The 280,529-nt window shown below is 48.8% G+C and overlaps 2 protein-coding genes across 2 annotated transcripts; one reads left to right on the top strand and one right to left on the bottom strand.

The window, feature by feature from the left end:
* The first annotated feature begins 56,064 nt into the window (after positions 1-56,064).
* Positions 56,065-250,837, top strand: LOC138303481 (serine-rich adhesin for platelets-like). The gene is made up of 15 exons (XM_069242655.1): positions 56,065-56,354; positions 148,154-153,248; positions 160,745-160,802; positions 174,918-174,982; positions 184,361-184,614; positions 188,387-188,547; positions 192,095-192,247; positions 193,093-193,222; positions 204,762-204,836; positions 205,880-205,969; positions 212,682-212,839; positions 213,950-214,111; positions 232,654-232,724; positions 241,592-241,696; positions 249,794-250,837. The coding sequence occupies exons 2-15, from the start codon at positions 148,160-148,162 to the stop codon at positions 249,955-249,957; spliced, it is 6,735 nt and encodes a 2,244-aa protein (XP_069098756.1). The 5' UTR covers positions 56,065-56,354; positions 148,154-148,159; the 3' UTR covers positions 249,958-250,837.
* On the bottom strand, positions 110,738-117,659 carry LOC138245950 (titin homolog). Its single transcript, XM_069200035.1, has 9 exons — positions 117,378-117,659; positions 116,857-117,289; positions 116,070-116,526; positions 115,412-115,700; positions 115,172-115,271; positions 113,048-114,013; positions 112,003-112,329; positions 111,356-111,800; positions 110,738-111,143 (listed from the first exon to the last, which is right to left on the bottom strand). The coding sequence occupies exons 1-9, from the start codon at positions 117,657-117,659 to the stop codon at positions 110,738-110,740; spliced, it is 3,705 nt and encodes a 1,234-aa protein (XP_069056136.1).
* Positions 250,838-280,529: the final 29,692 nt, after the last annotated feature.

Raw genomic sequence — 280,529 nt, 5'->3', positions numbered from 1 at the left:
ATATGTATTATATTACAGGAAGGAATGTCCCCATTACGAGTGGGTTAACTGTCTAGAACACCATCAACCAGAAGAGATTGTAGATATTTTTTACAATAACGAGCTAGTGGTGAGTGGTTGCTTTATCTTTAATGACACGGTCTGTTGGACTGCGGATTTAGGGTAAACACAATGGGATGTGTGACTTAATTGTTTAACTCATATATCTAGATTGGAGTTACGCGTTTGGGAAAGAGGCCATTCTGAGTAGGAATTTTGGGCCAGATGTATCAAAACATTTTGCATTCAAAATTCCACTGTTTGCAAATGCAGCATAGCCTTTCATGATGTATGGAACGCATTGCAGTCCAGTTTTAGGTTGTCACAATTTTGAGTGATTCCCTAAAATTGTGACTCTAAATAGGGAACCACAATTTGCGATTCCCTAAATAGGAAAACTCAAATAGGGCATTCCTATTTTCTGTGTCCTAGTCACATGTTCAAGTATTCCATAAATGTGAACTGGGCATTTCGGAAATGCAATTACCACCAACTCCAAGTTGGTGGTGACCATAAGCAATTTTAAAAAAAGCATTAAAATGCATTTTTTTAAGTGCCATGTAACGCTCACATGCCCCTAAGGCACGTGTGAACTTTAAATGTGCACAATTTTTTTTGGGGGTGTGCATCAAAGGAGGGCCTTAGGCCCTCAGCACCCTTGGTTTTGCATTACCCTCTTTGAGAATTCCTAAAAGGAAGTTAGAAACTAGGAAATGCAAAACCATTCACACCTGTGGGCCTTTAGGCCCATAGGAATGAATGGAGTCTCATCCCCTAAAAGAAATTCTCTAATAGCAATTGCAAATTTTATGAAATTGCTATTTTGCATTACTTAAACAGCGATTTCTCTAAATTTGCTATTTAAATAATGCAAAATGGAACTTTGATACATTTGACCCTTTGAGCAGAGACAAGGTAGGGAAATCCCTGAGTATATTTGTGACATTTATGGTGGATACTTAGGCCCAAATTTATACTTTTTTAGTGCCGCATTTGCGTAATTTTTTACGAAAAAGCGGCACAAACTGGCAAAATACAATTGTATATTGTAAGTTTGTGCCATTTTGGCGTCAAAAAGCAGTGCAAATGTGACGCTATAAAAGTATAAATATGGGCCTTAGTATTATAACAGTGACATATTCCAGTTCTTCTTCCATGAAGCTCATTGTTTCATTGGCTAACGAGACAGGTGTCCTTTTGGAGTGTTGTTATGGAGTGCACTCTGGCACGAGACTCTGCACTTTTCTTTTCTCACTAAAGGTTTTCTTTCATTCTTTTCACGCTTGTGTGGGATTAGAGTGGGTCGGCTTGGTTCTTACTATATTCCCACCATTTCTTTTAGCTACACATGACATATCATACCATCAAAAAACACTGTGTGTGACTACCTCACGGTTTACGTTCCTATTGTGACAAATGGATGCCTACGGTGTGGTAAACTGAAGATGTCTTTTGATGTGGGGATGTTATTCACATGGATTATTTTGGTGTTGGGTTTTACCTTGAAGGTGTGCATGGGTTTCCACTTGCACACTTTCACAATATCATACATACGGTTACACAAGACAACAGAGGATTGGTGATGGAATTGCACGTGAAGGTTATTTGTTGTATTTCAGTGTTACTTTGTGCTCTGATTAAGTCATAGGGACACCCACGGATGGCGAAACACGTATTGGCTGAGAGTGATGGTTAAAAGAAGAGGCCCATCTGGAGGGGAAAAACTACAAACGAAAATACATTACTCTTTATAATCGTATATTGCATGGCTTTGTATATATGTAGATCTCTTGTCAATCCTCGTGGTGCAGCTGGGGGAGTTGGGGGAATCTTCCCCTTTGAAAGCCATTGAGTACTTGGTATTCTCAAGACTGGTTGTGATTCTCCTGTGAGCGCCTCAGTCCCTCAAAGAATCCGTTGTCTCTCCTGGGATTTGCTGAAAGTGCTTGTGTGTTGATCACTCCAGGCCTGACTTAAGTGCTTTATGTCAGAGTGGTCCAGCGGTGCTCACCTCGCTGATTTCACATGACCATGGTTTCTTCCAGGGGCCCTTGAAGTCTTCAGGGAACTATAAACATGGGCTAATGAAAGTGAGGGGCGGGGAAGCAAAATCATTTGTACAGAAGCAAGTTTGTTTGTTGATGTCAAGTCAAAACGGTCACATGTTACATTTGAAGGGATGTTTAAGAAAGTAAGTGAGATTGCCAACTTCATCACATGTATTTTATATGTAGCAGAGTCACATAGTAATATGAATTCACGTAGACTGTTCTCTCTTTGGGTTGACTGTACTCAGTCCCATGATTTCATTTAAACACTCAGGCCCTCATTACAACCCTGGTGGTAAATCCCGCTTACCGCCGTGCTGAAGGCTGCCAACATACCGTGGCGGAAATCCGCCACAGGTATTACGACCCACATCTCGTAATCCGCCACAATACAGACACGCACACAAGTCCGCCACACCAAAGGTCAGTGATAAACTGGCGATACCAAAACCTACACCGTCACGCCAACAAGAATACGCCCACACTATCACGACCCATGAATCAACTCAGCGGTCTTTCAACTGCGTTAAACCATTGGCGGTACACACCGCCGCGCTCAAAATAAACACACACTTACAAAACACAACCACATTGGACAATCTGAAATACACACACCTGACACACATACACACACCACACCCACAAAACTATAAAACACACACCCACATTACCCACAACCCTTACGACGACATTTTTGGGAAGAAGCACAGAGAGAGAATAGCCAACACTACACCAGCATCCACAAGCACACCACACCATCACTCATACAACGTCCACGCACCTCAAACAACACACAGCAACACAACATTTCACACAGCACAACAAACATCACCTCACACATCACCTACACCACATCATGGCACCTCAAAGACACCCCAGGTTTTCTGAGAGGGATCTTAGGGTCATGGTAGAGGAAATCATCCGGGTAGAGCCACAGCTTTTCGGATCACAGGTGCAGCACACCTCCATTGCTAGGAAGATGGAGCTATGGCAGAGATTCGTCAACAGGGTCAACGCAGTGGGACAGCATCCAAGAACACGGGATGACATCAGGAAGAGGTGGATGACCAGCCCGGCCCATAAGGGACCTCGGGACAATCGGTTCCCCTGCCACTGTCACAAGCCACCACAGACCCTCCCCCCTCAGGAAACACCACCACAGCAGCCACCCAGCAGGTCCATGCCACTGTCCCCAGGACACGTCAATCAGCAGTGTGTCCACCACTAGAGGGACCCCAGGCAAACCCACCACCTCAAGACGATCAGGGACCTAGGGTCAGTGGCAGTGGGCACACGGTTCAGGGGACAGAGGCACAGGATAACAGGGAAGCTGGGAGGACTGCTGTGCGACAGGGGGAGGACAGGCCCAGGGAACCCACTCTCCACGAGGCACTCTCCAACATCATGGGAGCATACCATCATTCCCAGGAGACGATGGGCACGGTAGTGGCCAAGTTTCAGGAGACCCAGCGGCTGCAGGAGGAACACTACCTGGGGATCAGGGAGGACTTGAAGTCCATCAACACCACCCTGGTCACCATTGCAGGGGTGCTGGCAGACCTGGCCAACACTATGAGGTACACAGTCGCACACAAATGGACCCCTGACACTAGTCTGGACAATGAGCAGCCCTCCACCTCTGCCGGCGCTAGTGGACAGGAGGCCATCCACAGAAACAACAGGCCACTAGCACCCCACCCCCTGCAGAAGGAGAACTACCCGCAAACAGTCCCTGAGATCCAGGAACAAGACAGAGACACATTGCCAAGACCCCCGCCAGGAAATAAGACCCTCCTGATTGTCACCCTTCTGTCCCACTTTGTCACCCTGTCCACCTTAAACTGCCATTACTCCACTTCCTATGCCCCCTTGGACAATTCATTTGTGAGACCAAGAAACTGAACTCTACCATGGACATTCCTCCACCATCACCCCAGCCCATTGCACACCCCCCTCCACTTATTAGCACAGAAATAAACACCCTTGATTCACAAATCAATCTGGAGTCAGTCTATACTTTAACAAATGTGTAATTGCAACCTTTTGGAAATCTAGCAATGTCAATGTTCATGTTCACATACCATAGTTACACAGTTGTTGGGTAGCAGTAAACATAGCAGAGTACACAAAATGGGACCCAGATCTGTGAAATGGAAAGCCAAAGTGACATGTCAGTGTCTATACAAAGAGGTTAAAAGGCAGATTTATGCTATGTCCTACAGAAGTATGAGATGTGAGAAGCAGAGACATTCTCTTACCTGTGTATCACTGGAAGTATTGCATGATGAGGTTGTTTTGGTTGTCTATATCTTCTTCTTCTGCCTCCTCTTCTTCACTGTCCACAGGCTCCACAGCTGCCACAAGACCAGCATCAGGCCCATCCTCCTGCAGAAAAGGCACCTGGCATCGCAAAGCCAGGTTGTGCAACATACAGCATGCCACGATGATCTGGCAAACCTTCTTTGGTGAGTAGTATAGGGATCCACCTGTCAGATGGAGGCACCGGAATCTGTCCTTCAGGAGGCCGAATTTGCGCTCTATTATCCTCCTAGTTCACCCATGTGCCTCATTGTAGCGTTCCTCTGCCCTTGTCCTGGGATTCCGCACTGGGGTCAGTGGCCATGACATGTTGGGCTAACCAGAGTCACCTGCAAATATCGAGGGACAACTGTTAGACATCCTCCAACCCTTAGGGACTCTCCCATACCCATACACCTAGTTAAACTGTGTGGGGACCTTGGCCTCACCTATTAGCCACACCCAGTGCCTCTGGAGTTGGCCCATCACATAAGGGATCCTGCTATTCCTCAAAATGTAAGCGTTATGCACAGAGCCAGGATACTTGGCATTCACATGGGAGATATACTGGTCCGCCAAACACGCCATCTGCACATTCATTGAATGGTAGTGTGGCTGGCTGAACGGTATAAACAAGACTGAGATCGGGTAGTACGGTAAGTAAGGGTTTTTATTGTTTTTCCTTTTTACTTTTCTTTGGTTCCAAAAGATTACAGTCTACTATAGGGTCTTAGGGCTGTGGTTCTTCTCTTCTTCTAATTCTGTCTTTCTTCTTCTTCTTGCCTCCTAGGTCGCTGGATTCTGGGGAACTCGGGCGGCTCCAGTGGATTACCGGCAAGAGAAACAGAAGAACGCCAAGGTAAGTGACTGGGTATTTCTGGGGTTTCTCTTCCTATAGAAAGGGGGAAAGGGATGTAGGGAGATAGGGATAGAGTGCCGATACACCAGTGAAAGGGATAATAGATAGTGGTGACGTGGTTTAGTTAACACACCGTGCTCCCGGGTTGGGCAAGATAGCCAGTCTCCCCTTTGGTTACTGAGCCTGCGCCCCTCCCCTTTTCACCTCTCCCAACTCCCCAGTTCCCTTCCCCAGTGGCTTTTTAGCTCTAAGTTCTCTTGTCCCCAAGAGGGACCGTACTTTGCAAGCCACGACCCTCCGGGGTCGTGGCTGGCTCCTTGGTTCTCCGGCTCCGGTTCTTCTCCGTGTGTGGTCTCCTTCTCCTGCTTCGGCTGCTTCCTCGCCTGTCTCGTCACGCTGCTCCGCTACTCGTTGATTCGACTCCCACTCGTTCTCTCCTTCAACTCCCTTCCTCTCTTCCTCGCGTACCTTCCCCTTTTCACTCCCGATGGCCCGGAAGTCCTCAAGTGTTTCCCTGGAAACAGGGAAACGCACCATCGACGCCGAGAGCGTTCCCATGACAACATGGGAACGCGGAACTGACGTGTCGGGTTTGCCCGACACGGAGTTGGATGACGCTGGCAGAGACGTGGTCGGGGCTGCCCGGTCACAGGTAGCTTTTCGGATTTCTGTACACCTGTTCATTCCTGCGGGGGGACAGATGCCACATGTGTACCATCAATGGCACCAATAATGTTGGGGATATGTCCCAGGGCATAGAAGTCACTCTTCACTGTGGGCAAATCCTCCATCTGAGGGAAAACGATGTAGCTGCGCATGTGTTTCAGCAGTGCAGATAACACTCTGGATAACACATTAGAGAACATTGGCTGTGACATCCCTGATGCCATGGGCACTGTTGTTTGAAAGGACCCACTTGCCAAGAAATGGAGCACAGACAGGATCTGCACTAGAGGGGGGATACCTGTGGGATGGCGGATAGCTGACATCAGGTCTGGCTCCAACTGGGTGCACAGTTCCTGGATTGTGGCACGATCAAGTCTGTAAGTGATAATGATGTGTCTGTCTTCCATTGTCGACAGGTCCACCAGGGGTCTGTACACCGGAGGATGCCGCCATCTCATCACCTGCCCCAGCGGACGTGCCCTATGGAGGAGAAGGGTGAGCAGGGGGTCATACACCACATAGGTTTCACGAGGCTGTTTAGCACAATCGTGAAATAATCTCTGTGTGCCTTTGTCTGTCCGTATTCCTGGCCAAAAGTGCTGTGACGCAGTTAGTTGGCCTGCCATGTGGCCCCCTGAAATGGCAGATGCCTGACCTGTAAGGAGGGACGAGGGGAAATGAGGTAACTGCACTGGCATTGTGCAGCGTCGCGGTAGGCGGTCTAAGACCACTGCGCAATTCAGCATTGGTTATCATTGGGACCCTATGGGTTCCAGGAGCCAATGACAATGTACGCCGGCGGTGACGGTACGCACTGCCGCAGACGTGACTGCCATTTTCTATCAGTTCCCTCACTTGATACCTGACCTTCAACAGGAGAGGACCTACACTGCAAGTGCTGCTGTGACCTGCATCTGGAAGCGACAATGGCTACAGTGTCTGTGGAAAGGTTCCCTGCCTTCACTGCGGAGGAGTTGGTGAAACTGGTGGATGGGGTCCTCCCCCAGTACACGCAACTCTGCTATCCTCCAGACAAACAGGTGAGTAAACTGTGTACATTGTGGATGGCACATGAATGTATGGAGTGTTGTGGATGGAAGAGATGGGGGGGGGGACAGGCCAGCATGTGAGGATGGTGTCTGTATGTTTTTCTGGGCCAGGGTGGGATGTTTGTGGCCAATGTGTGAGAAGAACTGTATGGGGGAGTAACATCCATTTTTACTTCACTATTCCTCTAGGTCAGCGCCCACCAGAAGAAGGGAATTTGGCATGCCATCGCCAAGGAAGTGCGGACCCTGGGGGTCTACCATAGATGGAGCACTCACTGCCTGAAAAGATTGGAGGACCTGCGCCGCTGGAGCAAGAAGACGGTGGAGGCCCAGCTGGGGATGGCCTTCCAACGTGGAAGGGGTGCCCGTCGCACCATGACTCCCCGATCTACCGGATCCTGGCAGTGGCATATCCTGAGTTGGATGGGCGCTTGAGAGCATCACAGCAGCCACAAGGGGGTGAGTACAATCTCATTCAGCTGACTCAGTGTCTGGGTTGGAGAGATGGGCTGTGGGTTTCCCTAGGCCAGTGCAGACACTCCAAGGTACTTCCATTGTTTTGCAGGCTCTGTGCCACTCCAACCCCAAAGGTGGTTGTTGCCCTCTACACCTAGTCAGGCTCCTATCGGTTCCAGCTGTGCATGAAATGGGTCTACACAGAGTCCCCCATGGGCATGTGCTTTTCCACTGCCCTGTTAGTGCATGAGCTAGTGCATAGGGCTGCTCCCTGTGTGTTGTGTCCGCCAACGGTAGTGGTATTGCAGGCATTGACCATGTGTCTCTTGTGTCTTCCCCCCTTTTTTGTTTTGTCACCCTGTCCTTTTGTGCGTTAGCATCATCTGGCGGAGGAGCATTGGCACCGGAGCAGGAGGGAGCTGCAACCCACATGGCCCAGGAGGGTGAATTTACAGAGTCTGAAGGCACCAGTAGGACGGAGGGCGAGGGTAGCTCCATGACGGGGACAGGAGCACACACCACCAACAGCGACTCCTCCTCTGATGGGAGCACCCTTGCGGTGGTCGGCACCTCTGCGCCCACCGCAACAACAGGTACAGCAGCCACCCCCCCTACCAGCACCGCCCACCCAGCAGCCCCTCATCGAGTGTCCCGTGCCTGCTCACCCAGGAGGGTGGGCATCTCCTTCGCCCCAGGCACCTCAGGCCCTGCCCCAGTCAACCCTGCTGTCCTCAGTGAGGAGGCTATTGACCTCCTGAGATCCCTCACTGTTGGGCAATCAACCTTCTGAATGCCATCCAGGGTGTTGAGAGGCATTTGCAGCAAACAAATGCATACAGGTAGGGCATTCATTCCGGCGTGGCGGCCCTACAGAGAGCATTTCAGGCTCTGGCCTCAGCACTGATGGCAGCCATTGTCCCTGTGCCCAGCCTCCCCCCTCCAACTTCCTCTACCCGGACCCTATCCCCTCTACCTCAACCTATCCCAAGCACACCATCAGACCAGCATGCACACTCATCAAAACACAAGAGTGGACATGGCAAACATAAGCACCACACATCCCACAGGCACTCACACAAGCACCATACCCATGCAGACACACCAACATCCACTGCCTCATCTGTGTCCCCCTCCTCCACATCCTCCTCCTCCCTCCCTGTCTTGTCTCCACTCACACCTGCATGCACTACATGTACAGCCACTACCTGCATCACCAGCATGCCCATCACCACACACCGCTCATGTGCAATCCCCAAACCCACTACCATGCACACGTCCCCTGTGTCCTCTCCCAGTGTGTCTGTGAGCCCTACTCCCAAAGTACACAAATGCAGGCACACACCCACCCAATAGCCATCCACCTCACAACAGCCTCCGGCCCATGCACCTTCACCCAAATTCAGCAGACGTACACCTCCTACAACCATTACCTCTTCCTCCACTCCCAAACCCCCTCCATCTTCTTGTCCCAGTGTGTCTAAGAAACGCTTCCTGGCTAACATTGACCTCTTCCCTACACCTCCCCCCATCCTTCCCCTAGGGCCAGGATGTCCAGGTCCCAGACCAGCAACCCAGCCACCAAATCATCCAGCACAGTGGTCTCAGCAAGTCCGGTCACATCGCGGGTGGCACCCATCAGGGCTACCAGTGTGCCACCTAGCGAGGCCAGGGATCAGCCCATTCCACCACCTGCCAAGGTGAAGAAGGTGCCCACATGCCGTAGGGAAAACACGCACCAACCACCCAGCAAGGGCTCCTCCAAGCCAAAAGGTGACAGTGCCAAAGGACCAGCTGCGACATCCAAGATGGGGAAGGGACACAAGGCGAAGGGGAAGTCAGGACAGGGCACAGAGCCTCAGGCTGAGGGACCAGAGTCACCCCTTCTGGAAACCAGAACAGCAACCTGTACAGTTGTGGACACCGCCACCTGCACGTCTGCTGCCTCTGCAACAGTTCCCAGCATCATCCCCAGTGGGCAGCCGTCCGAAGCTGCAGGAGACGTCCTGCTGTCTCCCTCCACAGGTGCTGACACAATCACCACCGGCAGCATCTCCGCCACAGACACCGCTGAAACCACCGCCCCCAACCCAGCGACGTGCTCAGACAGTGCCACCACAGCTGACATGGCTAACATCCCCAGTGGGCAGCCGTCTGAGGCTGCAGGAGATGTCCTGGACCCTGCACAGCGTACATGAGGCACGACACCCAGCACTGTTTGTACCAGCAGTTGGCAGGCAAAGTCGCAGCAGGGTGGAGTGTGTCTCTGCCTCCATGGAGTATCATGCTACCTGTTCCCAGGCAATCTCGTCACACACACATCCAGGTGAGGGAATGTGACCTGCCACACTGCATGTGAAGCCCTCTGGACACAATTCCCCCTCCAGAACCAGTGGAGAAAAGCATCCACAACCCCAGTCCTTGGCAGGATGAAGCACTCTGGTCACAATGCCCCCTTCAGAACCAGTGGAGAAAAGCATCCACAACACCAGTCCTTGGCAGGATGGAGCACTCTGGGAACCAAGCCTCCTCCAGAACCAGTGGAGAAAAACATCCACTTGAGAGACTGTGGCTTTGCACTGCCCAGGATAAAGCAGTGGGCAAACCAATCAATCAATCAATCAATCAGTACATTTATAGAGCGCGCTACTCACCCAAGAGGGTCTCAAGGCGCTGGGGGGGGGGTGTTACTGTTGCTCGAAGAGCCATGTCTTGAGGAGTTTCCTGAAGGCGAGATGGTCCTGGGTAGTTCTTAGGTGTGCGGGGTGGGAGTTCCATGCTTTGGCTGCCAGGTAGGTGAATGATCTTCCTCCGGCGGTGATTCTGTGGATCCGTGGGACGGTGGCGAGGGCAAAGCTGGCTGAGCGGAGCTGACGGGTGGGCGTGTAGAACGCGAGGTGGCTGTTGAGGTATTTGGGGCCCATGTCGTGGAGTGCTTTGTGTGCGTGGGTGAGCAGCCTGAAGGTGATCGTCTTGTTGATGGGTAGCCAGTGCAGGTGTTTCAGGTGGGCGGATATGTGGCTGTGGAGAGGAATGTCGAGGATGAGGCGTGCGGAGGCGTTCTGTATGCGTTGTAGTCGTTTCTGAAGCTTGGCGGTGGTTCCTGCGTAAAGGGTGTTTCCGTAGTCCAGTCGGCTTGTGACGAGGGCATGGGTAACCGTCTTTCTGGTTTCGGCAGGGATTCCATTGGAAGATCTTCCAGAGCATGCGTAGGGTGTTGAAGCATGATGACGAGACGGCGTTGACTTGCTTGGTTATCGTGAGGAGGGAGTCCAGGATGAACCCGAGGTTGCATGCGTGATCCGAGGGGCTTGGTGCGGTGCCCAGCGGCGTGGGCCACCAGGAGTCATCCCAGGCGGAAGGGGATTGTCCGAGGATGAGGACCTCCGTCTTGTCTGAGTTCAGTTTTAGGCGGTTGAGCTTCATCCATTCTGCAAATTCTTTCATTCCTTCCTGTAGGTTGGTTTTGGCGGTGGTTGGGTCTTTGGTGAGGGAGAGTATCAGCTGGGTGTCGTCGGCGTAGGAGATGATGTTGATGTTGTGTTTGCGTGCGATGGCAGCGAGGGGGCTCATGTAGATATTGAAGAGGGTTGGGCTGAGCGAGGATCCTTGGGGTACGCCGCAGATGATCTCGGTGGGTTCTGAGCAGAAGGGAGGGAGGTGGACTCGCTGGGTTCTGTCGGAGAGGAACGAGATAACCCAGTCCAGGGTCTGTCCTAGGATTCCAGTGGTGCGGAGGCGGGTTATTAGGGTGCGATGGCACACGGTATCAAAGGCTGCTGAGAGGTCCAGGAGGATGAGGGCGGCTGTTTATCCATTGTCCATCAGGGTCCTGATGTCGTCAGTGACTGCGATGAGGGTGGTTTCTGTGCTGTGGTTGGCTCGAAATCCGGATTGGGATGGGTCGAGCGAGTTGTTAGCCTTGAGGAAAGCGGTCAGCTGCTTATTGACGGTCTTCTCGATGACCTTGGCAGGGAAGGGAAGAAGAAAACCACCCACTTGAGAGACTTGAGAGACTGCGGCTTTGCACTCCCCAGGTTAAAGCAGTGGGCAAACCACCCACTTGAGAGACTGTGGCTTTGCACTCCCCAGGATAAATCAGTGGGCAAACCACCCACTTGAGAGACTTGAGAGACTGTGGCTTTGCACTCCCCAGGATAAAGCAGTGGGCAACCCACCCACTTGAGAGACTGTGGCTTTGCACTCCCTAGGACCAAACTGTGGGCATAGAGCCCCTTCGTGGAGCAGTGGTGTCGTCTGTTCATCCGGCTGAGGTGCCCCCCCACCCCCTGAGGTGCCTGTTTATTTTCGATCTGATGCCCCAGCAGTGTTCTCTCCGTTTCGAGTCAGGTATCATGTGTGGGCTTCGCCCATGCATTTTGGGACCCCTGGTCCACGGACAATGATTGGACACTATCCGGACTTGTGTAGTTGCTGTACACATTTGTATATACTGATGATGTAAAGTTATCTTGGCCTATCTGATTTTTCAATGATTACACTCATTACAATCATTTAATTTTGTCCTTGCGTTCTTCCAGGGGGCACGGGTGTATATGTAATGTTGTTGCATGTATTTGTGTGTATGTTGTTGTGGGTGAGGGTGGGGGTGGTGGTGTTGCGTGTTGCGTGTGTGTGTGTCACTCTCTCTTTTCTCCCCCCTTCCCCTGTGTGCTAGGTACAGTACTCACTGTGGTCGTCCCCGGCGTCTTTGCTGCTCCTGGTAGAAGAGGAGGTAAACCAGCATGGGCAGGACCTGTAACTCGGGCTCCATGGCGTCCTGGTTCCTCGTTGGGTGTTGAGAGGTGAGTGGTTTCCGTTCCAAGTCCTGTTTCTGCCGTGCTTTTGATGGCGTGGGTACCTCCCCAGAAAAGGTGGTGAATCGGTGCCTTGGAATACAGTGGGCGGTACATTGTGTTCCACCTGTCTGTTGGCAGTTACTGCCGCGGTGTTTGTTTCCACCGCTGTGGCGGTCGGAGTGTTAAAGTGCCTGTCTATGCTGGCGGTTTCCACCCTGGTCGTGATTCTATTTTTTTCACCGCCGGCCTGTTGGCGGTATTACCGCCACTTTAACACCGACCGCCAGGGTTGTAATGAGGGCCTCAGTGACTTCTGGGAATAGTAGTCTATTTGGTTTTATTGAACGATTTAGACCAGCTCGCCTGATGACACCAGTATGTCAGGAGAGGCCAGGATTTCACACATGAAGCGATCTGGCAACGATACCTCCAGAGTCCGGGGCAATGCGGATACTGAAATGCCGCATAATTATGCCAGGGCACAGGGCTGCAGGGGGCAGGCAGAGTGCAATGTGTTTTCTTACCTGCAGTACCTCATATCATCACGCACTAGAGTTCACTTCTCCAGTGAGAGGCCAAGGATTAAATGGGCGTTGACTCTCAGTTACTTCCTCTTCCTTGTGTGGCATTATTTATGCGGTGGGATGCAGCTGAGGAATAGTTTGTCCACTTATTTCTTCTCCATATGTTGGTCCATCAGTCTGTCCGCCCATGCACTTGTCCCTTTCACTACCCACATGTGCCTGATGTTTGTAGGTCTCTTGGCACAATTGCATGTGTGTTGATGTGTCTTTTGCCTTGTGTCATAGCGCCTCGCATCTGTGTACACGAGTACCTGCCTGTCTGTCAGTTCACCCACGTCTCAGTGTGTCTATGTGTCTTTTGCCCTGCATCATAGCGCCTCACATCTGTATAAACGGGTACCTGCCTATCAGTTCACCCACGTTTCAGTGTGTCTATGTGTCTTTTGCCCTGCATCATAGCGCCTCACATTGCCCTGTGTCTTAGAGCCTCACATCTGTATAAATGGGTACCTGCTTGTCAGTTCACCCACGTGTCATTGTGTCTATGTGTCTTTTGCCCTGCATCATAGCGCCTCACATTGCAGTGCGTCATAGTGCCTCACATCTGTATAAACGGCACCTGCCTGTCAGTTCACCCGTGTCTCAGTGTGTCTATATGTTTCTTTAAGTGCACTCACGCCCAGGAGTCCAGTTGTTGCTGGTGCAATAAACAAGAGTGAATATGGTCATTTTGCATAGTTAGGCCCACATTTATGCCAAAGTGGCACAGCGTGCAGCTGCGCCAAAAATCCCAGCGCCACGCTGAGCCACTTTAGAAGCACAGGGATGCACCATATTTACAGGAATATGGCACACCCCTGCGTTTCCCCCTGAGCCGGTGCTGAATTAAGCTGCCTCCGCCAACGCAGGCATCCTTGCACCATAGTGCAAGTGTGTCTGCATTGAGGGGATAGATTGTTTATGTGCAGGAAGGAGTCCCTTCCTGCACATACACAATTACTATGGTGATTTGGCACTTCTATGTGTGCTGCATAACGCTGCACATAAACAATCATCCATGGCATTTTGCTCCTTCTTTGCGTGCTGCAGAATGCAGCACACATAGAAAAAGCAAAAACCTAGGAGGAATAAAAGCATTCCTCCTTGTTGTTCCATGCTAACGCCACCACTGGGGTGGCGTTAAATGTTGGCGCTGCCCCAGATTTACAATTTCTCTTAAATCTGGGGCATCATCAGAAGGAATGGATGTTGTGATGGAACGCCCACAGCAACACCCATTGCACGCCCCTCTGCCGCAGAAAACTGCATCAGAGGGGCCCATATTTACGAGGAGTCTTAACATCACAGAAAGTGGCGTTACACCTCCTTGTAAATATGGAGCAGTGGTTAGCGCCACTGGTGGCACCAGGGTCTCTTAAATATGCCCCCTGGGGGCATATTTAAGAAAAGTGGCAATGCATTCACTGCAGCGCCACTTTTCTTGCGCCCCTTATGCCCCCCCCCCCAATGCCACCTTGTGTGCGCCGTATTTACAGTACAGAGCACCATGGCAGTAGGTAGGGGACTAGTATCTGAATTTTTGATGCTAGTCCAGTGCTTTGCAGGATTAACGTCAAAAATTCTGACAATAATCCTGCAAAGCACCCAGAGGCCCATTGTAAGCAATGCAAACCTTAAATGTCTGCTCTGAATAGGCGTTAAAAGTGTCGAAAAAAATGTTTTAAAAAATCTCAGAGATTTCCTTGTGCAATTTTTTTGGTTTCCATAATGAGGGAACGCCCCCTTTGCATACATTATGCCTCGCTCAGGCATTATGTAGTGCAAAGGTTTACAAAGAGGCGCAATGCATGCATTGCACCACTTTGTAAATTTGGTGCAGCGTTTTTGCCCTTTTATTACCACAGTAGTGTAAAAAAAATGATGCCAAAATAGCGTTAGAATGGCGGAAGGCCCGCTTAAATATGCCCCTTAGTGTTGATTTTTTTCTTTGGAGTTTTCATTGTACACTACATTATGGCCCTCATTTCAACCTAAAATGGCCCGGTGGCCGCCCAGCGGGTATCTTGGCCGCAACACAGGAGCCGGCTCCAAATGGAGCCAGCGGTGTTGCGGCTGTGCGACGGGTGCAGTTGCACCCGTCGCGCTTTTCACTGCCTGCTATGCAGACAGTGAAAAGCTGCATGGGGTCATGGCAGGGGCCCCCTGTACTGCCCATGCCAGTGGCATGGGTAGTGCAGGGGCCCCCAGGGGCCCGCGACTCCCCTTTCCACCAGCCTTTTCATGGCGGTTCAAACCGCCACGAAAAGGCTGGTGGGAGGGGGACTCGTAATCCCCTGGGCAGCGCTGGGGATTTAAACCGCTGGGACAAAAGTGGCGGGAAACCGTCGGTCCCGGCGGTGCGACCGCAGCTCTTCCGCCGCGGTCGTAATTCCCAAGGAAGCACCGCCAGCCTGTTGGCGGTGCTTCCGACAAAACAGCCCTGGTGTTCAAAGACCGCCAGGGTTGTAATGACCCCCTATGTGTTCTGTCTACTGCAGATGGTCAGGAGAGAGCTACCCACAGACTCAGGGACACAGTAAGTATACTTGAATGCGGGTGCTTACTACAGTATCTCCTAGTTTTGTACTTCTTCAGCAGGACATAACCTTAAAGAATTCTGTTTTCAGTTTCTTGCAGCAGAGCTGGTCCTCTCTCAAGGCGGGTTTTATAGCACTATTGAGTTCGAGGCCCTGGGCACCCGTAAAATGCTTCCAACTTTTTATCATTTGAAGCATTTTTGGTTTGGTGACTGTAGGAAGCTGGCTTTTCATACAGTGAACCAATGTAAGGGTACCCAATGCAAGGATTAAGCATTTGTTGCACACACTCAAAGAATCAGACACATACTCAAAAAGAAATCCAAGACACTTTTATTTAAAAAAACAAACTGATTTTTATATAGTTTTAGGCACCAAGAACATCAATATCAGGTAAGTACTTTCTGAGTTATACATTTTACAAGAAAACACAAGTATGCATAAATAACAGTTTTGAAGTGTTAGCCTCGAAAGAGGTCATGCTATCCTATGTGACAAAAAGACATATACAGTTGTTTGCAAGTGTTTGTCGAAGGGGCCCGCTAGGACTTAAGGTGCTGGGGGCCAAGGTCCAAAGATCCACCAGCAGTGTGGGTTTACCTGCTCTGGTGTGTCTGGATGCAGAGGTGCTGTCGCGTTGGTAGCCTTGAGCACTACAGGGGTAGAAGTTGAAAGGGACCTGTCAAATCTGCAGAGGCTGCAAAGGGGGATAAGTCCGTCAGAACCCAAAGGGAGGCTTAACCCATGGGGACTCCTAAGCCAAGGGGATGCAGTCAGAAGTCATGAACCCGAGCTGTGGGGCTCGGGCAAAGAGTGTTATGGCTAGATGGCCACTGTAGTTGGAGGCTCCCATGGTTCTTGGGTTGACCTGGAGAAGGAGAGAAAACAAGACAGCTGGGCCACTCTCGGTGTGGGCCTCATTGGTCCTGAAGTCCCCCACCAAGGGTCACCAATGGGTCAGCTTTTGCAGCAGTGGTATCTGGGCTGGACACTGTGAGAAAGTCGCCTCTTTCTAGCATGGTTACACCCACTTTGGGCCTGTTTATGAGTGTTTGTCAGTTTGTTTTTACTGTGTCACTGGGATCCTGCTAGCCAGGACCCCAGTGCTCATAGTGAAAACCCTATATCACAGTGTGTTTTGCCTGTCTCACTGGGATCCTGCTAGCCAGGACCCCAGTGCTCATAGTTTGTGGCCTAATGTGTGTGTTGTCAGTAGTGCTTAACTGTGTCACGAGGCTCTGCTAACCAGAACCTCAGTGCTTATGCTCTGTCTGCTTTTAAATTTGTCACTGTAGGCTAGTGACTTTGTTTACCAATTTCAATTGGCAAACTGGAACCCCCTTATAAGTCCCTATTATATGGTACCTAGGTGCCCAGGGCATTGGGGTTCCAGGAGATCCTTATGGGCTGCAGCATTTCTTTTCCCACCCATAAGGAGCTCAGACAAACCCTTACACAGGACTGCCACTGCAGCCTGCGTGAAATAGTGCACACACTATTTCACAGCCATTTTCACTGCAGTTAAGTAACTTATTAGTGGCAAGTGCATTTTTCAAACCACAGGGCATAACAGTGAATTGATAATGCCCTCCTAAGGTAGAAAATGCAGTTTTTGCTTTAGCATCCTCTGACAATTTGATCTGCCAATACCCTGAAGTCATATCAAAGGTGCTAAGATAGTTGGCAGAAGACAGTGTATCTATTAGCTCATCTGCCCAGGGTATAGCGTGAGCATCAGTTTTGGTTACATTATTAGCACCCCTTTAGTCCACCAAAACCACATTTCTCTCTTTCCTTCTTTGCTATGCGGTTTGGGGACAAGCACCATTGGGCTGGCCCAGGGGATATCGCAGGGCTCAATAACTCCCAGATCCAACATTTTCTGTTTCTCTGTTTTAATGCAATCCCTGACATGGTCAGGCTGCCTGTAAATTTTACTTTTGACAGGTAAACTGTCTCCAGTATCAACTGAATGTTCACACCAGGTAGTTGTAAAAGGTGTGCGTATAAAGAGGTCAGAAAGTTGTCCCAGGAGATTTTTGCAGTCCTCCCTCTGCTCTGCAGTGAGGCAGTCTGCAAGCACCATTCCTTCCACGAAGCCATCAGCTTCAGTGTTGGAGAAGAGGTCAGGGAGATGGTCACTCTCTTCTTCCTGTCCCTCATCTGTGGCCATGAGCAAGGTTAAGTCAACCCTGTCATAGTAATGTTTAAGGTGATTGACATGAAGCACCCTAAGGCGGCTTCTGGCAGTGCCCAGGTCCACCAGATAGGTGACCTCACCTTTCTTTTCCACAATGAGATGGAGTCCACTCCATTTGTCCTGGAGTGCTCTTGTGGCCACAGGCTCTAATACCCACACCTTATGTCCTGGTTGGTACTCTGTCAGGACAGCCTTCTGGTCATGCCATTGCTTTTGGAGCTCTTGGCTGGTCTGAAGGTTTTTAGTGGCCTTTTTCATGTACTCAGCCATTCTAGATATTAGGCCAATCACATAGTCCACAATGTCTTGCTTTGGAGGTTTTAAAGGCTGTTCCCAACCCTCCTTCACAACAGTAAGTAGACCGCTAACAGGGTGACCATAGAGGAGCTCAAAGGGGCTGTAGCCCACTCCTTTTTTGGGGTACCTCCCTGTAGGTGAAAAGGAGGCATGGCAAGAAGACATCCTATCTCCTGAGTTTCTCAGAGAGTCCCATGATAACGCCTTTGAGAGTTGTATTAAACCTTTCAACTAATCCATTTGTTTGTGGATGAAAAGGGGTGGTGAACTTGTAGGTATCACCACACTCCTTCCGCATTGCCTTGAGGTATGAAGATAGAAAGTTACTACCTCTGTCTGAGACAACTTCCTTAGGAAAACCCACCCTGGAAAAGATTCCCAGGAGGGCTTTTGCTACTGCAGGTGCTGTAGTGGTCCTTAAGGGGATAGCTTCTGGATACCTTGTGGCATGGTCCACTACCACAAGGATGAATCTATTGCTAGAAGCTGTACAAGGGTCAAGGGGACCAACAATGTCAACCCCTACCCTCTCAAAGGGCACCCCAACCACTGGCAGTGGGATTAAAGGGTCCTTTGGGGTGCCACCAGTCTTGCCATTCGCTTGGCAGGTGACACAGCAGAGACAAAACTCCTTTGTGTCTTCTGACATATGGGGCCACTGAAAATGTGGAACAAGTCTGTCCCATGTTTTACTCTGGCCTAAATGCCCAGCCAAGGGAATGTCATGAGCTAGAGTTAGTAGGAGTTCCCTATACTGGAGGGGGATGACAAGTCTCCTAGTGGCACCAGGTTTAGGGTCCCTTGCTTCAGTATAGAGGAGATTATTCTCCCAGTAAACTCTGTGGCTGTCATTGACATCCCCATTCTGCTATTTGACAGCTTGGTGACTGAGACCCTCTAGTGTGGGACAGGTTCTCTGCACCCACAAGCTCAGCGGTGTCAGCTTCAAGCGTCTCTGGTGTGGGTCCTGCACAGGGAGAAGACTCCTCCTCACCATAAGGGGAATCATCTGGAGAGGGGGATAGTGGACAAGGGTTTGCCCTTTCTACCCCTAGTTTTAGGAGCATTTGGTCCATTGTTCCAGGATCCAAGTTTCCCTGTCTTCTTTGCTTCTTGGCCTGAGCCCTAGTAAGAGCAAAAATATGCCCAAGAATGCCCAGCATTGCTGCATGGGCCTCCAACTCCACCTCAGTCCAAGCTGAAGTCTCCAAATAATTTCCTCAAAGACATTCTACAGGTAAGTCAGTGGCTACCATTACATTCTTTGGACCAGTAACCCCCCCCCCCCCACAGTTGAGATTCACAACAGCCATGGGGTGGGTAACAGTGTTGTTATGGGCATCTGTCACTTGGTACCAGTGACCAAGTAGGTGTTGCTCTGGGGCAACCAGTTTATCCATCACCATAGTGACACTGGAACCTGTGTCCCTGTAAGACTCAACCTGAACACCATTTATTAGGGGTAGTTGCTTGTACTTACCCATATTAAAGGGGTAAGGAACTAAGGTGGCAAGGTCAATACCACCATCAGAGACTAAAACAGCCTCAGTGGTCTCCCTAACTAGACCAACCCCCACTAAGTTACCAATGGTGAGCCCAGCTATACCCTTTGATTGGCTATTAGTAGTGCTTTTCCCACCACCACCGCTATTACTAGGGGCACTAGGGGTTGCAGTTGGGGTTGTGGTGGTGGGTGTTTTGGTGTTTCTTTTTGGACAATGAGGATCCATTGCCCAGTGTCCTCTGGCTCTACACATATAACACCAAGGTTTCTTATCTTTGTGAGAAGAGGATTTGGACCCACCACCCCCAAAGGATTTTTGTTGGCCTGATGAAGACTCAGAAGATTTTTTATCTTTGTCCCCACCCTTGTCATGAGACTTACCATCCTTCTTCTTGCTGTCTTTGTCACCCCCTGTATGAGCTTTTCTGATCACCTTTGTTCTGACCCATTTGTCTGCCTTCTTTCCCAATTCTTGGGGAGAAGTCAGATCTGAGTCCACAAGATACTGATGCAACAAATCAGAACACATTTATTCAATATATGCTCTCTCAGTATCAAGTTATATAGGCTTTCATAGTCAGTCACCTTACTGCCATGTAACCAACCTTCTAGGGCCCTCACTGAACAGTCTACAAAGACTGTCCAACCCTGTGATGACTCCTTTCTAGTCTCTCTGACCTTTATCCTGCATTGTTCAGTGGTTAAGCCCAGACCATCTAAGAGTGCACTTTTGAGAATATGATGGTTATCTGCATCATCCTCCCGTACAATAAGGAGCCTGTCTCTCCCCTTGCCAGTGAAAGATAGCCACAGGATAGCAGCCCACTGAACTTGAGCTGCTGGAAACTTGCAAGTAGAATCTGAAGAAAAAGCCACAGGAGAGACCCTAAATAGCCCCAAGAGGAGAAGTGTCTACCTTATCAGGTATGGACCTATCAGGAGGGGTCTCTGATGTCACCTCCCGGCACTGGCCACTCAGGGCCCTCCAGAGTGACCCCACACCTTGGAAAACAAGATGGCCGAAGTCTGGGACACACTGGAGGAGTTCTGGGCCCCACCCCTAGGGTGGTGATAGACAGGCGAGTAGTCACTGATAGGTCCTTATCTGATAAGGTAGCCAATCCCCCTCTCAGGGCTATTTAGGGTCTCTCATTTGGGTTCTCTTCAGATTCTACTTGCAAGTTTCCAGCAGGAGTCCTCTGCAACTACTACTTCATCCTCTGACCTTGGATCAACCGCAGCCTGCTCCAGGAACCGCTGTAACAGCAACAAAGTATCCACAAGGGATACTTTTCTTCTGCAACTTCAGCTCCAGCCAGTAACTGCAACGGGTTCCAAGTTGTGCAATCTCTGGGGACTCCCTGTCTTCACCCTGCACCAGAAGGAATGAAAAAATCACCCAAGGAGTGATGGTGTCACTTCCCTGCTCCAGGAGGCACCTTCTAAGACGATGACAGGTTCTCTTGGACTCCTCTCCTGGTGACGAGCGTGCTCCTTGGAACACAGGTGGTGGACCTCTTTGACACAGACTGTCCTATGGTCCTGCTGTCTAAATTTGGAGGAGGTAAGAGCTTGCCTTCCCCATTTGAGACAGTACCCCTGTGCACCATGTCATCTTCACCTCCTGAGACCTCTGTGCACTATTTGCAAGAATCCTTCGTGCACAGCCTGGCCCAGGTCCCCAGCACTCTATATGCGATGCTCAACTTGCTGAGTTGTTCTCTGGCGGCGTGGGACCTTCTTTTGTAGTGCTGCAACAACCACAATTTGCCCCGTGTCCTGGGACCTCCGTGGGTGCCCCCTGGTCGTCTGTGGGTTCCCTCCAGTGTTTAGAGCCCCCTATGCCTCCTCAGTCCAAGTTGAGGCCCTCAGGTCTCTCCTGGGTCCAGGCAGCGCCACTTTGATGCAATCTGCGACATTGCTTGAACCAAGGCTTGTTGGACGAATCCAGCACCGAAACACACCTGCAGCCAACATCTCCAATTGGGACATCCATTGCATCATGCAGGAACCTACAGACATTTTCCCTTGGTGCATTTCTGCAGTCTTCTTCCAACCGGATACTCCTCTTTTGCACCTTGTTCTAGGTTGGCAGGAGCTCCTGTCCTTCCTGGAATCTTCTGCGACTTCTGGACTTGGTCTCCTCTCTTCACAGGTCTTCAGGTCCAGAAATCCACCAGTTGTTGCTTGCAGTCTTGCTTGGTTCTTGCAATAACTCTAATCACGACTTGTAGTGTGTCCTAAGGAAACTTGCAGTAATTTACTGCTACTTTCCTGGGCTTTGGGGCGGGGTATTTTACTCACATTTGTGGTATTCTTACTCTCCCAGTGATTCTCTACACACTACACCTGTCTAGGGGGGAATTCATGATTCACATTCCACTTTCTTAGTATATGGTTTGTGTTGCCCCTAGACCTATTTTCTTCTATTGCATTCTACAGCATTTCCTATTGTTTGCACTATCCTATGTCTAATTACTTACCTTCTTTTAGTCTCTAGTGTATATATTGTGTATAATACTTACCTCCAGAAGGAGTATTGCCTCTGAGATATTTTTGGCCTTGTATTACTAAATAAACTACCTTTATTTTTGGTAACACTGATTATTGTCTTCACTTGTGTATAAGCACTGTGTGACTATAGTGGTATTGCAGGAGCTTTGCATGTCTCCTAGTTCAGCCTAAGCTGCTCTGCTATAGCTACCTCTATCAGCCTAAACTGCTAAAACACTACTACATTTCACTAATAAGGGATAACTGGACCTGGTGTAAGGTGTAAGCACCCAAGGTACCCACTACAAGTCAGCCTCCTACAGACAGTCAACAAGCCTTGGTTGTGAGTAATGCTCCGGTAGCCAGGGTATTGGTCCAGGATGGCCCCTGTGGGATCTAGCATCTCAAAACTCACTGGAGAGACGGAGCTGACCTCTGGGAGCGAAAGTAACCTCCTCCTGGTGAGATGCTCCTTTGGGGTGCCCGATGGCCAGACAGGAGAAAGTACCCAACAAGAGCAGTCGGGGCCTGCAGATGCAGCAGGATGGTTTCTCCACCCCAAAGGAGATGCTCGCCATTTGGCGAAGCACTGAACAGTCCTCCAAACTTTTGGGAGGATGCACAGCTTTGGGACGGGTCGGGATGGTGCATTTATGAAGGTTCCAGCAGCAAGGAAGGGTTTGGCACCAAGTTCAGGGTAAGTCCTCAATTCTCACAGTGACTGCTCTTTGTCTTTCTTCTGTTCCCAGGTGGACAAATCTGTTGATCTGGAGTCAAGGGATCGCATAAACACTCAATTTAGGGACGTTAAGGGGAGTGCAGGGTAGAAGCCAATGGGCTACTTACCCCTGGGATGACTACACCCCCTTTATGACCACTTCCTGTGCAGAGTGGGCATAGCTTTGCCACATAATTCTCTAGTTGCACCAAAATCAATATGGTGAAACCCTTCCTCGGCTGTTCACTTTAGGTGGCCCACCTTAGGGGTGTGCCTACCCTGTAAGTGTAACATGCCTTCTGACGATCTTATTTTCCCACCTGCTCTGGTATAAAATGAGCCGCAGGGCAGGGGGTGTCGTTCCCCAAGTCTTGGAGGGAAGCCAGGGCCGCATATTAAAGGTGGCAAGGGCTTTCAAGCCCCCAGCTTAGATATGCTAGATCACTAGCCATCCTGCTGGAGGAGGTGCGATCACAATCCCATGGTGCAGGCATTGTTTCTGGCCTCTGAGAATGCGGACTGTCGCCTGCAGGTGGTCAAAAACTCATCTGTGGTGACAGACTGGTCAATACCAGTCTTCCAGCACAATAAATGACTATTAGGTTTTCAGGGGGCACCTCCAAGGTGGCTTCTGGGTGCCTGTCCTAATAAATCAGGCACCGGCATCAGTACCGTTTTATAAGGACAAGCTAGTTTGATACCAAACACCATTGGTTTCAGTGCAGCCATCACGTAGCTGGCTAACGCGTAGTGACCAGTGCCCAGTGATGTCCTTACATGGCTGCTTGATCACTTGCAACATCTATCAATGGACTTAAACATCAGAGCAGCCTATCTGCTGGTGCAGGTGTGCCCTCACATAGGATATAACTCTCCTGGCCTTCTGGCTGTAAGGCCTGTTGAAGGTTGACTTCCATATATTGCATGCAGGGGGTATGGGCATTGGGTGTGTGCAATGACGTGTTTTCAAAATGGTTTGCACCATTTCACGTATTCTGCAATGGCAGTCTGCATGTGTTTGTGTGTGGGTTCCTTATGGGTGGCATAATCAATGATGCAGCCCTGAGAGACCCTCTTTAATACCCACGCCCAAGGTACCAGCGTATCATTCACTAGGTTCTGACAGGGCTGCTAAACTTCATGCCAATTGGGTTACAATTGTCGTTTGTCTCATTTTTAGGGAAAGAGCACTGTCACTGGGGCCTGGTTGGCAGGGCCGAGTGCACAACCAATCAACAACATCTGCACCAGTGAGCAAAAAGTAGCGGTGAGCATGTGCAAAAGGGACACTAGAATAGCGTCATCAGCGTTCTCCTCAATGGAAGAGAAAATTATTGTACATTTCAGTGCCTGGAGAAGAAAGTATGTCTTTCTCATGGATAGTCCTAGATATTTTATAAGAATGCAGCTGATAATGTGAAAGACCTGGGGGGGTGCAGTGCGCCATCATGGTGTTTAAAAAGGGAAGTCCTCTGCTATAGAAGACCTGAGATCTGATTCAAAGCACCTTACAGTCAGCCCCGTGCATGATGGTCAACCTGCACTGTCCATGCAAGTGACCAGGGCAGCGGTCACCTGCCCGGTGTCCCTCAGTCCCACTAGCAGCAGCCACTGACCCTGGGACCTCTGTGGAAAGGTGATGAGATGTTATGTGCTTTGCTCACTTCGGATATGTAAACACTGAGGATGTGAACACGTGACCAGAGGAGCAGTTCACAGACACCAAATAGAGACACCAATGGAGTAAAAACTCACATCAGTTCTAAAGTCCAGTGGAGCATAAATGGGTGAAAGGGGGGAAGTCACAATAGGAATTTGACTAAGAGGAATAGATCTTCAAAGACCTTAAAATCACCATCAGGGTGGGGACTTTTCTTGTGTCTTCTAAGCTCTGGCAGAGAGTTGCAGAGTGTGGGAGCAAAGCAAACATTGGTTGAGTGGGTGTTTTCATATCTCCTTTAGTTGAATTTGGGAGGGAGCCTTGCTTTGTTACTTGGGGCGTGTGGGCCAGCAGAGGGGGTGGGTGAGTGCAAGGAAGAGTAAGGGGTGGATCCCAGGGAGATGCACTGGAGGAGCAGTACTCAGTCTCAGAAGCCTTCTGAAGTCATTGCTGCAGACTCTCACCTGGGTGCCCTGGGGTACAGACCTCTGCCCTCAAATGATTGTTTATTTGGATTTGATTGTGTGGGGTTCGTGCAGCCTTAGATAAGTATTGACTTGAGCAGTGGTCTGTGTAGGTTAGCATGAGAGTCCCATGGCTTTGATCTTGGGAACCTTTGTAATGTCTCTTGTGTATGCATTGAGTCTGCCACGTTCCTTGAATTGGTGTCTGTCCATCAGTCAGAGTTAAGTGCTTTAACTGTGATGAGATGACTGCATGAGTCTGCAGTGTATTTATTCTGCATGTGTCAATGTGCTCTGACGTCTGTGACCCAAGCACAGCTGGGCAGCCTCAGGAAGGATGGATTCAACCAGGGGCAGGGGAGATTTCACCACCAAAGACTGCACAGTCGGTCCACAGTCATGATCTGGATTCTTGGGTATGCCTTCCCGAAGGTGCAGCTGATGGAGATCAGATTAGTTTTTCCCCAGAATGGCCCCCTCTAAGGGAGGATGGTCCAGGCTGAAGCTGGCAGGTACCCCAGGTTTGTGATCCGTGTGAGGCAGGTCCATGGACTGGAGCCAGTTTGACACATCTTGGTTATGGTTCCAGAGTAGAGAAGGTGGGATACTACCTTAGGGCATTCAGTTTCAGGGAAGGGCGTCTCACTCAGTTTTCCAGGGTGTCAAGGCGCTACAGTGAAGTCCATGCCCTGTTGAGCAGGCAGGCCCGATACATTCATGAGTTGGACTTGCTGAGTGGGTTCTTTTGTTATATCCCAGTTTATGTTTTGTTTTGTTCTGCCATGGCGAACATTTGAAAAAACAAACAAAATTCCTTCTTACCAGTAATACAAAGAATGCCACACAGCGGCTCATTTTGATAATTCCCCTCTGATTCCTGCAGCTTCTTGACGATGCAGGAGGTCGGGTCCAGCAAGAAGGATCTCCCACATTGAGGACTTGGAATTGCCAGCCCATTCGACTGAGGGGTTTCAAATCCAGCTCCAATGGCAGATGATGGGGACCTTCGTCTAATATCAGCGCAAGGGGCAGAATCATTACATCGTGCTGGTCAGAGGTTATTCACTGAAGATTGGAAGGAGATCGATAAATGAAAGTTCCTGAGATGCTTGACCAGATGATGCCTCCAGAGCCCTCTGGAGAGGATTTTCCCGCTTGTGTAAAGTTTGACAGTCGCATGGCCGGGCTGTCTTCACAGGGTGCTGTCCTGGTCCTCGGTATGCAGCTCAGTGAGAAGCTCTTCTAAAAGGCGTTCAGAAGTTACTAGCCAAAGCAGCCATTATCTGAACTCCAGATGCAGGGAGACCCCAGAGCGTCCACCCCATCCTGCCCCTTCTACAGACACACCCGTGGTCTGATGGGTGTAAACCTGCCCGTCCCCTTCAAACATTCAAGATGGTTGAGTTCCTAAGCATTGTACCTCGATGAAACCTCAAGGTGGCCTCACTTTACTAGAGATGACAGATGTGCATCTCCATGTGACAGTCCATCCAGTGTTTCAGAAATTGCTTTTATTGGCTGCGATGGATCAGCAGTTCCAGCTGTTACTTCTTCCTCTTTTGTTGGCTCCAATCGTTTTTACAAAGCTCCCGGTGCCATTGGTGTGTGTAATATAAGCAGAAGGAATTCACATATATGCACACTGGGATGAATGGCTAATTACATCTCCTCTCTTGAAGGAGGAGGCACGGCACATCTACAGAGGGCTTCAGACCTTGGGTTCCTCTTACACTTCCCAAAACACCTCCTCGATCCATCAGTTTCTCCAGTTCATAGAGCCCTTCTAGCAGGGACCTTGGGCGGGTTCCTATTCTGTCACCTTGTCAAACATTTAGAAATGACGCCAAAATAGCTGAGGAGAGAGAGCAGACGCATCCTCTCCGCCCCTCCTGCCTGAGCGTTGTCATCTGGTGTATCAACCTTTGTCATTTTTGGAAATCCAAACCTCAAGAATACAAGGCGACGAACGTGTGACTTCTGAGATGCATCAGGGCCTCGATGGCGGAGGAATACGACAATGAACAGAGGGGAGCAGCTTGCCTCTCCTCCTCTCACAGCTCTGACCACAGATGCAGGACTGGATGAGGACAATTCTAAGAGACAACAAGACTCATGGTTTCTGGAACAGTAAAGAAAAAAATGCATCTTTCAATTGGAGGGAGCTGGCACCGGCCCAGAAAACTCTGCTTCGTTTCTCTCCCTCCTTGCAAAACAGGCCTCTGTGTCAAGGAGGCTGGCCCGCTACGTACTGTGCAAAGCTGGTCACGCTGTGCAGGGGGTCCAGGCAACCACACCTTGGTTTACAGGGGAAAAAGCTAGAGCACCTAATGTAGGAAAGTACCATCTTGCCTGGCATGTTACCCCCATTTGTACATGTATGTCAGTCTGTTTTTGCCTGTCTCATTGGGATCCTGCTAGCCAGGACCCCAGTGCTCATAGTTTGTGGCCTCAATGTGTGTCCCTGTGTAGTAACTGACTGTATCACTGAGGCTCTGCTAATCAGAACCTCAGTGTTTATGCTCTCTCTGTCTTTAAAAGTGTCACTATCAGCTAGTGACCATTTTCACCAATTCACATTGGCATACTGGTACACCCATATAATTCCCTAGTATATGGTACTGAGGTACCCAGGGTATTGGGGTTCCAGGTGATCCCTATGGGCTGCAGCATGTCTTTTGCCACCCATAGGGAACTCTGACAATTCTTATACAGGCCTGCCCTTGCAGCCTGAGTGAAATAACGTCCACGTTATTTCACAGCCATTTCCCACTGCACTTAAGTAACTTATAAGTCACCTATATGTCTAACCCTCATTTGGTGAAGGTTAGGTGCAAAGTTACTAAGTGTGAGGGCACCCTGGCACTAGCCAAGGTGCCCCCACATAGTTCAGGACAATTTCCTCAGACTTTGTGAGTGCGGGGACACCATTACACGTGTGCACTTCATATAGGTCAATACCTATATGTAGCTTCACAATGGTAACTCCGAATATGGCCATGTAACATGTCTAAGATCATGAAATTGTCCCCCCATGCCAAATCTGGTATTGGGGTGCCAATCCCATGCATCCTCAGGGCTCCAGCATGGACCCTGGGTACTGCCAAACCACCTCTCTGGGGTTTTCACTACAGCCACTGCTGCTGCCAAGCCACAGACAGGCTTCTGCCCTCCTGGGGTCTGGGCAGCCCCGTCCTAGGAAGGCAGAACAAAGGATTTGCTCTGAGAGAGGGTGTTACACCCTCTCCCTTTGGAAATAGGTGTTAAGGGCCTGAGAGGAGTAGCCTCTCCCGGCCTCTGGAAATGCTTTGAAGGGCACAGATGGTGCCCTCCTTGCATAAACCAGTCTACACCGGTTCAGGGAACCCCCAGCCCTGCTCTGGCGCGAAACTGGACAAAGGAAAGTGGGGTGACCACTCCCCTATCAATCACCACCCCAGGGGTGGTGCCCAGAGCTCCTCCAGTGTGTCACAGACCTCTGCCATCTTGAATCCAGAGGTGTGAGGGCACAATGGAGGCCTCTGAGTGGCAAGTGCCAGCAGGTGACGTCAGAGACCCCTCCTAATAGGTGCTTACCTCTCTAGGTGGCCAATCCTCCTCTGAGAGCTATTTATGGTCTCTCCTGTGGGCTTTTCCACAGATTACGATTTGCAAGAGCTCACCAGAGTTCCTCTGCATCTCCCTCTTTGACCTCTGCCAAAGATCGACCGCAGACTGATCCAGGACGCCTGCAAAACTGCAACAAAGTAGCAAGAAGACTACCAGCAACATTGTAGCACCTAATCCTGCTGGCTTTCTCAACTGTTTCCTGGTGGTGCATGCTCTGGGGGTTGTCTGCCTTCACCCTGCACTGGAAGCCAAGAAGAAATCTCCTGTGGGTCGAAGGAATCTTACCCCTGCTAACGCAGGCACCAAACTTCAGCTTCACTACTCCTCTGAGTCCTCTCTCATCCTGACGAGCGTCGTCCCTGGAACACAGGTGCTGGATCCAAGTGAGCCCGACAGTCCAGTGCTCCATCTGTCCGAATTCGGAGGAGGTAAGGCCTTGCCTCCCCTCGCCAAACAGTAATCCTGTGTACTGCGTGAACTGCAGCTGCTAGAGCTTCTGTGCACTTTTGCAAGGAATCCTTTGTGCACAGCCTAGCCCAGGTCCCCAGCTCTCCGTCCTGCATTGCTCAACTTGCTGAGTTGACCACCGGCTTCGTGGGACCCTCCTTTGTAGTGTTGAGACAACCGCTGTGCTCAGTTTTCTTGAACCCGTGTTCAAGTAATACTGTGGGTGCTGCCTTCTTCTGAATGGGCTCTCTGTGTTGCTGAGCGCCCCTCTGTCCCCTCTTCCTGGTCCTTCCTGGGCCCGGAAAGCACCCATTTTCTTCAACCGTGACCTTTTCCGAAAGCAAGGCTTGTTTGCAGTCCTTCTCCAAAGAAACAACCCTGCATCCTCCAGCACTCCTTGGGACATCTTCTGTGCAAAGGAGAAGTCCCTGGCATCTTCCATTGTTGCAGAATCTTCAGCTTCTTCCACCCAGAGGCAGCCATTTCGCACCTTCATCCAGGATTTGGTGGGCTTCTGTCCCCCCTGGACACTTTTGTGACTCTTGGACCTGGTCCCCTTCCTTTGTTTTTGTTTGACACATGCTTTATTCGATCAGTCAATCATCAAAGCGAAAATACAATAATAATAAATAAGGATAAAACCAGTAATAATAAAAATATTATATTATAAAACATAAATAGAAATTGTGGAACATAGGTTACTGAGCATACTATAATTAAAAGAATTCTCAGGACACATAATACACATAATACGATTTCAGCCCCTTTCCTATAATCCTTGTAAGAGTAAGAGAATAAAGAATAAAAGTAAGGCTCTAATTAAGACACAGTCTTTGCAATGGAATTTCGTATTCGCCATGCTACTAATAAATATTTACTGACAGCAAGTATTAAAACCGTGGAATGATGACTTTTTAAAATCCTCAAGGCAGAGGCACAATCTCTTATCCCCATATCGCGGCAGATATGACAGATCCACTTAGACCTGGGAAGAGAATAAGCAGGGCAAAAAAACATGAAATGCTCAATCGTTTCTGGTTTTGCTTCACAGGCTGGGCATGTACTTGTATCTGTTTTTGTACCCCATCTGCACATCAATGTCTTCAATGGCAGCGACCCGAAACGGAATCTGGCATATAAGCTTTTGCCAAGAATGTCAGGTATATTGTCTAGATAGGGTTCAAATTGAGGATACCATTTAAAATCTGTAAAATGATTTGTTAAAGTGCCATGAGTTCTATGAGTAATATGATCGTTATATACATGGGACCAATATATGCGTTTTAGCGCAATAGAATGAGCCTTTTCTAATTTATGGGGTTCCTCCCAAAAGTGGCTTAGGCCGAGTTTGTTAAACCAACTGGATACATGTTTGACCCAGGGAATAGAAGTTGAATTGGGGCACATAAGCAGGTCGTGGAGTGAGGACTTATAAACGTCTAGTTCGGGGTTGGTCCATAGTCGTATCCAATATAATAATGGTCTTAGGATGATCAGATCGGCTATGCGTCTCAGGCCTAAGTCTAAGAACAGAGGTAGCAGTGGAGTACTAGGAGGACAAGCACACAGAGACCTCGCAAAACTATTCTCACTAATAGTGAGCCTGTTACAGTCAGAAAAACCCCAAACCTCTGCTCCGTATGCGGCAGCGCCCTGTGCTCTGGCGATGTAGATCTTAATTGCCGGGGAGACGGTTTTTGCTGTCGTGCCCCTGTAAAAGCGCAGGATTGAAGCCGCACCATGCTGCAAACGACCCTCACTTTTATTAATCTGTTCTCCCCAATTTAAATTGTCAGCAATCCTTACACCCAGGTAATCGATGGAGGATACTTTATCCAGGAGGTTCCCTTCTAGGTGGATAGTGCATTTCTTCCGCACTCCTGAGCGGAACGCCATTAGCTTGGTCTTTTTATGGTTTAGCTCTAGGCCGTAGTCACAACAGAAGGAGTTAAATCTGTTGATAAGAATTTGAAGGCCCATGGGGGATTTAGAAATAAGAAGAGAGTCATCGGCAAAGAGAAGGATTGGAACTTTTTGAGCGCATAGGGTGGGGGCATCATTCTGGCACGTCATTAAAACCTGTACAACCTCGTTAATAAAAATAGAAAATAAAAATGGTGCCAATACACAACCCTGGCGAACACCCCTATTTATGGGGATTTTGTCCGTTAATTCGCCTAGGTTCCCCCATCTCACCTGCGCATATGTATCCTCATGCAACCGCTTTAGAAGTTGGATTAAATTGGCCGGAGTCCCTATTTTTTGTAACACTTCCCACAACTTTTCCCTCGGGACCAAGTCAAATGCTGATCTCAGGTCGACAAAGGCAATGTATAATGGTTGTTTGGCAAGAGCTGTGTACTTCCAGTACAGAATGGCCAGTCTAAAAACCTGGTCCACTGTACTGGTCTTTGGGCGAAAACCAGCTTGGAGAGGGGAAAGAATATTCTGGTCTTTGGCCCAATTGGTTAATCTACCTAGGAGTTGTTTGGCAAATATTTTTTGGATGTTGTCAATTAAACTGATTGGTCTATAATTTGTCGGAAGGTTGGCGTCACCCTTTTTATGGATGGGGATAATTTCTGCTCCCTTCCATGTCATGGGGATCTGCCCCCCTTCGGCAATTTTATTAGAGAGTGTATTGATATACCAAGTACAGACTAATGGTTCTGACGAGTAGAGATCCCCTGGAATTTTGTCTGGGCCTGGGGCTTTCCCAAGTTTTAAGGAACCAATAGCATTGGCTGTTTCTTTGGTGGTAAAACAGATATAGCTCTTAAAACCCTGTGTTCCCCCTACAAGAGGGGCTGGGCCACAATTCTCATCGGGGGTAGATGGAAGGTCTTGGCCTGCTTCCCCTGTAATTAAGGTTGTAGGAGTTTCAATTTCTCTGTATAAGCCAGAGAAATGGTCAACCCATTTTTCTGGCTGTATATGGCTTCTCACACCAATCCTACCCTCTTTCTCTCGTTTGCCTAACAGTTCCCAAAACAATTTATTGTTGTTAGATTGAGTAGCATCCACTAAACTCTGCCAAGTTTTGTCTTCCCAGGTTTTTTTTGCTCGAGTGATGGATTCTTTGTATAAGCGTCCTTCCTTTATAGGTCCTCAGGTCCAGGAATCCATCTTCAGTGCTTCGCAGTCTGTTGTGGTCTTTGCAGAATCTCCTTTCACAACTTTAGTGTGTTTCTGGGGAAGTAGGGTAACTTTACTCCTGCTTTTCAGGGTCTTGGGGTGGGGTGTCTTGGACACCCTTAGTGTTTTCTTACACTCCCAGCGACCCTCTACACACTACACTAGGCCAGGGGTCCCTAAGTGGTTCGCATTCCACTTTCTTAGTATATGGTTTGTGTTGCCCCTAGGCCTATTACATCCTATTGTATTCTACAGTGTTTTCAGTACTTTTCTAACTGTTTACTTACCTGATTTTGGTTTGTGTGTATATTTTGTGTATTTTTCTTACCTCCTAAGGGAGTATATCCTCTGAGATATTTTTGGCACATTGTCACTAAAATAAAGTACCTTTATTTTAAGTAACACTGAGTATTGTGATTCTTATGATATAGTGCTATATGATGTAAGTGGTATAGTAGGAGCTTTGCATGTCTCCTAGTTCAGCCTAAGCTGCTCTGCTATATCTACCTCTGTCAGCCTAAGCTGCTAGAACCCTACTTATCTACTAATGAGGGATAACTGGACCTGGCACAAGGCGTAAGTACCATCAAGTACCCACTATAATCTAGGCCAGCCTCCTACACCTAATGCTCTAATTTTTAAGGTAGGCTGGTCGAACAGTTAGGCCAATCTTGGAGGAGGGCCAAGCATTTGTTGTACCCACAGCATCAATCTTGCAGCTCACACACTCAACAGAATATCTTGAGACCAATTCATAAATATACTTCAGATTTTTATATATATTTTAAGACCAGGATCATCAAAATTGGGTTAGTACTTTTCCAGGTACGATTTTTTTAAAGTTGAATAAAAATAGTCTTTTTATGCATAATTACGCACCATAGGAATCAATGGAGGATTACCTTTAAAAATGCATATAAAATCGTACAGTTGGTTTACCAAGTTCTTCTTTTGCAGGTTGGTCGTTGGTGGGCACACTGCCAGCTGGAAAAGTTAGGGCAGCTCCTGTTTCCGGCAGGAACAACAGTAAGAGAGTCTCTGGAGCTGATGCAGGGCCACTGTGAGAGACCACTTGGAAAAGTGCTGCACAGGTAAGATTAAAGATGGTTCCTTGGGGTTCCCTTGGAGTGGCGAGGTCACAAAGGGTGGGGGGCCCTTAGGGCACAGCAGGCTCTTCTGTGCAGTGCACAGGGCGGCCGAGTGCAGAGTGAGTTGGTGAGCCAGGAGCTGTGTGCAAGGATGCCCTCAGTAGCAGGAGGTAAGTTTGTTCAAGGGTTGTTTGCAGGACAACAGTTGCACTCTGGCGGGAAGACCAGGGTGTTCCTGAAGTCCCTCCACTGTGGCTTCCTTCTGGTCCTTTTGCAATCCTGGGTGGGCTGTTTTTCTGGATGTCCAGCGTTAGCTTACCAATACCCAGGGAATTGTCACAATTTGGCCATTGGAGGTTGCAGTGCCACTAAATGTGGCAGACTGGCAGGGTTTGTCCTCATAGCCATCAGGATGCAGTTTGGTCCAGCTGCGGCATCCAATTTGGGAGTTAGCCGTTGGTCAGTGAAGGGACACTCACTGGCTTGATGATTTCTTTGGGTTGTAGAGTGCTACCTCCACTCTGGAGGGAGCTCTAGGGTGACTGGTGAAGCCTGGAGGTCCTTTGGGGTTTTTGTAGAGCTGTCCAGTTGTCTGGCAGCTCCTCTGTGCAATTGTCGGGTCCTGAGTGCAACAGGCAGGGTTTGGCGCCTTTTCTATGGTGCAGCAGGTCCCCAGTCTTTGTGCTTTGGTTCTTCTTTGTGGTCTTCTTTTTGTCCATCAGATCTGACTTCCTGGGCTAGGAATGCCCTCTAAATACTCAACTTAGGGGGTGTTTTGGGGGGAACCTGGTAGTGACCAGTGGGTCCGCTATCTTAGGGTGGCTACAACCACTAAGTGACCACTTTCGGTGGGCAGAGGTCACATCCCTATACCTGGTTGGCTATTTTACTTCCATCCAAGATGGAGAAAAATTAAATGGAGTGTCCACCTAGCATGCAGCACCTTATCCCTTGCCTCTGCTTCCCCGTGACCCCTCCCGCTTCCCCCCACCTCCTCACTGTCCGTTTTCCCATCTTTCTTATCCCTTGCTTCTGCATCCCCGAGGCCCCTCCCACCTCCCCCCATCTCCTCACCGTCCGTTTTCCTTTCTTTCTTATCCCTTGCTGCTGCGTCCCTGTGGCCCCTCCCGCCTCCCCCACCTCCTCACCATCCGTTTTCCCATCTTTCTTATCCCTTGCTGCTGTGCCCCTGAGGGTGTAACACACTCTCTCAGAGGAAATCCTTTGTTCTGTCTTCCTGGACCAGGGCTGCCTGGACCCCAGGAGGCCAGAATCCTGTCGGAGGGGTTGGCAGCAGCAGCAGCTGCAGTGGAAACCCCGGAAAGGCAGTTTGGCAGTACCCGGGTTCTGTGCTAGAGACCAGGGGGAATCATGGAATTGTCCCCTCAATACCAGAATGGTATTGGAGGGACAATTCCATGATCTTAGACATGTTACATGGCCATGTTCGGAGTTACCATTGTGACGCTATACATAGGTACTGACCTATGTATAGTGCACGCGTGTAATGGTGTCCCCGCACTCACAAAGTCCGGGGATTTTGCCCTGAACGATGTGGGGGCACCATGGCTAGTGCCAGGGTGCCCACACACTAAGTAACTTTGCACCCAACCTTCACTAAGTGAAGGTTAGACATATAGGTGACTTATAAGTTGCTTATTGTAGGAGGCTGGCCTGGCTTGTAGTGGGTACCAAGGGGTACTTACACTCTGTACCAGGTCCAGTTATCCCTTATTAGTGTAGAAGAGGTGTTTCTAGCAGCTTAGGCTGATAGAAGGTAGCTATAGCAGAGCAGCTTAGGCTGAACTAGGCGACATGCAAAGCTCCTACTATACCACTGGTGTCATATGCACAATATCATAAGAAAACACAATACACAGAAGTACTAAAAATAAAGGTACTTTATTTTTATGACAATATGCCAAAAGTATCTCAGTGAGTACCCTCAGTATGAGGATGCCAAATATACACAAGATATATGTACACAATACCACAAATATGCAGTAATAGCAAAAGGAAGTAGTGCAAGCAATGTAAAGTTACAGTAGATTGCAATAGGAGCACATAGGTATAGGGGCAACACAAACCATATACTCCAATAGTGGAATGCGAACCACGAATGGACCCCAAACCTATGTGAGCTTGTAGAGGGTCGCTGGGACTGTAAGAAAACAGTGAGGGTTAGAAAAATAGCCCACTCCAAGACCCTGAGAAGTAAGTGTAAAGTGCACCTATATTCCCCAGAGAGCACAGAAGTCGTGATAGGGGAATTCTGCAAGGAAGACCAACACCAGCAATGCAAACAAAGTGGATTTCTGGACAAGAGTACCTGTGGAACAAGGGGACCAAGTCCAAGAGTCGCGACAAAGTCGCGAGTGGGCAGATGCCCAGGAAATGCCAGCTGAGGGTGCAAAGAAGCTGCCACTGGATGGTAGAAGCTGTTGATTCTGCAAGAACGAAGAGGGCTAGAAAAGTCCCCTTTGGAGGATAGATGTCCCACGTCGTGAAGAAGCTTGCAGAAGTGTTCCCATGCAGAAAGACTGCAAACAAGCCTTGCTAGCTAGGTTTGTCTACCTAGGAAGGAGGATAGGCTAGCAACACAGGTAAGAGCCTATCAGAAAGAGTATCTGACGTCACCTGCTGGCACTGGCCACTCAGAGCAGTGCAGTGTGCCAGCAACACCTCTGTTTCCAAGATGGCAGAGGTCTGGAGCACACTGGAGGAGCTCTGGGCACCTCCCCTGGGAGGTGCAGGTCAGGGGAGTGGTCACTCCCCTTTCCTTTGTCCAGTTTCACGCCAGAGCAGGGCTGGGGATCTCTGAACCGGTGTAGAATGGCTTATGCAGAGATGGGCACCTTCTGTGCCCATCAAAGCATTTCCAGAGGCTTGGGGAGGCTACTCCTCCCCAGCCCTGACACCTTTTTCCAAAGGGAGAGGGTGTAACACCCTCTCTCTGAGGAAGTCTTTTGTTCTGCCTTCCTGGGCCAAGCCTGGCTGGACCCCAGGAGGGCAGAAACCTGTCTGAGGGGTTGGCAGCAGCAGCAGCTGCAGTGAAACCCTGGGAAAGGTAGTTTGGCAGTACCTGGGTCTGTGCTAGAGACTCGGGGGATCATGGAATTGTCTCCCCAATGCCAGAATGGCATTGGGGTGGCAATTCCATGATCTTAGACATGTTACATGGCCATGTTCGGAGTTACCATTGTGACGCTATACATAGGTAGTGACCTATGTATAGTGCACAAGTGAAATTGTGTCCCCGCACTCACAAAGTCCGGGGAATTTGCCCTGAATGATGTGGGGGCACCTTGGCTAGTGCCAGGGTGCCCACACACTAAGTAACTTAGCACCCAACCTTCACCAGGTGAAGGTTAGACATATAGGTGACTTATAAGTTACTTAAGTGCAGTGGTAAATGGCTGTGAAATAACGTGGACGTTATTTCACTCAGGCTGCAGTGGCAGGCCTGTGTAAGAATTGTCAGAGCTCCCTATGGGTGGCAAAAGAAATGCTGCAGCCCATAGGGATCTCCTGGAACCCCAATACCCTGGGTACCTCAGTACCATATACTAGGGAATTATAAGGGTGTTCCAGTATGCCAATGTGAATTGGTGAAATTGGTCACTAGCCTGTTAGTGACAATTTAGAAAGCAGAGAGAGCATAACCACTGAGGTTCTGATTAGCAGAGCCTCAGTGGGACAGTTAGTCTTCACACAGGGAAGACATACAGGGCACACTTATGAGCACTGGGACCCTGGCTGGCAGGGTCCCAGTGACACATACACTAAAACAACATATATACAGTGAAATATGGGGGTAACATGCCAGGCAAGATGGTACTTTCCTACACTTATGTGCAGTGAAAAATGGCTGTAAAATAACGTGGACGTTATTTCACTCAGGCTGCAGTGGCAGGCCTGTGTAAGAATTGTCTGAGCTCCCTATGGTGGAGTGAAGGTGCCCTAGCACAGGGCAGACTCTGCTTTGAAGAGGGTTGTGAGGGAACCAGGGCAGGTGGAGTGAAGGTGCCCTGGCACAAGGTAGACCCTGCTGAGAAGAGGGCAGTGAGGGAGCCAGGGCAGGTGGAGTGAAGGTGCCCTGGCGCTAGGCGGACCCTGCTTTGATGAGGGTTGTGAGGGAGCCAGGGCAGGTGGAGTGAAGCTGCCCTGGCACAGGGCAGACCGTGCTCTGAAGAGGGCAGCGAGGGAGCCAGGGCAAGTGGAGTGACGGTGCCCTGGCACAGGGCAGATCTTGCTCTGAAGAGGGCAGTGAGGGAGCCAGGGCAGGTAGAGTGAAGATGCCCTGGCACAGGGTAGACCCTGCTGAAAATATGGCAGTGAGCGAGCCCGTGCAGGTGGAGTGAAGGTCCCCTGGCAAGCTTGTATGATAATGCAGACAGAGGAGGCCCTGATAAGCCTGTCACCATGACCGGGAAGCAGAGTGGCGGTGAGCTCAGAGTGAACGCGAGGTCATGTCCTCGCGTTCACTCTGAGCTCACCGCCACTCTGCTTCCCGGTCATGGTGACAGGCTTATCAGGGCCTCCTCTGTCTGCATTATCATACAAGCTCCACATCTACGCACCTACAGCTGCTTGGCGCAGCCATACTCACTACAGCTTTATGACTATACTAAGCCCAATTGAACCATTGAGCAACTTCTCTACCAAGTACTACCATCACCTATATTGGCTAACTGCCCCAGCCTTGATGAAGTCACCTGTGTGACGAAACACGTGTTGGCTGTATCTCCATGATGTCTCTATGATTTCGAACACTTACAAATAAAGACACCATCTGCAAACAGGATTTGAGACTCGCTTCAACTTCATACTTCTCCCAACTCATTACGACACCAGGATTACCTATTCTCGTTTTACTGTTGGACATTTCTCTCTGTGTGCTGTGGCCATCTTGTCCCACTTTGTTCTAGGGTACTTCTAGCACCCGTTTGGTGCCTACCGGGTAGTAAGGCACTGGGCCGCTCTGCACCAAACTTCGCTTATACTTCTGTATTCCGTAAAACTTTTTGTTTACTACCTAGAGGTGCAGTGCCTCTCACCCTTACTACCCTCTCTTTTCTCTTTGAAGGTCCCCTGGCAGATGGCAGACCCTGCTCTGAAGAGGGCAGTGAGGGAGCCAGGGCAGGTGGCGAGAAGGTGCCCTGGCACAGGGCAGACCCTGCTCTGAAGAGGGAAGTGAGGGAGCCAGGGCAGGTGGAGTGAAGGTGCACTGGCACAGGGCAGACCCTTACCAGAAGAGGGCAGTGATGGAGCCGGGGCAGGTGGAGTGAAGTTGCCCTGGCTCAAGGCAGACCCTGACCAGAAGAGGGCAGTGAGGGAGCCGGGGCAGGTGGAGTGAAGGTGCCCTGGCACAGGGCAGACCCTGCTTTGAAGAGGGCAGTGAGGGAGCCGGGGCAGGTGGAGTGACAATGCCCTGGCACAGGGCAGACCCTGCTCTGAAGAGGGCAGTGAGAGAGCCGGGGCAGGTGGAGTGAAGGTGCTCTGGCACAGGGCAAACACTGCTTTGAAGAGGGCAGTGAGGGGGCTGGGGCAGGTGGAGTGAATGTGCCCTGGCACAAGGTAGACCCTGCTGAGAATAGGGCAGTTGTTAAGACGGGGCCACTCCCCTGAAAAGCAGGATGTCTGCAGGGGTGATGGCATGCCCACGACCTCCTGGAACACCTCTCTGCACTTCCTGGTGTACACAGAACACCAAGCAGGTGTCCCAAAAGGAAAGAGGGAGTGGAAGAGAAAGTGACAAAACACTGCCACGTCTTGCCGGTGTAGCCAGGCACCCAGTATCTTCGGAGGGCAGGTCGTTGTTGACAGAGTGAGAGCAGAGTTAGTGCACTCAACTTCTTTGAAAATTAATCTCTCTTTCTGATATGGGCACAGGAGCGGTCGATGAACACCGGGATGCTCCATCACTTTTCTTGGATAATAATAACTGTTGGCACAATTACTAACACTGCATTACCAAAAACCCAAACTGACTACCATAACAATAAGTGCTGTGACACTAGAGCTGCCTTCAGAGATTCACTGTTGCACACTACAATTAGAACTGTGGTTGCACTTATCATGCACAAGAAACACAAACAAGGGCATTAATTATATCACATATAACTTTCCTGCATGCATAGGGTTAAACTAAAAGGAACAAAAACCATCCAAGAAATAAAAGTGTCCACTCTGGGTTCAAACAGTTAGGGTGCCACAGTTTGGTTTTGTTTTACTGTGTGTGTGAAAAACCCTTCAAAAAGCGAATTCCTCAAACCTGAAACACAGGCATGAATGACAATTTAAATCCAAGAGTTATGCTATTAGAGAAAGAAAAGTCACGTAAATGCTCTTTTAATATTGCACTGTCACTTTTTGTAGTACTTGAGCTCAAGCAGATTTGCAGAAGCACATTTAGGCAAATAACTAGAATAATAATGTGGAATGTTCAGAAATGAATTTGTCTCTTCAAAATCAGCACTCTGCCGAAATACGAGGTCTGAAATACATGTCATGACCACACAAACATGCCAAGTCAAAACAAAGAAGTGCATGAGAAAAGCAAAGAGATATCCTCAGTGGAGACAGCAAAGCCCAAACTGGAAGAAGGTTTGCAGAGTAATCTTGCGCTTATTTCAAAGGAAGAATCAAGAAGAGAAGATCCAAGATGGCCGTCGTGAGTCCTGAAGGTTAGTTACAGTTCTAGTCTTGCAATCGGTTGGTTGCTAGGTTACGAGCTCTCCAGCTGGAAGCCTTGCACTTCAACTGAGGTCTGACAGGAATCAGCTGTGTGGAGAGAGAGAGCGCGCTTCAGAACAGAAACTCCTGTGAGGTCAAATTACATTTGAAGATTATATTACAGAAAAAATATAAATATTGTGAAGGTTTATTCAAAGAGTTTGATAGTAGACCGTTCCCGTGGATGTCGGCAAGGCTACAGAGTTAATGTATGAATTAACCTTATGTTTACAAGGTTCTTGTTTAAGATATTAAAGTCAAAGAAAAAACGAACTTTAAAAGAGCAAGTATCTACAAATGTCAAGGTTATAAACAAAGGCCAAGTTTAAAGAAGAAACGAACTGTTAACAAATAAGCATTTACAAATTCAATGGTAATAAACCAAAACAGAGTTTAAAAGAGAAACGAACTTAAATAAACAAGCATTTACAACTACAAGTTAACGACAGATGTCGAAGTAAGGAAGGAGAAACTAACTGTAATAAACAAGCATTTACAAATACAAGTTATCAACAAATGTCGAAGTAAGAAAGGAGAAACGAACTTTAATAAACAAGCATTTACAAATATAAGTATTGACAGAAGTCACAAAAGGACAGGAGAAATTAAATAACATCAGCTGATTTGAAGAACGCATTATCACCAACTATATATATATATAGCAACTTAAAACCAATCTCTAACAAAGGTTGAGAAGTTCTTCCAGAATCAGTAATAAGCATTTTTTTAAGAAGAGATATCATTTATAGAGAGAAGCAAGGCTACAGAGAACTCGGGGTGAGTGAAGAAATAATAGAATTAAAGAGAATTAAGTGTTGAGAGTAGAAAGTGAAAAAACTGATGTTGTATGTCCCTAGTAATTGCGACTGTGACTCTTGCAGGTGCTGTATCCAATCTTAGATGTGAAGAGGCAGACTGAGTACTGGCGTTCATCATCTCTGTGGCAGTCTCTCTACCATCCCATTCCCCTTTCCCCCTCCGGGGTACTCAGCACGAAGGATTAATATTCGTTGTGAGTAGCTCGGGTTGGGACTGAGGAGTTGTCTTCTGCTTCTGAGGAAATCGAATAGAAGTATCCTGACAGATTGAAGTGCTGTCACCCTAATTTTAGGGAAAAAACTGATTTCCTCCTGAGCAGAATGGCAGAAGGAATTGATATAAAAGCATTAGCCACCATTTTGGAAGGGTTACAGAAACAATTAAATAACACCATAGAAGAAACAGTCCAGATAAAACAGCGAATAAATGAGTTAGGGAACACCGCTAAATCAAATGAATCTGTGTTTTCACAAATCCCTAGCCCTTCACAGTCTGCAGGTATATCCACTCAAGTAATTCATGCGGTTTCCCCTATTATTCCTTTGGCTCAACCGGCGCGCTTCGGTGGGGATCCAAATAAGGCGCAGATTTTTCTGACCCAATGCTCATTGCATTTTTTATGTAGACCAGTCATTTTTTCCGAAGACCAGTCCAAAGTGGCATTTATATTGTCTTATCTGACAGGAGATGCGGCCGCATGGTCCATGCCAATAATTTCCAGAAATGATCTTGTTTTATATAATTTCCAAAATTTCAAGGAAGAGTTCTTAAGAATATTTGATCGTCGAACTGCAGCTCAAGCCACTGACAATGAACTACTGGAAATCAGGCAAGGTAATAAAGATCTAGTAGCCTATCTGGCTCATTTCAATAAACTCATTGTAGAGACTGCCTGGCCGGAGTCAAAAAGAGCCGCCATATTTTATGGTGGACTGAGAGATGAATTGAAAGATGCCTTAGCACAAGTTCCAAATAGACCCACCGAAATTTCGGAGTTAATTGATCTTGTGTTACAGATTGACCACCGGTTAACTGAACGAAGTGCAGAAAAGAGAAGAGAGTATCGACCATTTCCCCTGAGAATTGATTGTGTACGAAATTATCATACGAGAGCCGGAGAAGGGATAATGATAGAAGAACCAATGCAAATTGGTTCCATCCGAGGTCCTTTATCTAAGGAAGAAAAAGAGAAAAGAAGAGTGAATCAACTATGTTTATATTGCGGTGCATCTGGGCATTTTGTTAAAAACTGTCCCAAGAAACCCAAAGCTCTTCAGTCGGGAAAAGGCCAGCTTCATCAGTAGAGGGAGTTGCCCTGATGAAAGCAGAACCCAAGGCAACTCCTTTAGATCAACGAGTCGCGAATACCTTACAAACCGCCGCGCCACATTTGGTACAAACAGTATCAGTTAAGACCCTTGAGAAGGAAATTCAAGGGATCTCAGTTATGATAGACTCTGGAGCTACGGGCAACTTCTGTGATATCAAATACGCTCGTAAAATGGGTATTCGATTTATCAAGAAATCTACCTTGGAAGTAGTAAGAGCTGTGGATGGAACCAATCTTTCTTCAGGACCCATTTCCCATGAGACCGAACCAATTCAGATGCAAGGTTTTGGTGGACATCAGGAGCAGATAATCTTTAATTTGATAGATGCTCCACAATTTCAACTCATTTTGGGTCTGCCCTGGCTTACAGAACATAATCCACAAATTGATTGGAGCAAAAGAACGATCAAGATGAATTCCTCTTACTGCAAAGAGAATTGCTTTCATGATGGAGTGGAAGTGTCCACCAAGTCCCAAGCGGCCTGTTTATCATCACACTCTTCAATGATCTGTGCACTAAAGACAGCAGAAATCCCAAAAGAATATGAGGATCTAGTCGCCGTTTTTGATGAAAAGGAGGCTGAGAAATTGCCACCACATCGACCCTACGACTGCAAAATTGAACTGGAGCCAGGTGCGATATTGCCATGTAGCAGAATATACGCATTGACCGAAGCAGAGAATCAACATTTAAAGGAGTATTTGGATCAATATCTTGCTAATGGTTTTATTCGTCCTTCTGAATCTCCAGTGTCATCCCCACTATTTTTCATACCAAAGAAGGATGGGAGTCTTCGAACTTGCATTGATTATCGAGCCCTCAAGCAGGTTACCATCAAGAATCGATACCCACTGCCTTTAGTGTCAGTTTTATTAGATCAAGTAAAGAATGCTAGAATCTACACCAAATTGGACCTGCGAGGAGCATTTAATTTGATTCGAGTGGCTTCAGGGGATGAATGGAAAACCGCTTTTCGGACTCGATACGGATTATTTGAATATCAAGTGATGCCTTATGGGTTATGCAATGCTCCCGCTGCCTTCCAGCATTTCGTTAATGATATATTACGAGAATTCCTCGACCGGATTGCCGTGGTTTATATAGATGACATTTTAATCTTTTCCGACAATCTACAGGAGCACATTTCCCATGTTTGATCCATCCTCACAAGGTTGCAAGAAAACCATCTCTATGTAAAATTGGAGAAGTGTGCATTTCATGTGGAACGAGTTGAGTTCTTAGGATTCATTTTGTCACCAGAAGGCGTTAGTATGGATCCTGCCAAGATAAAGACGGTGCAACATTGGCCTTCTCCTTGCAATGTCAAAGAGATCCAGAGTTTCTTGGGGTTCGCTAATTTTTATCGAAGATTCATATCCAATTTTTCTCAAACAGTTACACCCATTGCTCGATTGTTGAAGAAAGGAGTGAAGTTTGAGTGGACAAAAGAAGCTGAAAATGCTTTTAATTTTTTGAAGAATTCCTACGTCTCAGCTCCAATCTTGCTTCACCCCAATCCAGATGAGCCATATTATGTGGAGGCAGATGCTTCAGATGTTGCCATAGGAGGTATCCTTTCCCAGCGTCATAAAGATACAGGTCAATTACATCCAGTGGCCTATTTCTCTTGAAAATTAACACCACCAGAGATAAATTATTCAATTGCGGATAAGGAGCTATTGGCAGTCAAAGAAACTTTTCGTGAGTGGAGGCATTACATTTTGGGAGCTGAGCATAAAGTGACCGTTTACACGGACCACCGAAATTTATAGTTTTTAAAATCAGCTCGAACTCTAATAGCTAGACAACTGCGTTGGTCCCTATATTTTGCAGACTTTGATTTTGTTATCACTTTCAGACCAGGAAAAGTAAATGGGAAGGCAGATGCTCTATCTCGAATCATTACCGGTGCCGTTAAAGAGCCTCCAGAAAAAGAATTGATTATTCCACAAGAGAAATTCATATCTGCCATATTGTATGAAAATTTAACCAAAGAAATTCAAGAAAACTTAACATTCGAAGGAATGCTGAAGTGGTCCAAAGAAGGCCAAGGAAGAGAAATCAAAAAAGGTTTGCCATACTTTAAAGGTGCACTGTATGTTCCGACTGTGGAGCTGCAAGAAAAAATTCTTCAGGCTTATCATGACGATCAATTGGCTGGACACAAAGGAATTCAAAAGACTCAAAATCTAATACAACGAGAATTTTGGTGGCCAAAAATGAAAACTCAGATAAGACAATATGTGTCAACTTGTGACAAATGTCAAAGAGGGAAATCAAATAGAACAGCTTCACAAGGTCTGTTAAGACCTTTGCCCACTGCACCCCATGCCTGGCATACTGTTACTATGGATCTTATAGTGGACCTCCCTAGTAGCCAAGGTTTTAACACTATCCTAGTTTTTGTAGACACTTTTACTAAAATGGCGCATTTCATTCCTTTGAAAGAAATCCCTTGAGCCCCACAGGTTGCACAGTTGTTTACACTACACATAGTACGCGCCCATGGTATCCCAAAAATTCTAGTTTCAGACAGGGGGTCCCAATTTGTTTCTCGCTTTTGGAAGGCCTTTAGTAAAAGATTAGGAATTGATTCTCGTTACTCTACCAGTTACCATCCTGAAACCGATGGGCAAACAGAGAGAGTGAATCAAGAGTTAGAACAGTATTTAAGACTCAATTTATTCGATAAAGAGAAGGAATGGCCCGAGTTGATGTGAGCAGCTGAATTTGCTTACAATAATGCTGTTCATTCCACCACTGGGTTCACCCCCTTTTATCTGAACCATGGTAGACATCCTAATGTAATGTTGGGTAAAGAAGATGATTCAGTGCCTGCAGTAGAAGAGATGGTGAGGGATTTGCAGACCACGTTAGTTAGGGCTAGAAAAAACATCATTCAAGCAAAAGACTCATATAAGACTCAGGCTGATAGAAAAAGAAGAGAGAGACCCATTTATTCGAAAGGAGACGAAGTTTGGTTATCCACTCGTCATTTACGTCTCAAAGGAAATCGCAAATTTCAGCCACGATTTATAGGTCCATTCAAAGTTGACAAGATGATCAATCCAGTGGCAGTTAAATTGCAGTTGCCAGCTCATCTAAAGATACATCCTGTTTTCCATGTCTCCTTGTTAAAGAACAGTCCTCCAAATTTACGTCAAAACTCCCCTCCAATTCCTATCCAGATTAGCTCTGCAGAAGAGTATGAGGTCAATCAAATCTTAGATTCCAAAATCCGTAATGGCCAGCTTTATTATCTAATTGATTGGAAAGGTTATGGTCCAGAGGAACGATCCTGGGAGCCGCACGAGTATGTACATGCTTCAAGATTAGTGAGAAACTTTCATAGAACCTACCCAAGCAAACCTAAATTGGAGAACTGTTCCTTGAGGGGGAGTACTGTCATGACCACACAAACATGCCAAGTCAAAACAAAGAAGTGCATGAGAAAAGCAAAGAGATATCCTCAGTGGAGACAGCAAAGCCCAAACTGGAAGAAGGTTTGCAGAGTAATCTTGCGCTTATTTCAAAAGAAGAATCAAGAAGAGAAGATCCAAGATGGCCGCTGTGAGTCCTGAAGGTTAGTTACAGTTCTAGTCTTGCAATCGGTTGGTTGCTAGGTTATGAGCTCTCCAGCTGGAAGCCTTGCACTTCAACTGAGGTCTGACAGGAATCAGCTGTGTGGAGAGAGAGCGCGCTTCAGAACAGAAACTCCTGTGAGGTAAAATTACATTTGAAGATTATATTACAGAAAAAATATAAATATTGTGAAGGTTTATTCAAAGAGTTTGATAGTAGACCGTTCCCGTGGAAGTCGGCAAGGCTACAGAGTTAATGTATGAATTAACCTTATGTTTACAAGGTTCTTGTTTAAGATATTAAAGTCAAAGAAAAAACGAACTTTAAAAGAGCAAGTATCTACAAATGTCAAGGTTATAAACAAAGGCCAAGTTTAAAGGAGAAACGAACTGTTAACAAATAAGCATTTACAAATTCAATGGTAATAAACCAAAACAGAGTTTAAAAGAGAAACGAACTTAAATAAACAAGCATTTACAACTACAAGTTATCGACAGATGTCGAAGTAAGGAAGGAGAAACTAACTGTAATAAACAAGCATTTACAAATACAAGTTATCAACAAATGTCGAAGTAAGAAAGGAGAAACAAACTTTAATAAACAAGCATTTACAAATACAAGTATTGACAGAAGTCACAATAAGACAGGAGAAATTAAATAACATCAGCTGATTTGAAGAACGCATTATCACCAACTATATATATATATATAGCAACTTAAAACCAATCTCTAACAAAGGTTGAGAAGTTCTTCCAGAATCAGTAATAAGCATTTTTTTAAGAAGAGCTATCATTTATAGAGAGAAGCAAGGCTACAGAGAACTCGGGGTGAGTGAAGAAATAATAGAATTCAAGAGAATTAAGTGTTGAGAGTAGAAAGTGAAAAAACTGATGTTGTATGTCCCTAGTAATTGCGACTGTGACTCTTGCAGGTGCTGTATCCAATCTTAGATGTGAAGAGGCAGACTGAGTACTGGTGTTCATCATCTCTGTGGCAGTCTCTCTACCATCCCATTCCCCTTTCCCCCTCCGGGGTACTCAGCACGAAGGATTAATATTCGTTGTGAGTAGCTCGGGTCAGGACTGAGGAGTTGTCTTCTGCTTCTGAGGAAATCCAATAGAAGTATCCTGACAATACACCAGCAGTTCTAGGAAAGCGTGGCGCTCAAAAAACAAACTCACTGGAGAATACTAGTCACTTAGCTGAAGTCTTTTCCGGAGTGCTGGAGGAATGCCTGGTGTCAGCTGGTACAGGAACAAAGAAAATAATTCCCTCAAAAGTCTGGGATACGAGGATGACAGCAGGGGCTGGACTGCCAAGTCAGATGCTGAGATCAGGAAGCAAAACAAAGCCAAGCAGGGAGGCATGCTTCACTCTGCTATTTATAGCCAATCAGAAAAGCAGTTGAGTTTCCACATGTGTATGAGTCAACACACCCAATTGGAAGCACATGTCTACACCTGCTCACAATAGCATACAAGCATTGGTAAAACAAGCATTGATAAATCCAATTGTGTAACAAAGCACATTTTGTTTACTTAGAAACATGGAGGTTTAACCAAGAACAGAGATATGATTTAACCCTAATCCCTGGGGGTGCTGACAGATAACGCAGGAGGCACCTTGAGGATTCCTGACAGTCCTCCCCACCAAGGACCCTCTCAAAGGGCAGGGCTTGGAAGGGTGCAGGAGATGGAATTTTTTAGTAAGACGTCAAGCATAAATTGTGGACACGGGTTCCCAGGAATTGTCCTCAGGCCCATAGCCTTTCCAAATCAATAAATGGTGTAGAACACCATGGACACGCCTGGAGTCAAGAATTTTGGCCACTTCAAATTCCCATTGCCCGTGTACTTTTACCGGGGGAGGTGGTGGGGTATTGTGGGTATCAGGGGAATAGGGACGGAGTAACGACACATGAAACATGGGGTGTACCTTAAAATCAGCTGGCAATGTCAGTTCTACTACCACAGGATTGATGATTTTGACAATAGGCAAGGGGCCTAGAAATCGGGGGTTTAATTTTCTGGATCCTGCAAGATGGAGATTTTTTTGATGAGAGTCACACCTGATCTCCTATCTGATAAGAGGGAGCAGGTCTCATTCTTTTGTCTGCTTGTTTTTTTACTTGAGCTTGGTAGAGTTTTTAATGGTGTTGTACTTGTTTTTGAATCTCCTGTAACTCTTTATGGTGTTTCTGTACTGATGGGACTCTTGTGGATGTTTGGGACCCGGTTATAGGTAGCATTCTTGGGTGCAGACCAAACAAACAGTAAAATGGGGATACTCCTGTAGCCATGTGGACACTGTTGTTATATACAAATTCAACAAGAGGTAAAGCCTTATACCACTCAGTAGACCATGTTTAAATGTAACATCTCAAGATTTGCTCCGGCGATTAGTTGGCACGTTCCATCTGCCCATCCGTTTGTGGATGATATGCTGAGGACAAGTGGATGTCCATACAAACAGAGGAACAGAAGCTACCCCAAAACCCTGATATAAATTGGGGGCTACGATCGGAAACAATTGTTTTGGGCAACCCATGAAGCCGTACAATTTGTTGGACAAACAAATCAGAGAGCTTGGAAGCCATAGGGAGGAATTTTAATGGAACAAAATGAGCCATTTTAGTTAGGTAATCTACAACCACCCATATGACAGTGTGTCCAATGGAAGCTGAGAGTTTCAAAATAAAATCCATAATTATGGTATGCCTTGGGGCCACCGGAATTGGCATGGGAAGTAACAATCCCGTGGCTGGAGTATATGGGGTTTTAGCCCGAACACAGGTGGAACAAGTCTGGATGTAGCTTCTGACATCCTGCACAAGTATGGGCCACCAAAACCATCTTTGACAGAGATCTAACATCTTTTTCTTACCCGGGTGACCTGAGAGGACAGAATCATGTCCCCAATGTAACATTGTATCCCGTAATTCTTTGGTAGGGACGTACATCTGATCAGCATGGTATAGTAAACCCTCTTTTTCATACACATCAGTTGAACATGGAACCTTGTGTTTGGCTACCCATATTTTCTCAAGGAACTACTGGAAAGTGCACACAGATTTTTTCTGAGGGTATAATGCTTCTGACCTGTTCTAGTGCTACATCAGAGGAGAAACCCATCCTAGACAACGTGTTTTACCTTTTCTTGTGTAGTACCAGGCCTTTAGGAGATTACGAAGTCAAACTCGTTAAGGAATAGAAGCCAGCATAATTGACGAGGTGTCAGGGCCTTGGTAGCTTGAAAAAAACTGTAAATTACAGTGATCTGTGTCAATAGTTATGGTGTGTCTAGCTCCTAGTATGTGGTGATGCTATTCCCGGAAGGCAAGCTTGATGGCCAGAAGTTCCTGCTCCGCCAACATGTAATTTTGCTCTGCGGGTAGCAATTTCTTTGAGAAGTAAGTTCATGGATGGAAATACCCAGACTCAGGATCCTGTTGGGACAAGACACCACCCACTGACATTTTTGGAAGCATCTGCTTCCACGAAAAATGGCTGAGCCGGGTTGGGATGATGGAGAATGGGTGCTTCAGTGAATGTGTTTTTAAGATGTTGGACGGCTTTCTCAACTTGTGCATCCCAGAGGAACTTAACCCCCTTTCGTAGGAGACAAGTTATGGGAGATACCACAGTAGAAAAGTGGGGTATAGATCTCCCATAAAAATGTGCGTAGCCCAAAAACTGTTGCACTTCCTTGATGGATCTTGGGGCTACCCAATCCAGGATGGCCTGTACCTTGGACCTATCCATGGAAATTCCATATGGAGTGATTACAGATCCCAGGAATTCTACAGTTGTAGCGTGAAAAACACATTTTTCCAGCTTGGCGAAGAGATGATGCTCACAAAGCCGTTGTAAAACCACTCTTACATGCCAATATGTTCCTCAGTGGAAGACGAATAGATCAAAATGTCGTCTATGTATACCACTACACAGATATCTAGAAACTCCTGCAGCACTTCATTGATGAAAAATTGAAACACTGCAGGAGCGTTACACAACCTGAAGGGCATCACTGTATACTCGAAGAGTCCGAATTTAGTTTGGAACTCCGTCTTCCACTCATCCCCCTTCATCACTCGGATCAAGTGGTAGGCTCTCCAGAGGTCGAGTTTAGTATAAATGGTCGATTGACGTACCTGATCTAAAAGTACCGGGATCAACGGAAGTGGATACTGATTTTTTGAGGTCACTCTGTTCACTGTGCGATAATCTATACAGGCGTGCAGCTCGCAATTCTTCTTGGGCACGAGGAACAAAGGCGATGATACTGGTGATGTTGAATGACAAATGAAACCCTTAGCCAATAGTTCATCCAGGTAGTCTCGCAGGTATCGATTCTCAGGCTCAGAAAAAGCATTCACCCTACTACATGGTAGCGTTGCCCCTGGAATCACGTCCATACGACAATCGTATTACCTATACGGCGGCAGCTGGGTGGCCTTCTGCTCACTAAAGACATCATGGAAGTCTTTATACAGTGCAGGAATGGCCAGTGGGTCGTCTTTCTTGATAGCCGTACTGTGTGTGGACCCACAGTGCAAGGGTGTAACTAGTAATGGTTTGTCTTGGTAACAGGAGTGCCAGCAATGTTTAGAGTCTAATGTCACTGTCCTTACTGTCCAGTCAATTTTGGGATTGTGTAACTGAAGCCAGGATATCCCCAAAGTGGCTCCAAATACTGGGGTATCTAGGAGGTCAAACTGAATTTGTTCTGTATGGTTGTTTGCAGAAAGCATGGACAAGGGTGTTATTTGATAAATGATAAGCCAGGAGGACAATTCTGAGCCATCCATGGCTCTGACTGGTTCAGGGACGTCTTTTCTGACAGTCGTAAGTCTAAAAAGTTTCCGGTAGCCCCAGAGTCAAAGCAATATGGGAAGGACCTTACAAACCTGAGGGGACAACACTAAGATCACAGTAAGAGTTAGATGTCGAGGTACTGGACTGGTGGTATTAGCCAGAAGATGTGAGACCATATTGAAAGAAGCGCTCGATAAAATGGTCTCAGACGTTATCGAGCCAGTTCGTTTCCCGCCTGGTCAGGAAGAGAGAATTCAGGCCCTGTTACTGCTCCGATGGCTTCCTTTGGAGCACTAGGCTTGTTAGGACATCCCCGAGCAAAATGCCCTGCCTTACCGCAGTATAAACACAGTTTCAATTTTTTCCTACGTTCTTTCTCTTCCTTAGATAGTAGGCCCCGCACACTGCCAATTTGCATGGGCTCAGGTGTATCATGAGTGGGAATGGTGGACTCCTTTTTCTCAGTTTTGAGCACCACAAAGCGTGTGTCACCCCAGAATTTTTCTCCCTCATGTTCACTCAAGCGGTGATCCAATCATGCCACCAGGTCAATGAACTAAGAACACTCTGTAGGAGGTTCCACAATTTGGGCTAGAACATCCTTGAGATCGCCCCGAAGGCCACGATAGAAGAGGGAGGTCCTCTTCTCCTCGGGCCACTCAGTCTCTGCCATCAAACGATTGAAAGAGGTGATATAGGACAGTAGATCCTTATTTCCCTGGTGCAAATTCAGCAACTCATTGTCACTCGCTTGCACGAAGAGGTGTTTGGCAAACAGTTTCCGCAAGGCTTCCTGGAACCGGTTGAAATCATACAGTATAGGGTCATTGCTCTCTACCAGCGGAATAGACCAATTAGCTGCATTACCTCCCAAATAAGAGATAATAAAAGCTACCTTTGCAGCATCGTTGGGGAATGCAGCTGCCTGCCACCAAAAATGTAGCTGGCACTGTTTCAGAAAAAAGTTGAACTTGGCACTATCTCCAAAAAACCTTTCTGGAGGAGCTAAGGGCACAGGTGTTGGTGTTGTGACCAATACCTGCATGGGTTGTGTGGTGGAAGTCGTTGGCCCTGAATCGGGTCTAGGAACATGATTAGATGGGTCAAACCGAGGGGCCTGTAGTACTAGAGATCTTTGTTTTAGTTTGACTCCTCCCCAGGGGGTGTCTTGTGGTTTTTACCCCTGTAGTTCAGTGTGCAACTACAGGTTCTCTTTCATTAAGAAAGGAACTTCCTTCTGTAATCCTGCTAGGGCCCTCGTTAAATCTAATAAAGATGGAGCATCCTGATCAGCTGGTAAAGCCTGTGCTAAACCTTTGAAAGTACCCATTGAGGAATCCATCGTGCAGGCAGGCCTGTATGTTGTGGCTTGGCTTTATGTCGAGACGGGGCCACTCACCTAAAAAGCAGGATGTCTGCAGGGGCAATGGTATGCCTCTAACCTCCTGGAACATCTCTCGGCACTTCCTGGTGGACACAGAAACCCCAGCAGGTGTCCCAAAAGGAAAGGGGGAGTGGAAGAGAAAGAGACAAAACACTGCTATGTCTTGCCGGTCCAGCCAGGCACCCTGTATCTTCGGGGGGGCAGGTCGTTGTTGACAGAGTGATGGTAGAGTTAGTGCACTCAACTTCCTGGAAACTGAATCTATCTTTCTGATATGGGCACTGGAGAGGTAGAAGCACACCGGGATGCTCCAGCACTTTTCTTGGATAATAATAACTGTTGGCACAATTTCTAACACTGCATTACCAAAAACCCAAACTGAGTACCATAATAATAAGTACTGCGACACTAGGGCTGGCTTCACAGAGATTCACTGTTGCACACTAAAAATAGAACTGTGGTTGCACTTATCATGCACAAGAAGACAAGGGCATTAATTATATCACATGTAACTTTCCTGCATGCATAGGGCTAAACTAAAAGGAACAAAAACAATACAAGAAATACAAATGTCCACTCTGGGTTCAAACAGTTAGGATGGCACAGTTTGGTTTGGTTTCACTGTGTGTGTGAAAAACCATTCAAAAAGCAAATTCCTTAAACCTGAAAAAAAGGCATGAATGGCACAATTTAAATCCAAGAGTTATGCTACTAGAGAAAGAAAAGTCACATAAATGATCTTTTAGAATTGCACTGTCACTTTTTGTAGTACTTGAGCTCAAGCAGATTTCCTGAAACACATTTAGGCAAGTAACAATACTAATGTAGAATGTTCAGAAATGAATTTGTCTCTTCAGGATAAGCACTCTGCCAAAATACGAGGTCTGAAATACACCAGCTGTTCTAGGAAAGCGCAGCGCTCAAAAAACAAACTCCCTGGAGAATACTAGTCACTTAGCTGAAGTCCTTTCCGGAGTGCTGGAGGAATGCCTGGCGTCAACTGGTATAGGAACGAAGATAAGAATTGCCTCAAAAGTCCTGAATACGAGGATGGCAGCAGGGGCTGGACTGCCAAGCCAGATGCTGAGATCAGGAAGCAAAACAAAGCCAAGCAGGGAGGCATCCTTCACTCGGGAAAGCAGTTGAGTTTCCACATGTGGATGAGTCACCACACCCTATAAGAAGCACATGTCTACACCTGCTCACATTAGCAAACAGGCATTGGTAAAACCAGCATTGATAAAACCAATTGTGTAGCACAGCACATTATGTTTATTTAGAAACATGAAGGTTTAACCAAGAACAGAGATATGATTTAACCCTAATCCCTGGGGATGAGGGCAGTGAGGGAGCCAGGGAAGGTGCAGTGATGGTGCCCTGGCACAGGGCAGACCCTGCTCTGAAGAGGGCAGTGAGGGAGCCAGGGCAGGTAGAGTGAAGGTGGCCTGGCACTGGGCAGACCCAGCTCTGAAGAGGGCAGTGAGGGAGCCAGAGCAGGTGGAGTGAAGGTGCCCTGGCACAGGGCAGACCCTGACCAGAAGAGGGAAGTGAGGGAACCGGGGCAGGTGAAGTGATGGTGCCCTGGCACAGTGCAGACCCTGCTGAGAATTGGGCAGTGAGGGAGCCAGGGCAGGTGGAGTGAAGGTGTCCTGGCACACGGCAGACCCTGCTTTGAACAGGGCAGTGAGGAAGCCGGGGCAGGTGGAGTGAAGGTGCCCTGGCACAGGGCAGACCCTGCTCTGAAGAGGGCAGTGAAAGAGCCGGGGCAGGTGGAGTGACGGTGCCCTGGAACAGGGCAGACCCTGCTCTGAAGAGGGCAGGGAGGGAGCAAAGGCAGGTAGAGTGAAGTTGCCCTGGCACAAGGCAGACCCTGCTCTGAAGAGGGCAATGGGGGAGCCTGGGCAGGTGAAGTGAAGGTGCCCCGGCACAGTGTAGGCCCTGCTGAGAATTGGGCAGTGAGGGAGCCGGTGCAGGTGCAGTGAAGGTGCCCCGGCACAGGGCAGACCCTGCTCTGAAGAGGGAAGTGAGGGAGCCGAGGCAGGTGGAGTGAGGGTGCCCTGGCACAGGGCAGACCCTGCTCTGAAGAGGGCAGAGAAGAAGCCGGGGCAGGTGGAGTGACGGTGCCCTGGAACAGGGCAGACCCTGCTCTGAAGAGGGCAGTAAGGGAGCAAAGGCAGGTAGAATGGAGGTGCCCTGGCACAAGGCAGACCTGCTTTTGAATAGGGCAGTGAGGGAGCCGGGGCAGGTGGAGTGAAGGTGCCCTGGCAAAGGGCAGACCCTGCTTTGAAGAGGGCAGTGGGGGAGCCAGGGCAGGTGGAGTGAAGGTGCCCTGGAACAAGGCAGACCCTGACCAGAAGAGTGCAATGAGGGAGCTAGGGGAGGTGGAGTGAAGGTGCCCTGGCACAGGGCAGGCCCTGCTCTAAAGAGGGCAGTGAGGGAGCTGGGGCAGGTGGAGTGAAGGTGCCCTGGAACAAGGCAGACCCTGAACAGAAGAGGGCAGTGAGGGAGCCGGGGCAGGTGGAGTGAAGGTGCTCTGGCCCAAGGCAGACCCTGACCAGAAGAAGGCAGTGCCCTGGCACAGGGCAGACCCTCCTTTGAAGAGGGCAGTGAGGGAGCCGGGGCAGGTGGAGTGAAGGTGCCTTGGCACACGGCAGACCCTGCTCTGAAGAGGGCAGTTAGAGACCCATGGCAGATGGAGTGAAGGTGCCCTGGCACAGGGCAGACCCTGGCCAGAAGAGGGCAGTGAGGGAGCCAGGGCAGGTGCAGTGAGGGTGCCCTGGCAAAGGGCAGACCCTGCTCTGAAGAGGGCAGTGAGGGAGCCGGGGCAGGTGCAGTGAAGGTGCCCTGGCACAGGGCAGACTCTGCTCTGAAGAGGGCAGAGAGGGAGCCGGGGCAGGTGGAGTGAGGATGCCCCCTGCTGCATCAGGTATGGGCCTGCAGGGCTCTGGGAGTGCCAGCACTGGTGACTGCAGGGGGGCATGAGCCCTGCCCCCTAGAGAGAACCGCTGCTGTAATATATTCAGTCTTGCGTGTGTGCAGTCAGTAAATACTGGTGTTTTTCAAAGACCAGGCGTTGACTGAGCATTAAATGATGACCTTTGTTGGTTGTCAGTGCACCTCCCCGAGTTGGGCTACCACTAGCCAGACCGGTAAAACCAGGCCGAGGTGCCAGCCAGGCGCCCCTGTCGCTGGGGTAAGAACACGTGAGAGCCCCCCACGGTGCACGTGTGCCCACTCAGCCAAAGCTCTCTTATCGGCACCGCTTGCACGGGAGCTCGAAGGTTTGTGCGCGTTTATCAGGGAACTTCGACTACAGGACCCAGAATGCAGAGCGCTGCTGGTTAAAGTGTTCCCAGAAGAGACGGGTGCGCCTAGAAGCCCTGCCGCCCACTGGCAGTGCCTGGAACATTACACACACGTGCTGAGAATCACGGGTTTGTCGTCGAGCGCCTGGGCCGGGATTCCGACCGCTGTCTGCGAGTTGGAAAGTCAGCTCCCCGCCCCCTGCTGTACAGACCCTCTCCAGGGCTGCAGCCGCACTGCATTCTGGTTCTTGTAGTCCTGGGTTCCACACCCGGGGGCACCAGTTGGACTCTGCCCCTCTTCCCGTCAGGCGCTCCTCCCCCCGGCCCGGTGCAGTGTCTGGGCGCAGCTTCCTGCCCTGCCCAGGATCAGTGGGTGTGTCAGCAGCTTCACCTGGGACCTGTGAGTCAGGAAATACCTGAGCTGAGGAGGGCAGGCCCCGGGGAGCATCGGACCCCCAGGGGCATACCTGGGACTGCAGACCCCCCCTGAACCGAGGAGGCACCCAGGGCCGCGGGTCTCCAAGAGACGAGGAGGGCAGCGCCTCACCGGGACATAGCGCCTACCTGAGGGCTGGGGACGCTTCTCAGCAACCGGAGCCAGACCTACCTGAACCCCGGAGAAGGACAGCCTCGACTCACCGGGCCTCGTGCCCCTGGAGGGGTGCCCCCACACCCCAAGAATACCTGAGGAAGAGGGGGCACAGGAGGGGTGACCTACACCCCAAGAACACCTGAGGAAGAGGGGGCACAGGAGGGGTGACCTACACCCCAAGAACACCTGAGGAAGAGGGGGCACAGGAGGGGTGACCTACACCCCAAGAACACCTGAGGAAGAGGGACACAGGAGGCCGCGAGCCCTGGAAGGGGTGCCCCACACCCCAAGAATACCTGGGGAAGAGGGACACAGGAGGGGTGCCCCCACGCCCCAAGAATACCTGAGGAAGAGGGGGCACAGGAGGGGTGACCTACACCCCAAGAACACCTGAGGAAGAGGGGCACCGGAGGCCTCGGGCCACAGGAGGGGTGCCCCACACCCCAAGAATACCTGAGGAAGAGGGACACAGGAGGCCGCGAGCCCTGGAAGGGGTGCCTCCACACCCCAAGAATACCTGAGGAAGAGGGACACAGGAGGGGTGACCTACACCCCAAGAATACCTGAGGAAGAGGGGGCACAGGAGGCCTCGGGCCCCAGGAGGGGTGCCCCACACCCCAAGAATACTTGAGGAAGAGGGGGCATTGGAGGCCGCGAGCCCTAGAAGGGGTGCCCCAACACCCCAAGAATACCCGAGGCAGAGGGGTCACAGGAGGACTCGGGTGTATGGGATACCCCTCCCCCAGTGAGCACACCTCAGCACCACCCACCCACCGGGGGGCAGCAGCACCCAGGAGCATGAGACCCCAGTGGACACCCCGGAGCCCCAAGAGGAGCCGAGTCCCCGGGGAGATGTGACCCCCGTGCAGGTAGGACACACGGGAAGATGTGGGCGACTGTCTCTGAGGCCACCCCCCCCTCCCAGGTGCCGCCCCCTTCCCCCACCTGTCTCTTACCCCTCTCCAGTCTCTTACTCCTTCCCCACCTGTCTCTTACCCCTCTCCAGTCTCTTACTCCTTCCCCACCTGTCTCTTACACCTCTCCAGTCTCTCTTACCCCTCTCCCCACCTGTCTCTTACTCCTTCCCCACCTCTCTCTTACCCCTCTCCAGTCTCTCTTACCCCTCTCCCCACCTGTCTCTTACCCCTCTCCAGTCTCTTACTCCTTCCCCACCTGTCTCTTACCCCTCTCCAGTCTCTTACTCCTTCCCCACCTGTCTCTTACCCCTCTCCAGTCTCTTACTCCTTCCCCACCTGTCTCTTACCCCTCTCCAGTCTCTTACTCCTTCCCCACCTGTCTCTTACCCCTCTCCAGTCTCTTACTCCTTCCCCACCTCTCTCTTACACCTCTCCAGTCTCTCTTACCCCTCTCCCCACCTGTCTCTTACTCCTTCCCCACCTCTCTCTTACCCCTCTCCCCACCTGTCTCTTACTCCTTCCCCACCTCTCTCTTACCCCTCTCCAGTCTCTCTTACTCCTTCCCCACCTCTCTCTTACCCCTCTCCAGTCTCTCTTACCCCTCTCCCCACCTGTCTCTTACCCCTCTCCAGTCTCTCTTACCCACAACCGTCTCTTCTCTCCCCCTCTGCCTCTCTCCCCTGCCTGTCTCTCTTCTCTCTGCCCCCCCGTTACCACACTCTCACCCCACGCTCCTTTCGTCCTCTCCGTGCCCCTCCTCCATTGCTTACTTCTTCTCCCTACCTCTCTAAGCCCCTCCCCGTCTCTCCTGTTTCTTCCCCTCCCCGTCTGTCTCCTCTCTTCCTGTCTCTGATCTACTCATATTTCTTTCTCTCTCTCTCTGTTTCTATTTCTTTCTCTCTCGCTCTGTTTCTTTCTCCTTCTCTCTCTCCCTCTCCCGGGTGAGACGTCTCTGGGCCCTTCATTACCATTCTTGGGGTGGCCTCGCCTGCCCCCCGCGGGCCTGGCCTCTCACAGAGGGGTCGGGCTCATGTGTTTGACACTTCTAGGCCGAGATCTGCACTCTGTTTATGTTTTGATGTTATAAAGTGCTTTGCTTCGCCTCTTGGTCACGTCATAGCGCTACGGTTACGTTTAAACTGTGACACATATAAGGTGAAACGTGCACGTTAGGTGAGAATGCCCAGCTGAGGTCTGGTTTGAGAACGGTATTCTGGTGAGACCTATTGTTACCAATTCTGTGCAACCCTGAGTGTTGTTCGGCTTTACCCAGAGGAGGAACACCATAGCACCTCCTCCCATTGGTTCTACCCAGAGGAGGCACACCATAGCACCTCCTCCCATTGGCTCTTACCCAGAGGAGGAACACCATAGCACCTCCTCCCATTGGCTCTTACCCAGAGGAGGAACACCATAGCACCTCCTCCCATTGGCTCTTACCCAGAGGAGGAACACCATAGCACCTCCTCCCATTGGCTCTTACCCAGAGGAGGAACACCATAGCACCTCCTCCCATTGGCTCTTACCCAGAGGAGGAACACCATAGCACCTCCTCCCATTGGCTCTACCCAGAGGAGGAACACCATAGCACCTCCTCCCATTGGCTCTTACCCAGAGGAGGAACACCATAGCACCTCCTCCCATTGGCTCTTACCCAGAGGAGGAACACCATAGCACCTCCTCCCATTGGCTCTACCCAGAGGAGGAACACCATAGCACCTCCTCCCATTGGCTCTACCCAGGGAAGGAACACCATAGCCCCTCATCCCATTGGCTCTACCCAGAGGAGGCACACCATAGCACCTCCTCCCATTGACTCTACCCAGGGAAGGAACACCATAGCACCTCATCCCATTGACTCTACCCGGAGGAGGAACACCATAGCACCTCCTCCCATTGGCTCTACCCAGAGGAGGCACACCATAGCACCTCCTCCCATTGGCTCTACCCGGAGGAGGAACACCATAGCACCTCCTCCCATTGGCTCTACCCAGAGGAGGAACACCATAGCACCTCCTCCCATTGGCTCTACCCAGAGGAGGCACACCATAGCACCTCATCCCATTGGCTCTACCCAGAGGAGGAACACCATAGCACCTCCTCCCATTGGCTCCTCCCAGAGGAGGCACACCATAGCACCTCCTCCCATTGGCTCTACCCAGGGAAGGAACACCATAGCACCTTATCCCATTGGTTCTACCCAGAGGAGGCACACCATAGCACCTCCTCCCATTGGCTCTACCCAGGGAAGGCACACCATAGCACCTCATCCCATTGGCTCTACCCAGAGGAGGCACACCATAGCACCTCCTCCCATTGGCTCTACCCAGGGAAGGCACACCATAGCACCTCCTCCCATTGGCTCTACCCAGAGGAGGCACACCATAGCACCTCATCCCATTGGCTCTACCCAGGTAAGGAACACCATAGCACCTCCTCCCATTGGCTCTACCCAGAGGAGGCACACCATAGCACCTCATCCCATTGGCTCTACCCAGAGGAGGAACACCATAGCACCTCCTCCCATTGGCTCTACCCAGAGGAGGCACACCATAGCACCTCATCCCATTGGCTCTACCCAGAGGAGGAACACCATAGCACCTCCTCCCATTGGCTCTACCCAGGGAAGGAACACCATAGCACCTTATCCCATTGGTTCTACCCAGAGGAGGCACACCATAGCACCTCATCCCATTGGCTCTACCCGGAGAAGGAACACCATAGCACCTCATCCCATTGGCTCTACCCGGAGAAGGAACACCATAGGACCTTATCCCATTGGTTCTACCCAGAGGAGGCACACCATAGCACCTCATCCCATTGGCTCTACCCAGGGAAGGAACACCATAGCCCCTCATCCCATTGGCTCTACCCAGGGAAGGAACACCATAGGACCTCCTCCCATTGGTTCTACCCAGAGGAGGAACACCATAGCACCTCATCCCATTGGCTCTACCCAGGGAAGGAACACCATAGCACCTCATCCCATTGGCTCTACCCAAGGAAGGAACACCATAGCACCTCTTCCCATCGGTTCTACCCAGGGAAGGAACACCATAGCCCCTCATCCCATTGGCTCTACCCAGGGAAGGAACACCATAGGACCTCCTCCCATTGGTTCTACCCAGAGGAGGAACACCATAGCACCTCATCCCATTGGCTCTACTCAGGGAAGGAACACCATAGCACCTCATCCCATTGGCTCTACCCAGGGAAGGAACACCATAGCACCTCTTCCCATCGGTTCTACCCAGGGAAGGAACACCATAGCACTTCATCCCATTAGCTCCTACCCAGAGGAGGAACACCATAGCACTTCATCCCATTGTTTCTACCCAGGGAAGGAACACCATAGCGCCTCATCCCATTGACTCTACCCAGAGAAGGAACACCATAGCACCTCATCCCATTGGCTCCTACCCACAGGAGGAACACCATAGCACCTCATCCCATTGGCTCTTACCCAGGGAAGGAACACCATAGCACCTCATCCCATTGGCTCTTACCCAGGGAAGGAACACCATAGCACCTCATCCCATTGGCTCCTACCCGGAGGAGGAACATCATAGCATCTCATCCCATTGTTTCTACCCAGGGAAGGAACACCATAGCGCCTCATCCCATTGGCTCTACCCAGAGAAGGAACACCATAGCACCTCATCCCATTGGCTTCTCCCCAAGGAGGGAACAACGTAGCACCTCATCCCATTGGCTTCTACCCAGGGAGGGAACAACATAGCACCTCATCCCATTGGCTCTACCCAGAGAATGAAAACCCTTGCACCTCATCAAATTGGTTCTACCCAGAGAGGGAACCCCATAGCACCTCATCACATTGGCTGCTTTGTGTATCATTCCATCTTCCAGGAAGTGCTTCGATTAGAATGCAGAGGGAAATTGTTTTACTTATGAAAAATACACTTGGTCATCATGCTGCCACATTTAAATCTTTATCTCCTGATCAGAAATCAGTCCTTTCATACTTTTTCCCAAACATGGGCTAAACCTCACAAGCAGCACTTGTGCATGCCAACGTAGGTAGTGAATGCCAGTGTTTACATGTGTTCTGACAGTAAAGTCATTCGCTTGGTGAGTGATGTACACCCCAGCTGTAATGATGTGTGGATTCCTGCTGCTAATTTCTGTTTCCATGGGCGTACATGCATGATGCGTGTGCTCCATGACATATTCCTATCTCACATACTGTGGTTGGTTTTGTTGGGACGGGAGGGGCGCCCAAAGCATACAGTCATAGCAGTGGAAGGTTATCGCCTTGGCCAGGAGTAAAGCAGCAGGAGTGCGGTGGTGGCAGCCTACCGTGCAGTGATCCGCAGGAGTAAACAAGTCCTTTTTACCTGTGTCACTGGAGTGAAGCCTGCGGCTCACTCATAGAAAGTTCTGGTGCTCCGTGCTGCATGCTCAACTCACCCTTGGTCTACATCGGGTTGGTGTGTAGTGCTGCGCAGTGTGTGTTATATATGCGTGCTGGGTGCATGTGTCTGCTACAATACACTCAGGGTGTAATGCTGCGCAGTGTGTGTGTAGGAGGTTGGCCTGCTTTGTAGCGGGTACCTGAGGTAGTTACACCTTATACCAGGTCCAGTTATCCCTTATTAGTGAAACGTAGTCAGTGTCTAGAAGCCAGGCTGTCTAGGGGTAGCTGTAGCTGAGCAGCCAAGGCTGTACAAGGAGACATGCAAAGCTCTTGCAATACCACTGTAGTCACCCAGTACTTACATACATGAAAAAAAATACTCAGTGTTATAAAAAAAAAAAAGGTACTTTATTTTGGTGATACAAATGCCAAAAATACGATAGAGACTATACTCCCTTAGGAGGTAAGTAATACACAAATTATATACACTAGTATGCTGAAATAGACATACAAAGTTAGAAAACAGTGCTATTAGTGAAAATCACAATAGTTAGAAATGGGCCTAGGGCGAATACAAACCATATACTAAGAAAGTGAAATGCGAAAGTCGGTTTCCCACCTAGGCAAGTGTACAGGGGCGCTGGGAGTGTAAGAAAACACCAAAGGTAAGTAATAGGACCCGCCCCAGAGCCCAGGAAAGCAGGAGGAAACCACAGTAACTTTTCGAGAACACACAGGAACACAAGAAAGATTATGCAAGAACCAGAAGAGACTGCAAGACACCAACAGTGGATTTCTGGACCTGAAGACCTGTGGAAGAAGAGGACCAAGTCCAAGAAGCACAGAAGAGTCCAGGGAGGACAGGAGCCCCTGCTAACCCGGACGAAGGTGCAAAAGGAGAACCACCAGTGAGAAGCCACAGTAAGTATTGCACCAAAGAAGATAGATGCAGGTTCCTGGTTGGTGCAGATGATGTCCCACACCGGATAGATGATTACAGTCTGGTTTGCGTCGCTGGATTCCGCCAACAAGCCTTGGCACACGCAAAGCATGCACCTAGCGGAAAATGGCGCTGCCCGGGACCAGGTGGACTCTACCCAGGAAGAGGAGTCAGAGGGGGCTCTCAGCAATTCCGAGAGCCCACAGAAGACCAGGCAGCACGTACCGGAGTCCCACAGTATGGGTACAAAGAAGGTGGAAAAGGAGGACCACGCAGCACTACAACAAAGGATCCTACGCAGAAAGATGTGCGTCACGGGAGTGCTGGGGGTCCAGAACTACATGGTGCATGAAGAACTTCATGGAAAGATGCCAACAAGCCTTGGCAACTACAAAACACGCAGTGCACGGGGTACTGTCTTGCGTAGGGAGGCAATCTCTTACCTCCACCAAAGCTGGGTAGTAAAACGTCGGGAGCACTTCAGTCCACCACCTGTGATGCGTGATCCACGCAACTGATCAGGAGAGGGGACCCACACAGCCGTTCATCATTGCAGAAAGGTGCCTGCTGAAGCTGGGAAGTGACTCCTTCACCCCAAAGGAGATTCCTTAGCTCTTCTCGTGCAGGCAGAATACTGGCCGTCCTCTGAGGATGCATGACCAGGAAACAGTTGCAATTGCTGGCAGGAGCTGAAGAAACAATGTTGCAAAAGTTATGTTTGCTTCTTTCTTGCAGTTTGTAGAGTTCCTGGAGAGTCCAGATACAGTTTCTTTGGTGAGAATGTGAAGTAAAGGATGCAGAGGATTCCTGCTGGAGTCTTCCAATCTGAATCTGAAGAACAACCCAAGAGAGAGACCCTAAATAGCCCTTAAAGGGGGATTGGTCACCTAACCAGGTAAGCACCTATCGGGGGAGGGCTCTGACGTCACGTGGTGGCACTGGCCACTCAGATGCTCCCAGAGTTCCCTTCCAACTTGGTATTTAAGATGGCAAAACCCAGGGACTGTCTGGAGGAGCTCTGAGCACCACCCCTGGGAGGTAATGGTCAGGGGAGTGGTCACTCCCCTTTCCTTTGTCCAGTTTTGCACCAGAGCAGGGCCTGGGGGCAGTGGCGGCTGGTGAGGTTTGTGAGTAGTGGGGCTGGGCTTGGCGTCGAGGGGGATGGGCAGTACACACGTAATCAAACTTTGATTACGTAATCAAACTATCTATTTATCTGTCTATCTATTATTGCAAATATATCTATCTATCTATTTAGCTATCTGTCAAGGTATCTATCTGTCTTTTATTGCAATTCTCTATCTATCTATTATTGCAAATCTATTTATCGATCTATCTATGTGTCTGTCTGTCTATCTGTTATTGTAAATCAATCTATCAAGTTTATCTATCTATCTATCTATCTATCTATCTATCAGTATGTTTTCCTGTCTGTCTGTCTCTCGATCCCACATCACTCGACGCAGTAGCCATCTTCTTTCAGTCTATCTAATAATCTATTTCTCAGGATCTCATCTTGTTTTCACATTTTCTCTCAGTGTAGGTCAATCTGCCCCATTACGACGTTTAATCATTGAGTCATTCTGCACCCTTCACATGAAACCAATCATTTAGTCAACATACCTGTCCGCAGGTGCACCGGTCTTTCTTCACACCTATGAAGGTATCCCTTGCTGTCTAGTAATATCTGTGTATTCACGGCTTTAACAATGTCTATCAACAGAAAGGAAGTGCTTTATATCGGGGCACAGACCTGCGCCTGGACTCCTGCATGGAAGCGCACAGACAAGTTAAAATGCTGCAGTGGCCGACTTCGCATTTAATTAGTCTGAGGTCGATAACTTAGGAAGCGTCCGCCCTTGGTTAAACTTGCACCTTTAATTCTTGTGCAAGGTGTTTTGTCCATTTGTGGTGTGTGCTACGTGCAGGGTCAGTGAATGTCTGTCAAGGATCCTAACCTGGGGGTGGACAGTGAAAGCGCGAGACCTTCCCCTGAGGTCAGTTTCTACGTCAACACCGGGTGACCGAATCAGTAATCCTCTGTTGTGGTGTAACGTGGCCTCTTTTCAGTTTGTTGCGTGCGCCTCTATTTTATTTTACAATTACGTATAAAAACCCAGGAAGTTTTTAAATATATTTTTGATTTTACTAAGCAATCAATAAGCAGCACTCGGGGACGGGCAGGCACTGTTGACCTGCTTCTGGACCTGGCAGCAGTTTCTTCCCAGAGCCCCCGCCAGATCTCTGCGGGGGGCACTTCTAGAAGATCACGGAACAAATATTAAAAGGTCGTGTTTTTTTACACAAACTACAATTGATCTGATTCAGCAAGGTTTGTAGCTGCAGGAAAAGTCTTAAATCAAAGCAGGTTTCCTTCCCCAAATGTTTTTTTCCTGTGTATTTTCGAAATAAATCAAGCATAAACACTGTCCTTCCAAATGAAGAATATTTTGCATTATTTGGACAGAAAATGTCTCTTATTACTGTCAGGCTGCATAGAACCTCCTCCTGACCAAAGCTTGCGATAATAGTAACTTTTCGAATTATGCACCAGTTTTAGTATTTTTTTTTTATTGACTGAGAATAAATGTACACATCAGAGGGCACATACTTAAATGCGTATTCGGCTGTCAATAGGTGGGAATTATTCCTGCCTGTCGTTTTGTCCCCGATACACCAAGAATTGCACTGATGTCCATCTGGAAATGCCGGGCACGACATCTTAGATTTCACGTAAAACAATTCACACGAGTTTTTGCAAAAATGAAAAACGTACATTTTGTTCCATTTTTACTACTCGCATAACGATGAATAATTCAAACTGGTTTTGCTCTAAAGCAACGTTTTTTATCGGGACAGAAAAATGAGTAAGCTGGTATTACCTTCTACCTTAGATTTCAGTGGAGTCTACTGCCCGACCGAGACCGACTCCCATCCGCAGCGTGGGAAGCAAACACCTCGTGTTTGTGCGCTGTTAGCAAACTACTCAGACACGATTTTGAGCTTGCTGTCTGCAGCCCCGCCCACCATTTCCCAACTTGTCACAGGGCTAGACCCACCCTCTGTGACGAATTGGGAAAGGGTAGGGTGACCATCCTCCACTATCCTGACTGACGTGAAGCCCCTAGCGCTACAGGGCTTCAACCTGAAGCACCCGGGGCTAACTTTATTCACACATCATTAGGGGGTGGAGACTGGTCCTCTGAGCTATGTCTTTGCCGAGCTGATGACCTCACAGGCCTCCGGCTGTGAGCTTGTCAGCCCGGCAAACATAGACTCAGTCAGGGGAGGGCCTGGCCTGATGCTGCCAGTCTCATGTCACGTGACACAGCAGCCCCAAGCCAGGCCCCAGCCCCAAGAAAGAAAGAGGTGTGTGCATTTGTTTTAGGGAGGGAGTTAGGGGAGTTTCTTTCACTTTTCTTTTTTTTGTTACGGTTACGAGGGCGGAGCCCCGACGCCCTCGTGCAGAAACCGCCACTGCCTGGGGGGTCCCTGAACCGGTGTAGAATGGATTATGCAAGGAGGGCACCACATGTGCCCTTCAAAGCATTTCTAGAGGCTGGAGGAGGCTACTCCTCCCCAGCCTGTAACACCTATTTCCAAAGGGAGAGGCTCGAACACCCTGCTCCCAAAGGAAATGCCTTGTTCTGCATCCTGGGCTTTAGCTGCTTAAGTAACAGGAGGGCAGAAGCCTGTCTGTGAGGTGGCAGCCGCTGGGGCTGCTGGGAAAACCTCAGAAGGCTGCAATGGCAGCACTAAGGAGCCCCAGAGTGCATTGAATCATACAATCATTGCCTGCACAACAATTGGGGTATGACTCCAACATGTTTGATACCAAACATGCCTATTGTTGGAGGCTGGCCCTCTATGTAGTGTACAAAACCAAGCACACTATGCAGAAGGTCTGAACAACCACATGTTAGTTTTTAGGGGTAAAAATCGGACCACCTAATGCTCTAATTTTTAAGGTAGCTGGTCGAGCAGTTCGGCTAATCCAGGAGATGTGCTGAGTATTTGCTGTTCTCACAAATCCAATCATGCACGACACACCCAATGAATAACTCCAGACCAGAATTTATAAAAATACTTCAGAGTTTTATATAATTTTTAAGATCAACATCTTTAGAATAGGTTAAGTACTTTTCTTCTTGTGACTTTTTAAAGATTTAGCAAAATGAGTCTTTCTGCGCGTAATTACACACCATTGGAATCAATAGGCAATCACCTTAAAAAATTAATTAAAAATCGTATGGTTGAGGTACCAGTCTCTTCTTTTGCAAGGTGGTCACAGTGGTCGGTGGGCACCTCGTGCCAGCTGGAGAGCTTCGAGCAGCTCCCGGTTCCGTCAGGAGCAGCGTTGGAAAAGTCCTTGGCACAGGGCCACTTGGAAAAGGAGCTGGTTTGAAAATTCAAAGTGGTGCTGGGGGCCCTCTTTGGCTGGCGAGGTCACAAGGGGTTGGGGACCCGGGGCACACAGCAGATCCCATGATGCAAGGCCCAGAGCAGCCAGGTGCAGGGCGTTTAGGAGGTCTTGGATGCAGTGCACAGTGCTTAATTTGTGCTTGTTGTAACCGGTGCTAAGCACCGGCACTTATTTGTGAGGGCCAGAGCTTAGGCTTCTGTCTCAAGCATTTACAGCGAACTAAAGACACATTTGGGAAAGATGGAGGAAGAGAAACACGAAAAAGCTTAAAAATGGGAGAAAGCAGAAAGCTGCAAGCGTGAGCTGAATGGACAGAGAGGGGTTTTAAATGGATTAATGAGGCCCAAGATGACTTCAGGATCACGCTGCCTCCGTACTCCCTGTTTGCACATTTAATTGCAACAGCCGCATGTTTAAGAGGAAGGCTTTGAGCACCGGCACGTTTTTATTTACAAATTAAGCACTGGCTGTGCACAATGAAGTCCACTGGAGCTGGAGGTAAGTCTCATTGGGGGTCACTGCAGGACAACGGGGCACTCTGGTTGGAGTTCCGGGGTGTTCCTGAAGTCCCTCAACTGGGGCTTCCTCCTGATCCTTTGTTGGCTCCGGAGGAGCTGGTTTTCTCCTGGTCTGACATCAGTTGACCAGGACTCAGGGTATTGCTCTATCTCGGCCACTGGGGGATGCAGCGCTACCAAACTTGGTACAGTTGGGGGGCACTTCTGGACTGTCTTTGTCGTTGGGTCCAGCTGTGACTTCCGGTCGCAGAGATATCGGCGATTCAGTGAAAGTGTCCTTCTCTGGCTTCTTGGTCTTTTGCAGTTTACTTGCTTTTCTTAAGTGTACCTCCACCCACGAGGGAGATCTGGGGTGATCCTTGAAGCCTGGCGGTCCCCAGGGTTTCTTGGGGTGAGTCCAGTGTTCAGCTCTTTTGCTGTCTCGATTGTCGGGACTCTGGTGCAGCAAGCAGGGGTCTTGGCGGCTCTTCTGGTGCAGCAGGTCCTCAGTTCTCGTCCTGGCGGTTTTTCTGGTGCTGGTCTTCTTGTCTTCTTGGAGTCCTTTTCGAATCTAAAATCTTGGTCTAGGAGAGCCCACTAAATACTGAATTTAGTGGATGTTTTAGGGGGAACCTGGTAGCGTCCAATCGGGCACTTACCCTTGGCTACACCCACTATAGTGACCACTTCCTGGGGGAAGGGTCACTTCCATGAACCTCATTGGCTGTTTCTCTCCATTCTAAGGTGGAGAAAACTGAATCAGATGGTCCACTTCGCATGCAAGCCCTTAGGGGTGGTGCAGGCTCAGTGAGGCCACTGCTCCTACCCCTTGTAGGAGGCTGGCCTGGCTTATAGTAGGTACCTGATGGTACTTACACCTTGTGCCAGGTCCAGTAATCCCTTATTAGTAGATTAGTAGTGTTTTAGCAGTTTAGGCTGATAGAGGTAGCTATAGCAGACCAGCTTAGGCTGAACTAGGAGACATGCAAAGTTCCTGCAATACCACTTATATCACTTAGCACTATATCATAAGAAACAAAATACTCAGAGTAGCTAAAAATAAAGATATTTATTTTAGTGACAATGTGCCAAAAGTATGTCAGAGGATATACTCCCTTAGGAGGTAAGTAAAATAAACAAAATACACACACAAACCAAAATCAGGTAAGTACACAGTTAGAAAAATAGTGAAAACTCTGTAGAACACAATAGGATGCAGTAGGCCTAGGGGCAACACAAACCATATACTCCAAAAGTGGAATGCGAACCACGAATGGACCCCAGGCCTAGTGTAGTGTGTAGAGAGTCGCTGGGAGTGTAAGAAAACACTAAGGGTGTCCAAGATACCCCACCCCTAGACCCTGAAAAGTAGGAGTAAAGTTACCCTACTTCCCCAGAAACACACTAAACTTGTGATAGGAGATTCTGCAAAGACAACAACTGACTGCAAAGCACTGAAGATGGATTCCTGAACATGAGGACCTGCAAAGGAAGGGGACCAAGTTCAAGAGTCATGCAAGTGTCCAGGGGGGGCAGGAGCCCACGAAACCCCGGATGAAGGTGCAAAAGGGCTGCCTCTGGGTGGAAGAAGCCAAAGATTCTGCAACAACGGAAGGTCCCAGGAACTTCCCCTTTGCTCAGAAGATGTCCCACGGCGTGATGGAGGATGCAGAGTTGTTTCCACACAGAAATACTGCAAACAAGCCTTGCTAGCTGCAAAGGTTGCGGTTGAAGAAAATGGGTGCTGCCCAGGCCCAGGAAGGACCAGGAGGTCACCCCTTGGAGGAGGAGACAGAGGGGGTGCTCAGCAGCACAGAGAGCCCATGCAGAAGCAGGCAGCACCCGCAGAAGCACTTGAACAGGGGTTCAAGAAATCTGAGCTCTGCAGTTGTCTCAACACTACAAAGGAGGGTCCCACGAAGCCGGTGGTCAACTCAGTGAGTTGAGCAATGCAGGACAGAGTTCTGGGGATCTGGGCTGTGCTGTGCACAAAGGATTCCTTTAAAAAGTGCACAGAAGCCCTAGCAGCTGCAGATCATGCAGTACACAGGATTACTGTCTGGTGTGGGGAGGCAAGGATTTACCACCACCAAATTTGGACAGAAGGACCACTGGACTGTCAGGGTCTCTTGGATCCAGCTCCTGTGCTCCAGGGACCACGCTCGTCAAGATGAGAGGGGACCCAGAAGACCGCTGATGCAGAAGTTTGATGCCTGCGTTTGCGGGGGGAAGATTCCGTTGACCCACAGGAGATTTCTTCTTGGCTTCCAGTGCAGGGTGAAGGTAGACAGCCCTCAGAGCATGCACCACCAGGAAACAGTCAAGAAAGCTGGCAGGATTAGGCGCTACACTGTTGCTGGTAGTCGCCTTGCTACTTTTTTGCGGTTTTGCAGGCGTCCTGGAACAGTCAGCGGTCGATCCTTGGCAGAAGTTGAAGAGGGAGATGCAGAGGAACTCTGGTGAGCTCTTGCATTTGTTATCTCCAGAGAATCCCACAGGAGAGACCCTAAATAGCCCTCAGAGGAGGATTGGCCACCGAACCAGGTAAGCACCTATCAGGGGGAGTCTCTGAAGTCACCTGGTGGCAGTGCCCACTCCGAGGCCTCCACTGTGCCCTCACACCTCTGCATTCAAGATGGCAGGGGTCTGCGACACACTGGAGGAGCTCTGGGCACCACCCCTGGAGTGGTGATGGACAGGGAGTCCTTTGTCCAGTTTTGCACCAGAGCAGGGGCTGAGGTGTCCCTGAACCGGTGTAGGCTGACTTATCTGTGCCCTTCAAAGCATTTCCAGAGGCTGGGGGAGGCTACTCCTCCCCAGTCTTTAACACCTATTTCCAAAGGGAGAGGGTGTAACACCCTCTCTGAGGAAATCCTTTGTTCTGTCTTCCTGGGCTGCCCAGACCCCGGGAGGGCGAAAGCCTGTCTGTGGGTTGACAGCAGCGGTAGCTGCAGTGAAAACCCCAGAGAGCTGGTTTGGCAGTACCCAGGGTCCATGCTGGAGCCCTGGGGATGCATGGGATTGGCACCCCAATACCAGATTTGGCTTGGGGGGACAATTCCATGATCTTAGACATGTTACATGGCCATATTCGGAGTTACCACTGTGAAGCTACATATAGGTATTGACCTATATGTAGTTCACGCGTGTAATGGTGTCCCCTCACTCACAAAGTCCAGAGAAATTGCCCTGAACTATGTGGGGGCACCTTGGCTAGTGCCAGAGTGCCCTGACACTTAGTAACTTTGCACCTAACCTTCACCAAGTGAGGGTTAGACATATAGGTAACTTATAAGTTACTAAAGTGCAGTGTAAAATGGCTGTGAAATAAGGTTGACGTTATTTCAGTCAGGTTGCAGTTGCAGTCCTGTGTAAGAATTGTCTTAGCTCCCTATGGGTGGCAAAAGAAATGCTGCAGCCCATAGGGATCTCCTGGAACTCCAATACCCTGGATACCTAGGTACCACATACTATGGAATTATAAGGGTGTTCCAGTGTGCCAATCAGAATTGGTAAAAATGGTCACTAGCCTACAGTGACAATTTTAAAAGCATAGAGAGCATAAGCACTGAGGTTCTGGTCAGCAGAGCCTCAGTGACGCAGTTAGGCACCACACAGGGAACACATTCAGGCCACTAACTATGAGCACTGGGGTCCTGGCTAGCAGGGTCCCAGTGAGACAGTAAAAACACCCTGACATATACTCACAAACAGGCCAAAACTGGGGGTAACAAGACTAGAAAGAGGCTTCCTTCCTGCACTCCTTGACTGGTTTCCTGCCTTTGCTCTAGCCAAAAGTGGGGGTTTGCAAAGGGAAAGCCCTCTGCTGCTATCAGCAGGCCTGGAGGCTCGAGTTTCAGGGGCTGTAGCCCTTTAAAGCTCACTCCCAAGGTGTTACACATTCCTGAAGGAGGGGCAGTTAGCTCCTCCACCCAGGAAGAGCATTGTCTTATAAACCAAAGAGCCAGGGCTCTCCCCCAGGTTTGTATATTGGCTGTCTGGAGTGACAGCTGGATGGAACCAGCCAGCAACTCTGCCAGTTAGGGTTATCTTTTGCAGGGGCCACCTCTAAGGTGGCCCCTGGATACATTTAGGTTTAAATCCAATACTGGTATCAGTTTGGATTTAATATTCTGCAACCCAGGGTGCAGAGTGGCCATTATGTAGCTGGGAAACTCATGTTTGACCAGTACCCCATACGTACATTAAAATGGCTGCTCTGTTCACTCACAATGTCCTAGGTTTAGCAAGGACACATTGGGGGCATATTGCTCATGCAGCTATGCCTTCACATGTAATATGGAGCACCCTGCCTTAGGCCTGGAAGGCCTGATAGAGGGGTGACTTGCCCACAACATATGCAGTGTATGATGACAGGGCACACAAAGAGTGTGCCATGTCGAGTTTATCCTTTTAGGGTTGCCCCAGCACACTCAGCGTGCAGTGGCAATGCTGGCTGCATCTGGTTGCAGGGCCCTTGGGGGTGGCACAATCAGTGCTGCTGCCCCCAACGGGCCTACTCGTAGTATCTCATGCCCTGGTGTAAAGAAATGGCTCCCTGATGCAGTTACCCCCCACTTTTTGCCGGATACTGATGCTGACTTGACTGAGAATTCTGCTGGGACCCTGCTAACCAGGCCCCAGCACCAGTGTTCTCTCACCTAAAAAGTACCATTGTCTCCACAATTGGCACAACCCTGGCACCCAGGTAAGTCCCTTGTAACTGGTACCCCTGGTACCAAGGGCCCTGATGCCAGGGAAGGTCTCTAAGGGCTGCAGCATGTCTTATGCCACCCTAGGGACCACTCACTCAGCACAGACACACTGCTTGCCAGCTTGTGTGTGCTGGTGGGGAGAAAATGACTAAGTTGACATGGCACTCCCCTCAGGGTGCCATGCCAACCTCACACTGCCTGTGGCATAGGTAAGTCACCCCTCTAGCAGGCCTTACAGCCCTAAGGCAGGGTGCACTATACCACAGATGAGGGCATAGGTGCATGAGCACTATGCCCCTACAGTGTCTAAGCAAAACCTTAGACATTGTAAGTGCAGGGTAGCCATAAGAGTATATGGTCTGGGAGTCTGTCAAAAACGAACTCCACAGCTCCATAATGGCTACATTGAATACTGGGAAGTTTAGTATCAAACTTCTCAGAATAATAAACCCATACTGATGCCAGTGTTGGATTTATTAAATTAGAGATGTCCCCTGTATTTTACCCAATTGTTCAGTGCAGGACTGACTGGTCTGTGCCAGCCTGCTGCTGAGAGACGAGTTTCTGACCCCATGTGGTGAGGGCCTTTGTGCTCTCTGAGGACAGAAACAAAAGCCTGCTCTGGGTGGAGGTGCTTCACACCTCCCCCCTGCAGGAACTGTAACACCTAGCATTGAGCCTCAAAGGCTCAGGCTTCGTGTTACAATGCCCCAGGGCACTCCAGCTAGTGGAGATGCCCGCCCCCTGGACACAGCCCCCACTTTTGGCGGCAAGTCCAGGAGAGATAATGAGAAAAACAAGGAGGAGTCATTGACCAGTCAGGACCGCCCCTAAGGTGCCCTGAGCTGAAGTGACTCTGACTTTTAGGAATCCTCCATCTTGCAGATGGAGGATCCCCCCAATAGGGATAGGAATGTGACCCCCTCCCCTTGGGAGGAGGCACAAAGAGGGTGTAGCCACCCTCAAGGACAGTGGCCATTGGCTACTGCCCTCCCAGACCTAAACACACCCCTAAATTCAGTATTTAGGGGCTCCCCAGAACCTAGGAACTCAGATTCCTGCAACCTAAGAAGAAGAGGACTGCTAAGCTGAAAAACCCTGCAGAGAAGACGGAGACACCAACTGCTTTGACCCCAGCTCTACCGGCCTGTCTACCCACTTCTAAAAGACACTGCTCCAGCGACGCTTTCCCCAGGACCAGCGACCTCTGAATCCTCAGAGGACTGCCCTGCTCTAGAAGGACCAAGAAACTCCAGAGGACAGCGGCTCTGTTCACCAAAGACTGCAACTTTGTTTCCCAAGAAGCAACTTCAAGACAACTGTGTTTCCCGCCGGAAGCGTGAGACTTGCTACCCTGCACCCGACGCCCCGGCTCGACTTGTGGAGAAACCACACTTCAGGGAGGACTCTCCGGCGACTCAGAGACTGTGAGTAACCAGAGTTGCCCCCCCCGAGCACCCACAGCGACGCCTGCAGAGGGAATCCCGAGGCTCCCCCTGACCGCGACTGCCTGACTCCCAGATCCCGACGCCTGGAAAGGACCCTGCACCCGCAGCCCCCAGGACCTGAAGGATCGGAACTCCAGTGCAGGAGTGACCCCCAGGAGGCCCTCTCCCTTGTCCAGGTGGTGGCTACCCAGAGGAGCCCCCCCCTTGCCTGCCTGCATCGCTGAAGAGACCCCTTGGTCTCCCATTGATTCCAATTGAAAACCCGACGTGTGTTTGCACACTGCACCCGGCCGCCCCAGTGCTGCTGAGGGTGTACTTCCTGTGCTAACTTGTGTCCCCCCCGGTGCCCTACAAAACCCCCCTGGTCTGCCCTCCGAAGACACGGGTACTTACCTGCTGGCAGACTGTAACCGGGGCACCCCCTTCTCCATTGAAGCCTATGTGTTTTGGGCACCACTTTGAACTCTGCACCTGACCGGCCCTGAGCCGCTGGTGTGGTAACTTTGGGGTTGCTCTGAACCCCCAACGGTGGGCTACCTTGGACCCAAACTTGAACCCCGTAGGTGGTTTACTTACCTACAAAAACTAACAAATACTTACCTCCTCCAGGAACTGTTGAAAATTGCACTGTCTAGTTTTAAAATAGCTATATGTGTTTTAATTGAAAAGTATATATGCTATTGTGATTATTCAAAGTTCCCAAAGTACTTACCTGCAATACCTTTCATTTGAGATGTTACATGTAAAATTTGAACCTGTGGTTCTTAAAATAAACTAAGAAAATATATTTTTCTATACAAAAACCTATTGGACTGGAATTGTCTCTGAGTGTGTGTTCCTCATTTATTGCTTGTGTGTACAACAAATGCTTAACACTACTCCTTTGATAAGCTTACTGCTCGACCACACTACCACTAAATAGAGCATTAGTATTATCTCTTTTTGCCACTATCTTACCTCTAAGGGGAACCCTTGGACTCTGTGCATACTATTCCTTACTTTGAAATAGTGCATACAGAGCCAACTTCCTACACCTGGGTACTGGGGTACCCATTTACTAGGGACTTACAGGGGTATTTAAGAGCATAACCAATTGTGCCAAGCCTCACAACAGTTTTAGGGAAAGAGATCTGGCCCAGGGAACTTGTGTAGCCAGGGCCCTGGGCACTACCAACTTCTAGAACATCAGGCAACAATTGGGGGCTAACCATGCAAAAAGAGGCCTCCTCTCACACCTATGTTCAGAGTTACCATTATGTAGCTGTACATAGGTAGTGACCTATGTCCAGTACACACATAGAATGGCGTCCCCGCATTCAGAAAGTCTGGGAAAATGGTCCTGGGGGTTGTGGGGGCACCTCTGCTAGTTCAGGAGTGCCTTCTCACACAGGTACTCTGCATGCCCTCAGGGCTGGAGGGCCTGCTACAGGGTGACTTATAAGTGACCTGGTGCAGTGTAAATGGCATTGAAAGGGTGCATGCAGCTTTCCTACAGTGTGTGTGTGTGTGTGGGTCATATATATGTGCTGGGTGTAGGTGTGTGCTACAATACACTAGGGGTGTAGTGCTGCACACTGTATGCATGTCATATACAAGTGCTGTCTGTATGTGCTGTGAAGGGCACAATGCATGCAAGATTTCAGGTTCCATTTTGGGAGACCATGCCTGCATGGTGAAACATGAGGAGAGAGGGGTAGAGGACTCTTCCTCCTCCCAACCCTAGACAGATTTGTGGATTTCTGCATGCATGTGAGCTGGGGGGCACACCAGAGAGGGGAGAGCCAGACTCCTCAGCACACTTCCAAGTGTGGACTTTGATTCAGGGAGGGGTCAGCACAGAAGGGGACTAAACACCTCTCAGGAAGGAGATAAGGCTGATCAGAGAATCCTAGAATAGGGCCGGGAGCCTGGGAATAGCATTTTGATGCAGATAACGCAGTGACTGACATCCAGGTGTGAACTCTAGTCACTCCCATGGCTTTTGTTCTGGGGAAGTCAGATTTGGAGTTGCTCCTTCTGGGACAGATTGCTTCCTGGAAGAAGGGCAGAGAAGAGGCCACTACAAAAGGAAACCGACTCCCAACATAAACTTCAAAGACTCTAAATCACGGTTGGTGTCTGGAAATGGACTATGAGAGTCATCTGCCAACCACCCAGCAGGCTCTGTGAGGAGAAGAAGCTCTTAGACGTCTGCCTGTGACCAGGACTGAGGCCTAGGCCTGCCATTCTCACAGCTGGGTAAGGAGACATCACCCAGGGCCTTCAAGGCCACCTGCCCTGGAGCACGTGCCAGCTTGCCAAGAGCAGTGTGCCCTGTGAGGGAGAGCGCTGGAGGCAGCGAGGTCCACTAGGAGATCATAGTAAATGGATCTCCGAAGCAAGGTGTGAGGAGAATGGCTATTGTACTGATTGTGTCATAGCTCATATACAGAAAGAAGTCGGCGAGCCGGTATACCATGTGGGGCCATCATGAAGATTACTGCCATGCCAATCCGGTGGTAGCCAGTGTGTGGAGTGAAGTGGGGGACATATGCCAGGTGGGGCCACTGTAAAGATTAGTGCTGTGCCAATCGGGCCCTAGCCTGTGTGCCGAGTGCGGACGGTGACGTTGAATGCCAGGTGTGGTAACTGGGACGAGGCAAGGAGTGCGGGCTGGTCGAGACAGCTGTCGAGAGGAAGAGTCTTCAGTGGTGACCCATGCAGGCCCAGGCCCCGATTTATGACCAGCAACAGGAGTGTCTGATCTGTCACTCCGTCAATCCCACCAGCCTGTAGGCAGCATCGAAGGACACTTGCCAGCATAGTAGGAAAATCTAGGACCCCCGGTCACTGCCTCTGCAGGACCACGTGTGAGGAACTTTAGGACAGCCGATTACTGCCCCTGCAGTGCTGGTTGTGAGGAACTCACTGGAGACACCCGCTGTAGCACAGGGCCCGTAATGTGGCTGTATTTCCAGAGTCGAGTTGTGTATGTCTTGCAGGGGAGGGTAAGACTGATTCATGGGCCGGACAGCACCAGGAACTTGCCAGCTATATAGCGCTTCAATGCTGAAATGCCTGACTTAAGAGTAAGAGCAGGACTTCTGAGATTTAAACTACTAGTGGGTCCTAAACTAAATGTCACTTATAAGGAATGGAGAATAACCACTGCCTCATGAGAGAGGGGAGTCGGACTCAAGAACCCCCTGTTAAAGCACTAGAGCCCTGAACTCGGGGTGCCGAGAGTATTGTTTGTGAATGCCGTATTTTACAATGTGTTGATATATAAATACTCGTTTTTAGGTTTTACCTGCACAGTGCTGGTGAAATGTATTGTAACTTAAAAATTAAAGCTTAGCCTACCCATTACTTACTTTTACCACCAATGTCATGCTGGTTTCTAGGTCGAGAATGAGCGTTCAACCTCCTCTATACTTTTAGTATATTTCTTATGGCTTATAGCAATTTCATTGGTCGGTTGCCGTGTCCTTTAAAAATTCTTGCTCGCTAGTGGGCAGTTCTGCCTTTTTCTCCCTCCATTTTCTGTTTCAGAGCAGTGACCAACTACTGTATTACTCCACTTTGGTTTGTTTATCTGTTGCCATGATGGATTATTTTTGTTACTTCTTTGGTGCTCCCCTTTCACTGTGGGTGTTTTAGGCTGGTAGCAGTGTGCGTTTTATTGCGGCATTCCGTTCCTCCCATCTCCTCCTATGTGGTGACATTTGTTTTGTCTTTAGTCCAGTGCTGTCCTTGTTTACCTCTGGCTCCTAAAATAAGCTTATTTTACAAAAGAAACACACACTCGTTTAGCTCACTGCTCACGAAAGCCGCAATGTGCCCTTTCTGATAGAATGTAGCTAAACCTAGAAGCAATGATGTGAAACTTGCTTAGCCTCGCATCGCATCTCGAGTCTCTCTCCAGGGCCCCTCCCTGCCACCACATAGGGCATTGATTATCTCCTTTATTGGGGCCATTAATCTTCTCAGGCTGTTCTGCTCCTTGAAATGCTTGCAAGATTTTTCATTCTGTTAAAATGAAACAAAAATTATTTTCCAGCCTTAAATTTCCAATTTCTGTTTAGATTTCTGATGACAGTAGCCACCAGTGACCACCAAAACATGGCAGGAAAAGACAAAATTATGAGACAAGGTTGACCAATTAATGTGGCAAGATAAGTGAAGTTCTGAATTTACAATGCCAATAGCTCTAACTCAAGAAAATACTAGACCTATTGCATTGCAAATGCTTGTTTCACTTCTTATTGGTCAGCGTGTTGTTTTCACCTCTGGCTTCTTCATTGGTTTCAAGTGACGAGTCTTTGTGCCTGCCATGGAGCATGGACCAAGTACAGCTTCTTGTGACCAGTGTCCTTCTACTGGACGCTGCTACTCCAAGTATTCTTTTTACTTTTCAGATACCTCTTGTTCACCCAACTGTCGTTCGTTACACTCCCGCCCCCTAGCCATTAGTCTTTGTTTAAAAGAAATCATATTTTCGTCATTTGAGTCTGTGTATTTCATAGTGCGTGATATATCATACTTGTCTTTCTTGGCGCTATTTAAAAAGCACGTTATTTATTAATCTGCAGGACCAAACCTGTGACCTACATGTTTCCATACACATCTCAGCAGCAGGTGCTTAACTCAGTAAATCATATTAAAACTTGAGAGTTACCAGTGCAGTGCACATTTACACTTTGGTGGTGGTGATGGGGTAAGGAATGATATTTTTGGTGGTGTGAAGCGGCAGTGCTGCCTCTTTGGGCTACAGGAGGAGGTCTGGGCATCGCGTGTGCTCTCATATTATGTTGTGGCTCAGAAATAATTTCACTAACACATTCACCAGAATCTAAAAGTGTTCTAGATGCTGCTCCTCACCACGTTAAACACTAAAAACGGGGAGGTCCTTTTTGAAATCCATCGTACAAAGGTTTTTATGAGGGTCAAAAGAAGAACCCATTGCTAAAAGCATCCACTAGGGACAGCACGCGGCTGTCACTCTCACAGGCCAGTGGCTGAAAACACCAGCACTTTAAACAGAGGAGGGGTCATCGGCGGCCCTTCTTTCAGCTTCTGCTGCACATTCAAGTGGTAGGAAATGGAGCTGGGCGTCGTTTGTCATGCTTCTAAACGCTTCAAGCATTGGCAAAGTGAATACGTGTTGCCTATGCGACGCCTCTTGGCTTTATGAATGTTTTTCTTTACATGTTGCACAGCAGCGCAACCTGCAGTGCAACATGGTGTAAAGTTAAACAAACAAAATAAAAAAGTAATATGACACAGCCAGTGTTCACCACACTGCTGTGCAACGTGTACAAAAAGATATAACAAATACAAAGGATCTTGCATAGGTGAAACCTATTGGCTTTGCCAATGCTTCTTTCATAAAAGCAAATATTTGGCAGGGCAGTTTTTTATTGCTGCTGAATGTATTTTGAGTTCTGAACCTGTGCTCACTGCCCCATCTCTCTCCTCCCCCACCCCCTAGAAGCCTTAGACGGCTCAACCCAAGCTACTGCTGAGAGTCCACTGCAGAAGCAGCTTCTTGGACCAGTTGCTCAGGATCCATAGTAGTCCGGGTCCCGTGACATCAGGAGTAAAAGGCCTCAACCCCCACGGTTGAGCCCAGTAGCTCCTATCTGCAGCGTGGCCCTCTGAACAGGGTTCTGGCAACAGGCGTGGGCACGTACTTTGGGTAAATGGGCTCCCGAGGACATCTGTCTTGACCGCTATTGCTCAACTCTTTCCCTTGTAGCCCATGTCTTGGACCAGGGTCTCTGACTGGCCCCTGTGCCTGGGATCCTGACTGGCCCCTGTGCCCGGGATCCTGACTGGCCCCTGTGCCCGGGATCCTGACTGGCCCCTGTGCCCGGGATCCTGACTGGCCCCTGTGCCCGGGATCCTGACTGGCCCCTGTGCCCGGGATCCTGACTGGCCCCTGTGCCCCGGATCCTGACTGGCTCCTGTGCCCGGGATCTTGAGTGGCCCCTGTGCCCGGAATCCTGACTGGCCCCTGTGCTGTGACTGGCCCCTGTGCCCGGGATCCTGACTGGCCCCTGTGCCCGGGATCCTGACTGGCCCCTGTGCCCGGGATCCTGACTGGCCCCTGTGCCCGGGATCCTGACTGGCTCCTGTGCCCCGGATCCTGACTGGCTCCTGTGCCCGGGATCTTGAGTGGCCCCTGTGCCCGGGATCCTGACTGGCCCCTGTGCCTGGGATCTTGAGTGGCCCCTGTGCCCGGGATCCTGACTGGCCCCTGTGCTGTGACTGGCCCCTGTGCCCGGGATCCTGACTGGCCCCTGTGCCCGGGATCCTGACTGGCCCCTGTGCCCGGGATCCTGACTGGCCCCTGTGCCCGGGATCCTGACTGGCCCCTGTGCCCGGCGCTCCTGACTGTCGCCTGTGCCCGGCGCTCCTGACTGTCGCCTGTGCCCGGGATCTTGACTGGCCCCTGTGCCCGGGATCCTGACTGGCCCCTGTGCCCGGGATCCTGACTGGCCCCTGTGCCCGGCGCTCCTGACTGTCGCCTGTGCCCGGCGCTCCTGACTGTCGCCTGTGCCCGGCGCTCCTGACTGTCGCCTGTGCCCGGCGCTCCTGACTGTCGCCTGTGCCCGGCGCTCCTGACTGTCGCCTGTGCCCGGCGCTCCTGACTGTCGCCTGTGCCCGGCGCTCCTGACTGTCGCCTGTGCCCGGCGCTCCTGACTAGCCCCTGTGCCCGGGATCCTGACTGTCGCCTGTGCCCTGCGCTCCTGACTAGCCCCTGTGCCCGGGATCCTGACTGCCCTCTGTGTCTGAGTCTCTGACTGGCTTCTGTCTGTTGTCTTATGCTTAGAAGGCCTTGGCAGCAGTCTGTGGTGGGTACTGTGAGTGCAGTTGCCTACTCTCGGGCCCGGGTGTCAGCTGTAGGCCTTGACGAGCATGGAATTAGTGCTGCCCTTAGGGGAACTGCTCTGATGCCAGGCACTGGGGGTTGGTGGTGCCCTCATGGGCACGGCTCTGGCGCCAGGCCTGAGGTTAGGGCTGCCCTCAGGGCACTGCTCTGACGCCAGGGCCTGGGGTTAGTGCTGCCCTCAGGGCACTGCTCTGACGCCAGGGCCTGAAGTTGGTGCTGCCCTCATGGGCACTTCTCTGCCAGGGCCCAGGGATGGTGATGCCATCAGGGGCACTGCTCTGCTGCCACGGCCTTGGGTTGGTGCTGCCCTCGTGGGCACTTCTCAGATGCCGGGACCCGGGGTTAGTGCTGCCATCAGGGTCACTGCTTTGATTCTAGAGCCTGGGGTTGGTGCTGCCCTCATGGGCACTGCTCTGGTGCCAAGGCCATGGGTTGGTGCTGGCATCAGGGGCTCTGCTCTGAGGCCAGGGCCAGGGATTGGTGGTGCCCTCATGGGCACTGCTCTGATGCCAGGACCTGGGGTTGGTGCTGCCTTCATGGGCGTAGTTCTGATGTCAGGGCCTGGGGTTGATGCTGCCCTCAGGGGCACTGCTCTGATGCCAGTGCCCGGGGTTGGTGCTGCCTCCGTCCACTGCTCTGGTGCAAAGGCCTTGGGTTGGTGCTGCCATCCATGCCACTGCTTTGATTCCAGAGCCTGGGGTTGGCTTCCCTCATGGGCACTGCTTTGGTGCCGAGGTCTTGGGTTAGTGCTGCCATCAGGGGCACTGCTCTGATGCCAGGGCCTGAGGTTGGTGCTGCCCTCTGGGGCACTGCTCTGATGCCAGGGCCTCGGGTTGGTGCTGCCCTCATGGGCATGCTCTGATGCTAAGGCCTGGGGTGCACTCCGGTGCACTGCTCTGATGACAGGGCCTTTGGTTGGTGCTGCCATCAGGGGCACTGCTCTGACGCCAGGGCCTGGGGTTAGTGCTGCCCTCAGGGCACTGCTCTGACGCCAGGGCCTGAAGTTGGTGCTGCCCTCATGGGCACTTCTCTGCCAGGGCCCAGGGATGGTGATGCCATCAGGGGCACTGCTCTGCTGCCACAGCCTTGGGTTGGTGCTGCCCTTGTGGGCACTTCTCAGATGCCGGGACCCGGGGTTAGTGCTGCCATCAGGGTCACTGCTTTGATTCTAGAGCCTGGGGTTGGTGCTGCCCTCATGGGCACTGCTCTGGTGCCAAGGCCATGGGTTGGTGCTGGCATCAGGAGCTCTGCTCTGAGGCCAGGGCCAGGGATTGGTGGTGCCCTCATGGGCACTGCTCTGATGCCAGGACCTGGGGTTGGTGCTGCCTTCATGGGCGTAGTTCTGATGTCAGGGCCTGGGGTTGATGCTGCCCTCAGGGGCACTGCTCTGATGCCAGTGCCCGGGGTTGGTGCTGCCTCCGGCCACTGCTCTGGTGCAAAGGCCTTGGGTTGGTGCTGCCATACGTGCCACTGCTTTGATTCCAGAGCCTGGGGTTGGCTTCCCTCATGGGCACTGCTTTGGTGCCGAGGTCTTGGGTTAGTGCTGCCATCAGGGGCACTGCTCTGATGCCAGGGCCTGAGGTTGGTGCTGCCCTCTGGGGCACTGCTCTGATGCCAGGGACTCGGGTTGGTGCTGCCCTCATGGGCATGCTCTGATGCTAAGGCCTGGGGTGCACTCCGGTGCACTGCTCTGATGACAGGGCCTTTGGTTGGTGCTGCCATCAGGGGCACTGCTCTGATGCCAGGCTGTGGGGGTTGGTGGTCCCCTCATAGGCGCTGCTCTGATGCCAAGGCCTGGGGTTGTTGCTGCCTTCACGGGCACTGCTCTGATGCTGGGGCCTGGGGTTACTGATGCCTTCAGGGGCGCTGCTCTGATGCCAGGGTCTGGAGTTGGTGCTGCCTTCAGAGGTGCTGCTCTGATGCCAAGGTCTGGGGTTGTTGCTGCCCTCATGGGCACTGCTCTGATGCCAGGGCCTGGGGTTGGTGCTGCCTTCAGGGGCGCTGCTCTGATGCAAGGGCCTGGGGTTGGTGCTGCCTTCAGGGGCGCTCCTCTGATACCAGAGTCTGGGATTGTTGCCCTCATGGGCACCCTCATGGGAACTGCTCTTATGCCAGAGCCCGGGGTTGGTGCTGCCTTCAGGGGCACTGCTCTGATGCCAGGGCCTGAGGTTGGTGCTGCTCTCATGGGCACTGCTCTGGTGCCAAGGCCATGGGTTGGTGCTGCCATCAGGGGCACTGCTCTGATGCCAAGGCCAGGGATTGGTGGTGCCCTCATGGGCACTGCTGATGCCAGGATCTGGGGTTGGTGCTGCCTTCATGGGCGTAGTTCTGACATCAGGGCCTGGGGCTGTTCCTGCCCTCATGGGCACTGCTCTGATGCCAGGGCCTGGGGTTGGTGCTGCCTTCAGGGGTGCTGCTCTGATGCAAGGGCCTGGGGTTGGTGCTGCCTTCAGGGGTGCTGCTCTGATGCAAGGGCCTGGGGTTGGTGCTGCCTTCAGGGGCGCTCCTCTGATACCAGAGTCTGGGATTGTTGCCCTCATGGGAACTGCTCTTATGCCAGAGCCTGGGGTTGGTGCTGCCTTCAGGGGCACTGCTCTGATGCCAGGGCCTGAGGTTGGTGCTGCTCTCATGGGCACTGCTCTGGTGCCAAGGCCATGGGTTGGTGCTGCTCTCATGGGCACTGCTCTGATGCTAAAGCCTGGGGATGCACTCCGGTGCACTGCTCTGATGACAGGGCCTTGGGTTGGTGCTGCCTTCAGGGGCGTTGCTCTGATGCCAGGGTCTGCAGTTGGTACTGACTTCAGGGGCACTGCTCTGATGCCAGGGCCTGGGGTTGGTGCTGCCCTTATCTCACTGAATCTCTGGCTGGCACAACAACCGCTTTTTAGGTCTCAAAGGTCACCCAACCCCACCCCCCCCGCCTCCCCCGGCACGAGCCAGTAGCTGACCCGTCAACCAGAGTAAATGTCTGCGTCAGATGGTGGACTTCACCCCCGAGTCAATTCTCACAAACAGCCCGTAGATGGATTCTTGCTCGGACGTGACTTGTATTTGTGAGAACACCCCTCCCCCCTCGTGATTTGTGTCCGTAGGACCCCATGTGATTTGTATCGCTGAACCCCCTCACCACGCGTGATTTGTTTCTGTGAGAACAACCTGTAGCAGGCTGGACCTCTATGTAGTTGGTTTCCAGAGGTAAAAACTAGACCACCTAATGCTCTAATTTTTAAGGCAGCTGGTTGAGCAGTTAGGCTAATCCAGGAGATGTGCTGAGTATTTGTTGTGCTCACAAATCCAATCATGCGACTCACACACTCAAGGAATAGCTCAAGACCAATTTTATAAAAAATACTTCAGACTTTTATATACTTTTTAAGACCAAGATGGTCGATACGGTAAGTACTTTTTTGAGTTAAGATTTTTCAAAGTTTTAAAGAAGTTGGACTCTCTGTGCATAATTATGCACCATAGGAATCAATAGGCAGTCACTTTTAAACATGCATTAAAAATCGTACAATTTGGTTATCACTTTCTTCTTTTGCAGGGCGGTCGAAGTAGTTGGTGGGCACCTTATAGCAGCTGGAGAGCCTCAGGCGGCTCCCGGTTCCGGAGGGAGCAGAGCTGGAAAGTCTCTTGGCACAGGGCCACTTGGAGGGGCCACCTGGAAAAGGAGATGGTTTGCAAATTTAAAGATGGTGCGTTGGGGTCCCCTTGGGCCATCGAGGTCACAAGGGGTAAGGGACCTGTGGAGCACAGATGGTTCCTCGTTGCAGGGCAAGTTGGTGATCCAGGAGCTGTACGCAATGTAGCCCTTTGAAGTTGGAGGTAAGGTTCTTTGAGGGCAGCTCACATGACCACGGTGGCACACTGGTGGGAGGTCCGGGGGTTTTCTGAAGTCCCTCGACTGGGGCTTTCTCCTGGTCCAGTTATAGCTCTGGGGGAGCTTGTTTTCTTGGCGTCTAACCTGCACTGGACAGTACCTGAGATACTGGCACGACTCGGCCACTGTAGGGCGCAGTGCCACCAAAGTTGGCACACTTGTAGGTCTTAACTGAGCTGTTGGCATTATATCGTTGGATCCAGCTGCAACTTCCAGTTGCCGTGATATCGGCCAGTCAGTGAAGTGACCCTCATTGGCTTGTTGGTACTTGTTGCTTTCTTGAGGGGTGCCCCCACTCAGGAGGGACTTCTCAAGCTATTTGCGAAGCCTGGAGGCCCTCGGGTCATTTGAGGTCAGTGCTGTGGTCAGCTCCTCCGCAGCGGCGATTGTCGGGACACAGATGCAGCAGGCACGGTCTTGGGTCCTCTTCTGATGCAGAAGGTCCTCTGTTCTCTTGCTGTGGTCTTCTTTGTGGCTGTCTTCTTCTTTGTCCTCTTGATTCTGATTTCTTAGTCCAGGGATAACCACTAAATACTGGATTTAGTGAGCATTTTAGGGGGAACCTGGTAGTATCCAATGGGACACTTACCGTTGGGTGGCTACACCCACTGTAGTGACCACTTCCTTTGGGAAGGGTCACTTCCCTAAACCTCATTGGCTATGTTCCTCCATGGCAAGGTCCACCTCGCGTCAACACCTTAGGGGTGGTGCATGCCAGGTGAGGCCTCTCCTCCTACCCTTTTTTTAGGTTTCCCGCCTTTGCTCCCACCAAAAGCAGTGGTTTGCAAAGGGAGATACCAGCTGCTGCTAGCAACAGGCTTGGGGTCGAGTTTCAAGGGCTGTAGCCCTTTGAAGCTCACCGCCAGGACAGTGCACATTCCTGAGGGAGGGGGTGTTGTCTTACAAACCAGAGAGGCAGGGCTCTCCCCCAAGGTTTGTATATTGGCTGTCTGAAGGTGGCAGCTGGATAAGAGCAGTCAGCAACCATGCCAGGATAGTTAGCCTTTGCAGGGGGCACCTCTAAGGTGACCCCTGGGTACATTTTTATAATAAATCCAGTACTGGTACCAATTTGGATTTTTCATTTTGAGTTGTTTGATACCAAACAGCCGAGGGTTCAGAGTTACCATCATGTAGCTGGGAAACTCGTTTTGACCAGTGTCTAGCACATGTATTCAAATGGCTGCTCTGTTCACCCACTATGTCCCAGGTTTGGCAAGGACACAGTGGAGGCATATTGCTCATGCAGCTATGCCCTCATATAATATGGAGCACCCTGCCTTAGGGCTGGAAGGCCTGCCAGAGCGGTGTCTTACCCATAGTAAATGTAGTGTATGGTGTACAGGCCACACAGGAAGTGTGCCATGTCAAGTTTGTGTGTTAGGTTTGCACCAGGGCACTCAGCCTGCAGTGGCAGTGCTGGGTGCATCTGGATGTATGGCCCTAGAGGGTGGCACATTCAGTGCTGCTGCGCTCAGGGGCCTACCCTTAGTACCCCATGCCCTGGGTACCAATGCACCTCTTACTAGGGACTTATAGTGGTAGCTAATGGTGTGTCCCATTATGCCAAGGCAACAACAGATTTAAGGAAAGAGCTCTGGCCCAGGGAATCCGGTTAGCAGGGGCCCTGGACACTACAATTTCTAGGCTAGATCATACATCAGGTAAAAAGTGGGGGATAACTGTCTAAAATAGGCCCTCTTTCACACAACCCCCCCACCGAGATTAGTATCTCTGAGCTCCTCACGTGACTTGTATCTGTGAGAACACACCTCACGTGATTTGTATCTATGAGCCCCCCACCCGTGTGACGTGTATCTATGAGAGAACCCCCCCACACATTATTTGTATCTGTGAGACCCCCTCACCCAAACGTGATTTGTAACAGGGAGCCCCTCCAACCTCCATGTGATTTGTATCCAAGCTTGTAGCGGCACTGGGGGACCGAGCCCAGGTTCATGCTCGATGTTTGTTTGAAGTCACCCCTGTGCTGTGCAGGGGTGCGAGCCAACAAATTAAACGGGAGAGCGGAGTTTGGACCGGGCCAAGGGTCTGCTCTGGCTCTACGAGCCCACGCACAAGCAGAGCCCTGAACATATTTGTATGTAATTTATGCAACAAACATCCTGCAGCAATATGACAGAAGCGTGTCTTCATAACTCAGCGTATTCCTTGGTGCGCGGAACCTTTTCGCCTTAGTGCATTAGATTATTATATTTTTTTTACGTAAAAGTGAGAGTTTTTAAACAAGAGCTAGAAACATCCCAGCCCCCACCATGATGACAATGCTGAAAGTGAGGTAAGGGGCAGGGAGCTGTCGGTGTACGCTTGAGGTGGGGAGCTGGTGGTGTACGCTTGAGGTGGGGAGCTGTCGGTGTACGCTTGAGGTAGGGAGCTGTCGGTGTACGCTTGAGGTGGGGAGCTGTCGGTGTACGCTTGAGGTGGGGAGCTGTCGGTGTACGCTTGAGGCGGGGAGCTGTCGGTGTACGCTTGAGGCAGGGAGCTTACTGTCGGTGTACGCTTGAGGCAGGGAGCTGTCGGTGTACGCTTGAGGCGGGGAGCTGTTGGTGTACGCTTGAGGTGGGGAGCTGTTGGTGTACACTTGAGGCAGGGAGCTAACTGTCCGTGTACGCTTGAGGCAGGGAGCTAACTGTCCGTGTACGCTTGAAGCAGGGAGCTAACTGTCCGTGTACGCTTGAGGCAGGGAGCTAACTGTCCGTGTACGCTTGAGGCAGGGAGCTAACTGTCCGTGTACGCTTGAGGCAGGGAGCTAACTGTCGGTGTACGCTTGAGGCAAGGAGCTAGCTGTCCGTGTATGCTTGAGGCAAGGAGCTAGCTGTCCGTGTATGCTTGAGGCAGGGAGCTGTCTGTGTGCGCTTGAGGCAGGGAGCTGTCTGTGTGCGCTTGAGGCAGGGAGCTGTCTGTGTGCGCTTGAGGCAGGGAGCTGTCTGTGTGCGCTTGAGGCAGGGAGCTGTCTGTGTGCGCTTGAGGCAGGGAGCTGTCTGTGTGCGCTTGAGGCAGAGAGCTGTCTGTGTATGCTTGAGGCAGAGAGCTGTCTGTGTACGCTGTCTGTGTACGCTGTCTGTGTACGCTGTTTGTGTACGCTTGAGGCAGGGAGCTGTGTGTGTACTCTTGAGGCAGGGAGCTGTCTGTGTACGCTTGAGGCAGGGAGCTGTCTGTGTACGCTTGAGGCAGGGAGCTTTCTGTGTACGCTTGAGGCAGGGAGCTGTCTGTGTACGCTTGAGGCAGGGAGCTGTCTGTGTACGCTTGAGGCAGGGAGCTGTCTGTGTACGCTTGAGGCAGGGAGCTGTCTGTGTACGCTTGAGGCAGGGAGCTGTCTGTGTACGCTTGAGGCAGAGAGCTGTCTGTGTACGCTTGAGGCAGAGAGCTGTCTGTGTACGCTTGAGGCAGGGAGCTGTCTGTGTACGCTGTCTGTGTACGCTTGAGGCAGGAAGCTGTCTGTGTACGCTTGAGGCAGAGAGCTGTCTGTGTACGCTTGAGGCAGAGAGCTGTCTGTGTACGCTTGAGGCAGAGAGCTGTCTGTGTACGCTTGAGGCAGAGAGCTGTCTGTGTACGCTTGAGGCAGAGAGCTGTCTGTGTACGCTTGAGGCAGAGAGCTGTCTGTGTACGCTTGAGGCAGAGAGCTGTCTGTGTACGCTTGAGGCAGAGAGCTGTCTGTGTACGCTTGAGGCAGGGAGCTGTCTGTGTACACTGTCTGTGTACGCTTGAGGCAGGGAGCTGTCTGTGTACGCTTGAGGCAGGGAGCTGTCTGTGTACACTCGAGGCAGGGAGCTGTCTGTGTACACTCGAGGCAGGGAGCTGTCTGTGTACACTCGAGGCAGGGAGCTGTCTGTGTACACTCGAGGCAGGGAGCTGTCGGTGTGCACTCGAGGCAGGGAGCTGTCGGTGTGCACTCGAGGCAGGGAGCTGTCGGTGTGCACTCGAGGCAGGGAGCTGTCGGTGTGCACTCGAGGCAGGGAGCTGTCGGTGTGCACTCGAGGCAGGGAGCTGTCGGTGTGCACTCGAGGCAGGGAGCTGTCGGTGTGCACTCGAGGCAGGGAGCTGTCGGTGTGCACTCGAGGCAGGGAGCTGTCGGTGTGCACTCTAGGCAGGGAGCTGTCGGTGTGCACTCTAGGCAGGGGTATGTGTCGGAAGGTGTCCTCAGATGTGATATTGAAGGAAAGGGGCCGCCATCATATAGATGAGGCGAGGAGGCTCACAAAGTGTGGTCCAGCTGAAAGCCGGGACTGATCCCAGATTTTCCTGTCTCAGGCAGTGATTCCAGTTCTTTCTGATAGAAAGGGTTAAGGTGTGGCCTTTAACTGTTGGGTTATACGTTTGGAGGGTGACTGGTTGTAGGAAAGTACCATCTTGCCTGGCATGTTACCCCCGTATTTCACTGTATATATGTTGTTTTAGTCTATGTTTCAATGGGACCCTGCCAGGCAGGGCCCCAGTGCTCATAAGTATGTGCCCTGTATGTGTTCCCTGTGTGATGCCTAACTGTTTCACTGAGGCTCTGCTAACCAGAACCTCAGTGGTTATGCTCGCTCTGCTTTCCAAATTTGTCACTAACAGGCTAGTGACTAAATTTACCAATTCACATTGGCATACTGGTACACCCATATAATTCCCTAGTATATGGTACTGAGGTACCCAGGGTATTGGGGTTCCAGGAGATCCCTATGGGCTGCAGCATTTCTTTTGCCACCCATAGGAAGCTCTGACAATTCTCACACAGGCCTGCCACTGCAGCCTGCGTGAAATAACGTCCATGTTATTTCACAGCCATTACCACTGCACTTAAGTAACTTATAAGTCACCTATATGCCCAACCTGCACCTGGTGAAGGTTGAGTGCAAAGTTATTTAGTGTGTAGGCACCCTGGCACTAGCCAAGGTGCCCCCACATCGTTCAGGGCAAATTCCCCGGACTTTGTGAGTGCGGGGACACTATTACACGCGTGCACTGTACATAGGTCACTACCTATGTACAGCGTCACAATGGTAACTCCGAACATGGCCATGTAACATGTCTAAGATAATGGAATTGTCACCCCAATGCCATTCTGGCATTAGGGGGACAATTCCATGATCCCCCGGGTATCTAGCATAGTACCTGGGTACTGCCAAACTGCCTTTCCGGGGTCTCCACTGCAGCTGCTGCTGCTGCTGCCAACCCCTCAGACAGGTTTCTGCCCTCCTGGGGTCCAGGCAGCCCTGGCCCAGGAAGGCAGAACAAAGGACTTCCTCTGAGAGGGGGTGTAACACCCTCTCCCTTTGGAAATAGGTGTGAGGGCTGGGGAGGAGTAGCCTCCCCCAGCCTCTGGAAATGCTTTGATGGGCACAGATGGTGCCCATCTCTGCATAAGCCAGTCTACACAGCTTCAGGGAGCCCTGCTCTGGCGGGAAACTGGACAAAGGAAAGGGGAGTGACCACTCCCCTGACCAGTACCTCCCAGGGGAGGTAGCCAGAGCTCCTCCAGTGTGCTCCAGACCTCTGCCATCTTGGAAACAGAGGTGTTTGTGGCACACTGGACTGCTCTGAGTGGCCAGTGCCAGCAGGTGACGTCAGAGGCTCCTTCTGATAGGCTTTTACCTCTCTTGGTAGCCAATCCTCCTTCCTAGGTAGCCAAACCTCCTTTTCTGGCTATTTAGGGTCTCTGCTTTGGGGATCTCACCAGAGTTCCTCTGCATCTCCCTCTTCACCTTCTACCAAAGGATCGACTGCTGACTGCTCAGAACGCCTGCAAAACTGCAACAAAGTAGCAAGACGACTACTAGCAACCTTGTATCGCCTCATCCTGCCGGCTTTCTTGACTGTTTCCAGGTGGTGCATGCTCTGGGGGTAGCCTGCCTCCTCCCTGCACCAGGAGCTCTGAAGAAATCTCCAGTGGGTCGACGGAATCTTCCCCCTGCAACCGCAGGCAACAAAAGACTGCATCACTGGTCCTCTGGGTCCCCTCTCAGAACGACGAGCGTGGTCCCTGGAACTCAGTAACTCTTTCCAAGTGACTCCTACAGTCCAGTGACTCTTCAGTCTAAGTTTGGTGGAGGTAAGTCCTTGGCTTCCCACATTAGACTGCATTGCTGGGTACCGAGTGATTTGCAGCTGCTCCGGCTCCTGTTCACTCTTCCAGGATTCCTTTGTGCACAGCCAAGCCTGGGTCCCCGACACTCCTTCCTGCAGTGCAAAACCTTCTGAGTTGTCCTCCAGAGTCGTGGGACTCCCTTTTGTGACTTCGGGTGGGCTCCGGTTCACTTTTCTTCCAAGTGCCTGTTCAGGTACTTCTGCGGGTGCTGCCTGCTTCTATGAGGGTGCCCTGACTTTCTGGGTGCCCCCTCTGTCTCCTCCTCCAAGTGGGAACATCCTGGTCCCTCCTGGGCCACAGCAGCACCCAAAAACCTCTACCGCGACCCTTGCAGCTAGCAAGGCTTGTTTGCGGTCTTTCTGCGTGGGAACACCTCTGCAAGCTTCATCGCGACGTGGGACATCCATCTTCCAAAGGAGAAGTCCCTACCTCTCTTCTTTCTTGCAGAATTCCAAGCTTCTTCCATCCAGTGGCAGCTTCCTTGCACCCTCAGCTGGCATTTCCTGGGCTCCTGCCCACTCTCGACACTGTCGCGACTATTGTACTTGGTCCCCTTGTCTTACAAGTACTCAGGTCCGGAAATCCACTGTTGTTGCATTGCTGGTGTTTGTTCTTCCTGCAGAATCCCCCTATCACGACTTCTGTGCTCTCTGGGTGTAGTAGGGGCACTTTACACCTACCTTTCAGGGTCTTGGGGTGGGCTATTTTTCTAACCCTCACTGTTTTCTTACAGTCCCAGCGACCCTCTACAAGCTCACATAGGTTTGGGGTCCATTTGTGGTTCGCATTCCACTTTTGGTGTATATGGTTTGTGTTGCCCCTATACCTATGTGCTCCTATTGCAATCAACTGTAATTCTACACTGTTTGCATTCCTTTTCTTGCTATTACCTGCATAATTTTGGGTTGTGTACATATATCTTGTGTATATAACTTATCTTCATACTGAGGGTACTCACTGAGATACGTTTGGCATATTGTCATAAAAATAAAGTACCTTTATTTTTAGTACTTCTGTGTATTTTGTTTTCTTATGATATTGTGCCTATGACACCAGTGGTATAGTAGGAGCTTTACATGTCTCCTAGTTCAGCCTAAGCTGCTCTGCTATAGCTACCTCTATCAGCCTAAGCTGCTAGAAACACCTCTTCTCACTAATAAGGGATAACTGGACCTGGCACAAGGTGTAAGTACCTCTGGTACCCACTACAAGCCAGGCCAGCCTCCTACACAGGTGGCATCCATGTCACACAGGACGTGGGAGCTCTTCACAACAGAAGCAGACTGCGTGACACGTGTGTTTGTTGTCCGGATTCACATGACATTGAACCGGGGTTGGGATTCGCACCTGGATCACCATCTTATCATAGACCTTGATTCACCGAAATGGCGTGGGGAGCAGAAGTGACATCACACAACCTTTGACCCCAATATGACCCCTGGATCTTCCCAGGAAGTGATTTTACATGACTTTTACCCCGAGGACATCAACATAATGGACATTCTGGAAGTTGCATCATAACTAGAGATGACTCAGGTCTGCTATACATCCCACCCTTGTTAGTGCGCTGTCAGGACCTTTGGAGCTGGTGCAGCTGAGTGACTGCGTGAACTCCAGCGCAAAACCACAGCAAATTATGCAAATCTCTTTTGGGGGCGGCGAGGGGGCTTCTCCCTCTCCAGACACCAATTTGGAGTACACATTTGGTATAACTTTGCTAAAAATTCACAGGCTTTGAAGCACAGTTTAATTATTACGAGCCCCGTAGGGCTGCAGCCAGGGACCTCCACCGCAAGTTTCTTCAGGGTGCCCCGGCTCTGGAAGTGTTCTTTGTCTCAGCCTAGAGGTCACTTGCGCCATTTTCCCATGTCGTACATAGTCAGTGTATCCCTGAATCCGATTCTGGCCCTGCACTTGATACTCTGAACTTCTGTCATTCGGTCAGTGGTTTCCGTGCGGCATTGACTCCTGCCAATCATGCATGTGACCTGCAGAGATTCTGGAAGTCTCTTGTGCCCACAAGATTTAGTGATTCTTGTAGCTGTTTCTGTAACAAATGCTCTTAATGGGACAAAGTTATTAGCCTTGTGTTCAATCTCCAACCTGGAGGCCCTTGGATGGCATTTCATCTGGTCTCTACACTCTGACCTGTCCAGCTTGGGACACCCTGCCAAGAGACTAAACTCCTGCTGGCATAGATGTGCAAGTCACAGAGACACACAAGCCCCTCGACCCCTTCAAGGGGGTAATCCCCGAGGGAAAAGGCCTCTACAAAATGGCACTCAGTAAATATTCGAGTCCAGTCATGATGTGCCAAGCCAATGATCTCTGATGTGGCCAGGCTTCAAATTACCCCCCTCTTGCCAGAGCAAGCCTTTTTGTCATAGGTGCCCCTCGTATGCCATAGGGGCCTCTTATGCTAAACAAGCATCTGCAATGCAACAGGTCTCGCATTTGCTCGAGTTAGAGCTATTAGCTTTGTAAACTCTTAACCATACTTTTCTTGACACATAAATTGAAAATGAAAAGTAAAACAGTTTCACATAAGTGAGCTGATTCAAAGCACCACGACCGCCATGAGCATCAGCGTGAAGAGACACAGAAGGAAAAAGAAGTTCGCTCGCAGTCGGACCTATTAGCAAAAGTGCAATTATCCATGTAACGGGCCAGGGCCAAGGCGGCAACAAAACCTCCCCAAGGAAGAACAAACATAGACCATTTACCAATGTCATCAAAGGATGTTTGAAGGGCAAGCCCACGAACGAGTGGTAGTGATGGGTGTGAGGTGGGCGTGGTCAAAAGCACAGGTACATACCAACACTCGGAAAAGCAGCACTTGAGCGCAGCTGTGCTCAACCTAAAAGAGCCCAAGCCAGAATTTGATATTGATAACATGCATATGTCATGAGTGAGCCTTATGTCAAAAAGTACCTCTAGTATGTTACAACCAGCATTTTGTCAAGGTTGCCCCCTTCCATATGCCGCGGTTGTCCTCCCATGTGGCTAAAATCAACTCCAATGTGCTAACAACTTTTTGCCAAGGATGTCTGAGAGCCAAGGATTTCCTCAAGCATAGCAGCCCCAGTGTTTTCCACAGGTGCCCCCACCCCCAAGCATTGCCTATGGTATGCCTGAACCAGTATTGTACTGTGTGCCCATCGTGCCAAAAACCAGCTCCAAATGCAGTGTTTTGTCACAGACGCCTCTGTCATTCAGTCCCAGTCACTTACACTCATTCATTCTCAGTCATTGTCACTCAGCCTACCTTCATACTCACTCATACTTACTAGCAATTGCTCTTATTTTCACTCCATTATCCTCACTCCTTTATTTGCACTCATTCTCAGTTGAATTCACCCACATTCATTATTACCCTCACTTGTACTCACTCTTACGCTCACTCATTCTAACTTATTTCTACTCACTGACTCTTAAGTGCCACGAATAAGATGTGCTCTAGAAGCTCACTTTCGCCTGCACATGACCGCTCAGATTCACAACACGTGTGACACACTGCACCCATTATGTGCACCCACCATGTGCACCATTCACATTCACCCTTTACTTGCACGCGTCATAGCGCTTGTATGCCACAACTTCGGAATGGTCCAAAGTCTCACAGAAAGGTCCCCAGTGCTGGTAGTTATGGCTTCCACTTTACTCTAGACAGTTTTCAATTGGTGACAATTTTTGACCATCCTACTTCTGCTGCCAGAGCCCCTATGAGCAGGGGGGCCCTCCCACTTTATTCCATGAAACGCACTGGGTGGTGCTCTTTGCTGGGGCGGACACCACAAGAGACCTCACTGAGCTTTGGGTGAAGGGCCCCTGTGGTCTGGTGTCCCACGCTGTCTGTCCCCCGCAGTCTGGTCTCCCTCGAGGTCTTGTTTGCCCCAAGACCTGGTCCCCCTCCACCCTGAGGTCTGTTCTCCCCTGAGGCCTGGTGTCCCCTTCGGTCTGGTCTCCCCTGAGGTTTGTTTTCCCCTACAGTCTAGTTCTTCTGAGGTCTGGTCTCTGTCTGGTTTCCTCCCTGGTCTGGTCTCCCGTGTTCAGAGTTAAAGCTGATTCTTACAATTCCAGAGTTAGTGATAAACTGAGGAGGACCTGGAGGAAGGAGACAAAGTAAAAACAACCCCCCAGTGATGGGGTCTGAGTCGAAAGAAGTGAAGCACACACACAGTGGAGCTGCCAGAGGAACCAGTGTGAAAACAGAAGAAACCTGCAAGGAAGGGCAACCATCAGAGGGACAAAGATGTCCCATCACAGACGGTCCTGCCATGAAGAATGAGCCAGAAATGCTGCATGTGGCTGAGGTCATCACCCTATATCTTATAGATAAATACAGGAAGCCCAGGAAACAAGCAAGTCCTCCATCTTGGATTGGGATTAACTGATATTAGAATGATGGCAGAAATGTCTTAGATTGGGACGGTCAGAAAGGGCACAGCATGTAGAGACCAGGAAGTCCACTACTGGTGCTGAAAAGGTTCACCCACCACATCTCTGGCGCACTCCCAGGAACACCAACAAGGAAGGACAGCAAAGGCAAAACCATGACCCCAAGCCCCACGTGTAGGTCCACTATGCTGTGCCCTGCTTGGGCAATGCCGGAGATGGTAGCTGCCTGCCCAAGCTAGGTAAGGGAACAAAGACCGAACCCTGTGACCTCTGGAGAGCCATTGGAGTAGAAACTTGGGGGTGGACCTCCAGGTCCTTACTGCGGATTCTATATACAAGACTTGGCTCTTCCTCCACACAGATAAGTGAGATAATTTGAGCCTCGCTGCCTGTCCGTGTGGACCCATCGTTCTTTGAGGATGAAAGAGGACGGGGGGGTGCTTTTGGGGTGTGTATGCCAGGGCTGAGATCTGCCGCAGCCAGTTAAGACCAGAGGTAAATGATGGTGCACAAGTGCAGGAGTCTGTGACTGCTGAAGGTGGGCACTTCACCAGGGCGTGAGGTGGTGATGGTCTCTTAAGGTGAACTAGACCAGAGGTTCATCTAACCTCCCTTCTCCATAGGGCGAGCAGACGTCCCGGATTTCCCCAGACCTTGTTTTTAGAGGACTGTCCCAGTGTTCCGACGCTTCTCCTAATTTTAAATAAATGTCCTGGGTTTTGGGTACAAAGGTCAGATCATTAAATAGATGTCCAGTTTTTTGGATAAAAGTCAGATCATCTAGAGCTGCATAAGTCTTTAGTCCTTCTTTTATATCCGACCTGTCCCGGCTTTTGCTCCTCAAAATCTGGCCACCCTACCTTTCCACCCTCTTTGATGGATCTTTGGGAGAAGGGTCACCAGGCCGGAATATTAGGCAAAGGCTGTTAGTTGGTATCGCTGGTGGTGCCAGGCACATTCACAATGCTGTCTGGTGCAGCATGGCGTGCCTCTAGCCTCATCAAGTCAGCGGATGGATGAATGAATGGGTTGATGGATGGATGTCACAAATGCAATTGGGAAAAAAGGAGAACACATCCTGCCCCAGTGCCAAAGGGCACCAGGCATGGTGCACAAGTTATACGCTAGTCATTTCTCGCAAGGCTTTGAGCCCCATTGAGACAGAAGCGCCAGGTGCAACCGCTGTGCTGAACCCTGGGCTGGGGACCCCCGACAGAGATGGGGCTGCAGATCCTCCTAACCATCTCCCTTCTGCACCACACACACTCGCTGCATGCAGGCCAGCCCATGAGGCCCACAGCAGGCCCCACCTCAGTGTGTGGAAGGCAGGGTCATTTAATGGACAATGCACTTATATTAGTGACTGCACCTGGGCTGGTCACGTGACAGATGAACCCGACCAAGAAGAGGCGGCCATGTGCCAACGCACACCCCTTTGCACCATAGTGTCAGGGGGTGTCCAGCTGTGAGGCACACATTGTGTCTAGAAGTACAAGTGCGTGTGCCATAATTTCTCCCCTTTGTATCTTTAAAACACTAGTTGTTTTTAGCACAATAATTGTGTGTTTCTGTCAGTTGTTTCTCACATAGCGCCTCACATGGTACAGAGTGGCCAACATGTAGCTGGGGAACCCGTGTTTGACCAGTGTGCAGCACATGTACTTAAAACGGCTGCTCTTTTCACTCACTATGTCCCAGGTCTGGCAAGGACACAGTACTGCTTATGCAGCTATGCCATCACACATAGTATGGTACACCCTGCCTTAGGGCTGTAAGGACTGCCAGAGTGGTGTGTTATCCGTATCAAATGCAGTGTATGGTGGACTCTGCACACGGAGTGTGCCATGTTGAGTTTGAGTTTTTAGGTTTGCCCCAGTACACTCAGCCTGCAATGGCAGAGCTGGGGGTGTCTGGGTGCAGGGCCCTTGGGGTGGCACAATCAGTGCTGCTGCCCTCAGGGGCCTACCCTTAATATCCCATGTCTTGAGTGCTGGGGTACACATTTACTAGGGACTTAAAGTGATATATGAGTGTATCCATTTGTGCCAAGCATCACAACAGATTTAGGGAAAGAGCTCTGGCCCAGGAAACCTGGTAAACCGGGCCCCTGGGCACTACCAACTTCTAGAACACATCAACATCAGGCAAAAAGTGGGGGCTAACCACGCGAAAAGAGGCCTCCTCTCACAGTATCTTGTCGGTGCATCACTTTACTGATTGTAGAGACAACGTTTCTCTTAATTTAAATAAAATGTATTGAGCAGTGACAAAGTCAGAGGTTCTTTCGAAAATGGACATTTCAGCTGGTTGCTTAGAGAAATAGATGTAGTGGCTGAAAGTAACCCCAAAGAAGGCGCACAAGGACGGGCCCAGCTGTAAGGCATGGGGGGCCGTGTGCAGCATCACTTGGAAGATGCTGAGTCCAGGCCCGAGGCGACCATCCTTAGTGCACAGACGGAGAGAAGAGCTGCGGACCTCAGCCTCTTTTCTGGAATCAGGGAAGGACTCAGTCCCTGGCTGTTCCACTGAAGCCCTTGTCAGCTCCCCTCAGTGCCCCGATGCCCTCTCGAGGTCCAGTGTGAGTGATGGATGGATGGATCACAGAGGCTGCCTGCAAGAATAATACCAGTATTTAGTATAAAGCTTGCTTTTTGTGCAGGACTTCCCTTTGCATTGCTGCCATTTCCAAACATTGCAGATAGCTGGCTTTACTGTCACCACAATTAATGGTCCAGGGTTTATCAAACTCAGAAGGATGAACAGCGGCTTTGCCAGGATTCAGACTAATGAGCTTCACATAACCCTTTCTTTGGTTGCATATTCCAGCAGCGAGCTTTCAGCTCACTGAGCCTTCCTGCTGATAACAGGCGGTGAAGTGCCTCGAAGGCGTAAGTCAGTGTGGCAAAATTGTGAAGTAGCAGATTTTAAGGGTGAGTGTGGTACACTGAGGGCTTAGCACTATCGGGTATGTGCGGGATACGCGTGTCACCATGTGCACAACTAGATCAAACATTCATGTGTTCTGACATACACCGCTAAATCAGTCACGTGTCCTCACAGACACCGCAAGTTCAGAGTCATGTATCCTCACATACACCTCTAGATCAGTCACGTCTCCCCAAAGACACCACTAGATCAGTCACGTGCCCCCACAGACACCCCTTGATCAGTCACGTGCCCCCACAGACACCCCTTGATCAGTCACGTGCCCCCACAGACACCCCTTGATCAGTCACGTGCCCCACAGACACCCCTTGATCAGTCACGTGCCCCCACCCTGCCCCTAAACCTAAATCCCCCCAACCCCCACCCGCCCCTAAAATTACCTGACACCCCAACCCACCCCTAAAACCCCAACCCTCCACCCCCACCCCCTGAAACTGAAAATACCCCAACCCCCCTGCCTCTGAAACTAAAACCCGACTCCCCCACCCCTAAAATTTAAAATACACCGACCCCCCCCACCCTGGCCCTAAAACTAAAACCCTGACCTCCCGCCCCTAAAACTAAAACCCCGACCCTCCCACCCCTAACACTGAAAATGCCACGATCCCCGCCCCTACAACTAAAACCCCAATCCCCCGCCCCTAAAACAGAAAATACCCTGACCCCCCCCACCCCCGGCCGAAACCTAAAACTGCGACCCCCCCCCCACCCCGCCCCTAAAACAGAAAATACCCCGACCGCCCTCGACCCCCGGCCCTAAACCTAAAACCACGATCCCCCACCCCGCCCCTAAAACAGAAAATACCCCGACCCCCCCCGCCCCACTTACCTGAGTCGTCGCCTCATCGCCTCGCCCTCCTCAGCCGACTCCCTTGTTTGTGCCTTAACCACGCATGTGCGTTGTTTAGCACATGCGTGGTTAAGGCACAAAACAACAAAGTTGTGGTTAAGGAAAGCGTTGTTCCGCTTTTGTTAACCAGGACTTCGTTGTTCCGGAGTCGGCCTTAAGGGCGTTTCCCCACAAGAAGTCATGATAGAAGATTTTGCAAGAGCCAGAAGAGACCGCAAGACTCAATGATGGATTACTGGACCTGAATACTTGTGGAAGAAGGGGACCAAGTCCAAGATGCACAGAAGAGTCCAGGGAGAACAGGAGCCCCTGCTAACCCAGATCAAGGTGCAAAAGTAGAACCACCGGTGAAAAACAGTCCGTACTGTACCCAAGAAGATGTATGCGGATTCCTGATTGGTGCAGATGAGGTCTCGCGCCGGAAGGATGGTTGAAGTCTGGTTTGCGTCACTAGATTACACCAACAAGCCATGGCACACGCAAAGCTCGAGGTTAGCGGAAAATGGCGCTGCCTGGGACCATGGGGGACCTGGTAGACTCTACCCAGGAGGAGGAATCAGAGGGGGCTTTCACAACCAAGAGAGCCCACCCTGGAAGACCAGGCAGCGTGCACAGGAGTCCCACAGCTCGGGGACAAAGCATGTGCAAAAGTAGGCCCATGCAACACTACACAAAGGGATCCCATGCCACCGGAGAACCACTCAGGAAGCGTTGTAGGATAGAGTGCTGGGGGCCGGAGCTGCTCGGTGCATGGAGAACTTCGTGGAAGGATGCTAACCAGCCTTGGCAAACACACAGAGCATGGGGGTATTGTCTTGCATGGGGAGGCAAGCTTTTGGCTCTACCAAAGTTGTACAGCTGGACCTTAGGACTGTCAGGACAACTTCAGTCCACCACCCGTGCTGCTGGATCCACGCATGAGACTGGACCCATGCCACCAGTTGTCGCTGCAGAGGGGTGCCTGAGGAAGCAGGGAAGTGACTCCTTCACTTCAAGGGAGATTCCTTTGTTCTTCTGGTGCAGGCTGAAGACAGGCCGTCCTCTGAGGATGCACGACTTGAAAACAGTTGCAGTTGCTGGCAGGAGCTGAAGATACAGTGTTGCAGAAGTCGTCTTTTCTTCTTTGTTGCAATTTGTAGAGTTCCTGGACGGTCCAGATGCAGTTTCATCAGTAGAAGGTGAAGTAAAGGATGCAGAGGATTCCTGCTGGAGCCTTGTAATCCGAATCTGAAGAAACACCCAGAGGAGAGACCCTAAATAGCCCTGAAAGGGGGATTGGTCAGCTACACAGGTAAGCACCTATCAGGGGTGGGCTCTGACGTCACCTGCTGGCACTGGCCACTCAGATGCTCTCAGAGTGCCCCACCACCTTGGAATCCAAGATGGCAAAACCCAGGGACACTTTTGAGGTGCTCTGGGCACCACCCATGGGGTGGTGATGGACAGGGGAGTGGTCACTCCCCTTTCCTTTGTCCAGTTTCGCACCAGAGGTGGGACTGGCAGTCCATGAACCAGTGTAGACTGTATTATGCAAGAAGGGCACCATCTGTGCCCTTTAAAGCATTTTCAGAGGCTGGGGGAGGCTACCCCTCCCATACCTGTAACACCGATTTCCAAAGGGAGAGGGTGTAACACCTCTCTCCCAAAGGAAATGCTTTGTTTTGCCTTCCTGCCCCAAGTTGCTTTAGCAACAGGAGGGCAGAAACCTGTCTGTGAGGTGACAGCAGCTGGGGCTGCCTCCAAAACCTCAGAAGGCAGGTATGGCAGTACCGGGGTTCCCCTGTGGAGCCCCCAGAGTACATGGAATTATACAGCCAATGCTAGAATCAGTATTGTGGTATAATTCCAAGATGTTAGACACCTTACATGGCCATATTCGGAGTTACCATTGGTCAGCTGGACATAGGTATTGATCTATGTCCAGTGCACACGTAAAATGATGTCCCCACACTCACGAAGTCCAGGAAAATGGGCCTGGATGACGCAGGGGTGTCCTCACACACAGGTACTCTGCACCCAGCCTTCTGGGTTGGAAGGCCTGTTACATGGGTGACTTATAGGTGACCTGATGCAGTGTAAATGGCAGTGAAAGGGTGCATGCACCATTTCACGCATGCTGCAATGGCAGTTCTGCAGAAGCCTTTGCATGGGCTCCCTATGGGTGGCAAACGTAATGCTGCAGCCCATAGAGATCCCCTGGAACCCCAATGCCCTGGGTACCTAAGTACCATATACTAGGGACTTCTACGCGGTGACCAGTATGCAGTGACCAAAGTTAGAGGAGAGAGAGCATAAGCACTGGGGTACTGGTTAGCAGAATCCCAGTGACAGTCAAACACTTTGACATCCGGCAGAAATTGGGGATGTTATGCCAAAAAGGGGGTTCTTTCCTAAACTGCCCCCATCCCTCCCCCACACCTCCCCGTAGGGATGCACCGAGGTGCCCCCGCCTCCATAGGGAGGCACAGAGGTGTCACCACCCCTGCAGGGAAGAACAGAGGTGCTTTCCCTCCCTCCTGCCCTCCCCCAGGGAGGAACAGAGCCCCCACCCCTTCCACAGGGAGGCACAGGGGTGCCTCTCCCCCACCCCCTGCAGGGAGGCACAGAGGTGCAACCCCCTCTGCAGGGAGGCACAGAGGTGCCATGCCCTCCTCCCTGTGCAGGGATGCACAGAGCCCACACCCAGTCTGCAGGGAGTCATAGAGGTGCCCCCTCTCCCTTCACAGGGAGGCACAGAGGTGCCTCCACCCCACCCTCCACAGGTTAGGCAGAGAGGTACTCTTCCTCCACAAGGAGGCACAGAGGTGCCTCCACCCCACCCACCCCCTCAGGGAAGCACATAGATGGCAACCTCTCTGCAGGGAGGCACAGAGGCGCTCCCCCTCCCCCTGCCCTCCCTCAGCAGGGAGGCACAGAGGTGCCCCACCCCCAGCAAGGAGGCATAGAGGCGCTCTCCTTCCCCCTTCCCACCCCCAGCAGGGAAGCACAGAGGCGCCTTCCCTCCCCCTGCCCCCCCCCCCGGCAGGGAAGCACGGGGAGGTTGCACAACCAGCCTGGGATATTTCATGTGGCTCTCCAGGGTTTTGTGTGGCTCAGGTAGTTGTGGATGTTGGCTGCGAGGTTACATGTACTTCAGTTCAGTGAAGAAAAGTGAAAGGACTGGTGCAGCCATTAACTCCCGGTTCCTAACCCAGCGGGGCGGACGCCACCTTTTAACTTTAAGACAGACCTGAGAAGTCACATGGTGCCACTTTGTGTCACACGATTTTGTCTCTTTTCATACCTTCATCCAGAGTCACATCACAAGGTGGCAGGCAAGAAGTGACTGAAAAGTGTGGATTTCCAGCTCCTCTTTGGAGGCTACATGTCAATTAAGAGGTGTGAAACCTCCCCAGGACATCCACTGCAGTCCCAGAACCTTTGTGGTTTTGTTTTATTGAGGGGGGGTCGGTGATGGCGGGGGGAGGGGCAGAGGGCCTCATAAATCCTTGCCCCCTACAAGGTCATCCCTCCTTCTGACATAGCACATTTTATTTTTAAGTTGGCAGGTCTGGCTTTGCCTTTGGGGGTGAAAGAGACTTTACCTAGTTGTTCGACTGTTGGATTTAGACTGCTCAGATGCTTTCTCCAACTCCAGTATCAGGTTTGAGAATAAATAATTCACTTACTTTTGATGTTTCTGCATTTCTGGAATTTGTATTGCTCCCAAGTTTGAATCGGTGCCTCCCCAGAACGGCTGGTGGCCCCGGCACCCCCAAAGGGAACTGAAGCCATCTCCTTCCAGAGCACGAGCAGGCTGCGCAGTCAACCCACAACCTTCGGGTCTGGGACTCCTGCCCCGTGTCCATCGCTCCGAGGGACCCGGCCAGGTCTGGACCACTCAAGCACCATCTCTGTGTCCATAAGAGTAACACTGGCTGCCGGCCTTGCCATTGCTTGTGATTATACCACCTGGTTCCCCAGTCCTCACATTATGCTTCAAACAACTGGTGTTGCTGCTATATATCAGCGCCTGGATACCCTCACGGGTGACAAGTAGCACTCTAATTGATCGGTTGATAGACTGAAAAGGATCCATCAATCAATCAATCAGTCGACTTGAGAAGCATTAAATCTCATCATCTGCAGTTTGATTCTGAGGTCTCCATGTTGCGCACACATTGCTTCAGCAGGTTCATTAACCTGCTGAGCTGTACTGGAGACTTGCATGAAGAAAGTGTCAACCTTATTGTCTTGGGGAGAGGCTAGGGCATGGGTAGCAACAGGGTAGAGGACTGGAAGGAGTGGAAGGTGGGTGAAGGGGAAGCAAAGTAGGTACATGGAGCGCAATTCACAAAGGGCCTCTGCACTTGTGGTGGGGAGCCTCTGCACTTGTGGTGGGGAGCCTCTGCACTTGTGGTGGGGAGCCTCTGCACTTGTGCTGGGGAGCCTCTGCACTTGTGGTGGGGAGCCTCTGCACTTGTGGTGGGGAGCCTCTGCACTCGTGGCTGGAGCTCCGTACTCGTGGCTGGAGCTCCGTACTCGTGGCTGGAGCTCCGCACTCGTGGCTGGAGCTCCGCACTCGTGGCTGGAGCTCCGCACTCATGGCTGGAGCTCCGTACTCGTGGCTGGAGCTCCGCACTTGTGGCTGGAGCTCCGCACTTGTGGCGGGGGCTCCGCACTTGTGGCGGAAGCTCCACACGTGGCGGGAGCTCCGCACTTGTCGCGGTGGGCCTCTGAACTCGTGGCGTGAGCTCTGCACTCATGCTGGAGGGGCCTCTGCACTCATGGAAGGAGCTCCGCACTGGTGGCAGAGGTTTTGCACTGCTGTTATCATTCCAGGTGTTCGACTGCGGGGCATACGCCATGAGTGTGGATGCACTTTGTGAATCAGGCCCATGGGCGCACAGCAGGTCGTGGAGTTATTTAAAGGATTTTCATAAGTTGAGCCCCTGGGGTCTAGAAGAATCCTTCATTTGACAGTACTAATTTAGGCTGTATCTGAGCAGCTCTGCTTTCACCACACTGTGGGGTGAACCTCCTCTGTGCTATCGATACCTTTGGTGAGTCAAATGCACAAGGGAAGTAACTTGATTATTGAATTGGAATGAAATTGAGTCTTAGGCCTTGGAATCTCCTTATGTCTTTAGTCTCTTGTAAATATTTGGGCCCAGATTTACAAATGTTTCCACTGGAGTTGCATTACTTTTCCGATGCAAAGCTGATGCAAAGTGTTCAGGTTGGATTTACAATCCAGTGCAAATCATGACACTCTTGCTGTGCTATTTGCACGAGGACACAAATGTTGTTGCCACAAAGAGCCTGGTGTTGTGTTTTATATGGTATGGCGGCTGTAGGGATATTCCTCATGAGGACCAAGTGCACAGGGGCGTAGCTTCCATCAGTGCAGCTCCAGCTCAATCCGCCCCACTCCAATCCACCCCACTCCAATCCACCCCACCCCAATCAGCCCGCACCATCCAATCCATTCCAACCTACCTACCCCACTCCAATCTACCCCACCCCAATCCGCTCGCACATCCAATCCATTCCAACCTACCTACCCCACTCCAATCCACCCCACTCCAATCCACCCCACCCCAATCCACCCCGCACCATCTAATCCATTCCAACCTACCTACCCCACTCCAATCCACCCCACCCCAATCCACCCCACTCCAATCTACCCCACCCCAATTTGCCCGCACCATCCAATCCATTCCAACCTACCTACCCCACTCCAATCCACCCCACTCCAATCCACCCCACCCCAATCCGCCTGCACCATCCAATCCAACCTACCTACCCCAATCTAATCCACCCCACTCCAATCTACCCCAATCCACCCCACTCCAATCTACCCCACCCCAATCCGCCCGCACCATCCAATCCATTCCAACCTACCTACCCCACTCCAATCCACCCCACCCCAATTCACCCCGCACCATCCAATCCATTCCAACCTACCCCAATCTAATCCACCACACCCCACTGCACTCCCCTGTACCCCAGTACACACAAATCCAATGATTTCCATTCCACCACACTCTGTCCCAGTTCATTTCATCCCACTCCAGCTCAGTCCACTCCGATCTAATCCACCCCACTCTAGACCAATCCACCCCACTCCAATCGAATTATTCTGATCGACCCCACTCCAATCCCATCCACACCACTCCATTCCACCCCACCCACCCCAGTTTAATCGAATCCACCCCACACCACCCACTCCAATCCACCTAAATCTACCCCAGTCCAATCCACCCCACTCTACTCCAACCCACCAGAGTATTTCAATCCAATACAACCCATTCCACCCACTGCACTCCACATCACTCCTCTCTACAACTCACTCGGACACTGAACTATACTCTTCTCTGCTCAGCTCTGACACTCTGCTCTCCCTACTCCACTCTGCTCCAACAAATCTGCTCTACAACATTTCTCCCCGACTCCACTCTGACACTTCAAGTCACTGACTTTTAGCTATTCTTGACAGCAGCCACACTGGTGCACAACATGACAAAAACACATTGACGAGCCAATAGCTCTTGATAGGCGACACCTATTGGTTTTGTCAATGCTTGTTCTCAGTATTGTTTCTCAATGTGGTAAGATCTACAATTTCCCACTTTTATTTAATCACTCCATTGAGGTGCATCTAGGTGTGTTCTTTCATTTTCCATTCTGGTGAAAACCATTACTGTATTCCTGCTTGTGTTGAGATCTATCTGCCAGTCACTGCCCCAGCCAGGGAGTCTGCTCAGAGAGGTTTCAAGGATCGTATCCACATCCTCTTATCTGAATGACTGAGCTTAAGTTCGAAATACAACATATGTACATACATACATGCGTACTTACGTGCATACCTCTGTCCATACATACATACGTCTGTCCATACATACATGTGTACATACACACTTAAATACGTACATACATAGGTAAATACATATGTACATGCATACATGCGTACTAGCATCCATACATATGTCCATACATACATATGTACATACATAGATAAATACCTCCATGCATACATAAATACATGTGTACATATGTACATACATAGGTACATGCGTACTTGCATCCATACATACATATGTACATACATAGATAAATACCTCCATGCATACATAAATACATGTGTACATATGTACATACATAGGTACATGCGTACTTGCATCCATACATACATGTGTACATACACACTTAAATACGTACATACATCGGTAAATACATATGTACATGCATACATGCGTACTTGCATCCATACATATGTCCATACATACATATGTACATACATACATAAATACCTCCATGCATACATAAATACATGTGTACATACACACGTAAATCCGTACATACATAGATAAATACATATGTACATGCATACATGCGTACTAGCATCCATACATATATATGTCCATACATACATATGTACATACATACCTCCATGCATACATACATAGGTACATACATAGGTACATGCGTACTTGCATCCATACATATGTACATGCATACATGTGTACATACACACGTAAATACGTACATACATAGGTAAATACATATGTACATGCATACGTATATAGGCAGGAAGATGACATAAAGCTCTTCAGCGTAAAGTGTGAGCTCATTTTTAAGGTTTGTGGGAGGGTCATTGATAGAGTAAACATGGCCTCCGGTTGGACCAGAGGCAGCCGGCAGGGACTGGGCTTCCTGGTGAGCGTCCTCTCCTGCAATGACATGAGAGGTTTGTCCTGCCAGGTAAGTGGGCAGCCGCAGGTTGAAAATCTCAGTCCCACTCTTGTAGCTCGGCCCACACGCCACACTCAGTCCAGAGCCCGGGCTGCACCCGAGAAGGCTCCTCCTGACTTCTCGCACCCACTGAGTGCTCTTTCCGAAACCCAGATTGCCTTTTGAAAGGAGGATTTCACTAGAAGCTTAATCCCCGTGGTCGCTCGAATTGCCCTTTGAGGTGTTTTCATCGGCCAGACCGCAGACTGCTAGGAGGGCAGCGGGCAGGATCTCTCGGGGTCTCCAGGGCTTGGGACTTGAATGACCTGCGCTTATTTCCAGGCTTGGTGCAGCACTGAAGTCCTCAGCAAGACATCCTGCTGCTGTGGTTGGCGCATCCTGGTGCGCGGACTAGTTTGGGGCATTGGCCATGTTTCTGTTTCTTTGCAAGTCTGAGCGCCTCATGCACCCCCAGTGTTTGTCGCTTCAGTTTTGGGGGGCTGCTCCACAAGCGGGTGGGTGACTTCTTGCTCTGCGGCAGGTGGTAGCTCGAGGGAATGAGCTCCTGGTGTCTCAGTGAGGCTCTGCCTTGTGGCTCATGCCAGGCGACTCTTCCGTGCATCGGTGGCGGCTGCAGACAAACAGATCCTTTCCAGAGGGCTGTCGGAGTTCTTCAGACCGGTTCTGGCAGCTTTCAATCTTTCACCTCTGTTCTGAGATATTTACTCATTAACGAACTTTATGAGCAAGTTGTGCTTCTTCAGAAGGTCAGGCGTGTGATACTTCTGATCTGTATCTGCTGTTGGCTGTGATGGCCCCTCAGTGGAAGGCTGCGTCCAGTGGACCTGTGGCCTGCAGCTGTGAAGTGCTCTGTGGCCTGGCCAACCTCTCCAAAGGACACAATCTCGTGCAATCCTCCTCCTCTGAGGGCAGCTCCGCCGCGCTCACTGCGGGGTCTAGTGGGGTGCCCTGTGTGCCTGGCGCCTTGTATCAGCTGCAGGCGTGGCACTGAACCACACATGCCACGCTAAGGTGTGCCCACCACCTTTGGAGGAGGGCCCAGAGCCTAAAGGCGCTTGGATAAAGTGTTCCACTGAGGGTAACTGCTCCACAGGGAGCCTTTGCCGCAATGGGTGACACCTCAGTCCCTGTGTGTGGCAGCCTAGACATCACTCATTGTGCTGTCTTCACAAGGACTCTCTTGAAACCTTTTCGGTGGGATACTGATGGTGTGCGCTTCTCGATGAACACGGAATGTGTGGTGTATTGTGCCTCGGAGAGAACTCTGTGGTGCTGAGGGACCCTTTGTATCTGTAGTCTTCCAGGGACACTGAGATGCAGTGCTCTTGCATGCAAGGGGTGATCCTTGTTAGAGCTTTGCACTTTGTTGATGTTCATGGACACAGTTGTGCTGTTTCTCATAAGTGCACTCTTGGTGCGCTGCTTTAATGCGCTCAGCTGTGGGCTCCTTACCATGAAACAGGTGCTTCACAAGGAACCTAGCAGCGTCCGTCAGGATTCTGCCGCTTTCCTGCGTTTAACGAGGACACTGTGGCTTTCTTTTTTCACTTCGAGGTTTGTTGTGCTGTCGTGTCTCCAAGCAGTGCTGTTTCTCAGAGTTTCATGTTTTTTTCTCATCCACGCCCTGTGGTGCATCTTCTCCGAATGACACCGTGATGCTCTCACGCGAGACCACGAGCGCGGTCACCTCTGTTCAACGCCGCTTCCCACACTCTGGTGACTACACTTCTTTTCTTGAGTTCACTGTTACTCCTCTCCTTTCCCTACACACCTTCCGTGTACGCCTGCGGTGCTGTTTGTTAGAGCTGTTCATCTATACACCTTCCGTGTATGCCTGCGGTGCTGTTTGTCAGAACTGTTCATCTATACATCTTCAGTGTATGACTGCAGTGCTGTATGCATGAGCTGTTCATCTATACATCTTCCGTGTACGCCTGCGGTGCTGTTTGTTAGAGCTGTTCATCTATACGCCTTCGGTGTACGCCTGCGGTGCTGTTTGTTAGAGCTGTTCATCTATACATCTTCCGTGTACTCCTGCGGTGCTGTTTGTTAGAGCTGTTCATCTATACATCTTCAGTGCATGACTGCTGTGCTGTTTGTTAGAGCTGTTCATCTATACATATTCCGTGTACTCCTGCGGTGCTGTTTGTTAGAGCTGTTCATCTATACACCTTCCGTGTACGCCTGCGGTGCTGTTTGCATGAGCTGTTCATCTATACATCTTCAGTGTATGACTGCAGTGCTGTGTGCATGAGCTGTTCATCTATACACCTTCCGTGTACGCCTGCGGTGCTGTTTGTCAGAGCTGTTCATCTATACATCTTCAGTGTACGCCTGCGGTGCTGTTGGTCAGAACTGTTCATCTATACATCTTCAGTGTATGACTGCGGTGCTGTATGCATGAGCTGTTCATCTATACATCTTCAGTGTATGACTGCCGTGCTGTTTGCATGAGCTGTTCATCTATACACCTTCAGTGTACGCCTGCGGTGCTGTTTGTTAGAGCTGTTCATCTATACATCTTCCGTGTACGCCTGCAGTGCTGTTTGTCAGAACTGTTCATCTATACATCTTCAGTGTATGACTCTGGTGCTGTTTGCATGAGCTGTTCATCTATACACCTTCAGTGTATGACTGCAGTGCTGTTTGCATGAGCTGTTCTTCTATACACCTTCCATTTAGGCCTGCGGTGCTGTTTGTTAGAGCTCTTCATCTATACACCTTCCGTGTACGCCTGCGGTGCTGTTTGTCAGAACTGTTCATCTATACTTCCGTGTACGACTGCGGTGCTGTTTGCTAGAGCTGTTCATCTATACACCTTCCGTGTATGACTGTGGTGCTGTTTGCATGAGCTGTTCATCTATACATCTTCAGTGTATGCCTGCGGTGCTGTTTGTCAGAACTGTTCATCTATACATCTTCAGTGTATGACTGCAGTGCTGTTTGTCAGAGCTGTTCATCTATACTTCCGTGTATGACTGCAGTGATGTTTGCTAGAGCTGTTCATCTATACATCTTCAGTGTATGACTGCAGTGCTGTGTGCATGAGCTGTTCATCTATACACCTTCCGTGTACGCCTGCAGTGCTGTTTGTCAGAGTTGTTCATCTATACATCTTCAGTGTACGCCTGCGGTGCTGTTTGTCAGAACTGTTCATCTATACATCTTCAGTGTATGACTGCGGTGCTGTTTGTTAGAGATGTTCATCTATACTTCCGTGTACAACTGCGGTGCTGTTTGCTAGAGCTGTTCATCTATACACCTTCCGTGAGGGACTGCTGTGCTGTTTGTTAGAGCTGTTCATCTATACACCTTCCGTGTACGCCTGCGGTGCTGTTTGTCAGAGCTGTTCATCTATACATCTTCAGTGTATGACTGCGGTGCTGTTTGCATGAGCTGTTCATCTATACATCTTCAGTGTATGACTGCGGTGCTGGTTGTTAGAGCTGTTCATCTATACACCTTCCGTGTACGCCTGCGGTGCTGTTTGTCAGAGCTGTTCATCTATACATCTTCAGTGTATGACTGCGGTGCTGTTTGCATGAGCTGTTCATCTATACATCTTCAGTGTATGACTGCGGTGCTGTTGGCATGAACGGTTCATCTATACATCTTCAGTGTATGACTGCGGTGCTGTCTGCATGAGCTGTTCATCTATACATCTTCAGTGTATGACTGCGGTGCTGTTTGTTACAGCTGTTCATCTATACACCTTCCGTGTACGCCTGCGGTGCTGTTTCTTAGAGCTGTTCATCTATACTTCCGTGTACGACTGCTGTGCTGTGTGCATGAGCTGTTCGTCTATACACCTTCCGTGTAGGACTGCTGTGCTGTTTGCTAGAGCTGTTAATTTCTACACCTTCAGTGTATGACTGCGGTGCTGTCTGCATGAGCTGTTCATCTATACATATTCAGTGTATGACTGCGGTGCTGTTTCTTAGAGCTGTTCATCTATACTTCCGTGTACGACTGCTGTGCTGTTTGCCAGAGTTGTTCGTCTATACACCTTCCGTGTACGCCTTCGGTGCTGTTTGTTAGAGCTGTTCATCTATACATCTTCCGTGTACGCCTTCGGTGCTGTTTGTTAGAGCTGTTCATCTATACATATTCAGTGTATGACTGCGGTGCTGTTTCTTAGAGCCGTTCATCTATACTTCCGTGTACGACTGCTGTGCTGTTTGCATGAGCTGTTCGTCTATACACCTTCCGTGTACGCCTGCGGTGCTGTTTGTCAGAGCTGTTCATCTATACATCTTCAGTGTATGACTGCGGTGCTGTTTGCATGAGCTGTTCGTCTATACACCTTCCGTGTACGCCTGCGGTGCTGTTTCTTAGAGCTGTTCATCTACACCTTCCGTGTACGACTGCTGTGCTGTTTGCATGAGCTGTTCGTCTCTACATCCTCAAAATATGGCTGATGTGCTGTTAGTCGGAGCTGTTCATCTCTACATCCTCAGTGTATGACTGCTGTGCTGTTTGTTGGAGCTCTTTCAATAGGACACTGCTGTTCTCTTTCACCAGGACAGTTGTTCTGTTGCACCAGGACACTGCTGTGGTGTTTCACAAGGACACTTTTGTTCTCTTTCACTAGGACACTGCTGTTCTCTTTCACAAGGACACTGCTGTTCTTTTTCACAAGGACACTGTTGTACTTTTTTTTCCAGGGCAAGGTTCTGTTTCACAAGATCACCATTCTGTTTAACCAGAACCACACTTTTGCTCTCTTTCACGAGGGCACTTTTGTTCTCTTTCACGAGGACACTGCTGTTCTCTTTCACGAGGACACTGCTGTTCTCTTTCACAAGGACACTGCTTTTCTCTTTCACAAGGACACTGTTTTTTTTTTTTTTTTTTTCCAGGGCAAGGTTCTGTTTCACAAGATCACCGTTCTGTTTAACCAGAACCGCACTTTTGTTCTCTTTCACTAGGACACTGCTGTTCTCTTTCACTAGGACACTGCTGTTCTCTTTCACGAGGACACTGCTGTTCTCTTTCACGAGGACACCATTGTTCTTTTTTTCCAGGGCAAGGTTCTGTTTCACAAGATCACCGTTATGTTTAACCAGAACAGCACTGTTGCTCTCTTTCACGAGGACAATGTTGCTCTCTTTCATGAGGACACTGTTGCTCTCTTGTTGTTCTCTTTCACAAGGACACTGTTGTTCTATTTCACGAGGACACTGTTGTTCTCTTTCACAAGGACACTGGTCTGTTTTTCCAGGGCAAGATTCTGTTTCACCGGTTCGCTGTTGTTCTGTTTCACCGGTTCGCTGTTGTTCTGTTTCACCGGTTCGCTGTTGTTCTGTTTCACCAGTTCGCTGTTGTTCTGTTTCACCAGTTCGCTGTTGTTCTGTTTCACCAGTTCGCTGTTGTTCTGTTTCACCAGTTCGCTGTTGTTCTGTTTCACCAGTTCGCTGTTGTTCTGTTTCACCAGGTCGCTGTTGTTCTGTTTCACCAGGTCGCTGTTGTTCTGTTTCACCAGGTCGCTGTTGTTCTGTTTCACCAGGTCGCTGTTGTTCTGTTTCACCAGGTTATGGTGGTTCTGTTTCACCAGGTCACTGTTTGTTGTTCTGTTTCACCAGGTCACTGTTTGTTGTTCTGTTTCACCAGGTCACTGTTTGTTGTTCTGTTTCACCAGGTCACTGTTTGTTGTTCTGTTTCACCAGGTCACTGTTGTTCTGTTTCACCAGGTCACTGTTGTTCTGTTTCACCAGGTCACTGTTGTTCTGTTTCACCAGGTCACTGTTGTTCTGTTTTACCAGGGAACTGTTATTCTGTTCACAATGACACTATTATGTGGTTTCTTCCCAAGGCACGGTTGTTCTCTTTCGCGAGGACACTGTTGCTCCTTTTCACGAGGACACTGTTGCTCCTTTTCACGAGGACACTGTTGCTCTCTTTCGCGGGGACACTGTTGCTCTCTTTCCCGGGGACACTGTTGCTCTCTTTCAAGAGGACATTGTTGCTCTTGCTCTCTTTCACGAGGACACTGTTGTTCTTTTTCACGAGGACACTGTTGTTCTTTTTCACGAGGACACTGTTGTTCTTTTTCACGAGGACACTACTGTTGTTCTCTTTCACGAGGACACTGTTGTTCTCTTTCACGAGGACACTGTTGTTCTCTTTCACGAGGACACTGTTGTTCTCTTTCACAAGGACACTATTGTTTAGTTTTTCTAGGGCACTCTTGTTCTGTTCCACGATGACACTATTGTGCTGTTTCTTCCCTAGACAATTTTGTTCTCTTTAACGAGGACACTGTTGTACTGTTTTACCAGTACACTGTACTTCTGTTTCACAAGGACACTGTAGTTTTGTTTCGCCAGGACACCAATGTACTGTTTTACTAGGGAACTGTTGTTCTGGTTACCTAGGGAACTGTTGTTCTGTTTCAAAATGACACTATTATGCAGTTTCTTCCCAAGGCACTGTTGCTCTCTTTCACGAGGACACTGTTGCTCTCTTTCCCGGGGACACTGTTGCTCTCTTTCAGGAGGACATTGTTGCTCTTGCTCTCTTTCACGAGGACACTGTTGCTCTCTTTCACGAGGACACTGTTGCTCTTTTTCACGAGGACACTGTTGCTCTCTTTCCCGGGGACACTGTTGTTCTTTTTCACGAGGACCCTGTTGTTCTCTTTCACGAGGACACTGTTGTTCTTTTTTGCCAAGACACTGTTGTTTAGTTTTTCTAGGGCACTCTTGTTCTGTTCCCCGATGACACTATTGAGCTGTTTCTTCCCTAGACACTTTTGTTCTCTTTAACGAGGACACTGTTGTACTGTTTTACCAGTACACTGTACTTCTGTTTCACAAGGACACTGTAGTTTTGTTTCACCAGGACACCAATGTACGGTTTTACTAGGGAACTGTTGTTCTGGTTACCTAGGGAACTATTGTTCTGTTTCACAATGACACTATTATGCGGTTTCTTCCCAAGGCACTGTTGCTCTCTTTCACGAGGACACTGTTGTTCTTTTTCACGAGGACACTGTTGTTCTTTTTCACGAGGACCCTGTTGTTCTCTTTCACGAGGACACTGTTGTTCTTTTTTGCCAAGACACTGTTGTTTAGTTTTTCTAGGGCACTCTTGTTCTGTTCCCCGATGACACCATTGAGCTGTTTCTTCCCTAGACACTTTTGTTCTCTTTAACGAGGACACTGTTGTACTGTTTTACCAGTACACTGTACTTCTGTTTCACAAGGACACTGTAGTTTTGTTTCACCAGGACACCAATGTACGGTTTTACTAGGGAACTGTTGTTCTGGTTACCTAGGGAACTATTGTTCTGTTTCACAATGACACTATTATGCGGTTTCTTCCCAAGGCACTGTTGCTCTCTTTCACAAGGACACTGTTGTTCTCTTTCACGAGGACACTGCTGTTCTCTTTCACGAGGACACTTTTGTACTTTTTTTTTTCCAGGGCAAGATTCTGTTTCACAAGATCACCATTCTGTTTAACCAGAACCTACTTTTGCTCTCTTTCACTAGGACACTGTTGCTCTCTTTCACGAGGACACTGCTGTTCTCTTTCACGAGGGCACTTTTGTTCTCTTTCACGAGGACACTGCTGTTCTCTTTCACAAGGACACTGTTCTGTTTTTCCAGGGCAAGATTCTGTTTCACCAGTTCGCTGTTGTTCTGTTTCACCAGTTCGCTGTTGTTCTGTTTCACCAGGTCGCTGTTGTTCTGTTTCACCAGGTCGCTGTTGTTCTGTTTCACCAGTTCGCTGTTGTTCTGTTTCACCAGTTCGCTGTTGTTCTGTTTCACCAGTTCGCTGTTGTTCTGTTTCACCAGTTCGCTGTTGTTCTGTTTCACCAGTTCGCTGTTGTTCTGTTTCACCAGTTCGCTGTTGTTCTGTTTCACCAGGTCGCTGTTGTTCTGTTTCACCAGGTCGCTGTTGTTCTGTTTCACCAGGTCGCTGTTCTTTTTCACCAGGTTATTGTGGTTCTTTTTCACCAGGTTATTGTGGTTCTTTTTCACCAGGTTATTGTGGTTCTTTTTCACCAGGTTATTGTGTTTCTGTTTCACCAGGTCACTGTGGTTCTGTTTCACCAGGTCACTGTGGTTCTGTTTCACCAGGTCACTGTGGTTCTGTTTCACCAGGTCACTGTGGTTCTGTTTCACCAGGTCACTGTTGTTCTGTTTCACCAGGTCACTGTTGTTCTGTTTCACCAGGGAACTGTTGTTCTGTTTCACCAGGGAACTACTGTTCTGTTTCACCAGGGAACTGTTGTTCTGTTTCACAATGACACTATTATGCTGTTTCTTCCCAAGGCACTGTTGCTCTCTTTCACGAGGACACTGTTGCTCTCTTTCCCGGTGACACTGTTGCTCTCTTTCAGGAGGACATTGTTGCTCTTGCTCTCTTTCACGAGGACACTGTTGCTCTCTTTCACGAGGACACTGTTGCTCTCTTTCACGAGGACACTGTTGTTCTTTTTTGCCAAGACACTGTTGTTTAGTTTTTCTAGGGCACTCTTGTTCTGTTCCCCGATGACACTATTGAGCTGTTTCTTCCCTAGACACTTTTGTTCTCTTTAACGGGGACACTGTTGTACTGTTTTACCTGTACGCTGTACTTCTGTTTCACAAAAACACTGTAGTTTTGTTTCATCAGGACTCCAATGTGTTCTGGTTACCTAGGGAACTATTGTTCTGTTTCACAATGACACTATTATGCAGTTTCTTCCCAAGGCACTGTTGCTCTCTTTCACAAGGACACTGGTGTTCTGTTTCCTGAGGACACTGGTGTTCTGTTTCCCGAGGACACTGGTGTTCTGTTTCCCGAGGACACTGGTGTTCTGTTTCCCGAGGACACTGGTGTTCTGTTTCCCGAGGACACTGGTGTTCTGTTTCCCGAGGACACTGGTGTTCTGTTTCCCGAGGACACTGGTGTTCTGTTTCCCGAGGACACTGGTGTTCTGTTTCCCGAGGACACTGTAGTTCTGTTTCCCGAGGACACTGTGTAGTTCTGTTTCCCGAGGACACTGTTGTCCTGTTTCCCGAGGACACTGTTGTCCTGTTTCCCCGAGGACACTGTTGTCCTGTTTCCCCGAGGACACTGTTGTCCTCTTTCCCCGAGGACACTGTTGTCCTCTTTCCCCGAGGACACTGTTGTCCTCTTTCCCCGAGGACACTGTTGTCCTCTTTCCCCGAGGACACTGTTGTCCTCTTTCCCCGAGGACACTGTTGTCCTCTTTTCCCGAGGACACTGTTGTCCTCTTTCCCGAGGACACTGTTGTCCTGTTTCACAAGGTCACCATTGTTACTGTTGTTCTGTTTCACAATGACACTATTATGCGGTTTCTTCCCAAGGCACTTTTGTTCTCTTTCACAAGGACACTGTTGCTCTCTTTCACAAGGACACTATTGTGCTGTTTCTTCCCGAGACACTGTTGTGCTGTTTCTTTCCGAGACACTGTTGTGCTGTTTCTTTCCGAGACACTGTTGTGCTGTTCTTTCCGAGACACTGCTGTTCTCTTTCGCCGGGAGACTGACACTGCTGTTCTCTTTCACAAGGACACTTTTTTTTTTTTTTTCCAGGGCAAGGTTCTGTTTCACAAGATCACTGTTCTGTTTAACCAGAACCGCACTTTTGTTCTCTTTCACGAGGACACTGCTGTTCTCTTTCACGAGGACACTGCTGTTCTCTTTCACGAGGACACTATTGTTCTTTTTTTCCAGGGCAAGGTTCTGTTTCACAAGATCACCGTTATGTTTAACCAGAACAGCACTGTTGCTCTCTTTCACGAGGACAATGTTGCTCTCTTTCACGAGGACACTGTTGCTCTCTTGATGTTCTCTTTCACGAGGACACTGTTGTTCTATTTCACGAGGACACTGTTGTTCTCTTTCACGAGGACACAGTTCTGTTTTTCCAGGGCAAGATTCTGTTTCACCAGTTCGCTGTTGTTCTGTTTCACCAGTTCGCTGTTGTTCTGTTTCACCAGTTCGCTGTTGTTCTGTTTCACCAGGTCGCTGTTGTTCTGTTTCACCAGGTCGCTGTTGTTCTGTTTCACCAGGTCGCTGTTGTTCTGTTTCACCAGGTCGCTGTTGTTCTGTTTCACCAGGTCACTGTGGTTCTGTTTCACCAGGTCACTGTGGTTCTGTTTCACCAGGTCACTGTTTGTTGTTCTGTTTCACCAGGTCACTGTTTGTTGTTCTGTTTCACCAGGTCACTGTTTGTTGTTCTGTTTCACCAGGTCACTGTTTGTTGTTCTGTTTCACCAGGTCACTGTTTGTTGTTCTGTTTCACCAGGTCACTGTTTGTTGTTCTGTTTCACCAGGTCACTGTTTGTTGTTCTGTTTCACCAGGTCACTGTTTGTTGTTCTGTTTCACCAGGTCACTGTTTGTTGTTCTGTTTCACCAGGTCACTGTTTGTTGTTCTGTTTCACCAGGTCACTGTTGTTCTGTTTCACCAGGTCACTGTTGTTCTGTTTCACCAGGTCACTGTTGTTCTGTTTTACCAGGGAACTGTTGTTCTGTTTTACCAGGGAACTGTTATTCTGTTCACAATGACACTGTTATGTGGTTTCTTCCCAAGGCACGGTTGTTCTCTTTCGCGAGGACACTGTTGCTCTTTTTCACGAGGACACTGTTGCTCTCTTTCGCGGGGGACACTGTTGCTCGCCGTGGCGGGGACACTGTTGCTCTCTTTCAAGAGGACATTGTTGCTCTTGCTCTCTTTCACGAGGACCCTGTTGTTCTCTTTCACGAGGACCCTGTTGTTCTCTTTCACGAGGACCCTGTTGTTCTCTTTCACGAGGACCCTGTTGTTCTCTTTCACGAGGACCCTGTTGTTCTCTTTCACGAGGACACTGTTGTTCTCTTTCACGAGGACACTGTTGTTCTCTTTCACGAGGACACTATTGTTTAGTTTTTCTAGGGCACTCTTGTTCTGTTCCACAATGACACTATTGTGCTGTTTCTTCCCTAGACACTTTTGTTCTCTTTAACGAGGACACAGTTGTACTGTTTTACCAGTACACTGTACTTCTGTTTCACAAGGACACTGTAGTTTTGTTTCACCAGGACACCAATGTACTGTTTTACTAGGGAACTGTTGTTCTGGTTACCTAGGGAACTATTGTTCTGTTTCACAATGACACTATTATGCGGTTTCTTCCTAAGGCACTGTTGCTCTCTTTCACGAGAACACTGTTGTTCTCTTTCACGAGGACACTGCTGTTCTCTTTCACGAGGACACTTTTGTACTTTTTTTTTTCCAGGGCAAGATTCTGTTTCACAAGATCACCATTCTGTTTAACCAGAACCTACTTTTGCTCTCTTTCACTAGGACACTGCTGTTCTCTTTCACGAGGGCACTTTTGTTCTCTTTCACGAGGACACTGCTGTTCTCTTTCACAAGGACACTGTTCTGTTTTTCCAGGGCAAGATTCTGTTTCACCAGGTCGCTGTTGTTCTGTTTCACCAGGTCGCTGTTGTTCTGTTTCACCAGGTCGCTGTTGTTCTGTTTCACCAGGTTATTGTGGTTCTGTTTCACCAGGTTATTGTGGTTCTGTTTCACCAGGTTATTGTGGTTCTGTTTCACCACGTTATTGTGGTTCTGTTTCACCACGTTATTGTGGTTCTGTTTCACCAGGTCACTGTTGTTCTGTTTCACCAGGGAACTGTTGTTCTGTTTCACCAGGGAACTGTTGTTCTGTTTCACCAGGGAACTGTTGTTCTGTTTCACCAGGGAACTGTTGTTCTGTTTCACCAGGGAACTGTTATTCTGTTCACAATGACATTATTATGTGGTTTCTTCCCAAGGCACTGTTGCTCTCTTTCGCAAGGACACTGTTGCGCTCTTTCGCGAGGACACTGTTGCGCTCTTTCGCGAGGACACTGTTGCGCTCTTTCACAAGGACACTGTTGTTCTCTTTCACGAGGACACTGTTGTTCTCTTTCACGAGGACACTGTTGTTCTCTTTCACGAGGACACTGTTGTTCTCTTTCACGAGGACACTGTTGTTCTCTTTCACAAGGACACTGTTGTTCTCTTTCACAAGGACACTGTTGTTCTCTTTCACGAGGACACTATTGTTTAGTTTTTCTAGGGCACTCTTGTTCTGTTCCATGATGACACTATTGTGCTGTTTCTTCCCTAGACACTTTTGTTCTCTTTAACGAGGACACTGTTGTACTGTTTTACCAGTACACTGTACTTCTGTTTCACAAGGACACTGTAGTTTTGTTTCGCCCGGACACCAATGTACTGTTTTACTAGGGAACTGTTGTTCTGGTTACCTAGGGAACTATTGTTCTGTTTCACAATGACACTATTATGCGGTTTCTTCCCAAGGCACTGTTGCTCTCTTTCACGAGAACACTGTTGTTCTCTTTCACGAGGACACTGCTGTTCTCTTTCACGAGGACACTTTTGTACTTTTTTTTTTCCAGGGCAAGGTTCTGTTTCACAAGATCACCATTCTGTTTAACCAGAACCTACTTTTGCTCTCTTTCACTAGGACACTGCTGTTCTCTTTCACGAGGGCACTTTTGTTCTCTTTCACGAGGACACTGCTGTTCTCTTTCACGAGGACACTGTTCTGTTTTTCCAGGGCAAGATTCTGTTTCACCAGGTCGCTGTTGTTCTGTTTCACCAGGTCGCTGTTGTTCTGTTTCACCAGGTCGCTGTTGTTCTGTTTCACCAGGTCGCTGTTGTTCTGTTTCACCAGGTCGCTGTTGTTCTGTTTCACCAGGTCGCTGTTGTTCTGTTTCACCAGGTCGCTGTTGTTCTGTTTCACCAGGTTATTGTGGTTCTGTTTCACCACGTTATTGTGGTTCTGTTTCACCAGGTCACTGTTGTTCTGTTTCACCAGGTCACTGTTGTTCTGTTTCACCAGGGAACTGTTGTTCTGTTTCACCAGGGAACTGTTGTTCTGTTTCACCAGGGAACTGTTGTTCTGTTTCACCAGGGAACTGTTGTTCTGTTTCACCAGGGAACTGTTATTCTGTTCACAATGACATTATTATGTGGTTTCTTCCCAAGGCACTGTTGCTCTCTTTCGCAAGGACACTGTTGCGCTCTTTCGCGAGGACACTGTTGCGCTCTTTCGCGAGGACACTGTTGCGCTCTTTCGCGAGGACACTGTTGCGCTCTTTCGCGAGGACACTGTTGCGCTCTTTCGCGAGGACACTGTTGCTCTCTTTCACGAGGACACTGTTGTTCTCTTTCACGAGGACACTGTTGTTCTCTTTCACAAGGACACTGTTGTTCTCTTTCACAAGGACACTGTTGTTCTCTTTCACGAGGACACTATTGTTCTCTTTCACGAGGACACTATTGTTTAGTTTTTCTAGGGCACTCTTGTTCTGTTCCATGATGACACTATTGTGCTGTTTCTTCCCTAGACACTTTTGTTCTCTTTAACGAGGACACTGTTGTACTGTTTTACCAGTACACTGTACTTCTGTTTCACAAGGACACTGTAGTTTTGTTTCGCCCGGACACCAATGTACTGTTTTACTAGGGAACTGTTGTTCTGGTTACCTAGGGAACTGTTGTTCTGTTTCACAATGACACTATTACGCAGTTTCTTCCCAAGGCACTGTTGCTCTCTTTCACGAGGACACTGTTGCTCTCTTTCATGAGGACACTGTTGCTCTCTTTACCGGGGACACTGTTGCTCTCTTTCAGGAGGACATTGTTGCTCTTGCTCTCTTTCACGAGGACACTGTTGCTCTCTTTCACGAGGACACTGTTGCTCTCTTTCACGAGGACACTGTTGTTCTTTTTTGCCAGGACACTGTTGTTTAGTTTTTCTAGGGCACTCTTGTTCTGTTCCCCGATGACACTATTGAGCTGTTTCTTCCCTAGACACTTTTGTTCTCTTTAATGAGGACACTGTTGTACTGCTTTACCTGTACGCTGTACTTCTGTTTCACAAAAACACTGTAGTTTTGTTTCATCAGGACACCAATGTACTGTTTTACTAGGGAACTGTTGTTCTGGTTACCTAGGGAACTATTGTTCTGTTTCACAATGACGCTATTATGCAGTTTCTTCCCAAGGCACTGTTGCTCTCTTTCACGAGGACACTGGTGTTCTGTTTCCCGAGGACACTGGTGTTCTGTTTCCCGAGGACACTGGTGTTCTTTTTCCCGAGGACACTGGTGTTCTTTTTCCCGAGGACACTGGTGTTCTTTTTCCCGAGGACACTGGTGTTCTGTTTCCCGAGGACACTGGTGTTCTGTTTCCCGAGGACACTGTAGTTCTGTTTCCCGAGGACACTGTAGTTCTGTTTCCCGAGGACACTGTAGTTCTGTTTCCCGAGGACACTGTAGTTCTGTTTCCCGAGGACACTGTAGTTCTGTTTCCCGAGGACACTGTTTCCCGAGGACACAGTTGTCCTGTTTCCCGAGGACACAGTTGTCCTGTTTCCCGAGGACACAGTTGTCCTGTTTCCCGAGGACACAGTTGTCCTCTTTCCAGAGGGCACTGTTGTCCTCTTTCCCGAGGGCACTGTTGTCCTCTTTCCCGAGGGCACTGTTGTCCTCTTTCCCGAGGGCACTGTTGTCCTCTTTCCCGAGGACACTGTTGTCCTCTTTCCCGAGGACACTGTTGTCCTGTTTCACAAGGTCACCATTGTTACTGTTGTTCTATTTCACAATGACACTATTATGCGGTTTCTTCCCAAGGCACTTTTGTTCTCTTTCACAAGGACACTGTTGCTCTCTTTCACGAGGACACTATTGTGCTGTTTCTTCCCGAGACACTGTTGTGCTGTTTCTTTCCGAGACACTGTTGTGCTGTTTCTTTCCGAGACACTGCTGGTCTCTTTCGCCGGGACACTGACACTGCTGTTCTCTTTCGCCGGGACACTGCTGTTCTCTTTTGCCGGGACACTGCTGTTCTCTTTTGCCGGGACACTGCTGTTCTCTTTTGCCGGGACACTGCTGATCTCTTTCACGGGGACACTGCTGATCTCTTTCACGGGGACACTGCTGATCTCTTTCACGGGGACACTGCTGATCTCTTTTTCCAGGGCAAGATTCTGTTTCACAAGGTCACTGTTCTGTTTCACCAGGACACCATTATACTGTTTTACTAGGGAACTGTTGTTCTGTTTCACAATGACACTATTATGCGGTTTCTCCCCAAGGCACTTTTGTTCTCTTTCATTAGGACACTGTTGCTCTCTTTCGCGAGGACACTGTTGCTCTCTTTCCCGAGGACACTGTTGCTCTCTTTCCCGAGGACGCTGTAGTTCTGTTTCCCGGGGACACTGTAGTTCTGTTTCCCGGGGACACTGTAGTTCTGTTTCCCGAGGACACTGTAGTTCTGTTTCCCGAGGACACTGTAGTTCTCTTTCCCGAGGGCACTGTAGTTCTCTTTCCCGAGGGCACTGTAGTTCTCTTTCCCGAGGGCACTGTTGTTCTCTTTCCCGAGGGCACTGTTGTTCTCTTTCCCGAGGGCACTGTTGTTCTCTTTCCCGAGGGCACTGTTGTTCTTTCACAAGGGCACTGTTGTCATGTTTCGCCAGGACACTATTGTTTAGTTTTACTAGGGCACTACTGTTCTGTTCCTCGAAGACACTATTGTGCTATTTCTTCCCTAGACACTTTTGTTCTCTTTAACGAGGACACTGTTTCCCGAGGACACTGTAGTTCTGTTTCCCGAGGACACTGTAGTTCTCTTTCACAGGGGCACTGTTGTTCTCTTTCACAGGGGCACTGTTCTGTTTCAACAGGACACTATTGTTTAGTTTTACTAGGCCACTGTTGTTCTGTTCCTCAAACACTATTGTGCTATTTCTTCCCTAGATACTTTTGTTCTCTTTAATGAGGACATTGTTTTACTAGTACACTGTAGTTCTGTTTCACAAGGAAACTGTAGTTCTGTTTCACGACGATACTGTAGTTCTGTTTCAGGACGATACTGTAGTTCTGTTTCCAGAGGACACTGTAGATCTCTTTCCCGAGGGCACTGTTGTCATGTTTCGCCAGGACACTATTGTTTAGTTTTACTAGGGCACTACTGTTCTGTTCCTCGAAGACACTATTGTGCTATTTCTTCCCTAGACACTTTTGTTCTCTTTAACGAGTACACTGTTTCCCGAGGACACTGTACACTGTAGTTCTGTTTCCCGGGGACACTGTAGTTCTGTTTCCCGGGGACACTGTAGTTCTGTTTCCCGGGGACACTGTAGTTCTGTTTCCCGGGGACACTGTAGTTCTGTTTCCCGGGGGCACTGTTGTTCTCTTTCCCGGGGGCACTGTTGTTCTCTTTCCCGGGGGCACTGTTGTTCTCTTTCACAGGGGCACTGTTGTTCTCTTTCATAAGGGCACTGTTGTTCTCTTTCACAAGGGCACTGTTCTCTTTCACCAGGACACTATTGTTTAGTTTTACTAGGCCACTGTTGTTCTGTTCCTCAAACACTATTGTGCTGTTTCTTCCCTAGATAATTTTGTTCTCTTTAATGAGGACACTGTTTTACTAGTACACTGTAGTTCTGTTTCACGACGATACTGTAGTTCTGTTTCCCGAGGACACTGTAGTTCTGTTTCCCGAGGACACTGTAGTTCTGTTTCCCGAGGACACTGTAGTTCTCTTTCCCGAGGACGCTGTTGTTCTCTTTCCCGAGGACGCTGTTGTTCTCTTTCCCGAGGACGCTGTTGTTCTCTTTCCCGAGGACACTGTTGTTCTCTTTCCCGAGGACACTGTTGTTCTTTTTCACGAGGTCACTGTTCTGTTTCACCAGGCCATCATTGTTACTAGAACTGTTGTTCTGTTTCACAATGACACTATTATGCAGTTTCTTCCCAAAGTACTTTTGTTCTCTTTTACGAGGTCACTGTTGCTCTCTTTTATGAGGACACTGTTGCTCTCTTTTACGAGGACACTGTTGCTCTCTTTCACGAGGACACTATTGTGCTGTTTCTTCCAGAGACACTGCTGTTCTCTTTCGCCAGGACACTGCTGTTCTCTTTCGCCAGGACACTGCTGTTCTCTTTCGCCAGGACACTGCTGTTCTCTTTCGCCAGGACACTGCTGTTCTCTTTCGCCAGGACACTGCTGTTCTCTTTCGCCAGGACACTGCTGTTCTCTTTCGCCAGGACACTGCTGTTCTCTTTCCCGAGGACACTGCTGTTCTTTTTCCCGAGGACACTGCTGTTCTTTTTCCCGAGGACACTGCTGTTCTTTTTCCCGAGGACACTGCTGTTCTTTTTCCCGAGGACACTGCTGTTCTTTTTCCCGAGGACACTGCTGTTCTCTTTCTCTTTCCCAGGGACACTGCTGTTCTTTCTCTTTCCCAGGGACACTGCTGTTCTCTTTCTCTTTCCCGAGGACACTGCTGTTCTCTGTCTCTTTCCCGAGGACACTGCTGTTCTCTGTCTCTTTCCCGAGGACACTGCTGTTCTCTTTCCCGAGGACACTGCTGTTCTCTTTCCCGAGGACACTGCTGTTCTCTTTCCCGAGGACACTGCTGTTCTCTTTCCCGAGGACACTGCTGTTCTCTTTCCCGAGGACACTGCTGTCGTCCTTCACGTGGACACTGCTGTCATCTTTCACGTGGACACCAGTGTCGTCTTTCACGAGGACACCTGTGCTTTTTCACAAGGACACTGTTGTGCAGTTTCTCAAAGGATATCACTGTGGATATTCTCAAGATTACTTGTCTGTCCTGCTTGAAAAGGAACCAGGCTGGTTCCCCCCATGTTGTCATCTTTATAAGGAACAACCTATTTCACTCACACTTCAGCTCTGCTCTTGTTTCTTCACACACAGCGCCCACTTAATCTCTGAATCTTTCAAGTCCCATAAAGCTCATTCAGATACGTCCCCTGAGTCCTTGTGGTGGGGCAAGGAGCACTCAGGTTCTCACAGGGCACTCAGGTCCACACAGAGGGCACTCAGGTCCACACAGGATCCTCATGTCCACACAGAGCACTCGCTTCCACCCAGAGGACACTCAAGTCCACCCACGGCCCTCGCATCTACACAGAGGACATGCACATCCACACAGAGCACTCAGGTCCACACAGGGCACTCCCATGTCCCCACAGAGGACACATCCACGCAGAGGACTTGCATGTCCACACAAAGGAGTTGCATGTCCACAGAGGGCACTCACGTCCTCACAGGGCACACACGTCCACACAGAGGGCTCACACGTTGACATCCACACGTCCACACCGAGGGCTCGCACGCTGACGTCCACACAGGGGGCTCGCACGCTGACGTCCACACAGGGGGCTCGCACGCTGACGTCCACACAGGGGGCTCGCACGCTGACGTCCACACAGAGGGCTCGCACGCTGACATCCACACAGAGGGCTCGCACGCCGACGTCCACACAGAGGGCTCGAACGCCGACGTCCACACAGAGGGCTCGCACGCCGACGTCCACACAGAGGGCTCGAACGCTGACGTCCACACTGAGGGCTCGCACGCTGACGTCCACACAGAGGGCTCGCACGTCCACACAGAGGACTCGCACGTCCACCTAGAGGGCTTGCACGTTCACACAGAGGTAATAAGCACCACTGGGGGGTATTTGGTTGTGCTGGACTGGGGCAAAGTCAAGAGCTGAGTCCAATTTTGATGGAGTGCAGGCTGGATACAGGAGCCACACAGGCCCACTGAATGCAGTGCCTTGATCTTTGTCGCAACAGTGAGATGCGGGGTACAGTCGAGCAATGTGTCAGTGTTTGGGTGTGGAGACAGGACACTGCCCATTCAGGTGCAAGTGAGACAGTGCTCAGCCCCACCCCATCATCAGGTCAGCTAATGGCCCATCAAGTCGCACCTAAGCTCCCATTGTGTGGCTGTCTAGACGGAATACACAAAGACCAGCTGTCACTACCAGGACTTGTAAAAATCAAAAATACATGTCCTACCTTTTAAATACACTGCACCCTGCCCTTGTGCATGGATAATGTCTTAGAGGGTTCCTGTTTGAGGGCATGCTGCTTGTGTGACAAACTGCACATACTACTTGGTGGACACCGACTGTCTGGCGGCTTCATCTGAATGATGTAAGAGATGCCTTGAGTTGAAGTATGCAGGATTTTCAACTATGGGCCAATACACAACTTCTATTTGATATTGTTGCAACTGTAATCACCCACTCCTCTATCCTCAGTGGAGGATGTTGTGGAGTCTTTTGGACAGATGCACTAGAGGTTTGTGATGAGTCACAACTTTGAACTGCCACCAGAACAAGTATGAATGAAAATCACTGCATCCTCACTACATAGCCAGTGACTTCCATTCTATCTGGGCATAGTGCATTCTTCCGCTTGGTCAGAGCTCGACTAGCAAAAGCCACAGGGATCTGCTTCTGTGCTAAGACTGCCCCAAGGCCCACTGGGCTAGTGTCTACAACCAGTTCAGTGTCTCTCCTTGGGTCAAAGTACAACGTGGTTGTTAGACCGGACAGACTTAGGGTGGTTGTTAGAAATGGGGTTTTTGGTTGGCAGTCAGGTTACCCCCTGTCCAAGCAAAAGCTCTCACTCTAGTCAGGGTAAGTCACACACAAGCCAAGATTATCCTGTGCCCACCCTCTGGTAGCTTGGCACGAGCAGTCAGGCTTAACTTAGAAGGCAATGTGTAAAGTATTTGTGCAATAAATCATACAATACCACCATATAGCACCACAAAAATACACCACACAGTGTTTAGAAAAATATATAATATTTATCAGGATAATTGTAGGTCAAAACGAATAACGTTGCAATGTGAGTTTGTAGAGATATCACTGAAAAGTGATATAAAGTGTCTTAAGTCTTTAAAAAGCAAACAAAGTCTCTTTCAAGCACAAAGTACCTGGTTTGGAGTGGAAAATCTCCTCAGAGGGCCACAGAAGAAGAGATACGTGGAAAAAGGGTGTGTGCGTCGATTTCTCCCCAGCACACACGGACTTGCGTCATTATTTTTCACACGGGGAAGTCGTGCGTCGTTTTCCGGCACGCGGACAGTCTCTTTCTGTGGATCGCGGGGATTACCAGATGTCCCGGGTCTGTGCGTGGATTTTCCTGCTTGTTTTCTGGCTGCGCGTCGTTCTGCGGGGCTGCGCGTCAAAATTTCAATCTCACGGCAGGCGTCGCGTCGATTTCTCCTCTGGAGGTCGGGCGGCGTTGTCCTTGCGAAGCCGTGCATCGAAGTTCTGGTCGTCCCGAAGGCGCCGCGTCGATCAGCGTCGGTGTGCGGCGTTTTTCTCGACGCGGAACAAGCTGTGCGTCGAAAATGTTGGCGCACGGAGCGTCCAAGTGAAAAAGAGAAGTCTTTTTGGTCCTGAGACTTCAGGGAACAGGAGGCAAGCTCTATCCAAGCCCTTGGAGAGCACTTTCACAGCCAGACAAGAGTTCAGCAAGGCAGCAGGCCAACAGCAAGGCAGCAGTCCTCTGTAGAAAGCAGACAGGTGAGTCCTTTGAGCAGCCAGGCAGTTCTTCTTGGCAGGATGTAGTTTCTGGTTCAGGTTTCTTCTCCAGCAAGTGTCTGATGAGGTAGGGCAGAGGCCCTGTTTTATACCCAAATGTGCCTTTGAAGTGGGGGAGACTTCAAAGAGTGGCTAAGAAGTGCACCAGGTCCCCTTTCAGTTCAATCCTGTCTGCCAGGGTCCCAGTAGGTGGTCGGATCTTCATGGGCCTGGAGGCTGCGGGTGCAGTGCTCCTACTCAGGGCAGTCGGAAGCTGCCACCATAACCAATGATTTTTGTCTTGGTGTTTCCCATGGGGGTTGTACTTCGAGACCTTTGTATTGTTGAAGGTCCATCATGTTAAGGAAGGCACCTGTATCTAGGAATGCTGAGACTCGCTGGCCTCCAAACTCGCTGTTGCCTTTTTCGTGTGTGTCTGTGGGCCGTGCGTGAGCTGAAAAATGTCCTCTCTTGTTCTTGGACAAATGTGGGGCCAGAGGTCTTCTTGAGGACTACCCTCCTGCAGTCGCTTTTCAACACTGCCTTCCCGGATTGCAGCATGAGGTGCTGTCCAACTGGCCTCCTCTGCCACGCCCCCTCCTTTGCAGGTGCATACAAAGTTGCTGCTCTTGCCACACTTTTAGCAGTCTTACCCTAGGTGGGACACTGGAGTGTTGGGCGGCGTCAGATTGGGATCACAAGTGGGCCCGGGCACTGCCAAAAAAGTGGTCAATTTTCACGGAGTGTGCCTGTAGGAAGCTGGCTCTGTATATACTATCTCAAAGTGAGAGGTACTGTGCACAGAGTCCAGGGGTTCCCCAAGAGGCTTGACAGAAGCAATAATAGATAATATTAATGCTCTATTTGTGGTAGTGTGGTCGAGCAGTAGGCTTATCAGAGGGTAGTGCTATGCATTTGTTGTACACACACAGGCAATACATGGGAACACAGACTCAAAGACTTAACTCCAGGCCAATGTGTTTTTATATAGAAAAATATTCTTTTCATAATTTTTGTTTAATTTAATTTATTTAATTATTATTTAATTTTTTTTAGAACCACAAGGTTCAAGTTGCAGGTAAGTACATTAAATGTAAGGTACTTTGCATAGGTATAGATAGGACTTTGAATCAAAACAGTAATGTACACAGTTTGGCATAAAATGGCAATAAGCTATTTTAAAAGTGGACACTGCAAAATTCAACCTGCGTCCTCAGGGAGCTGACCAGGGGGGTTTAGTAGAGCACTGGGGGGAGGAGGGGTCCCAAGTAGGCACACAGAGCACACCCTCAGCGGCACAGGGGCGGCCGGGTGCAGTGGGCAAACAGGGCGTCTGGTTTGTAATAGCTTTCAATGGAGGGACCCGGGGTTAACTCGGACGTTGCATGCAGGGCACAGGGGCTCTTCTCGGGCCAGCCACTGACTGGGCAAGGGTGAGGGCCGCCTGCTGGTCACTGCTGCACAGGTGGTCGGATCTTCATGGGCCTGGGGGCTGCGGGTGCAGTGCTGCTTCCAGGCATCTGATTTCTTCATCCAGGGCAGTCGCAGTCAGGGGGGTCCTCGGGATTCCCGCTGCAGTCGTTGTCGTTGGGGTGCAGAGAGGTTAGCCCAGGGTGAACACATTGTTGGAGTTGCCTGGGGGTCCTCTCTAGGTCGTTGGTTTTTCTGGCCACGGGCCAGGGGCGTCGGGTGAAGAGTAGTGGGACTCACGCTTCTGGAGTGAAGTGATAGTTCCTTTAAAGATGGTAACTTCTTGCTTGGTTAGACAGGTCTGCTGTCCGTGGGAGTTTCTTGGTCCTTTGTAGTTGCAGGGCAGTCCTCTGAGTTGGCAGAGGTCGCTGGGCCCGCAGGGTGCATCACTGGTGCAGGTTCTTTGAAGTTGGAGACAGGCCGGTAGGGCTCCGGCCAAAGCAGTTGTCGTCTCCTTCTCTGCGGGGTTTTCAGGTCAGCAGTCCTTCTTTGTAGGTTGTCAGGAATCTGATTTCTTGGGTTCAGGGTTGCCCCTAAATACTAAATTTAGGGGTGTGTTGGTGCTGGAGGGCAGTAGACAATAGCTACTGTCCCTGAGGGTGGCTATACCCTCCTTATGCCTCCTTCCTTTGGGGAGGAGGGGTACATCCCTATTCCTATTGAGCTAAATTCTCCAAAACAAGATGGAGGATTTTCTTAGGAGGGGGTCACATCAGCTCTGGTGGTCACCTTAGGGGTGGAACTGGCTGAGGAGGTCACTCCTCCTTGTTTTTCTCATTATCTCCCTGGACTTGCCGCCAAGAGGGGGAGCGGGGGCTGTTTCTGGGGGGGGGGGGGGGCGGGGGCGGTATCTCCACTAGCTGGAGTGCCCTGGAGCGCTGTAACACCAGGCTTCAGCCTTTGATGCTCACCGCCAGGTGTTACAGTTCCTGCAGGGGGAGGTGTGAAGCACCTCCTCCCAGTACAGGCTTTGTTCCTGGTCACAGAGTGACAAAGGCACTCACCCCATGTGGCCAGAAACTGGTGTGGAAATGGCTGGCTGGGAGACACTGGTCAGCCTACCACTAGCAGTTGGGCTAGCATGCAGGAGGCATCTCTAAGATGCCCTCTGTGAGCATTTATCAATAAAAGCATCAGCGTGGATTTATTGTGCTGAGACGTTTGATTCCAAACTTCCCAGTATTCAGTGTAGCCATTATGGAACTGTGGAGTTTGTGTTTTACAAACTCCCAGACAATATATGCTCTGTATGGCTGCCCTGCACTTAACAATGTCTAAGAATTGGCTTAGACACTGTAGGGGCATAGTGCTCATGCACATATGCCCTCACCTGTGGTATAGTGCACCCTGCCTTAGGGCTGTAAGGCCTGTTAGAGGGGTGACTTACCTATACCACAGGCAGTGTGAGTTTGGCATGGCACCCTGAGGGGAGTGCCATGTCGACTTAGTCTTTTTCTCCCCACCAGCACACACAAGCTGTGAGGCAGTGTGCATGTGCTGAGTGAGGGGTCCCTAGGGTGGCATAAGACATGCTGCAGCCCTTAGAGACCATCCCTGGCATCAGGGCCGTTGGTACAAAGGGTACCAGTTACAAGGGACTTAACTGAGTGTCAGGGTGTGCCAATTGTGGAGAAAAAGGTACAGTTTAAGGAAAGAACACTGGTGCTGGGGCCTGGTTAGCAGGATCCCAGCACACTTTCAATCGTAACTGGCATCAACCAAAGGCAAAAGATTTGGGGGTAACCATGCCAAGGAGGCATTTTCCTACACTGCTGTTTTATGAAACACCATTTGGTTATTCAGGTGTCTAATTTTTTGAGAAATGTTTGGTAAATTAAGCATTTTAAAGTGTATAGAGCCGATAAAATGGGTGAAAACTAGAAGTACTGCAGTTCTGAAAACTGAATACTTACTTTGTCTTCACGCCCTGCACCATGTCGTTAGATGCCCCCTCCCAACCAACTATGTCCATGAGCCTGATCATCACATAAATCAGAAATCTAGTACAACGTTAGGGGGAGGGGTTAGGCTGCAGTCTCCGGGAGCAGAGCTTGTAATGATGAAAATAAGAGAAAGAGAAGCTCTAAAGTTCTTTCTTGGAGAATCGAACCTCTTATGACCACCAGTAAAGAAATGCAATCTGTATTTCAGACATTAAAACTTTTTGCTAAACCCTAAAAAAAGAAGAAAAAAAATCTAGCTCCCTCAAATATGTTGCAATATTCCCTGAACATATATACAATTTGCTTCAAGACTTGACTGTGGGAGCTCTGCTACAATTCACTTTGTTGGTCTTTGAGAATCAAACCTGTAATAACAGAGATAGAGAAATGTCCACGAGACCGATATGGGCAAAAACATCTAAAGCTCCCCAAAAATGATAAAATCTAGCTCCCTCACAAGTCTAGTTTTCACCTGAATTTATATATTTATATTGACCAAGGTAGTCTTTGGGGCACCTCCAAGACTGGAGCTAAAAAAAATAACATCTTTGTTTGCTTAATTGAAGACTAAACATCTTGCACAAGGTAGGAGGTGCCCATTCCCAATGACCTTTGTGCTACACATTGATCATTCAGCAAACCAGAAATCACACACACAGTCAAGCAGGAAAGTGCTGGTTCAGGATCTCTGGGAACAGAACCTACAATGACCAAGATTTTAACTCTCCTGGACTCTTCTCTAGCCAATTCACAATAAAGGGGCTTAGGGAAACAGAACCTGCAAAAGCAAAGACTATACAGAGTAAGTTTACTTCTGACCATGCACAGTTGGAGTTTGGCCCTGTGGTGCTGCTGGCTTGGAAAGTAACTGAACATAAAGGCTAGGTGGCCACTCTGTACATCTGTATGGGATGGTTGGGCCTGCCTTCTGACTAAGCCTTAGGCGCTGGACAAGGCCACTGAAGGTCCAATCATGCATTCCTACCTGCTGGTAAAGGCAGGACAAGATTGGGGCCAAAAGAGATGAAGAAGCTGTCGCCTTTTGCAGCAGGCCTTCTGTGCGCTTGAGAGCTGGGCTGCTCAGGTTTTCGCTTTGACCTCCTTCTGCGACTTCTGGATAAGATTCTCCTAGTAGTTGGTCCTGTAGTGTCCAACTTGAAGTTGTCTGGGGCAAGCTGCTAGCCAGTAGCTTGTATGTCCTTCACCTGGCTAACATGGCATGGTCATCAAGAGGGAGATGGAACTTTATGAATTGTCACCCCCTTACTTCAGTCCAGAAAGTGTGCCTTACTGGCTGACTGAGAAAGGGGGTATGGTCAGAGACACGAGGCAGAAACCCACAGGCCTGGTTCTCATACAGGCAGCAGAGCGAGGGGGCGTGGCCATGTGGAGGGGCGTGGCCATGTGGAGGGGTGTGGCCATGTGGAGGGGTGTGGCCATGTGGAGGGGTGTGGCAAGAGGGGTGTGGCCATATGAAGGGGTGTGGCCAGAGGGGTGTGGTCATATGGAGGAGAGGCGTGAAATGCGAATGTTCCTTTCTGCAGTGGAGGGACAGGAACGCCACAAACATCACCCAGCAATGTCCCTATTACAGGCTGAGGAGGGAGTCACTGGAAAATATCAACACAACAAAATGTTATCCCAGTACAAGCCTAGGCCCTCCCTCAATAACCAAAAGCACGCAAAGAACATAGAAGAGTTGTGCATCCGACAAGGAGCACGGAAGGACGCAAGTGTCAGAGCGCAGCCTCCGAGGCATCGAGGACCCAGGCAGTGAAGCGAGGGGGGTCAGATGGACCCTTGGCATCAGTGCTCACTGGGACACGTGTGTCCCACTCTGAAAAATGAGACATCATTTGCATTTTGGCCAGGTGGGTGCGGTGAAACGGCAACAACACCTAGGCTGGCTACAGGGGCGTAGGAGACAATACATTTCTGGGGGGGACGGACAGCCTTGGGGACTTTCAATCAACCCTATACAAATCGCTTGTTGTTTGCGACCTGCAGGCTCCGATAAATATACACAATCATATATATTAGAAGTGAAATAGGGAGAAAGAAAGGCATGTTTTCACAGTCTGAAAGTATCTTTTATTGTTATTTACATTCACAAAGTAATTAGCTCAAATGTGAAAATAACATGTTGATTAACCTTGCATCTTCATGCACCAAGCAAATAAAGGTAGGAGGGTAAAAAGGAAGAACATACCCTTTGCGCCCCACACCCACCATGCCCCTCGCCTCATGCCAATTGGAACCGCACTGGAGATATCAAAAGCGATTAGGTACAACAGCTGTAAACTGTGCTCGGAAACCACAGTTCTAATAACACTTCTACTCCTGTGTGTGATCTTGGGCAGCTCAGCTCCACATCAGTCATAACTAGAAGCATTTCAACTGAAGCCGCTCTTGGAGTTACAGGCTATATAAAGATGGATTCTTTAATCTCTGTATAAACTGCAGTCACTTATTTCTTTAGAATCAGCTGTTTGTGATGCACCAAGTCACTGATTAAAAAGAAAAGACATCAGAAAATGACTATGATAGTGTTATTACAGTCGCGTTCTGACATTACAGTGCCTTCTGCCAGAGCTAGCAGCCAAGGTGAAAGGCAGATCAGATCACAGAGCATAATTAATGCAGCTGTTTAAAGCAAAAAAATTGAATGCTGCTTTTCTATCTTCTGCTCTACTTTAACAGCTTGGAATGACAGAAGCTATGCACAAAGGTTTTAAGTGGTTTGTGGGAAAGTTGGTGGTGTGACCATGTATTATATGGGGTAAAATACCCCCTGCGTACATAAGGATATTGCAAGTCACCTTGAAGTTCATACCTTATAAACAAGCATTGGCAAATCCATTAGGTCTCGCCTATGCAAGTTCTATTGCCTTTGCCAATGTGTTTTTGCCAAGCTGTACACTAGTACGATTACTATTCAGCATGGCTCAAAGTTAATGGCATAAAGGAGAATGATGTGCCATCGACTGGTGTGGCGTAGTGTCATGGAGTAAGTAGAGTGTCCTAGAATGGAGCAGTAAACTAACTTTAAAGGAACAGGGGTACCTTGAATAAAATGCAACACCACTCCCATAAACAATGATATTAAAGTAGTATGCAAATGGATTGTTTCATACATTTATTCAATCACAATATAAAAGATAAAATGTAGTGGGAAAACATCAACAGGGGAAATCAAGAAAGACTGTTATTCGGGCATTACACAAGTTATCTATAAATGTCACCAATTACAAGAAAAATTTAAAAAGTAACCTATATAGTACAGTGGTTCGGAGGAGGCTGGCCGGGTTTGTAGTGGGTACCTATTGTACTTACACCTTATACCAGGTCCAGTTATCCCTTATTAGTAAAATGCAGGCAGTTTCTAGAAGCCAGGCTCTCTATGGGTAGCTGTAGCTGAGCAACCAAGGCTTATCTAGTTGACACGCAAAGCTCATGCAATACGACTGTAGTCACACAATACTCACACACATGAAAGAAAATACTTAATGTTACAAAAATAAAGGTACTTTATTTTAGTTACACAAATGTCAAAAATACCATAGAGACTATACTCCCTTGGGAGATAAGTAATACACCAATTATATACACTAGTATGCAGCAATAGCAATAAAAACAGTTAGAAAACAGTGCAATTAGTGAAAATCACAATGGTTAGAAATGGGCCTAGGGGAAACACAAACCATATACTAACACCGTGGAATGTTAATGTCGGTTTCCCACCTAGGCAAGTGTGGTGTGTAGAGGGGTGCTGGGAGTATTAAAAAACACCAAAGGTAAGTAATAGAACCCACCTCAGAGCCCAAGAAAGCAGGAGTAAATCACAGTAACTTTCCTATAACACACAAGAACACGAGAAAGATGATAATGCAAGAACCAGAAGAGACTTCAAGACACAAAGGGTAGATTCCTGGACCTAAAGACCTGTGGAAGAATGGGACTAAGTCCAAGAAGCACAGAAGAGTCCAGGGAGGACAGAAGCCCCTGCTAGCCCGAATCAAGGTGCAAAAGAAGAACCACTGGTGAAGAACAGCAGTCAGTACTGCACCCAAGAAGATGGATGCGGGTTCCTGGTTGGTTCAGATGATATCCCACACAGGATGGATGACTGCAGTCTGGTTTGCCTCGCTGGATTCTGCCAACAAGCCTTGGCACACTCAAAGCTCACGAATAGCGGAAAATGGCACTGCCCAGGACCAGGAGGGACCTGGTGGACTCTACCCAGGAGGGGGAGTCAGAGAGGGCTCTCAGCAACTCAGAGAGCCCACAGAAGACCAGGCAGTGCACACAGGAGTCCCTCAGCACGAGGACAAAGGAGTTGCAAAAGGAGGCCCACGCAGCACAAAATGAAAGGATCCCATGCCGCCAAAGATCCACTCAGGAAGCTGTGCATCGCAGCAAAGATTGCTGGAGGCCGGAGCTACATTGTGCACAAAGAATTTCGTAGAAAGATGCCAACAAGCCATGGCAACTGAAAAACACGTGGTGCGCAGGGGGACTGTCTTGCGTGGGAAGGCAAGCTCTTACCTCCACCAAAGTTGGACAGTAGGACGTCAGGACCATCGGGACCACTTCAGTCCACCACCCGTGATGCAGAATCCATGCAACTCATCAGGAGAGGGGACCCACGCAGATGGTTGTCGTTGCAGAGAGGTGCCGGCTGAAGCAGGGGAGTGACTCCTTCACTCCAAGGGAGATTCCTTCATTCTTTTAGTGCAGGCTGAAGACCGGCTGTCCTCTGAGGATGCACGACCGGGAAACAGCTGCATTTGCTGGCCAGAGCTGAAAATACAATGTTGCAGAAGTCGTCTTTGCTTCTTTGTTGCAGTTTGTGGAGTTCCTGGAGGGTCCAGGTGCATTTCTTCGGTGAGAAGGTGAAGTAAAGGATGCAGAGGATTCCTGCTGGAGTCTTGCAATCCGAATCTGAAGAACCTCCCAAAGGAGAGACCCTAAATAGCCCTGAAAGGGGGATTGGTCAGCTAAACAGGTAACCTATCAGGGGACGGCTCTGACGCCACCTGCTGGCACTGGCCTGAACCGGTGTAGACTGGATTATGCAAGGAGGGCACCAAATGTGCCATTCAAAGCATTTCCAGTGGCCTGGGGAAGGAAGCTACCTCTCCCAAGCCTGTAACACCTATTTGCAAAGAAAGAGGGTGTAACACTTCTCTCCCAAAGGAAATCCTTTGTTCTGCCTTCCTAGGCTTGAGCTTTTCAAGCAACAGGAGGGCAGAAACCTGTCTGAGAGGTGGCAGCAGCTGGGGCTACCTGGAAAACCTCAGAAGGCTGGAATGGCAATACTGGGGGTCCTCTAAGGAGCCCCCAGAGTGCATGTAATCATACAACCAATGCTTGCAAAAGCCTTGGGGTATGATTCCAACATGTTTGATACCAAACATACCTATGTTCAGAGTTACCATTATGTAGTTGGACATAGGTAGTGACCTATTTCCAGTACACGTGTAAAATGGCATCCCCGCACTCCCGAAGTCTGCGAAAATGGTCCTGGAGGTCGTGGGGGCACCTCTGCTAGTCCAGGGGTGCCCTCACACACAGGTACTCTGCACCCTGCCCTCAGGGCTGGAGGGCCTTCTATTGGGGTGACATAAGTGACCTGGTGCAGTGTAAATGGCAGTGAAAGGGTGCATGCACCTTTTCACGCAGGCTGCAATTGCAGTCCTGCAGAAGCCTTTTGCATGGGCTCCCTATGGGTGGCAAAAGAAATGCTGCAGCCCATAGGGATCCCCTGGAACCCCAATGCCCTGGGTACCTAAGTATCATATACTAGGGACTTATAAGGGGGCACCAGTATGCCAATTGTGGGTGAAATACTGGGTTACCAGTATGCAACAACCATAATTTAAGGGAGAGAGCATAACTACTGGGGTCCTGATTAGCAGGATCCCAGTAGACACACTCAAACACACTGGCAAACAGGCCAAAAGTGTGGGTAACCAAGCTAGAAAGAGGCTACTTTCCTACAAGGTTAGCATCCACAATAATGATTTACAAGCTTTTAAACCCTGACTTTTACATGAATGACTCAAATAGTGAATCTAGAAGTCATTAGCTCATAGTGCCTATGCTTATGCCAACTTATGTACAATATCACAAATTCAAGTCAAGGTACTTTGGCCGTCGATATTTCGATCCCCTAGACAAGTATCAGGATCATCCTAAGCCTTCCTTAAGCTTGAGTTAAAAGGGTTACAGAGTGCTTGTAACCAAAACGGCGAAGATAAATCTGACTCACGTCTCATATGAGTAAGAAGGCAATCAACGGAAATCTGAATCTCCAATCAAGCGCCAATGCCATAAAGTAGTAGTAGAGTGGAGTAGTGTCACAGTGTAATAGAGTGTCATAGGGTGGAGTGGCAAAGTGTCATAGAGTGGAAAGGCATAAAGAAGAGTGAAATGGCATAGAGTGAAATAAAGTAACGTGAAGTGGCATAGAGAAAGATGGGTAGAGTGTTGTTGAGCATAGTACATTGTTGTATAGTAGAGTGGCATACAGGGTTGTGCAGTGGCGTAGAGTATCATAGATTGAAGTGGCATAGAGTGGCGTGGAGTGGTATAGAGTGGAGTAAAGTGGAATGAAGTGGCCTATAGGGAGTTGTGCAGGGAGTTACAGAGTGGAGAAAGTGTTAGAATTTAATGGAATAGAGTTTCAGCGTCTAGTATCATGGAGTGTAATGTCAGAGTGAAGTGTCAGAGTGGGGTTGGGTGGTCTAGAGTGAAGTGGCATAAGTAGATTGGTGTACAGTGTGGTGGTATAGAGTGCATTGGTTTTGAGTAAAGTGGTGTAGAGTGCATTGGTGAAGACTGCACTGGTTTAGCGTACAGTGCATTAGTGTAGAGTGGTGAAGAGTAGAGGGGAGCAGAGTGGAGTGGCACATCATAGATTGCAGTGGTGTGGAGTGCAGTCGGGCAAAGTGCTGTGTCATAGAATGATGCAGTGCATGGTAGAGTGGTGTGGCACATCATAGATTGCAGTGGTTCAGAGTGCTGTGTCAGAGTGATGCGGTGCATCGTGGAGTGGAGTGGTGCAAGGTAGAGTAGACTGGTGTAGAGTGTAGTGGTGGAGTGCAGTGATGCAGAGTAGAGTGGCATAGAGTGTAGTGGCATATAGTACACTGGTGTAGAGTGCAGTTGAGTGGCATATAGTTGAGCGGTGCAGAGTAGAGAGGAGTATAGTTCAGTGGCAGAGTGCAGTGTTGCAGAGTAGAGTGTCATAAAGGGCAGTGGTGTAGAGTAGAGTGGCACAGAATGCATTGGTGTAGAGTGCAGTGATGTAGAGTGATGCAGAGTAGAGAAGAGTGGCGTAGAGTACAGTGGTGCAGAGTAGAATAGAGTTGCATAGAGTGCCGTGGCGCAGAGTAGACTGCTGCAGAGTACAGTATAGTGGTGAAGAGTAGATTGCTGCAGAGTACAGTATAGTGGTGAAGAGTAGATTGTTGCAGAGAGGAGCATAGTGATGTAGAGTGCAGTAGCATAGAGCGGTGCAGAGCAGATTGGAGTGATGCAGGGTAGATTGGACTGGCATAGCATAGAGTGGAGTTGCGTAGATTACAGTGGCATAGAGGAGATGATTTCAAAGTAGAATGAAGTGCCCTACAGTGGAGTGGTGTAGAGTAGATTAGAGTGCAGTGGTGCAGAAAAGAGTGCAGTGGGTCAGAGTACAGTGGCATTGAGTGCAGTGGTGCAGAGTAGAGTGGCATGAAGTTCCGTGGCAGAGAGCGCAATATTGCAGATTAGAGGGTCGCAGAGTACAGTGGTGTATTGTAGAGTGGCGTAGAGTGCAGTGGCATAGAGTGCTGTGGCGCAGAGTATAGCAGCATTGAAAGCAGTTGAATAGAGTGCTGTGGTGCAGAGTAGGTTGGCATAGAGTGCAGTGGCATAGAGTGCATTGGTTTTGAGTAAAGTGGTGAAGAGTGCACTGGCAGAGTGCAGGGGTGTAGTGTACTATGGTTAGAGTAGAATAGCATAGATTACAGTGGCGTAGTGTAAAGTGGTGTAGAGTGGAGTGTTACAGCATAGATTGCAGTGGCGTAGAGTAGCACAGAGTGGAGAAAAGTGGTGTAGGGTGCAGTGGTATAGGGTAGATTGTTTCAGAGTACAGTGAAGAAAAGATAGAGAAACGATAATATACTTCAATATGCTTAAGTATGTAACGATAACAACATAAATAATAACTAGGCATAACGGCCCAAAATGAAATATGGCTTCTCTCTGTTAGCCACGCTGTAATCAAGCCCTTCATTACCTAGATAACAAAACATTAAACATAAATGTTAGAAAAATATACCCTTCTAATAGCTAAATTGTTGTGTGAAAAGGTAACATCTGGGCTCAATCTTGACTTCACTGTTTCACCAACTGGTGTGATCTTAGGCAAATACAAATATTGTGTTTCACAGAGTCTCCTTTCTAGCCTGCAGGTGTCAGGCTGAGTGGGACTCTGTTCTCTCTTTAGATCTTCCTCATTGTCTTGCAGCTCCTCTAGAAGGCATCCTGCAGTGCTCCTCTTCAAGGCTGCAGCAGGTGATGCAGACAGTAATCATCCAAAACTCTTTTCTCCGCCTCATGCCCTTTGTTCTTATGAGCACCCTTAATGCCCACAGCTGTGAACAGGACAAACAAAAGGGCAGAGGGCGCAGGGGGCCTCCTGACTCACCTTCATTCTGTTACCATCAGATCAGAGGATGGTCGGTACATGGCTATTATAAGTAGCGCTTTTGTGCGCTAATGGCCCTCTGAATAATAGAAGTGAGAGGGGACATTTTTTTGTCCCCTTGTCCCCCCCACCTTCGTCCCCCACCCTCCAAAATCTGGGGGGGATACATCCCCCGCATCCCCCACACTTCCTACGCCCATGGCTGGCTAGGCTTGCCACCTGGACGGTGTTACTGCCGTTGTTGTGATTTCTTGTCCAGTTTTTTAACTCTTCACAATAAATAAATGCTTTCAACAGTAAACATGAGGGAAAGCACTTTAATATGTGTTTTTGCTGCATTAATGATCTGTGACTGACCGAGCCATTGGAATTATATGATTGTGTGGCTGCAGCAATATCCACATAGTTTTAGATGTCACATTTGCCACACAACCCTCATCGGCGGCGTAATCTGCATATTTTCCAAAACAGAATTTTGTAGGTCAAACGGTTCAAAAGTCACTAACATTACAGCCGCATTTGTTGCCGTGCAGTGTGAGCCCTTCTGTCGCTTGTTGCTATATTGGTGTTACGTGGACATTACTGAAGGGCAGAAAATGCCCCGACCTTGTTAACACGTTAAAAAATGCCAAAATAATATAGTAGTAATATCACAAAATCTACTGTGTTTTGCCCCATATTTTGCCTTTTCTTGCCTCATTATTATATCAAACCTGCCACATAATTTGAGCCTCCCCTGCCACATAAATCCAGAGGCTCTGCTAATAGTTAAGTTAACCAAAGGCAGAAAATCTGCATTAAAAACGATGGACGTTTTTATATAAAGAATCCTCTTTACGTATGAACTCGACGCAAGTGCCCTGGACGCTGCTCATGAGCACCAGTCCCACTCCACAGAGCGGATTCATCTTTAGTTTAGGGCCTGGGCGATGAACTGATGTGCCCAGAATCACAGGCTGTTTCGCTGGGACTCGTATCTGATTCCTCATATCTTGGACAGCTCCGAGCGTCATGCCAGGTCTGTGCAGATAATGCAGACACCTCCTCCATCTGGGCCTGAGAGGGTGAGGGGCTCGATCCAGGGAAAGACACTGGGTAAAAGGTGATGATGGCTCAACACCCACAGCGACACCTGGCCCCAGAGTGGCCCCTTCTCTTACCCCCTCCCCAGCCCACCACTGCCTCAGGGCGGTGGCATGACAGGGCAGGGGGTGAAGGGAGGGCCACAGCCTCTGTTATCCCAATGGAAAAGCATCACCTGGCAGCCCAGCCAGGCTGCTTCACTCTCTCCATCAAGTGCCCTCTGTGCCCATCACCCATCGCTCAATGCCCGACTGCCCGCTTTGCCAGTCCTACACTGATGTTGGGTCATGGGTGCATTAATCACAGGCGTTCACCAGCGGAAGGGTTTCTGCTGATGGTCGTGGGGGTTGCAACCTGATGTGGATTAATATTTCGTGCTTCATCTTGACCCTTGGGCCAGCTGGACCTGCAAGGCCAGTTCTCGAAGAGCCTCATCAATCTGTTCAGCTCAAGCGTTTGAGAGTTCATAGGGGTGCAGCCCTCAAATCTATGTTCATGTTTCCATGGATGTGTTCTGGGGGCTCAGGGGTGATGGGTGCGGATGCATACAGGCTTCTGCACTCCATATATTGCTCCATGCCAGGTTCACGTAGGATGCGAGACTGGAAGCCCTGGTCATCTGGGCGCACACTTCCTTTCTTGGTGGGTCATCTTGTGTGCAGATGTTTGCCCTTTCACATAGTCATGCGTAAACCTATCAGTAGTTTCACCTCCACATTGCTGGGCCTGGCGAAGCGTTGATGTGTGGGTCGTGATGCATCAAGATGGTGCAGTGGGCCACGTGTTGGGTGTGTGCGGGAGTCTCAGGCACTCGTAGACCGGAAGCAGACCCCGAGCATGTGGTCTTGACTGGAGTCCGAGTGGCAGGATGTCCATTTATTTATACAGGAGCCCAGACCCGCCCTTGGGGAAGAGTGCTGACATTAGCCCCCGGACTTTGCAGCCAGGTACCTCAGAGAAGGTACAACTGGCCCCTGGGGTTGGTGGGAGGAGTTAGACCCTCCCTTGGAAGGCTAAAGATTGATTGTCAGAGCTGGTGAGGTCTTCAAAGTAGGCGTTGTAGACTGAGCTATAACACAAACCTTAAGTGCTGGTTCCAAGAGGGCCATGGTGCCCTTGTGCAGCGCCTCGCTCTGAGCGCTGGCACTGACCTGCATGTGGCCGTTGCATCCTTTCCTGGATCACTGAGCATTTACCTGCTGCTCTGCTGTTTGTTGCAGCAACCTATCCATCTTTCTTATGAGAACATGTGTTTTGAACACACTTTGACCTATAGGATTTAAGCACTTTCTTTCGTTTGTGACTTGAACTGCCCTCCAGACTGCAGTGTCAGGTTAGTGCTAAAGTGTTAATTTCCTGTCTCTTTAAAGTGCACATAGTAACTTGAGAATCCGGTCAGGGCTCTGCCCCAAGCATTCAAAGTGTCCATACCTTGGCTTTTGTTCCACTTTCCCTGCCTGCTGGTATCAGCTGTTCCAGCCAGTGCCACATTGAAAAGGGCAGTACCTGGCACCAGAATCTGCCCACATGACAAGAGTTTTACTGCCTCATGTATAGAACACTGCGGGTGCTCCACTGTGATCAGTGCTCGATGCCCCATCTCCTTGCGCTGGGATGTCTCCCCAACTCTTCTAAGACAGCTTTGTTCCACTCCAGGTTTTTTACAAGATGTTCATGCGGACTTCACTGATCAGTTTCAGTATGGTAGTAAGGGTGTTACACCTTTTGTATGGCTTAAACATCAGATTGTCACTCAATACCTTGAGTTATCTCTGTTTCACTATTTGTTGTATTATCAATTTCAGTATATCCCCCTTGGCAAGGGACCTGACAGGCCTGAAGTGCGTTGGGTACGTTGCTAGCATTTGCCTGAATATTCAAGGACAGGTTGACAACATATGGATGCTTCATATGATATAATAAATACGGAGAATCTGACTGGGAACGAGGTCTGTCGTTACAGACGTCTGAGTCACTCCGGCTGGAATGTGGTTGAACTCCTTGCTGCACTGCGCAGCCACTGTGAATGTGCACTCGCCGGGGAGCATTCTGGGAATGGTATTAACATTTCTTGTTCTTCCTGCCCACCTCTTGCATGCAAAGCGCATGTCATGTATGTTATGAATTCCTTGTACTGACTGGTAACGAGATCTGTGTTGTTGCAGACGTCTGAGGCACTCTGGCTGGAATGTGGCTGAATTCCTTGCTGCAGCCACGGTGTGTGTGTGCGCTGTTCGGGGAGCAGTTTGGGAATAGTATGAGCTTTTCTCATTTTTCCTGGTTGTCTCATGTGCACAGAGCTCATTTCACTGTATGTTATGAACTCTTTATACAGACTGGTAATGGGTTGTGTCACTGCAGACGTCTGAGGCACTCTGGCTGGAATGTGGTCTAACTCCTTCCTGCACTGCACAGTCACTGTGATTGCACAAGGAGCCGAGGAACAATGCTTGTGTTTTCAGAGACGAAATCATCTGGCTGTTCCCTTGTGGGCACCGCTTCTTCTGCACATATTAAATACAGTACGTTCTGAATTTGTAGTTATCTGTGACAAAAGGATCTTTACATGTAAATTAAAAAAAAATGTATAGTACTTGCTATTTCCTACTAAATTAATCCAGTTCAGTACAATCGCTAACCAGTGACTCAGGATGTGCAAATCCAGCCTAGTTGGGGCACAGTTGTCTCCTGCCTTTCTGATTCCCTGCGGTTGCTTTCAGGTCTCTCTTCCCTGTGAAGATTACTTTATAAGGGCCCGCACTCTCCATGGTGTGTGTATCAACCTCTCCTGCACCTGTAACACCTCTCTTCTGCTTTATAATGGAGTCTAGCTTCTGCAGGCACACTCTATACCCCAAATCCCATACTCAATACCACCAGCATTATGGAAATATGTCTTTAATGTTGCACATCATTTGCAAACTTCATGTAAAACACCAGACATACCACAGAGAAACACCAGAGTCGCGCTGCACCGCACTGTGAACGACCAGAACCATTGCATGGGCAGAAAAACAAAGTAGGTGAAAAAACAGAGCAAACGATTTGTAACCACTGGAAGTTCTCCGGACATCTTTAAGGCCAGTCCTCCAGGGCCTTTGAAGCTTGGCGGCAGTGAACAATCCTTGTGACAAGTACTGCTGCTGTCCCTGGAACCACAGAAGCCACATACCGCTGCAAGCACCTCTTCTTTAGCAGTGGCTTTCAAGGGACAGGACAGGCTAGTCATCCCGAAACGTGATTATGCAGAAAAAGAGCCTGCTATGTTAGCACTGCCATAACTCGCAATGAATATATAATCTGGGCAGCGCTGTTTCTTTTCACAAAGAGACCTATTTAATAAGACTCAGACTAGCAGCTATGACTGAAGTCCATGAGGTACTGATCAGTCTGAATGTGGTCTCCTGTGGGTCTTTATACATGAGGGCACTCTACACAGATGCAAACACAGGGCAGAGACTTGTAAAGGAGCTCAAAGTGTATGCTCTGCTTTGACTGAAAGTGTGCAAGTTTGATCCCACTGAACCTCTGCGGGTGAGGGCAAAAAGCATCCAGTCTGCTGGTCCCACAAGATACCAGCAGTTCAGTCAGCCTCTGTCTCTTTCAAACGTGGACAGAGGGTTTTAGGGACAGCACTCACTTCTGAGAGGCACTTGCACAAGAAAATGCTGAATGTCACAAGACCCCTGGCTCCGGCGGTCTGGGCAGCCTAGCCGGGGTAGGATGCTGTGGTCAGCCGGGTCTGGGTAGGATGCTGCGGTCAGCCGGGTCTGGGTAGGATGGTCTGGGTAGGATGCAGCGGGCAGCCGGCCTGTCTGGGATGCTGTGGTCAGCCTGGCCTGGTCTGTGCAGGATGCTGTGGTCAGCCAGGTCTGGGTAGGATGCTGTGGTCAGCCTGGCCTGGTCTGGGCAGGATGCTGTGGGCAGCCCGGCCTGGGTAGGATGCTGCGGGCAGCCGGCCTGTCTGGGATGCTGTGGTCAGCCTGGCCTGTGTGGGATGCTGTGGTCAGCCTGGGCCTGGGTTGGATGCTGCGGGCAGCCGGGTCTGGGTTGGATGCTGCGGGCAGCCGGGTCTGGGTTGGATGCTGCGGGCAGCCGGGTCTGGGTTGGATGCTGCGGGCAGCCGGGTCTGGGTTGGATGCTGTGGTCAGCCTGGCCTGGGTAGGGTGTTGTAAGTTACGCAAAGAAGCTGTAACCCGGTGTAGTGGCGGTGGAATATGGCTTCAGGCGGGGTAGGCTGTGGGTGCCCATCTTTTCAGTGGTTCACCCTCACAGGGCCCTTAAGTCTCATTCCGCCTCTCATTCACTGTCCACTGGCCGGTCTCTGCACTCAGTGTTCTCTGCGGAAGGGAGGTCCTCACAGCCAGATTCCTGCTCCCTGCAGATGTGGCACATAAGCCTCTGCATGTCAGGCTGTCTGTGCCCTTTTTTTCTTCAGGTTATGGTGGCAGAACACAGTGCCCTGTACTAAAGGGAGCTAAACCCAGGGCCCTGAACTAAAGGGAGCTAAACCCAGGGCCCTGCACTAAAGGGAGCTAAACCCAGGGCCCTGCACTAAAGGGAGCTAAACCCAGGGCGCTGCACTAAAGGGAGCTAAACCCAGGGCGCTGCACTAAAGGGAGCTAAACCCAGGGCCCTGCACTAAAGGGAGCTAAACACAGGGCGCTGCACTAAAGGGAGCTGAACACAGGGCCATGCACTAAAGAGAGCTAAACACAGAGCGCTGCACTAAAGAGCGCTAAACACAGGGCGCTGCACTAAAGGGAGCTAAACACTGCACCCTGCACTAAAGGGAGCTGAACACTGCACCCTGCACTAAAGGGAGCTGAACACTGCACCCTGCACTAAAGGGAGCTGAACACTGCACCCTGCACTAAAGGGAGCTGAACACTGCACCCTGCACTAAAGGGAGCTGAACACAGGGCCCTGCACTAAAGGGAGCTGAACACAGGGCCCTGCACTAAAGGGAGCTGAACACAGGGCCCTGCACTAAAGGGAGCTGAACACAGGGCCCTGCACTAAAGGGAGCTAAACACAGAGCCCTGCACTAAAGGGAGCTAAACACAGAGCCCTGCACTAAAGGGAGCTAAACACAGAGCCCTGCACTAAAGGGAGCTAAACCCAGGGCCCTGCACTAAAGGGAGCTGAACACAGGGCCCTGCACGAAAGGGAGCTAAACCCAGGGCCCTGCACTAAAGGGAGCTGAACCCAGGGCCCTGCACTAAAGGGAGCTAAACCCAGGGCGCTGCACTAAAGGGAGCTAAACCCAGGGCGCTGCACTAAAGGGAGCTAAACCCAGGGCGCTGCACTAAAGGGAGCTGAACACAGGGCCCTGCACGAAAGGGAGCTAAACCCAGGACCCTGCACTAAAGGGAGCTGAACACAGGGCCCTGCACTAAAGGGAGCTGAACACAGGGCCCTGCACTAAAGGGAGCTGAACTCAGGGCCCTGCAGCTTAAGGAAAGAACCTGGCAGAGACCGACACCTGTGGATCACTTTAGTACCCCCTTTTCTCACTCACGTCAACTCTTTGGGCCCTTATTAATATGTGAATTATAATACTACCTAACTAAACTTGAGGCGGGGCTCTGGCAGTGTTTTTATTTCCGGTGAGGGCGCTATTCCTGTTCACAACCAGAGGGGTAGCTCAGCGGGATAAGCACCTGCTACAGATGTCGGGGTGCCACTTGCAGTCTCCATACGTCTCTGCAGCACCCCCTGATCCCCTCAGAGCACTTCCAGTGTGGCTGGCTCTGGCTTCAATCCCTTCTGAGGTCAGTCCAGGGAGTCAGTAACATTGCCCTGGGTGATTGGCGACTAGAAGCAAGCAGTAGAGATCTTCATGGCACCATATGGTTTCACCCCTCGGTGTTTGTGTTCTGAGTCTCATCTTCTGAGGAGTGGCCGGGGGGGTGGGGGGAGGCATTTGGTGTTTACCTCACACTGAAGGCAGGGAAGGGCTGGTGCTGAGTCAGTCCCGGAAGTGCCTGCCGCGTGATGACTGCAGGGGATGCTCACTTCCGGGTGATTAAAGAGCAGAGTCTGCCAGAGACAGGGTGGGTCATGGCTGCCAGGCTTTCAGTGTGTTCGTGATATTTCTAAGTTGTGTTAGTGTGCCTGTGTGCGACACTGGGGGACCGTGTGTGTGACACTTTATCACTAGTGCAATAAACAAATACAATAAACCAGCTGGGTCCATGTGACCCGATACATTCCCCCCTTCTGTGCAATGTTCTAGACACTGCCTCCACACTACTACACTCTACTCTACACCACTCCACGCCACTGCACACTACTCTGCACCAATCAACTTTACCCACTCCACGCCACTGCATTTTGCACCACCCCACTCTACGCCACTTCACTCTATGCCTCTTTACTCTACACTCTACAACTCTACTGTAATCCAATGCTCTACTCTATTCACCACTGCACTCTACAGCACCCAGTGTAGCCCTGACCAGTCTACTCTGCACAACTGTACTCTATACCACTCTGCGACACTGCACTCTATGCCAATACACTCTACGCCAATGCACTTTACTCTTTAACACTCAGTCGACCATTAGGCCAGAAGTGACCCTTCTCTGCTGTTTGACAGCTCTCATTTGCAGGAAGTGAAGTGTTTGCTCTGACTTGTTGGGAGCTATCAAAGCTCCTTCCAAGTGAGTGCAAACAAGTATGTCGAGGGGGATGGCACCCCGGAACCTAGCAGGAGCTGCCCTGCGGGGGTGGTGGTCCCAGGGCCATCTTTGACTTCACGAGGTGGGCCATGTGGCCCCTCTTCATCGTGTATTGCCCCAGGAAGTGGAGGACGCTACTCATTATTCTATTTTAGCCCCAGGAAGGTCTGCGGGAGGGGGGGAGCTTGGTGCCCCCCACTTGGAATCCATTTTATTTAAAGCCCTGGGGAGGTGGCGGTGCCTGGGTCTGAAGGGGGGGGACAAGTGGCCCCTGCATTGTATTAAACACTAGGTGGCGGTCCCTGGGCTTCGGGGGTGGTTCGGGTGACCCCCTGCATCCATTTTAAGTCCGGGGGAGGTGGCAGTCCCCGGGACTGCAGGGAGGGGCAGGGGTCGTCACATTCAAAATGTAAATGCCCCTGGGACCTGGCCAAACCAGTTGCTGCATTTAAACAAGCGCGGGAGCCTGCACTTTATTTTCTTTAAATTTTCAGTGGATCTGCCATGTCTCCCGCTGAAATGTTTTTTAAATTGCTTTTTTGCTCTGAGGGGTTCCCTATGGAATCACAGCACCAGAGCTACCCTGGCCCCTTTTCTTTTTTTGTCCTACTTTTTTTCTGGGACTTGGTTGAAGCCGAGCCCCAAGATGGCTGCCAACTCTTCCTTGTTGAAGTGTTGGCAGCCAATCAGATCTCAGCACGAGATTTGGTGAGTTTGTGGAGCCTTTGCGTCCCTATATATACAAGTTTGGATTGTGTTAAATTTCTTTAAAACTGCTGAACGGATTTACACTGTATAACACAAAGGGCATTTTTTCAACCTGGCGCTACCTTTCTGACAAATTTGGTGTAGTTCCATCCAGTGGTTTGGGCTGTAGACCTGTTCAAAGTCCCTGTGGGACTTAACTTTGGAAATGCACCTTTTTGCGCCCCCTCCCCCCTTTTTTCTCCGCCTCCGCTTGAGGGAGCACCCCACAACTTTCCAGACAGCAACCGGTATGACTGTCAAATATTTTTTGAAGATTTCATGAAGATTCGTCAAGCTACACCAAGGATATAGGCAAGTAAAAAAATGCTTTTTCTATAGAAACATTGTCCTAACTATAATTACCTAGTGGTGACCACCACTAGGTAATTTAAGATTCTGTGTGTGTCACTGAAATCTGTTAAATATACATTTTCTGTAGCAGAACTTCCCATCCTAATTTAAGCCACAGGATTCTGCTATGTCAGCTTACAAAATCCAGGGAGCTGGGGAATTGGGGTCCTTCTGCTCTGGGCTCCTTCAATATGATTGTACCAATGGTTTGTCTTCTGCTGCCCTCCACATAGAACAGAAGTGGACCATTCCTTCCTGTGGTTAGACCATTACACAGTGGTCAAGAAGGGATTGTCCTGAAGGACGACCGCTTCTTCTTCTTCAAAACCTATAAAGTTATTTTTGTGTTAAGACTTTAAAACTTTTTCAAACCTATTGCCTTCAATACTTCCACTGATATTTCTACCAGGGCTACTTCAATGCCATGGCTGGGATTAAATCACAACGAGGTCCGGGTCTACTGCGTCCTTATTGATGCTTTTTGCTTACTGGTCCTATTTTTACTTACATTAAAAAAAAAATCATAGCTCCAGTTCCCTTATTGGATTTTGTGTGATTTTGGTCCTTTGCTCATAAATGTTTTTCTTTAGTTTATAATGGTTTGTGGAATCTGATTGTGTTTTTGTGTGAATTTGTTCTACTGTATATGCGCTGCTTAAATACTTTACACATTGCCTCTGACTTAAGCCTCACTGCTTCGCCCCATGTTACTAGGGATTGAGTACAGGCTTATTTCATTTAATTTGAGTGACATTTAGCAGGTGGTGGCCGTGTCCAATATCAATCCACTGTCCTACATCATGCTGCTATTGTTAATGCTAGATGTGTATTGCTTTGGTGAATGTTTGAACCTAGAGAAGTGACATGGGCATCATCTTGGGAGGAACCACTATGAATGAAGACAGATGTTTGCACCATGTTGCTCTGTGATTGCATTTTACCTGAAGCAAGCTAAAGAATCATCTTGTTAAATGATGTTAGAATCTAGTTTTTCTTTCACTGGGCTTCTATCACTAAATGCAATGGATTACACATCTACTTGATGATCTAGGGACTTGCTGTGTGATTAGACCTTGAGATGGAGATATTGAATAACCAATCATTGTTTTATTCAATGAACTCTAGACAATAGTGTGTTTTCTTTGAGTCAGTTACTTGACCTTTATGTTGTTTGCAATTCTCATGACATTGGTTGACTTCTTACCTTTAACTTCTTGTTGTGTTGTTTTCTCCATTCAGGCTGACATGCTAATGGACTCTGGGATGGAGTCAGTGCGTTCTCAGAAAGATCACCACCCTGACACGGAGGCGAGAACAAAAAGCATCCTCACTGCACCCGACAGTGACTGGGAAGAGACTGGGACGAGGTCACTGGAGCCCAATGGACAACGCTGGACGGAGAAGCACAGTTCCACAAGAGTCGAACAATTGACCGCGCAGTCCATGAATGACACAGGCCAACAAGACAGTACTGTGGATCCTGACAATACACTGAACTCAGTAGACAGCAGTAGCGCACACTTCAAAACCATTTACTCCAAAGACACAAGTGGTCAACCAGACCACAGCACGGCGTGTAAAGGGAGCAGTGTCAGTGACCGCATGTCTATGGAGTGTGGGGCAAGCAATGCTGGACCTCCGAATCAACCTCTTCTTGAAGACACTGCTGGTCGTCTTGAACATACTGAAAGGCCCCAAGAGATCAGTGTTCTACAACACAATGCCTCTAAGGTGGTTTGTCATCAAGAGGAAAATGCTACAGGGTTGAAAGAGATCAGCAAACAGCCAGGAAATTCTCACCAGTCCAAAGAGATCCATGACAAAAGTGACAACATCTCAGAGTCATCTGTGACCAGTCATCATCCGCAGAATACCGAAGAGTATGACAGAATTAATGATCAGCAAGACATGGCCAGAGAGCTTGAAGAGACTACTGACCAACTGCACAACACCATGGAGAGAGAAGAGATCTGTGACCAACCAGATAATGTGCTGAACGCAACGAAGATAAAAAACAAAGCACACAACACTGTAAAATCTGTTACGATTTGTGACCAAACGGAAAACACCATGAAGTCTGAGATCAGTGATGACTCACACACTTTCAGCAGCCAAGTGGACAGTACTGGGGACTCTACTGAGCTCTGTGAGGGCCATTCCAGCACTTCAAATGCCAATGTCCATGAAGAACCAAACAATTCCATGGAGTTTAAAGAAACAAGTGAACAACAACACAATGCCAGAGAGTATACAAAGATAAGTGACCTGCTTCATACCGCCACAGAGTGTGAGGAGATCAGTGACGAGCCACCCTGCATGACAGAGCCAAAAGAGATGATTGAACAAACAGATAAATCAACGGGCTCTGAAGAGAACAAGGTTCAACCTCACAGTTTCACTAATTGTAAAATCATTTGTGACCAGGCACTCAACTCGCCTGCACCCAAAGGGGTTACAGATAAACCCAACGATGCCACAGAGCCAAAAGAGATCGGCGACCAACCACACACTGTCAACAACTCCAAAGAGATTGACAACCAACCACACACTGACACAGATTCTAAAGATATCTGCAACCAAGCACACACTGTCACAGACTCTAAAGAGATGGGCGACCAACTACACACTGTCACAGATTCTAAAGATATCTGCAACCAAGCACACACTGTCACAGACTCTAAAGAGATGGGCGACCAACTACACACTGTCACTAATTCTAAGCACATCGGTAATCAAGCACATGCCAGTGACGAGTCTCAAGAACCTGGTGACAAAGTGCACAACACCATAGAGTCTGGTGATTTAAATTACCCCAACAGTACTACAATGTCTAACAACATCAGTAACCAGTTAGAGAACATCATAGACTCTAAAGACATCACATATAAACCAGAAAATACTGCAGATACTACGGAGATTAGTGTTCAATCCATTATAGGAGAGACAACGAAGAAGAGTGATCAACCAGAAAACACCCTGCCCCCTGAAGAGAGCTGTAATCAACCAGCCAATATCATAGCGCCTAAACGCATCAGTGAGAAATCAGATAAAACTGAGACACCGTTTGAGATCAGGCCCCATTCAGCCAATACCACAGAGCCACAGGAAATGGAAACTCAACTAGACAATAGCCGTGAAGCTAAAGAGGACAGTGGCCAAACAGTCAATGTTGCTGAGACTAAAGGCTTGAGCGAGGATCCGGAAAAAAGGATATTATCCATAGAAATAACTGATCAAGCCGAGAATATTGTTGACTCTGAAGAGCACAGTGAACAATCACCCAACAATATAGAGTCTAAGATGATGCGTACCCAATCAGACAACACTAGTAGATCTACAAACAACAGTGAGGAACAAGACATCGTCATGGAGTCTAAGGAGATGAGTGGTGAAGGCAGCACCACAAATGGAACTGGAAACAGTGACCGGTCGCCCAACACCACAGAGGCCGCTGGAAGCAGCAGTGAAACCATTACTGTGATGAACTCTGCAGAAAGCACTGATGAATCCAACAGCACAAATGACTCCATATCTGTCAGGATAGATGATCCTAGCTATAATGCGGACATTATAGACTTGAATATTGTGCTGTGCACGGGAGTGGAGCCAACCGAATCTGATCATAACACACTAACCAAAGACAGTCAGGATGTGTGTCACGTAGATACACCCTCCAGACTAGTACACAGTGGTTTTCCAAAACACACTGATCTCCTCGAATCAAACAACTCTGAAATCCTCAGGCCACAGGTCCCTGCTCCGACAGAAGCAGGCACCATAAGGTGTAACAGCACAGAACTCAATGAGGCCAAGACTACATCCGATCATGCCGCTGGGTCACATGAGACCTATGATCAATCGGACACCACAGCAGAGGAGGCCGAGGCAAAGAATAAACCATACGAAAGGTTAGATCACCAAGAGCCTCACATTATACATGACCACACCCCAGAAGATGAACCCGGCATCAAATATCCTACTGCTGTCATGGATGCTCAGCCCTTGGCTGCTGAGAGCACATTACATGTGGAATTGCTATGTCAACCTCATCAAAGAGATACTGAGGCACAAACTGCTCTCGATTCTGCAATTGAGGGTCAGTTAGCAGACCTCCAAGAGCCAAATATGAAGAACTCTCCTCAAAGTAATTCACTGGACAGGAGTATCGATGAGACTCTACCTCCAGCATTGGTTGGCACAGAGGGAATGGAGGGTGATCGCCTGGGCCAGGACAGCGAAACCAGCTATTTATACCAGCTAAAGAATGATCACAGTTTGTCCTCTGTTGAGACATCTGCCACTCAAGGCACCGTGTTAGAGCATTCTGCAACCGGCCCAACTTCATCCGAGCTGTGGGAGACCCCCTCTCAGCGTCTCGCCCCTGACAAACATTTTGTAGAGGATGATTCAAGTGCTCACACTCTGGGCACATTACCACCCAACAACTCCAGTCCCACATATTGGGACCCTGCAACAGGCCCTGGTATTGCTGGACTAGACACCGTCGATTGTCAAACTAAGGGGACACAACACCCAGATGCCACACCAGACTTATCCGATTTGTGTACTCCTTCTGCACTTGATCCACAGTATCACAGCCCCTCTGCAGTGGGAGAGGAATCAGTAGTGTCTGAAAATGTCAACACTATAGATTTTCCTTCCTCTTTCCACTTGCAAAATGTAGATGATTCCATGTGGGCATCAGATGGTCCAGGAGATGAAGTCTTTCAACAATATGGGCAAGATAATACTGTGTCACCCTCTCTGCAAGTGGGACATGTGAGTGAAGCCACTGAGAGTAAAGAACCTGCTTTAGGAGATCAGCGTGAGAATAAATTACAGAAGGATATTTCCCAAACTCCGAAATCTCAAAGTCATGAGCACTTCAGAAGACCTGAACCAGACTTGGAAATGGTTCCAACCAAAGGTGATGTCTCAGAACAAACGGAAAGCCGCCCGGATTCGGAGCATTCCACCTTCACCTCCGCCACAAACAATGAAGAACTGGCATATGATGTCCTGTTGGTCGAAAGGTACGGGTACGATGAGGAGGTGCCAGATGGAAAACCTACTCTGGTGAATCCATTGGTTTCAATGGAGGAACACCCACTTCAAAGTGCTTGTCATGAACGTTCTCTCGCTGAGGGGCTGCAGACACCTGTATCTTTGAGGGTACAGGAGCCTGTGACTGACTACTTCCTGAACATGAACTTGGGGGATGCGTTTCCTTTGGCCTCTGGAACAGACCCAGCTTTTCCTTCGGAGGATTTAATCTCCAAATCCTGGTTAACTGATCCTATGGTTGGAGGTTTCAATGATGTTGAAGAAAACGTTGGAGAAGGACCCCTAGAAGCTCATGGTGACATGCCTGTAAGAGTCCACCCATTTGGATTTAAAGTGGACTTCATGAAGTTCCTCAGCCAAGTGCCAACACAACTTCATGGAGCAGGTGAAGATGTACAGGAACCACATGTGGTGTGTAGCCCAGATCCTCATAAAGCATGTGATGAAGCCCAGGCAGCAGAACTTGTGGACAACCTACCTCTGGGTGAAGAAGGTGCGGTGGACACCTCATCTCGTTGGGAGACTGACCTTTCTATAACAGACACCTCTAGTCCAACCATCAAGAGTGAAACACCCAAGCCAATCCATTTCTACAATCCATTGATGTGGCCGGAGCACAGTAGACCGGCTAGGTCCTTCAGTGAAGAGGTGACGACTGAGCCCCGGGATAACCATGGCAGGTTCTGCAGTCCTGTGACACCTCAGGTCTTGTTAAACAGCCTCCCTGTCAGCCCACACACTGATGGAACCCATCACAGGGATGGTTCATTGCTGGGAGCAGAGACCTCACCAATACCAGACCTGTCTTCAGCCTCTGAAAATGTCTTTCTTAGTCCCCAAACTGGGTTTGCAACTGTAACTGTGATTGCTGGCACAGCTGAGCCTAAAACTCAAAGTAACTGGGGGCCTACATGGAAAGTGCCAGACGACTCTGTGTTGCAGGCGCTCACTAGAAAGATTAGCTCTCCCAAATTAGGCAGGAGAGCTCACAAAGTCTACCGAACAAGTGGTGGGACAGATGCTGCTGAGACGCGCCACCGGCACTCCACCCCGCTCCTTGTCTCACACCTTAACCTGGCAGAGGAGAAGGTCCTTGGGGAGACAGCTGCAAGAGAACCAGACAAGTTGCCCTCATTGACCCCCAAACTATTCAAAATAGCACCACTGTCTTCTCATTCGAAAGTCTTGTTCAAGCAAGTGGCCGTGCCAGAAGATGCTGCCTGTCCTAATGCAGAGGAGGGCCTGCTGCCTGCAGTGCAGAGCACATGTGGTAGGTGGTGGTGGTTAAAGTTGAGAGAAAAAGATGATGAGTATAGAAGCAGTGCCACCACTCCAGGGCCTTTCCTTTGCTTACGGTAAAGACCCTCCTTGTTGAAGGTCACTTGCATCTGGCAAACGTATCTAGTTGCCCATTTCAAATCCTGAGTGCTCAGGATAACTAGCAAAGTCTACAGCTATAGAAATGAAGAATCGAGGGGACTTGATCTGCGGAGCAACCAAATGGTGAAACTGGGGCCTTACGGGCCTAAAGAACTCCATGGGTTCATGTCTCTGTTGCATCCCCTGCACTGGGGTAGAGCCCCAGCATGGTATAGCCTTGCAGGGGTCATGAGTCTATCCACAAAAGAAGTTGTTTCATATAAATTATCTACCTGGATTCAAGAACATAAACACACTGGCACAAACCACACTGTGCAGGGGAGATCATGGATCCTACTGGGATTCACTGTAACACACTGACACAAACTACACTGTGCCACAGAGATCTCCGATGCTACGGGGATCCGCTGTAGAGAGTTGTGTAGGAGCCGTGCCTGCTGTGTGGCTCAGCTGCTGCAGCTGCAGGTGCCATGGGGGATTGTGGTGGGAAGGCCCGGTCTTCATGGAGAATTGGATTATATTGCATCAGCATTTATGTAGTTCTTACCACCCATGGCTGGGCATTGAAGCTCTTGGTGGCCAGTAGCACGTCACTCCTAGAGCCAAATGTTGGTATTTAATTCTGTGGTTAGCATTCAGGAACATTTATTTGTGTTTAGTTTAGTCGCTTCTAAGCACCATCATTAAGAAGTATCTTGAGAATCATGCAATGAGGTAGACTCGTGGCAAAAAGGTTCAAATTTAGAGCATTAACAAACACATTCATTCAATTTTAAACATCTTGATTAAGAGCTATAGGTTGGGAGAGCATTCAGCAGGAGGTGTCTGCAGACCAAGTGCCCTGCATTGTGGAAGTGGATCTGTTGAATATCACAGACGTTTATGCTGAAGAGGATGGGCAAGGGGAAGGGAAACATCAAAGTTATAATTCCCGTTCATTTTTTAATGCAGGGATCTTCGGCTAAATTGTGGAAGGCAGCCTATCAAGATTGGCTGCAGGATCCTGACTGCAGGGGGCACAAAATGGCTAGAAGGGACTGTTTGTTGCAGTTACACCTCCACTAGTATTGTGAACAGGCACCACACCTCCATTAAAGGCTGCATGAATTCTGCATAAGTTCTTTGGTGAGAAGCCCGGGAGCTCTCTGTGGTCTGTGCTGTTCTGAAGTATCTATTGTGTATCCATGTTTGAACAGTAGAAGCCCTCACTATGCCTTTGGGGGTTACGTTGTGAGTAACAATTTAATTACCGTTCCCTTAACGCCGATGGTTATTGCTGGCTCTTAATGTTCATGGGTGGGAGTTCCATCATTCGGTAGCTTATAGTGGGAAGGAAACACCAAAAACAGTTTTCTTGTAAACTGTGACTATTAGTTGTGGTGCCAGACTGAACGTAGATTCCTAGGATGGGGTGTTGAGCGATTTTCATCTGGAAACATCATTCCATCTATAATTCATCTTGCAGCTAAGGTCTGCACTCCCTAGAGGTGTCTAAGGGTTGAATGTGGGATCTGCTGCTAACAGTTCATTTGTAAAGTCCAGTCCAGGAGGATGACTGATGTAGGCACTTCAGCCCTTTGGCACAATTCAAGGTGGGGAAAATGCATCAAAATGTACTCATGATGTAGAAAGCCAAACTGGTTTGTTTTTCCGCATGGGTGTTCGTAGACTGTCAAGTCCATGACAACATTCCCATTCTGAGGAGCTTTGGGGCACCGAGCAAGACCTTTTTTCGGTCACATGTTTAGGAAAACTTTGAATCTGATTGCATATTTTCCACAAAGTCAACCTGGCATAATGCCAAATAAAACGGAATTCTACTTTAATCTTTCAGAAACCGGGTAACAAACATTAGGGGTGTTAAAAATGTTGTAGTCTCGAGTAATTATGTGGAATTTCAGTGAAATTACTTGTATATGCAAATTCATCACTTACCACTATATTTTGCCTCAAAATGTGTCTTTGCATCAATTTTTGATGCAAGAAAGTACAATGTGGATAAAAAAAAAGTGCAAAAAACCCAAAGGACCAGAAACATAACAAAGAAAATCAAACTATGTCTTGCGGGAGGGCCTGTGTGGAGAGAGAAGGAGCCAGGGGTAGAGGTAGGGACAGAGAGGGAGAGAGGTTGTGATAGAAAAACTTGCAGAGGTGAAGGAAAGATCACTTTTCAAGGGCATCTCTTGAAAGTAGGTGGTAGGAGCTCTGGGCATTTCGCCTCTCTTCCCGTGCTTTGAAGTGTCTCTGTATGACAATGCCTGGATCTGACACTTCTTTTGATGCATGTGGTGGTTGTCCTAAGTCAAATGACCTTGAGAAGGTGTTAGCAGATGCGAAGATGTGTTCCCCAAAGATAGCTCATCGGCAGCAACCTGTCTTTCTTTGTGCTGACGATTGCATCCTTATGGCCAGAACAGAGAGGGGTCTTCAAAAGCTGCTTGATAAATTTGTTGATTTTATGACAGCGTTGGGCTCATCTACCAATAAAGCAAAATCTTACACTGTGGTCTGTGGGTGTCCAACAAGTAGGGGAGCTTCCTTCTATATTGGAGACACACGTTTGAAATATTTGGGAGTAGCTTAGTGATAGCAAATGCGACCATCCTACAGCAGTTAAGGTTACACAGTATAAGCTGGAGGTTGCATCACTGCGTACATTTCTCTCAAAATTAGGTTCTGTGCCATTCAAACCAATTATCAATGTTTTCAAAAGCAAGGCCTGTGCCTGTTGCCACTTGCGGTGTGGGTGTTTGGGGGGTAGATGAGCTCATTCACCTTGCAAATTAGTGAGAACAATTTTTAAGGAGTTTGCAGTCACTTCCCAGTAGCATACCAGCTATTATTGCCCATGAAGAAATTGGTCTCCCCTTCTTGGAGGATGTGGTTAGACTAGCCACAGTATTATTGGGGCTCTCCATATGGGCCAGACCAGAGGCGGCGCTCACCCAGTCATTGATTTTAGACTGAAGCTTCAAGGAGTACGTAAGTGCAAGTGGCTAATGTACGTGAAGACTGCTGGGCAGTATAAATAGATCTGAGCTATTTAAGAATCCCGGGCCTGTAACTAAAGAAGCTATTTTACTGACCCAGGATGAGCTAGTCAGGCAAATGAGACAAGATTCATGGAGAAGTAATCTAGGGCAAGGTGTGGTTGCAGCATACCTTGCTTTATGTACTACCCCAATAACACAGCCCTATTTGTGGTCTTCCTCGTCACTATAGGTTTTATTTCATGAGTTTTTAGCTGGGTTTAGCCCGCTTTTTGGTGGCTTACCCTTCTAATGTACATATGTCTAGGGATCTGTCATCTCTTCCTCCTTTTCACTGTCTTCATCAAACCACCACCAGACCAAGAGCTTTGATGTCACCTACTACATGTACGCGGCTACCAAAGTACGGGGTCTGGCCATTGAAGGTCTCTTAAAGTTGGGGCCTGGTACACAACAATCGTATGCTCGGCCATAGACTTATATTCACCAATTATATAAATATGAGCCAATGGCTGACTGAAGAGTTTGCACATGATCCATGACTACACAGATGCCACAAAGGTAATCCTCAAAGGCAGCTTGACTCAGTTGCCTTGAAGGCACTGGCCACTGAATGACACTAAACCATCTTAAAATCAGCTCCACAAAACTGAAATACTCACATGGAGAGGTTTAAAGACTCATTAATATTCTGACCATATATCAATCAATCAATAAAACTCAATTTCAGCCAGACAGCCCATAAAAGTAATTAAAAACATGAATCCATGGATACAATTCAATAAAAAGAATGCTTCATTCAAAACACTCAATTGATATAATAAATGTCATGCTTCTAGTCGAGAGTAAAGATTGATGACGCACCGCGTTGCAAGCTGCGGGTGGCTCAGCAGATGCAGCCCCTCTGCATCACTTTTCTTAACAGTGTGTTTTTTTAAGTCATCCGAGATTGTGAGTACAGCTGATTTCTGCCCCTTTGTGGGCGAAATTGTGTTTGTTCATCTGACTTTAGTGAGCTCTTTTCGAGGAATTGAGGGTTCTGAAGAACTGCTGCTCCTTCAGTGAGTTTACAGGGAATGGTCCATTAGGAACTGGTCTGTGATCATTAAGGTCTTTTGGGTCCGAATAGTTCTCCTGGACTAGAAAGCGTGATTCAGAAGCGTAATTACACTATCTTTACATCTTGTTGAGGAAAGGCCAGTGGAGAAAGAGCTGTGGATATGTTCATTGTAGACAACTGCTGACGTCAATAGTAGGATTTTCTTGAATAGTTCTGCAGTGTTTGGGTGGGGGCAGCCAGCAGGCCTACTGGCTTTCACGGATCATAACATTCCAGGATTGTCATTCCCAGGAGGAGGCCAGGGAGGGGATGCCCTTCCCTCTGGTTTCTACCAGTAGAACTAGTTCCACTGTTTACTTCTTAATGAGCCAAAGGAGTCCGCTTGGGTGATGGGGGCCCTCCACCGGTTTGTTGCACAGGTCTTCAGAGTTAGGCTTATCACCTGACTGCCCCGGGCTGTGGAATCCAGTCATGTTTCATGGAGTTCTTTAGTTTGTGTGACCGAACCTGCTTGAAGAATGGAGGGTTCACTTGTTTTAATAAATGATTTTGGGCTTAAATACTTTCATTAGATAATATGCGTGAAAGAACCCGATAGTGAAGCTTCCAAGCACCCCGTAAATAGCCCACATTCCAGTTTGCATTTGCAAAAGGCATCTGGAACCCAAGTCTAATATGGCCTGGGGGTGGGTAATCCTCAGAAATGGGCAGAACAGTGTAATCTACAAAAAAAAGCTAAAATCGTGTAGAAGTTCATCCAAGGCTTAGCTAATCAGAAATGTGCATTTGAGAAAAAGAAAGACAGACGCAGAAGAAATCCACGACATATAAGGTGAAGTAACAAAATGAAGCATACAGCACTAAAGAGGCGGGTGCCAGAGAGAACCAGTCACCTACAGCAGACCCCGAGGCACCTTAACCATACTCAGAGCATAAATTGAACCCATGATAATTCAGTGATTTTGAAAATGAAGTTTTGCAAAGGTGTAGCACCCTTGCACGTCGGTCCATGTTTTCAAGATTCTTGTGTGGAGACGAGGTGGTGGCACAGGTTGGGAGGCAGACTGACAGATGTATATGACCCAGTGGCATAGACAACCTTTCCCACCCAGTCCTGTTTGCGCTCATCTGATTCCTGATGCAACAAGTGCGTTTCCTGCAGCAATGCATATCAGGGCGACCTTCTGCTAAGAAGGCCAAAGTCGTCTCCCATTTCATGAAGAAGGTGGCGTTAAATGGTGCAATAGATTAGAGGTGGGTGAATGAGTGTTGCTGTGCTGGGGTCTTTGTGGTGGGTGTTGGAGAAGATACACTTTGATGGTCAGGTTGGATTAGGATATCACAGAAAAATGATTATTAGTGGAGTGACTTGAAGGTATCCTGAGTGAGGAGATGGTGAATGCTCCAGATGACAGGGGAGTTTCCATTTACTGATACTAGGCGGATGGATGGGCAAGTGGTGCACAACATCGCTTGAGAAGAAGTTCTGGGTGTGAGAAAGATGTAGCTCCCTGGATGTGATGGATCTCAATGAAATCCAAGAAGGGAACAGAGGATGAAGCTGTCTCTGGAGAGAACAAAGCATTAGGTCTGTCTCTAAGAGAGCTCTCTGGAAAAGAGGGTGAGTGCTGTCTCTGAGAGGTAATAGAGCATGAGATTTGTCTCTGAGACCGCTCTCTGGAATAGAAAACGAGTGCTGCCTCTGCGAGAGCTCTGTGAGGGATAGTTGTGAGGGAGCTCTATGGAATAGTGTATGAATAAAAGGTGGGAGGGAGAGCTGTTCAACAGTATTTCAGTGCTTGGTTTGAAAGCGCTTTATTAAATGGTCTTTTAAGCACTGCCCATGAGGGAGGTTTATGACACACTGTACAAGTGCTTGGTGTGAGTGAGCTCTGTTGACTAGTGTGTGAGTGCTGGGTGTGAGGAGCTCTGTGGAATAGTGTGTGAGTGCCGGGTGTGAGTGAGCTCTGTTGACTAGTGTGTGAGTGGGTGTGAGTGAGCTCTGTTGACTAGTGTGAGTGCTGGGTGTGAGGAGCTCTGTGGAATATTGTGTGAGTGCTGTGTGTGAGTAAGCGCTGCTGACTAGTGTGTGAGTGAGCTCTGTTGACTAGTGTGAGTGCTGGGCGTGAGGAGCTCTGTGGAATAGTGCATGAGTGCTGGGTGTGAGTGAGCTCTGTGGAATACTGTATAATTGCTGGGTGTGAGTGAGCTCTGTGGAATAGTGTGAGTGTGCTGGGTTGAGTGAGCTCTGTGGAATAGTGTTTTAGTGCTGGCCGTGAGTGAGCTCTGTGGAATAGTGTGTGGGTACTGGGCGTGAGTGAGCTCTGTGGAATAGTGTGAGTGCTAGGTGTGAGTGAGCTCTGTGGAAAAGTGTGAGAGTGGTGGGTGTGAGTGAGCTCTGTGGAATACTGTGCGAGTGCTGGGTGTGAGGAGCTCTGTTGACTAGTGTGCGAGTGATGGGTGTGAGGAGCTTTGTGGAAGAGTGTGTGTGTGCTGGGTGTGAGGAGCTTTGTGGAAGAGTGTGTGTGTGCTGGGTGTGAGGAGCTCTGTTGACTAGTGTGTGTGCTGGGTGTGAGAAGCTCTGTGGAATAGCGTGTGTGTGCTGGGTGTGAGGAGCTCTGTGAAATAGTGTGTGAGTGCTGGGTGTGAGTGAGCTCTGTGCAATAGTGTGTGGTTGCTGGGCGTGGGTGAGCTCTATGGAATAGTGTGTGAGTGCTAGGTTTGTTGAGCTCTGTGGAATTGTGTGAGTGAGCTCTGTGGAATAGTGTGTGGGTGTTGGGTGTGAGGGAGCTCTGTTGAATAGTGTGTGGGTGCTGGGTGTGAGGAAGCTCTGTGCAATAGTGTGTGGGTGCTGGGTGTGAGGGAGCTCTGTGGAATACTGTGTGGGTGCTGGGTGTGAGGGAGCTCTATGGACTAGTGTGCGAGTGCTGGGTGCGAATGAGCTCTGTGGAGTAGTGTGCGAGCGCTGGGTGTGAATGAGCTCTGTGGAGTATTGTGCGAGCGCTGGGTATGAGTGAGCTCTTTGGAAATGAGCATGAACCCTGCCTATCATGGAGCTGTACAGAATGATGTGTGAGGGCTGGATGTGAGAGGAGAATACAATGTGAGGGATATGTGTGGAATGGTCTGTGAGGGGCTGTAGGGAGTGCAGTGGGAGCACTGCTTCTGAAGGAGCTGTAGGTGTTGGTGTGTGGGCCTGGGCTGTGGTGGAGCTGTGGGGTGAGGAGTGTGAGGGCAGGTTCCTAGGAGGGTTCTGTGAATAGCAGGAGGGCTGTCTGTGGGGAGCTGTCCTGTCCTGAAAAGTGTGTGTAACTCAGGAATCTTCTCTCTTTGCAGAAGCTGCCCTGCCAGCCCAGGACATGGATTCCAGCACTTCAGATCCTGTGCAGCTCAGGTGAGAGACCTCTGAGGGTCCTGTACCACCTGGGGGAGGGGAAGGGAGCTGAGGGCCCAGGCAGTCATGGCTCCAGAACCTGCATCCAGAGAAGGGGAGAGTCATGGGGGAGGGTGCACAGGTGAGGGCTTGGACCACGCATACATCAACTACACTTCTGCACATCACAGGCACACGGAAACACATGTGAAATGTGCACACCCACATTCATAGAGACAGGCCCATGAAGGAAAATGCACCCTCACAGAGACAGGCACATGGAGTAGCATGAATATATATGGCCCACTTACATGGACTAGCAGGCCTCTAGCAGACACATACACTTAAAGACCAGCAGAGCCAGGCATGCAGACAGACCCACAGCCAGATTCATAGATACTTAGATGTGTAGGCTTGGAGACAGAAACGTACATTAGAGAGCGGCACATGGACATGCAGACGCCATGCAGACGCTCAAGCGGGCTGCAGCACGCAGAGACAGACGCGCACCTCACAGACAGGGTGAGTACTTCACTACAGGCCATGAAGGACATGGATCACTAACATAGTATCAATGTAAACAATACCGATTCCTTAAAATAAAATATCAGAAAATACGTTTAATTTACCAAACTACTGCCTTCCTATAATTAACCAACAAAGGCATAGATCGCGATACCCAAAATATTGTCGTAAATGTCTGTTTTCACTGATATCTACAACAAAATTATCAGACACAAAAATATTACGAGCTTTAAATAAACATATCAAATAAATATCTGAGCCTAAAATTTAGATTACATAAAAAAAATCAGTAAAAAAATGGTTTCAAAGCAAAAACAATAAAAAACAAAGTTTACCTAAAAAAAACAATTAAGAAGTTGCTAATAATTCTAAGAGCCTTATAAGAAATGTGCAGTAAACCTAACCCAAAAAAGGAAAATGAATCAAAATATTAATGCAAAAAAGTATTAACATTTAACCAATAAACAAAATTATGATTTCTAAAGATATCATTCATCCAAATTTAAACAAATGTACCAAGATACATACATAAAATTCTCACTAATTAGCATTCACCATAAAAGGCAATAACTAAATGTCCATGCAACCCCTTCCGTTCCATAAACCACCCACAAAAAACAGCACCGACAAACATAAAAATAACATAATAAAGGCATACAAAGCCGATAATATAGCAAAATATAACAATATCTTACTAAGAAATAGAACCTATGTTCAACTGAAAGTACCAGTCAACAAAAACGCTCGCCCTCCCAAGTTAATTATGAGCCTTTGTCTGCCCAGCTGCAGACCGAAAATGCCCATCAAGAACTCCCCGCGATAGCTGCTTCTGGGGGTGTGGGGAGTATGACACTGCCCCTGATGAAGGAAGAAGCTTACCTGCAGGTAACTGTTCGTCCACTCTTGTTGTTCGCAGGTGGTTACTTCCCTCTCTTGGGCCTCTACAGTCCACATAAGGAGCACTCTGCTATGCTCAGATCCATAATGTGTTTTTTCAAAGTGAAACCAAATGCAGTATTAAACACATCTTAATGGCAGGAGACCAGCCCATGCACCCCTCTGACAGCCTGTGTCTCTGTGCAATCACCAAATTGTTGCCACCCAGTCCCTCCTTGATCTCATGGTCATGTCCCACCCCCAGCCACTGAAGTGAATGTAGCTTTGCTATCTCCACCCAGGGCCACTGTTTTTGTGCCCCAAAAGCAACCGGTTGAAATGCATTGTAAATCAGCCCTCCTTCTCTGATGATGTCCCTTCTGTAGCTTGTGCCCTCCAATGATGTCACTGCTCGCCTAGCTGCCACTTGTGCAGTAGAACATCAGGGGAGTTCACAAGAGTACACCTAGGAGATTCAGCACACTGTCTCCAAGCAGTGCTTTATTTTCAGCTGCTATGTGTTTATTTCCCTGTTCTTGCCTCTCCACCATGGAGGATTGCAGGGCAACGCCCCTTTTGCTCATGAATACCAATGTCCTCTGGGTTTGGGTGAGGTGGAATGAGTGGCTGGTGCACACAGAGGTGGATGGGGTTAGGAGGGGTGCAAAGAGTGCCTGGTGCACAAAACAAGTGGAGGCCTAAAACCAATTAAAGAACCTGCAGGTGCTCACGAGAAAACCCTAGTGTAGTGTGCAGAAGACAGGTGCAGGCACTGAGGAGCAAGCAGGGCCTGGAGGAGATGCAAAGAGTGTCTGGTAAACAGAGGAGTTGAAGGGGTGGCAGAGGTGCAAAGACTGGCTGGTGCACAGAGGAGGTGGAGGGGTGGCAGTGGTGCAAAGAGTGTTTGGTGCACAAAGCAGGTAGACGGGGTGGCAGAGGTGCAGAGAGTGTCTGGTGCACAGAGGAGGGGGAAGGGGTGGTGGCAGGTGCAAAGACTGACTGGTACACAGAGGAGGTGGACGGGGTGGCAGTGGTGCAAAGAGTGTTTGGTGCACAGAGCAGGTGGACGGGGTGGCAGAGGTGCAGAGTGTCTGGTGCACAGAGCAGGTGGACAGGGTGGCGGAAGTGCAAAGAGTGTCTGGTGCACAGAGGAAGTGGAGGGGTGGTGGAGGTGCAAAGAATGTCTGGTGCACAGAGGGGGCAGCAGAGGTTCAAAGAGTGTCTGGTGCACAGAGGTGGTGGAGGGGGTGGGGGTGGTGCAAAGAGTGGCTGGTGCACAGAGGTGGTGGAAGGGGTGGCAGAGGTGCAAAGAGTCGCTAGTGCACAGATGGGGTGGCAGCGATCCAAAGAGTGTCTGGTGCACGGAGCAGGTGGACGGGGTGGCAGAGGTGCAAAGAATGCCTGGTGCACAGAGCAGGTGGAGGAGTGGCGGAGGTGCAAAGAATGCCTGGTGCACAGAGCAGGTGGAGGAGTGGCGGAGGTGCAAAGTGTGTCTGGTGCTCAGAGGAGGTGGCAGAGGTGCAAAGAGTGTCTGGCGCACAAAGGAGGTGGAGGGGGTTGACAGAGGTGCAAAGAGTGTCTGGTGCACAGAGTAGGTGAGGCATGGCAGAGGTGCAAAGAGTGTCCAGTGCACAGAGGAGGTGGAAGGGGTGGTGGAGGTGCAAAGAGTGTCTGGTGCACAGAGCAGGTGGACGGGGTGGCAGAGGTGCACAGAGTGTCTAGCATACAGAGGAGATGGACGGGGTGGCAGAGGTGCAAAGCGTGTCTGGTGCACAGCGCAGGTGGAGGGGGTGGCAGAGGTGCAAAGAGTGTCTGGTGCACAGAGGAGGTGGAGGGGGTGGCACAGGTGCAAAGTGTGTCCAGTGCACAGAGGAGGTGGAAGGGGTGGTGGAGGTGCAAAGAATGTCTGGTGCACAGAGCAGATGGACGGGGTGGCAGAGGTGCAAAGAGGGTCTGGTGCACAGAGGAGGGGGTGGCGGAGGTGCAAAGAGTCTCTGGTGCAGAGAGGCTGTGGGGCTGGCAGAGGTGCAAAGAATGTTGGGTGCACGGTGGAGGGGGTGGCAGAGGTGCAAAGTGTGTCCAGTGCACAGAGGAGGTGGAAGGGGTGGTGGAGGTGCAAAGAGTGTCTGGTGCACAGAAAGGGTGGAGGGGTGGCAGAGGTGCAGTGTGTCTGGTGCACGGTGGAGGGAGTGGCAGAGGTGCAAAGAGTCTCTGGTGCAGAGAGGCGGTGGGGCTGGCAGAGGTGCAAAGAGTGTCTACTGCACAGAGCAGGTGGATGGGGTGGCGGAGGTGCAAAAAGTGTCTGGTGCACGGAGGAGGTGGACGAGGTGGTGGAGATGGAAAGAATGTCTGGTGCCCAGAGCAGGTGGACGGGGTGGCTGAGGTGCAAAGAGTGTCTGGTGCACAGCAGGTGGATGAGGTGGGGGAGGTGCAAAGAGTGTCTGGTTCACAGCAGGTCGATTGGGGTGGGAGAGGTGCAAAGAATGTCTGGTGCACAGAGGAGGTGGAGGGGTGGCAGAGGTGCAAGCAGTGTCTGGTGCACACAGAAGGTGGATGGGTTGGACGAGGTGCAAAGAGTGTCTGGTGCACAGAAGGTGGATGGGGTGGGGGAGGTGCAAAGAGTGTCCGGTGCACAACAGGTGGATGGGGTGGCAGAGATGCAAAGAATGTCTGGTGCACAGAGGAGGTGTAGGGGTGGCGGAGGTGCAAAGAGTGTCTGGTGCACAGCAGGTGTATGGGGTGGGGGAGGTGCAAAGAGTGTCTGGTGCACAGAGGGGGTGGACGGGGTGGCGTAGGTGCAAAGAATATCTGGTGCACAGAGCAGGTGGACGGGGTGCCGGTGATGCAAAGAATGTCTGGTGCACAGAGCAGGTGGAGGGGGTGGCAAAGGTGTAGAGTGTGTCTGGTGCACAGAGGAGGTGTATGGGGTGGTGGGGATGCAAAGGGTGTCTGGTGCACAGCAAGTTGATGGGGTGGGGGAGGTGCAAAGAGTGTTTGGTGTACAGAGTAGGTGGACGGGTGTCAGAGATACAGAGAATGTCTAGTGCACATAGGAGGTGGCGGGGTGGCAGAGGTGCAAATAGTGTCTGGTGCACAGCAGGTTGACGAGGTGGGGGAGGTGCAAAGAGCGTATGGTGCACAGAGGAGGTGGAAGGGGTGGCAGAGATACAAAAAATGTCTGGTGCACAGAGGAGGTGGATGGGGTGGCAGAGGTGCAAAGAGTGTCTGTGCACATCAGGTGGACGAGGTAGGGGAGGTGCAAAGAGTGTCTGGTGCACAGAAAGGGTGGACGGGGTGGCAGAGATGCAAAGAATGTCTGGTGCACAGAGGAGGTGGAGGGGGTGGCGGAGGTGCAAAGAGTGTCTGGTGCACAGCAGGTGGATGGGGTAGGAGAGGTGCAAAGTGTGTGGTGCACAGAGCAGGTGGACGGGGTGGGGAGGTGCAAAGAGTGTCTGGTGCACAGAGGAGGTGGGCAGGGTGGGGGAGATGCAAAGAATGTCTGGTGCACAGCAGGTGGATGGGGTGGGGGAGGTGCACAGTGTCTGGTGCACAGAGGGGGTGGATGGGGTGGCAGAGATGCAAGGAATGTCTGGTGCACAAAGGAGGTGGAGAGGGTGGCGGAGGTGCAAAGAGTGTCTGGTGCACAGCAGGTGGATGGGGTAGGAGAGGTGCAAAGTGTGTGGTGCACAGAGCAGGTGGACGGGGTGGGGAGGTGCAAAGAGTGTCTGGTGCACAGAGGAGGTGGGCAGGGTGGGGGAGATGCAAAGAATGTCTGGTGCACAGCAGGTGGATGGGGTGGGGGAGGTGCACAGTGTCTGGTGCACACAGAAGGTGGACTGGTTTGGGGAGGTGCAAAGAGTGTCTGGTGCACAGAAGGGGTGGAAGGGGTGACAGAGATGCAAAGAATGTTTAGTGCACAGAGGAGGTGGAGGGGTTGGCGGAGGTGCAAGGAGTGTCTGGTGCACACAGAAGGTGGACGGGGTGGGGGAGTTGCAAAGAGTGTCTGGTGCACAGCAGGTGGACAGGGTGGGGGAGGTGCAAAGAATGTCTGGTGCACCTCCCTCACCCCTCCACCTCCTCTGTCCAAAGAGTGTCTGGTGCACAGCAGGTATATGGGGTGGGGGAGGTGCAAAGAGTGTCTGGTGCACAGAGGGGGTGGACGGGGTGGCAGAGGTCCAAAGAATGTCATGTGCACAGAGCAGGTGGACGGGGTGGCGGTGATGCAAAGAGTGTCTGGTGCACAGAGTAGGTGGGCGGGGTGGCGGAGATGCAAAGAGTGTCTGGTGCACAGAGTAGGTGGACGGGGTGGTGAAGATGCAAAGAATGTCTGGTGCACACAGAAGCTGGACGGGGTTGGGGAGGTGCAAAGATTGTCTGGTGCACAGCAGGTGGACGAGGTAGGGGAGGTGCAAAGAATGTCAGGTGCACAGAGCAGGTGGACGGGGTGGGGGAGGTGCAAAGAGTGTCTGGTGCACAGCAGATGGACGGGGTGGGGGAGGTACAAAGAGTGTCTGGTGTGCACTGCAGGTGGATGGGGTGGGGAGGTGCAAAGAGTGTCTGGTGCACAGAGGAGGTAGAGGGGGTGGCAAGGTGCAAAGAGTGTCTGGTGCACAGCAGTTGGATGGGTGGGGGAGGTGCAAGGTTTGTCTGCACAGCAGGGGACGGGGTGGGGAGGTGCAAAGAGTGTCTGGTGCACATAGCAGGTGGACGGGGTGGGGAGGTGCAGAGTGTCTGGTGCACAGCAGGTGGACAGGGTGGGGGAGGTGTAGAGTGTCTGGTGCACACGACAGGTGGACGGGGTGGGGGAGGTGTAAAGAGTGTCTGGTGCGCAGAGCAGGTGGACGGGGTGGCAGAGGTGCAAAGAGTGGTGCACACATTAGCTAGATGGGGTGGGGAGGTGCAAAGAATGTCTGGTGCACAGCAGGTGGACTGGGTGGGGGAGGTGCAAAGAGTGTCTGGTGCGCAGAGCAGGTGGACGGGGTGGCGGAGGTACAAAGAGTGTCTGAGCACACAGCAGGTGGATGGGGTGGGGGAGGTGCATAGGCTCTCTGGTGCACACTGCAGTTGGACAGGGTGGGGGAGGTGCAAAGAGTCTCTGGTGCACAGAGCAGGTGGACGGGTGGGGGAGGTGCAAAGAGTGGTGCACACAGCAGGTGGACGGGATGGGGGAGGTGCAAAGAATGTCTGGTGCACAGAGGAGGTGGAGAGGTGAGGGAGGTGCAAAGAGAGTCTGGTGCACAGCAGGTGTATGGGGTGGGGGAGGGGCAAAGAGTGTCTGGTGCACAGAGGGGGGTGGACGGGGTGGCAGAGGTCCAAAGAATGTCATGTGCACAGAGCAGGTGGACGGGGCGGCGGTGATGCTAAGAGTGTCTGGTGCACAGCAGGTGGACGAGGTAGGGGAGGTGCAAAGAATGCCAGGTGCACAGAGAAGGTGGACGGGGTGGGGGAGGTGCAAAGAGTGTTTGGTACACAGCAGGTGGACGGGGGTGGGGGAGGTGCAAAGTTTCTGGTGCACCGCAGGTGGACGGGTGGGGGAGGTGCAAAGAGTGTCTGGTGCACACAGCAGGTAGATGGGGTGGAGGAGGTACAGAGAGTGTCTGGTGCACAGAGTTGATGGACGAGGTGGCGGAGCTGCAAAGAATGTCTGGTGCACAGAGGAGGTGGAGGGGGTGGCGAAGATGCAAAGAGTGTCTGGTGTACAGAGTAAGTGGACGGGGTGGGGGAGGTGCAAAGAGTGTCTGGTGCACAGCGGAGGTGGACAGGGTGAGGGAGGTGCAAAGAGTGTCTGGTGCGCAGAGCAGGTAGACAGGGTGGCGGAGGTGCAAAGAATGTCTGGTGCACAACAGGTGTACGGGGTGGGGGAGGTACAAAGTGTCTGGTGTGCACTGCAGGTGGATGGGGTGGGGAGGTGCAAAGAGTGTCTGGTGCACAGAGGAGGTAGAGGGGGTGGCAAGGTGCAAAGAGTTTCTGGTGCACAGCAGTTGGACGGGTTGGGGAGGTGCAAAGCAGGTGGACGGGGTGGGGAGGTGCAAAGAGTGTCTGGTGCACACGGCAGGTGGACGGGGTGGGGGAAGGTGCAGAGTGTCTGGTGCACAGCAGGTGGACGGGGTGGGGGAGGTGTAGAGTGTCTGGTGCACACGGCAGGTGGACGGGGTGGGGGAGGTGCAAAGAGTGGTGCACAGAGCAGGTGGAATGGGTGCAGGAGGTGCAAAGAGTGTCTGGTGCGCAGCGCAGGTGGACGGTGTGGCAGAGGTGCAAAGAGTGGTGCACACAGAAGCTAGATGGGGTGGGGTGGGGAGGTGCAAAGAGTGTCTGGTGCACACAGTAGGTGGACGGGGTGGGGAAGGTGCAAAGAGTTTCTGGTGCACACAGCAGGTGGACGGGTGGGGGAGGTGCAAAGAGTGTCTGGTGCACACAGTAGGTGGACGGGGTGGGGAAGGTGCAAAGAGTCTGGTGCACACAGCAGGTGGACGGGGTGGGGGAGGTGCAAAGAGTCTGGTGCACACAGCAGGTGGACTGGGTGGGGGAGGTGCAAAGAGTGTCTGGTGCACAGAAGAGGTGGAGAGGTGGCGGAGGTGCAAAGTGTGTCTGGTGCACATGGCAGGTGGATGGGGTGTGGGAAGTGCAAAGAGTGTCTGGTGCGCATAGCAGGTGGACAGGGTGGCGGAGGTGCAAACAGTGGTGCACACAGAAGCTAGATGGGGTGGGGAGGTGCATAGAATGTCTGGTGCACAGAAGTGGACTGGGTGGGGGAGGTGCAAAGAGTGTCTTGTGCGCAGAGCAGGTGGACGGGGTGGCGGAGGTGCAAAGAGTCTCTGGTGCACACAGCAGGTGGACGGGTGGGGGAGGTGCAAAGAGTGTCTGGTGCACACAGTAGGTGGACGGGGTGGGGGAGGTGCAAAGAGTCTAGTGCACACAGCAGGTGGACGGGGTGGGGGAGGTGCAAAGAGTCTGGTGCACACAGCAGGTGGATGGGGTGGCAGAGGTGCAAAGAGTCTCTGGTGCACACAGCAGGTGGATGGGGTGGCAGAGGTGCAAAGAGTCTCTGGTGCACACTGCAGTTGGACGGGGTGGGGGAGGTGCAAAGAGCATCTGGTGCACACAGCAGGTGGATGGGTGGGGGAGGTGCAAAGAGTCTCTGGTGCACACAGCAGGTGGACGGGGTGGGGGAGGTGCAAAGAGTGTCTGGTGCACAGAATAGGTGGAGAGGTGGCGGAGGTGCAAAGTGTATCTGGTGCACAGCAGGTGGATGGGGTGGGGGAGGTGCAAAGAGTGTCTGGTGCGCAGCAGGTGGACGGGGTGGGGGAGGTGCAAAGTCTGGGGCACAGAGCAGGTGGATGGGTTGGGGGAGGTGCAAAGAGTGTCTGGTGTGCAAAGCAGGTGGATGGGGTGGGGTAGGTGCAAAGAGTCTGGTGCACACAGCAGGTGGACGGGGTGGTGGAGATGCAAAGAAGGTCTGGTGCACAGAGGAAGTGGAGGGGTGGAGGAGGTCTAAAGAGTGTCTGGTGCACAGCAGGTGGATCGGGTAGGGGAGGTACAAAGAGTGTCTGGTGCACAGAGGGGTTGGACAGGGTGGCGGAGGTGCAAAGAATGTCTGGTGCACAGAGGAGGTGATGAGGGTGGCAGAGGTGCAGAGTGTGGCAGTGATGCAAAGAGTGTCTGGTGCACAGAGTAGGTGGATGCGGTGGCGGAGATGCAAAGTGTGTCTGGTGCACAGAGAAGGTGGACAGGGTGGCGGTGATGCAAAGAATGTCTGGTGCACACAGAAGGTGGACGGGGTTGGAGAGGTGCAAAGAGTGTCTGGTGCACAGTAGGTGGACAAGGTAGGGGAGGTGCAAGGAATGTCTGGTGCACAGAGAAGGTGGATGGGGTGGCTGAGATGCAAAGAATGTCTGGTGCACACAGCAGGTGGATGGGGTGGCAGAGGTGCAAAGAGTCTCTGGTGCACACAGCAGGTGGACGGGTAAGGGAGGTGCAAAGAGTGTCTGGTGCACACAGCAGGTGGACGGGGTGGGGGAGGTGCAAAGAGTGTCTGGTGCACAGAATAGGTGGAGAGGTGGCGGAGGTGCAAAGAGTGTCTGGTGCACACAGTAGGTGGAAGGGGTGGGGGAGGTGCAAAGAGTCTAGTGCACACAGCAGGTGGACGGGGTGGGGGCGGTGCAAAGAGTCTGGTGCACACAGCAGGTGGATGGGGTGGCAGAGGTGCAAAGAGTCTCTGGTGCACACTACAGTTGGACGGGGTGGGGGAGGTGCAAAGAGTCTCTGGTGCACACAGCAGGTGGACGGGTGGGGGAGGTGCAAAGAGTGTCTGGTGCACACAGCAGGTGGACAGGGTGGGGGAGGTGCAAAGAGTGTCTGGTGCACAGAATAGGTGGAGAGGTGGCGGAGGTGCAAAGTGTGTCTGGTGCACAGCAGGTGGATGGGGTGGGGGAGGTGCAAAGAGTGTCTAGTGCGCAGCAGGTGGACGGGGTGGGGGAGGTGCAAAGTCTGGGGCACAGAGCAGGTGGATGGGTTGGGGGAGGTGCAAAGAGTGTCTGGTGTGCAAAGCAGGTGGATGGGGTGGGGTAGGTGCAAATAGTCTGGTGCACAGAGCAGGTGGATGGGGTGGGGGAGGTGCAAAGAGTGTCTGGTGCACACAGCAGGTGGACGGGGGTGGCGGAGATGCTAAGAAGGTCTGGTGCACAGAGGAAGTGGAGGGGTGAAGGAGGTGCAAAGAGTTTCTGGTGCACAGCAGGTGGATCGGGTGGGGGAGGTACAAAGAGTATCTGGTGCACAGAGGGGTTGGACAGGGTGGCGGAGGTGCAAAGAATGTCTGGTGCACAGAGGAGGTGATGAGGGTGGCAGAGGTGCAGAGTGTGGCAGTGATGCAAAGAGTGTCTGGTGCACAGAGTAGGTGGATGCGGTGGCGGAGATGCAAAGTGTGTCTGGTGCACAGAGAAGGTGGACAGGGTGGCGGTGATGCAAAGAATGTCTGGTGCACACAGAAGGTGGACGGGGTTGGAGAGGTGCAAAGAGTGTCTGGTGCACAGTAGGTGGACAAGGTAGGGGAGGTGCAAGGAATGTCTGGTGCACAGAGAAGGTGGATGGGGTGGCTGAGATGCAAAGAATGTCTGGTGCACACAGCAGGTGGATGGGGTGGCAGAGGTGCAAAGAGTCTCTGGTGCACACAGCAGGTGGACGGGTAAGGGAGGTGCAAAGAGTGTCTGGTGCACACAGCAGGTGGACGGGGTGGGGGAGGTGCAAAGAGTGTCTGGTGCACAGAATAGGTGGAGAGGTGGCGGAGGTGCAAAGAGTGTCTGGTGCACACAGTAGGTGGAAGGGGTGGGGGAGGTGCAAAGAGTCTAGTGCACACAGCAGGTGGACGGGGTGGGGGCGGTGCAAAGAGTCTGGTGCACACAGCAGGTGGATGGGGTGGCAGAGGTGCAAAGAGTCTCTGGTGCACACTACAGTTGGACGGGGTGGGGGAGGTGCAAAGAGTCTCTGGTGCACACAGCAGGTGGACGGGTGGGGGAGGTGCAAAGAGTGTCTGGTGCACACAGCAGGTGGACAGGGTGGGGGAGGTGCAAAGAGTGTCTGGTGCACAGAATAGGTGGAGAGGTGGCGGAGGTGCAAAGTGTGTCTGGTGCACAGCAGGTGGATGGGGTGGGGGAGGTGCAAAGAGTGTCTAGTGCGCAGCAGGTGGACGGGGTGGGGGAGGTGCAAAGTCTGGGGCACAGAGCAGGTGGATGGGTTGGGGGAGGTGCAAAGAGTGTCTGGTGTGCAAAGCAGGTGGATGGGGTGGGGTAGGTGCAAATAGTCTGGTGCACAGAGCAGGTGGATGGGGTGGGGGAGGTGCAAAGAGTGTCTGGTGCACACAGCAGGTGGACGGGGTGGCGGAGATGCTAAGAAGGTCTGGTGCACAGAGGAAGTGGAGGGGTGAAGGAGGTGCAAAGAGTTTCTGGTGCACAGCAGGTGGATCGGGTGGGGGAGGTACAAAGAGTATCTGGTGCACAGAGGGGTTGGACAGGGTGGCGGAGGTGCAAAGAATGTCTGGTGCACAGAGGAGGTGATGAGGGTGGCAGAGGTGCAGAGTGTGGCGGTGATGCAAAGAGTGTCTGGTGCACAGAGTAGGTGGATGCTGTGGCGGAGATGCAAAGTGTGTCTGGTGCACAGAGAAGGTGGACGGGGGTGGCGGTGATGCAAAGAATGTCTGGTGCACACAGAAGGTGGACGGGGTTGGAGAGGTGCAAAGAGTGTCTGGTGCACAGTAGGTGGACAAGGTAGGGGAGGTGCAAAGAATGTCTGGTGCACAGAGAAGGTGGATGGGGTGGCTGAGATGCAAAGAATGTCTGGTGCACAGAGGAGGTGGATGGGGTGGCTGAGATGTAAAGAATGTCTGGTGCACAGAGGAGGTGGACGGGGTGGGGGAGGTGCAAAGAGTGCCTGGTGCAGAGAAGGTGGACAGGGTTGGGGAGGTGCAAAGAGTGTCTGATGCACAGCAGATGGACAGGGTGGGGGAGGTGCAAAGAATGTCGGGTGCGCACAGGTGGACGGGGTGGGGGTGGTGCAAAGAGTGTCTGGTGTGCACAGAAGGTGGACGGGGTGGCGGAGGTGCAAACAGTGGTGCACACAGAAGCTAGATGGGGTGGGGAGGTGCAAAGAGTTTCTGGTGTTGAGAGGAGGTGGAGGGAGTGGCGGAGGTGCAAAGAGTGTCTGGTGCGCAGAGCAGGTGGACGGGATGGCGGAGGTGCAAAGAATGTCTGTGCACACACCAGGTCGACAGGGTGGGGGAGGTGCAAAGTCTGGGGCACAGAGCAGGTGGATGGGGTGGTGGAGGTGGAAAGAGTGTCTGGTGCACACAGCAGGTGGACGGGGTGGGGGAGGTGCAATGAGTCTGGTGCACAGAGCAGGTGGATGGGGTGGGGGAGGTGCAAAGAGTGTCTGATGCACAGAAGAGGTGGACGGGTGGCGGCGATGCAAAGAGTGAACCTTTGTCGCCCCCTCTGTGCACCAGACACTCTTTGCATCACCACCACCCCTCCACCTCTTCTGTGCATCAGACACACTTTGCACCTCCCCCCACTCCTCCACCTCCTCTGTGCACCAGACACTTTGAACCTTTGTCGCCCCCTCTGTGCACTAGACAAAGTGTCTGGTGCACAGAGGAGGTGGAGGAGTGGGGGGAGGTGCAAAGTGTGTCTTGTGCACAGAGGAGGTGGAGGGGTGGTGGAGGTGCAAAGAGTCACTGGTGTACAGAGGGGGTGGCAGCGATGCAAAGAGTGTTTGGTGCACAGAGTAGGTGGACGGGGTGGCAGAGGTGCAAAGAGTGCCTGGCGCACAGAGGAGGTGGAGGGGGTTGGCAGAGGTGCAAAGAGTATCTGGTGCACAGAGGAGGTGGAGGGCAGTGGAGGTGCAAAGAGTGTCTGATGCACAGTGGAGGTGGAGGCGTGGCGGAGGTGCAAAGAGTGTCCAGTGCACAGAGGAGGTGGAAGGGGTGGTGGAGGTGCAAAGAGTGTCTGTTGCACAGAAAAGGTGGAGTGGGCGGCAGAGGTGCAGAGAGTGTGTAGTGAAAAGAGGAGGTGGATGGGATGGTAGAGGTGCAAAGAGTATCTGGTGCACAGAGGAGGTGGGGGTGGCAGAGGTGCAAAGAGTGTCTGGTGCACATAGCAGGTGGACGGGGTGGGGAGGTGCAGAGTGTCTGGTGCACAGCAGGTGGACAGGGTGGGGGAGGTGTAGAGTGTCTGGTGCACACGACAGGTGGACGGGGTGGGGGAGGTGCAAAGAGTGTCTGGTGCGCAGGGCAGGTGGACGGGGTGGCAGAGGTGCAAAGAGTGGTGCACACAGAAGCTAGATGGGGTGGGGAGGTGCAAAGAATGTCTGGTGCACAGCAGGTGGACTGGGTGGGGGAGGTGCAAAGAGTATCTGGTGCACAGAGGAGGTGGCAGAGGTGCAAAAAGTGTCTGGTGCACAGCAGGTGGACGGGTTGGGGGAGATGCAAAGTGTCTCTGGTGCACACAGCAGGTGGACGGGGTGGGGGAGGTGCAAAGAGTGCCTGGTGCACAGAAGAGGTGGAGGGGGTGGCAGAGATGCAAAGAGGTTCTGGTGCACATAGGGGGTGGCGGTGGTGCAAAGAGTGTCTGATGCACAGAGGGGGCGGTAGAGGTTCAAAGAGTGTCTGGTGCACAGAGGAGGTGGAGGGGGTGGGGGAGGTGCAAAGAGTGTCTGGTGCACAGAGGAGGTAGAGAGGTGGCGGAGGTGCAAAGAGTGTCTGGTGCACAGAGGAGGAGGAAGGGGTGGCTAGGTGCAAAGAGTCGCTGGTGCACAGAGGGGGTGGCAGCGATGCAAATAGTGTCTGGTGCACAGAGCAGGTGGACGGGGTGGCAGAGGTGCAAATAATGCCTGGTGCACAGAGCAGGTGGAGGGGATGGCGGAGGTGCAAAGTGTCTGGTGCACAGAGCAGGTGGACGGGGTGGGGGAGGTGCAGAGTGTCTGGTGCACACAGCAGGTGGACGGGGTGGGGGAGGTGCAGAGTGTCTGGTGCACACAGCAGGTGGACGGGGTGGGATAGCTGGGGCGGGCGTGGTGGAGGTGCAAAGAGCACACGGGGCCTATAACCAGGAATCCTGTGTGCAGAGGGCAGGTGGGGCTGCCTTTCATCAGGAGATGTAGTGACAGTGAAAGTGCACACTGGGATCTCTGTTTCTTTTCGCCGGTTCGAATGCCTCCTCTCACTCTTTCCATCCTTCATCCACACAGGGCGCGTCTGGACCCTCTGGTCAGCAGCAATTTTGTCCGCCGGCACTCCAAGCTTGTCAACTCCTGTAAGTACACATTCTATCTCCTTCGGGGTTCTGGGTGCTGCATGCATGATTATCACCCATCCTTGAGGGAGGGAGCTGGCAAACACTGGTGGAGGAGAGAGAACCAGTGACCAGAGGCTTTCATGGTCTGAGGTCCCGGACTGTGTAGACTCACTGCCACCTCCCGGCCAGCTGGGGTACAGCAATCTCACGTGTTGTGTACTGTTTTATAAGGAGCACAATTAAAACAACAAGCACTATACACAAAAGGTAATAATAGCAAAACCCTTGAAAGCACGACAGCAAATATCTGGTAAAACACGTAAGTTCGAGGAGAGCAAGGCTTGAGCTGCAAGGGGAGGTTAACTGTACGTGTGAGTCGTGAACTGCAGTGCAGGTGGGATCCTTACATTACAAACAGTGACGCGGCAGAGACCAGAGGCCTTCACTGGCCAAAGTCCGGAGAGAAGGAAAGTCCAACACATCTCAGCCGTTCCGGTACAACAGTGTGTGGTACAACAGCGCCATCGCGTGGCCAGTCACATTACAGCATTAGATGGTAGCTCAGTGACAGGGAGTGATGAACTGTAGAACAGCAGCGCCATCGTGTGGCCAGTAACATTACGGCATTTTGAGGTATATCACACAGTAAGGCGAGAGGTCGAACCGGTCCTTCACCTACAGAAGTAAGAGTTTCATAGACGTGCGTTCAAGTGTAAGAAACTGTGCTACAACAGCGCCATCGCGTGGCCAGTCATATAACGGCACTGAAGGATCGCTCAGAGAATAGGGCGTGTGTTACAGGCACAGTGTGTGTTAAACTTTGGTACAAGATCGCCATCGTGTGGCCAGTTATATAATAGCACTGAGTGATCTCTCAGAGAACAGGGAGTGCGTGAGAGACACAGTGTGATAAAATGCGTTACAACAGCGCCATCGCGTGGCCAGTTACATTATAGCATTAAGTGGCAGCTCACAGACCAGGGCGGAGATTGCAGCAGTACAATGCTGGTGACTGTTTTGTTGGCGGTTGTCCTGAACGGAGTAACCCTTGGTGCAACAGGGACATCCAGAGGCCAGTCAAGTGCACTACATTGTCCTCAATGGTGTAAACAGAGGTTGTTGCAGTAGGAATCTACCGATCACTGTTTCATTGTCAGCAGAGTTCTAGACGGTGCAGAAATCACTCCAGCCCCTCCAATAACCACTCTGAACATGCCTGTCATTTATGCGCGGGGGGAGCACAAGGGCACAGGTGCATGCACAGGATCACACTGGAACACAAAAGTTCCGCTTGCGAAAATGTTAAAACCAGACCAACATTTCAAGAGGAGATGACTAAGAGGAGAGTGGGACTGGGGCGAGGGACAAAGTACCTCATTGTGCTGTAACAGCAGCCCCCCTCCAGCTGCCTGGGAAACTGCAAGAGTGGCAGACTGGCCATTCCGGCCCTGCGTGACAGCTGGTGAAGATTTCAGAGAGTGGTGGGTACTGGGGTAAGTTTGTGCCATCCTGTACCTTCCATAAACGCTGATATTAATGGCCAGCAGGTGGTGGTGATTACCGTAGTAACGTTTACTCGCTTGTGGCAACTGAGCCCCAGACTTCCTTGTGAAAATTATGAGGTAGCACAATTAATATTACAATGATATAGTGTAAGTAGTGAGGGGGCCATCCCTTAGGATTAGACCAGCTTTAACTGACCTTTTATCTGGCGGGAGGGGCCAGCGGCCACCGTCTGAGCAAGTTAGGGTAAATATGCCCAAATCTGCTTCACAAGAAAACATTTGAAGTGTATGTATTCCCGAGCAAACTGCCCCAGAATTTCAAACTGTCTGAAACATCAAACTTCTGCAAACTGGTATTTCTAGGGGTGAGCGAACATTCTCATATTTCCCTTTTTCAAGTTATGTGAAATTTCAGAAAAATTATTTGAAACTCAAGTTTCTTATTTTGTGCTGTTTTTTTTATTCATGAAGCCTGTCCTTCTTCCAAACTTGATGTGAGGATGCACTTTGCGTGTTTAAAAAAAGCACAAATCCTGTGAATAAAAACCGCTTGTCTTCTGTCAGTGTGCATTGCTCTAGCACTCCAGAGATAGAAACTTTTACCCAAGGGACCCCAACTATACCTTGTGGCATAATGGCATAATTTCACAGAATTCCGTATAAAAATAGAACAGTAATGCTGGTAATTTGTGTAAATTACACCAGCATAATTGGAATTTTGCCTATGAAATTCATAGCAGTTTGTATATCTCTGTGGAATTATCACCCACAGTTTTTTGGACCACTGCAGGTTGATTTTGATCTAATGAAATGTGTGCATTTACGCTGGCATCACATACTTAATATAACTTGCTACCTGTAAAGTGGAATCCCTGGCCCCTGAATGTCCAGTTGGCGTCATTTCAAGATATAAGATCCATGGCTCAGTCTTCTGCAGCCGTTAACTTCTTGTCTTTGGACCTTAAAGGTTCAGCAGGGTCCACAGGTCATAACTGAGCAGGTCACACTCACATGAGGCCATTTTGTTGTGTTTTGATCCCCCTGGATGTCACTGCCTCTACAGACCTGGTCTGCTCATCATCCATAGGAGATGAAAGGGATGTCGGGCCATGAAAATTGAGGAAACGGAATTGGCAAGGGCTAGATTAGGAAAATGACTATTGACTTTATCTAGAGCACCAACATGAGTAGAGATGAGGAAGGGTTAGGTTACAGGGAGAAGGGTAGCAAAACAGCTACATTGATACAGGGTAAGGCAGGCCAAGTAAACACTGATTAGACAGGAATCTGTAATAGGTTTGACAAGTTTTATGCCAGACTTTATATAGTCGGGAAGGGGAAATTAACAAAGAGTAGATAGATGCATAGTAGGGGGTGTTAGACTGCCCACATTGGAGGCCCACTTGGAGGTAAAACATACCACGTCTCTAGATATTGAAGATATAAGGTGGACCACATATGAAAGCTAGGGGTAGACAAAGACACCAGGATATAATGGCTTACCAGCCCCATTTTAAAATGAATTTGCGGAATTATTGCCCCGCTATTAGACGTACAGTGAAGTGTTTAGGACAGGGAGACATCTTACGTCACTAAGGCTAGTGCTCATTCCTCCAAAAGCAGGCAGCAATCTGTTAGCGCATGTTCCAGTCTGTCATCAGTAAATAATATGCATAAGAAATACCAGTAAAGATATTGGGAAGGTCAGGGGGGACCTGCTACACGAAGATCAGACACATGTGACTTCCGGTCTGGATGCCCACGAGGCTTTCACCACGGTTGGCTGGCGCTTCATTTTTAGAACTGCAGTGGAGGTCCTGAGCTTACCCCGGAGGTAGGGAGAAATGCTACCTCCTGACTTTAGGGACTACTGAAAGACCTATGAGTAATGTTTCATACCTGCCTCTTAGGACAAAACCTGCATTCCACCGGCAGACTCATTCCTACAATGATACAACCAGTCAAATTAAGAGCTCTGCCACTGTTGACCAGGAAAACAGCTAGGAGAAGGCACCTGCACATACAGACAACACTAAAATAGGGAATAAGAAAGAATAAACATACATGTACCCACCACAACTATCAGTATGGCACACATCTGTACACCTAATATTGCGGCAACTGTGGACAGGCAAGAATGACAGAAGAACAGCCTCTACCACTGGCAGATGAACACTTAAAATTTAGAGTAATGAACCTGGGGACTTATGTGATGGACTGGTACAATGACACTTCTTACATATTCAGGAATAGCCACAGTAACCTGTCTGACCGTCCCAACTGAACCAGACATCTGTAAGATTAACAAGGCATTCCTGGAATCAGAAAAGGAAGGCAAATTAATATCCATTGTGTAGCGAGCATTTTGACCAACAGATAATTAAGAAACAGACTGAATAAACAAATCCAGTTGAAGGACTGAGGGGAAGAACTGGGATTGAAACATTGGAAAATATTCACAAATTCTCCAAAAAGTCACTAGACATGCCATATTCTAGTTTATAAAATATATGCACAAAACATGTATGACTCCCACGGACCTAATGTGCAGAATAAACTCAGATCAATGCCACTTCCCCTAAGTGTGGTAAACATCAGTACATAATTCCCATGTGTGGGAGTAAAGGGAATACAGAAGTTTTGAGGTGAGGTAAGACAACAGATAAGTACTCTAACAGGCCTAACACTGCAGCCCAATGTTCACCCCTCTCCTCTGGGATTACTCCCACACAGTAGAGGCAACAGCGCTATGTCCAACATGGTGGGGCTGTGGATGGTAGCTGCAAAGAGAAGGATTGTACCACAGCAGAAAAGATGAACAGTACCAGTGCTTGATGCACAGGAGGCAGATATGCCCAGAGAGACAGCAGCAAAAGGTGTGAGACATAAGCAACAAAAACATCGGTGGGCAGCGAATGGAACTAGGATATGGAAGACTGTTGTCACCAAGAAGACAAATTAAAGGATGCAGATCACTAAACTGATACTGCAGCACACTTAGAAAGAGCACAATGCCTCCAAGGATTGTTCTTGTGCAGGAAGGACAAAAACAATGCTCCTTAAAATGCAGACACCTTTGCTTCTTGGTGCAAGTGTGCATGCATTAGTGCTAGGCTGCAGATTATGCACCAGAGGCATGCAGCGGGCAGGAATGCATCTTATCTTGATAGGTATGGCTCTTTCATGCCCTCTCCATTTCACACAGCCCAGCAAGTGGTCTTGCTACATTGGGTGGAAAATAGTTAAATCTGTCCCATAATATCCTCGCAAGAGTTGATGTCCAGTGTGAAGTGATAACAAAGATGGAACTGACACTTATCCTTAGACTATGAAGAACTGCCATGGTAGTGTGACAAGTCAAAGACGTGAGAAAAGGCCTCTTTTTGACATGGTTAGTCCCAACTTTTTGCCTGATGTATCATGTAGCCTAGAAATCGTAGTGTCCAGGCTCCCTGCCAACTAGGTTCCCTGGGCCAGAGCTCTTTCCCTAAAACTGTTGTGATGCATTGGCACACTTGGAGACACAGTTAGCTGCCACCATCAGTCCCTAGTAAATTGTACTTAGCTATGCAGGACAGGAGGTACTAAAGGTACACCCATGAGGGCAGTATCGCCGATTGTGACCTCCTCTAGGGCCATTCATCCAGATGCATCCAGCACTGCCATTGCAGGCTGAGTACTCTGATGCAAGCCTAAAATGTGAACTCGACATAGCACCACACACTGCATTTACTATGGGTAAGACACCCTTCTGGCAGGCCTTACAGCCCTAAGATGGGGAGCTCCATATAATATGTGAGGGCATAGCTGCATGAGAAATATGCCCCCACTGTGTCCTTGCCAAACTTGGGACACAGTGAGGGAACATAGCAGCCATTTTAATACATGTGCTGGACACTGGTCAGCATGAGTTTCACAGCTACATGATGAACCCTAGGTTGTTTGGTATCAAACAACTTGGAATGATAAGGCCAAACTGAGACCAGTATTTGATTTATTACTAAATGTACCCCGGGGTCACTTTAGAGGTGCCCCTTGCAAAAGCTAACTAACCCAGCATGGTTGCTGACTGGTTCTAACCAGCCTGCCACCACCAGACAGCCAATCTACAACCTTGGTGTGAGTTGCACACCAGGCCCTTCCTGGGGGGAGGTACTAAGCCCCGTCCCTCAGGAACGTGCACTGCCCTGGTGGCAAGCTTCAAAGGGCTTATCGCTTTTGAAACTTTACCCCCAGGCCTACTGCTAGCAGCAGATGGCCGCCCCCATTGCAAACCCTCACTTTTGGCCAGAGCAACAGCGGGAATCCACACAAAGGATAGAAGGAGTGGTCCCACCTGGCATGCACCACCCCTAAGGTGTTGCCTGTAAGGTGGACACTCCATTTCAAAATAGTCAATCAGGTTGTGAAGTGATCCCTGCCCACAGGAAGTGGTCACTTAGTGGGTGTAGCCACCCTAACGTAAAGGATCCATTGGTCAATACAATGTTCACCCTAAAAAAACAAAATGCTAAATACAGTATTTGGTGGGCATCCCTAGACTAGGAAGTTTGATTTGATGGACAGAAGAAGACTGATTTGATGGACAGAAAAGACCAGCACCAAGAAGATCCGAAGGCACGAGAGCCGTGGACCTACTGCACATAGAAAAGGTGCCAACCCCTGCCCGCTTCACCCAGGACCTGACTATCGCCGCTGAGGAGCCACTGGACAGTTGAAGTATTTTTATAAATTGGTCTCAAGTTATTCCTTTGAGGGTGTGAGTTGTAAGATTGATGCTGTGAATACAAGAAATGATTTGCACTTCTCCAAAGTTGGCCTAACTGCTCAAACAAGCACCTTAAACATTAGAGCCTTAGGTGGTCTAGTTTTTACCCCTGTTAACCAGCTTATGGTTGTCTGGACTCCCTGCACAGTGTGCTTAGCTTTGCACACTACAAAGAGGGCCAGCCTACTACAGAAGAGGAAGGGCGTTTTGTGTTGACTCCTGTTTGAGCTTGTTAAAAGGGTAGCATTTGTTGTTTGCTGTTGTTATGCATGACAAACAACCCAAGTCAATAAATCATTATTAAAAAAATTAGTAAGTAAACCAAATTTAAAATAAAATATGACACATTTCGACAAAGGCAGTAGACCTGAATTACTGTGAAAAAGATATGTTAGCTGCAGTAGACCTTTATGGAACTGGTTGCTAAAACACATGATGTTTCTAAACATTGCGAACTCTCAGATGAATACATTAGGAAGGACTTTTACATTCTGAGCTCATCTGCCAAACACCATAGTCAGGGGCTTTATTTAGTAAAACTCTGACAAATGCAATAGGTAGGGGGTTTATATTGTAAACTCTGTCAGATTCAACAGAAAGGGGTTTTACAATGCCAACCACCATGGAAATGGGCTTTGAACTTTGTGACAAATGCAGTAATAAGGGGCTTTATGTTATGAACAGATGGCCCCTATAGGTCTGCCTATGGTAAATGGTACGTGTATCCAGAGAGAGACTTTCTGTTAGTGTACTGTTTGGGACTGCCTGAACGTTTGGTGGGTCTGTCTAAGCAGAGACCACATGGTCGTGTGAGTGTTCACCCTACAGCCGCACCTGAGGCCTACCCTGGATAGTTATGAAGGTTTTGTGTTAGCCCACATCCACACAGAAGCAGAAGAAGGTTTTTTGGGTTAGAGCCTGTCGGTGTGCCAACTGTCACCCAGTACCACACAGATAAACAGCACAGCCTACAATCTGCAGGTTAGTTGTCCCATGTGTTTGTTTTTTGTGGGGGGAGGGGGTCAGTACTTGATTTGAGCCCCTGCAATTTGACAAGGCCCATGTAGGAGATGTTTCTATCTGTAACTTCTATGAAATCTTGTAGATATTGGTATGTGGGTAGTTTTTAGTGGCGAGTTAATTACAATACTTTTCCTTTTTAAGGAAGCATTGGCTGGACATTAATTTAATGTTATTTCTGTGTTTTGGTTTCATTTTCTGCCCCCCATCGACTCTCCGAGTCTGCCTTGAACTACTTTGACTCGTGCTAAGTGTTATTGCCCCCCCCCCAGTTTGAGGGACTGGGGTACAGAGGCTCCTGGAAACAAAACGAGAAAGACCCCCACTGACACAATTGGGGCCCAGTAACAAGCCCAGTAACAACCATCTGATAAATACAAAAGAAAGGGGTGAACTCATTGCCAAACACCATAGGAAGGTGTGTTGTATTGTGACCTGCAAGACCGATATTCTAGGAGGGCGTTTACAATAGGAAGAGTTTTTCTATTGTGACATCTAAGACCAGTATTATATGAATGCATTTTACACTGTAAAATCTCCGAGAGTACAATATGATGGCGTTTTACGATGTGAACTCTCCCGACTTCAGTAGGAATGGATTTTACACTATGAAATATGTGATAAATGCAACAGAAAGGGCTTTTACATTGTGAACTCCGTGAAAAACACAACAGGAGGGGGTTTACATTTTACATCCTCTGAGAAACAATGTGAGCAGGTATTACCTTGTGAAGTCGGACACTCTCTGGCAAACACCATGTGAGTGGGTTTAACATGGCCCGCTGGAGGACAAACTAGAAGGCATTGGTTGGACGTTGACATAGTGTCTATTATTTTCTGGGTCTCAGTTCTGAGTTTCCAGTCCGCAGTGATGCCTGGAGTCATCCTTGGGCGGCTCGGTGTCAAAACTCAGAGTGCCAGTTTTTACAATGTGATCTCTGACAAGTACAAGAGGAAAGGGTTTTATACTTACAACTCTGACAACTACATTATGCAGAACATCCTGTTGTGAACTTTCTTACAAACCTCACCAGGAGGGGATAATCCTTTGTTTAACATTAAGGGGCCTTCAACAGATCTCTTGTTCAGAGAGCTTTATTTCACTGTGTACATGTGTAAGTCTTAGTTTAGTATTTAGTTGTGTGTTAATTAAAGTACCTTTTCAATTTAAAGTAAAAACACTGGACATTTAACCTCATTAATTACGAGTTTGTTCACTTTGTGGTGTATTAAATCCATTTATTTGCTTTAATTTATTGGTTAGGCTTTACATCTTTTTCACTACGTGTTGCTATTCAAATCCTGATACAACAAAGTGGTAGTAACACAATGACTTTCCCCTTAACCCTCAGGATCGTCTTGTTTCACTCACATGTTTGGTGACTTGTACATCTCGAAATTAAATGTAGATAAAACGGAGGAGTTGGTCGGACGTGGTAGTCACCAATCCTTGGCTCACTCCCAGCTCCCCCTACTATAACCAACATTTCTGGTGTTAGTCTCAGTGCTGGTCTTATCGTTTATCTCCTATTTCAACACAATCTCTGGAAAATGTTCATCCCTTTTGGAGAACAAATGGAAAATTCGTCCTTGCCTCATAGTTAAGAGATGTTGGTGATCAATCCAGCCCTTTCATCCTCTTGAGATTGTAGGAATGCAGGCTTGCTTGGCTTAAGTAAATATCCTGCAGAAAACAGCTGCCACATCTGTTTCTTAACATACCTCTGCAAGCTTCTGTGAACTAACACCTTTACTTCTTCCCTGTGTTACCTGTGAGTAAATGCACGGTGCACAAACCTCTTGCCCTGAGTAGCGCAGCTCTCCACTTCAGCTCCTCGTTCCCTCGCAAATGCCACACTTCTATTATCATGCGCTCTTGGTTGTGCCAATGTTCGATACACCATAGGAAGCAGATGGTTTTCCTGGTTCTCGCTCCTATCCCGAGTACACCAGAAGTTAGATTCTGCCCACGAGAGTGCAGCCTGAGTGGTTGCCTATGAGAGTGCTGTATGCTCCACATCAAGGCCAGACCTACTGGAGCCTGCAGACTAGGGACTGTTGATGAAACTTGAGCTAACATCTCTTTTCTACTCAACCCCAAAGCCCGGCTCCTCTACCAGGAATACAGTGATGTGGCGCTCAACCAGGCCATCGAGCGACAGAAGCGAGCAGAGACTTTCCTGGAGGAGTCCGAGCCCAGTTCACCCCGGCTGCGGCGGAAACTGATGTCATCGCCTGACTCCTACCTCCAGCGCCTCTCGGTCTCCTCTAGTGCTTCTCTCTGGCAGGACATCCCCATGATCCGAGGCACCTCTACCTTGCTGTCAATGACCCGAGATGAGCAAAGACTCCAGGAGGTGTGGCATCAATCCAAAGCACGGGGGCAGGAGGAAGTATGGAGAGGGTGGGATGGGGGAGCAGATTGGTGCAGGGTAGCCAAAGGGGACAGAGGGAAAAACAATATAAAGAGAGGAGAGAATAAGGAGCCATTCATCATGCTGGGCAGACATTGAAGCGAGAGCTTGAAAGTATAACTCAAATTGACACATGGAGAACCAGCCAATGAAGAGGTGATGGGGTTGTGAAGAGGGAGGAGCTGGAGGGGATAAGATGAAGTGATTGGTGGAGGAGAAAGATAAGACAGAGTTTCTGTGCAGGACAGCCAATGGCTGGAGGGAGGGCTGAAGGGTGATAGAGGAGGGATGCATGCTCAGTGGTTGGCTTGTAAAGTCATCTGGACTTCAATGCTGCTGATTCACTGCACGCATCTTCCCTGCGCGCATCTTCCCTTTTTTTCTGCTGACTGACTGGGACGAGGCAATCACACAGGTGAACTCTCTTTATCTCACCCACTGCTTCTTCCTCTCTTCCATGTCTCTGTACCCTTCATTTTCCCACTTTCTCTTACACTTTCTTCCTCTCTGCCCTCCATCACCCTTCTCCATTTGTTTTCATCAATCATTTTCTCCCTGTGACTGTTTTTCTTCCCTTACCTCCCTCTCTCTTCCTGTTTCTCTCTTTCTCTCATTCTCTCCCCCATTCTTCTCTCCCTTGCAGTCTCTGTTCTCCCGCCAGCTTTAAGGGGACATGGAGAGATTCCTCTCTCCTTGCAGTCTCTGCTCTCCCACCAGCTCCAATGAGACACTGAGAGATTCCTCTCCTCCTTGCAGTCTCTGTTTTCCCACCAGCTTCAAGGGGACACTGAGAGATCCCGCTCCTCCTTGCAGTCTCTGTTCTCCCGCCAGCTTTAAAGGGACACGGAGAGATTCCTCTCTCCTTGCAGTCTCTGTTCTCCCACCAGCTCCAATGAGACACTGAGAGATTCCTCTCCTCCTTGCAGTCTCTGTTCTCCCACCAGCTCCAATGAGACACTGAGAGATTCCTCTCCTCCTTGCAGTCTCTGTTCTCCCACCAGCTCCAATGAGACATTGAGAGATTCCTCTCCTCCTTGCAGTCTCTGTTCTCCCACCAGCTTCAAGGGGACTCTGAGAGATTCCTCTCTCCTTGCACTCTCTGTTCTCCCACCAGCTCCATGGGGACACTGAGAGATTCCTCTCTCCTTGCAGTCTCTGTTCTCCCACCAGCTCCAATGGGACAGTGAGAGATCCCTCTCCTCCTTGCAGTCTCTGTTCTCCCACCAGCTCCAATGAGACACTGAGAGATTCCTCTCCTCCTTGCAGTCTCTGTTCTCCCACCAGCTCCAATGAGACACTGAGAGATTCCTCTCCTCCTTGCAGTCTCTGTTCTCCCACCAGCTCCAATGAGACACTGAGAGATTCCTCTCCTCCTTGCAGTCTCTGTTCTCCCACCAGCTCCAATGAGACATTGAGAGATTCCTCTCCTCCTTGCAGTCTCTGTTCTCCCACCAGCTTCAAGGGGACTCTGAGAGATTCCTCTCTCCTTGCACTCTCTGTTCTCCCACCAGCTCCATGGGGACACTGAGAGATTCCTCTCTCCTTGCAGTCTCTGTTCTCCCACCAGCTCCAATGGGACAGTGAGAGATCCCTCTCCTCCTTGCAGTCTCTGTTCTCCCACCAGCTCCAATGAGACACTGAGAGATTCCTCTCCTCCTTGCAGTCTCTGTTCTCCCACCAGCTCCAATGAGACACTGAGAGATTCCTCTCCTCCTTGCAGTCTCTGTTCTCCCACCAGCTTCAAGGGGACACTGAGAGATCCCGCTCCTCCTTGCAGTCTCTGTTCTCCCGCCAGCTTTAAAGGGACACGGAGAGATTCCTCTCTCCTTGCAGTCTCTGTTCTCCCACCAGCTCCAATGAGACACTGAGAGATTCCTCTCCTCCTTGCAGTCTCTGTTCTCCCACCAGCTTCAAGGGGACACTGGGAGATTCCTCTCTCCTTGCACTCTCTGTTCTCCCAACAGCTCCAAGGAGACACTGAGAGATTCCTCTCCTCCTTGCAGTCTCTGTTCTCCCACCAGCTTCAAGGGGACACTGGGAGATTCCTCTCTCCTTGCACTCTCTGTTCTCCCACCAGCTTCAAGGGGACACTGAGAGATCCCGCTCCTCCTTGCAGTCTCTGTTCTCCCACCAGCTTCAAGGGGACTCTGAGAGATTCCTCTCCTCCTTGCAGTCTCTGTTCTCCCACCAGCTCCAAGGGGACACTGAGAGATTCCTCTCCTCCTTGCAGTCTCTGTTCTCCCACCAGCTTCAAGGGGACACTGGGAGATTCCTCTCTCCTTGCACTCTCTGTTCTCCCACCAGCTCCGAGGGGACACTGAGAGATTCCTCTCTCCTTGCAATCGCTGTTCTCCCACCAGCTCCAAGGGGACACTGAGAGATCCCTCTCCTTCTTGCAGTCTCTGTTCTCCCACCAGCTCCAAGGAGACACTGAGAGATCCCTCTCCTCCTTGCAGTCTCTGTTCTCCCACCAGGTTCAAGGGGACACTGAGAGATCCCTCTCCTCCTTGCAGTCTCTGTTCTCCCACCAGCTTCAAGGGGACACTGAGAGATTCCTCTCCTCCTTGCAGTCTCTGTTCTCCCACCAGCTCCAATGAGACATTGAGAGATTCCTCTCCTCCTTGCAGTCTCTGTTCTCCCACCAGCTTCAAGGGGACTCTGAGAGATTCCTCTCTCCTTGCAGTCTCTGTTCTCCCACCAGCTCCAATGGGACAGTGAGAGATCCCTCTCCTCCTTGCAGTCTCTGTTCTCCCACCAGCTCCAATGAGACACTGAGAGATTCCTCTCCTCCTTGCAGTCTCTGTTCTCCCACCAGCTCCAATGAGACATTGAGAGATTCCTCTCCTCCTTGCAGTCTCTGTTCTCCCACCAGCTTCAAGGGGACTCTGAGACATTCCTCTCTCTCCTTGCAGTCTATGTTCTCCCGCCAGCTCCAAGGGGACACTGAGAGATCCTCTTCTCCTTGCAGTCTCTGTTCTCCCAGCAGCTTCAAGGGTACACAGAGAGATTCCTCTCTCCTTGCAGTCTCTGTTCTCCCACCAGCTCCAGTGAGACACTGGGAGATTCCTCTCCTCTTTGCAGTCTCTGTTCTCCCACCAGCTCCAAGGGGAAACTGAGAGATTCCTCTCCTCCTTGCAGTCTCTGTTCTCCCACCAGCTTCAAGGGGATTCTGAGACATTCCTCTCTCCTTGCAGTCTGTGTTCTCCCACCAGCTCCAATGAGACACTGGGAGATTCCTCTCCTCCTTGCAGTCTCTGTTCTCCCACCAGCTTCAAGGGGACACGGAGAGATTCCTCTATCCGTGCAGTCTCTGTTCTCCCACAAGCTCCAATGAGACACTGAGAGATTCCTCTCCTCCTTGCAGTCTCTGTTCTCCCACCAGCTTCAAGGGGACACGGAGAGATTCCTCTCTTCTTGCAGTCTCTGTTCTCCCAACAGCTCCAAGGAGACAGTGAGAGATTCCTCTCCTCCTTGCAGTCTCTGTTCTCCCACCAGCTTCAAGGGGACATGGAGAGATTCCTCTCTTCTTGCAGTCTCTGTTCTCCCAACAGCTCCAAGGAGACACTGAGAGATTATTCTCCTCCCTGCAGTCTCTGTTCTCCCACCAGCTCCAAGGGGACACTGAGAGATTCCTCTCCTCCTTGCACTCTCTGTTCTCCCACCAGCTCCAAGGGGACACTGAGAGATTCCTCTCCTCCTTGCATGTCTTCCTTAGGCCAAGTTTGAGCTGATCATGTCTGAAGCATCCTACCTGCGCAGCCTGAACATTGCAGTGGACCACTTCCAGCACTCTCCGGACCTGCAGACCCTCCTGTCCAACCAGGAGCGGCAGTGGCTCTTCTCGCGGCTTCAGGAGGTGCGGGACGTCAGCTCCGAGTAAGTACCAAGGGAGGACAGGGGTGGCTGTTATGAGGTGAAAGAAGGAGCCGCAGGAGATGGGACAATCTGCAGCGAAAGCCCAAGATGTGGACACTTGCAGTACGAAAAGGGCACCTTAAGAATTTGTTGGGTTCTGTGGTGTGGTTGTTGGACACTGTATTGTTTACTGAAGTTAGCCATACTTTATTACACTTCCCTAGGGGTGGGGTTTGGGTACCTGTCGTTTCTGAAGGCTGCACTGCTCTGAGGTTTTGGTTTGAAGTGCTACTGCTGGTTGAGTACTTATGGCTCCTAGAAGCTGGTCTGTAGTGCTGGTCTACGGTGTTGGTCTGTGGGTCTGGTTTGTGGCACTGGTCAGAGGTGCTGCTCTGTGGTGTTGGTCTGTAGGTCTGGTTTGTCGTGCTGGTCTGTGGTTCTGCTGTGCGGCGGTGGTCTGTGGGTTTGCTCTGTGATGCTGCTCTGGCATGCTGGTGGGATAGGAGTGCTGATTGTTCCTGGAAACTACTGTGTAGAGCTAGTCTGAGGTGCTGCTCTGCAGTATTGGTCTGTCGGTCTGGTTTGTGGTGGTACTTTGTGGTTCTGCTCTGTGGTGCTGGTCTACGGTGTTGGTCTGTGGGTCTGGTTTGTGGCACTGGTCTGAGGTGCTGCTCTACTGTGTTCTGTGGGTCTGCTTTGTGGTACTGATCTGTTGGTCTGCTTTGTGGTGCTGGTCTGTGCTTCTGCTATGTGGTGATTCTTTGGGTTTGCTCTGTAGTGCTGGTCTGAGGTGCTTCTCTGCGGTGTTGGTCCATGGTTCTGCTATGTGGTGCTGCTCTGTCATACTGGTGGGATTTGACTGCTGATTGTTCTTGGAAGCTGCTCTGTGGTTCTGCTCTGTGGTTCTGCTCTGCGGGGTTGGTCTGTGGTTCTGCTCTGCTGGTCTGTGGTGCTGCTCTGCAGTGTTGGTCTGTGGGCCTGCTCTATAGTGCTGGTCTGACATGCCAATGCAAGGGTAGACTGGTCTCTTCCTTGGAGAGGGTGCTCTCCTGCATGAGTGCCCTTAAAGACATGAGATAGCTTATTCAAAATTCAAACCAAAACTTAAAAAGAGAAAATTGTCATTGAGTTGTAAGATTCAGTCAAATACTTTTTTTTACAATTGAGTGAATTTCCAACAATGAACATCCTCCTTTGGGGTTAGACTTTATCCACACATAGCACTGATACGTGTAGAGCTGACGTGTTTCACAGGGACACCCTGATTTTTCAAAGCACTGGTAACTTCAGTGACCTCACAGATATGATGGTTGAAGTTAACATTTTTCAATCAAACAATATAAATGTACTGGTTAGACCTCACAGTTGCTTTGGGGAGCTATGTTTAAATATTATAAATGTATGACACACTGTGAATGAAAGTGTTGTTCATTCTTCCACGTTGGATTTTCTGACTGTACAAAATATACTTTTTTACAGGTTCACCTTAAAAAATCAAAATATATTACCATCTTTAAAAAAAAAAATGAAAGTGCCTTTTCCACCTATAAAGTGCTTTTGAGATTCTCAGAGACACAAAGTGCCAAGATTTTAAAAGGGGAGACAGTCTTGATGTGGGAGCCACCAGGGGCTCAAGTACCTTAGACAAAAGGCAGTGATTTGCAATGGTAAAAAAAAGCAACATCATGCAATCAAGTCCCAGTAAAATGGGAAACATGGAGCAGTATGGAGGCTCTTGTCTTCACTCCTGAGCAGCAAAGCACAAGGCAGCGAGAGGGTGTCTGTCGCTTTCTGTGGGCGAGCTTCAGGCAGATGTCATAGCTGTTGGTGGATGAAGCTATGACAAAGAAGGGAGTTATGGTGGAAATGTAGTTTGTGTTTAAACTGTTTCAGCTGTCTGCTGTGGTTTGCAGTAAAGAGTTGAGAAGCATAATCGGAGTCTCTGGTCCTGACAGTATCCTGGATGGTGCATTAAAATGGGCTCTTTTTAAGTGAGTAAAATTATCCTTCAGTGTATTTCGATAAATTGATCATTCTAATTCTAAAATAGGTTTCTGAGTTGGACTTCCATGGCAGGCACATGTCACCTATGTTTGCAATAAAGATGCAAATACCCCAGCACATGTACTCCTTTCATTAGGAAGGAGAAAGCACTGGCCCGTGGAGACTGGATCCAGAGGTAAAAGGGGACCCGTTTGTCCTCCTGTGTCCTTTGCTTTCCTCATCTTCACTGTACAGCTTGGGTCCTTTGCCTTCACCCTCCACCTATGGCAGGCCCTACCTGATTTATCAAGCCTTGCATGAATTTTTGCTGAGTCCTACAGGCCTCTATACCATGGCGCTCATGGCCCTTTCAGTAAGCCGTACTTTACTTGCCATCACTCTATTAAAAATCCAACCACGACTTGCTACACCAAAGAGCGCTTTCACATGGGTGGCCCGTGATCAGGCCATAAATGGTCTGTACCTCCAGGGCTGAATCATACAGAGTGAACCATGAAATAAAAGATGGGAGCTCCATGAGACTCTTAGAGACTGTTGGATGCTGGATATTTGATTTCCAGGAAACCTGCAATAGTCCATGGTCTACATGAGCATCTACTGGGACTGTGTGGAGGGCCGTCGAGCCTGACACAAGGATCTGCAGGACGCCAAAGTTCAAATGGAGCTGTGTGGATCTGGGATGCCTTGGAGTGAAGACAGTGTGAGTGTCAGCCTGAGCTGTGTGAAGGACTGTTAGAGCCATGTGAGGAATTACAAAAGTTTATTTGCTGGCCCTTGACCTGAATGGGCCTGGTGGCAACATCTGGTGGTGACTATTTGAGGGATTGTTCGTAGCTATGTGGGTGTCTGTGAAGGGAGCTTAAGGGGCTTGTTGGCAGTTGGTTGAGAAATCAATGTGACAATGAGAAAGGGATTCTGTCACTGTGTGACAGTCTTCTGGGTGGCATTTGATGTATGAGTGTCTTTTGTGAGACATGTCAGGCTTTGTCATGTTAATAGATATGTTGGGATCTTGTCGAGACTGTGAGGATCTGTTGGGTATTATATGAGAGGCTGTTGGGGGGTACATGATGTTTAGATGGTGGCTTTGTATGTTTTTTGTGGCAGTGAGAGAAGGTGTGGGTTTTGTGACAATTTGTTGGGGAATGTTTCATGGTCGGTTGATTGCTATATTAAGGTGGTTCATGGGCTGTGCAAGGATCTTTTATGAGGTTTGTGTGTGCACGTCATACTTTGTTGGTAGCTATGTTGAAGTCTATAGGGGGCCTGATGGCTTTAGTGCAGTGAGTGTCTTTTGAGGACTCTTGAAGGGTCTATGGGGGGCAGCACGAAGGTCTTTGGGTGCTGTATGATGGTCAGGGGTCCGTTAGGAGCTAAATGAGGATTGACAGGTGGGCTCTGCAGGTCTGTGTGGCTAGGTAGAGTTTTAAGTATCAGACATGCATGGTCTTTTGAGGTCTTCATGAAGCTTGTTTTATTTGAAGATCGTATGGGGCTTATGTAAAGCAAGCAGGATTTGGCAAATAACCCTCAACTAACATTCTTCCCTCCTATGTCTCGTCAGCTTCCTGTATGACCTGGAGGAGAAGTTTGAAGACAACATGTACACCTTCAATGTGTGTGATGTGGTCCTGAGCCATGCACCTGCCTTCCGCAAGGTGTATGTGCCCTATGTGACAAACCAGTCATACCAGGACCAGACGTTCCAGCGCCTTCTGTAAGCAGTTGGTGTGATGGAGGTGTGAGTGGTGGGTTATGAGGGTGATGGGGGAGGCTGCGTAGCCGGGAGTGTTTTACAAGAGTGTTGCAAGCACCACCAGGAGAGGCCTCGCTTACCTTCCTTCTTCACTTCTCCTTTTTACTGTTAGAGCTTCACCGTCTACTTTACTCTTCCTGTGCCCCGTCTGCCTCATATATTCTCATTCCTCCATCTTGTTTCCCCTCTTTCTCTCTCCTTGGCGCTCTCTCTATAGTTTTTGTTCCTCTCTTATCACACACGCGTACACACACTATCATTTCTTTCTTTCTTTTCTCTTCATATTCCCATTTCTCTCTCCCACGGTCTCTTGTTCTTCTCATCCTATTTTCATCTCCTGTTCTTTTTTTTTTTTAGCTCTCTTCCTTTAGCTTTCTTTTTCTCATTTTGATGATGTACCCTCTCTTGCCGTTTTGATCTCTCTCATTTTTGGTGTATTAGGCTCCATTCTTCTTACGATCCTTTCTCCTCTTCCGGTTGCCCGCTGTTGATTTCCCATAGTCTCTTGCACAGATGTCTTCTGTCTCCAGAGACCGGCTGAGCTTTGACCTCATCAATAGACACAGCAGCATTAAAAGTCTTCAATGTTTCTGCCAATCTGGTTAGGGGTTACGTCAACGTACATGGCACCACCCTCAGACCAGGACCGCGGAGACCACTCCGCGACGATTGATGTGCCTGTAAAGACGGTAGTGTTACTACCCCTGGGGTGTGCATGGGAGCTTCTCAGCTGAGTACAACAATGGTCTGCAGCCTCCTCCTTCCCAGACTACCCCTTTTAATCTTCAGTCTCTCCCTTCCTCCAGGAGCAGTAACCCCAGGTTCCAGCAGGTGTTGGCGAAGCTGGAGGGTGACGCTGTGTGCCAGCGGCTGTCGCTCAAGTCCTTTCTCATTTTACCCTTCCAAAGGATTACACGACTCAAGCTGCTGGTGCAGGTAAGCTGCCCCCATCCAACCACCACCCCTCCTCATTCCTGGCAGTGGCATCTTCTTTGCACCGGTCCATCTGCTCTCCGGGTCTCTTCAGTTATCCCTCTCTCCTGACCGTGCTCTCTAGCCATCTCCTTCACGTCCCTTCTGTGTACAATGTCTCTTTCTCAATCTCTGTCTTTCCTTTGGTTTCTCTTTTCGTCCCTCAGTCTGCCTCTGTTTTATACTCTCTATTCTTTGTAGTGTCTCACTGACTCATTCTCTCTCTTTGACTCCTTGTTCTCAATTCTGTTTCCAGCTATATCCATTTTCGTGTTCTGCTTCTTCAGCCTTTGAACTTTCAGCGTGTGCCCTAAACCTCATGTGGCTGAAAGTGCACAGAGCAGAGCATAGGTGGTCCTAGTCTGATGATGATCAATGGTCTTCTAGAAACACATTTAGAAATTATAAACTGTGTTTGTGAAGCTAAATCTGCCTTTATTACTGAAGATAGCATTAGCTCTGCTAACTACTGCAGAACTCTTTTTAAGTCTATGTCTGAACTGGGGTGCCCTGAGAGATATAAGGGGATGACCTCCCCCATCTCAAGCTCTGTGTGACGGATTGGCAACCTATTTCATATTAAATTCAAACGATACATGCTGCCATCAATCACTCTTCCAGTACTTCAGTGCCTTAGAAGAGCTCCAACTATCATGCACATGTGTTTTTACCCCTGCGTAGGGACGGACTGCTAAACCAAAGCAGCCCTGACACATTTTGTCAGACCAGCCCTGTATGATGCGTAACGAACGCAAGCGAGACCCACCACTACAAGAGGGAACCCCAAAAAATGTGGTAAGAAATAGCAAAATGGTGCAATCTAAAACACATTTTTCATTATATATTCAATTGTATTAGCTTTTAAAGAACAGTAAATGATGACCTTAGAGTGCACTGGGATACAGCTATTGTTGTGCCCTTCAATGATTCCTCATTACTACCCACCCCACCCCACAGTGCCCCTCATCTCTCAGTGCCCTCTCTCACGTGTATTTACTTTGTATTACAGCCCCTCTCATAGGATGTCAGAACAGCTTTTACATCACACACGAGAATATGAATCATGTCTGTGTAAATCAGTGACTAGGACATGTGACTTAAGGCTAGAGGGAATACCAGGTGTAGGGTTTACATGTCATCCATACAGGTAGGCATGTTTTAAGAGTGTTTTGTTTGGAGGAGTGTAGGAGGCTGGCCTGGCTTGTAGTGGGTACCAGAGGTACTTACACCTTGTGCCAGGTCCAGTTATCCCTTATTAGTGTAGAAGAGGTGTTTCTAGCAGCTTAGGCTGATAGAAGGTAGCTATGGCAAAGCAGCTTAGGCTGAACTAGGAGACATGAAAAGCTCCTACTATACCACTGGTGTCATATGCACAATATCATAAGAAAACACAATACACAGATATACTAAAAGTAAAGGTACTTTATTTTTATGACAATATGCCAAAAGTATCTCAGTGAGTACCCTCAGTATGAGGATAAGTTATATACACAAGATATATGTACACAAACCAAAATTATGCAGATAATAGCAAAAGGAAGTAATGCAAGCAATGTAAAGTTACAGTAGATTGCAATAGGAGCACATAGCTATAGGGGCAACACAAACCATATACTCCAAAAGTGGAATGCGAACCACGAATGGACCCCAAACCTATGTGGGCTTGTAGAGGGTCGCTGGGACTGTAAGAAAACAGTGAGGGTTAGAAAAATAGCCCACCCCAAGACCCTGAAAGGTAGGTGTAAAGTGCCCCTACTACACCCAGAGAGCACAGAAGTCGTGATAGGGGGATTCTGCAGGAAGAACAAACACCAGCAATGCAACAACAGTGGATTTCCGGACCTGAGTACCTGTAAGACAAGGGGACCAAGTCCAAGAGTCGCAACAGTGTCAATAGTGGGCAGGAGCCCAGGAAATGCCAGCTGAGGGTGCATGGAAGCTGCCACCGGATGGAAGAAGCTTGGTGTTCTGCAAGAACGAAGAGGACTAGGAACTTCCCCTTTGGAGGATGGATGTCCCACGTCGTGAAGAAGCTTGCAGAGGTGTTTGCATGCAGAAAAACCACAAACAAGCCTTGCTAGCTGCAAGGGTCACGGTTAGGGTTTTTGGATGCTGCTGTGGCCCAGGAGGGACCCGGATGTCGCCACTTAGATGAGGAGACAGAGGGGGCATCCAGCAAGTCAGGGAGCCCTCACAGAAGCAGGCAGCACCCGCAGAAGTACCTGAACAGGCACTTAGAAGAAAAGTGAACCGGAGTCCACCTAAAGTCACAAAAGGGAGTCCCACGACGCCAGAGGACAACTCAGAAGGTTGTGCACTGCAGGTTAGAGTGTCGGGAACCCAGTCTTGGCTGTGCACAAAGGAAATCCTGGAAGAGTGCACAGGAGCCGGAGCAGCTGCAAATCACGCAGTACCCAGCAATGCAGTCTAGCGTGGGGAGGCAAGGACTTACCTCCACCAAACTTGGACTGAAGAGTCACTGGACTGTGGGAGTCACTTGGGCAGAGCTGCTGAGTTCCAGGGACCACACTCGTCGTGCTGAGAGGGGACCGAGAGGACCGGTGATGCAGTCTTTTGTTGCCTGCGGTTGCAGGGGGAAGAATCCGTCGACCCACTGGAGATTTCTTCAGAGCTCCTGGTGCAGAGATGAGGCAGGCTACCCCCAGAGCATGCACCACCTGGAAACAGTTGAGAAAACCGGCAGGATGAAGCGATACAAGGTTGCTAGTAGTCATCTTGCTACTTTGTTGCGGTTTTGCAGGCGTCCTGAGCAGTCAGCGATCGATCCTTTGGCAGAAGGTGAAGAGGGAGATGCAGAGGAACTCTGGTGAGCTCTTGCATTCGTTATCTGATGAATTCCCCAAAGCAGAGACCCTAAATAGCCAGAAAGGAGGTTTGGCTACCTAGGAAGGAGGATTGGCTACCAAGAGAGGTAAGAGCCTATCAGAAGAAGCCTCTGACGTCACCTGCTGGCACTGGCCACTCAGAGCAGTCCAGTGTGCCACAGACACCTCTGTTTCCAAGATGGCAGAGGTCTGGGACACACTGGAGGAGCTCTGGGCACCTCCCCTGGGAGGTGCAGGTCAGGGGAGTGGGCACTCCTCTTTCCTTTGTCCAGTTTCGCACCAGAGCAGGGCTGGGGGATCCCTAAACCGGTGTAGACTTATGCAGAGATGGGCACCATCTGTGCCCATCAAAGCATTTCGAGAGTCTGGGGGAGGCTACTCCTCCCCAGCCTTCACACCTATTTCCAAAGAGAGAGGGTGTTACACCCTCTCTCAGAGGAAATCCTTTGTTCTGCCTTCCTGGGCCAGGGCTGCCTGGACCCCAGGAGGGCAGAAACCTGTCTGAGGGGTTGGCAGCAGCTGCAGTGGAGACCCCGGAAAGGCAGTTTGGCAGTACCCGGGTTCTGTGCTAAAGACCTGAGGGAATCATGGAATTGTCACCTTGGGGGTGACAATTCCATGATCTTAGACATGTTACATGGCCATGTTCGGAGTTACCATTGTGACGCTGTACATAGGTAGTGACCTATGTACAGTGCACACGTGTAATGGTGTCCCCGCACTCACAAAGTCTGGGGATTTGCCCTGAACGATGTGGGGGCACCTTGGCTAGTGCCAGGGTGCCCTCACACTAAGTAACTTTGCACCCAAACTTCACCAGGTGAAGGTTAGACATATAAGTGACTTATAAGTTACTTAAATGCAGTGGTAAATGGCTGTGAAATAACGTGGACGTTATTTCACTCAGGCCGCAGTGGCAGTCCTGTGTAAGAATTGTCAGAGCTCCCTATGGGTGGCAAAAGAAATGCTGCAGCCCATAGGGATCTCCTGGAACCCCAATACCCTGGGTACCTCAGTACCATATACTAGGGAATTATATGGGTGTACCAGTATGCCAATGTGAATTGGTGAAATTGGTCACTAGTCTGTTAGTGACAAATTTGGAAAGCAGAGAGAGCATAACCACTGAGGTTCTGGTTAGCAGAGCCTCAGTGAGACAGTTAGGCATCACACAGGGAACACATACAGGGCACATACTTATGAGCACTGGGGCCCCTGCCTGGCAGGGTCCCAGTGACACATACAACTAAAACAACATATATAGAGTGAAATATGGGGGTAACATGCCAGGCAAGATGGTACTTTCCTACAAGGAGCACAAACTCAGGATTCAAAATCTAGCACAATACTTGGAGTTCCATTTACTAATAAGAATGTAATTCTGCCCAAACCAGACACTTTTAGCAACATTAGGAAAATGAAAGACTGGGGAGAAATACCTTTCGAATGTGTACAGTGCAGTTTGCATGCCGCTCTTTGATACAAGTTTATAGCTCACTGAGCTACACTGCGATTGTGAGCTATGAACCTCAAGTTACAAAAGAATCTCTGTGACAAAAGCATTAACCCACTGAGCTGTGCACATTAAATACAGTTTAGTTATCTGCATGGTACACACTCTTTGTAGCAGGTACATTAATCCTCTGCGTTACTTTAGATTAATTAAAACTGCCAGTAGTCAAAACCCCGGGGTCTCTCCAGCAGGAAAATGAATCACCACAGATACTAACCTTGACACTTTTATTGTTGCCTGAAAACTGTTGGAGATAGGACGAACGCTGTAGTGATTATGCTTGCAAGGCCTGCCGATTTTTCTTTTTGGAGGCTGATATTACAGCACTGCTGCTGAACTGACCGGTCCGGCCGGACAGCCTTGTGTTTACGCATGGTGTTCCCTAGTATTACAGAAGACAGAGCAATGACTTTAACCAGGCAGTAAAGTTCGGCTTGCTGGATGATATCTGCTTCTAAGTTAACAACAGCTGCATCAGTCATTGCTCCTACACTGACCGCCATTGTGAATGCATCTCTCAATTCTGAAATTGACCCCAAACGATGGAGCTAAAGGGTGACCCTTACTGAAAAAAACTTACTTTGAAGCACCTGTGGAACCAACTGTGGACCAATGTCTTTGTAGCCCATAGTTGCCAAAGTTGATAAGAAACTTATTATATGCAGCTTTTCATGAAAGAGTTTAATCTTTTGCACTCTATTGAGATGGGCTTTCATCCTGGAACAGATACTGAATCAGCATGTGTCGCTGTCCTTGATGAACTCAGAGGAGACCAGATGTCGCACCTCCACCTGCGTTGTTTTGCTGGATCTCGTCACTGCCTGTGATGTTGTCGGTCCTTCCTTTCCTGTCCAGCATTTGGAGGCACGAGGTCTACAGGGGTCCTATGGAAATGGTTTCTTCATTTCCAACAGAGCTCCTTCTCTGGGTTCACCCCTCTTCGGCCTGAAGCCTTTTGTATGTAAATGTCGGGACCCACAGGGATCATCTCTGCCTCTATTTTTCACAACCTGTGTGCCCCTTGTTAAAACAGGGAGGAGGGATTTTTTAGCCATGACACAAAACTGATTCTGAGAATTGAAAAACCTGCAGAGTGAACCCCGAAGAACCTTAATGGCTGTCTGCCCGATATCTTAAACTGGATTGATGTGAATCGACTAAAAGTTGATGCCTGTAAAGCAAAAGTTCTCTTCTTTCGGTCAAGAGTCTCTCGGTCAAGGGTGACACCTGCACCTTTGGACTAGGTAGCGAGCCTCATCTTTCAATTCAATGGGGATGTGAATATCGATAGACAGATGAGTTCACTTGCTTCTTGTTACAAGATCAGTATCCGTAAGAAATGTATCTCCTTTCTCCTGCCTAGTTTTAGAGCCTTCGTAGTTTGTGCAGCAGTTGTCTCTCGAAGTGACTACTGGAATACGTGCTGTTCAGGTCTGCTGACCTGCTCTCTACAAGTGCTCCTTGGCAGGCAGAACATGTAGGTGCAATTGTTTCGTAATCCGAGGAAATTCAGTACAATTCAGAAGCCTGGAGGAAGCGAGATTGTGGCTAAACACAATGGGCCCGATTACGACCCTGGTGGTCTACTGACCGCCAGGGACATGGTGGTAGTCTGATCGCCCCCAAAGCTGTGGACCGACTGCTTTGGCAGCGGTCTGACCACCTCATTATGACTGCGGCGGTCCTGCCGTGGTCAGACCGCCAGCACCGCCAGTTTTCCTCCCCAGCAGGATCTGGCGGTCGTAATCTGCCAGGGCAGCGCTGCAAGCAGCCCCTCCCTGGGGATTACCATCCCCCTCTCCGCCCGCGGTTAAATGGCGGAAGCACCATGGTATCCAGAAAGAACATCTGTCAGCTTTAATATGACATACTCAGACAGGTGTGTCAGCGTGAGACATTCAACACGCAAGCAAAGTAACCGTTGCAGAAATCCTTGTCTACACTCAGACGACTGAAAAAGCAGCACTTTTTACATGAATAATTGAAGCCTACAAAAGTAGTCACTATAAATGTATAATAACATAAGAAAGGCTATAGACATGTCATGTCTGCCTCTGGATACATAAAATCAATTTAAAAGATCAACAAAGTAACTTGGCTCTTCCAAGTGGTAAAAATTAAATGAACAAGCATGACCACTGTCAAGTTAAAAGGTGAAGAGCATACAGAAAATGAGACTTTGATTGCTAAATATCATAGAGTTGATTGAAATTACTAAAGACAAGTGATGACTGCTCGTTAAGTCTGAGGTGGAAAGTCCTCGTCAGTGGTAAATTCTAGATCCTGCCTGTTCACGAGCACATGGTAGATGGTAGCCACTTCTCACCCTGAAAAAGCCATCTCTGATTCTTGTGATAGTGACTCAATGATATGGTTTTCTAATGATTGGCACTTTGCTCTGCGAGATCATTGATAGAAAGCTATGTTGTTCACTGTAACCAAAATCTGCCCCTGTTCTGCATTATTGATGAGTTGTGCCTCTGTTGTGCATCAATCTAGCTGACATATGCAAGTCGTAGCCATCATGTGTCCCTGTGCTTCACTGGAACCGGGATCTGATGCCCTGCTTCTCCGTAAACAATATTTGATGCCATGATGCTCCATTAACAAGATCTGATGCCATGCTTTACTGTAACCAAGATCTGATGCCATGCTTCTCCGTGAACAAGATCCGTTGCCATGCTTCTTCGTGAACAAGATCTGATGCCCTGCGTCTCCGTAAACGAGATCTGATGCCCTGCTTCTCTGTAAACAAGATCTGATGCCATGCTGCTTCATAAACAAGATCGGATGCCATGCTTCTCTGTGAACAAGATCTGGCGCCATGCTTCACTGCAACCAAAATCTGATACCATGCTTCTCTGTGAACAAAATCCGTTGGCATGCTGCTCCATAAACAAGATCGGATGCCATGCTGCTCCATAAACAAGATCTAATGCCATGCTGCTCCATAAACAAGATCTGATGCCATGCTGCTCCATAAACAAGATTTGATGCCATGCTGCTCCATAAACAAGATTTGATGCCATGCTGCTCCATAAACAAGATCGGATGCCATGCTGCTCCATAAACAAGATCGGATGCCATGCTTCTCTGTAAACAAGATCGGATGCCATGATGCTCAATAAACCAGATCTGATGTTCAGCTTCTCCGTGAATAAGATCCGTTGCCATGCTTCTCCATAAACAAGATCTGATGCCATGCTTCTCCATAAACAAGATCCAATGCCATCCTTCTCCATAAAGAAGAGCTGATGCCATGCGTCTCCATAAACAAGATCTGATGCCATGCTGCTCCATAAACAAGATCGGATGCCATGCTGCTCCATGAACAAGATCGGATGCCATGCTGCTCCATAAACAAGATCGGATGCCATGCTTCTCTGTAAACAAGATCGGATGCCATGATGCTCAATAAACAAGATCTGATGTTCAGCTTCTCCGTGAATAAGATCAGTTGCCATGCTTCTCCATAAACAAGATCCGATGCCATGCTTCTCCATAAACAAGATCCAATGCCATGCTTCTCCATAAAGAAGAGCTGATGCCATGCGTCTCCATAAACAAGATCTAATGCCATGCTTCTCCGCAAACAAGATCTAATGCCACGCATCTCGATAAACAAGATCTAATGGCATGCGTCTCCATACACAATATCTGATGCCAGGCGTCTCCATAAACAAAATCCGATGCCATGCTTCTCCATAAACAAGATCCAATGCCATGCTTATCCATAAACCAGATCTGATGCCATGCTTCTCCATAAAGAAGAGCTGATGCCATGCTTCTCCATAAAGAAGAGCTGATGCCATGCTTCACTGTAACCAAGATCTGATGCCATGCATCTCCATAAACAAGATCTAATGCCATGCGTCTCCGCAAACAAGATCTAATGGCATGCGTCTCCGTACACAATATCTGATGCCATGCGTCTCCATAAACAAGACCCGATGCCATGCTTCTCCGTAAACAAGGTCTGTGTATGTTTTGCACTGTAGCTGAGGTCCGTCTCTGTGCTTCAGTCTGGCTTAGATATGTTTTATCATAGCCGCAATCTGTGTCTATGCTTCACTGTAACCTAGATCTGCCTTTCTTGCCTCAGTGTAACCAAGATTCTGCTCAGTGCTTCAGTGTGGCTTGGATATGCCTCTGGTTCTCGGTAACTAAGATCTCTTTCTGCGCTTCACTGTACCCAAGTGTCTGTGCTCCACTGTTATCAGGGTCTGTTTCTGTCCTCCATGTTTCCACAAGATGCCTCTGTGCCGTGCTGTTACCATGGTAAATATTTCTCCCACAATGTAACCTAGATCTGCCTTTGTGCCTTGGATTTGTCAATGCCAGTGGTTCCCAACCTTTTGACTTCTGTGGACCTCCACTTTATCATTACTGGAACCAGAGGATCCCCACTAAATCATTATTGGAATCAGTCCCCCCCCGCCCCCCCCTCCCTGAGTCAATAATGGAAGCCGGGGTCCCCGGCCTAAACATTGTTGATGATTTGAAATGCAAAGCAATACACAAAAAATACAGAAACAAGCATTCATCAAACACATTCACAAATGATAACACATTTTATTTAATTTGCAAAAAATAAATACAAATATAAAAAAAAGTAATTTTGATAGGGATGTTGGAGATTTTCTAAATTCAACTGAAGCCACACATCGTCCATACTATACTTTGTTGGATGCCCTGCCCTGCTCCCACAGATCAATCTGAGGGCGTTCATTTCATGTGTAGCCTTCTGTTTCAAAATCCTTGACACTTACTGTCTGTTTTAAAATGTTCAATTGTACATTTAGCCTCTTTATACACATTCTCTTATTCTTTTAATATTTTTTAATTTTGTGAAGCAGTCTGGAGCCTTTGGGACCCCCAGGGGTCCATGGACCGCAGATTGGGAACCACTGGTCTAAGTCATTGCTTCCCATACATTTTAGAACCTCGACCTGATTTTCATAATGACAAACATTGGCATCACACTTAGCTTTAATGGACATGAGGCAGGGTTGATTTTTTTAATGTAAACCTAGACATGGTTTCAAAATGATGTGAGTTACCAAATTAACAAGCTCGTACAATTGTTTATGCCCTCTCTGACAGCAATTGTTTGTAAATGTCACAACCGTGACCAGCCCTTTCATATGTCTTTATCAGATCTTGTCCACGATATTAGTTTCCCATAGAAGTGGCAAACCGTGATCCGCACTGCAGCAGGGACACTTTCTCAGAGAGCTTTAGCACCTGATCCCTAAAATCAAGAGGCTTCTGAAAAATCTTGGTGTTGATTGAAGTGATTTTAACAAATCTGAAAACCCCTTTTGCAGCAAAGTTTAGGGAAAGGCCTCATGACCCTTTTGTGTTAAGAAGAGAACCAGTGGTGCATTTTGTACTCCATGTACATGTTGCAGTTTTCTACAAAACAAACCCTGGCAAGGGTTTTGGAGCGTTTACATCAGCGCAAGAAAACATTGCAAAAGGTTAGGTTTATTGTGATCTAAACACATAAGGTTAAATGATTTGCCTGGAGCCAGCACCAGGACTTGGACATGTTCCCTACATCCTAAGTCAGCCGCTGAGGCTTTTGGGCGATATCCATACTTCTCACTTTGTTCACAAGGTTGATGACTGTGAATGATCACGAAGAGTGAGCGCGCTCTCTTGACATGGCCTTACCAAGTAAAACGCAGCAAGTAGCACTGGACGTTTCACCGGTACTCTTGCTAGGGTTTGTTTTAAAACTGGACTTGGGGACATAGCTCAACCACTTTTGTCCAGGGGTGCTGTAACAATTGCCAGAGTGGGGGGCTGAGGTGAGTGTTACATCACTGAAGTGGAGTATATTACTCACGCATCCTGCGGTAATGCACTGTAATTTACAGACAGCACATTTTCCATTGAGATGGCACTAAATTTGCTCAGACAGAGTTTTTCTGATAAAACTACATAGCATGCATATGAAAAATGTGTGGAAATCGTTTCAAGTGAATATTTGCATCACCAAATAAATGTATCTTATTGAAATCTTTGTTTTCACACTCCTTCAGAATTAAAAAAAAAAACTTAATTTGAGCTTCCCTAACTTCTCATATAGTCAAGAATATGAGTGCAGTTCATTTACAGGCATTTAAATGGTGTTTTGTGTTAAGAAAAATGACATCCTACAGCCTTTTCTTTCACACTCCCTTTACCCCAGCAAGATTCTCAGTTTAAAAACGCCTCCGATTTTGCAGTCAGAGACAGAAACGTAAAGACCAATCTGAAGGATCAAGGGATGAGCAGCAATTTGTCAGAAGGCAAAGCCTGACGTTTGGCCTCTGTCTTTGTAGCACAGCAAAGGTGACAAGATTAATACAAATGTAAAGGCATCTTTATCTAATGGTTGTTTGCAACAGAACATAGATTCTTTGAAGACCGGCCGTGCCCCATTCGGTTGTGACCCACAGCATGGGAAACGCTGGTCTATGTGCCTCTTTCTTGCAAAAATCTGAAGAGCCTTGAGCCCCCTCTTCTTGGCTACCAAGGTGCGAGGAGCCCTCAGTGGAAGTATTGTCCAGCAGCTGTTGGTCTGCCCTCCTTGTCTCTGTTCTGCTGAATTTGATTCTGTTTACTGTACATTTCTGCCTCTGTGTAGCGTGGGCTTGCGTCGCTACGGACTGGCATTTCTCTCTGTGCTGACTCCATGTATAATGAAGTCTTGCCTTAGGGCTTGATTTATATTTCACCGGATGAGTTACTTCGTCACAGCGTTGACGGATATCCATTCTGCTGAAATACAAATCCTACAGAATACAGTAGATTTTATCGGCTGACACGATATCCATCACTGTTGTGACAGAGTAACCGCGAACCATAAATAAGGCCCTAAGACACTCTCCCCACAATGCTCCGAGCCAGAGTACTTGTGTGTTTTGTGAGTGGAGTCCGGCGTGAAAGGCTTTGTCTTCTGTGTGTCCTATTTGTCCTTCTCTTTTTTTGTGCCCCCTTGTGTGGACCTCTCTTCCTGATCCTGCCACACACTTGTTGTAAACTCTGCCCCTTTCTAGCATTTCTCATCTCCCCCTCCCAGGGAAATAGGCTGTTTACATCCTTATTCAGAGGTGCTGCTCCCCTCACTGACAGCTCTTCCTTATCTCTTCAACAGAATATATTGAAGAGAACTCGTCCTGGATCGCGAGAGGAAGCTCAGGCTACACAAGCATACAGCCTTCTGGAGAAGGTATGAGTTAACCTGACCTTATTTACATAAACCTACAACTTACTAAGAGGTGCAGCAGCAGGGCCTATGCCTGTGGGTCTCTAACCATTAGAGTCAAGCCAACGCCAATCCCAGAATGTTTATCAGTTTTCTGTAGCATCAAGTGTGCTTCTATGTTACCTGCTTACATCTGCAACCGTGTGGAGAAAGTGACAGTGGGGCTCACTGCCAAGTGTAAACATGGACACGCCAGTAGGTAAAAATGAGGTCAAATGTCTCTTACCCCTTAGAATTTACAGCTTTCTGTGTAAGGAAAGAGTGGGTTTTAATTCCCTCTCTGGAGACCCACAGACTCCTGTAGAAGGGCCCAAAGGTAAGAGGGTGCTCTACACCCATGCATAGAAGCCTCCAACCTCCCAGAAAATGTCATTGTTTTTATCCATGTGGTCGGCCTCCTCCTGAAGAAGTAGGTAAGAGTGGGCTTCACTACCAGCTGGAGACTTCTTCAAGCCATGGGGATGTGTGAAGTGAGCTTTTCTGATACTCCTAGCAAGCCACAACCTCCTGGATCAGGTAAGAGGGAGCTTTACTTCCACTAGTATAATCTTACAACCTTTTGGAGAAGTTGTGGCCTCATTGTTCCACCTCTATAAACGTACAACCTTATGCAAGCCTTTAATCCATCATATGAGACTCACACCCTGCTGTAGAAATGAAGCGTGACATTCGCTCCATAGATGGAAACCTATAATCCTCTTTGGGCGGGAGTAGATTTACTCCATAGATGGTGACCTACCATTGTCTGTAGAAGATAAGGGTGCGCTCCACTGATAGGGATCTTCAACCTTCTGTAGGAGGGAAGAGTAAGATGGGCTGCCCCAAGCTCCTGTAGGACGGAAGCGTGTGGCCCGCTCCATTGATGGAGACCAGCCATCCCCTGTAGAAGGGAAGAGAAGCATTCAGTCCAAGGTGAAATGAGATCTGATCTTTCTATTGCTTCACTTTCCACAGGCTTGACCCCTGTGTGTACGTTTGCTGAGACCTTCTCTCTTTTCCCTTTCCAGCTGATCAAGGACTGCAACGAGAATGTGCAGCGCATGCGCAGCACAGAGGAACTCATCTACCTCAGCCAGAAGATTGAGTTTGAGTGCAAGGTGAGTCTCATGGGCCTTCCAAGCTCAGGGTCAGTTCCGCTTTGATGTCAGTATCCTTCACCTGGGTGGTTTGTGGATGTGTGACTCAAATTCACTTCCATCTGTAGTTTTGAATTGATCTTATCCTGCCCAGAGGAGAATGTTCCTAGACTCCCTATCCACAGCAATTGAGCGATTGTATTGTTTTTGTAAATCAGGACCACCGTATAGTATTCGGGGCTGAGAAACTGACTGCACCGCCACTTACCTGGTTGACACTTATTGTGAGGATGTCTGTATGTGCTAAAAAGTTGTGGTGTGATGCACAAACCCTCCTTTGAATCCAGGAGTTTGTTGCTTTTCTTTCCACTGCCACTTCATCATGGTTCTGGTATATAAGCGCTCTATGAAAGTGTCTCTGTGTAATACACAGAGCTGGATTGGTGGTAATTCCCACTGTTTCATAGGAATCTCTCAACCTCGTGTAGTTTCAGGTGAGGAGGCCAGGGCAGACCTGCCACCTTCCCATCTTCTGCAAGTCTGTATGTGTTTCCTTGCACCTGTTATTCTGAAAATCATTTTGAATGCCAGCATGTTTTGTGTAGATTGAAACCAGCCTTGGTATTTATTCTGAAACGTCCATGTCTCCTTTGTTCGATTCTTTTGATTTGAGACTGCTCTGTGGGCAGCATGGGCTGAAACCACTGCGTTGTGGGCAGATGATGCCCCATCTTCTCATGTCATTTAGTATTAGGAAAACCTTAGCTTATTTTCTTATAAAACATGTTTTTTTGGTATTTTGAGACATAAACACAACATTAGTAAATGAAGGTCCTAGTGCACCAGATGTTCAGGTGCCAGCGCGCCCTGCAGGCATCCGGCTGACAGGAGGGGGCCCTAGAGTTCATTACCGCAGGTTTCCCTGTTGTCATAAACACTCATCAGCTCCTCTAGGCGTTAATGCAGAAGGGTCTTCCCCGCAGGGGGCCCATATTTTGTTTTATTTGCAGGGACTCCCAGGGGCTTTGCAAGTACATTTATTTAGCATCTTACATTTAATCATATCCTGCACCCACTCACCTACAGAAGGGGAGTTAGCTGCTCGCCAGTGCCCCTCCTTCAGTACATGTACAGAGCGCAGCATTTACCAAAAATTCATTCTTTAGCCCTGAATGACTGTGCAGTGGTTTGATGGGAAGGTGTGTTATTGGATGTGTTTAGGGATCTTCTCAAGCGAATTAGAGATGTTTCCATACAGACAGGGACACTTTATCTGCTGTTACTGACCAGGCTTCATATACAAACCTCGTAGTTCCTAGAGGTGAGTGGACCGTGAGCATCCAGAAGATCTGTGCGGCAGAATCTACTGGCCAGAACTCTGGCAAGCTGGAATAAATGGCCTTATCATCTAATGCACGGCCTGGGCCACAAGTCTGTTTGCTGGGTAGTCAGTGAAAAGCTTTGATTTCTAACACTAATCTCAGTTTATTGAGCCCGCATATCAAACCCTCCGCAGCATCTGTACTAGCTGGAGACAAGCTGTGTTTGCTTTCGGACACTCTAGAGTATTGTATTCCTGTAGTTAGCCCTCAGGTGGGTGACGGCGTCATCTTCTTGCACTCTAAGGTTTTTATTGTGAAGCGCTGGAATATGTGACAAGATTTGCAGCTGAAAAAAATCACATTTTGGAGGCGTTGGCAGCTTAAATCTTTAAATGCAGGTTGAAATCTATATGGACACTGAGGTTATGAATGTATTGTGCCGGGTGAGAGAAGGTTCTCTGATCGTGGGCGAATAGAGGTCTTCAGCCCACATTTTCAGAGACGTTAACAAGTGTAGCCGCTCTGTTAGGACTGAGTTTTAGTTTGTGGACTTCCACCAGCAGGTTACCACAAGACTGTCTGCCCGAAGGAAAGCAGTTTCAATATTAGAGTCTGGGCTGGGAGACTGTTCAAGAGAGACCCAAGAGTCGGGCGAGTATGTGAAGAAGGTGATACCCAACTGATGGAGCCGAGCTACGGGGTGCATATGAATATTACTAAGAGGGGGAAGCATGGATCCCTGGGGATCACTGTGACTGAGAGATGTGTGAGCTGGAATCACTGCGACTGATAGAGATGTACGAGCTGAAATGACTGTGACTGATAGAGATGTATGAACTGGGGCCACTGTGAATGATAGAGATGTATGACCTGGAATCACTGTGACTTATAGCGATGTATGAGCTGGAGCCACTGTGACTGATAGAAATGTACGAGCTGGAGCCTCTGTTTCTGGTAGAGATGTGTGAGCTGGAATCACTGTGAGTGATAGAGATGTACAAGCTTTTGACACTGTTACTGGCAGAGATGTGTGAGCTGGAATCACTGCAACTGATAGAGATGTACGAGCTGAAATCACTGTGAATGATAGAGATGTATGAACTGGGGCCACTGTGAATGATAGAGATGTATGAACTGGGGCCACTGTTACTGATAGAGATGTATGATCTGGAGTCACTGTTACTGATACAGATGTGTGAGCTGGAGTCACTGTGACTGGTAGAGATGTATGATCTGGAATCAATGTGACTGATAGAGATGTATGACCTGGAATCACTGTGACTGATAGAGATGTATGAGCTGGAATCACTGTTACTGATAGATATGTATGGGCTGGAATCACATGACTAATGGTGATGTATGAGCTGGAGCCACTGTGACTGATAGAGATGTATAAGCTGCAATCACTGTGACTAGTAGAGATTTATGAGCTGGACTCACTGCGACTGATAGAAATGTATGAGCTAGAATCACTGTCACTGATAGAGATGTATGAGCTGAAATCACTGGGACTGATAGAGATGTATGAACTGAAGCCACTGTGACTGATAGAGATTCCAGCTCATACATCTCTAGCAGTCACAGTGGCTTCAGCTCATACATCTCTATCAGTCACAGTGGCTCCAGCTCATACATCTCTATCAATCCCAGTGATTCCAGCTCATACATCTCTATCAGTGACAATGGCTCCAGTTCATGCATCTCTATTGGTCACAGTGATTCCAGCTCATACATCTCTGTGACTGATGGAGATGTAGGACCTGGAATCACTGTGACTGATAGAGATGTATGAGCTGGAGCCACTGTGACTGATAGAGATGTATGAGCTGGAATCACTGTGAGTGGTAGAGCTGTATGAGCTGGAATCACTGTGAGTGGTAGAGATGTATGAGCTGGAGTCACTGTGACTGACAGATATATGAGCTGGAATCAGATATATGAGCTGGAGTCACTGTGACTGACAGATATACGAGCTGGAATCACTGTGACTGATAGAGATGTATGAGCTGGAATCACATGACTGATTGAGATGTATGAGCTGGAATCACATGACTAATGGTGATGTATGGGCTGGAATCACTGTGACTGATAGAGATGTATGAGCTGGAGCCACTGTGACTGATAGATATGTATAAGCTGCAATCACTGTGACTAGTAGAGATGTATGAGCTAGAATCACTGCGACTGATAGAGATGTATGAACTGAAGTTGACTGATAGAGGTGTATGAGCTGGAGCCACTGTGACTGATAGAGATGTACAAGCTTTTGACACTGTTACTGGCAGAGATGTGTGAGCTGGAATCACTGTGACTGATAGAGAAGTATGATCTAGAATCACTGTGACTGATAGAGGTGTATGAGCTGGAATCATTGCAATTAATAGAGATTTGTCAGCTGAGAAATGCAGTTCCACTGGCAGACTCGGTTTCCTGACTTTTAAAACTTACTTTAGCCAAGAAATGGTTTCACCCTTAATTCTTTTTCAATCAGCCTGGATCTTAAGACGCCAGGTTCTGTAGTGTCAAATGCACCTGAGAAGTCCAGGCGGAGTAAAGCCCCTGGGCCTTAGGCCTCCACCAGTCTATGAAGGTTGTTCAGGACTGAGACAATATCTAGTCCAGTGCTTGAACCAAGTCACAGCCCTGCTTGCTGGCAATCTAGAAGGTCATTAGTTTCTACATATTCCTGTAGTTGAGAAAAATATGATTTTCAAGAATCTTGGATAAATAATGGAGCAGGAGACGGGGTGAAGGTTTCCGGGGACCACTGGATCAGGGGAATGTTTTATCTTTAACAGCAGTCTAATGACTGCTTCATACCAACAAGTGAACACCTGACCTACTTCAAGGGAACAAGAAAAAATGAACCACATGTACTGTCCTTGCAAGTCATTGGATGTATTTAGCTGAGCTGTCATGTAAGACTACATTTTTCTAACAAAGAGGTTGGCACCTTGGCCTTTAAGAAGCTATCCTATCAGGATGGGCATATCCTGGCTCTGTGATGTCTTGTCTGGCTAGATCGAACCGAAGTGAAACAGTTTTTGCACACAAATTGGCATCTGTATCTTCCAGTATGTACAGGACCATTAGATATTGGTCAATTTGAACTGGCCACTCCAAGAGCTCTCAATAGCTTTGAATCTGATGTCTTTTTTTAAAATGTCTTCTGACTCTGCATGCAGTGTAGTAACAGTTGATGTTGGAAATCACACTGGCACCTACAGGGGAGTTTCCAGAATCATATTGGCTTGCGTCAATTTGCCACATCAACCTAGTTAGTGTGCCAGGCCTGGGCAGACTAAAGACTTCTTAAAAGTTCAGTGGCCGCTGATATTGGTAAAGTGCATTAATGGTGAAGGCATAATCTTATAAAGTGCTAAGAGGTAGGGATACAGGAATAAAAGCTACCTTACAAAAATGAGCATAGGGCCTCAAGTAGGACGAGGCAGGTTGAAAGGCATTTGCAGTGGACCTATTTTTATGGGCTAGATATACTAATCCATGCCAATCCTGCTCTGCGTGAATGGGTAATTCATAAAGAGTCATGGAAATCACAGCTTCCTGAAACAGGATTTCCTCTCTGAGTCCTTGCGTTCAGCTTTAACTTCAGAGATGATGGCCGGCAAGGGTCAGGGTTCACACTCACACGCAGCAGCAGACACATTTGGCACAATGCAAAGGGAGGGAACAATCAGTGGTGTTGCATCTGCCGCCCCCAGTCCCCACAGCTGACATTCACCCAGTGGAAGCTGTTACTCACAGGCAGGTTTCAGTCTGAGACTGAACACAGACTGGAAGAGTTTGCGCCCACAGGTGTGACTGCAAACCATTCTTACATGTCCTTGCCAGTCGCAAGGAATGGGGGAGACAAATACTACTTATTGCCTTCTTTTCCTTCTGATTCTCTATAAATTGCAATGAGTTGGAAAGCGACAAAGGATTCATAATGCCACTTTGTATTTGGTATTTAGGGTAGCGCAGGCTTTGAGAGTACAAAAACCTTTCATCTATCTGACCTGCAGTGACCTGTCAAGGTTAGCGCAACTAAATATGCTTTTCTTTGGTAAAAGCCTCTAAAACTATATGGAATGATAAATGATGGATTGGCCCTCTCCTTGCTTTGTCACCATCAAACATTTTTTGACCCCCACCTCCTCCCAAACCCCCCCCCCCCCATTTTTGCTGAATTTCCTTGTGTTCGCTTGAGGACTCTGTGCACTTTACCACCGCTGACCATTGCTAAAGTGGATGGCCACTTTTCCTCAAACATGGTCCAATTGGCTTACAGCCTGATTGACACATTTAATTCACTTGTACGTCCTTAGTAAATAACTACTATTTGTACGCAGGGCCTGTAAGTTAAATGCTACTATTTGGCCTGCAGCACTCTTTTTGACACTCCCTACAGCAGACTTTTAAAACGTGTCTCAGGCCTGCTACTGCGGTCTGTAGTGCAGTTTTAAACTGCCATTTTGACTTAACAAGCTAATCCTTTTGCCAAGCATAAATCTTCCTTTTTAATACTCATATGTCACCTCTAGGGTAGGCCCTCAACAGCACATAGGACAGGGTTTTTTTTATTTAAAAAGCTGGAAATGTACTTTTAAGTTTTAAATGTCTTAGTAGTAGTAAAATCTCACATTTGTTTTTCACTACTGTCAGGCATATCTCCACTATAGGATAACATTGGATTACCTTATTACATTTAATAAGTGATATATTTTGTTTAGGAGGAGGTAGAAATACCATGTTTGGTCTCTTGTGAATTTAAAATGATTTAAAACCCTCCTTAATGGTAAAGTTAGATTTTAAATCACAATTCTTAAAAGGACACTTAGAGAAAGCTGCCATTTTATTCTCCTAACTATTTGGGTCCTGCACTTTGTATCATGGTTCACATGACCAAGTGCAGTTGGCCTTTGCGTATTCCCCCAAGTCAGTATCATAAAGGGGGGATTGGGTGTTGACAGGATGGGGCATTCTGATCTGATGTGAGGGACGGAGCTGTGGCACACCACACTTGCTCTTTGAAGGAGCTGCCTCAACACACACATAAAGATCTTCACGCTAGCATTTTGTGACTGTAGACATCCTGGGAGCAGGGCAATAGGGACCCTACCTCAACCCGCCTGTGCCCTGCACCTGGTGTCTGCTAGAATGAGTCCTGACCTCCAAGACCCTTGGCTGACATCAAAGTGTACTCCTCCTTGTCCAAATGAGGGTTCACTCAGGACTGATGCAGCACCTCGCAGCTTGAACACACTCAATGGATAGAGTAAAATGACAACAGTGCTTTGTGAACCAAAACTAAGAGCGCTGTTAGGTTAGGCTATAATATCTTGTGTTCCACTGGTTCCCAAAGGCTGATGCCCTTGATAGCTTCTGTCTTCTCCTCTTCTGCCCCACAGATTTTCCCCCTCATTTCACAGTCCCGGCGACTGGTGAAGCAAGGAGAGCTGGTGGAGCTAGAGTCCAGCACTCCCCTCAGTTTCAAGTGGAAGGTTATTACACGGCCAATCTACCTGCACTTGTTCAATGACTGTCTGCTGCTGTCCCGCCGGCGGGAGTGAGTATACGCGTGCATGCAGCCCTGGAGCTCTCAGACTGTGCCACTTCCTGTCTGCTCCCCTTCTTTTCTGCACCACTTCCTTTAATGACAACTTCCTGACTGCACCACCTCATGTCTGCATCCCTATCTACCTCTGCTACTCTCTAAAGGTGCACCAGTTTAACGACTGCTGCTGTCCTGCCGGCGCAAGCGAGTATACATGAACATGCAGCCCCGGTACTCTTATACTGTGCCACTTCCTGTCTGCACCCCCTCTTGTCTGTATTCTGCCTGCTCTCTAAAGGTGCACCTGTTCAATTATTATCTACTGCTGTCCTACTGCAGAAGCGAGTCTACAAGTAAATGAGTCCAGTAAGTACTTTTAGGCTCTGCTGCTTCCTGTCTGCACTACTTCCTGTCTGCACCATTGCCTTACTGCTCCATTTTCTGTCTGCACTACTACCCAAATCTGCTGCTCTCTAAAGGTGCAATTGTTCAGTGACAGTCTTCTGATTTTTCTTCTGCATGAGCGAGTATACAAGAACATGAGGTCACGCATACTTTTAGACTTTGCCACTTCCTGATTGCTTCACTTTTTATCTACCAAATTTTGTCTGCACCCCTTTTTTCTGCACCACTTCTTGTCTGCACCCTACCTATCTCTGTTGCTGTCCAAAGTTGCACGGGTGCAGTGTTTGTCTGCTGCTGAGCCACCTGCAGGAGTGAGTACACATATGCATAAGACCAAGGTTACTTCTGACTTTACCACTCTATCTACCTCCCTTTCTGACTGCAACCCTGCCTGATTCTTCTAACTTCCCAATATTTGAGTGTTTTGTTGCACCACCTTTTATTTGCTCTACTCCCAGAACCCCCACTCACAGTTGCTAAGGCTGTTGCACTCTAAGGTTCCCCTTCTGTGAGATGTCACCAGTCCACCCTTGCTGGGGGGTAGAAGCCTTCCAACTCGCACCATACCATGAAGTACTGCGTCTCTTCTAGACAAGGTTTTTAGTAGACTATGCAACACAGAAGCCATAACCCTTCTTGACAATGCGTTAAGGTTAACCAACCAGCCTCCAAAGAAGGAAGGTGACTAACATACCCTTCTTCTGTCCCTTCCTGCAGAGCTGCCAAATTCCTGGTCTTTGACCACGCACGTGTCTCCAAAGTGCATGGGGAGAAGTGTGAGGTGAAAATGCACGGCAACAACAAGAATCTCTTCCGGCTTATCCTCCAGGAGAACAACCAGGGTCGAAGGGTTGAGTTCCTGCTCCGCACTGAAACACAGTGAGTTTGAGGACTCTGGCAGGGTGCCGTTATCCACCCCTCTCCCGCCTAGCATGCTGCACCAGCAATATCAGATGCTCCACTTCCCACAGCATATCTGAAAAGGAGACCTGTTTCTGCAACGTAATGTCTTCTAAAAAAACAACTGTATTTTCTAAATCTACACCCTCTGTGGACCTGTAATATCACCTGATTGGCCTCCCATATCGTACAGTATAACTGCTATAATCTATAGTCCTTTCTAGCTGTAATATAACTGAAAATCTGCGCTCTTCTAAAATTGTAAAGCCACCTCTCTTGCTCCTCACCTTACAGTGACACTGCTGTGTATCTACACTCCTATAAAACTGTAATATCGCCCCTGCACCCCCACCTCACAGTGACACTGCTGTGTATCTACACTCCTATAAAACTGAAATATCACCCCTGCACCCCCACCTTACAGTGACACTGCTGTGTATCTACACTCCTATAAAACTGAAATATCACCCCTGCACCCCCACCTTACAGTGACACTGCTGTGTATCTACACTCCTATAAAACTGTAATATCACCCCTGCACCCCCACCTTACAGTGACACTGCTGTGTATCTACACTCCTATAAAACTGAAATATCACCCCTGCACCCCCACCTTACAGTGACACTGCTGTGTATCTACACTCCTATAAAACTGTAATATCACCCCTGCACCCCCACCTTACAGTGACACTGCTGTGTATCTACACTCCTATAAAACTGTAATATCACCCCTGCACCCCCACCTCACAGTGACACTGCTGTGTATCTACACTCCTATATAACTGTAATATCACCCCTGCACCCCCACCGCACAGTGACACTGCTGTGTATCTACACTCCTATAAAACTGTAATATCACCCCTGCACCCCCACCGCACAGTGACACTGCTGTGTATCTACACTCCTATAAAACTGTAATATCACCCCTGCACCCCCACCTTACAGTGACACTGCTGTGTATCTACACTCCTATAAAACTGTAATATCACCCCTGCACCCCCACCGCACAGTGACACTGCTGTGTATCTACACGCCTATAAAACTGTAATATCACCCCTGCACCATCACCTTACAGTGACACTGCTGTGTATCTACACTCCTATAAAACTGTAATATCACCCCTGCACCCCCCACCTTACAGTGCCACTGCTGTGTATCTGCACTCCTATAAAACTGTAATATCACCCCTGCACCCCCACCGCACAGTGACACTGCTGTGTATCTACACTCCTATAAAACTGTAATATCACCCCTGCACCCCCACCTTACAGTGACACTGCTGTGTATCTACACTCCTATAAAACTGTAATATCACCCCTGCACCCCCCACCTTACAGTGACACTGCTGTGTATCTACACTCCTATAAAACTGTAATATCGCCCCTGCACCCCCACCTTACAGTGACGCTGCTGTGTATCTACACTCCTATAAAACTGTAATATCGCCCGGCACCCCCACTTTACAGTGACGCTGGTGTGTATCTACACTCCTATAAAGCTGTAATATCACCCCTGCACCCCCACCTTACAGTGACGCTGCTGTGTATCTACACTCCTATAAAACTGTAATATCACCCCTGCACCCCCACCTTAAAGTGACGCTGGTGTGTATCTACACTCCTATAAAACTGTAATATCACCCCTGCACCCCCACCTTACAGTGACACTGCTTTGTATCTGCACTCCTATAAAACTGTAATATCACCCCTGCACCCCCACCTTACAGTTACACTGCTGTGTATCTGCACTCCTATAAAACTGTAATATCATCCCTGCACCCCCACCTTACAGTGACACTGCTGTGTATCTGCACTCCTATAAAACTGTAATATCACCCCTGCACCCCCACCTTACAGTGACACTGCTGTGTATCTGCACTCCTATAAAACTGTAATATCACCCCTGCACCCCCACCTTACAGTGACACTGCTTTGTATCTGCACTCCTATAAAACTGTAATATCACCCCTGCACCCCCACCGCACAGTGACACTGCTGTGTATCTGCACTCCTATAAAACTGTAATATCATCCCTGCACCCCCACCTTACAGTGACACTGCTTTGTATCTACACTCCTATAAAACTGTAATATCACCCCTGCACCCCCCACCTTACAGTGACACTGCTTTGTATCTACACTCCTATAAAACTGTAATATCACCCCTGCACCCCCACCTTACAGTGACACTGCTGTGTATCTACACTCCTATAAAACTGCAATATCACCCCTGCACCCCCACCTTACAGTGACACTGCTTTGTATCTACACTCCTATAAAACTGCAATATCACCCCTGCACCCCCACCTTACAGTGACACTGCTTTGTATCTACACTCCTATAAAACTGCAATATCACCCCTGCACCCCCACCTTACAGTGACACTGCTGTGTATCTGCACTCCTATAAAACTGCAATATCACCCCTGCACCCCCACCGCACAGTGACACTGCTGTGTATCTACACTCCTATAAAACTGCAATATCACCCCTGCACCCCCACCTTACAGTGACACTGCTGTGTATCTACACTCCTATAAAACTGCAATATCACCCCTGCACCCCCACCTTACAGTGCCAAAGCTGTGTATCTACACTCCTATAAAACTGTAATATCACCCCTGCACCCCCACCTTACAGTGCCACTGCTGTGTATCTACACTCCTATAAAGCTGTAATATCACCCCTGCACCACCACCGCACAGTGATGCTGCTGTGTATCTGCACTCCTATAAAGCTGTAATATCACCCCTGCACCACCACCGCACAGTGACACTGCTGTGTATCTACACTCCTATAAAACTGTAATATCACCCCTGCACCCCCACCTTACAGTGACACTGCTGTGTATCTGCACTCCTATAAAACTGTAATATCACCCCTGCACCCCCACCGCACAGTGACACTGCTTTGTATCTACACTCCTATAAAACTGTAATATCGCCCCTGCACCCCCACCTTACAGTGACACTGCTGTGTATCTACACTCCTATAAAACTGTAATATCACCCCTGCACCCCCCACCTTACAGTGACACTGCTGTGTATCTACACTCCTATAAAACTGTAATATCGCCCATGCACCCCCACCTTACAGTGACGCTGCTGTGTATCTACACTCCTATAAAACTGTAATATCGCCCTGCACCCCCACCTTACAGTGACGCTGCTGTGTATCTACACTCCTATAAAGCTGTAATATCACCCCTGCACCCCCACCTTACAGTGACGCTGCTGTGTATCTACACTCCTATAAAACTGTAATATCGCCCCTGCACCCCCACCTTACAGTGACGCTGCTGTGTATCTACACTCCTATAAAACTGTAATATCGCCCCTGCACCCCCACCTTAGTGACGCTGCTGTGTATCTACACTCCTATAAAACTGTAATATCGCCCCTGCACCCCCACCTTACAGTGACGCTGCTGTGTATCTACACTCCTATAAAACTGTAATATCGCCCCTGCACCCCCACCTTACAGTGACGCTGCTGTGTATCTACACTACTATAAAACTGTAATATCGCCCCTGCACCGCCACCTTGCAGTGACGCTGCTATGTATCTACACTCCTATAAAACTGTAATATCGCCCCTGCACCCCCACCTTACAGTGACACTGCTGTGTATCTACACTCCTATAAAATTGTAATATCACCCCTGCACCCCCACCGCACAGTGACACTGCTGTGTATCTGCACTCCTATAAAACTGTAATATCACCCCTGCACCCCCACCTTACAGTGACACTGCTGTGTATCTACACTCCTATAAAACAGTAATATCACCCCTGCACCCCCACCTTACAGTGACACTGCTGTGTATCTACACTCCTATAAAACTGTAATATCACCCCTGCACCCCCACCTTACAGTGACACTGCTGTGTATCTACACTCCTATAAAACTGTAATATCACCCCTGCACCCCCACCTTACAGTGACACTGCTGTGTATCTGCACTCCTATAAAACTGTAATATCGCCCCTGCACCCCCACCTTACAGTGACGCTGCTGTATATCTACACTCCTATAAAACTGTAATATCGCCCCTGCACCCCACCTCACAGTGACACTGCTGTGTATCTACACTCCTATAAAACTGTAAAATCACCCCTGCACCCCCACCTTACAGTGACACTGCTGTGTATCTACACTCCAATAAAACTGTAATATCGCCCCTGCACCCCCACCTTACAGTGACGCTGCTGTGTATCTGCACTCCTATAAAACTGTAATATCGCCCCTGCACCCCCACCTTACAGTGACGCTGCTGTGTATCTACACTCCTATAAAACTGTAATATCACCCCTACCTTACAGTGACACTGCTGTGTATCTGCACTCCTATAAAACTGTAATATCACCCCTGCACCCCCACCTTACAGTGACGCTGCTGTGTATCTACACTCCTATAAAACTGTAATATCACCCCTGCACTCTCACCGCACAGTGACACTGCTGTGTATCTACACTCCTATAAAACTGTAATATCACCCCTGCACCCCCCACCTTACAGTGGCACTGCTGTGTATCTACACTCCTATAAAACTGTAATATCACCCCTGCACCCCCACCTTACAGTGACACTGCTGTGTACCTACACTCCTATAAAACTGAAATATCATCCCTGCACCCCCACCTTACAGTGACACTGCTGTGTATCTACACTCCTATAAAACTGTAATATCGCCCCTGCACCCCCACCGCACAGTGACACTGCTGTGTATCTACACTCCTATAAAACTGTAATATTGCCCCTGCACCCCCACCTTACAGTGACACTGCTGTGTATCTACACTCCTATAAAACTGTAATATCGCCCCTGCACCCCCACCTTACAGTGACACTGCTGTGTATCTACACTCCTATAAAACTGTAATATCACCCCTGCACCCCCACCTCACAGTGACACTGCTGTGTATCTACACTCCTATAAAACTGTAATATCGGCCCTGCACCCCCACCTTACAGTGACACTGCTGTGTATCTGCACTCCTATAAAACTGCAATATCACCCCTGCACCCCCACCGCACAGTGACGCTGCTGTGTATCTACACTCCTATAAAACAGTAAAATCACCCCTGCACCCCCACCGCACAGTGACACTGCTGTGTATCTACACTCCTATAAAACTGTAATATCACCCCTGCACCCCCACCTTACAGTGACACTGCTGTGTATCTGCACTCCTATAAAACTGTAATATCGCCCCTGCACCCCCACCGCACAGTGACACTGCTTTGTATCTACACTCCTATAAAACTGTAATATCGCCCCTGCACCCCCACCTTACAGTGACACTGCTGTGTATCTACACTCCTATAAAACTGTAATATCACCCCTGCACCCCCCACCTTACAGTGACACTACTGTGTATCTACACTCCTATAAAACTGTAATATCGCCCATGCACCCCCACCTTACAGTGACGCTGCTGTGTATCTACACTCCTATAAAACTGTAATATCGCCCTGCACCCCCACCTTACAGTGACGCTGCTGTGTATCTACACTCCTATAAAGCTGTAATATCGCCCCTGCACCGCCACCTTACAGTGACACTGCTGTGTATCTACACTCCTATAAAACTGTAATATCGCCCCTGCACCCCCACCTTACAGTGACACTGCTGTGTATCTGCACTCCTATAAAATTGTAATATCACCCCTGCACCCCCACCGCACAGTGACACTGCTGTGTATCTGCACTCCTATAAAACTGTAATATCACCCCTGCACCCCCACCTTACAGTGACACTGCTGTGTATCTACACTCCTATAAAACAGTAATATCACCCCTGCACCCCCACCTTACAGTGACACTGCTGTGTATCTACACTCCTATAAAACTGTAATATCACCCCTGCACCCCCACCTTACAGTGACACTGCTGTGTATCTGCACTCATATAAAACTGTAATATCGCCCCTGCACCCCCACCTTACAGTGACGCTGCTGTATATCTACACTCCTATAAAACTGTAATATCGCCCCTGCACCCCACCTCACAGTGACACTGCTGTGTATCTACACTCCTATAAAACTGTAAAATCACCCCTGCACACCCACCTTACAGTGACACTGCTGTGTATCTACACTCCAATAAAACTGTAATATCGCCCCTGCACCCCCACCTTACAGTGACGCTGCTGTGTATCTGCACTCCTATAAAACTGTAATATCGCCCCTGCACCCCCATCTTACAGTGACGCTGCTGTGTATCTACACTCCTATAAAACTGTAATATCACCCCTACCTTACAGTGACACTGCTGTGTATCTGCACTCCTATAAAACTGTAATCTCACCCCTGCACCCCCACCTTACAGTGACGCTGCTGTGTATCTACCCTCCTATAAAACTGTAATATCACCCCTGCACTCTCACCGCACAGTGACACTGCTGTGTATCTACACTCCTATAAAACTGTAATATCACCCCTGCACCCCCCACCTTACAGTGACACTGCTGTGTATCTACACTCCTATAAAACTGTAATATCACCCCTGCACCCCCACCTTACAGTGACACTGCTGTGTACCTACACTCCTATAAAACTGAAATATCATCCCTGCACCCCCACCTTACAGTGACACTGCTGTGTATCTACACTCCTATAAAACTGTAATATCACCCCTGCACCCCCACCGCACAGTGACACTGCTGTGTATTTACACTCCTATAAAACTGTAATATCACCCCTGCACCCCCACCTTACAGTGACACTGCTGTGTATCTGCACTCCTATAAAACTGTAATATCGCCCCTGCACCCCCACCGCACAGTGACACTGCTTTGTATCTACACTCCTATAAAACTGTAATATCGCCCCTGCACCCCCACCTTACAGTGACACTGCTGTGTATCTACACTCCTATAAAACTGTAATATCACCCCTGCACCCCCCACCTTACAGTGACACTGCTGTGTATCTACACTCCTATAAAACTGTAATATCGCCCATGCACCCCCACCTTACAGTGACGCTGCTGTGTATCTACACTCCTATAAAACTGTAATATCGCCCTGCACCCCCACCTTACAGTGACGCTGCTGTGTATCTACACTCCTATAAAGCTGTAATATCACCCCTGCACCCCCACCTTACAGTGACGCTGCTGTGTATCTACACTCCTATAAAACTGTAATATCGCCCCTGCACCCCCACCTTACAGTGACGCTGCTGTGTATCTACACTCCTATAAAACTGTAATATCGCCCCTGCACCCCCACCTTAGTGACGCTGCTGTGTATCTACACTCCTATAAAACTGTAATATCGCCCCTGCACCCCCACCTTACAGTGACGCTGCTGTGTATCTACACTCCTATAAAACTGTAATATCGCCCCTGCACCCCCACCTTACAGTGACGCTGCTGTGTATCTACACTCCTATAAAACTGTAATATCGCCCCTGCACCGCCACCTTACAGTGACACTGCTGTGTATCTACACTCCTATAAAACTGTAATATCGCCCCTGCACCCCCACCTTACAGTGACACTGCTGTGTATCTGCACTCCTATAAAATTGTAATATCACCCCTGCACCCCCACCTTACAGTGACACTGCTGTGTATCTACACTCCTATAAAACTGTAATATCACCCCTGCACCCCCACCTTACAGTGACACTGCTGTGTATCTACACTCCTATAAAACTGTAATATCACCCCTGCACCCCCACCTTACAGTGACACTGCTGTGTATCTGCACTCATATAAAACTGTAATATCGCCCCTGCACCCCCACCTTACAGTGACGCTGCTGTATATCTACACTCCTATAAAACTGTAATATCGCCCCTGCACCCCACCTCACAGTGACACTGCTGTGTATCTACACTCCTATAAAACTGTAAAATCACCCCTGCACCCCCACCTTACAGTGACACTGCTGTGTATCTACACTCCAATAAAACTGTAATATCGCCCCTGCACCCCCACCTTACAGTGACGCTGCTGTGTATCTGCACTCCTATAAAACTGTAATATCGCCCCTGCACCCCCATCTTACAGTGACGCTGCTGTGTATCTACACTCCTATAAAACTGTAATATCACCCCTACCTTACAGTGACACTGCTGTGTATCTGCACTCCTATAAAACTGTAATATCACCCCTGCACCCCCACCTTACAGTGACGCTGCTGTGTATCTACCCTCCTATAAAACTGTAATATCACCCCTGCACTCTCACCGCACAGTGACACTGCTGTGTATCTACACTCCTATAAAACTGTAATATCACCCCTGCACCCCCCACCTTACAGTGACACTGCTGTGTATCTACACTCCTATAAAACTGTAATATCACCCCTGCACCCCCACCTTACAGTGACACTGCTGTGTACCTACACTCCTATAAAACTGAAATATCATCCCTGCACCCCCACCTTACAGTGACACTGCTGTGTATCTACACTCCTATAAAACTGCAATATCACCCCTGCACCCCCACCGCACAGTGACACTGCTGTGTATCTACACTCCTATAAAACTGTAATATCACCCCTGCACCCCCACCTTACAGTGACACTGCTGTGTATCTACACTCCTATAAAACTGTAATATCGCCCCTGCACCCCCACCTTACAGTGACACTGCTGTGTATCTACACTCCTATAAAACTGTAATATCACCCCTGCACCCCCACCTCACAGTGACACTGCTGTGTATCTACACTCCTATAAAACTGTAATATCGGCCCTGCACCCCCACCTTACAGTGACACTGCTGTGTACCTGCACTCCTATAAAACTGCAATATCACCCCTGCACCCCCACCGCACAGTGACGCTGCTGTGTATCTACACTCCTAAAAAACAGTAAAATCACCCCTGCACCCCCACCGCACAGTGACACTGCTGTGTATCTACACTCCTTTAAAACTGTAATATCACCCCTGCACCCCCACCTTACAGTGACACTGCTGTGTATCTGCACTCCTATAAAACTGTAATATCGCCCCTGCACCCCCACCGCACAGTGACACTGCTTTGTATCTACACTCCTATAAAACTGTAATATCGCCCCTGCACCCCCACCTTACAGTGACACTGCTGTGTATCTACACTCCTATAAAACTGTAATATCACCCCTGCACCCCCCACCTTACAGTGACACTGCTGTGTATCTAAACTCCTATAAAACTGTAATATCAAACCATACACCCCCACCTTACAGTGACACTGCTGTGTATCTACACCCCTATAAAACTGTAATATCACCCCTGCACCCCCACCGCACAGTGACGCTGCTGTGTATCTTCACTCCTATAAAGCTGTAATATCACCCCTGCACCCCCACCTTACAGTGATGCTGGGAGTATCTACACTCCTATAAAACTGTAATATCACCCCTGCACCCCCACCTTACAGTGACACTGCTGTGTATCTACACTCCTATAAAACTGTAATATCACCCCTGCACCCCCACCTTACAGTGACACTGCTGTGTATCTACACTCCTATAAAACTGTAATATCACCCCTGCACCCCCACCTTACAGTGACACTGCTGTGTATCTACACTCCTATAAAACTGTAATATCACCCCTGCACTCTCACCTTACAGTGACACTGCTGTGTATCTACACTCCTATAAAACTGTAATATCACCCCTGCACCCCCACCGCACAGTGACACTGCTGTGTATCTACACTCCTATAAAACTGTAATATCACCCCTGCACCCCCACCTTACAGTGACACTGCTGTGTATCTGCACTCCTATAAAACTGTAATATCGCCCCTGCACCCCCACCTTACAGTGCCACTGCTGTGTATCTACACTCCTATAAAACTGTAATATCGCCCCTGCACCCCCACCTTACAGTGCCACTGCTGTGTATCTACACTCCTATAAAACTGTAATATCATCCCTGCACCCCCACCGCACAGTGACACTGCTGTGTATCTACACTCCTATAAAACCTTAATATCATCCCTGCACTCTCACTGCACAGTGACACTGCTGTGTATCTACACTCCTATGAAACTGTAATATCACCCCTGCACCCCCACCGCACAGTGACGCTGCTGTGTATCTTCACTCCTATAAAGCTGTAATATCACCCCTGCACCCCCACCTTACAGTGATGCTGGGAGTATCTACACTCCTATAAAACTGTAATATCACCCCTGCACCCCCACCTTACAGTGACACTGCTGTGTATCTACACTCCTATAAAACTGTAATATCACCCCTGCACCCCCACCTTACAGTGACACTGCTGTGTATCTGCACTCCTATAAAACTGTAATATCACCCCTGCACCCCCACCTTACAGTGACACTGCTGTGTATCTACACTCCTATAAAACTGTAATATCATCCCTGCACTCTCACCGCACAGTGACACTGCTGTGTATCTACACTCCTATAAAACTGTAATATCACCCCTGCACCCCCACCTTACAGTGACACTGCTGTGTATCTACACTCCTATAAAACTGTAATATCATCCCTGCACTCTCACCGCACCGTGACACTGCTGTGTATCTACACTCCTATAAAACTGTAATATCACCCCTGCACCCCCACCGCACAGTGACACTGCTGTGTATCTACACTCCTATAAAACTGTAATATCACCCCTGCACCCCCACCTTACAGTGACACTGCTGTGTATCTGCACTCCTATAAAACTGTAATATCACCCCTGCACCCCCACCTTACAGTGACACTGCTGTGTATCTACACTCCTATAAAACTGTAATATCATCCCTGCACTCTCACCGCACAGTGACACTGCTGTGTATCTACACTCCTATAAAACTGTAATATCACCCCTGCACCCCCACCGCACAGTGACACTGCTGTGTATCTACACTCCTATAAAACTGTAATATCACCCCTGCACCCCCACCTTACAGTGACACTGCTGTGTATCTGCACTCCTATAAAACTGTAATATCGCCCCTGCACCCCCACCTTACAGTGCCACTGCTGTGTATCTACACTCCTATAAAACTGTAATATCGCCCCTGCACCCCCACCTTACAGTGACACTGCTGTGTATCTACACTCCTATAAAACTGTAATATCGCCCCTGCACCCCCACCGCACAGTGACACTGCTGTGTATCTACACTCCTATAAAACCTTAATATCATCCCTGCACTCTCACCGCACAGTGACACTGCTGTGTATCTACACTCCTATGAAACTGTAATATCACCCCTGCACCCCCACCGCACAGTGACACTGCTGTGTATCTACACTCCTATAAAACTGTAATATCACCCCTGCACCCCCACCTTACAGTGACACTGCTGTGTATCTACACTCCTATAAAACTGTAATATCGCCCCTGCACCCCCACCTTACAGTGACACTGCTGTGTATCTACACTCCTATAAAACTGTAATATCATCCCTGCACTCTCACTGCACAGTGACACTGCTGTGTATCTACACTCCTATAAAACTGTAATATCACCCCTGCACCCCCACCTTAGTGACGCTGCTGTGTATCTACACTCCTATAAAACTGTAATATCACCCCTGCACCCCCACCTTACAGTGACGCTGCTGTGTATCTACACTCCTATAAAACTGTAATATCACCCCTGCACCCCCACCTTACAGTGACGCTGCTGTGTATCTACACTCCTATAAAACAGTAATATCACCCCTGCACCCCCACCTTACAGTGACACTGCTGTGTATCTACACTCCTATAAAACTGTAATATCGCCCCTGCACCCCCACCTTACAGTGACACTGCTGTGTATCTGCACTCCTATAAAACTGTAATATCGCCCCTGCACCCCCACCTTACAGTGCCACTGCTGTGTATCTACACTCCTATAAAACTGTAATATCGCCCCTGCACCCCCACCTTACAGTGACACTGCTGTGTATCTACACTCCTATAAAACTGTAATATCGCCCCTGCACCCCCACCGCACAGTGACACTGCTGTGTATCTACACTCCTTTAAAACCTTAATATCATCCCTGCACTCTCACTGCACAGTGACACTGCTGTGTATCTACACTCCTATGAAACTGTAATATCACCCCTGCACCCCCACCGCACAGTGACACTGCTGTGTATCTACACTCCTATAAAACTGTAATATCACCCCTGCACCCCCACCTTACAGTGACACTGCTGTGTATCTACACTCCTATAAAACTGTAATATCACCCCTGCACCCCCACCTTAGTGACGCTGCTGTGTATCTACACTCCTATAAAACTGTAATATCACCCCTGCACCCCCACCTTACAGTGACGCTGCTGTGTATCTACACTCCTATAAAACTGTAATATCACCCCTGCACCCCCACCTTACAGTGACGCTGCTGTGTATCTACACTCCTATAAAAAGGTAATATCACCCCTGCACCCCCACCTTACAGTGACACTGCTGTGTATCTACACTCCTATAAAACTGAAATATCACCCCTGCACCCCACCTTACAGTGACACTGCTGGGTATCTACACTCCTATAAAGCTGTAATATCACCCCTGCACCCCCACCTTACAGTGACGCTGCTGTGTATCTACACTCCTATAAAACTGTAATATCACCCCTGCACCCCCACCTTACAGTGACACTGCTGTGTATCTACACTCCTATAAAGCTGTAATATCACCCCTGCACCCCCATCTTACAGTGACGCTGCTTTGTATCTACACTCCTATAAAACTGTAATATCACCCCTGCACCCCCACCTTACAGTGACACAGCTGTGTATCTGCACTCCTATAAAACTGTAATATCACCCCTGCACCCCCACCTCACAGTGACACTGCTGTGTATCTGCACTCCTATAAAACTGTAATTTCACCCCTGCACCCCCACCTCACAGTGACACTGCTGTGTATCTGCACTCCTATAAAACTGTAATATCACCCCTGCACTCTCACCTTACAATGACACTGCTGTGTATCTACACTCCTATAAAACTGTAATATCACCCCTGCACCCCCACCTTACAGTGACGCTGCTGTGTATCTACACTCCTATAAAACTGTAATATCACCCCTGCACCCCCACCGCACAGTGACACTGCTGTGTATCTACACTCCTATAAAGCTGTAATATCACCCCTGCACCCCCACCTCACAGTGACACTGCTGTGTATCTACACTCCTATAAAACTGTAATATCACCCCTGCACCCCCACCTCACAGTGACACTGCTGGGTATCTACACTCCTATAAAACTGTAATATCATCCCTGCACCCCCACCTTACAGTGACACTGCTGTGTATCTACACTCCTATAAAGCTGTAATATCACCCCTGCACCCCCACCTCACAGTGACACTGCTGTGTATCTACACTCCTATAAAACTGTAATATCACCCCTGCACCCCCACCTCACAGTGACACTGCTGGGTATCTACACTCCTATAAAACTGTAATATCATCCCTGCACCCCCACCTTACAGTGACGCACTAAAGTTGTGATAGAGGATTTTGCAAAGACCACAACAGACTGCAAAGCACTGAAGACGTATTCCTGGACTTGAGGACCTGCAAAGGAAGGCAACCAAGTCCAAGAGTCGCAAAAGTGTCCGGGGGGGCAGGAGCCCACTAAACCCGGGATGAAGGTGCAAAATGACTGCCTCTGGATGGAAGAAGATGAAGATTCTGCAACAATGAAAGGTGCTTTTCATGCAGAAGATGTTCCATGGAGTGCTGGAGGATGCAGAGTTGTTTCCTTGGGAAAATACTGCAAACATGCCTTGCTAGCTGCAAGAGTTGCGGTAGAAGAAAAAGGGTGCTGTCCGGGCCCAGGAAGGACCAGGATGTCGCCACTTGGGAGAGGAGACAGAGGGGTCCCTCAGCAATGTAGGGAGCTCATGCACAAGCAGGAAGCACCCACAGAAGTCCTTGATCACAGGTTCAAGAAGACTGAACACAGTGGTTGTTTCAACACTGCAAAAGAAGGTCCCATGACACCGGCGATCCAATCAGGGAGCTGAGCATCGCAGGACAGAGTGCTGGGGACCTAGGCTTGGCTGTGCAGGCAGAATTTCATGGAAATATGCACAGAAGCCCTTATAGCTGCAGTTCACACTGTGCACTGGATTACTTTCTGGAGAGGGAAGGCAAGGACTTACCTCCTCCAAATTTGGATAGTTGGATCACTGGACAGTCTGGGTCACTTGAGTCCACCACCTGTGTTCAAGGGGCTGCGCTCGTCTGGATGAGAGAGTCCCAGAGTACTGGTAACGCTGAAGTTTGGTGCCTGCTGAAGCTGGGGGAAGATTCAGTCGACCCACGGGAGATTTATTTGTGGCTTCCAGTGCAGGATGAAGGCAGGCAGCCCCCAAAGCATGCACCACCAGGAAACAGTCAAGAAAGCTGGCAGGATTAGGCGCTACAATGTCACTGGTAGTCTTCTTGCTACTTTGTTGCAGTTTTGCAGGCATCCTGGAGCAGTCAGCGGTCGATCCTTGGCAGAAGTCAAAGAGAGAGGTGCAGAGGAACTCTGATGAATTCTTGCAAGTCGTTATCTGAGGAAAAGCCCACTGGAGAGACCCTAAATAGCCCTCAGAGGAGTATTAGCCACCTAGTCAGGTAAGCACCTATCAGGAGGGGTCTCTGACATCACCTGCTGGCACTGGCCACTGAGAGGCCTCCAGAGTGCCCTCACACCTCCGGATCCAAGATGGCAGAGGTCTGGGACACACTGGAGGAGCTCTGGGCACCATCCCTGGGGTGGTGATGGCCAGGGGAGTTGTCACTCCCCTTTCCTTTGTCCATTTTCATGCCATGGTGGCGGCTGGGGGTTCCCTAAACCGCTGTAGAGTGGGTTATGCAAGGAGGGCACCATCTGTGCCCTTCAAAGCATTTCCAGAGGCTGGGAGAGGCTACCCCTCCCCAGCCTTTACCACCTATTTCCAAAGGGAGAGAGTGTAACACCCTCTCTCAGAGGAAATTCTTTGTTCTGCCTTCCTGGGACTGGACTGCCCAGACCCCAGGAGGGCAGAACCCAGTCTGTGGGTTGGCAGCAGCGGTAGCTCCAGTGAAAACCCCAGAGAGCTAGTTTGGCAGTAGCCGGGGTCCATGCTGGAGCCACGGGGATGCATGGGATTGGCACCCCAATACCAGATTTGGCATGGGGGGACAATTCCATGATAAACATGTTACATGGCCATATTCAGAGTTACCATTGTGAAGCTACATATAGGTATTGACCTATATGTAGTTCACTTGTGTAATGGTGTCCCCGCACTCACAAAGTCTGGGGAAATTGGCCTGAACTATGTGGGGGCACCTTTGCTAGTACAAGGGTGCCCTCACACTTAGTAACTTTACACCTAACCTTCAGCAAGTGAAGGTTAGACATATAGGTGTCTTATAAGTTACTTAAGTGCAGTGTAAAATGGCTGTGAAATAACGTGGACGTTATTTCACTCAGGATGCAGTAGCAGTCCTGTGTAAGAATTGTCCGAGCTTCCTATGGGTGGCAAAAGAAATGCTGCAGCCCATAGGGATCTCCTGGAACAACTATACCCTGGGTACCTAGGTACCATATAGTAGGGACTTATAAGGGGGGGGTCCAGTATGCCAATTGAAATTGGTAAATGTAGTCACTGGCCTATAGTGACAAATTTAAAAGCAGAGAGAGCATGAGCACTGAGGTTCTGGTTAGCAGAGCCTCAGTGACACAGTTAGGCACTACACAGTCATACACATTAGGCCACAAACTCTGAGCACTGGGTTCGTGACTAGCAAGATCTCAGTGAGATGGGCAAAACACACTGACATATAGATTTTTATCTATGAGCACTGGGGTCCTGGCTAGCAGGATCGCAGTGAGACGGGCAAAACACACTGGCATATAGGTTTTGATCTATGAGCACTGGGGTCCTGGCTTGAAGGATCCCAGTGAGACAAACAAAACACACTGGCATATAGGTTTTGATCTATGAGCACTGGGGTCCTGGCTAGCAGGATCCCAGTGACACAGTAAACACACTTGACACACACTCACAAACAGGCCAAAAGTGGGGGCAACCATGCTAGAAAGGGGCTGCTTTCCTACACTCATTGCTACTTGTCTTGGCCCATGTGATACTTCACTGTGGTGGCGAGCAGGCTTTGAGGAGGAATGATGCAGAGATGTATGTGGGTGGTATTTCTATAATGCCCAGGGAGGGGGTTAAAGACATAACTGTCCCTGGGCTACAAAAGGTTTTTCTACAAGTGAATAACTGGAATTACTGCCACAAGCAACACCAATTTGGATGTTGTAATGTGGGTCATGGTGCAGTACTCTGCCTGCATTCTTTGGCGATAGAGAATACCTTTAGGTTTTAATGAGCTGTAGAGCCACTTAGAGTAACAACACTGAGTTGGCCAACGCTACCGATGGTTGCTTGGATTTTAGGACGTCATGCATGATGGCCTGCACTCTGCCTGGAGCTTGCATCACAGAGACATGTCCTAGTGGTGTCACACTAGGGACCCGTGCTCTGTCCTTGGGTTTCTGCCTGGTCGGAGGACTCTGCTCCATGCAGAGACCTGGCGATTGTGTCCAAAGTAGTGAGCGAGGTCCCAGCTCATAATGTGGTACGTGGCCACTCATATTGGTAAACGGAGGCCCTTGAACATTATGCAGTAATGAGTAAGTTCTGTCAGTTTCTGCATTTCTGCAACCAAAGAGAACACTTTCTGCGTGGGAATCTTATATTTGGTTATAGGAATGTGCTGCATCCGTCAAGTCCATGAAAGATTTGAATATTAATATAGGTTCTCAGTAAGACAATCTTCATGAAATAGTCCTGAATGTGAAAAGCCTCTGTCACTAAAGTCTACTATTTCTCAGGCTCAGGTAGTTGCTCCCTGCACTTCCAATGTCATGGAAGGAGTGACCGCAACCAGGCACGTGTTTGCCTGCACCCGGAGAACCAGAGCTAGTGGGGGACCGGTGATGAAGGGTGGGAGACTCACGGAGAGGCAGCGTATTTATGGAAACAGAAGGCTGGCCCTTTTAAACACTGTTTAGGGGCCCAATGACCACAAAGGAAGAGTCTCCCATCTTGTTAGAGAAGGAATGCAAAGAGGACGATTTGCTAGTAAGGCACACATTTCTAGGAGAGGTCCCCCCCCCCTCCCTGGAAAGGAGAAGCAATGGGCCTTTTGTGTCTGCTTTTAGAACCTGGCTACAGCTTTCACCTACAGATCTTATATCCTGAAATGATTAAAGACCTGTGGCTGTATCTTCCTTACTTCTGTGCTTGGAACGCATCCCAAAATCATGGCTAGCCCTTCCTACTGAAGGACGCTTTTGTGTTTGCTCCAGGAACACCCTCAATATGTAGTGTGTTTATAAAACAGGACTGAATTCCCATGACTCCCAGGGCTCCAATGACCTCGGATGACAACCAATCCTTCAAGTTCAGAAAGGTGCTATGAGACTAAAACAAGATTTCTGAATTACTTTCTGTTCTAAGACTGAAACCCACTAATATTGTAGTCACACATTGGCATATTAGTAAAATGAAATATTCCTCAATTGGTCAAAGCATATGATATTAAACGTAAGTCTAATGTTAATTGTTAATAGGTAACTCTATAATAGCGTCACCTTGCATTTAAGGGACATTTACAACAAGTGCCACGACTTTTACTCATGACCCTATTGGGGGGCAGGGCAGGCCCAGCACAGCTGGTTGTCTTATCCCAGGGGTACAGTAAGTCCCTCATGTTTATCCCAAGAGAGAAGAGTAAACTCTCACAGGTGTACTTTCTTCTATTAAGGATAAACACCAGACCTGTCCGGAGCCCACAGATTTTGTGAGAAGCCTCAGACACCAAAACTCTAGACATAGGAGTGCACACCGGTAATGGAGATATACATAGACCCCAACAGGGGCAGAGTTTTAGGGTGAACAGACGGGTTTGCATTTCGCATGAGTATATGTAATTTTTCTGACATTTCACATAATTATGCGAAAGCAAATGACTTGAATTTAGCACATCCTAAGTGACACACACCTACAGATACTACTTGTGTGTGTGAGTGAGGGAGATGGAGTGCTAAAGCAGATATCGTTTGTTTTTGGCGGGGTTCCACCGGTGCTGCCTGCCCCCTTCGCTTAAAGCCTGTACTAGCCTCCTTGTACCCTTTCCATGCAAGCTGTGATTGCATCCTCTGCTGACTCACGCACCCAGCACAGCCCCTCTGGTTTGCACCTTACTCATCGGTAGTGCACAACATTTTGTATTTTGTAGAGCGCAAATGGTTTTACTGAGTGTCAATAACTCACAATTTGGGTACAGCACCGGCAACACCAATGCAAGCTTCCTTTACACAGAGAACACTCACAGATGAAACATCAGCACTTTGTTTCCTCGTGACCCTCAAAGAGTGAGTGCCCTTGTGCAACCATTTTACACGTTTCTCCATGGGTGGAAAGAACCACTAGCTGCTAATTAAAAGCCAATGGCTTTGTCAAAGTCAGCTACTAAAAAGCAGAAAAGGCAGCTGTGGGCACCACTCAGATATATGTGGGACCAACCAGTCCTTTTCAGGACGTGCTAACTTTATTTCATTTTTTGCAGAAGTGAGAAGCTTCGGTGGATTTCTGCACTTGCCCCCCAAAAGAAGAAGCCAGACTTCCTGCAATACCAAGGTAAAGTACAACCCCCCTCCCATATCTGCCTTCTGGCTGAGGGGTGCAGCGCCACCCCCAGACCAGGATGGAGCCCCCGCCACTTATTAAGGTGGTCTCTTCCGAATCTGGTCTGTTCTTCAGGCTTCTGGTTCCCACTTTTTTTTACTTTTAAACCTTCTCTTCTACTTTCTCATCTTCTCTCTTTCCATCTGATTGCCTTCTCTCCTCCTTTGCCTGCGCCCCATCCCCTTTCTTCTCCCCAGCACTCTCTTCTTCAGATGATGCGAGAGAGAGAGGGTGGAGTACAGGGCTGGGAAAGGTAGAAGATTCTTGACTAGCGATAGCGGTCTGAATGTAGGTAGATGCTTTCGGTGACAGCAAGTCTTGAGGAAACTTGAAAACTGAAGTGAGGAATCTCTGAAGGGTTCTGTTGATTGAGAGAAAACCAGCCTGTGACTGGAAGATGGGGCCGGAGAAGATGGGATTAGATTGGATACCAAGAGTGGAGAGGGCCACAAGCAGACTTGGAATATTCTAGCTTGGCATCAGAAATTGGAGAAATCCTGGCTCCAGGCTCTTGCATAGGGAGAGGCCAAGAACGTAACACGAGGGGGAGGGTCCTTGAGAGGGATACAGTAGATTAGAAAACGGGGCTCTTTTAATATACCCCAGATGTGACTGAGATTCTCAGACGTACTTTCACTACGATAGTTATACGTGCGACAACTAGAGGCTCTCCGGCCTCGGAATTCAGGCGGTTCTGTGGACTTCGATGACCTGTCTCACCAGCATGAGAATTGATATTGAACACCAGTTACTCTGAAGCCCTGAAGAAGTCCTTTGTTACGTATGAAATGCGTTGGCTGATGTGTTTTCTATGTGCAAGACAAGCAAAATAAAACGAAGATGATAATTTTACAATATGTAGCAACTGAACTTTATCGTTCTATTTCAAGTGGTCAAAATATCTATGCCCAGATGTGCCTTATGTTCCTCCATTCAATCACAAGGCATATTTTAGGTTAAACCCATTCTCTGGATTAGGTGTGTGTATTCACTCAAGGATGCAGAGCCATGGAAAGCAATGATTCAGCAACTTACACCCCAGACCCTGCAGTGCTTATCCTCTGTCCTGATTCCCCCATGGCTTCTGGGACCCAAGCTCCTCTGCTATGGCCTCCTTGCAAATCTTGGGCTCCGTAGAGCTCTCAGGATGTGACCAGTGCGGATTCTGGCTGCACAGTACCTCAGGTTGTATTGGCAAGTTCCTGCTGAATTTTTTCTTCAGCTCCTGGCCTGCTCCATCGCCTGGACAGATGATCACTTATAATGATGCAGCCTTTCCATTCTGTTTATTTTGTTTCTTTTCACAAGCATTATCTTGTTTACCAAATACAAGATATTCTGCATTATCAGGGGTTTACGCCTTTCACTGGTCAACTGGCAATGGGCAGAGAAATGACTGTAGTGGGTCTATCCCGAGTATCAGAAGTTCAGTTCCAGTGGTGTGATCTGCATGAGAAATAAAGCCCTGGTAGGTGGGCTTGTAGAAAGAGGATGAGTTGTTTACATTCTGGCGGGATCAGCTGGGACCTTCTGCTCTAATGTGGGGTTATCTTCAATGAAAGTAGTCGGAGAGTAACATCGTCCCCTTCTGACAGTAGGGAAAGGTGGGAATGGGCATTCCTATACTTTGTCCCCATTAACGTTTGGTAGCACGCTCAGGCAGACCGTCCAGTGTGTGATACTGAGATATTAACACCTCACCGAGCATATGCAGTCTATTGAGAACGTATCCCAGAGAAAATTTACTTGGATCCTTCTGTAGTATGCAAGCAGTGCATTTAAAGTATGTGCTCTCAGAAGTGTAGTCCTTCGTATCTACCCTGTACTTGGGACATGCTATATGTATCTGCAATCATAATACAAGGGCCTCAGGCCTGGTCAAACACAGCTACATGGCCATTAATCTTGTTAACTTATTGTTAAAAGGATGTTATTCGCAATACTTCTGCTAGCCATTCAGTTTCATCTGGGACTAAACGTTGACTCGGGTGAAGGAAGATACAGAGTTTGCTGGTTGCCATGCATCTGTGTCTGAAGAGTAGTTCTGGTAGGTCAGAAATCTCATGTAGTATGCTTAGGGATGCCTGTCCTGCTACTGGCATGTCGCAGCCTGTTGTTACTGTGTTCGAGAACGCGGGTCCAGTAGCCATCTAGCTTGGGACTGTGCTGGGGACATGTCATTAATTCACACTCTGGTTGTGTGCATCTTCAGCAGTCTGAACGGGAACACAAGTTGGCTTCCTAGAGTCTCTGAGGAGTCCAGTATTAGTTTTGTACATTGAAAAATAAGAGTTTGAGTTTTGCCTTCCTAAGATACTTGTCATGGATCTTCCGGAGAAGAGTCTAATCTCCTGTCGTGTATTCTTGGTTTAGGGTTGTTTGCCTGTATTGCATCGAATCTTCTAAGGTGTGCACTGAGAAGAGATAGTCCACGGTCCCGAGCCACTCCTTTATACTTCAGCAGTTTATCCCCTCAGCAAGAGATAGTCAATGTTCTAGGCGCATTGCATGTGCCCATGTGCCCCTATACGTGATGTATAACGGTCGGTCCTGCCGTCTGCATAAATCGTCTATCATCTATACTCCTCTTGCAGTGTTTTAAAAGATCCAGGAGGGATCGAAGCTGAGGAATCCTCTAAATATCCATTTAGACCAGTGAATGGGAACATTCTCTGCCCTGTACTGCCCCATGAGAGCGCTCATCTGTAGGTTTCTGGATTTGCTTTTGTTGGCATTAGAACTCTTTGCACTTTTCCACTGCTTACCAGTGCTAATGTGCTTTTACTCTCTCCCTAAAACATGGAACAATTGGTCTACACCTAATTGGCACACTTCATTTACTTGTATGATTTACATGTAGGATTTAGTGCAAAATTCCTTAAGTCAATTTTCAATATTGCAAGGCCATAGGATAACTTTGGGTTAACCTATCACACTTACTAGGTAGTGACTTAGGTTTGGGAGCAGATAGGAAAATGAAGGTTCCACTCAAATTACTTGTATATTAACATCCTCTTCAGTGGTAAAGTCACATTTTAAGTCCCAGTTAAAGGAGGTCTAGCTGTTGGCAGAATGGGCTATCCCGCTGGGATGGTTGGGGCAGAGCGATTCCCTTTGTGACTTACACTTCAAAGGGCTCCCTCCAGCACACATTCAACGGAACTAGTCTTTCCTCACCCAGACTTCTTTGAGCCTTGGCAGGGAAAGAGAAGAATGTTCCAGAAGCAGATGTGGGGGTAGCTAGGATGTCCCCCACTTCAGAGGCTGGCAGCAGGTATAAATATTAGACCTCCGGAACGACATTCTGGCCACTTCTGGACTTGTGGAAGGCTCAGAAGAAGGATTGCCCCCCGACTGGTTGGGCCTCCTGCTGCCCACCCGCCTGAGGAAGGAAGGCTGGGCCTCCTCCTTGAACACAGGACCACCCGAGTAATACCAAGTTATCACGCAGGCGCAAACCACCCCTCACGGTCATTTCAGTTCTGATTCCAAATACATCAGTCTATATAAGTGCCCTCCCTAGATTACAAAAGAAATAAAACCCAATCGCAGGCGAGTAGTAAGAATTGTGTATGTTGTCTTTGAGCAAAAGAGGCTAAATTTAAAAGAAACTGCATAATAACAAATATTTATGTTAATATGATTTTTGGTTAAAAAAAAGTCCTGTTTAGCAAAAGTAGGGTTTTCTGGGGGCTGTTTGTCTGCCGCAGATACCGCCATTGAGATGGACTACGCGACGAGGAGCTTGATTGGAGCACACGCACCTATTTACAATGGGGGGCGTTTTTAGGCATAGTCAGGTCTTGCTTTGGCCACGTGGCTCCCCTGCCACTGATTACAGGAGTAAGATCACCACGTGTCGCTCTCCTGCGACTGATTACACGAGTAAGATCACCACGTGTCGCTCTCCTGCGACTGATTACAGGAGTAAGATCAGCACGTGTCGCTCTCCTGCCACTGACTACAGGAGTAAGGTCACCTTCTTGTGAAGGAGTTCATCTGAATCCCGCCATTGGATGGTTTCATCTTTGCATGGGTGCACCGACGCTTTCAAGATCACCTGCTGCGCTTGCGTTTGTTTTTAGTTCTGGGTGTCCAGCTCGTTATTAGATTGCATCGTTTTTATTCTTACGTCGTGTGGCATCCTCATGAATGAGCAGTTGATAAGCCAGTTACCTTTCTTATCTGCGAGGGTGATCACCCTCATAGGGAATGCTTCCTACGTGAAAGAAGGCGCGTTTCCAAGCGCTTCCTTCCTAGTAATGTAACTCCCAAGAGGACGGCCTTTGCTGCGGATACAGAATCCCACAGGCTCCGTTACCGTGAATGGGCCACTAATCTCCCCCCGGCCTAATGTGGGGCCGGTTACAGAGGTATCTGGCCCAGATCCCTATCCCAGGTGAATTCTCCCGCTTCAGACGGGCCCTAACGCGGGCGATGCATCACAGGAGAGCCCAAGAAAAGCAGCACGAGCCTTGTCTAGTGCTCTGATGGGTCAGATGGTCTATTACGTTGCAAAAGGCACGAGCGTTGTAGCTGTATATTGTGTACATTTGAGGGCACAAATCTATTACAAAGTATTGTGTTGGATAATTCTCTGCTACAAGTTCAAGACACCGCCCTTTCTTTCTATTTCTGCTCACTTCGTCAGCACGGTTGCATCCAGACTAGGTTACGGAAGGTGTTTGATTATCAGACCGTTTTCATTTAAATCATTTAGGATTGGTGACGCATTAGGTAGTCTGATAATGTGCTGCCTGGCTGAACACTTATAAGGTCCCAAAGGCGAGACCTATTGGCTATGCCAGTGCTTGTTATTTTTAATGCCCATCACAGGTAAGTAAGTTTCTTACTGGTGCAAAAGATGTACTTTTGTCTGTGAATTTCTGTAACTTGAGGATATAGTTTAAACACACAAGGATGACTAAAGCATTATACAGGACAAAGAAGGAAAGAAACACATTGGAAGAAGTGAAGTGTCTCAGCACCTGTGCACTGAAGTGCACTTCTTTTCAGGTGGATGCTCACGTGTGATGAGGGGTTGGGGATGTACTCCCAGGAGCACTGGGGGTGATGTGCTGCAGTCTCTCCAGTGTACACCGGGGGCAGTGTTGCTTAGTGCTCACTCCACATCTGGTGTTCTTTATCCGGAAGTGTGTGAATGGCCTTATTCAGCTCTACCTTGTTGGTAGACAATCACATAGTGTGCTTCTGGAGACATTTTCACCTATGGATGAAATGTGATGAGATGTTTTTTACCATTCTCAATTCCTGACGATTGTATGCGGACTTAACCGTTACATTGCTGGGTCATATACAGCTGCAATACAGCTGTTTTCACTGGACTCGAATCACAATAACATTATGAAGAGGGATTATTGGATGAAGTATGGCAATAATATCTAATTAGCACTGTCTGTTCCTTTTACACGAGGGTGGTCTGGGCTAAATGGCTATTACATATACCTGGTACTGTTGTTTAGTAAATGTTGAAGCCAATGAGCATAGCTTTCTTCTGCATGGGAGTCTGTGGGTGTTACCAGGCCTTTGAATCTGTTTAGGAATGTATCAGGGTTGTTCCAGGCAGGACATTCGGATGGGGATTTTCCCCATTCGGGATGATTAGCGTTGAATGGCTCTTACCTACACCTGCCTCTGTATCTTTATGAACAGGGTACGGAAATGGGGATAGCTTCTTTACTTAGAGGGGATTATGGGCTGTAAACAGCTATTGAATACATTTTCCCCTATAGTCTATTGAAGGTCTGGTTACGACAATGGGAATAGATCACGTTTACATGGGGGATTATGTGGGGAAATGGCTGCACCATACCCTGGGCATGGTTTTTTGCACAGCCCTCTTGGATAATGGCCATACCGATTTCCACATGGGGGAATGATGGGGAATAAATGGCTGTTACATAGACCTGCCACTGTAGAGCAATGGCTTGTGGTGAAGAAATGGGCATACATTTTTCTACAAGGGAATGATGGGGGTTAATTCACAGTTGAATAAACTTTCCCCCTATTTTATAATGGGTTCCTGTTAGGAAAATTAAAATAGGTGCTGTTTACTTGGGGGATTATGAATGTTAATGTAATTGGCTCCTGTGTATAAAAGGGACGGAATATTAGTTGCTCTTCTTGGGATGATGGACGTGGAGCTTTTCTACAGGGGCCACGGGTGTTAAATTGCTGTTAAATATACTTGTCACTATATTTTAGTCACTCACGTTGAGGGAATGAGCATACTTATTTTTTTACAAGGGGGTTTTGGGGGTTGCATGCTCCCAGACTACATGAGGGACTGGATTAGGATTCTTCCTCGTAGGGAACGGGGATAGGGATTTTCCACATTGGAGATGATGGGCTGTAAATACTTAGTACAAATACCTGCCACTGCGTTGTCATGATCCATGTATGGAAACGGTAATAGCAATTCTACTCACAGGGGATTATGGGCTTTAAACCGCTATGAGTACTTTTTCCCCAATTAACTAATAGGTCTTGATAGGAAAGAAGGACATGATTAGGGGTCAGAGGAGTGTTCCTTTACACTCACAGAACTGGTGACATTTTGGTGAATCTGTGTTAATCTTCAACACCGAGTTCCAGCCAAATTCCACTAGTCGCGGGGTGGCAGACTTTTTCTCCCTGAGAAGCTCCAGAAAACGCAAGCTGACGAGCGTGCTTTGGTGGCCACCCCAGCACAATTCCCTAACGTGTGTGGCCATGGTCAGAGGGCTGCCGTTCAAGTAGATTTGCTGCCGCTCAAGTAGATTTTCTACTCGAGCTGCAGCAAAATCAACTTCAATGGCTGTACGCTCTTGCTTAACACATGGTGTCTTTGCGCTAGTTTTTCAACTTTGCTTGCTCTACCGGTGCTAAATTGCAGCATGTTTTCTACCTATTGTCAGAACTCAATGGATACTCGTGAAGTTTTTATGTAACTGCATGGAATTTTGTGGAGCGCAACTCTGTGAGTTGCGCGCACCCCTAGAATAGATACTGTTTACATAAAGGACCGTGGGGGTTATTGGCTCTTAGGCATCACAGGCACGGACTATTAGCTATTTCTCTTGGGATAGCGAGCATAGCAATTGCCTACAAGGGAGATGAGTGTTAAACAGCTGTTACATAATGGTGCCAATGCAGTGAGGTGATTCATGTTGAGGAAATGCTCCAGAGATTTTCTACACGGGAGGTGACTGGGGTTCAAGGGCTTTTGAATATGTTTTCTCCTACCTTCTAATGAGTTCCTGTAATGAAAATGGGAATAGATAATGTTTACATGGTGGATAATGTGTGGTAAATGTGCGATCCATATCTTGGGCATGAATTTCTACCCCCTTGAGATAGTGGACACAGTCATTTTCTACATGGACGGAATCGCTCGTATTAAATGGATGTTGCATATATCTGCCACTCTATATTAGTGACTCGTGGTGAGGATATGGGCATACCTATTTTTCACATGGGGCATTATGGAACTTCAATGTCAATTGAACATAACTGGAATTGCATTAAGCTTATTTGTGGTAGGAAATTGGGGTAGTGATTTCCTACATGGAGTACGGTGTCTGTTATGTATGTCTTCAACAGCGTTTTCATGATTTCTGTAAGAAAATGGTAATAAATATTTGCTGCACAGGGGTATTATGGGTTTTAAATGTCTGATGAATGTATTTGTTACTGGATTCTAATGGCTCCTGTTAAGAAAATGGGAATTGCTATTTTTCACATGAGGGGAGGGATGGCAGGCACATTGCCATTGCATATCCTGACCATAACATTTTCCTTATTACATTTGGGATAAATAGCGCAGGCATTTTCTACACGGGGAATGATAGGTGTTTAATGGCTGCTACAAGTACTAGGTACTGTTATTTAGAAATTGCTGAAGGAAATGGACATGGCTGTGTTCTAGACTGAAGTTCACAAGTTATATTTATCTCCAGTGACTCTAACTCGCCCTAAAGTCACTAACCCTCACATGCTCACCGTGCACTGCTATTTACCCCATATATTGCATCATTCATGACATAATTCATGACATCATTGATAATATGACTTGCAACATCTAAAATGACATCATTGATAACAAGAATTCTAAATGGCGGGGAGACAGTTATAGTTCTTCAGTTAACTATGACTGATTTGCAGTTTTTAAAAAAAAAGTTGAATATGTTTCGTTTTAACTGATATTTTCACCCACTACTGAAATTAACCAGTTATAGTATCTCTAGTAACAATAACTTATACCCTAAAGTAACTATAACTCCTGCCCTGGCCATGCAGTTTGGCATCAGTGAAGTCATTTCAGATTTTATCAGTAATGTTATCAATGATGTCATAGAACATTTCATGAGTGAGGTCATAAGCAGTGCATGGTCGAGGGGTTGGCCATAGAGTCTGACATGCCGCCAGGCCCTGAAGTTCTTTTTGATTAAGAATATTATCATTAGAATGAAGTTGCTGCTGGTCCAGCTAATGTTCTGGGTTTGAAATTGTGCGCCCTTACCACAATGGTTTGCAGAAGTAGGAAACATATCAACTTCTGGGAGTGGTGCTGTGATGAAAATCAGATGTAGAGAAGGGGATGGAAGCCAACCCAGGAACTAAAGACTCACCCCACTTTCTCTGCTCTTTCTTCACTTGCTTTCTTCCCAATTTCACTCTCCTCACTCCTACTTCTCCCTCCAACTAGCCTCTTTGTTTCAGTGCGCATTCCCTGCCTCCCTCCCCCCACCCTTCACTCCCTTTCCTAATGGTCTCTCCCCTGTAAGTGGTACACTCACTCCCTTCCCTTCTCCCTCCAGATAACCCTCAGGTCCAGTGCTTGAAGTCCTACAAGGCCAGAGAACACGACGAGCTCTCCTTGGAGAAGGCGGACGTCATCATGGTTACTCAGCAGAGCAAGGACGGTGAGGTCACAAGCTCATGCATGACTGGAGTGTGCAATAGCCACATGCATGGGGTCACACATCACTTTAGAGTTTTTGGCCCTGTAGCCATGTGCATTACTGCATGAGGGAGCTGCATGAGTGGTGTCTTTATGAAGTAATTATCCTAAGCTTGATCTGGATTGGGGTGTTTGAAATCACAGCTTTGTGTAAGAGGGTGAAGGTAACATCATGCATCACTGAGGTGTTTGCAGAAATATAGCTTTATGCATGAGGTCAACCAAAGGTTATGCATCTCTGTGTTTGTGGAGTCATAGCCGAAGCAAGAGGCCAAGAAGGCGTCACTCATCAATGGGGCGTCTGTGGAGTCCTAGCCCTCTGTTTGAAGCCAACAAGGTATCATTAGCCTGTGCATAAGTACACAGGGTCATGTGTATGTTTGTGCAATCCTCAGCCTATGGAAGAGGACACAGGGTCATGTGTATGTTTGTGCAATCCTCAGCCTATGGAAGAGGACACAGGGTCATGCATATGTTTGTGCAATCAGCCGATGGAAGACGACACAGGGTCATGCATATGTTTGTGAATTCATTAGCCTATGGAAGAGGACACAGGGTCATGCGTATGTTTGTGCAATCCTTAGCCTATGGAAGAGCACATAGGGTCATGCATATGTTTGTGCAATCCTTAGCCTATGGAAGAGGACACAGGGTCATGATTTTGTTTTTGCAATCCTTAACCTATTGAAGACGACACAGAGTCATGCATATGTTTGTGCAATCAGCCGATGGAAGACGACACAGGGTCATGCATATGTTTGTGAATTAATTAGCCTATAGAAAAGGACACAGGGTCATGCATATGTTTGTGAATTAATTAGCCTATAGAAAAGGACACAGGGTCATGCATATGTTTGTGCAGTCCTTAACCTATGGAAGAGCACACAGGGGTATGTAGATATCTGTGAGATCAGTAGCCTGTTCATGAGAATGCAGGGGCATGCAGATGTCTGTAAGCTCACTAGCCAATGAAACAGGGCACAGGGGCATGTTGATTTCTATGATATCACTAGCCTATCCATAAGGACATAGGCTTATTCGGATATATGTGGAATAGTTAACCTATCAATGTGGTCAGTGAATGAGAGAAGAGCACCCTAGTGTGATGAAATCATAGCCCTATTCATGATGTCTGGGAGAGGCAATAGTTGTGCATCACTAAGGTCCTTCTGCAATCAGTGTCATATTCTCGGGACCATTGGGTTTCCATCATTGAGCCAAAGACTTATGGATGTTATATTGAAATCTAAGCCCAATGGACCTGGGCCAGGCTGTGCATTAAGGAATTTTGCAAATAGTGCACAGAGGCCTCAGGAGGTGCTGTCGCTCACAGGGAAGGCAAGGTCTTACCTCCTCCAAATTGCGTCAGCAGTACCTCAGGACAGACTGTGTCGATGGGGTCCACCCTTTGTGTTCTTAGGAGCACGCTCGTCGCTGTGAGGAGTCCAAGGGTACCGGTCGTCATCTTAGAAGGTGCCTGCGTGAGCAAGGGAGTGACTCCATCACCCTACGGGAGATTTCTTTGGTCCTTCTGCTGCAGGGTGAAGACAGGGAGTCCTCAGAGTGTGCACACCGTGGAAACTGTTGCAGTTGCTGGCTGGAGCTGAAGTTGCAGAAGAAAAGTATCCCTTGTAGATACTTTGTTCCTGTTACAGCGGTTCCTGGGGCAGTCTGCAGTTGATCCGAGGTCAGAGTATGAAGTAGAAGTTGCAGAGGATTCCTGCTGGAAACTTGCAAGTAGTATCTCAAGAGAACCCACAGGAGACACCCTATATAGCCCTGAGAGGGGCATTGGCTACCTTATCAGGTATTGACCTATCAGGAGGGGTCTCTGATGTCACCTGCTGGCATTGGCCACTCAGAGCCCTCCACAGTGCCCCAACACCATGCAAAGCAAGATGGCTGAAGTCTGGTACACACTGGAGGAGCTCTGGGCACCACCCCTAGGTTGGTGATGGACAGGGGAGTGGTCACTCCCCTTTCCTTTGTCCAGTTTTGTGCCAGAGCAGGGGACAATGGGCCCCTGAACCGGTGTAGACTTGCTAATGCAACGAGGGCACCATCTGTGCCCTTCAAAGCATTTCCAGAGTCTGGGGAAGGCTACCCCTCCCCAGCCTGTAACACCTATTTCCAAAGAGAGCGGGTGTAACACCCTGCTCCCAAAGGAAATGCTTTGTTCTGCCTTCCTTGGCCTGAGCTGCTCAGACCCCAGGAGGGCAGAGCCCTGTCTGTGAGGTTGCTGCAGCTGTAGCTGCAGTGCAAGCCTCAGAGAGCTGGTTTGGCAGTACTGGGGTCCGTAGTGGAGCCCCCAGGATGCAAGGAATTGGCTCCCCAAAACCAGATTTGGAATGGGGGAGGACAATTCCATAATCCTAGACACCTTACATGGCCATATTCGGAGTTACCATTGTGAAGCTACATATAGGTATTGACCTATATGTAATGCACGCGTGTAATGGACTCCACACATTCACAAAGTCCAAGGAAATGGCCCTGAACTATGTGGGGGACCTTTGCTAGTGCAAGGGTGCCCTTACATTTAGTAACTTTGCATCTAACCTTCAGCAAGTGAAGGTTAGACATGTAGGTGACTTATAAGTTACTTAAGTGCAGTGAAAATGGCTGTGAAATAACATGTGTGTTATTTCATGCAGGCTGCAATGGCAGGCCTGTGGAAGGGTTTCTCTGAGCCCCTTATGGGTGGCAAAAGAAATGCTGCAGCCCATAAGGATCTCCTAGAACCTCAATGCCCTGGGTACCTAGGTAGCGTATACTAGGGACTTATAAGGGGGTCCAGTGTGGCAATTGAAATTGGTAAATGAAGTCACTAGCCTACAGTGACAAATTTAAAAGCAGAGAGAGCATAAGCGCTGAAGTTCGGGTTAGCAGAGCCTCAGTGACACAGTGAAGCACTACTGACAACACACACATTATGCCACAAACTATGAGCACTGGGGTCCTGGCTAGCAGGATCCCAGTGAGACAGGCAAAACACACTGAAACACACTCACAAACAGGCCAGAAGTGGGGGTAACCATGCAATAAAGAGGCTACTTTCTCACAGTCATGTACCACTGGATGTTTACGGAATGTGCTCCCTGTGCTTGGGGTCATGTACCACTGGGTGTTTATGGGACCCATGGCCTGTGCTTGAGTCAGTGATAGTTAGAAGGTGGTTTGTGAACTTTAAGTCCATGCACAAGGACACAGAGTCCCCCATCACTAAAGTGTCTGCAGCATCATAGTCCTATGGGTGAGGTCAGTGGGGGAGAGCAGTGTACTCTAGTGTTTATGGAATCATAGCCCTGTGCATGAGGTCAGGGATAGGGACAGGTAAAGCACCACTGGGTTTTGCTGGAAATACTATCCTATGCTTGGGGTCACTGGTTTCCCATCACTCATGTGTGAAATTACATCCTTGTGCAAGCAGTCAAACACGAATCATTCATTTACTGAGGTGTTTGTACAGTTACAGACCTGTGCATGACGTCAGTAAGGAGTTGAACATTACTGGGCTTTTAATCAAATCATGTCTTTAGGCATGAGGTCCTGGTCTCACACATTACAAGGTGGTTGAAGGGGTCTGGACTCACTGGGTGACAATGGAATCACAACCCTGTGGATGAAGTCTTTCAAGGATCATGTGTCACAGGTGCATATGGAATGATAATTCTATACATGTGGTGACCGGGACATGTTTGTGGAATCACTGCTGTGAGCATGAGGTCATTGACTTGATACAGATTGCTGAGTTATTTGTGGGACCATAGCCCTCTGCATAAGACCAGTGAGTAGTTTGGATACAATTGCAGTGTTTGTGGAATCCCAGCTCTGTGTTTGAGGTCATAGGGTTATGTACCAAGGGGGTGTTTTGGAGTCGCGTCCCTGCACATTATGGCAATGGGTCATGCATCAATGGAGAGTTTGTGAAATTCTTGCCCTATGCATGAGGTTAGTGTGGGGTCACTGGGATTATGTCTCACAGGGTTTTGGTTTAATGACCTATTTATGAAGAAACAGGGTAAAGAATAGGTTGTTTGTGGAATCCTACTCTTCAGTGTTTATGAAACCACAAACATGCATAATGTCAGGAATGGGAAGCTTCAAATACCCTTTGTGTTTTAGAAGCATAACCTCAATTCATAAGCTGAGAGATGGGTCAGGCATAATTAGGGTGTTTATGTAGTCACACGCCTGTTAGTGCAGTCTTGACCCAATGCAGGCGGCTTTCGAGGGCTCTTGTGGAATTATGATCCGATGTGGAAGGCATCAAGGTGTCTTGTGGTGTCATGGCCCAAAGCTCAAAGTTGTCCAGCAGTCTTGTGGAGTTATGACCCCGTGCATGAGGTTGTCCTGAGGTCATGTGAAGTCACAGCCAGATGTGTAAGGCATCAAGGGGTCTTGTGGGGTCACAACCCGATGCTCAAGGTTGTACAGGGGTTTTGTGGTCCAATGCATGAGGCCAGTGAGGACCATCAGGCTTCCCAAAGCCAGGGGCCATGCTTCTGACTAGCATCAAAATACGCTTAACTCACTTTGCTCTGCGGGCTGTGTAACTGAACAGAGGACAGGTGGCCATCTTCTAAATGCCTGGTGCTCTTGTGTCAAGGAATAACCCATTATTCAAGGAATAAGTGACTGTAGGAAAGTACCATCTTGTCTGGCATGTTACCCCCATTTTTACTTGTGTGTCAGTTTTTTTTTTTTGCCTGTGTCACTGGGATCCTGCTAGCCAGGACCCCAGTGCTCATAGTTTGTGGCTTAAATGTGTTCCCTGTGTGGTGCCTAACTGTATCACTGAGGCTCTGCTAACCAGAACCTCAGTGTTTATGCTCCCTCTGCTTTTAAAATTGTCACTGCAGGCTAGTGACCATTTTCACCAATTCTAATTGGCACACTGGAACGCCCTTATAATTCCCTAGTATATGGTACCTAGGTACCCAGGATATTGGGGTTCCAGGAGATCCCTATGGGCTGCAGCATTTCTTCTGCCACTCATAGGGAGCTCAGACAATTCTTACACAGGACTGCCACTGCAGCCTGAGTGAAATAACGTCCACGTTATTTCACAGCCATTTTACACTGCACTTAAGTAACTTATAAGTCACCTATATGTCTAACCATCACTTAGTAACTTTGCACCTAACCTTCACTAAGTGTGAGGGCACCCTGATAGTAGCCGAGGTGCCCCCACATTGTTCAGGGCAATTTTCCCGGACTTTATGAGTGCGGGGACACCATTACACGCGTGCACTACATATAGGTCAATACCTTTATGTAGCTTCACAATGGTAACTCCAAACATGGCCATGCAACATGTCTAAGATCATGGAATTGTCCCCCCAAGCCAAATCTGGTATTGGGGTGCCTATCCCATGCATCCCCAGGGCTCCAACATGGATCCCGGGTACTGCCAAACTAGCTCTCTGGGGTTTTCGCTGCAGCTACTGCTGCTACCAACCCTTAGACAGGTTTCTCACCTCCTGATGTCTGGGCAGCTCAGTCCCAGGAAGGCAGAGCAAAGATTTCCTCTGAGAGAAGGTGTTACACCCTCTTCCTTTGGAAATAGGTGTTAAGGGCTGGGGAGGAGTAGCCTCACCCAGCCTCTGGAAATGCTTTGAAGGGCACACAGATGGTGCCCTCATTGCATAAGCCAGTCTACACCAGTTCAGGGAGCCCCCAGCCCCTGCTCTGGTGTGAAACTGGACAAAGGAAGGGGGAGAGACTACTCCCCTGTCCAGCACCACCCCAGGGGTGGTGCCCAGAGCTCCTCCATTGTGTCCCAGACCTCTGCTATCTTGAATGCAGAGGTGTGGGGGCACAATGGATACCTCTGAGTGGCCAGTGCCAGCAGGTGTTGTCAGAGACCCCTCCTGCTAGGCTCTTACCTGGTTAGGTAGCCAATCCTCCTCTGAGGGCTATTTAGGGTCTCTCCTGTGGGTTTCTCATCAGATAACGAATACAAGAGCTCACCAGAGTTCCTCTGCATCTCCCTCTTCGACTTCTGCCAAGGATCGACCGCTGACTGCTCCAGGACGCCTGAAAAACTGCAACAAAGTAGCAAGATGACTACCAGCAACATTGAAGTGCCTAATCCTGCCGGCTTTCTCGACTGTTTCCTGGAGGTGCATGCTCTGAGGGCTGTCTGCCTTCACCCTGCACTGGAAGCCAAGAAGAAATCTCCCGTGGGTCGACGGAATTTTCCCCCTGCTTACGCAGGCACCAAACTTCTGCATCACTGGTTTTCTGGATCCCCTCTCACCTTGATGTGCGTGGTCCCTGGAACACAGGAGCTGGATCCAAGTGACCCCGACAGTCCAGTGGTCCTTCTGTCCAAATTTGGTGGAGGTAAGTCCTTGCCTCCCCATGCCAGACGGTAATCCTGTGTACTGCGTGATGTGCAGCTGCTAGGGCTTCTGTGCACTTTTGCAAGGATTCCTTTGTGCACAGCACAGCCCAGGTCCCCAGCACTCCGTCCTCCATTGCTCAACTCGCTAAGTTGTCCACCAGCTTTGTGGGACCCTCTTTTGTTGTGTTGAGACGACCGCCATGCTCCGATTTCTTGAATGCCTGTTCAAATGCTTCTGAGGATACTGCCTGCTTCTGCGTGGGCTCTCTATGTTGCTGAGCACCACCTCCTGGTCCTTCCTGGGCCCGGGCAGGACCCATTATTTTCAACCACGACTCCTGCAGCTAGCAAGGCTTATTTGCGGTCTTTGTGCATGGAAACAACTCTGCATCCTCCAGCACACTGTCTGACATCTTCTGACCAAAGGAGAAGTTCCTGGCACCTTCCGTTGTTGCAGGATCTTCGACTTGTTCCACCCAGAGGAAGCCCTTTTAAACCTTCATTCAGGGTTTAGTGGGCTCCTGCCCCTCCGGGCACTTGCATGACTCTTGAGCTTGGTCCCCTTCCTTTGCAGGTCCTCAGGTCCAGGAATCCGTCTTCAGTGCTTTGCAGTCAGTTATTGCCTTTGCATAATCCCCTATCTAGACCTTATTGTCTTTCTGGGGTAGTAGGGTAACTTTACTCCTACTTTTTAGGGTCTTGGGTGGGGTATCTTGGACACCCTTAGCGTTTTCTTACACTCCCAGCGACCCTCTACACCTGGGGTCCATTCGTGGTTCGCATTCCATTTTTGGAGAATGTGGTTTGTGTTGCCCCTAGGCCTATTGTCTCCTATTGCATTCTATTGCGTTCTACAGTGTTTGCACTTCTTTTCTAACTGGTTACTTACCTGTTTTGGTTTGTGTGTATGTTTTGTGTATTTTACTTGCCTCCTAAGGGAGTATATCCTCTGAGATATTTTTGGCATATTGTCACTAAAATAAAGTACCTTTATTTTCAATAACTCTGAGTATTGTGTTTCTTATGATATAGTGCTATATGATATAAGTGGTATAGTAGGAGCTTTGCAAGTTTCCTAGTTCAGCCTAAGCTGCTCTGCTAGAGCTACCTCTATCAGCCTAAGCTGCTAGAACACTACTAATCTACAAATAAGGGATAGCTGGACCTGTCACAAGGTGTAAGTACCACAAGGCACCCATTATAAGCCAGGCCAGCCTCCTACAGTGACTACAGGGTTTTTACTCACAGTTAGATCAGAACTTCCTTCTGACGAAGCTGACCACCTCAGACAGATAAGTGCCTCTATCAACATTTTCTAGGTAGATACAAAGGGCGGCTAAGCAACCCCTGATGCACTGGTATTAGGAGCTCATACTAAGTCTACTCAACCACAACCCATCAATGTTTCAGGAGTTCGTACTATCCAGAGTTCGAGTGTGTGCCCACTCAGGTGCATTTTATCTACTCTCTCCTCTTCAGTTTGCCACCTTCCTTCAACTGTTTTTCTTAAGTGTGTCTCTTTAGTGTTTGAGTTACCATGTTTGTTATTGTCCTGATTGGTCTGAAGTATGTTGGAGGTTCTCGTTCTTTGGCTAAAGATCTGAGAGTATGAGGTGTTCACAGCACTACTACAGGGGTTATGACTAGGCATGTCTTCTCTTAAAGTTTCTCTCATGCATTAACCCATCTCCATTTGCTCTCATCCTGCAGGTTGGATGGAAGGTACACGCCTCTCTGATGGTGAGCATGGTTGGTTCCCAGTAGAGAATGTGGAAGACATTTCCAATAAGCATGTGCGCCTGCGCAACTTGAAGGAGGAGCAACGTGTCCAGCATGCCCGGGCCAAGTTAATACCGCCTCCCCACCGGAGATAGCAGGCATTACCTGCCCCATCACATGCACAATGTCCAGGGCTGGCGCCTGAGTAATGTTGGGTGAGAACAGGATAATCACTCCAAGCGCTGTTTGTTGACCTCTGGGACCTTGAGGTCTCATTCTTATGCTGCTTGCAGACAGTAGCACAATGTTGTGAAGACATTTCGCCTCTGATGGTCACTTCCTCCGGACAGTGAGTGGTCAGTAGATCAATAAGGATGCTGCTTGTCTTCTGAGATGGTCCCACTTTGTCTCATGACTCCATGCTGGTCAAACATATTGCCTCCGATTGTCAGTTTTCAGCAGTAAATGATCCCTTCATCCATGGTGGTGCTGCCTGTCTTCAGATGTCTCACACCTGACCTCACCTTGGCCAAATCCCATGCTGGTGAGACATCTCACCTCTGACAATCAATTCTTCTGGATAGCAAACCCACAGGGTTAACACTCTCCCCTTTTGGAATGACCCTTGCTTTCTGGAATGCTTTAATCTCCCCTTAAGTAGCAAAGGTTGCGGGAGAAACGGGCAGAGTCCCTGCTGTGTGACTTTGTGACATTCTACAGCATAGACACGGTAACTGTGCTCATGGGGCGTTGCACAGGTAGACCTAATTTATGGCTTGTGATCAAAAAACGTTTACATGCACTAAAGTCAACACTTCCTCTGGCACTTCCTCCAGTGAACAGTCATCCTCCCCTATCCACCCTCCTGAGAAACCAAAGATCAAAGGGACCGCATCTCACCCAGAGAAGGTGGCCTCCCTGCCAATAATGGACTTTGTACATAAATTTATGATGTAAACCTTAACAAAATGTTCAAATGAAACTACTTTTCATACGGTAAGGTATGAGTGTCATTAAATGACTATTAAAGGAAGACTTGGGTGTAGCCGGATGCACAAATTCCCTTTTTGTAAATATGAAATGAACCCCTATGAAAAGCATTATTGCGAGATTTGCTGAAAAAGCGTTTTTGCCATCACTCTCCTGTTTCCCATCTCTGCGGGCCAGGTTAACAAGCTACATTTTTTAGTAAGTTTACTCTTATCAGTAAGTTTACTTTTTGACACATTGCACTTCTTTAGCAACTTACCCTTTTGTAGTAAGTCCAGCACCACACATGGCGAATTACTGGTACTGTAACACCCTGCCATTCATAATAAAACCCCAAAGGAAAGAATGCCCCTCTGCAACCATCAGCTCCCCAACACCACGCAGTCTGTATTCTGGATTCAGGCCCAACCACAGCACTGACTCAGTACTCATTGCCACCACAGGTGACATCCGCATGATCCTTGACAGCAAAGACACAGCAGCCCTCATTCTCCTGGACCTCTCTGCAGCATTTTACATGGTCTCTCTCACCCCATCCTCATCAGGTGCCACCACGAGATTGGCATCCAAGGACCTGCTCTCTGTTGGATCTGCTCAGTTTCACTGGATAGAACACAAGTGGTCAGCCTGGCACCTTACTCTTTGGAAGCCCACAAACTCACAACACTGTACATCCTGAAGTCCACAAACAAACGTAACATTAAAACACACGCTATGCTCTACACCCTGAGGTACACAACCATTACTAGCATTAAAAATATACTACAAGATATACAAAACTGGACACCCTGAGTTGCTCTCCAAGGTGCACAGCATGGTACGTGCTGATGTAAACAGTCATAACTAGCATTAGAGAGTATACCCTGAGGTATACAACATGCATGGCCCACCCTGCAGAACACAGCCATAACTAGCATTACATCCTGAGGTATACAACATGGTATATCCTGATGTACACAGCTAAAACAAGCACTCTGACGTATACAACACTGTGCACCCTTGAAATCACCTCCGTGACTGGCATTACAGAGTGCATTCTGAGATGTATAACCTGGTGCGCACTGGCACTTGCAGTCATGACCAGCATTACATAGTACACTCTTAGGAACATTGTCATAACTTGCTTCAGACAGTACCCTTTCAGGTACACAATATTATGAATGCTCATAGCATTACATTGAGCATCCTTAGATATATGTCATATTATCATTGCACGACAAATCTTGAGGTATACAGTCCTGAGGAGCATTACACAGCACATCCTAGTATTATGAGGTATACACAATTTACTAACTGGGGTACACAGAAATCCCTTTACATGGCACATCTTGAGGTACTTGGTCATAATAACATTCCACCCCTAGGTACACTGACTTTGCTCCTGGAGGTATACAATACAACACACCCAGAGGTACTCAGCCAAAACTGTCATTAAAAGGGTGCATTCTGAGGTACACAGCCGAAACTAGAAATTCTACACTGTGCACACACTTATACAGCACTGTAAATCGAGGGGTGTAGAACTCACACTTCACACCCTGAAGGACACAGCTGAAACTAGAAATATACGCTATGCAAGACTTATACAGAACTGTACACCCCGGGGTGTACAACTCACACTTCGCACTCTGAAGTACACAGCCAAAACTTGAAATATGTACTGTGCGAGACGTATACAGCACTGTGCACCCTGGGGTGTACAACTCACGCTTCCACTCTGAGGTACACAGCTGAAACTAGAAATATACACTATGCGAGATGTATACAGCACTGTACACCCTGGGGTATACAACTCACACTTCACACTCTGAGGTACACAGCCAAAACTAGACATATGCACTGTGCGCAGATGTATATAGCACTGTGCACCCTGGGGTATACAACTCACACTTCACACTCTGAAGTACACAGCCGAAACTAGAAATATGCACTGTGTGCGGACGTATACAGCACTGTGCACCCCAGGGTGTACAACTCACACTTCACACTCTGAAGCACACAGCCAAAACTAGAAGTACACACTATGCAAGCTGTATACAGCACTGTGCACCCTGGGGTGTACAACTCACTCTTCACACTCTGAAGTACACAGCCAAAACTAGAAATATGCACTGTGCGCAGATGTATACAGCACTGTGCACCCTGGGGTATACAACTCACTCTTCCACTCTGAAGTTCGCTGCCAAAACTAGAAATTCTACACTGTGCGCAGACGTATACAGCACTGTGCACCCTGGGGTATACAACTCACACTTCACACTCTGAAGTACACAGCTTGTAGGAGGCTGGCCTGGCTTATAGTGTGTACCTGATGGTACTTACACCTTGTGTGAGGTCCAGTTATCCCTTATTAGTAGATTAGTAGTGTTCTAGTAGCTTAGGCTGATAGAGGTAGCCATAGCAGAGCAGCTTAGGCTGAACTAGGAGACGTGCAAAAGTCCTACTATACCACTTATGCATAAGAAACACAATACTCAGGGTTACTAAAAATAATGGTACTTTATTTTAGTGACAATGTGCCAAAAAATATCTCCGAGGATATACTCCTTTAGGAGGTAAGTAAAATACACAACATATACACACAAACCAAAATCAGGTAAGTAAAGCAGTCAGAAAGTAGTGCAAACACTGTAGAATACAATAGGATGCAACAGGCCTAGGGGCAACACAAACCATATACTAAGAAAGTGGAATGGAAATCATGAGTGGACCTCTAGGCTAGTGTAGTGTGTAGAGGGTCACTGGGGGTTTAAGAAAACACTAAGGGTGTTTAAGATACCCCACCTCAAGACCCTGAAAAGTAGGAGTAAAGTGCTACTACTTCCCCAGAAACACACTAAACTTGTGATAGAGGATTTTGCAAAGACCACAACAGACTGCAAAGCACTGAAGACGGATTCCTGGTTCTGAGGACCTGCAAAGAAAGGGGACCAAGTCCAAGAGTCATGAAAGTGTCCGGGGGCAGGAGCTCACTAAATCCCGGATGAAGATGCAAAATGGCTGCCTCTGGATGGAAGAAGCTGAAGATTCTGCAACAACGGAAGGTGCCAGGAACTTCTGTTTTGGTCAGAAGATGTCCCACAGCGTGCAAAGGATTGTGGGATGTGTTTTATAATATTGTGGATGGTGTGGGTTTCAAACTTGCCAATGTATGCATTTCTTACTGTTGTCCACTTGCCGCCCGTGGCAGTCCGTACCGCCAATGGTCATTCGGATTCCACTGACCGCCGCAGTGATTTGTGCTTCATTATTTGGAGGGTGAGGTGTTTGTTTGCTCGGCGGTGGCGGGGTGGGAGGTCCAGCATTTCTGCTGACATGGTCCTGGTGGTTACTGGTGGCAGGGAGAGTTTTGTCAGTTTCAGATTTTTGCATCATTATATGGTGGGTTTCTGTTCACCGCTGTAGGAAGTTGGCTCTGTATGTACTATTTCAAAGTAAGAAATAGCATGCACAGAGTCCAAGGGTTCCCCTTAGAGGTAAGATAGTGGCAAAAAGAGATAATTCTAATGCTCTATTTTGTGGTAGTGTGTTCGAGCAGTAGGCTTATCAGAGGGTAGTGTTAAGCATTTGTTGTTCACACACAGGCAATAAATGAGGAACACACACTCAAAGACAATATCAGGCCAATAGGTTTTTATATAGAATAATATCTTCTCTTAGTTTATTTTAAGAACCACAGGTTCAAGATTTACAAACAATACTTTAAATGAAAGGTATTTCATTCAGGTATCTTAGGAACTTTGAATCATCACAATAGCATGTATAGTTTTGGCAAAAATGGCAATAAGCTATTTTAAAATTGGACAGTGCAAAATTCAACAGTTCCTGTGGGAGGTAAGTATTTGTTAGTTTCACAGGTAAGTAAAGCACTTACAGGGTTCAAATTGGGTCCAAGGTAGCCCACCGTTGGGGGTTCAGGGCAACCCCAAAGTTACCACACCAGCAGCTCAGGGCCGATCTGTGCAGAGGTCAAAGTGGTGCCCAAAATGCATAGGCTTCAATGGAGATAGGGGTGCCCCGGTTCCAGTCTGCCAGCAGGTAAGTACCCGTGACTTCGGAGGGCAGACCAGGGGGGGTTTTGTAGGGCAGTGGGGGGGGGGGACACAAGTCAGCACAAAAAGTACACCCTCAGCGGCGCGTAGCGGGCAGGTGCTGAGTGCAAACAGGCGTCGGGTTTGCAATAGGTTTCAATGGGAGACCCAGGGGTCTCTTCAGCGATGCAGGCAGACAAGGGGGGCTCCTCGGGGTAGCCACCACCTGGGCTAGGGAGAGGGCCACCTGAGGGTCGCTCCTGCACTGGAGGTCGGATCCTTTAGGTCCTGGGAGCTGCGGGTGCAGTGTGTTTCCCAGGCGTCGGCTTCTTTGAAGCAGGCAGTCGCAGTCGGGGGGAGCCTCTGGATTTCCTCTGCAGGCATCGCTGTGGGGGCTCAGGGGGGTCAACTCTGGCTACTCACGGGCTCGCAGTCGCCGGGGAGTCCTCCCTGTAGTGTTGGTTTTCCGCAGGTCGAGCTGGGGGCATCGGGTGCAGAGTGGAAAGTCTCATGCTTCCGGCAGGAAACATGTGGTCTTTAAAAGTTGCTTCTTTGTTGCAAAGTTGCAGTTTCTTTGCAACAGGGCCACTGTCCTTGGGAGTTCTTGGTCCTTTTAGATGCAGGGTAGTCCTCTGAGGCTTCAGAGGTCGCTGGACCCTGGTGGACGCGTCGCTGTTGCAGTTATTCTTGAAGTGGGGAGACAGGCCGGTAGGGCTGGGGCCAAAGCAATTGGTGTCTCCGTCTTCTCTGCAGGGCTTCAGGTCAGCAGTCCTTCTTCGTCTTCAGGTTGCAGGAATCTATCTTGCTAGGTTCTGGGGGGCCCTAAATACTCAATTTAGGTGGGTGTTTACATCTGGGGGGTGAGTAGCCAATGGCTACTAGACCTGAGGGTGGCTACACCCTCTTTGTGCCTCCTCCCTGAGGGGAGGGGGGCACATCCCTAATCCTATTGGGGGAATCCTCCATCTGCAAGATGGAGGATTTCTAAAAGTCAGAGTCATCTCAGCTCAGGACACCTTAGGGGTTGTCCTGACTGGCCACTGACTCCTCCTTGTTTTTCTCATTATCTCCTCCGGCCTTGCCGCCAAAAGTGGGGCCGTGGCCGGAGGGGGCGAACATCTCCACTAGCTGGGATGCCCTGTGGCGCTGTAACAAAGGAGGTGAGCCTTTGAGGCTCACCGCCAGGTGTTAGAGCTCCTGCAGGGGGAGGTGAGAAGCACCTCCACCCAGAACAGGCTTTGTTTCTGTCCACAGAGTGACAAAGGCACTCTCCCCATGTGGCCAGCAACATGTCTGGTGTGTGGCAGGCTGGCAAAAAATAGTCAGCCCACACTGGAAGTCAGGTATGTTTTCAGGGGGCATCTCTAAGATGCCCTCTGGGTGTATTTCACAATAAAATGTACACTGGCATCAGTGTGCATTTATTGTGCTGAGAAGTTTGATACCAAACTTCCCAGTTTTCAGTGTAGCCATTATGGTGCTGTGGAGTTCGTGTATGACAGACTCCCAGACCATATACTCTTATGGCTACCCTACACTTACAATGTCTAAGGTTTTGCTTAGACACTGTAGGGGCATAGTGTTCATTCACCTATGCCCTCACCTGTGGTATAGTGCACCCTGCCTTAAGGCCTGTTAGAGGGGTGACTTACCTATGCCATAGGCAGTGTGAGGTTGGCATGGCACTCTCAGGGGAGTGCCATGTCGACTTAGTCATTTTCTCCCCACCAGCACACACAAGCGGGCAAGCAGTGTGTCTGTGCTGAGTGAGGGGTCCCCAGGGTGGCATAAGACATGCTGCAGCCCTTAGAGACCATCCCTGGCATCAGGGCCCTTGGTACCAGGGGTACCAGTTAGAAGGGACTTACCTGGATGCCAGGGTGTGCCGATTGTGGAGACAAAGATACAGGTTAGGGAAAGAACACTGGTCCTGGGGCCTGGTTAGCAGGCCTCAGCACACATTCAAATCATAACTTGGCATCAGCAAAGGCAAAAAGTCAGGGGGTAACCATGCCAAGGAGGCATTTCCTTACAACCGCCAATGGTGGTCTTCTGTTCGCCGTCATCACGACGGTCGACAGTGTTTACCGCTGTGTTCATAATGAGGGCCTATGTCTAAGAATCAACAGAGACACAGCAGAAGCATATTTGCTCATGCATATGTTCTCACTTGTAATATAATGCATCCTGCCTTAGGGCTGAAAGGCTTGCTCTAGGGTGATTTAGAGTTTTACTAGCAGTGTTTTTTGGACCTGGCACACAAGTGTATGCCATGTCGTGTTTTCACTTTTAGAAGCACCCTTTCATGCAGCGTGCAATGGCACACTGCATAAGTTTGTTGCTGGATCCCTTAGAGTGGCACAAGTTGTGCTGCATTTCTTAGAGGCCCTTTTTAGTACCCAGTCATACCCTGACTAGCCAATGGTAGCATTTACTAGGGACTTACAGAGGTGCTAAAGGGCCTGGTCATTTGAAAATCAAGTGACCAAGTATTTTGTTTTGGGGGGAGTAAGACTGCCACTCGGGGCTTGGTTAACAGGAACCCTGTGCACTTCAGTCAAAGTTGGATCAAAAAATAAGGCAGAAAATTGGGGGGTGGCTTCCTACACACACTCAAGAAGGAATTTGAGACAATTGTTTAGAAAAATAGTTATTTGGTTCATATTATGTTTTAACACCAGAATGCTTTGAAAGAGATGAGTACTTTTGCAGTTTTTATAACTATTTAGCAAGTAACACTTTTACTCAAATGCACTTTTACGCGGTAAAGGTTCCAAAGTACTTTTTACTGCAAAGAGGCCCTTGTAATCAATTCACAGGGGTCTCCTGATTGTAGTAGGGCGCTAGGGGTGCAAAGTCACAAGCAAGGCCACTGATAGTTTTACCTGCTCAGCGGTGTCTGGGTCCAGTGGTGCTGGTTGAGTGGGTTTATTGCACAGTTGACGATGAGGGAGGGCTACTAGAAAAGGAATGCAGATGGGGATAAGTCTGGGAGCTCCCAACGGGGGACTTGGTCAGTGGGGCTTCTGGGAGCAGAGGAAGATCAGTGGAGGTCGTGGAGCTGGACCAGGGCGCTCAGATGGAGTGAGTCTTTAGCAGCAATGTTCCTGCGTCAAGTCACCCACTGTTCTTTGGGTGACCTGAAGAGAGAGAGACAAGATAATGTAACTGGACAACTCTGAAGGATGTCCTCTGTGATGCTGATGTCTCTCAGCGGCAGATCTTCGGATGTGCTGGTGGACTACGGGATCAATCTCAAGAAGCCTTGGTTGTCACAAGGGGTCTGGTACCCCTGGTGCTGGTCCAGCTTGGCTCTGGATGACCCTGATATCTAAGAAATCAGCATTATGGGACAGTGTTATGACCACTCCCCCTCAGAAAGTGGTCATATAGGGGGTGTAGCCACCCCATTGGCTGCTACTCTACGTGCCCCTAAACTGAGTATTTAGGTTTCCCCGACACTAGAAGAACAGATTGATCTGACAGAAGGAAGTAGAGGACACAGAAACTGAAGGAGCGAGAATTGTGGATAACTGGTGAACTTTTGGTGCAAAACCCTCAACAATTGTGACATCATGACTCGTCCTGCAGCTGTGGGAACTCCAAAAGCGTCTGAGGTTCTCCAGCACTTTGCCAGCGCATCAGCATCTCCTTTGGAGTTGAGGAGCCACTTCCCTGCAGGCACCCAACTGCAAAGTTCAGATCACTGCTCTCCTGACCACCAGGTCCACCGACTTGACAGCCATCCAGGAGGAGGTCAGCATGCTCCAAGAGGCCAGTCCTGTGTCTCCACCAAGTGAGAAGACACCAGCATAAGCCAAAGCTGAGCTAGGCCAATACTTGGGGGTAGCAGACACCTTGAGACACCCAAGGCCTATTGGGGCCCATTCTGGACTCCGAAAGCACATCCAAACACCTGCTGGCGAGAGATGTTGGCACCACATAGGACATCCTTCACATTTGGCCAGCTGCATTGTTTTCTCCCCCTCTGCAGGTCATCCAAAGAATAGTGGCCGTCTTGATGCAGGAGCACCACAGTTAAAGATCCTCTGCACTCAAGCCCCCCGGCCCGTGACTTCACACGGTTTCTCCCTTGGTCCCAGGACAACCACCAACAAGCCCCCTTCTAGGAGCTCTGGACTTGTCCCCAAATCACCCTTACTTTCTTATTTCCTGGTGGCCACCCTCATAGTCAACTGTGCAGTGCGTAGCAAACTCGACTCGACCAGCACCACTGCACCCAGACACCTCTGGGCAGGTAAAACTGTTTCAGTGATCTTGCTTGTGACTTTGCATCTCTAGCACCTCACTACTGTCAGGGGACCCCTGTGAACTGATTGCAAGGACCACTTTGCAGTAAATAGTACTTTGGAACCTTGACTGCGTAAAAGTGCGTTTGAGTAAACATTGTAAGTTACTTGTGATTTTAAACAAAAAGTGCAATAGTACTTGTCCTCTTGAAATTATTCTGGTATTGAAAGAGAAATTATACAAAATAGCTATTTTTCTAAACAATTGGTCTTGAGTTCCTTCTTGAGTGTTTCTCATTTACCGTGTGTCTCATTTACTAACTGCATTTTCAAAAAATGCTTAGCACTACCTTCTGATCAGCCTAACTGGTAGCCCATGCTGCCACAAAAGAGAGCTTTTGGGGTTGTTGTTTTTACCACTGTAAACCAATAAGGGTTTCCTGTGCTATCTGCATAGTGTACCCCTACGTTTGGTAGAGGTCATAGGTAGCCAGATTCCTACAGTTGTTGAAGATGGGCTCAACCCAGGCTGTCGTCTCCACTCTGCAGACTACGGCAGACATCCTGCATTTGCTAAGGGTTCACTGTAATCTTGCTAAAGTCACACCTGACTCTCTCTCAGATGCTCCCTTTCATCTGGTCTGTTCTGGACACAGTGCAGTTTTGGGCTTTTCCTCCCAAGAAGCAAGTCCAGGTTATTCAGACACTGATACCAATGTTTCAGCCTCTATCCTGGATTTCTAGGAGAATGTCTCTCAGGCTTCTGTACCTCATGGTCTCCTGCATCCTGCGTGCAACACATTCCAGATGATATATGCAAGCTTTGCAGTTGGCCCTGAAGTCCCACTGGGCGCATCATCAGGGGAATCTCTCCCACATGGTCCAGATCTTGGAGGGAACTGCAAAAGTCCTGCAGTGGGGGCTAAGAAACTGCAATTCGGTCAGAGGCAGAGCCCTCTGCCTTTCCCAACCAGATCTGAAAGTAGTGAATGATGCGTCACTCCTGAGACGGGTGGCCATCTGTGAAAGGTGGAGATGAGGACTGTGGTCTCTGGCAGAATCTGGACTCTACATCAACTTGCTCGACCTCCGAGTGCGACTGGCATTAAAAGTGTTCTTACTTTCCATCAAGGGAAGGCTTGTGCAGTTGTTCACAAACAAAACCATCACCATGTGGTACTGCAACAAACAGCGCAGGCTGGGGTTGTTGACCCTTTGTCAAGAGGCCCTGCCTCTCTGTAGATGGCTGGAGCAGCAGGGCATATCCCTGGTTCAACACCTGTCGGTTTACCTGAACGCCAGGGTGGTCGAACTCAGCTGCTGATGCCTAACATCACGAGTGGTGTCTCCATCTGGATGTGGCGCAAGGTCTGTTTCAGCAGGTGGGGATAGTCTTGGTTAGATCTGTTCTTCTGCAAAGAGAACATGCAATGTCAGCAGTTTCGCATGCTAGAGGTTCCATGGCGGCTATGGCTCAGAGATGCTTTTCATCTTGAGTGGAACTCAGGCCTTCTGTGCGCCTTCCCACCCATACTACACCAGCCCAGAGTTCTCAAGAAGATGAGGACTGACCAGGCCCAAGTAGTCCTTGTTTCTCCGGACTGGGCAATGAGGGTCTGGTATGCTTGAGCATCGTTCCTCCAATCAGGCTGCCCTTTTGGGAGGATCTTCAGTTACAGCAGCAGGGAAGGGTCCTCCGTCCAACTCTCCACCTTCTGATGTGGAGATTGTGTGGCAACAGTTGACAGTTTTCAATCTTCTTCCCGAAGTCTGTATTGTCATTCTGGTAGCCAGGCAACCCATTACCAAGACTGTATATGTCTGCTGATGGAACAGATTGGTAAATTATTGTACAGAAAAGTCAAAAAACCCTATTTCTGCCTCTCTCTCTGGTGTTCCTCTCTTTATTCTCGTCCTTGCCCAGCGGGGGCTCTGCTCTGGGTACTCTTAAGGGTTACCTTTCTGCTCTATCTGCTTTCTTGCGACTGCCTGGCCAACCCTTTTTATTTAAGTCACCTATTGTAAATGGATTCCTAACAGGACCTGTAGGTTTCCCCCTTTGCTGCTCATTATGCCTTAGTGGGACCATAATGTGGTTCTGCCCTTCTTAATGTGTGGTCTTCTCGAGCCTCTTCATAATTGTCCACTCCGGCTTTTCACCATCAAGACAGCCTTAATAGTGGCAATTTCATCTGCCCGGAGGGTGAGTGAGATGCTGGCTTTGTCACCCAAGTCTCCATTTCGGTCTGTTTGCTAAGACAAACTGGTTCTTTGCACTAAGGCATCTTTCTTCCCGAAAGTGGTGGCTTGATTTCATGTGATACAATCTATCACCTTGCCAAGTCCTCTGTTTTTCCAGTGACTGCTGTTCTTTGTCTTTCTCTGGTTCCCAGGTAGACGATTCAGTATTCCTGTTATCAGAGGGACACCGTAATACTGAATTTAGAGGTTTTTATGGGAGTGTATGTTAATAGCTAAAGGACTACTTACCCCTGCGGCAACTTAACCCACTAAATGACCACTTCCTGTGGAGAGTGGGCATATTCCTGACCCAGAGCTCCTAGTTTCACATAAAACAGTATTTCCCAAACTTTTTTTTTTACCCGTGGCTCCCGTGACTTAGTAGCCATTGACCACGGCTTCCCGTTATGCCTCTTTTTTTTTTTGACGGGTGGGTGATGTAAGCTGGGCCTTGGGAGCACTTCCACTTTTCTCCCTGAAAATATTTGGGATGAACCTGATAAAAGGCTTCGGCGACAGGGACTGGTCTTGATTGACTTGGAATACGCACTGCCAGTAATCTGCTGCTGCCGGCCAGTGCACAACATTTTTGTCACGCTCTTTCTGCCTGCCACAGCGCTTTCTCCTTTCTCCTGGCAGGATAAAAAAAAAGCATGTTAGAATTTTTGATAAAGGATTCTGCAGCACCACACTTGGAGGTCCGGCACATGACAATAGACCCGATTCAGGCCTCAAGGGGAGAAATAAAATCTCCTGTTTTTTATTTTTTTTAAATCTCCCTTTTTCTTCTTAAATGTTTGCATGTATGTGCTTTTATGATTACCCACTTTTCCTGAGTAGTTGCAGAACACGGACAGAAATAACACAGCATCACTGTCCTGATTTTGCCTGACTAAGAGAACATGCTCTTTATTTATTAGGCAAGCCATCACACGCTGGTCCAAACCATTCCAGATAAGGACAGCTGTGGCTTCCCTAACTCCCCCACATGGCATTCCCATATGGGTTACTTGGGGCCGCAAATGCACATTACAAAACCCTAACAAGTTTGATTTATTTGCACTGTGATTCTTTCTTTTTCATTTTACGTTCTAAACGTAGAGTTTTTAGAAAGGAGCCATATTGTAGTATGAAAGAGAAAGAATTGCAAGGCAAACTGCGTTTAATTTCAGCCAGTGGTTTCCGGTGTGGGGCACCAACACTTATTTTTGAGGGCTGGCTATTCTGCATCAGACATTTACTGTGAGGAAAAGACACATATGGGGAACATGGAGGAAGAGAAAAACAGAAAAGCGTCACAAAGGGTAAAAGTAGAAAGCTGCATGAGTGAGTTGAAGGAGTAGGGAGTGGCTGTAAATGGATTAAAAGGCCTGAGATGACTCGCAAATTTAAATGCAGCATTTGCGTCTTTCAAAAGAGAGCATTGGACAGCGGCACATTTTTATTTACAAATTGAGCACCGGCTTTCCCGTGAGGGGCACCGGCACTCATTTTTGAGCGCTGGCACTTAGTTTTCTGCATCAGGCATTTACTGCGAGCCAAAGACACATATGGGAAAGATGAGGGAAGAGAAGGACTGAAAAGCTCCACATTGGGAGAAAGCAGAAAGCTGCAAGAGTGTACTGAAGAGGCAGGGAGAGGCTGTAAATGGATTGAAGAGGCTCAAGATGGCTTTAGGGTTACATTTAGGCATTTATCTTTTTTAATGGTCCTGCTTAGCAAGGGCCCTGTGCACTTCAGTCAAAACACATCAGTAGCTGAAGCAAACACTTTAACGGCTTCCTTGTTGAAGTGTTGGCAGCCAAACACATTAAGCATGAGATTGGGACAGGTTGTGAACCTCTGCGTCCCTATATACACAAATTAGAATTTTATTTAATTTCTCTAAAACAACTGAATGAATTTACAACAAAACAAAAAAGGTTGCTTTCTGGACCAGGATTTACATGTCTGCCAAATTCTGTATAATTCTACCCAGTATTGTTGGCACTATTGCTGTTCAAAATCTCTAAGAAAAAATGAAAGCGGAAGCATGTTTTGGGATCCCCCTTTTTTGCTGCCCATCATGGACCGATCACCCCGAAACTTTCCAGACAGTAGCAGAGGTGACTGTCAAATTTGTCGGTAAAAATGTCATGAAAATTTGTCAAGCAGGGCCACAGATGTATGCAATTGTGTTACTTAATCTAGTGCTCATGTAAAGTGCTCTAATGCCCCTGACCCAAGTTCTTGTTATATAAAACTGCAAAAAATATGTAACTCAAATCTAACCCTAATGTTAAACCCGACCCTGATTTACACTACCTTCAATTCTGCATCACCTGTCTTGGACATTGTTCAACTTTCATCTATGCCTTCACCCTTTGCCTTATCCATCTTCTTTCCTCCTCCTCTCATGTAACATGTCTTTCTCCTCTCATTCATCTGTATTGTGGTTCTGGTTCATGCATTTTTCAGTTCATGCCCTGGTCCAATCTCTCATTGGTATTTTGCTCATTTGCCTTCTCTTAACCATTTTGTGCATCAGTGTGCATCTCATCTAGTGGGTGCTTAGATTTCCTCCTTCTGGTCTTGGTCGTCCTTCTTTTTTCATTACACGATATCACCTGCCTTGTGCCTCATCCCTTTTTCTCATCACTGTGTTTGCTCCCATCTCTCATCAGTCATTTGACCCTTGATCCCTGCTCTCAGCCTTTTGTAGTCCCATTTATCTCTCTCAACCGGGTTATGCCTTGCATCTCTCTCTCTCTCATTCCTTTAATGCTTCAGGGCCCTCTCCGCCATATAGTGCCTCAGACCCTATCCTTGTTTGGTCTTCTCATAACATCCCTCTGTTGTTCGACTAGTCCATTGCTGCCGTCTCTCATCCAGTTTCTCCTCTAGCAGGTGCCTACTCCACTCGGAAATAAAGATTGCACCTTATTTCATTCTGTTGTCCATGTTTAGCTTTGACCCCTTCTCTTAGCCTTGATCTTTACCAATCCCATTTGCTGACCTGTTCCCTTCTCTTCTGATTTGGGCCCTGGTCTCCTCTGTCATCTAGCTCAAGCTTTTATCTACTCTCTCATCCAGCTTGTGCTTCAAGCACCTTTGAGCTCTAGTTAGCACCATGCTTTTTGCACTTATTGAATCTTCTTTCTGATCTGGCTTGTGCCTCAATGCTTCTCTCATCCATCCTTTTGCCTTAGTCCCCTTCCTCCATACATCTTCTCTTGTCATCCTTCTTGTCCATTTTCTAGTGATCTGTGGCTTGCTTTCCTCTCATCTCATTTGTGTCTTGCTCGACTCTCATCTGGATTATCATTCTCCTTTCTTGTTCAGTGTATGGCAAGCCACCCTCTCTTCCTCTTGGGTCCTTGCTGCCTGGTCACCACCATCCTCCACCTCCGACCTATTTGTTACAGGAGGGTGTTTCTCTCCCCTTTCTTATCCATCTTATACCTCATTTAGCTTGAGCTTTGCTCTTCTTAATTGTCCAGTGTAGGAAGTTGGCTCTGTATATATTATTTCAAAGTAAGAAATAGTGTGCACAGAGTCCAAGGGTTCCCCTTAAAGGTAAGATAGTGGCAAAATTAGATAATTCTAATATTCTCTTTTGTGGGAGTGTGGTCGAGCAGTAAGCTTATCAGAGGGTAGTGTTAAGCATTTGTTGTACACACACACAGTCAATAAATGAGGATCACACACTCAAAGACTTACTCCAGGCCAATAGGTTTTTATATAGAAAAATATATTTTCTTAGTTTATTTTAAGAACCACAGGTTCAAGATTGGCATTAAACACTTTAAATGCAAGGTACTTCACTTAGATACTTTAGGAACTTTGAATAAAAGCAATATCATATACAGTCTTTGTAAAAATGGCAATAAGCTATTTTCAAAGTAGACACAGTGCAAAAATCAACGGTTCCTGGGGGAGGTAAGTAAAGGTTAGTTGTGAGGTAAGTAAAACACTTACAAGTCTCAGTCCTGGGGCATAGGCAGCCCAGCGTTGGGGGTTCAAGGCAACCCCAAAGTTACCACACCAGAAGCTCAGGGCCGGTCAGGTGCGGAGGTCAAAGAGGTGCCCAAAGCACATAGGTGCCTATGGAGAACAGGGGTTCTCCGGTTCCAGTCTGCCAGCAGGTAAGTACCTGTGTCCTCGGGGGGCAAACAAGGGGGGTTTTGTAGAGCACTGGGGGGGGGGCACAAGTAGGCACACAAAACACACCGTCAGCGGCAAAGGGGCAAAGCAGTGTGCAAAGCAGGTGTCGGGTTTCAGGTAGGAATCAATGGAGGGACCCGGGGGTCACTCTAGCGGTGCAGGCAGACACAGGGGCGGGTTTTTCTGGACAGCCACCACCTGAGCTAGGCAGAGGGTCGCCTGGTGGTCACTCCTGCACTGAAGTTTGGTTCCTTTAGGTCCTGGGGGCTCCGGGAACAGTGCTGGTTCCAGGCATCGGGTCCCTTGTTACAGGCAGTCGCGGTCAGGGGGAGCCTCCAGATTCTCTCTGCAGGCATCGCTGTGGGAGTCCAGGGGGGTCGTCTCTGGCTACTCCCGGTCTCGCAGTCCCCAGGGAGTCCTACCTGTGGTGTTTGCACCTGATGCCCCCGCCTCGGGATCCAGAGAACAGGGCATGAAGTCTCACTCTTCCGTCAGGGAACGTGTAGTCTTTGGAAGTTGCTTTGTTGTTGCAAAGAAGTAGCTGGTTTTGAGCAGGGCCGCTGCTCACAGGAGTTTCTTGGTCCTTTAGTCCAGGGCAGTCCTCTGAGGCTTCAGAGGTCGCTGGTCCCTGTTGGATGCATCGCTGCTTGCAGGTTTTCGATTTTGGAGACAGGCTGGTAGGGCTGGAGCCAAAGCAGTTGTCGTTGTCCGTCTTCTCTGCAGGCTTGTAGGTCAGCAGTCCTTCTTGTTCTTCAGATTGCAGGAATCTGATTTCCTGGGATCTGGGGTGCCCCAAATACTAAATTTAGGGGTGTGTTTAGGTCTGGGAGGGCAGTAGACAATGGCTACTGTCCTTGAGGGTGGCTACACCCTCTTTGTGCCTCCTCCCTGTGGGGAGGAGGGCCCATCCCTAATCCTATTGGAGGAATCCTCCAAACTCAAGATGGAGGATTTCTTAAGACTGGGGTCACCTCAGCTCAGGACACCTTAGGGGCTGTCCTGACTGGTGGGTGACTCCTCCTTCTTTTTCTCATTATTTCCTCCAGCCTTGCCACCAAAAGTGGGGGCAGTGGCCGCAGCGGGGGGCATCTCCACTAGCTGGGATGCCCTGGGGTGCTGTAACAAAAGGGGTGAGCCTTTGAGGCTCACCCCCAGGTGTGACAGTTCCTTCAGGGGGAGTTGAGAAGCACCACCACCCAGTACAGGCTTTGTTCCTGGCCACAGTGTGACAAAGGCACTCTCCCCATGTGGTTAGCAATATGTCTGGTGTATGGCAGTGTAGGAAAGTACCATCTTGCCTGGCATGTTACCCCCATTTTTCACTGTATATATGTTGTTTTAGTTGTATGTGTCACTGGGACCCTGTTCTCCAGGGCCCCAGTGCTCATAAGTGTGCCTGAATGTGTTACCTGTGTAGTGACTAACTGTCTCACTGAGGCTCTGCTAATCAGAACCTCAGTGGTTATGCTCTCTCATTTCTTTCAAATTGTCACTAACAGGCTAGTGACCAATTTTACCAATTTACATTGGCTTTCTGGAACACCCTTATAATTCCCTAGTATATGGTACTGAGGTACCCAGGGTATTGGGGTTCCAGGAGATCCCTATGGGCTGCAACATTTCTTTTGCCACCCATAGGGAGCTCTGACAATTCTTACACAGGCCTGCCACTGCAGCCTGAGTGAAATAACGTCCACGTTATTTCACAGCCGTTTTACACTGCACTTAAGTAACTTTTAAGTCACCTATATGTCTAACCTTTACCTGGTAAAGGTTAGGTGCAAAGTTACTTAGTGTGAGGGCACCCTGGCACTAGCCAAGGTGCCCCCACATTGTTCAGGGCCAATTCCCTGAACTTTGTGAGTGCGGGGACACCATTACACGCGTGCACTACATATAGGTCACTACCTATATGTAGCTTCACAATGGTAACTCTGAATATGGCCATGTAACATGTCTAAGATCATGGAATTGCCTCCTCTATGCCATCCTGGCATTGTTGGCACAATTCCATGATCCCAGTGGTCTGTAGCACAGACCCTGGTACTGCCAAACTGCCTTTCCTGGGGTTTCACTGCAGCTGCTGCCAACCCCTCAGACAGGTTTCTGCCCCCCTGGGGTCAAGCCAGGCTTGTCCCAGGATGGCAGAACAAAGGACTTCCTCTGAGAGAGGGTGTTACACCCTCTCCCTTTGGAAAATGGTGTGAAGGCAGGGGAGGAGTAGCCTCCCCCAGCCTCTGGAAATGCTTTCTTGGGCACAGATGTGCCCAATTCTGCATAAGCCAGTCTACACCGGTTCAGGGGACCCCTTAGCCCTGCTCTGGCGCGAAACTGGACAAAGGAAAGGGGAGTGACCACTCCCCTGACCTGCACCTCCCCTGGGAGGTGTCCAGAGCTCCTCCAGTGTGCTCCAGACCTCTGCCATCTTGGAAACAGAGGTGCTGCTGGCACACTGGACTGCTCTGAGTGGCCAGTGCCACCAGGTGACGTCAGAGACTCCTTCTGATAGGCTCCTTCAGGTGTTAGTAGCCTGTCCTCTCTACTAGGTAGCCAAACCCTCTTTTCTGGCTATTTAGGGTCTCTGTCTCTGGGGAAACTTTAGATAACGAATGCAAGAGCTCATCAGAGTTCCTCTGCATCTCTCTCTTCACCTTCTGCCAAGGAATCGACTGCTGACCGCGCTGGAAGCCTGCAAAACTGCAACATAGTAGCAAAGACGACTACTGCAACTCTGTAACGCTGATCCTGCCGCCTTCTCGACTGTTTTCCTGGTGGTGCATGCTGTGGGGGTAGTCTGCCTCCTCTCTGCACTAGAAGCTCCGAAGAAATCTCCTGTGGGTCGACGGAATCTTCCCCCTGCAACCGCAGGCACCAAAAAGCTGTATTACCGGTCCCTTGGGTCTCCTCTCAGCATGACGAGCGAGGTCCCTTGAATCCAGCAACTCTGTTGAAGTGACTCCCACAGTCCAGTGACTCTTCAGTCCAAGTTTGGTGGAGGTAAGTCCTTGCCTCCCCACGCCAGACTGCATTGTTGGTAACTGCGACTTTTGCAACTTCTCCGGCCCCTGTACACTTCCGGAGGAAATCCTTTGTGCACAGCCAAGCCTGGGTCCATGGCACTCTAACCTGCATTGCACGACTTTCTAAGTTGGTCTCCGGCGACGTGGGACTCCTTTGTGTAACTTCGGGTGAGCACCGTTTCACGCATCCTTGTAGTGCCTGTTTCTGGCACTTCTCCGGGTGCTACCTGCTGCTAAGAGGGCTCTTTGTCTTGCTCGACGTCCCCTCTACCTCCTGGTCCAATTTTCGACCTCCTGGTCCCTCTTGGGCCACAGCAGCAGCCAAAAACGCTAACTGCACGATTTGCAGCTAGCAAGGCTTGTTGGCGTTCTTTCGGCGGGAAAACACATCTGCACGACTCTCCACTGCAAGAGAGATCCGTCCACCAAAGGGGAAGTCTCTAGCCCTTTTTGTTCCTGCAGAAACCTCAGCTTCTTCTGTCCAGTAGAAGCTTCTTTGCACCCACAGCTGGCATTTCCTGGGCATATGCACATCTCCGACTTGCTTGTGACTTTTGGACTTGGTCCCCTTGTTCCACAGGTACCCTAGATTGGAAATCCACAGTTGTTGCATTGTTGGTTTGTGTCTTCCCTGCATTATTCCTCTATCAAGACTTCTTTGTCTTCTGGGGAACTTCAGTGCACTTTGCACTCACTTTTCAGGGTCTTGGGGAGGGCTAATTTTCTAACTCTCACTATTTTCTAATAGTCCCAGCGACCCTCTACAAGGTCACATAGGTTTGGGGTCCATTCGTGGTTCGCATTCCACTTTTGGAGTATATGGTTTGTGTTGCCCCTATCCCTATGTGTCCCCATTGCATCATATTGTAACTATACATTGTTTGCACTGTTTTCTAAGACTATACTGCATATTTTTAGTACTGTGTACATATAACTTGTGTATATTTGCTATCCTCACTCTGAGGGTACACTCTGGGATACTTTGGCATATTGTCATAAAAATAAAGTACCTTTATTTTTAGTATAACTGTGTATTGTGTTTTCTTATGATATTGTGCAAGTGACACTTGTGGTACTGTAATAGCTTCACACGTCTCCTAGTTCAGCCTAAGCTGCTCTGCTAAGCTACCATTATCTATCAGCCTAAGCTGCTAGACACCCTATACACTAATAAGGGATACCTGGGCCTGGTGCAAGGTGTAAGTACCCCTTGGTACTCACTACAAGCCAGTCCAGCCTCCTACATTGGTTGTGCAGTGGTGGGATAAGTGCTTTGAGACTACTTACCACTCGTGTCATTGTACTTTTCATAAGAGAAAAATATACAAAACAAGTTCAGTGTGTGTACACATAGCTAAAAAGTTTTGCATTTCCTCTTTTCACTCTTTTCTAAAGTGCTGAAAAGTACTTCTAAACTTTCAAAAAGTTCTTAAAAGTTTAAAAAGTTTTTTTCTGTCTTTCTAAAAAGTTCTGAAAACTTGTTTCTCTTTTTTTTCTATCACTTTAACTCTCTCTAAAAATGTCTGGCACAGGCCAAAATGTTGACCTGTCTAAGATTGCATATGATCACCTTAGCTGGAAAGGAGCAAGGAGTCTCTGCATAGAGAGAGGTGTGAGTGTAGGGAAGAATCCTTCCTTGGAATTGTTGCTTAATATGCTTAGAGAACAAGATAAGGCCAAAGGGGCCACATCTGTTGAAAAGGTAGCAAATGGTTCCCAATCTGATCCAGGGACTCTCCCAGGAAAGGATTCAGGAAAGAAACTTCCTAGCCTGCCCATTACTAGACAGTCTAGCATAGTTGGTACTGAGGTGGAGTCACATCACACAGATGATGTGCTCTCACATTACACTGTCAGCCAAGCTGTTAGGGTGGCTTCTGTAAAGGACAGGTCTCCTTCTGTTCATTCCCATCATACCTCTGTATCTAGGAATGTCCCTCCCACCAACCCTGATGACAGAATGTTAGAGAGGGAACTCAATAAGTTGAGGGTGGAACAAACCAGACTGAAGCTTAAAAAGCAACAGCTGGATTTGGATAGACAGTCTTTTGAACTAGAGAAGGAAAGACAGAAGTTGGGTTTAGAAACCCATGGTGGCAGCAGCAGTATTCCCCATAGTCATCCTGTAAAAGAGCATGATTCCAGGAATCTGCACAAGATAGTTCCCCCTTATAAGGAGGGGGATGACATTAACAAGTGGTTTGCTGCACTTGAGAGGGCCTGTGTTGTACAGGATGTCCCTCAAAGGCAGTGGGCTGCTATCCTATGGCTATCATTTAGTGGAAAAGGTAGGGATAGGCTCCTTACTGTGAAAGAAAGTGATGCCAATAATTTCCATGTTTTTAAGAATGCACTCCTGGATGGTTATGGCTTAACCACTGAACAATACAGGATAAAGTTCAGAGAGACCAAAAAGGAGTCTTCACAAGACTGGGTTGATTTCATTGACCATTCAGTGAAGGCCTTGGAGGGGTGGTTACAAGGCAGTAAAGTTACTGATTTTGAAAGCCTGTATAACTTGATCCTGAGAGAGCATATTCTTAATAATTGGGTGTCTGATTTGTTGCACCAGTACTTGGTGGACTCTGATCTGACCTCTCCCCATGAATTGGGAAAGAAGGCAGACAAATGGGTCAGAACAAGGGTGAACAGAAAAGTTCATACAGGGGGTGACAAAGATGGCAAGAAGAAGGATGGTAAGTCTTCTGACAAGGGTGGGTACAAATCTAAAAATGAGTCTTCATCAGGCCCACAAAAACACTCTGGTGGGGGTGGTGGGCCCAAATCCTCTTCAAATCAGAACAAGGAAAAGAAACCATGGTGCTATTTATGTAAGATAAAAGGCCATTGGACAACAGATCCCAGTTGTCCAAAGAAAAGCACCAACACTCCTACCACTACAACCCCTACTGCTACACCTAGTGTCCCTACTAATAGCAGTGGTGGTGGGAGCAAACCTACTAATAGCCAATCCAAGGGAGTAGCTGGGCTCACTATTGGTAACTTAGTTGGGGTTGGTCTTGTTAGGGAGACCACAGAGGCTGTTAGTCTCTGATGGGGCAATTGATTTAGCCACCTTAGTTGCTTGTCCCCTTAATATGGATAAGTACAAGCAGCTACCCCTAATAAATGGTGTTGAGGTTCAGGCCTACAGGGACACTGGTGCCAGTGTGACTATGGTCATAGAGAAACTGGTCCACCCTGAACAACACCTACTTGGTCACCAGTACCAAGTAACCGATGCTCACAACAACACACTTAGCCACCCCATGGCTGTTGTAAATCTCAACTGGGGGGGGCGGGTTACTGGTCCAAAGAAAGTTGTGGTAGCCACAGATTTACCTGTAGACTGTCTACTAGGAAATGATTTGGAGACATCAGCTTGGTCAGATGTGGAGTTGGAAGCCCATGCAGCAATGCTGGGCATCCCAGGGCATATTTTTGCTTTGACAAGGGCTCAGGCCAAAAAGCAAAAAGGACAGGGAAGCTTGGATCCTGGAACAATGGACCAAGTGCTCCCTAAAGCTAGGGCTAGTAGAAGCAAACCACTTCCTACTATCCCTCCCTCTACAGTGGATTCTACTTCAGAGGAAGAAGAATTCCCTTCCTGTGCAGAAACTACACCAGAGGAGCTTGAAGCAGATACTGCTGAGCTTTTGGGTGAAGGGGGCCTGCCAGAAAGGAGCTGAGTGTGGCACAGCAAACCTGTCCCACATTAGAGGGTCTGAGACAGCAAGCTGTCAAACAGGCTAATGGGGATGTCAGTGACTCTCACAGAGTTTACTGGGAGGACAACCTCTTGTACACTGAGCATAGGGATCCTAAAGCTGGAGCTGCCAGGAGATTAGTGATTACTCAGGAGTACAGAAAGTTCCTCCTAACCCTGGCACACGACATTCCCCTAGCTGGGCATCTAGGACAAATGAAAACTTGGGACAGGCTTGTTCCCCTGTTTCATTGGCCTAGAATGTCTGAGGACACAAAGGAATTTTGTAAGTCCTGTGAAACCTGTCAAGCCAGTGGCAAAACAGGTGGAACTCCAAAGGCACCCCTTATTCCACTGCCTGTGGTTGGGGTTCCCTTTGAAAGGGTAGGGGTTGACATAGTTGGCCCCCTTGACCCTCCTACTGCTTCAGGCAATAGATTCATCTTGGTGGTAGTGGACCATGCCACAAGATACCCTGAAGCTATTCCTTTAAGGACCACTACAGCTCCTGCAGTGGCAAAGGGCCTCCTGGGAATATTTTCCAGGGTGGGCTTCCCAAAGGAAGTAGTATCAGACAGGGGAAGCAATTTCATGTCTGCATACTTAAAGGCCATGTGGAAGGAGTGTGGTGTAACTTATAAATTCACTACACCCTATCATCCACAAACAAATGGACTGGTGGAGAGATTTAACAAAACTCTCAAAGGCATGATTATGGGTCTCCCTGAAAAACTCTGCAGGAGATGGGATATCCTTTTACCATGCCTCCTTTTTGCCTACAGGGAGGTACCCCAGAAAGGAGTGGGCTTTAGCCCCTTTGAACTTCTTTTTGGACACCCTGTTAGGGGTCCACTAACACTTGTAAAGGAGGGTTGGGAACAACCTTTAAAAGCTCCTAAGCAGGATATTGTGGATTATGTACTTGGCCTCAGATCAAGAATGGCTGAGTATATGAAAAAGGCCAGTAAGAACCTTCAGGCCAGCCAAGAGCTCCAGAAGCAATGGCATGATCAGAAGGCTGTTTTGGTTCAGTACCAACCAGGGCAGAAAGTGTGGGTCTTGGAGCCTGTGGCCCCAAGAGCACTCCAAGATAAATGGAGTGGACCCCACACAATTGTTGAGAAAAAGGGTGAAGTCACTTATTTAGTTGACTTAGGCACTGCCAGGAGTCCCCTTAGGGTGCTCCATGTCAACCGCCTGAAACCCTACTATGACAGGGCTGATCTCACCCTGCTCATGGCAACTGATGAGGGACAGGAAGAAGACAGTAATCCTCTACCTGATCTCTTCTCTTCCACAGAACAAGATGCTCTTGTGGAAGGTGTAGTTTTGGCTGATTGTCTTACTGCTGAGCAGAAAGACCATTGCATAAATCTCCTAGATCAATTCTCTGAACTCTTCTCTACTGTGCTAGGTACCACTTCTTGGTGTGAGCACACTATAGATACTGGAGACAGCTTGCCTGTCAAAAGTAAGATCTATAGGCAGCCTGACCATGTCAGGGACTGCATAAAGCAAGAAGTCCAGAAAATGTTAGAACTAGGAGTGGTTGAGCACTCTGAAAGTCCATGGGCTTCTCCTGTGGTACTTGTACCAAAACCCCATTCCAAAGATGGAAAGAAAGAAATGCGGTTTTGTGTAGACTATAGAGGTCTCAACTTAGTAACCAAAACTGATGCTCACCCTATACCCAGGGCAGATGAGCTCATAGATACACTGGCATCTGCCAAGTATCTAAGCACTTTTGATTTGACTGCAGGGTATTGGCAGATCAAATTATCAGAAGATGCTAAACCTAAAACAGCATTTTCAACCATTGGAGGACATTACCAATTCACTGTAATGCCTTTTGGCTTGAAAAATGCACCTGCCACTTTTCAGAGGTTGGTGAACACAGTCCTGCAAGGGCTGGAAGCTTTCAGTGCAGCATATCTGGACGATATAGCTGTCTTTAGCTCCAGCTGGGATGATCACCTGGTCCACCTATGGAAAGTTTTGGAGGCCCTGCAAAAGGCAGGCCTCACTATCAAGGCTTCAAAGTGCCAGATAGGGCAGGGTAAGGTGGTTTATCTGGGACACCTTGTTGGTGGGGAACAGATTGCACCACTGCAGGGGAAAATCCAAACAATTATTGATTGGATTCCCCCTACTACTCAGACTCAGGTAAGAGCCTTCCTAGGCCTCACTGGGTATTACAGGAGGTTCATTAAGAACTATGGCTCCATTGCAGCCCCTCTTAATGACCTCACTTCCAAGAAGATGCCTAAAAAGGTATTATGGACAGCAAACTGTCAGAAAGCTTTTGAGGAGCTGAAGCAGGCCATGTGCTCTGCACCTGTCCTGAAAAGCCCTTGTTACTCTAAAAAATTCTATGTCCAAACTGATGCATCTGAATTAGGAGTAGGGGCAGTCCTATCACAACTTAATTCTGAGGGCCAGGATCAACCTGTTGCTTTTATTAGTAGGGGGTTGACCCCTAGAGAAAAGCGTTGGTCTGCCATTGAAAGGGAGGCCTTTGCTGTGGTCTGGGCACTGAAGAAGTTGAGGCCATACCTGTTTGGCACTCACTTCATTGTTCAGACAGACCACAAACCTCTACTTTGGCTAAAACAAATGAAAGGTGAAAATCCTAAATTGTTGAGGTGGTCCATATCCCTACAGGGAATGGACTATACAGTGGAACATAGACCTGGGAGTAGCCACTCCAATGCAGATGGACTCTCCAGATATTTCCACTTAGACAATGAAGACTCATCAGGTCATGGCTACTCTTATTGTCCTTCGTTTGGGGGGGGTTGTGTAGGAAAGTACCATCTTGCCTGGCATGTTACCCCCATATTTCACTGTATATATGTTGTTTTAGTTGTATGTGTCACTGGGACCCTGTTCTCCAGGGCCCCAGTGCTCATAAGTGTGCCTGAATGTGTTACCTGTGTAGTGACTAACTGTCTCACTGAGGCTCTGCTAATCAGAACCTCAGTGGTTATGCTCTCTCATTTCTTTCAAATTGTCACTAACAGGCTAGTGACCAATTTTACCAATTTACATTGGCTTTCTGGAACACCCTTATAATTCCCTAGTATATGGTACTGAGGTACCCAGGGTATTGGGGGTTCCAGGAGATCCCTATGGGCTGCAGCATTTCTTTTGCCACCCATAGGGAGCTCTGACAATTCTTACACAGGCCTGCCACTGCAGCCTGAGTGAAATAACGTCCACGTTATTTCACAGCCATTTTACACTGCACTTAAGTAACTTATAAGTCACCTATATGTCTAACCTTTACCTGGTAAAGGTTAGGTGCAAAGTTACTTAGTGTGAGGGCACCCTGGCACTAGCCAAGGTGCCCCCACCTTGTTCAGGGCCAATTCCCTGAACTTTGTGAGTGCAGGGACACCATTACACGCATGCACTACATATAGGTCACTACCTATATGTAGCTTCACAATGGTAACTCCGAATATGGCCATGTAACATGTCTAAGATCATGGAATTGCCCCCTCTATGCCATCCTGGCATTGTTGGCACAATTCCATGATCCCAGTGGTCTGTAGCACAGACCCTGGTACTGCCAAACTGCCTTTCCTGGGGTTTCACTGCAGCTGCTGCTACTGCCAACCCCTCAGACAGGTTTCTGCCCCCCTGGGGTCAAGCCAGGCTTGTCCCAGGATGGCAGAACAAAGGACTTCCTCTGAGAGAGGGTGTTACACCCTCTCCCTTTGGAAAATGGTGTGAAGGCAGGGGAGGAGTAGCCTCCCCCAGCCTCTGGAAATGCATTCTTGGGCACAGATGTGCCCAATTCTGCATAAGCCAGTCTACACCGGTTCAGGGGACCCCTTAGCCCTGCTCTGGCGCGAAACTGGACAAAGGAAAGGGGGGTGACCACTCCCCTGACCTGCACCTCCCCTAGGAGGTGTCCAGAGTTCCTCCAGTGTGCTCCAGACCTCTGCCATCTTGGAAACAGAGGTGCTGCTGGCACACTGGACTGCTCTGAGTGGCCAGTGCCACCAGGTGACGTCAGAGACTCCTTCTGATAGGCTCCTTCAGGTGTTAGTAGCCTGTCCTCTCTCCTAGGTAGCCAAACCCTCTTTTCTGGCTATTTAGGGTCTCTGTCTCTGGGGAAACTTTAGATAACTAATGCAAGAGCTCATCAGAGTTCCTCTGCATCTCTCTCTTCACCTTCTGCCAAGGAATCGACTGCTGACCGCGCTGGAAGCCTGCAAAACTGCAACATAGTAGCAAAGACGACTACTGCAACTCTGTAACGCTGATCCTGCCACCTTCTCGACTGTTTTCCTGGTGGTGCATGCTGTGGGGGTAGTCTGCCTCCTCTCTGCACTAGAAGCTCCGAAGAAATCTCCCGTGGGTCGACGGAATCTTCCCCCTGCAACCGCAGGCACCAAAAAGCTGCATTACCGGTCCCTTGGGTCTCCTCTCAGCATGACGAGCGAGGTCCCTTGAATCCAGCAACTCTGTCCAAGTGACTCCCACAGTCCAGTGACTCTTCAGTCCGAGTTTGGTGGAGGTAAGTCCTTGCCTCCCCACGCCAGACTGCATTGTTATTAACCGTGACTTTTGCAACTTCTCCGGCCCCTCTACACTTCCGGTGGAAATCCTTTGTGCACAGCCAAGCCTGGGTCCACGGCACTCTAACCTGCATTGCACGACTTTCTAAGTTGGTCTCCGGCGACGTGGGACTCCTTTGTGTAACTTCGGGTGAGCACCGTTTCACGCATCCTTATAGTGTCAGTTACTGGCACTTCTCTGGGTGCTACCTGCTGCTAAGAGGGCTCTTTGTCTTGCTCGACGTCCCCTCTACCTCCTGGTCCAATTTGTGACCTCCTGGTCCCTCCTGGGCCACAGCAGCAGCCAAAAACACTAACCGCACGATTTGCAGCTAGCAAGGCTTGTTGGCATTCTTTTGGCGGGAAAACACTTCTGCACGACTCTCCAGGGCGAGATGGATCCGTCCACCAAAGGGGAAGTCTCTAGCCCTTTTCGTTCCTGCAGAAACATCAGCTTCTTCTGTCCAGTAGAAGCTTCTTTGCACCCACAGCTGGCATTTCCTGGGCATATGCCCATCTCCGACTTGCTTGTGACTTTTGGACTTGGTCCCCTTGTTCCACAGGTACCCTAGATTGGAAATCCACAGTTGTTGCATTGTTGGTTTGTGTCTTCCCTGCATTATTCCTCTATCACAACTTCTTTGTCTTCTGGGGAACTTCAGTGCACTTTGCACTCACTTTTCAGGGTGTTGGGGAGGGCTAATTTTCTAACTCTCACTATTTTCTAATAGTCCCAGCGACCCTCTACAAGGTCACATAGGTTTGGGGTCCATTCGTGGTTCGCATTCCACTTTTGGAGTATATGGTTTCTGTTGCCCCTATCCCTATGTGTCCCCATTGCATCCTATTGTAACTATACATTGTTTGCACTGTTTTCTAAGACTATACTGCATATTTTTAGTACTGTGTACATATAACTTGTGTATATTTGCTATCCTCACTCTGAGGGTACACTCTGAGATACTTTGGCATATTGTCATAAAAATAAAGTACCTCTATTTTTAGTACAACTGTGTATTGTGTTTTCTTATGATATTGTGCAAGTGACACTTGTGGTACTGTAGTAGCTTCACACGTCTCCTAGTTCAGCCTAAGCTTCTCTGCTAAGCTACCATTATCTATCAGCCTAAGCTGCTAGACACCCTATACACTAATAAGGGATACCTGGGCCTGGTGCAAGGTGTAAGTACCCCTTGGTACTCACTACAAGCCAGTCCAGCCTCCTACAGGCAGGCTGGCAGAAACTGGTCAGCCTACTCTGGAATTCGGATCTGGGTTCAAGGGGCATCTCTAAGATGCCCTCTAGGTGTATGTTACAATAAATTGCATACTGGCATCAGTGTGCATTTATTGTGCTGAGAAGTTTGATACCAAACTTCCCAGTTTTCAGTGTAGCCATAATGGAACTGTGGAGTTCGTGTTTGACAAACTCCCAGACCATATACTCTTATGGCTACCCTGCATTTACAATGTCTAAGGTTTTGCTTAGACACTTTAGGGGCATAGTGCTCCTGCACATATGCCCTCGCCTGTGGTATAGTGCACCCTGCCTTAGGGCTGTAAGGCCTGCTAGAGGGGTGACTTATTTATGCCGCAGGCAGTGTAAGGTTGGCATGGCACTCTGAGGGGAGTGCCATGTCTGCTTAGTCTTTTTCTCCCCACCAGCACACACAAGCTGTGAGTCAGTGTACATGTGCTGAGTGAGGGGGTCCCCAGGGTGGCATAAGACCTGCTGCAGCCCTTAGAGACCTTTCCTGGCATCAGGGCCCTTGGTACCAGGGGTACCAGTTAAAAAGGACTTATCTGAGTGCCAGGGCTGTGCCAATTGTGGAAGCAAAGGTACAGTTTAGGGAAAGAACACTGGTGCTGGGGCCTTGTTAGCATGGTCCCAGCACACGTTAAATCAAAATGTAGCATCAACAAAAGCAAAAAGTTAGGGGGTAACTATGTCAAGGGGGCATTTCCTTACATCTAGTTCCTGACTCTGTCCCCTTTCTGATCCTCTAGTTCCTTCACTACTTTGACCCCAACTTTAACTTGATTGATAACATTACATTAATTACAATTTAATGAAATTTAATGACAGGAAATTAAAATTAGGTACCTCTATTTAACACTAAAAATATCAATATCTAAACTTTCAACGAAATAAAATTAATTGGATATCATTCAATGTTGTTAAATACAAATGTAAATCTAACCCTAGTGCTAAATAGTTATATCAATTACATTTTGTATATTACTTGTATTTATAGACTAACCTTATGTTAATAATAATTGCATAAAATATATTGGTACTAAATAAGATAGTAAATGAATTTTGTATTTAGCCAATCAAAACATATATTTTCCAAACTCTAAATTAAGTGGAATCAAATGTAATTTATTTTTAAACCATAACCATTCTTTGTCCCTAATGTGATCTTTCTCCTGGCAAGTCTCCCTCCCTTCTTTTGCCAGCTGTGTTGATACCTCTCACTCATCCATCTGGCGCTGTAATCTACGGTCATCCATTATATGCTTTGTCTCCTTCTTCCCTCATCCATCTTCTTTCCTGCATGCCCTCCCCTGACATGCATTTTTCTCATCTCCACCATCCTTATTATGACTCAGCCTCCTGTATCTTCAACTATATTTCCTCTGTATTACGCTAATTTACCTTGGATGTCTCCACAGTCCAGTACCTTGCTTCACTCTCAGCCACATTGACCCCGCAATATCTTCTCTTCTCCTTCTCTGATTCTGCCTCTCTTCCTCATCTTGTTGTGGCGTGTTCCGCTCTCTTGTACATATTAGGCTTTGGCCTCTCCTAATCCATACCTTTTCACCTCTCCCTCATTACCTGCTTTATGTATTGCTCTTTTCCATCATCTGAATTGTGCCTCACTGGCTCTTCTCATCTGCTGTGTGCCTTGATCCATTCTCATCTGTGTGGGTGTTGGCCTCCTATGTCATTTGACTTGCACCTTACACCATCCTTTCTTCACGTTTGTTGCCACACCTTTTTTCTCAGCAGCATTGTTCTTGTGTCTCATCACTCATTCTTTGTGCATCCTCCTCCCCTCTCTCTCATTTGGCATATGCTTTGACACACACCTTACAGTGTCATCTACTGTGTGCCACTAATCTTTTTCTTTTGATTACATTTAGTAGAGAAAGATATTTTCATACTGATAACCTATACTATTAATTCATCATTAAAGGCAACATAAAAGCTTGTGTCGAGAGCTTGGATCTGGTTGCAGTAGACCCCCTCCCCCCACAATGTTTTGCCTGGGTTTTAAGTGCAACTTTGTCTGAAGCGCACTCGACTCCTGCAAACGAGGACCCAGTGCCAGTGTTCCTTCCCCACAACGAGATACATGGTCACTTGATTCCCAAAGTGACCAGGCCATTTGGCACCTCTGTAAGTCCCTTAAAAAATGGTACCACTGGTACCTAGGACCTGGGTACTGAAGAGGGGCCCCTCAGAGCTGTAGCACAACGCATGCCACTCTGAGGTATCCAGCACCAACCTTATGCAGTCTGCCTTTGCAGGCTGTGTGACCAGGTTCTTCCTAAATTGAAAACACGACATGGCACATACTTGTGTATTATGTCCCCTAAGGCATTGCTTGCAAAGTCACCTCTACAGCAGGCCTTCAGCCTTAAGGCAGGGAGCTTTGTATTACAAGTGAGGCTATATATCAATGAGCAAATATGCCCCTACAATGACTGTCAATTCCCAGACATAGTAAGTAGGCAGGGAAGCCATTTTTAAGACACGTGCTGGGCACTGGTC

Source organism: Pleurodeles waltl, chromosome 7 (genome assembly GCF_031143425.1).
Source record: "Pleurodeles waltl isolate 20211129_DDA chromosome 7, aPleWal1.hap1.20221129, whole genome shotgun sequence".
NCBI lineage: Eukaryota > Metazoa > Chordata > Amphibia > Caudata > Salamandridae > Pleurodeles > Pleurodeles waltl.
This window is presented reverse-complemented; position numbering and strand designations above follow the sequence as displayed.

What these genes read in the sequence shown, in the direction of transcription:
- LOC138303481 (XM_069242655.1), top strand. Translation starts at nt 148,160, where the DNA reads ATGCTAATGGACTCTGGGATGGAGTCAGTGCGTTCTCAGAAAGATCAC. An exon ending in TCAGATCCTGTGCAGCTCAG is followed by an intron (nt 160,803 to 174,917) that starts GTGAGAGACCTC and finishes TCATCCACACAG; the next exon opens with GGCGCGTCTGGACCCTCTGG. An exon ending in AGACTTCCTGCAATACCAAG is followed by an intron (nt 232,725 to 241,591) that starts GTAAAGTACAAC and finishes TTCTCCCTCCAG; the next exon opens with ATAACCCTCAGGTCCAGTGC.
- LOC138245950 (XM_069200035.1), bottom strand. Translation starts at nt 117,659, where the DNA reads ATGGAACAGAACAAGAGTGCCCTAGAAAAACTAAACAATAGTGTCCTC. An exon ending in AACAGAATAACAGTTCCCTG is followed by an intron (nt 115,701 to 116,069) that starts GTAAAACAGAAC and finishes AACAACAAACAG; the next exon opens with TGACCTGGTGAAACAGAACC. An exon ending in CCTAGTGAAAGAGAGCAAAA is followed by an intron (nt 112,330 to 113,047) that starts GTAGGTTCTGGT and finishes CTCGTTAAAGAG; the next exon opens with AACAAAAGTGTCTAGGGAAG.